The sequence below is a fragment of the Mesocricetus auratus genome, unplaced genomic scaffold (assembly GCF_017639785.1).
Source record: "Mesocricetus auratus isolate SY011 unplaced genomic scaffold, BCM_Maur_2.0 Super-Scaffold_15014, whole genome shotgun sequence".
Taxonomy (NCBI): Eukaryota; Metazoa; Chordata; class Mammalia; order Rodentia; family Cricetidae; genus Mesocricetus; species Mesocricetus auratus.
Genome location: NW_024429186.1, coordinates 16262165 through 16513853, shown reverse-complemented (window position 1 = coordinate 16513853; position 251689 = coordinate 16262165). Strand labels below are relative to the sequence as shown.

At 49.7% G+C, this 251689-nt stretch overlaps 7 protein-coding genes, 3 long non-coding RNA genes and 1 pseudogene across 18 annotated transcripts in view; 5 read left to right on the top strand and 6 right to left on the bottom strand.

The window, feature by feature from the left end:
* The first annotated feature begins 13061 nt into the window (after window positions 1-13061).
* Chga (chromogranin A) lies at window positions 13062-24664 on the top strand. Its single transcript, XM_005068386.4, has 8 exons — window positions 13062-13298; window positions 13928-13974; window positions 16358-16451; window positions 17179-17247; window positions 19695-19814; window positions 21155-21544; window positions 22051-22505; window positions 24222-24664. Exons 1-8 carry the CDS (start codon window positions 13253-13255, stop codon window positions 24303-24305), a joined length of 1305 nt encoding a protein of 434 aa, XP_005068443.1. The 5' UTR covers window positions 13062-13252; the 3' UTR covers window positions 24306-24664.
* Window positions 24665-27829: 3165 nt separating this feature from the next.
* Itpk1 (inositol-tetrakisphosphate 1-kinase) lies at window positions 27830-162075 on the bottom strand. 2 transcript variants are annotated; one of them, XM_013112223.3, is made up of 11 exons: window positions 161850-162075; window positions 130157-130181; window positions 81348-81473; window positions 64492-64609; window positions 47736-47834; window positions 47267-47307; window positions 43568-43733; window positions 39739-39864; window positions 38567-38634; window positions 32859-33021; window positions 27830-29702 (listed from the first exon to the last, which is right to left on the bottom strand). In XM_013112223.3, exons 1-11 carry the CDS (start codon window positions 161942-161944, stop codon window positions 29344-29346), a joined length of 1386 nt encoding a protein of 461 aa, XP_012967677.1. In that variant the 5' UTR covers window positions 161945-162075; the 3' UTR covers window positions 27830-29343. The 2 variants fall into 2 exon arrangements, with proteins under 2 accessions (XP_012967677.1, XP_005068442.1); XM_005068385.4 differs by lacking the exon at window positions 39739-39864 and having other exon boundaries at window positions 161850-162074.
* On the top strand, window positions 62487-76175 carry LOC121139268. Its single transcript, XR_005876172.1, has 5 exons — window positions 62487-62542; window positions 62804-62924; window positions 63260-63334; window positions 64957-65068; window positions 75763-76175. It is a non-coding gene; the product is annotated as an uncharacterized LOC121139268 (long non-coding RNA).
* On the top strand, window positions 83057-87479 carry LOC121139269. 2 transcript variants are annotated; one of them, XR_005876174.1, is made up of 2 exons: window positions 83057-83568; window positions 84562-87479. It is a non-coding gene; the product is annotated as an uncharacterized LOC121139269 (long non-coding RNA). The 2 variants fall into 2 exon arrangements; XR_005876173.1 differs by having other exon boundaries at window positions 83057-84340.
* On the bottom strand, window positions 112614-122185 carry LOC121139270. The gene is made up of 2 exons (XR_005876175.1): window positions 112964-122185; window positions 112614-112906 (listed from the first exon to the last, which is right to left on the bottom strand). It is a non-coding gene; the product is annotated as an uncharacterized LOC121139270 (long non-coding RNA).
* Window positions 162076-195951: 33876 nt separating the features above from the next.
* On the bottom strand, window positions 195952-197899 carry Moap1 (modulator of apoptosis 1). The gene is made up of 2 exons (XM_005068384.4): window positions 197757-197899; window positions 195952-197604 (listed from the first exon to the last, which is right to left on the bottom strand). Exon 2 carries the CDS (start codon window positions 197539-197541, stop codon window positions 196486-196488), a length of 1056 nt encoding a protein of 351 aa, XP_005068441.1. The 5' UTR covers window positions 197542-197604; window positions 197757-197899; the 3' UTR covers window positions 195952-196485.
* Window positions 197900-197902: 3 nt separating this feature from the next.
* Window positions 197903-199701, top strand: Tmem251 (transmembrane protein 251). 2 transcript variants are annotated; one of them, XM_040742602.1, is made up of 2 exons: window positions 197903-198037; window positions 198891-199701. In XM_040742602.1, exon 2 carries the CDS (start codon window positions 198907-198909, stop codon window positions 199300-199302), a length of 396 nt encoding a protein of 131 aa, XP_040598536.1. In that variant the 5' UTR covers window positions 197903-198037; window positions 198891-198906; the 3' UTR covers window positions 199303-199701. The 2 variants fall into 2 exon arrangements, with proteins under 2 accessions (XP_040598536.1, XP_005068440.1); XM_005068383.4 differs by lacking the exon at window positions 197903-198037 and adding an exon at window positions 198044-198461.
* Window positions 199702-209848: 10147 nt separating this feature from the next.
* Window positions 209849-214671, bottom strand: Gon7 (GON7 subunit of KEOPS complex). Of its 2 annotated transcripts, none has more exons than XM_005068381.4 (2): window positions 214381-214671; window positions 209849-210259 (listed from the first exon to the last, which is right to left on the bottom strand). In XM_005068381.4, exons 1-2 carry the CDS (start codon window positions 214583-214585, stop codon window positions 210165-210167), a joined length of 300 nt encoding a protein of 99 aa, XP_005068438.1. In that variant the 5' UTR covers window positions 214586-214671; the 3' UTR covers window positions 209849-210164. The 2 variants fall into 2 exon arrangements, with proteins under 2 accessions (XP_005068438.1, XP_012967700.1); XM_013112246.3 differs by having other exon boundaries at window positions 209849-210098; window positions 214381-214666.
* On the top strand, window positions 214613-235337 carry Ubr7 (ubiquitin protein ligase E3 component n-recognin 7). The gene is made up of 11 exons (XM_005068380.4): window positions 214613-214984; window positions 217375-217508; window positions 217945-218005; window positions 219401-219496; window positions 222554-222607; window positions 223050-223155; window positions 225013-225221; window positions 226017-226166; window positions 226971-227133; window positions 228831-228892; window positions 233288-235337. Exons 1-11 carry the CDS (start codon window positions 214835-214837, stop codon window positions 233378-233380), a joined length of 1278 nt encoding a protein of 425 aa, XP_005068437.1. The 5' UTR covers window positions 214613-214834; the 3' UTR covers window positions 233381-235337.
* Window positions 235338-237674: 2337 nt separating this feature from the next.
* Window positions 237675-237774, bottom strand: LOC121139555 (annotated as a pseudogene).
* Window positions 237775-240274: 2500 nt separating this feature from the next.
* Btbd7 (BTB domain containing 7) overlaps window positions 240275-251689 on the bottom strand; it is a 71380-nt gene continuing 59965 nt past the window's right edge. For 4 of the 5 annotated variants that reach the window (XM_005068377.4, XM_021226184.2, XM_021226182.2 and 1 more), the window contains exons 9-11: window positions 250474-250652; window positions 247146-247595; window positions 240275-245443 (exon numbers count right to left, since the gene is read on the bottom strand). In XM_005068377.4, coding sequence (XP_005068434.1) covers window positions 244625-245443; window positions 247146-247595; window positions 250474-250652 — 1448 coding nt within the window. In that variant the 3' untranslated portion in view covers window positions 240275-244624. Of the gene's footprint in view, window positions 245444-247145; window positions 247596-250473; window positions 250653-251689 lie in introns of those variants that run through there. The other variant, XM_021226185.2, reaches the window with a different exon arrangement.

Here is a 251689-nt window from a genome sequence, read left to right as displayed (position 1 = left end):
CCTCCTCCACTCCTCCCCTCCCTCCCCGTCTCCTTTCAGTTTCTTCTTCCCTTTCCTCCCCCCAGTCCCCTCTGCTCCCCTTTCCTCCATTCCCTTTCAATTTCTTTGTTTTTTTTTTTTTTTTGAGACAGAGCCTCCTGTGCTCCACACTGACCTCAGACTCACCATGTAGCCAAGAATGACCTTGGACTCCTGATCCTCCTGCCTCTGCTTCCCAAATGGTAGGACTGTAAGCGTTCACCACCATGTCCAACTCCCACACTGCTATTTTTAAAATAGGATTTAAATTGTTATTACATTTATTTATTTATATTGCGTGTGTCTGTACGTGTGTGTGTGTGTGTGTGTGTGTGTATGGTGTGTATCTGCCTGTCTGTATGTATGCATGTCTCTGTGTGTGTGTTGTATGCTGTAGTAGGAATTGGGTCCTGGGGCTCATACTCAGGTAGTAGCTCAGTAGCACCTGCCTTTAGCTGCTGAGCTGTCTTGCTGGTCCTAAATGGGATTTTTTAAAAAAGATTTTTATTTACTTATTCACTATGTATATAGTGTTCTGGCTGCAAGTCTGCCTCCATGCCAGAAAACTGTGTGGTTGCTGGGTATTGAACTCAGGACCTCTGGAAGAACAGCCAGTGCTCTTAACCTCTGAGACATCTCTCCAGCTGGAAGGGTGGGAGTTGGGTGGCCAGGTGGGGGAGACTCTACCTCATTAGTCAGTGGAGAGGTGTGCAGGCACCTGTGGGTTTGTGGGGTCAGGGAGGACTCAAGGCAGCCAGGCACAGAGAAGGGTTTGTTTGCTGTCAATCAAAAGGTCAAATTATCCAGCACCCCAACAGCTTAGCTTATTTGAAGAAAAAAGTGAGCATTAAAAGGAGACCTCCCAGTAGCGTTAATACTCTTTTTTTTAATTATTTTTTTTTATTTAGGTTAGAAACAATCTTGTTTCCCATGTTAATCCCAGCTCCCTCTCCCTCCCCTCCTCCCCCACCCTTCCCACCAGGTCCCCCAGTACCTCACCCAATCTCCACTCTGATCCCCAAGAAGGGTGAGGCCCTCCATGGTGGATCTCCTGTAACTGTCATTTCATCCAGGACAGGGCCTAGGCCCTCCCCCAAGAGTCCCAGCTGAGAGAGCCTTCCATATTATGGCATGGGCACTCAAAGTCTATTTGTATGCCAGGGATAAATACTACCCAAGGCCCCATAGATTACCTAGGCCTCCTCACTGACACCCACATTCAGGGGTTCTGGGTCAGTCCCATGCTTTCCACACAGCCATCAATCTCGAGTCCAAGAGCTCCCCCCTTGTTCAGGTCAACTGTTTCTGTGGGATCTCCAAAATTTACAGAGAACTCAAGAAGCAAGTCTCCAAAACACCAAAGGATCCAATAAAAAAATGGGGTACAGAATTAAATAGAGAATTTTCAATAGAGGAGACTAAAATGACTGAGAGACACTTGAGAAAGTGCTCAACATTTCTAGCCATCCGGGAAATGCAAATCAAAACAACTCTGAGATACCATCGCACTCCTGACAGAATGGCTAAAATCAAAAACTCCAACGACAGTTTATGCTGGAGAGGATGTGGAGAAAGGGGAACACTTCTCCACTGCTGGTGGGAGTGCCAACTCATACAGCCACTTTGGAAATCAGTATGGAGATTCCTCAGGAAAATGGGAATCAGTCTACCACAAGACCTAGCAATTCCACTCTTAGGCATATACCCAAAAGATGCACATTCATACAACAAGGATGTCTGTTCCACTATGTTCATAGCAGCATTATTTGTGATAGCCAGACCCTGGAAGCAACCTAGATGCCCCTCAACCGAAGAGTGGATAGAGAAAATGTGGTACATTTACACAATGGAGTACTACTCAGCAGAAAAAAAAAACCCAATGGAATCTTGAAATTTGCAGGTAAATGGATGGCACTAGAAGAAACCATCCTGAGTGAGGTAACCCAGTCACAAAAAGAGAAACATGGTATGTACTCACTCATCTATGGATGTTAGTCATGAATGAGGGGAATGTCAGCATACAATCCTACTGCCAGAAAGTCTGGGAAAGAGAACCATCATCCAACGACTGATGGAAGCAGAGGCAGACTCCCACAGACAAACACTGAACTGAATTCCTGGAATCCAGTGTCAGAAAGAGAGAACTGATGGGCAAAGGAATTAAGAGTGGGCTGGTTTAACCTGCGTTAATATTCTTACTCGTGTTAACAATGCTGATCACTTACAAAATGCCTCCAGGAAGGGAGGGACAGTTGTATCCCACTAAGCTATCTCAGATCTTTCTGTTTAAATTTTATTTATTTATTTATTTGTGTGTGTGTGTGTGAGAGAGAGAGACAGACAGACAGACAGACAGACAGACAGACAGAGACATAGACAGAAAGAGACACAGAGACACAGAGAGAGAAGAGCATGCACACAGAAGCCAGAAATCTCCTGGAGCTGGAGTCACATGCAGCAGGGAGCTGCTTGATACTGGTGCTAGGAACTGAACTCAGGTCCTCCTTTGAGAGCAGCAAGCACTCCTAATTGATGAGTCCTCTCCCCAGGCCCTGTCTCAGGTCTAGGTAGAAAGGCTGAGAAGTATCACTGGCCAGTTTGGGACCTGATTCGAGGGTGGAGCTCAAGAAGGTTGTATGAGCACAGGGCTATGAAGGATGGAGCAGGCTCAGAGCCTGCGTCTGCGAGGCTCTGGGGCCAGGTCTACAGTGGACTAACCACTCACACTGGATGTTATACAACCCCAAATGGCCCTGACTTCGGGATTCCCCCCACCCCAGTGGTGCCTTCTGTCCAGGGCAAAACAGGATGCAAGGTCCCAGCACACCCTTTCTGTCTGTCACAGGCCCGTGTGAACTCGTGGTTACAATGAGTCCTTGCTATTCCTCCAGCTGCTGTCACCATGAGGGTTGCCATATCCCTGCAGCTCATGGCTTCTGGTGTTGGGTGATGGTGTGTAACAACAAGAAGAAACTTGTTCCCTCCCTGGAGTCACTTTCCTCCTGTTCCCTTCCCCCCTCCAACCCGAGTTCTGCTCAGCAGTCACCCACCTCCAGCCTCCCAGGTAATTAACCACCCACTTAGCATCTTTTCTGATTAGACCCATGGGGGTCCCTGCGCAGCAGGAAGTCTGTTTCTGGACTCTAATTAAGAAAGGAAATAGCTGACTCAGACAGCACAGAGAAAAATCAATGGCTCCTCCAGAACTTTGATCTCTTGGAAGCTGCAGGTGACAATTCCAGTGACTCAATAAGCGTTTAGTGAGCACCTACTGCATGTGCACTCCCGTTGTTGACATGAAAGTATACAAGACAAAGTCCTTCTCCGGTCACCTTGAAGCAAGCATATCAGACAAATGGAAACCATTCTGTGCTGTGACTGGAATTAAAATCCAACCCTCCTTCCCTATTAGGGCTTCATGGCATTGTGAAGTCTGCTCTCATGCCCTACACAGACAAGACTTTTCCCAGGCTCTTCCCTCCTCCACCCTGCACTGGAACAGGCTTGACTATGGCACGTCCAAACAGGACAACACAATACTAGGTCACTTTTGAGTCACAGCAAACACAAATCAGAGACATAAATCAAAGCCTCCAGTCTCAGGTCCTGTATCCTTTACACACAACGTCCTTGCTCAGGGAGGGCACCCAGCAGCTCTGCCATCCAGCTGACCTGTGGGAAGCCATGGCTCACACACCTGGGCACACAGGCACGTGCACAGAGCGTCTACCTGCAGATTTGTGGGATGGTGGTGTGTCAGGGATGAGGAACCCTGGAACAGCACATCTGGACAGGGACAGGTAGGAACAGGTGACTTCAAGTTCTAGGGATGTGGGGTAAGATGCTAGCGTCTTCCAGCTACATTTGTCAAGCTGCTATCAGTGGAACTCTTCTCCAGGGAGCATAGAAAGATGACAAGAAATATGGATACCTTCCACCAAACCCAGGACACCTCTGAGGAACCCTTGGTTCCAACTTCTTCTTTATATAAACAGATAAACAGAGCCGGGTGGTGGTGGTGCCCGCCTTTAGTCCCAGGATTTCTGTGAGTTTGAGGCCAGCCTGGTCTACAGGGTGAGTTCCAGGACAGGCTCCAAAACTACAAAGAAATCCTGTCTCAGAAATAAAAAACAAATAAACAAACAAAAACCAGGTACACAGATGATGATGAATTAGAGACAGAACACTGGAGGATCTCACTCGAGGTTGGTTAAAATGGAAATGACCTCCATTCCTTCCTCCCTTCTACACACAGGGCAGTGTACACAGTTGCCCATGAGAGACAAGAGTCACCCTGGCTGAGGAGAAATGTCCCAGTTTTACACCCACCTTTGCAATCCTGTGGAACTTGGTTTGTGTATCAGTCAGGACAAGTCAAGTTACCGTGCAGTAACAAGCACCTTCTTCACCTCGACGGCTCAAATCAACACCAGTTAAATTTTTTATACACATGAATTGGTGACCTAGGTACCTCCAGGGTCCTGGCCTTTCTGAGGTGATGCAACAATCAAGACGCTTCATCTGAACTGGAACACACAGCTTCTGTTCACATTTCATTGTGCAAAGGAAGTCCTGTGGCCACCCTCAATTCAAGGCATGGGCACAGGGTTGCCATCATCAGAGGATGATAATGGATGCCTACAAACTGATGAGCAACGACATGCCAACCACTCTCATGCACAGTTGATGAAATAGCATCTGCCAGCATCCTTCTCACTCATCCATCTGGTGCACGGGGCGGTGGGGGAGGGGCGCTCAGTCACTGTGTGTAGGGGTCACTCTCCCACTCAACACCATTTGCCAGCCTAGCTCAGGTTTGGTCTTGGTTTGTGTTCTGTTGGAAGCAGAGGCTGAGGCAAGGACTCAGATCCAGGGGATTTTTTTTTAGGCCATCTCTGGGGTCTAGCACAGGGGAGCAGAGAGCTGTCTCTGATGCAGGCAATAGGGTCTTGATTCCTCCAAACTCCTTGTGGAAGTGTGCAAAATGCACAGCTAAATGATGGGGAGTCTGGGACATGACCTCTGTCACCTAGCGGGCTTGTCCCTAGAGACACATATGTCTGCCCTCCGCCAGGGAAAGTTCTGAAGCAGGTAAGCTGAGACACAGGAGGGGCGCCAGTTAGGAAGCCACGGGTGAGTGTAACAACTATTGGCAGAGGCTGCAGCTGGTGTCAGAGGGGGCCATGGGATGCCAGCCTGAGGGGTGCCAAGGCTGAAGTTGAAGAAACAACAGCTGTTATGGGCCATATGGAACTCCAACACAAACAGCCCACCCTTGGCCAAACCCTGGAGGCGGGTGTGTCTCGGGACAGCTGCAAAACTATTTTCTTCTAACCACCTTGCCCAATTTGGAAGGAAGGGCCTCCTCTACTGGAAGCAGAGGGAGAAGGGTGACGAGCAGCACCGGTTAGCCATATGGGGATGGATGCGATGGTCACGTGCTGTGGGAAGGAGGCTACTTCCTGGCTCTGGCATGCTCCTCATGGAAAGCAGGACACCTGAGGACAGACACACGTCCGATAGGCACCTGCTGCAGCTGGCCTTCCCTGGCATTCTGGAAACAGAAGATCCCAGGCTTGGCTTCGGAGCCTGCAGCCTCCTAGTACAGCTTCCACAGCAGAGGTAGTGTGATGCAGGATGCGGAGTCCCCTCGTTGGAAACAGAGGTCTTAGGTTCAAGTCTTGACGCATGGCTAACTGTTGGGTTCCAGCCCCCATGGATTTCTGTGCATTGCTTGTCAGCTGGTAACTACGGTAACTACAGGTGCATCCTGTTCTCTAGTCCTGGCTTATAGGCCCGGCCTTGCCCACCTGACATCAATATCTAGCACAATGAAAGCACAAGCTCTTACACCTGGGGTTTTTCCACTGTACTGTAAGTCTGTATATAAGGTTGCTCCCTCCTTGCAAGAGTAGCAGGCACACAGGCAGGCAGGCAGGCAGGCAGTCCGTCCGTCCCTCCCGAATGCACGCACGCATGCACGCACGCACTCGTGCACACGCACATTCTCTTCTCCTTACAATAAAGACACACACATTCTCCTGGCAATAAAGGCAGCAGACACATTCTCTTAGCACACATGGTTGGATGCCTTGTCTTTCATTTCCAGATATCTCGGACTTGTTCGTGGCGAGGATGCCACAGCTAACCACACCCACCACCTCAAGTCTGATTTCACGATCAAAACACAGGGAAAGCCACCCCAGAGAGGTGTGTGTGTGTGTGTGTTTGTGTGTGTGTGTGTGTGTGTGTAAGTGTACATGTGTGTTGCGGTGCATGTGTTGGTGCAGGTGTGAGTGCAGGTGTCTGTGGAGGACCTTGGGTGCTGTCCCTTAGGAGCCAACCACCTTGGCCACCTTAATTTTTGGAGACAGCGTCATTTACTAGCTTGGGATTTGCCTTGTTGACTGTCTGGGCAGCAAGTCCAGGGATACACCTGTCTGCTTCCCTAGCACAGCTGTACTTCACTTCTTGTTTGTTTGTTTGGTTTTTGTTTTTGAGACCGGGTTTCTCTGTGTAGCTTTGGAGCCTGTCCTAGAATTCACTCTGCAGACCAGGCTGGCCTTGAACTCACAGAGATTCACCTGCCTCTGCCTCTCAAGTGCTAGAATTAAAGGCATGCGCCACCACTGCCCAGCTACACCTTCCTTTTTAAGATGTGGGATCTGGGGACTCAAACGTGTGTCTCCATGCTTGCAAGGCAGGCACTGTAATGAGTGAGACATCACTGCTGTACAGAGAGGAGTGAGCATCTTAATTAGCACTGACTATGTTTGGATCGTGCCGAGTCAGATGCTAGCTCGAGGGGGGTCTCTTCCCAGAATGACTCCTTCCTTCTCCAGCTCAACCATCTCGACCTGTTAAGCAGATAGAAACAGCACACCCCTCAAAGGGTCACTGAGTTGAAACAGTACATACAATAGATTATTGATAATAAATCCTGGTAGATGACCGTTCTTTTTAGACATTGTGATTATTGCTGCTGTTTATGTATTATGGTATCAAAGCCACTGAATGAGTTGAGACACTTCTGCATACAAATGGATAAAAGGTTGAAGTGGGTGGCATCAAAGATTAACATAAACACTTGATTTGCCCCCGTTCTGGTTCAGTCTAGTTCTTATGATCGGGTATCCATGGAAACTGCTGACTATCAATATCTGAAATAGGTTGTCTCTGTGTTGAGTACAGGAAGTAAGGTGGGCTGCTGTTCTTTGTCATTCACAAAGGACACCCACCTTGTTCTTCTTTCTCCACCACTAAGCAAGGCCTGTTTCACAGACATTCAGAAGCCATGCTTTCCAGAGCATGCTGGGAAACTGACAACCATACTCAAGAGAAGGAATGTAGTTGATTGACTTGGGAAATAGTAGAACCAAATCTGCAGATTCTAGACATGGAGACTCCCTCTGGAGGGAATGGGGAAGCCAATTTCATCATCTTCCTGAGGTGGGCTAACACAGCATCTGTGGGCTAACCTCAGCTCAGGGTCAAGTGCAATGCCAAAGTGCAGGACAGCTGAGCCATTAGGGTCAGTCAAGTCTGGGCAGAAGCAATGGCCCAGCTGCTCCCTTGCTTTGCAAACTCAGGTCTTAGCTTTGTATGGGTTAACTGACTCTAATGCCATTTATTTCTCAGGAGTGTCATACAGATAAAATGGCCGGCCCATATTTGCAAATATTCCGGTGTCTCTACGAAAGTGAACTTCATTGTTGTTACCAAAAATGTCTGAAGCAGAAAACAATAGTAACTTCCTTCACCCGAGTTTGGGAATACTGACTGGATATGCCATAGAAGACTTCTTTACAACTGATGGGTGCTATGCACTCCTGAAGGATCCTAGGATGACTTGAGCGGACACAAACGTGGGATGAGACTGGGAAATAGGAAGACCTAGGATCCTGCAGGGTGGGGGTGGGGGTTGTGCACAGGCCATGGACTTGAGAGTCAGAGGACCTGAGGCAAAGGCCTGTCCTGCCTCTCTGCTTTGTTTATCTTGGGCCAATGCCATGGGGTGAGGCCTCATGTTGGTGGTGGTACTGTGGATGATGAGTAGTTGTGGGGACTGAATGACCTAAAGCCTGGGAAGGCTTGGCTCGCACCTGGAGTGCAGTAGGTGCCCTATAAATGCAGCTGGCCCGTCCATCCTCAGGACTCAAGGTCTCCTGCTTCAGTTCAGCCTGTCTCATCTTTATGGCATATGAAGAATGTGAACCAGCGGGGATGACGGTAGCAAGGTGATGGTAGCAGTGGTGGGTTCAGAGCAGCTGAGGCCTGTGCAGGTCATTGTGGCGCTAACCATTTCACAGGCAGGATGCTGACACACGTAGTCAGCTCTGCCACGTGTAGAGCCTACACTGTTTGTGTTTTGTTGTCTTCTTTGTTCTGACTTCCACCCCTGTGAGGGTGCCCAGAGCTGAGGCAGGACACAAGGAACAGAAAGCTAGTGGGTACTTAAGTCTGGAAGTTTACCCTAATCTCAATTATCTTCCAATTCTTCTTACTTCTACTATGGCCCCTTGTCCCAATGATTGCCTGGGATGATGGTCTTTGAAGGCTCCTCCAACCACTGGGGCAAGGGCAGGAATCCCTAGCAAAACTGCCCTTCCCTCTGCAGATCAGAGCCTTAGTAGGCATCTGTGTTCCTCCTTCCCTCACTGCCCTGTGCACAGAGCTTCTCCACAATTAAGTTTCAACACAGGCTGAAGAACTGCAGCAGGGGATGCAGAGTTGGGGGGAGGGAGGGGGTGAGATTGCATCTTCAGATGCAAGGACACCCAGTCCCCCGCTCAGAGTGTGGAGAAAGGCCCTGGTGGCTCCTGGGAACACAGCCAGTGCCTCCGGGAGTGCCAAACACAGAGGCAGAACATGGAATTTGTTATGGGCTCTGTGTGAAGCTGGCTATTTGACCTATCTGGACTCCAGGTTCTGTATGGTCAGATAGGAACAGCACCTTTCCCCTACAATGATCAAACCAACCTGAAGCTGGGAGACACCTATGTCTAATCCCTGTGTTCTTACAGTGGCTTTAAAAACAGTGACAACCTTATTTGACATATATTTGTATATACTTAAATTGTACGGTGAGTTTTCCCAAGTGATAAGTATTGGATCTCTGGATATTGGGTATCCTCCACTGATGTAGTAAGCCAAATCAAACTGAATTAATAACACCAGATTTAATAAACAGAGCAGAGCAAAGCAGAGCACTCCCAGGTGACTCTCGGAAAGGCAGGAGAGGAATCAGGTGGCAGGTCTCGAGGCCAGTTCTTAAATACCCTGTAGGTGTGGTCTTGATCAGCTCTGGGAGTGGAGCTGACACTGGTGGGCTTTCTGAGGGGCAGGGTCTGGAATGGGATAGGTGAAACCTGACAGTGGAGTGGAGATTCCCAGCACCAAGCTTCCTGTTTTAGGGAGGGAAATCTGCATGGCCTTTTTGGAGAAGCACAGAAGAATACATGTTTGAATAGTCTTGTAAAGAAGGGTGTGTGGATCATGGGCAAAGTTCTCCCAACATTCTTAGCAACTAGAAGTAAGGCTATTCACAAGAAACTATCTTTTGATATGATGTGGGCTTCTTTTTTAAAATGAGGATTTATTTACTAATCTCACTCATGTGTTTGTGTCTGAGTCTATGAGCACTGTACAAATGAAGGAGCCCATGGAGGCCAATAAAGGGGGGGTCAGACTCTCTAAAACTAGGATTACAGAAGAACCAGTGTGTTTGGCAAGAGAGGTAAGTGCTCTATCTGTTCTCTATCTCTCTCTGCCTCTCTCTCTCTATATATATATATGTATATGTATATATATATATATATAAAATCTTGCTCTCTCACTCTCTCACTGTCTCTGTTTTATGAGATAGTTCTCTTTATTTAGTCCTGACTGGACCTCACAGAGATCTTGCTGCCTCTACCTCTGAGTGCTGGGATTAAAGGTGTGCATCACCATGCCCGACCCCAGTAGGCTCTTTTAACTGCTGAGCCATCTCTTAAGTCCCCCGGATTTTCTGGCTTATAATGGAGAGTTTAGGAGGAGGACACATAGGGGTGTGGGAAGTAGGGCCAGGGAACCAGAGGACACAGGTCACCAAAGAAAGGACTCTGGAGACAATCCAGTTCGAATCTCTTCCATTTCTTCTACCAGTTTAACAATTAATTAACCAGTCTATCTAACCAACTAGAGACAGAGTCTCGCCTTGTAGCCAAGATGGTGTCAAACTCACTACCACATTACAGGTGCTGCAATTACAGACCTGGTTATTTTCACCATTTTGAAGGGGGGGATGCAATGGTGAGAACTGACTTGTCAAAAATCATCTGGCTAGTATGAGGTAGATCTGGGACAATGTTTTTATAAGTGATGCAAAAAGATGCTAATGCAACCAGGTGTGGTAGCGCACACCTGTGATCCCTGCACTTGGAAAGCTGACGTGGGAAGGTCTTGAGTTTAAAGCCAGCCTGAACCACATGGGAAGACTCTGTCTGAACAACAGCAACCACAACCAATAGACCCACAGTAACTCAGTTAACATGGCATTCACATCGAAGTGGACTCAGACAAACAGAATGAAGCAGGGAAGTCAGGAAGAAACCTGTAGCCCATGCACACCTGTTAGAGAATGGAATGTCGTCCTTAACAAACAGTGCTGGGAAGCTGGGTGCCCATATGTAGAAGACTGAGAGTAGAACCCTTCCTCTCACTCTACAGGAACCCAGCTCAAAATAGATTACAGGTCTTAATGGAAGCCGGGAAGCTTTGACCACCAGAGTGAACACAAGGAAAGTGGGCAGGCTGGCACCATCTGACATTTCAGCATTTGAGTTGAAGGAAGGAGGATCAGGAATTCAAAGTCAGCTTCTTCTGTACAGAAAGCGTGGGCTACATGGGGCCCAATCCCCCAAGAGTGCCAGTGACTACTTTCCTATAGAGAAAGCAGGGTCTTTAGACCACAAAAGCATTGCTGTAAGGGTCATGATGAGGAGAGAGGATCCCTCTTCTAGGCTTCTGTTTCTCAGAGGTGAAAAATAACCAACTGCTGGGAATTTCGTAAAACTTCAAAAATTGTTCTTATAAAAAACAGCTGTTTTTATTTATCATCTATTCTGACATTACAGAATGATAGTCCTAATTATTCTGCAGTGGCTATTCATTTGCTTTTTTTTTTTTAAGTTTAAGCCATTAGAAGAACATAGTATCTTAACACTATGATTTGTTAGATAAGTCCCCAACCAAAGCCTGGCTTTCCAGGCATAATAAGTACTTCAGCACCGCGGACAGCAACCCTCTGCGTGGCTCTGGGGCTGTGTGCGAGCCTAGGACCCCTGCATCCCTGCGCCACATTCTTCTAAGTAACCTGCATGGTGACCTGGGAGCTTACATGTCAAAGCACAATCCCACCCACATCGCCCTCCTGCGGACCCCTGAGGAGCCCCACAGAGGACTCTGATTGGCCGCAGAAGCCCCTAATCTACCTATATTACCCTAGAGGACACTGTGCAAAGCTATAGGCATTCTGACTGGGAAGCCAGGGAGTAAGCAGGGTGGAGGAGTGATCCCTGCAGTCTCTGAGCTTTCCCAGGTTTCTCTCTTCTTGATGGCCTGCCTGCTATGTTCATTATCCTCAGGGTCCACGGTTTGGGAAACATGACATTTACGTGGTGCTTACGTCTGCCACCCCCACCCAGGCTGAGGAGACCATCGTCCACCTGCTGAGGAGACCTTTATTAGAAGAAAGCAAACATTTAACAAAGAAAGAAAGCAAACCCTTCATTGGAGGCCCCCAGGGCTGTTTGCAGAGGCTTATGGGAGGATATCTAACGAAACCACCTCGCACAGTCCTTGGTACACACCTCACAGATAAAGCCTCATTGCCAGGCAACAGAGTTTTTCCACCCAGAGCCCTGATAAGGGGCTTGGGGGGACTGCGTGTTTGGAAAATATGATTTTGTAAGCGGGGGCCGGCGTGTGTTGATTCTGCCTACTGCCAGAGCCTACTGCCAGATAAGCATCTGCCACATTCCCTGGGGGTATTGACAGGGTTGTTTCTCTCAGGACCTCTGACAGAGCCTGTCAGCATGAAGACACCCCGAGCCACAGTCAGAGAGAGGCCCAGCATCACCTAGCATCGGATGCTACTCAAGGGGCTTCATTGGCTACCAAGGGCAGCTGGCAGGATGAGGGTAGAAGGTGTCGGGACAGCAGAAACTGGCTACATCCGATGTAATAACACAGCCCATGGTGCCTTCTGCTGCCACTCACTGTCCTGATGACTTCCTCTCCCTCAGACTGAAAGCCAAAGTCCACACAGAGGTCCCATGACCCTTGCTCAACACTGTCTCCCTCTGCCACCAAACGCTGGGCTCTCTCCCTCCTACTCACATTAGCTTCATTTTCTCCTCTAACTCATGCCTTCTGGGTATATGGCGGCCCCTGGGCCTTTGCACGAGTTGTCCGTTCTCCCTAGAATGTTCTTCCATGTGTTATAAGCCTCTCTCTCTCGGTTCCTCTGAGTCTGTGTGAAGTCTCTGGCTGTGAGTGAAGGGGCTTTCAGCACTATGAAAGCAGTGAGCACTAACCACTATCAAATAACAAATAAATACACACAGTGACAGAATGTGAGACACAAAACTGGTTTGCTGCAAAAAGAGGCCTCACTCAGGCAGGGGTCAGGGGGCTTTAGTGGGACCCCCTGGATATTTCGGGGAGTTCTGAAAGTGAGCGTGCCTTCAGCCAGTGAATCAAAAGCACCTAAGTAGAGGAAAACTCAGCAGCCTGGAGTGAATAGGGGAGGAACGTGAGGTTCAGAGCCGGGAGTGGCACACCATGGACACACAGCAATCGGCAGGTGGAGGGAGGCTCAGGTGGGTCCTCTTCTGAAGCTGGGTGCTCTTTACCCAGCTAGGAGCAGGGTGGAGGAAGCCTGAGGTGAGGGTGGAGGTGGGGCGGGACCGAAGGTGGAGAAAGGGCGCAGGGGGCGGTCCTATGATGTAATTTCCTGGGTGTGTGCTTGTGCGTGTGCGTGTATGTGTGTGTGAGAGAGAGAGAGTGTGTGTGTGTATATATAAAAGAGGGCATAGCGTTGCTGCTGCTACTGCTGCTGCCACCGCCGCCTCCCCCACCGCCGCTACCAGTGATCCTCCTGGGGAAAGAGCTCGAGAGGACACACCATACACCCAATCCTGCCATCCTCCTGCCGCAGTTCGTCCACCCTTCGCGCACCACCCAGCTCGCCATGCGCTCCGCTGCGGTTCTGGCGCTTCTGCTGTGCGCTGGGCAAGGTAAGCGGCTTTGGGCTCGGCAGCGGGTCCCCTCTCCTGCCCCAGGTCCCTTTCGGCGCCCGAGGATTCAGCACCACGGACAGCATCCAGGTCTCTGGTTAGCGTCTCTCACCACACCCGGAGGGACTGTGGAGCCTGACCTCACGGGGCAGCTCCCCCCATCCCCGCAACGCATCACCCACCGGCTCCAGGCTCTGCACCGACCAAGGTCACTGGGGGAGATGGGGACTCCTGCTAGTTCCCCAACTCCTCTCCCCTTGATCTCTTCCCTCACCCCACCTCTTTGCCACCACCTTTGGGGTTTCTCCCCTACCCCAGTCCCACTACGCGGCTGGTCTTGTTCACACTGTACTTGATTTCAGCTCTGTAAGCACCCTCCTCCCGTGGCGAATGGTTGAGGCTCTTCAGTGCAGCCTCTGAGGGCCACCCCCTGGGGCAGCAGGGAGGAGAAGCAGGAATCAGTGCTGGGGATTTATTTGGGTTTGGGATGGGGATCAATTTGAGGGAGAACATTGGGAGAGTGAGTGTCCCCACCCCCGGAGGGAAGAACCAGGCTTTCCCGGGTGCAGAGAAATAACCCCAGTGAGCAGTCTCTCTAACTCTCTGTCTCTCTGTCTCCCTTTTCCCAGTCTTTGCCCTCCCTGTGAACAGCCCCATGACAAAAGGGGACACTAAGGTAAGAAGGAATGTTGGGGTACCTTGGGAGAGGAAGGATGCCCTATGGGCACCTCCTGGCCGGTTCTTGGGCAGCTGCAGGAGCGAGTCTGGCGTAGAGCCAAAGCCGGCACTGCAGCAGCTGAGCTGGGGACAGCTTATACAAGAAGACATCAAAGATCTCTTTCTTCCCCTGCTGTCCAGCTGCAGTGACTTCCCTAGGGGCCCATGTCTCACCTGCTGGGACCTAGAACCAGAGACACTAGTCTGAGCCAAGACCATAGCTTCTCCTGTCCTAGGTGTCCACAGACCTGCCTGGCTCTGCCCTCCCCTTGAAACTCCCCTTAGCCTTCCCACTCTGTCTCCCCGCTCCCGCCTCTGCCTCCCGCCTCTGCCCAGGGCTACCAGTGAGAAACAAGCCATACCAAATCCTCGGACTCTGTTCCCATCAGAACCAGGGCTGTTCCCCCAGGATCTGGATGCCTCCACCAGAGAGTTCTGTTCTCCCTATTCTGAGGGCTGTCTTCTGTGAGAGGACACAGTTAAAAACCAAAGGCATCAAAGAGCTCAGCATGCATTTGTTCAATTGTATTTTCTTATTTATGTGTTGTCAGCTGCATACAGGCTAGCATTTAACTTTTCACCACTCATTCTAGCTGTGCAACCTTGGAAAATCCAACTTCTCTAAGTGTCTCTTTATCCTTTATGAAGAAAGATTAGGATTCATGGGTGACGCCACAGGCACCTAGAAGGTCCTTGGTGAATTTCCTAGAGACTTCCTTTCTCTATCTCCCCATCATTCTTTGTTCTTCCTTCTTTCTTCCTTCCTTCCTTCCTTCCTTCCTTCCTTCCTTCCTTTTGACAGGGTCTCTCTATGTAGCCCTGACTGTCCTGGAACTCATTATGTAGACCAGGCTGTCCTCAAACTGAGAGAGAGCCACTTGCCTCTGTTTCCCGAGGACTGGGATCAAAGATATGCATCACAATGCCCAGCTTTCCAGTATTTGGGGGGGGGTTCGAAGCAGGGTTTCTCTGTGGCTTTGGAGGCTGTCCTGGAACTAGCTCTTGTAGACCAGGCTGGTCTCAAACTCACAGAGATCTGTCTGCCTCTGCCTCCTGGGTGCTGGGATTAAAGGCGTGTGCCACCCCACCCAGCTGCTTTCCAGTGTTCTTGAGACCCCCACCCAACTCCTGTCTCCTGGCGTCTGCCCTCAAAGGCTGGTGACTGCTGGTACTCTCCATGCAAAGTCTGGTGTTGGGGAGAAAGGACACATGCTTCTAGGAGCTGCTGGCCAGATCTGCTCCCACCATCATAGCTGGGGTCAGAGGTGCCAGTCGCTGGGGATGACATGCATGTTCCCTCAGAGGTTGTTATGACTACAGGCCCTGACAGACTTTGCCAGCTTGCTCTCTTGGAGCCAGGGGTTGGATTTCTCCACATCCCATAAACACAGCCTCCTCCGCCTCCCTGCCAGCATTGCCTGATGCATGTCTAGCACCTCCTGCCCCTCCACCCAGCTGCAGGCTGTGGAAAGAGATCCATCCGATGCTGTGACTCCCTCCCTGAGCGTGTGGCACTTCACACTGACTGAAGTGTTTTCCACTGGGTGGGGATTCTCATCCCTGTTTTATGTATGAGGAAACCAAGGCTCAGAGAGTCTAAGTCACTTGCTCAAGATCGCACAGCTAGCACACCACAAACGAACACTGTCTTCAAAGACCAGCTACCAGCCAGGTGCTTCCCTACCGACTGCACCTCACTGGACTAGACAAAACACTCAGAGATGTGTCGTGGTCTGCAATGAGCGTTGAGATGTATCTCACATCCAGTCGGGGGTGCTTCTCATGGAACAATGTGGAGCCCCCCGGATGTGGTTCAGAATGGGAGGTGGCCTTATTTCTGGCAAGTTCAAGCCCAGATGGGTTTGTGTTCTTGACTGGACAGTCTGGAGGACATCTTGTCTGAGCTGATCCTTTCGAATCTGCTGGATCCCAAGAGGTCCTCTTAGGTCTCAGAGTCAGAACCATCCTTAGAGAACTACCCAAAGAGTAAGAAAATGACAAACACACACTCCCACCCCTCCTTCGGCAGTGGTCCCCTTGAGGCACATGCTGGTATGCCCATGTGATTGGTTTGACCTATAGTGTGTGTCTGTGTGTGTGTGAGAGAGAGAGAAAGAGAGAGAGAGAGAGAGAGAGAGAGAGAGAGAGAGAGAGAGAGAGAGAGAGAGAGAGAGAGAGAGAGAGTTCTGTTTCTATGGCTCTAGTTAAGGAAGCAGAGGTTGGCCCCAGGCTTCTTGCAGACAACATAAATGCTCTTCTACCCTCCTGGGAAAGTTGCCCTGGCACCTTGGGGGCTGAGTTCCATGTTCATAGCAGCCACTGCCTGCCTTGCTGTCTCCCAGGTGATGAAGTGTGTCGTGGAGGTCATCTCTGACTCGCTGTCCAAACCTAGCCCCATGCCTGTCAGCCCCGAGTGTCTGGAGACCCTCCAAGGAGGTAGGAGCCAGAGGCTGGAGGGACTGGGAGGCTAGGATGCGGGTGGGTGGTGGCTCTCGGCGTCTCATCCAGAAGTCATTGCCCCAGTGCCCCGATCTGTGCTGGAATCCGGGGCGCACACATGAAGCGGTGACAGCTCCTGGGATTGATCCTGAGGCATGTAGACTCTCAGAGGGGTCATATGGCAGTTAACCAGAAGCCTGGCAGAATGAAGGGACTGGAACAGCAGGCTGCAGACTGGGTACCCTGTGGGCCAGGGTTCAGTGTGTTGCATTCCCAGCTGACATCAGTAGCCATTCTCTGGATCTGGGACCAATCAGAGGGTGTTAAGAGGGTGTGTGAAGGACCACATCTTTCCATGCCGACAGTCCAGCACATGACAGCACTGGTGATGGACAGGTAGGATGAGGAAGGATGTCAGGAGGAACAGACAGGGCTGGCTGCGTGGAGCCGGGAAGTATCTACACACTCACTGAGCCTGAGGCCCACAGCCCCCTCCTTGGGGGCTGGGCACAGAGTCAGCAGTTGACCTTTCTACTGCAGTGGGGAGGTGATTGGCATCTTGGAAATGAGGAATTTCCAAAGTGTTCTACCAAGACACAGGCTTGCCACTGCCTTCCAGTGCTGTTTCCAGAATAAATGCCTGAGCTCAGCTGAAAATGTCCACACTAACCTCTCCCGGGGCTGTCCCATGGAAGCCACCTGTAACTGTGCTCTCTCCCTGCAGATGAGAGGGTACTCTCCATCCTGCGACACCAGAATTTGCTGAAGGAACTCCAAGACCTGGCACTCCAAGGTATTTCAGCACCGCACACAGTTATGGGGTGGGGGGGCCAGCAACAGAGCAGGAGAGAACCAGGTGGAGGCTGAGCATACCCAGGTGCTGTTTCAGAGCAGAAAGGTGCGGTCCGTCATGCCACTTCGCTCCATTGTCAAGACTGCTCAGAGAGGCTGAGTGATTTTCCCAAGGTCACACAGTGAATAGACCTTGTTAAGACCATAAACCATTCTGGGGACACTCCTCAGCCTCTGGGAGTGCAGTCCTCAGAGAGGCCATAGGATTCCTCTCTGCAGACCCAGAAGTGAACACACACAGAGAAGGTTCTTGCTTCATGGACTCTTGACTCCATGGATGACGGGAGGCAACGTCTCGCTTGTCCCTACACACAGACCAGACTTACAGCGTGTCTTGGACTGGGAGGTGACTTTTCCCAAGAGACTAAGAAAATCCAGGCGCCTTTCAGATGGAGGTTTGAGGCTGAGGTCTCACAGCACTGAGGGTATGCAAGCTGGTCAATGGGCCACCAAGGAGAGTTACGCTCTTGTCACATCACCACCCCCAGCTTCTTCATGGTTTGAGGGAGGGTAAAGCACCTCCCTGGAGACATGGAGGGCCTGGGTTCCAGCTCTGCTTCTGCCCTGGCTGCCTCCTCAGGAAAGTAGCCAAGCTTGTGAGGTAGGACCTCAGTGTCTCATGCATGAATCTGTCACCTTGGCCTAACTCAAACCAAAGCCACTCTAAGGCCTTTAGCGCAGTGCGAGCTGTGAGTGAAAATGGAGAGAGATTTGGGTGAAAAAATGAACAAAAATTAACCCTAGGGGTGGCTCATGCTTTCTAATCCCAGTACTCAGGAGGCAGGGGCAGGCAGATCTCTGTGAGTTTGAAGCCAGCCTGGTCCAGGACAGTCAGAACTGACCACACAGAGAAATCCTGTCTCAAAAACAAACAAACAAACAAACAACAGTAACCACCACCACAACGAAATAACCCTAGCAATCCCCCTTCCCTGAGGTAGCTTGGTCCTTTTCTCTCACTTGCTGGTCTGTCTTGGCAATAAACATCAACCTCCCATGTTTTGCTTTTCTGAGACAGGATCTCACGTAGTCCAGGCTGACTTGAAACTCACTGTGTAACCGAGAATGTTCTTGGACTTCACATCCTCCCATCCCCTCCCCCTTCCGAGTGCTAGGGTTCCAGGCGTGGGCTCCCACACTGTTTTATGGGAGCTGTAGATGTAACCTAGGGCTTCATGCATGCTAAGGAAACCCTCCACCAACTGAACAGCCCCAGCCCGGGAATCCACGCCTGGCATGCAGGGGATGGTGGCTGGTGCTGCGGTAGTTATTATCATTTTTGTCCCCTCTTTGTTTTTGTTTTGAAACAGGGTCTCTTTGTGTAGCTCACACTGCCCTTGGACGTGTAGTCCTTCCTCAGCCTTTGGAGCTGGGATTGCAAGCATGTGCCACCACACCCACCATGCCAGGTGCATGCACAAGACACTGCCCTACATGTGAAGCGTGGTCTCTTTCCTCAAGGGTAGCCAGGGTTGGAGCGGGGCTGCAGCTCAGGCAGTCCAGGTCTCCAGGGTGGTGCTTTTTAACAAACCATTAGATATTTTAATTATAATTTTAAAATTAAACATTGGATGGATATTCCATTTAAATAATTAAGTGGTCCAATAGAGACGGTTACAGAGAAATGTGCCCCACTCTACACATATCTAATAATAACGAGCATCTGGTACATATGGGGTTGTTTGCCATTTCGAGGGCACTGGGTGTATCTTCAGCCATCGTGGTCATCATTCCATCCCCGCTTGGGTTCTGGATAATACTCTTGCACGGAGACCTCGGCCTGAACATCTACCATGAGTCTGTTTATAAATGAGCACCTGAACCTTGGGGAATCCACGTTGTCCAAGGTCACAGTGCCACGGGCATGGCCAGGAGAGGCCTGGGACCCACTGGGGTTGAGTTGGGCAAACTTCCTACCTGCATTGACCCTGAAGCTAGAGCTGTGTCCTGATGCAGACACAGCTACAGGAGACTCAGGGTGGCACCAGCAGCAGCAGGGGCTATGTAGGCAAAAGGACTCTGGGCCATGGGGTAGGTACAGCCCCGGGCTCAAAGGTAGGCACAGTACCTACACTCTCTGGGTGCCAAACTTGGGGGTTACAGAACAGTGGGGCTCTTAATTAAAGAGGTTCTGAAGGTTTCTCAGTGCTCCTGGGGCCTTGGGGAACCTTCTCTTCCGTTTGTGCCCTTATTGCTCTCAATGGTACAAGAAGAGCTTTCTCTCCTTTCCCACTGAGTCGGAGGGGTGGTGTGGCCTGATGGGCTCACCTGTGTCCTCAGCTTCTGTCGGAGAACACAAACTGTTCATAGTGGTGAGGTAGGCCTACGGTGTCAGACAGACTTGTCAGGGCTTGGCCACATGGGACCTTCCCTGTCCCCTCCCACCAGGTGCCAAGGAGCGGGCCCAGCAGCAGCCAAAGCAGCAGGAGCAGCAGCAGCCACACAGCAGCTTCGAGGATGAGCTCTCGGAAGTGTTTGAGAGCCAGAGCCCAGAGGCCAAGCAAGGAGGTCAGTGTGGCCAACGGGGAGGAGTGGAGCCTGCAAGAAGAACAGTGGTCTCCAGGGGGCGCTGTTTCTTCAGAGCAGGAGGCAGCTTCTGTTCTCTTCCCTTGACATGGGGGAAACAGAGGCCTCCTCCCACAGGGTTCATACCATAACTGGGAATTTGAACCTGGCTCTGTCTTACCCAAAGCCCGACACCAGTCCCCTGCTCCAGAGGCAGCGGTAACCCTGGGCCAACCTCATGGTCCCAGCCAGAGTCCCCGTCTCTGGCTCCTGTCCTGGGAGCAGACCCCACCTTAGTTGAAGGTGCTGAAGGAGGGTCCAGAGGAGTGGGTTCCAAATACAAAATGACCTGGGTCGTCAGCCCTGAAGCTAAAGAGCAGTGTCACCCAGCCACCTACCCTGAAAGTGTGACAAACTGTAGAACTGGGATTTTTATATCCAAAGTGGACAGAAAGGCCAGTTCCCAGCAGCTGGCCCATGGTCATCTTCTGGACACACATACAGGTGTGTCAGGCACCCCCACATCAGCTGTCACCCTGGTGGCTGCTTGTCATGCTGCACAGACTCCCACATACTGCTCCCATGGGAACCAGTGTCTAGATCACTGTGGTGCCAAGAAGGGAATAGTGCAGTGTGTGTGTGTGTGTGTGTGTGTGTGTGTGTGTGTGTGTGTGTGTGTGTGTGCATGGCTGGAGGCTTTAGTGCAAAGAGACCCTGAACTTGGCATTTGGAGGCCTGAGCAAGGTGGGCCCAGAGTCCGACGGATGACAGTTGTCCCGCCTTTCTGACCTTCGTTTTGAGTTCTGTGGACTGAGCGGCCTGAAGCCCTGGTGACAGGTAGGCCCTGGTGGCGCTTTGTTCAGTAGCTGTCATTCTAGAAACAGGAGGGGTTTTTACTCTTAAAAGCCTGTCTTCAGGAAAATATCTCTCAGTAGAGGTTTGTAAGTGCTAAACCCACAGCACTCAAGACATGCAGGGATTGTCTCAAACACAGAGAGGTTAAGTGATTTGCCCAGATCACACAGCAGTCCAGGGCTGTCCTAGTTTACAGTTTAGGGCTCTATCTTCTGAGGACATTTTAAATTATAATTTTTATTTGGGGGTTCTATTCTTGCTTTCAAAATTATGTCCTGTTTTGAGAAGCAGAATTAAAGAAGCCCAATTCAGTTGCCCTCAGATCAAACTCCAAAATGAAATAAGAAATATGAAAGGGTGACCTCAACCCTTTTCCTAGGGTGGGCTTCCTGGAAGCCAAGACATCTGATCACAGACTCGAATTTAGCCTCAGGAGGCCCTAAAGACAGCTGGGTCCTCAGCTTGACTCTGGCCTTTTGTGTTCACAGATACCACAGCAGAAACTCCCCCTGAGGAAGCTGTGGAGAAGAGAGAGAATTCTGACGAGGTGCAACAGGGTGGCTCTGAGGGAACCACTGAGGGACCCAGGCCTCAGGCTGTTCCAGAGCCTGGGCAGAAGTCCTCTATGATGGGGAACAGTCAGGCCCCTGGGGTGGATGCAGCCATCAACACCCAGCCGCCGGCCAGCCTCCCCAACCAGGATGGTGTGGACTCCCAGGCCACAGGGGACAGCGAGAGAGGCCTGGGCACCCGGCAGCAAGCCGGAAAAGCCAAGCAAGAGGAAGAAGATGAGGTTAGAGGGAAGGCTGAACCTGAAGAAATCCCCACCACAGCATCCAGCTCCCAACCAGAATATGAGGCGATCCAGAAAGATGAGGGTATGTCTGGTGACAGGACCTCAACTGATGTGTCTGGGAGAGGGGTGGCCTTATGCCACCTCCATAACAACCCTGAAAGATGGCTCCACCATCCAGGGGAACATCAGGCTAGGAGAGCTTATATAATTTGCCCAAGGCTACACAGCTAATTGGTAATCAAAGCTACGATTCCAGCTCCAGTTTGTCTGACTCCCAAATGAAGCAATGATCACCCTTCTGCACCTGGGAGGGAGGAGGGGCTGCGGGGAGGTGCACGGAGAACACAGAGAAGACAGGGTGAGGGTCAGTGAGGGCTCTGCAGACTCACTTCCTCGAGGGTCCTGAAAAGCACAGAGTGACGATTTCTCTGTGCTCCGGGTGGGGCTGCTATGGAGGGACTGGCCAGATGCTCAGTGGTGAGCTTGGCCTTAGAGGTGGCTGCACAGAGGATCTTGGGGAGTGGCGGGGTCTGGGGTAAAAGCAGCCCTTCCTCACTCACTCCCTGTTGTCGCCACCCCCTGCTCCAGGCCAGTCGGAGTCTCGGGCAGTGGATGGAGATGGAGAGACCCGGGCTTCCGAAGCTCTGTCACCCGAGGGGGAGCTGGAGCCCTCTCAGCAGGAGGAAGACGGGGAAGACGTGATGGCGGGCCACCCCCAAGGTCTCTTCCCAGCTGGGAAGAGCCAGGAGCTGGAGCACAGGCAGGAGGAAGAGGAGCGGCTGTCCAGAGAGTGGGAGGACAAGCGATGGAGCCGGATGGACCAGCTGGCCAAGGAGCTGACAGCAGACAAGCGGCTGAGGGGCGAGGACGACCCTGACCGCTCCATGAAGCTCTCCTTCCGGGCCCGGGCCTATGGCTTCAGGGACCCCGGGCCTCAGCCACGCCGCGGCTGGAGGCCATCTTCCAGAGAAGACAGTGTGGAGGCCCGAGGCGACTTTGAGGAAAAGAAGGAGGAGGAAGGCAGCGCCAACCGTAAAGCAGAGGTTGGTATAAGTCAACCACACCAGCAGCCCCTCCCCCACCGAGAGGACACGGTTCCCTTAGCTGGAGCGGTACTCAGAAGGGCTTGGGATAGAGCTACTGGGCCAGGGGGACAGTGGGAATGGCCTGGGCTGGAGGCCTCAGACCTGCCCGAGGGACACGGAATGGGGACATGGCCTCTGCCGGTCTGTAAGCTGGACATGGGAGTGATGGGGGTGGGGCTTTGGATGGAGAGCTTGGCAGGACTGGCCTGGGGCCTCACAGGGCACCTGTAGCCCTGGGAACTGGGAAGGGAAGCTAAGGGAAGGTCTGGTTGGTGGCCATGTCCTCCTGGTCCCCAGGCAACACAATTGCATCTCCTCCTGGGTTCAGAGTCACATATGGCCCACAATGGCATAGCAGGGCAGGGCCAGCTGGACCTTGGCGAGCAGATAGGGAGGCAGGGAGGAGCCGGCAGACTTGGTTCCGCCTGGTCCTGGCTGTGTGGCCTTGGGCAGTCACTGGCCCTCTCGGAGTCTCATTAGTTCCCCCATTTGTGAAATGAGATATGGAGTCTCTCTAATTCACCTCCTTATCACCACAACACGGCCTTCAAAACTGCGATCTACGCAAGGCCACTTGGGCAGCTGCAAGGGCGGTTTGGGGACACAAAGGATGTGGCACAGGAGAGCTGGGCTTCTTGGCGGGCAGGAGGCCTCTTGAGCTGGAGGAGGTCTTGGTGGGACCTGGCTAAGCCAGTGCTTCAGAGGGAGTTGGGGTTCTATCGGGAGCCTGCTCTACCCACAGCCCCGACCTCAAGACTCTTTTCTGCCCACCCAGAAACCTTCTTAGGTCCTGCCCATCTGCCCCGGAGTAGGTTCTATTGACATCTGGGAGCAACAGGCCCCTCTTAGGAGTGGGCACTGGCAGAGAGCATCTGTCCTGGAGGTAGAGGGAGGGTGAAATGAACCACACTGTGTTCTTCGGCCCCAGCCCTGGTCCCAGAACAAGACAGGCAATTTTAAGAGCCCTACTACCCACCCATAAAGGTTTCTTACTCATGGACAAACAGAACTTGTGGTGAAGAAGCAGGTGCCCCAGGTGTCACAGACAGGAAACTTCAACAGCACAGAGCTCATACTCCATGGACTGCTCTAAAATAGAAGGATCTAGAATCCCTATTTCCAGGGTAGCCACTGTCAGTGTCCTGTGGACATTGCCTTGGCAGGGCAGTAAATTCCAGACTTGGGGGCTCAGAGGAGGGGTCTCCTGCTTCCCCGACTGTCCTGACTGGAGCATGGGATATCCAAGGGTCAGTACCCAATGTCATAGCCCAGCCCTGGGCAGGTCCATGGTGACAGTGCTATGACCATTGGCCCAGCAGCTTCAGAGGCTGTAGGAGACAGATCAAGCCAGACTGGCTGCACCCGGGAGCCAGCACTGGTATCCAGGCTGAGGTAACATCCTAAAAGGAACCATGTACCCTGAAGGAACAGGTTTCCACTGGCCCAGAGTCCCATAGATGGGGGTGCATAAGAGGTCATGAGGGCCTTGGTATAATAATCCCCAGAGCACCCCAGCATTGCTGGGTGGCATCATTGTGCCTGTGTTGTGGACGAATCCCCTGGGACTCAGACACTTGTCTGAGACTAGCTGCTAGCAAACAGCAGGGCCAGTCTGGCTGACTACGCGATTCCAACACGGTCCAGTCCCATGTGACCCTGTGTGTTCCCTTCTAGGACCAGGAGCTAGAGAGCCTGTCAGCCATCGAGGCAGAGCTGGAGAAGGTGGCTCATCAGCTGCAGGCATTGCGGCGGGGCTGAGGCACTGGCTGCTGGTGCCAGCCATGGCTCCAAGGCACCCTGAGACCCTGGTTCCATGGCTTCAACGCTGCTCCTAGTAGGGAGGCTGCCTCTAGCCGCCAGAGGCCTGGTTGCTGTCTTGTCCCCCACTCCCTCTGTTCTCAGCCTCTGCCCTGGACACTTCTGCAGGACAGCCCTGACTGTCAACACAGATTCCTTCTCTGAACACAGGCAGCTTTCTAGAAGTTTCTCTTCCACCTTATCCACGGGGCACGACTGCAATAACTTCTGAGCTTTGGGTGAAAGCCAAGAACTCCCGACTACAAGATATTCCAGATAAAATTTATTGAAGAAAGAATAAACGTGCTTTGGGCTCCTTCCTTTCCTTTGACTTTTTTCTTTCCTGTTCCGCTCAGAGTTGGGTAGAAGGACAGAGTAGGTTTCTATGCTGGGCTGTGTGTGTGTTTTGGGGGACTCCTTTCTGGACCATTTACTGGGCAAGTGACTTTGTATCACTGACCCTCGGTTTCGTCTATAGTTGGAGGTGCTGAACTGCCCAGAACGGGGTGTAGAGATGATCACCACCGTAGGGGGTGGAGGTGTCTATCACCCACTGCTCGCTTATCTTCTAGTCATGCCTGAGCTGGGCAGTTTCTGCACTGTCCCATAGCTACCTTGGTGCTGGGTGGAGGTTGACAGGCCCCAGGATAATGTCTTCCACTGGCCATAGGCACCAGTCAATGCTGGACTCCCCACCATGGCTTCTGTGCTGCTCAAGTCCACAGTGCCCATGACCACAGGCATGGGATCATGGGATGTCTGAGGTATGGGACAGTTTACTAGAAAATAATAGGTCTTAGTTACAGTTTTGAGAATAGGGAAACAGAGGCGGGGAAGATGAAACGGCGCATTGAAGTCACAGTAGAGCTGACACACCAGACTTTTAGGCATGGGACTTTTGTAGGTATTGCAATCGTGCCCGGCTGGGATGTGGTGCTGGACCCATGGGTGCTGGCTACTAGGGCCAATGATTCCGTCACTCATTGAACATTTGTATGCGGCCTGGTACACCTGCACATGAAACCTGGGATGAAAGCCTGGCTTTGGAAACCTGTTGTCTCGTGGGGCAATTCAGATCCTCCTACAGTCAACGCAGCCTCTGATTGTTGGGCTTGTGGGTGGCTCTGCGGCCCCCAGCTTCAGACTGGAAAGTTACCTCTTCATTGTCCCGGCCTGTGCACCTCAGCTAAAAGCCATCTGGTGAGGGACCCCCAGGTGGTGGTGCTGAACACACGGGGACTGGGTGTGGCTTCAGCAGTGCATGTGTGAGGGTCTCCTGCTAGGGAAAGCAAGGGCATGTGCAGGGACAGGAGCATCGCTGCTACCCCAGGCAGAGCCAATTCCAGAGCTCCAGCTGGTACTTGAGAGCCTGGTCCCAAGGGTCCAAACGTTGCCTCTGCCCACCCATTCACTATACCTAGAGTACTTGGCCAACCTTTCTGGCCCTCCCAGAGCCTCAGTTTCCCAATATGGAATACTGGTTTCTGTGGTAAAGCCTGACTGTGTCAGACAGCACAGACCAAAAACTCCTACAGCAGGGGAAGACATGGGAGAATGGAGGTAGGAGGTGAGGCCTAGCTTCTCGCTGCTACCGCAGCCTGCACCTGAGGCGGAGCCACACCCTGCACGAGGTCACTGCCGAGACATGGTTTTCTTCAGGCTTATACTCATTATACATGACACAAACTCCCACTAGACTACCAGAGACCAAAACCATCCACCATCAAGACTAAGCGACATCAGAACACAGGGACATCTTGTCGCCAAAGGATCCCATCCCCAAGCATTGTCACAGCACAGGAAGCAAAGATAGAGCCTGGGCAGGAGCCAATGAATAGAGTATGGCTGTGTAGATAGCATAGGTCGAAGTGCATTTGGTGTACAGATCTGACCAAGATACAACGACGGGGTGGGGAGAAGGGGGGAAGGGAGGAGCCATCACAAAGATTAGGTGTGGACACTGCTTAGCTCCTCGGGTAGGACGGCTCTACATAAGCCCTGTGTGAGCGGTCGGAGCCTCAGGAACCTTGTATGTTGTGCAGGGGCCTCTCCCAAGATGCCAAACCCCATTAGACCCGGGAATCAAGAGAAAACTCAGCCATTTCTGACAAAGACTGCAGCTGGGGAGGTATCTCCTAGTCACAGCTGAGGGACGAGGACTCACACAGGAGGGGCCATGCCGCCATGGTAGTCAGTCCTTCTCCGCACGGAGCACTGGAAAGAGCCGTTCCCAGAGCATGCTGGCACTTTGCCTGGCAGAGAAAAGCGGTTGAGGCATAGGTCTTTATGAGTGTGTGCAGAAGCCTTGGAGCCATCATCTGAGTCATACTTGGCTGGGCAGTGCAGATGACCATGGTGGCTGCAGGTGTCATAGCAGGCCTATCTCAACCCCAGAAGTTACCACAGAGGGTCATGGACCCTGTTCCCCCATGCTGGATGTGGTGAGCTCTTGCAGACCAGCTTGAGGGTTCTGGAGTGGTGGGGGTGGTGGGCCACAGCAATCGGGGGTGGGGAATGCTGTTGGGATCCCTGGTTAAATGACTGATTTATAGGGGATATAAAAGGCAGGCAACCCCTCCCAGGACATCAGCAAGGCTATCCAGCGGCTCTATAGTAGGCCTGTGGAAATGCTCTAGACTAGACAGGGGCCAGCCTTCAGGTCAGAACGAGTGTTCTCTTGTCCCTTGGAACGCCTGTCCAACAGACACTACTTGCTCAGCTTCTTGCTTTGGCCTAAAAAAAAAAATGTGTGTGTGTGTGTGGGGCTCATATTTCCTTGGATAGGCTGGAAGCCAGCAAGCCCCAGTGGTCCCCATCTCTATCTGCCACACTCTTGAGTTGGAGCTGGAGGAGAGTGCCGGATGCTCTAAACTCATCATGATGGCATAGTAAGCATTCTCAAGCACAGAGCCATCTCTTCAGAGCCCCCAATCAACCTACTGGGCTTTTGACTTGCTGTGGAGCCTACTTAGCAGCCTCAGAGAGGCTCAGAGTGTTTTCCTCCATTTACGGGGCTCATGGGGATGGCCCCCTGAATAATATGATTGAGTGGGTCTAATGTTGCAGGCTAGCCTACCTATCGTGCCAGACAACAATGACCTAGACCCAGAGCAGACCTCCCTCATCTCCCTTGGTGAGGACAGTCACCAGAAGCTAGTGTTTTGCGGTGTCATGTTTGCGGAAGTCACATTTCTGTATCATTAACATATCTACAAGAATGTGGCCCCAAGTCCCTGCTCACGTTTCTACTCCTGGAAAAGTGCCCTCAATACCCGCATGGAGACCTGTGGAAAATGCCGCGTCGACAGACAGCAGTTACTTGATACCTGAGTCTGGTTGCTACCGTGTGTGACCCTGGCGAGAAAGGAGCTCCAGGGAACGGGGCGCTTATCTACACCCTGCCTGTTCACAAGGCAGAGGCTGGGAATTCCATTCTGAAAAGTCAATGCTGCCTTACTCTTTAATGACAGGGACCACGGATGAAATGTAGTTTGATCTCAGTAGTTTATTCTGGAGACAAAGCAGTGTGAGAGCTGGCCACACTTCCCACCCCCTGGATTCAGGGGCAGACCTGGGAAGGTGACATACAGACATCATCAGGTTCAACACTCGGGTCCTGTAAACGTGGTTAGTCCTGGGGTTCTGTTTCCAAGAAAGCCAACTAACCCCTCCTTGCCCAAAGGATGCCTCACCACGGCCCTACTTAGGAGCCTTCCCAGGGTTTCTGGATGCCTTCTCTAGTGTCCTCCATCTTCCTGGAACTAAGGGCCTAGTTCTCTTAGCAAAGTGAGCTGATATCTTAAGACACAAGATCACCGTTGGGGGTCCTGGGCTGTTCATCCAGGGCTCCACAGGTGTCCTTCCCTGTGGGCTCTGGGCCAGTGGGTGGTCTGCCAGCTGCTGTGAGGACAGAGAAGGGCGCAGCTCCCTTGGGGGCTTGCTAGTACTTGGTGCAAGGGACTTGGTATGAGCACAGCGGGGCTGCACTGGCCTTGCTGTACCGGGAGGGTCTGGTGTGTGTGCAGGAGCAGCTCTATCGCAGCCTCCTCTCACCTGAAAAGAGGGGCCCAGATAATGGCACGGAGAAGCAGGCATCCTTGTGAGCTAGAACACTAGGTCAGCTCTTCATTTCTCTCTCAGGAGCCACCCTAAAGAGATGGGGAGGTGGAGGCCTGAAGACTCGTGGAATGATTTGTTCAAAGTCCCAGCACAAATCCTGGATCCCGATAGACTCCTAGTCAGGTGGCCTCCCTCTTGGGTCCCAGTGAGCAACAGAGATAGGGTGGTGAGCACAGTGGCCTGGTGTATTCCATGTAGCCAGTGAAGACTGGCAATAGCTAGGGGGGCTTTGGCCCCACCCACTAGAAGCTTCTTTCCTCTTCCTACAACCCAAACCCCCAGTACAGAGCTCCCAAGGGGTCAGCTGCTTCCCTGGCTTTGGAGAAGAAGGGTCAGCTGTACAGGGGCAAGGATTAGCTCTGGAGGAGACCACATCTGGGAAAAGAGGACGGTGAGGTCTGGGTGTGGGCAGATGTGGAGATGGGAGGAATGGAAAAACATTCGTCCTTTCGCCTGCTGAGCTTCAACAGCCTGGCCAGACGTGGGCCTCCTTCCAGGGTGCCTGGAAGCCTGGCCCACAGCAGCCACGAAGACACACACACACACGCGAGCGCACACACACACACACACACACACACACACACGCACACACCCCACTTCACATTCGGACCTAGTGTTGAGAACACAAGCGTGTGTAAACTCAGTGAGGAGATCTGCACAGCAGGAGTCAGGCGGCATCCTTGAGGCTGGACCACTCGGTGTTCTGCTCCGTCTCCCTCCCCCCCTCATTCCGATCATAACATCAGAAAATCAGGTATAAAATTAGAACAGAGAAGCATCAGATCACCGGGAATTCTTAGTAGTGTTCCCGTTTGGAGCTGCTGGCCCAGCGGGTGTGTTCCACGCTCTGCGCCGCCCCTCTGGGTCCTGGGCTCTGTGGCTACTGTGAGGAGGCCTTGGTGGCCAGGGAGGCCACACAGTGCTGCTGGAAGCTGGGTGACACACCAGTGGTGCAGCCAAGTCTCTGGTGCGGCAGCTTGGCCGAGCCACCGGCGCCGACGTTGCCTGCTTCGGCCTCAGTCTTCCAGGGTGTGTCCTGGCCCTTCATGCTGCTGCAGCAGCCAGGGCTGGCACTGCACGTCCGCTCACCAGCCAGGCTGCCCGCCTGTTCCGCCAGGAGCCTGCTGTGCCTCAGCGGGACCACTTCCTCCGTGGCAGCTCCGCCTGTGCTCTGGCCTTGCAGGACGGTGGCAATGTGGTTCAGGAGGTCAGTAAAGAATTCGCTCACACCCTCATAGCCTGGAGATGGAGAGACAGAAGGTGCTGGGCGTTAGCCAGGGAATATGAGAGGAGAAAGAAATAATGGGCTCCTGGGACTCGGGGAGGCACTTTCTGTATCAAAGAGTGGGAGTCACGGAGTGCATGTGCGCGCACGCACGCGCGCGCGCACACACACACACACACACACACGTGTGTACACACACAACATGCACGCACACTGCAGATGCAAATGTTAGTCATCTTCACAACTGTCTCCAGTGCGCACACGGAGAGGAGGGACTGCCAACTATGGCAGGAAGATGGCGAGGCCACAATGCTGGTGTTCCCAGGGTGTCAGAGTGCCAACCACCGGGCTGTGAGCTTCATGCTCCTTGGCTCACTGCCCATGTTCCTCAGCCCATTACAGGGGACTTGGAGGCTCTGAGGCCCCAGGTTGCAAAGCTCCTACATATCCTCCGATGTTGCCGATGGTTTTAATACCTAGTACTGAGAGGTCCCACTGCAGGACCCAACATCCTGCTAGGCCTGGAATGAGGGTGAAGGGCAGGACAGTCATGGGTCTAGGTATGATGCATGGAGGGGAGGAAAACCAGGACCCAGTCAGGTTGCTAAGAAACCGAGGAGGTTGCTCCCTAGTAACCACTCTGCTTCTGCTCCCAGATGAGGCCCAGGGGACCAGGTAGACTAGAGCAGAGAGCGAAGGGAAACTTCCCAGAGTGTAAGAGTCACCTCCTTGGGGACCTGTGGTAAACAGGCTGAGGCGGGTTGGTGATTACCTGCCTGGGAGATGAAAACTAGCAGGGCAGGGTGCCAGCTCCATGCCTACCACCATGCAAACCCATTTGTCTGCAGTATGAGAGATGCTCCCATTTGTACAGAAGTGAAAGCAGGGACTAAAGTAATGTGGCCTAAACCATTAGACTGGAGAAGCCTACTGTCTGCTCTAAGACATCAAAGGCCTTGGAGTCGGTGTGAAGGCTCTAGACTCATGGGTCCCAGTCCCATGGGGACTGTAACCATGGATAAGTCTTTAGCTCCCAGTGTCACCTCTCATGGGCAAGCAGAGATCGTAATAGTTTTCCTGTGCCACAGAACATGGCAGGCCTAGTAGCATGGGCTGCTTCTGCTTCTCAGGGTTCCTGATCTCCAAAAGTGGGTGCTTTGATATTGCTTCCTCCTGCCCCAGTGTCTTCCAGGCTTCCCAAGTAGCAATAGGACTGAGCCCCTATCTCTGCTGGGCCCAAAGAGCTGGCTCCACACCGCAGATGGTGCGCCAAGTCATTTCCCAGACACCAGCTCCTCTCTCCCTGAGGCTGGGAAAATAGGACTCTTAGGTCATCTGCCAGCATCAGGCTCACCTGCTTTGGCTGGGCTCAGCCTTATCACTCTGGTAGCCACTTACCCAACCCCGTGTCCCATTCCATTGGGACAACCCAGCTCTTGGCTCCCCTGGCAAAAGACTCTGGGTTTACACTGGCTCTTGGTGACTGTCCCCCTGAACACACAAGAGGTTCTCCTGCCTTCCTCCATCCTCCCAAGGCTTTTTCAGTGACCCTCAACCCATTAGTAGGCTGTGTGTGCTCTTGGATCACCCCACATCTTCTCTTCATCTTTCGGATGCTCCTGGCACCGCAAGCCCCTCACTCTACACTCTAGCTGACCTCAAAGGCTCTACCACCTACACCCAGGGCTTGGGACACTCAATGGGCTGGGTCTGAGCATGCTGACTGGACACAGGCCTCAGAGGCTCCCCTCTGACCCGTCCGGTCCCATGTCACCGCTCCTGGTGCCCAAGCTGGTCCACCTTCAGTGTCAGTTCCTTCCCTTTGCCGGACTCTCTCTGGCATCCATACATGACAAGAGCAGCCACCAGCAACTCCACCCTCCATTTCCTTCTTCCTCCCAAGTGTGATGCGAGCTCCTGTGCAGGATGTACAGCCCCTGGCAGATGTCACCTGAATGACAAAACCAGTTGGTGGGCTCCCTGGGGTCCCTAGTGTCCTGTTGTGAACTGTGACGCCGGAGTGGCTCATGTACTCGTGGGCGGATTAAGGGGACAGAAGCTCTGAGTATCCAAGATGCTTGGGGCCTGGTGAGGTGGCTTCCTGGCCACTCATTCCTCCACATGAAGAAAAGGAAGAACAGTCAGGAACACTACATTCTCAGCTACTCAGGAGGCTGGAGGTGGGGGAGTGTTTTGAACTGAGAACTTAGCCCGAAGCAGGGATACCTAGGTCTGGGAAATACAAGGCTCTGCTCTGGGGCCATGGAGATCCAAAGCTAGACTCTTAACTCTTTCACCTGATCCTCCAACCCCACCCAGAATTCTGGGACAGGCTCTTGTTATGTGGCCCCGGACGGCTTTAAACTCACGGCAATCCTCCTGCCTTAGCCTCCCAAGTACTGGCAGATTTCTTTACCTCTTAACTGCAGTGCTGATGTGCAGACCACTGGTCTTGGGGCCCCCAGGGCACACAATAAGCTTGTGAGTGCTGGCTGTGGACGTTATACCTGCTTCCCTGCCAGCCCAATGTGTCTAGACTAGGGCTCGGTTGGCGGCATTCCCCAGGGCCTCTGACTGAGAGGAGAATGAGGGACACTCAGAGGAGTGAGGCTCCAAGCCAGAGCTTCTTGAGGCTATGAAAGGGAGCAGGGTGTCACATGGGGGTCTCTGTGGCAGTAGACACCATAGTGGGGAATGCTATGGCATGGCTCGGGTCTGGCTCCCAGTCTTGCAGCTCAAGACAGCAGAAGCAGCATTTGCTCAGGAGGGCCTGGCCCTGCCATTACATGCTGTGTGACCTCGGAAGAATGCTTCCACTGGAGGGGCCTCGGTTTCCCTGCCTGTGAACAATAGGGGGTTGAGTCTTTTCCAAGTTCCCTTTAGCCCTAGAAGGGTCAATGGGATGGACTGATTAGACCAGTCCAGGCTAAGGCTGATGGCAGGCTTGAAAAATGGGGAAGAGAATACAGTACTGTGGGGTGCTTAGGTGTGGCATCTCCCACAGCTAAGCATCTGGGGCTTCACTGCTCTCCACATCTCAAGGAAAGAGACTGCAAGAAGGTAGCACTTGCCCTAGACTCCATAACGAGGAGGGGTTCTCCCATTCCCTCCCAAAGATACCAGGTAGCCAGGGGACCACCAGTGCAGGATCACCCGGCCCTGCTACTCACCTGGGAAGGCATTGACGTCAATGACAGCGTGCTGCCCGGTCTGGTTGTTAATGATGATATCAATTCCAAAAAGTGACACTCCAAGCGCCTGCCGCAGAGCCCGTGACAGTTCCCGGATGACCTCATCACTTGGCCGCTCGAACACGCCCTCGATCTTGTCCAGCTGTCAACCACATACACAAGTCAGGCTTTTGTGGTTAACGTGCCACACACCGTAGGCCCCTCTCATGAGAAGACCTACCATCCTTCTGGCCAGGAGGTGGGACCAACCCACCTGGTCCCAGCCTGCCAGGGCCTGGAGGTCTCAGTGCATGAAGCAGGGAGCTTAGTGCTCAAGAGTGACTGAGGCTGATGTCAGTACAGAGGGCCAGGGGCTGGGCCAGGGTCACAGAAGCTGGAAGTACAGTGCAGGACTGAAAACCCAATCCTTCTGGGAAGGAGGGCAGAGAAGGTCTGTTATGGAGGCAGACATCAAGGTGAAGAGAGCTTGAAGGCAGAGAAGACAGAAACAGCCAGGGAGAGATGGGGTATGGGGTACGTGTTATCTTCGCTGGTGGTCTATAGGAATGAGGCTGAGGGCCTAGGGAACCCAGGTAGCCATGTGCTTCTCTCTTCCTGGCTGTGATGAACAAAGTGTTTACAGACAACAGCATCCTATCCCACGTGACCTGGGCCTCCCTGAGGTGCTGCTGGCTGATGCTCTGGCCTGACTCTAACCCGGCTTCCTGCAGTGTTTGCCACAGTCCAAGTCTGCCCGCCCTGCCCACGACACCTCCAGTGCCACACATCATCTGGGAAAGGCATTTGTCCTCACATATAGTCGTCAGCCGGGGCCTCTGAGGAAGAGGAATGAGACTCAGCAAGGGACCGTGAGGAGAGGATACAGATTCAAATCCCATCAGAGATTTCTCAGCTCTGTGGATCTGGGGAAAGTACCTGGCCTGTGCCTCCATTTGCTTATCTGTACAATGGGATTGATCTGGCCTCCATCCTAGGCCTGCTGTGGGGACCCTAGGGAGGGGACGGTACAGGACACAGACGACATGGCCTCATGTTGAAGTCAGTCACAATAGGGAGCACGCTAGCTGCCAGTAAGTACTGAGTTCTGGGGGAAGAGATGGGTTTAAGCCAAAGTAGAAAAGGACACTACACCAAAAGCTCTAAGCGCACTGGGCTGGAGAGATGGCTCAGCAGGTAAAGCCTGTGCTGCCAAGCCACATGGAGGAAAGAGAGCACGGATTCCTAAAAAGTATCCTCTGCCTCTACACACAAAACTAAATGAATAAACTAGGAAAAATTCTTAAGCCAGACAGAAGCAGGAGGATATCTGTAAATTCAAGGCCAGCCTGGTCTACAGAGTGAGTTCTAGGACAACCAGGGCTATACAGAGAAACCCTGTCTCCAAAAAAAACAAAAAACAAAAAACAAAAAACAAAAAACAAAAAACACAGAACACCTTAGGACCCAGATAGTCTACAAAGGGTTAAAAAGGGGTACTCAGACAGACCCTTGGACACCAATGATCAAAGGTTCCAGCAGCCTAAATATTCATTAGCAGACCAATGAACAAACTGTAGCTGATCCACACAGAGAAATGCAGTTTGTCCATAAAAAGGCCTGGAGTTCTTCCACGCACCACACTGAGTAGCAGGAATCGGCGGGGGAGCCAGGTGTTGAAGATCCCACTTACATAAAATGTGCAGCACAGTGTGAATCCGTGCAGCCGGGGGTCAGACCCGAGGCGGCCAGGGCCTGGGGTGGCCTGGGGTGAGAGGGATGGGGATTGAGCGCTCACGGGGACAGGCTGAGGAAAACGTCTTGGAGATATAAAGGTGTGCCTGAATGACATTGGGAGTGTGGTTGCTGCTGCTGCTGAATTAGGGGCTGGTGAGATGGCTCAGCAGCTAAGAGCACTCGCTGTTCTTACAGAGGATCTGGGCTTGGTTACCCCCATGGGATCTCATGCCTTCTTCTGATGTCTGCAGGCACGGTATATATGTGGCGCCCAGACACTACATGCAGGCAAAACACTCATCACATACAATGAAAATAATTAAATCTTTAAAAATAACTCTAAAATATTTACACATGTGGATTTTTATCTCAATTTAAAAAACAGAAAACATTGGATGTGGTGTGCATACCTTTAATCCCAGCACTTGGGCCAGAGGCACGTCTGTGAGTTTAAGGCCAACTGGCTTTACATAGAGAGTTCCAGGCCATCCAGGGCTACAAAATGAGACCCCCATCTCTAAACAAGACAACTGTACTGGCTAGTTTTATGTCAACTTGATATAAGCTAGGGTCACTGGAGAGGAGGGAGCCTCAATTGAGAAAACCCCTCCATAAGACCAGGCTGCAGGGAGACCTGGAGGGCATTTTCTCAATTAGCCATTGGTGGGGTCAAGACCCAGCTCACTGTGGGAGGGGCCATCCCTGGGCTGATGGTCCTGGGTTCTATAAGAAAGCAGACTGAGCGAGACAGTAAGCAGCTCCCCTCCACGGCCTCTGCATCAGCTCCTGCCTCCGGGTTCCTGCCCTGCTTGGGTTCCTGTCCTGACCTCCTTTGTTGATGAATTGTGATGTGGATGAGTAAGCCAAATAAACCCTTTCTTCCCCAAGTTGCTTTGGTCATGGTCTTTCATCATAGCAACAGCATCCGTAACTAGGACAACAACCAAATAAAAAAGCCCTGGTCACTAATACAAAGGATCTAAAAATAGACAGTAGGGAACTTCGAGACATGTGCTAAGTTGGGACAGACACGCCACATGGGCCGCATCCATGCCCTGCTGCTCAGGCTAGCCCCACTGCTCTGCAGAGCAGGGGGGCTCCTCCACTTGAAACCCTGGTGTGCAGTACCTGACCTAGGGAAAAGTTTTCCTCGGGGGCAGCCGCCATCTGGCTACAATGGGTACTCAGCCCTACCTGAGCTTCTGGTCACTTGGTCAGTAGCTTGACCCAGCCCATGGTCCCAACCAAGCCAGAGACCAGCCTTGGCCTTCCTGTCGCCACTCAGTGACCCTGATCTGTCAACATGGCACTCCTGGATCTTGTTTGTCCACCCCGGGGAACGGCCTAATAAAAACACCATGGCCACGAGGCTCAGCTGAGAGCCGCTGAGCTGCTATCTGAGGCTCATGGTGCAGTGCCTGGGAGCAAGGCCACCCTCGCCCGCCGCTGCCTGTTAGAGAGCCCCATGACACGCTGTTTATAAAAAGCACTTTCTCAGCTCAGCTGAAGAATCTCAGAAATCCTTCCAAAGCCATTTGATTATCCAAAACCAAACAGCCGGGCTAGGACTAGATAAAGGCATAGAAATGGGCCTGTGGATGCAAGCCAATTGCATTGTGAGGTCCTGGGAGGGGAGGAAGGGAAGGGCTGAGCAGGTGCTCCTGTGGGTTGACGAAGACATAAGACACAGGTACTTCTGGTGACTCAAAGATCTCGGGTACTGGGGGGGGGGCAGGGAGCAAGGCTCGGGCAGGTGATGTGACTCAGGTCAGACTTCAGGCCAAGTCTGATGAGAAAGCCCCATCCCCGGTCATGGCAGTGCAGGGGACGGATCGTGTGTGTGTCTCCCAGGAGCCTGCCACTGAGCTACATCCTGGGAACCTATGTTTAAGAGTCCCCTGAACTGGCTCTCAATGGTGAAAGGTGGGATCTAAAAGCATAAGAAGCATAAGGAAAAGCTGGGCCCATTTTCAAAGGCATTGTCTGGGGATGAGGTGGGCCTTTGAGGTTAGCAGAGGTCTCTGCATGGTACTCTTTGGGATAGAAGGCTGGTGAGTAGGGTGTGTACTGGCCACTGGTTCCTGGGAACAAATCAATGGTCAGTCCAGCTTGAAGGTGTCCTGGAGGGTGATGTCCCACGGAAAAGGTTGTGCTTGCCATTCTGAGTTTTTTTTTTCTTTCTTTCTTTTCAAGACAGGACTTCTCTGTGGCTTTGAAGCCTGCCTTGGAACTTGTTCTGTAGACCAGGCTGGCTTCGAACTTACTGAGATCCGACTGCCTCTGCCTCCAAGTGCTGGGATTAAAGGTGGGCGCCACCACCACCTGGCTGCCATTCCACATTCTTTTCCTTTCATGAGGGGTCAGCTCTGAAGGGCTCCATGTGGTGAGTCTGGATGCTCACAGGCCTCGGGTGCAGGCAGGACCCTGTAGTGTTAGGTAAACCTTTTCCATTTTTCAGATGAAGAAAGAGGCCCCTGGCCAATCAGAAGGTGGCTCACTGCTCCTAGCCCTCAAAACACCCCTCTAGCACCAGCTAATAGCCCAGTGGTCAGCAGCCACACCATGCAAGGACACCATCAAGGCCAGCTCCTAGGGAAGCCTGTGGAAGGTCAACTCCCCTCTGCTACCCTGCTGAGCAGGGTTTTCAGGGGCCCAGTGGGAGGGACAGGGTGCCAGTGACCCTGACATGTGGAGAGGAAAGCCTTCGTCTATATAAGGCACTACTCCTATCTGTCCCTGTGCACAGCTTCGTGAGAATCTGGTGGTCCGGGTGGACGAGATGGTTCAGTGTACAGATCCTTGCTGGGCTAAGTCTAAAGGCCAGAGTTCGGTTCTCAGAATACACATACAGGTAGGCCAGAAAGAACAACTCTACAAAGCTGTCCTCTGACCTCCACACACACGCACGTGGCATGCACGCCCACACACATACACCGTGCACACTCACAAACAGTAATAAAAAATTTTAAAAATCTGGTGGTTCAATGGTTCCCTATGTGTTCCAGGGAGACATTTATCAATATCCCAAGGGACATCGGTGTCCCTCCAGGTCCCTGTCAATGCCATACTGTATTTCTTAGCATATAGTTGCATCTTCAAAGGAAACACAGACAGGCAACTAGCTGAGCCAGTGGCACACATCTTTAATCTCAGCACTTGGGAGGCAGAGGCGGGCAGATCTGTGAGTTCAAGGCCAGATAAAGCCGCACACAGAGACCCTGTCTAAAACAGGAAAGGAGATGCTAAGGACAGTGGTCAGGACATAAGGCCAGGCCTGGGCCCTGCAACCAGGTTAGGTGCCAGACACTGGCAGCTTCCATTATTGAGTCCAACCAGAAGAGGGAGAAGGACCCATCCAGAGTTCCCAGAACACCTGGCTGTACCTCAGGACAGCAGGAAGTCAGCAGAGGCTCTGGGTTCAGAGTGTGGTGGGAAGCCACTGGAGGCCAGACTTCGGGGGTGGTGAGGGGGGCGGGGATGACAGAAGACTGTGGCCCTGAGGTACTCTGTGTCACAGCAAGGAAGGATATTTCTAGAAAAGTCAACTTTGCAAACAGACAGGTGGGGATCAAATGGTTGACTGTGTGAACTTGGTTGGTGATGTCCCCAAGCTTGGACATCCTTTCTGGGAAGCTGCTACAAGGCCACTAAGTCCAAGGCCACTAAGTCCTGCCATAGATGCTCACAAAATGCCAGCCATGATGTCAAGCGTGAAGATGCCCCCTGGGAGAGCTGCCTCGCTGTAATCAGTCCACAACAGCACACCAGGCCCACCATGTTCCCGTGCCGGACACATACAGGGCTGTGATGCCCACTGCCATGACTGCGTGGGCCCGTCATATGGGGACAAGGGTCCTTCCTGCTACCCTGGCATGCCAGACAGCTCAGCTGGGGGTTCCATGGGCAGAGCACACTCTTATCCAGGCTCAGACTCAGGTGGCCTCATGCCAGGCCATCATGGAGAGGAGACATACCTCAGTGAGGACCGATGAAGACTCTGGCTTTGACACGTTGTGACTGTTGAAGAAGATGGACTCACGATCTGAAAAGGCAGACAGGGAGCGAATTAGACCTGGAGACAGCAATGCCGACACCAGGGGGCAGCACCACCCCAGTCTCGCTCTAGATGGCCTCTGGCTCAGCAGCACAAGCAGCCCAGGGCTCTATGGTGAGCTAGGCACCCGCAGCTGCATCACAGACCGATGTGCGCCCATCAGGACCCCAGTTTCAATCTGTCCTCCCACATACAAATGATGTTTTCCTGGGACGCCTTCATTACCATCCTACAGCACCATATGCGGATCTCCTTAACACCTAAGGCTGGGCAGGCCATACACACTAAGGGCGGGAAGAGAACGGGCAACAGGAGAGGCACGCTGTGCACCCAGATTTCAAAGGTCTGTCCCAAGGGAAGAAGCCTACCAAATGCCATTCGGTCCAGGTGCCCCCAGTCAGGTGGCCACTGGTATGTGCTCTTAAGTAGCGATTCCCAACTACTTAATAGGAACCCGAACAAGGGCTTTTATGGGCTCACCCAGGAAAGCCCTGCAATGCCCCAGTGTCCTCCGCTCCACACGTCCTGTTCCACAGCTGCTGCCACCCACCACCCCTCAGCCCCACCAGAGAGGCAGCTCAGTCCCAGGAATAGGAGGGTGCTTTCATTTATGCCCCCAGTACATATGTCCTTGGGGTGAAAGGTGCAATTTGCTCCGCGGAGATGTAAGGCTGGCTGGACAGTTTGCAATGTTCTCAAGCACTTGGAAGCATGGACACGCTAGAGCAAGAATCACAAAACCACAAACCTAGGGGTTGAGTTCCGGCCATCACCCCCTCGTAGCCCCGCCCCCACCAAGAATAGCTCAGGGCCACTCTGGACTAGAAGCCCCCAAGGGATCCTGACAGCCCCTGCTCAAGTTCTTGCAAAAGGGTGTCATGAACCCCGCCCTGCAGGACACAGTGATCATCCCTGGGACCCAGGCCCCCAAGCATTAGGACAGGGTGGGCACTGGCTGAGGGCCTGTGTGCCAGGGCTCAGGTGCCTGCTGTGGCTGCCATGACCCCAGCAGCTTCACGACTCTATGGCGCCATAAAAATCATGCACAAGGAAGTGATTCAGGCAGAGCCAAGCAGGCAGGCGCTGAAGTACCTGGCATCCTTCCCGCTAGCGGGGCACAGAGGCCCCTGGCCACCCCGGTGTGCCCGACAGTCCTCCCGCTGCTCCGACCAGAGCCAGTCCAGACGGGGGGCATGAGAGATGGTCCTGGGGAGGAGCCTGGGAAAAATAAACACCCTGCGGGACTTGTGTCAAGCACGCCCACTGGTCCCTACTCTTTGGGCACGGGTGAACCTTCAGGGGTGGCAGAGTCTGACAGGCCAGAGGCTAGACCAGGGCTTCGCCACTTAGCATGGCTTCTGACCTTCTGTAGGCACTGCCAGCCCTGTCTTCCTAGAGCCTCCTGAACTTGGGGTACCTCCCACCCAAGTCTACAGGTCTCCAAGAGCAAAGGCCAGAAGAGCAGAGCAGGCCTGTGTTATGAGGACAGGCCACCAGCAGCAGGTGGATACAGCAATGATCAGGGGGCTGGGAAGCCCGGAGGAGCCTGCAGGAAGTGCACACAGGCAGGCACTTGGCTAGTCTAGAAGAGACAGAACACCAGGGACTTATGATGCCCACTACACTGGACAGATTGTGTCCGCAACAGCTTCAGATGGACAGACCATTTATACAGATGTCTTAAGGGGAAACTGCCCTCTACCCCGACTGCTACTGCTGTCCTGGGGCACTCTGGCCTAAGGACTGCTAAGTGACAGATGTCCTGGGCTGAGGTATAGGCCCAGCACCTCACCATATGCAAACAGACGGAGGGAGTGAGCAGCTTCCAGCCTCTGCCTGTCATCAAAAGAGTCTGGGGGGTGAGGAGGCTGAGACGGGGAGGGGCCTGGCTGCACCCAAGGGGCCTGGCTCCTTAGGAAGCCTTAAGGGAGTTGGTCCTGCCAGTAGACTGGGGGGCATGGGCTTTGTTTCTTTCTTTCTTTTTTGGGGGGGCTTGTTTCTTAACCTTAGCAGCAAGGCTCTTGCTCCCTGATAATTTGGGAGACCCAGCAAAGGACCGCTGCAGGACCAGTCCTCCCTAACTCAGCATGGGGGCCACCCCCAACTTCTGATCTGAGTGGGGGCCAAGGGGATAGTCACCAGGTGGTTTTGCTCTCAGAGATAAAAAAAAAAGAGAGACTCAAAAGGAAAGTGAATGACTAGACTGGCTCAGACAACTCAGCCTTGGTGTTGAGTCCCCCATCTTTCCCTATGGTGTATGCTCCCACCCTGTCACTGAAAACCACCTCGACAGAGGGTACCTGCAGCTTACCTGCTTGGCCCTCCTCACAGGGCTCTCTCACCCCGCCCCTACAAACCTGGTGTCCCAGTATTTGCCTTTGCCCCCTGAAGCCGTCATCTCCAATAAAACCGCCCTCCAGATATGTCTCCCCTGTGTTACTCCTCACTAGAACACACATTGCTCATGAGCCTGCCTGGCTGTCTCCTGGCGGGTCCTCTGGCTTACCACCCAGGGTGAGTCTCTGACATGTTCAATAAAAGCAGCGTTTATGACTTCAGGCTTCCTGGAGTCAGCTCAACAAACTACAGACCCAGGTTACCTGCATACGCTGTCTCCTTGGAGAGCGTGGCCTTACCCTCTCATTTGCATATCGTTTTCACCCTGCCATAGCATCAAATGTCTGGGACAACCCTGGAAACACTTAGTCACCCTTTCAAAGAAGCAAGACGTACCTCTCTTTTATGTACCCCTAGGACCAGGAGGAAGAGGGGGAGTAGAGTCCTTATACAAAGCTAGGAGTCCAAGGCAATATGGCGTCAAAGTCAAGATACAGGGTGAAAGAGCATCAGGAAGAAGGAGCCAAGAGCCGGGAGAGTGTGTGCCACAGGCAGGGAACATGAGCACATCCATTGTACGTTCCTCAGTGGCTCTCTCAGTGAGAACTCCTTGGGTTCCAGCCCAGGCACTGTAAGGAGCCACCCGTTACATAAGCTGCACAGCTGACTTGGGACATTGACATGTGAAGGGCAGAAAGGCACATGAGAATCTAAGGAGAACAGGAGTTGTGGTGTGAAGATGTTCTTCTTGTCTCCATCTCTGGTCCAGAACAACCCCAAGCCAGGAGACCTGACCCCCAAGGTGGACATGGGAAGCTGAAGGGCCTGCCACCCTATGGGGCATGGCTAGGAGGTTCAGTTGGTCTCTGGAAAGAAGTCAGAGCCCCAAAGCCCTCTTCCCAACTCGTCAGGAGAAAGGGCTGCTGGAGCCTGGGGTCTTCTTCTTGGTCGGGCAAAGAAGATGCAGCCCTAGGCTGGAACCGTGCCACTTCCGGGTCAGATAGACACACTGAAAGTCACTCCGATCCCCAGCCCACCTCCGAATGTCATGCCTCAGGGCGCTTCGTGGCCTAGAAACAGTCACAAGAGAAGACTCACTGACAGGTTCTTGCCTTCATCATTCCTGGCTCCCAGTGCCAAGGCGGAAACTGCTCTAGTGCTTTACAACCAGGAAGAAAGGGGAGGAGGCAGTGAACAAACACGCCTTTGTGGGAGTAAGAAAGGAGACGGGAGCCAAATTCATTCAGAGATGAAATGATCTGGAGAAGAGTGAGGAGCATGTCATAATCAAGGCGTAACTCTGTGTGTGTGTGTGTGTGTGTGTGTGTGTGTGTGTGTGTGTGTGTGTGTGTGTGTGTGTGTAGGGGTACTGGGGATGGAGCTGGGACCCCTTCAGCTAAGAAATACTCTGATAGGCAAGTAAATGCTTTGTGAAAACCTTAGTCTCCTCTGTCCCACAGCCTGCAAGAGTACAGGTGGTACAAGAGACAGTGTCAGGATGGGACTGTCCCTAACTACCTGGTCCCAGCAAAGAAATGAAGCTGCTAAGTGCCTGCCCCTACTGAGCTAATGGAAAGGGAATCAACCAAGGGGAAAAGGCTCAGAGGGGACAACAGGAAGAGATGCTGCAACAGGCCTGGAAGGGATGGCGACAGGCAGTCCCAGGAACAGGGCCTTCCAGGGGTCTTGAGGAAGGTTCTGCTTGCTTGGCCCGGAGCTGGCTGAGGCTTCAGGGGTAGCTTTTTCCTTCCAGACAGAGACAAGCCTCATCAGGGAAGCTATGCTGTTTCTAAAGGCATTGTCCTGACCCACAAAACTTGGGGAAACTGCCTTAAAGGGGCCTGAGGACCTCCAGAACATTCTCTTGAGCAGCTCCAGTGTCAGCACATCTGTAACTGAATGGCTCCAAACGGTGGTGTCAGGACGGATGGAAGTGAGCATAGAGTTCAGGGTGCTCTCCAGAGGGTCCCCTCCAAGGACCTCAGGGCAACAAGTCATGCAATACCTCTATTGTGTGACATCTAAGGGACACCAGGGGATGGTCACTGCAGCATGGCAGGAGTGATTATGCCCACTGGGACTTGCCTGAGGCCCTCTGCAGGGACCTTTGTGACTCAGCAGCTCTGCCTGCTTTGAAAACCCCTATAGACCTTGACAGCTGTGGAAGCCGCAGGTAATTCAGACTGGGGGTCCCCTTCTGGAAAGCGGAAGCTCCAGGCAAGGCTGCCATGCAGAGCAGTAGCGGTCACCTCCCTCCCTCCCTTTCCAAACCCACTATGGCGTATGCCTGAGTGTCATCACTGGGTGGGTCCAGGGAACTTCTTGGGGGATAGGACGCTTCCAGAAACTTGCTGGAGTTGGCAGTGGCTCTGAAGGCGGGAGCCCCACAGTGCCTTATGGCACATGGTCTCTCATTGGTTCTTCAGGACCTTTTAATCCACCTATTGGATACAACTTTTCAACTGAGGTCATCTCTCCCTAGCCCAGAAATAACAAGGGATACCACAGGACAGACACCGGGTATCCATTCTGGCTCTGCCCCGGGGTCTGGCACAGAGTGACAATACCAGGGACAGTGAGTTACCTGACGTGCCCGCAGAGAAGTTCTTGAGTGAGGGCCTCTGGACCACCGTGTAGGACTCGCCCACCACAAACACCTTGTAAAGTACAGCGTTGTGGTTGATGAAGCTCTGCACCACACAAGGGGGCTGGATGGCATTCAGGCCCTCCTGGTTGAACACAATGGCCATCTGGAGAAACAAAGACCCAAGGCTCCGTTAGAGTCCATCATCAGCTCGCAGTCTCCAACACGGTGGCTTGTCACTTTCCTGGGCACCCATCACGACCTCTCCCTGGCCCTATGAGGAAGAGCTGGTGCCCACGACGGACAGAGGTGAGCATGTACTCCACGAAGTCCAAGGTCACCCCCCAGAGGCCCCTCCAGGATCCTCAGGGACAATGAGTCCTTCTCTGAGGACTCCCAAGCAAGAGGCCAGGTGAGTAGCGCAGTGGACAGCCACACCTGTGAACTGAGGCGCTCGTGCTGTGGGGGGTGGGGCTGGTGGTGGGAAATCCACGGGGTCTGCTGTGAAAACCTCCTGAGGGCTTTATTAACTCCTTCCGGGGAATGGGGTCCCCTAGGTTGGGTGCTCGGGCACAAAGACCCAGGAGGGAAAGGCAGGAAGCAGGCGCTAGGGGCCAGAGTCAGAGTTGCCTCTTGTCACAACATCGCTGCCAGCACTGGGTCCCCCGGAGTCATCCCACAGCGCCTGAGATGGGCACACTGTCACACCTCTGCAGATACAGGAACGGAGTCAGCAAGTAATCCATAGGCAAGGGAGCGGCTGACTTGGAACTGGGTCTGCCTGGCACCTCACCATGCCCTCTCACAGTCACGTGATACTCAGCAAACTAGAATACGACTTTATCCTGGTCTTTAGCTCCTCGAGGGACAACCATGCTGAAGGAGACTCTGATGGGGGCTGAGTGTGTAGGGGCAGAGCAACTGTGCCCTCTCCTGTTCCACCACAAGGCTGGGGCTGGAGTCTGTCATGACCAGCCCTGAGGGTGATGGGACCAAGGGGTTGCGCCTGCCCACCTGAAGTGGTGGCTTGAGCTAGGTCACTACATGGCCAGGAAAGAGCCCAGGCACACTCTGGCTGCTAAGAAGGGCTAATGGGTCTGGACAGATGGCCCCCTGAGCCAACTGTAACCCTTGTATCTGCCATCAAGGACACTCACTGCTTTGTGCCTGGAGCTCAGCTGGGCACGACAAGCTAAAATCCAAGCCATGTGGGAAACCAGTGTGAAACCAGCGTGCGCTAGGGTGAGGGTGTCAAGAGATGATCTCTCAAGCTTCTCACAAGCATGAGGGAATGGGAAGCAGCAAAGAGCACGGGTTCTGGGGAACCCCCAACAAGCTGAAGCCTCGGCGCTACACATGCTACACGGCACAGAAGAGTCAAAGTCCTGCTTTCTTTGCTGTAAGCAGTGTCTGCCGGCAAACGCAGCCATGGGGCTTTGCTGAGCTGTGGGTTATCCTTTACGTGTGAAGAAGTGACGGGCTGCCCCGTGGGACTCATGTGTGCGCATTGGCTTACACATGCACAGGGATTCCAGGTCCACAGAAGCAAACAGGTCGGTGAGGGCTGGCAATGAAGCTGGATCACCAGGCTGGGATATTGTAGGGAGTGATTTTACATATCCGTAAGCGCTGTCCCGGGTACGTAGAACGTACGGGGTAAATAGAGCAAAGGGGAGGAGACTCTCTCTCTTTGGGTTTCGGTTTCAACCTGGAGAGCAGCGTAGGGACCTTTGGTTCTCAGATTTCTTGGCTTTTCACGTAAGTGATTTCTCTTTCAATAAATATCATAGGACATCCCTAAATTTGTGTAGTTTAATATTCTGCTTCAGGATATCAGTGAGGACCCCATGAAAAGCTCCCTGGTCACTATCTATGGTCCTCTACATGCAGAGTCATCTCCATCCTCACTGTCCTTGACGTCACTGGATACCCCTAAAAGAGGAGGCGCTGGTCCCCAACCCTGCTACTCCACAGAAGATATTCTCTGAAGTGACAAACTTCCTGCCCCCCACATGCAGTGAGGCTTCATGTGTCCAAGGATGAGGTGTACATGGCTGGTGCTGGGATTGCAACAGAGGACACGATGACCTCATTGGAGGGTGATGACCACACCTAGGGATTGAATGGCAGTGACTCAGCAGGGGCCTGCCCCCCCCGTTTGAATCCATAAATCCCATCCCAGAGCAGCTGTTCCCATAATCAAATAATCACCATGGGCCAGGCTCCATGGCAAGCTACACAGTCACCCCCTCACCCCCTAGCTGTCAAATCCCCAATTATAAATGCGGGCAGATGCTCAGAGAGGCATGGCAATGGCCTGGAGGTGCACAGCAGTAGTGCTGGCTCTGTGCTATCCCAAAGCTGCGTCCCCTGTCCCCTGACACAGGCTGCTAAAACACTGGAACAGAGGAGCTAGTGGGTGATGACAGGGAACAGCGTTATGGCCACTCTAGAGCCTGCCTGCCCGCTCCCTGGCTTACTCATGAGCTGCACCTCAGGGTGCTGCAGCAGCTGGGAGTCCAGGCAGCCAGGATATCCCCACATGGCTATTGACCTGAGCAGACAGTTGACCTAGCAGCTGGTGATGACTTCCTTTCTGTGGCAGGGCCACCCCTAGTGTTCTGACACTGTTTATAGACATTTCCCCCATAAACATCTGCCAAGAGATGAGAATGACCTAGATCTGGTAAGTCATGGCATCTGGCTTCCATTTTTAGCCTTCTCCCGGGAGCCCTTCTGACTGCAGGGCTAGCCAGGTGGGTTTTCCCCACAGGGCCACTCAGCTCACCCTTGAGAATGTGGGACCTTGGCGGCTAAGACTACAGGGACCCAAGGGTCCCCTGCATGGCCACTGCCCTTCTTGCCCGGAGTCCTCACATACTTCGTGTCCCATTGTCCCCAAAGCATTGTCTCTCCAGAGACTCTGCCCTGGCACCAGGGCTCCTTGTCACCAGGTAGGGAGGGCACCCTTGCAAACGGAAGGGCTTCAGCACATCAAAGGTACGGGATCACATCGAAGGTACGGGATCTCATCGAAGGTGCGGGATCTCATGAAAACTGCTCTCCAGAGGCTCTCTGGGAGTCCAGCCAGCACCTATCACTGATGGACCCATGGCCAGAAAACCAAGGACACATCAGCCTGGTGTGACTTCTGTGGGCTCCGCTACAAACTGCACGTGTGTGTCTCCCAAATACATACGTGGAGGACCTTAGCCCCAGTGTGAAGACTCTTGCACTTACACGTGGTTAGGCTGGGATGAGATCTCAAGGGTGGGTCCCTCTTGAGAGCCCTCACGAGGGTTCACTCTCTCCCCTCACACATGTCTGCACACATGCAAAGCAGACTTGAGGAAGCACCAAGAGGGTGGCCAATGGTATGCTCTTACCAGAACCAGTTTGGGGCCCTCTGAGCTGGGAGAAGATTTGTCTGCTGTGTAAGCTGCCAGTTGGAAGCCTCATCCCAGGCAGACTAAGTCAGGGTCTAAGGTGGGGAAGGCAGTCTTAGGAATAGGGACAGGAAGTGGGGTGACGTGGGAGACAGGACAGAGCCACAGCGGTTCTTCTTCTGACCTATACCCCCAAGGTGTCCATACCCAGATCGGGACAGCAAGCAGCAGCAGGCGTGGCTGTAGCAACAGAACTTAGCAGGGCCCCAGCGAGAGCAATGGTGGTGCACGGATAGCGACGGCTTCCACTCACCTCATGAGAGTTGGTGCCATGAGCCACTCTGGTTTTGCAAACTATGTGGGGAGACAGAGAAGCAGAGAGGAATTAACAGGGCTGGTAACCACAAGGCCAGATGAGGGGGACAGGGACTCCCTGGGTAGGAACCCCCCATCTAAATATTAACCAGGCCCAGCCTTGTTACTGGGGTGGTATGGAACTTTTAAAGATGCCTTCAGCAAAAGACATAAAGGACTGGTGGGGACTAAGGGGATGACAGTTGCTGTGTCAAATAGTGTCTGTGCTCAGGGTAACAAGGGCAGATGTCCCTGGGCCAGGTAGGAGGAGCCCCGCCCCCCAAACTGCAAGGACCCTCTCGAGGTATGGGTAGAGGTGGGATCCAGGGCTATGTAATTGCTTCTAGCAAGCTTAAATCTAGGGGAGCTGTAAATGTTCCCCCCTCCCACAGTAGTGACGTCCACCCTGGGGTTTACAGCGTACGTACTGAAGGGGAAGGCCAGGCCGTTCTGCTCCAGCAGCCTCATGGTGTCATCCCCACACAGACTCGTGAGCTCCATGAAGGGCGGCGAGCAGATCCTGTCATCTAGGGCAGAGGAAGTCTGGTGAGCACACTCCTCCAGAGCCACCCACCGCACCTACCTCCAGCGCCCAGCTCTGAGGTCTCCCGACTCTACAGCCCTATGTGTACAATAAGCACGGCGTAGTTGTCCACGTTTTCTGTCAATATAAAATCCCTGAGCCTAGCCTTTAATGGCTGAACCGTCGTCTCTCCAGCCCTCTGTCAGTATAAAAAATTCTTACACGCTAACTGGAAAATGTGAGGAGCAATGAGAGCTCCCGGTTTTGCAGCTATAATTACTACATTCTTAGCCTTTGAGTCTATGTTTACACACAGAGCGCTATCTAACAGAACGCCATCTTGCACACCGAAGGTTAACCTGATGCACTGCTATCACCTCCTTAGCCTGGCAGCTCCCCACCCCCATCTGCATCTTGGTTTCACGAGAATCACAATGTCACATGATTAGCTCTGAGCTCAGGCTCTGCGTTGTGCTGATGGCATCCTATCTATCCTCTATAGCCTGCAAAGTCACTCTCCAAGGAGGAAAGATGGAAGAAGGCTATCCCCTCACACAGATGCATCAGGCTCCCTCCTCAACTAATCTTTCAGCTCTCCCCGTACCTCTTGAGAGCCAAGCTCACACCTGCTATACCCGCTGGTCTCAGAAGGTGTGGCTGCTGTTGTCTTTGATGCTCACCTTGTGAGCTTTCTGTTTTGTTTTTTGTGTTTTATTTGTGTATGTGGAACAGGGCGTGCACATGCTATGGTGCGTGTTTGTGGAGGTCAGAGAACAACTTGCCAGAGTTGGTTCTCTCCTTCCATTATTACGTGGGTCCTGGGGATCGAACTCAGGTCTTTAGGCTTGGTGGCAGGCACCTGTTCCTGATGAGCCATTTCATTGCCCCGCCCCTACAATGAGTTCCAACACTACTGAACTGGGGGCAAAGCCATGGAAGATGACTAGCATACTATGCATACTTCCTGATAGTTCTGTTGGCAGGCCAGGTCAGGACAAAGCAGATTACTGGTGGGAAAGCAATTGTATTCTTAATCCCTAGTGATTATTCAGTTACTGGTTTGCTATTGTTGCTTCTTGTCATAGTTCCCATCCCTGAAAGACCATGAGCGTCAGGAGGTGGGACCATCCTGCACTGGGCACAGGGACTTAGAAAGGCTGAGTGTTCATGGGGCAAGGGCAGCCCACTACCCTCAGACTTGAAAACCCAGTCCAAAGCCAACCAGCAAGTGCTGTCCCAGAGCATCTGGCCACTGGCCCATCAACATGTTAAATCAAGATCCAGCCTCACCTTCCTCGTGAAAAACACCACCACGGGACACATTAAGAGCGCCTTAATCTCCCTTCTCAGCTCATTCTCCTTAGGCAAAGTCCAAACTCCAAGTAGGCACAATAGTTTGGGGCTGCAGTTTCTTGGGGAGGGGTCTGGAGCCATCCTTTGTAGACTGTCCCAATCACTCATGTGCCTTTCCTTTTATCCAGTGTTGTATAACAGATGCTCAGGAACAGCACTTCCCAAGATCACACTACAGTTCCAAGAGCAGGATGGAGAGCAGGCTGACCTCATGGTCCAGCAGAAGGGATGGCAGGAAAATCAGGTGGGGACATGCGAGCCGCAGGCCCAACTGCATAGCTATTAGGGCTATTCCCAATGAGGCCCAGGTCTGCATTCCACCCAGAGCCACAGACCGGGCAGGAAGGCTTGTGAGTGGCCAGCAGGCTCTGTTGAGGGAGGATGAAGACTGCACAGGAGGCTTCGTGCCTCAGAGTGCAGCCCCTGCAGCCCAGGGGTGTGATGCTCACACCTCTGACCCAGGACTTGGCCCCTCCTCTCTTTCAGGAAGACTCAGAGGCTGCTGGGATCCTACCAGCCATTTCCTGTGAGACAGCCCAGACTCCCGTCACCAGAGCTTGCAGAGCTGGGTGGCCAGCCTGACCTTTTGATACTGGCTTCTGAGACCAGCATCTGCCCCGCCATGGCCCATTCAGGTTTCTTATGGCAACATCTCCATAAACTCTTGTTCTGGGTCAGACACAGTCCCACATAGTCACTCACTGCGGTAATTTCAATGTTATTGGCCCCCATAAGGGCATAGAGAGTGGCACTATTAGGAGGTGTGGCTTTGTTGGAATAGGTGTGGTCCCATACCCAGGAGTACTCATAACTCACTGAATTCAGAAAGAATTCAGTGAGTTATTTTTGAGAACATTGGACTCAGTGAGTTATTTTTGAGAGAGAGGTGGGGGGGAGGGAGTGAGTGAGGAATGGAGGGAGGGAGGGAGGGAGGGAGGGAGGGAGGGAGGGAGGGAGGGAGGGAGGGAGAGGGGACAGACAGACAGACATGAACTTGGGGTGGGGAGATGGATGGGGATAGATCTGGGAGGAGTTAGGCGAGGAGTAGGGGATGGATATGATCAAAATATATTGTAAGAATTTTCAAGTAATTAAGTGTTTAATTGATTATCAATTAACTGTTTTTAAAGAACTGCCCACTGAAAGCCCAATCCATGTTCCCTGAACAGCATGATCCCCAACTCTGTAGCAAGTCTCCCAAGATGGCTGCTTCAACATATGTACATGGAAGCCAAGGCAACTCTTCACACCCTAGAAACCCTCACCCATCACAGATCCAGACTCCATCTCCTTCAGCCACCCACAGTCCAAAAGGGAGCAATTCACACATTTTAACTTGTGTGTCCTGCTGAGGCTCTCGAGTTCCTGGCTCTTCATTGCAGCAGGGTCTCAAGCTGAGCTGTCCCTGTGCCCAGCACCCATGCCACTGCATACTCAGGAGCCAGTCTGGCTATAAGATTGGCTGTCGTGTCCCCAAATACATGTCTCCCTTAAAACAAGTCCAAAGTGCAAGACTAGGGACACTTCTGGGTGAGCTGGTATACGCCTATCAGTCTTTGGAGGATGGTGAGTTCAAGGCTGCCTGGGATACACCTGTCTCACAAAGGTGTGGTAATGCTTGAGGTGCCTCAGTGGGGAAGGACTCTTGCCACCTAGCCTAACTCCTACAGTACGATCCCTGGAGCCACATGGTGGAGGAAGAGAACTGATGATACCCCACAAGCTGTCCTCTGACCTCCACACATGTGCTGTGGCATGTATGTGCATGTATGCGTGCACACACAATAAACTGATACCCCACAAGCTGTCCTCTGACCTCCACATGTGCTGTGGCATGTATGTGCATGTATGCGCACACACACAATAAATAAGTATAATTGTTCAAAAGGGGCAATGACAATTGTAGTCTGTTGTCACAACTGTTCTATTCACTATAGGATTACAATTTATTCTTCATTATATGTAAATTATAAATTACACTTTCATGGTGCTGGGGACTGAACCTGGGAACACACAAATGCTCATTTCTCTGCGTATGTCAGAATGCACTGCAGGTGTGTGTGAGTAGGGAGAAACCACAGTGAACACCATGTTCAGCACTGTCTGAGGTTTCAGCCGTATACTGGGGGTGTTAGAATGCATCTTCCGTGGGTTTGGGACTGAGCGAGGGGCGGCTGGATAGTATGACAGAAGTTGGAATCCATGCCATCACCTCAACAGATGTTTTTAAAACCCATTTGAGGTGCTGGAGAGACGGGCTGCATAAGAGCACTGGCTGCCCTTGCAGAGGGCCAGGTTCAATTCCCAGCACTTACACAGTGGCTCACAACCATCTGTGACTCCACTTCCAGGGGACCCAGGGCTCTTCCGACCTCCACAGGCACCAGGCATGCATGTGGTACAAAAGGTATATATGCAGGAAAATGCTCACAACACATACAAAGAAAAGCTAACAAAAGCATTTGGTAATGTAAAAATATCAGTGCACAAAATGCAGCAGGGGTTTCTTTACCCAGAACTGAGCCTGAGGTGAGGGCAGAGAAAGGATGAGCCCATCTCTCCCCAGAGGGGTTTGGAGTCCAGATGAAGGACACAGACAAGACATTTCCTGAGGACAGGCCACATCCAGCACTGGAAAGATCAGACCCTCTGCCTTTCAGAACTCTTGAATAGATAGGAAGGGAGCCTGGGGAGCTAGAGGGACCAAGAAAGAGGGACACTGCTACCTAATGATGCTGAGTTCATTTATCCAACTTGGAGATGGCCATCCACACCCTGAACTGCAGACCTCTGCAAAACTGCTGCCTGTCCTATGCCTCCTCTTGGGAGGGGACACCAGGACCAAGGCTGTACCAATGCCACAGTCAGGAGGGGCTTCTATAATAAGCTTGGGTCCAGCTGCCAACTTGTCACCAGGAGACCAGTCTTGAGTGAACGCAGTCCTAAGCCTGCAGACACCAGAGAGGATCCATCCCCCGCTGTCCTGCTCTGGTCCCTGTAGCCAGAGTCATCCAGCGCACCTGTGAAACTACAGTGGCCTAGAAACCATTACTGTTTGCATTTTGGCTCCATCCACCACAGCAAAAGGATAGCCTCCACTAAATACAGCACCAGACGAAGCAGTGGTGCCCAGGTACAGCAGGAGGGCTGGGAGGAAACACGACACCTAAGGGGAGTGCTGAGGTATTCCTGGAGGGGGGGGGTATGCACACGACCAATATGAGGGAGAGCCTAGCTGAACAGAGACAGGGAGGCACAGTAATGGGCTAGTCTGACAGAAACGTCTCTCAGGCAGAAGGATGTTCCTGGGACCAGTTCAGCAGGTGAACACAGATCCGCCCTGCTAAGCGGGATGTGAGGATGGTTCCAGGCCCTGCGCTACCAGGGCAAGAGTCTCGTTGCCCACCACCTCGGATCCCGAAGATGTATCAGCTGCCCGTGGAAGTGAAAGCGTCAGCAGAGGCTCTCCTGGCTCAGCCATGAGAAGTGCAGGGTGGCCTCGCCAGTGGTTCTTTTCCCTAATGTGAGGACAGGGTAAAAACATTTGGTAAGTCTGTGCTGGGAGCTGGAGAGGCTATTTCTGGCTCTGGGAGGAAGGGTACTGTTGTTGCTTTATCTGTCATCTTATTTCTGGACGGGATTGTTAAGAGGCTTTTTTTCGGGTACATGGTGGGTTGTCTTCCTCTAAGAGCTGCAACATCAGCCCCTGACCCACTCACTAGTTGCGTCTTTGGCAGATGACTGACCGAGCTGAGCTGGGTTGGTAGGAGCATGCAGCCAGTGCCCAGCCGAGGAGACGCACAGCAGGAAGAGCAGACGCGGTCTGAGTCACGGCCGTTCATTGGTCCATCAACAGCTCCCAGGGCATGTCCGGTATCCAAGTTCAAGGGCTCATCTCTCATTGGCTTTTCTCAGTGTATTTTTGTTCTCATCTCCATAGTTTGTCTTTTACGTACATGAATTTTTCTTTTTTTCATTTTTGCTTTTAGAGAATACTGCTCCAATCCTTATGATCTCATATCCCTGGCTGTTGACTGGTGAACCCCCCACCCCCAACTTATAGTGATCATTTTCTACCACAGCCAGCTTCAGGGACATCTCTCCTGCATGTGGCTCTTACTTGTGCCAAATTGTTTCCACAGGCTGAATTCCCAGGAGTGAGGTCTGGGGGTCCACAGGAATGGTCTTTTCATTGGTTCTTCTCCATTGTGTCCCCAAAGGGCTGCAGTACTATCCTGGGGCACCAACAATGAATGACCATGCCTTCCCAGCCATGGCTGGTCCCCGATTCAGGCAGTGCCTTTATGAAAGGACAGGATGAGAAGTGTGAAGTATTCCTTGTCCTCTGTGATCATTCTGAGGCTACCAGGTCTGATATGGGGTGAGGCTGGGACAGAGACCTCAGGTAGGACATGATGTACCCTATAGGTCCAAGGAGGAGCCAGGCCACCCAAGTTTGCATCCTGGCTCCACCTCTCACCTACCATGAGTCCATCTGAAACTTTACTGCTGTGTGCCTCAGTTTCCCTCCAATGAGGTCAAGACAAAAGTGGTACTCACTCCCCTCCCCATCACGGAGAGAATGCATTTTTACATTACAAAAGGGACATGGGTTCACCTCTTGAAACTGTTAAGGGTATGGCTCAGTTCTACTGCCTGGCTTGGGGGGGCAGCCTGTTGCCTCACTGGGAGAGAAAGAGGGGCCCTGCTTCAAGTCCTGGTGAGTACATACCAAGAACTAGTTGTAGCATCATTACTCTGTGTGTGTGTGTGTGTGTGTGTGTGGTGTGTGTGTGTGTGTGTCCGTCCCCACATGTGCACACACAGTGCTGGCGACAGACAGAATCATGTCTTCCTCGGTGACTTTCCACCTTATTTTTTGAGACAGGTCTCTCTTTGAATTTGAAACTCACCAAGTCAATTAGACCGACAGACCAGCAAGCTCCAGGGATTCCCCCGTCCTCACCTCCTGCCCCCAGGATTGGAGTTAAGGCTGCACACTGCGTGTCTGCTTTTATATGGGTGTTAGGATCTGACCGCCTCGTGCTTGTGAAACACCCCCCCCCCTTTACAAACTGAGCCTCCTCTCCAGCCCTGGTTGCTGTGTCATCACCACCCCAGGCTGCAGCGGGACAGCTGCAGGAGTGAGCCACATTGGAGGTGTTCAGCAAGGTGGGTCAAATGCTGACTAAGGCCCCAGTGCAGGGACAGTGGCTATGCTAAGCACTGTCATCTGCGGTGCTCACAACCAGGAGACTGGAGGCAAAGCCATCTCCGAGAGGAGATCCCTCCAAATAAAATGTGACCTGAGGCCCCAGAGCCAGCCCTATTACCACCACCAGCGGTGCACCTAGGCAGGGCACCACATTTCTCTCTTATCTGGCCCCCCTCATCTGCAAGATGGGACAATTACGTCACTCATCTCTTTCCCCCTGAAGGGACACAGGAGGCTACATCGATGCCGGCATTTGGAAACTGTCAAGAGGGTAGCTAGCCCTGCTGCAATGTGATAGCACCCTCTAGAGGGCATCTGGGATGCCCCACTCCAGGTCACTCAGCACCAACCATAGCCTCTAGACCTGCTCTTCTAGGACAAAAGAAAGGGCTGCCATGATGGTCCCAGCAGCACCGGGACTTCTTCCCAACTGCCCCTAGGCTTTCCTGGAATTTGTAATCAGGAAGTTGTCCCCTGTGACCACCACCCATAACCATCTTCTTTCCACACAATCCTCTGCCCCAAACCTGGGGTTCCCTGGCATCTCACGCTTGCTATTGTATGTTTTTCATAGGCGGAGACCCCAACTCACTTCTCAAGCTCTCCTTACTGGGGTGGCTCACACTAAAGGATGGTGCCCAGGTCCTGGAGATCACATAGAAGCCCCAATCCTGTCAGCTCAGGACTGTAGGAGAGAGGGTCTCTTTAATGAGGTATCCAGGTAAAATGAGGTCACTGGTGTCCTTACAAGAGGAGAGCTGAGCATGGTGACACAAACCTGCAACCCCAGCTCTTCAGAGGGTTGAGACAGACGGGTTACAAGCTCAAGAGACCCTGCCTCAAAATAAAAAAAAGCGCTGAGGTGCCAAATGATAAGCGTGCATGCTATCCTGATAACTGTTCCCTATACAAGCAGTCTCTATAAGTTCCAAGAGGGCAACTGACTGGGGTCACTTGGAGCCACTAGGGGATGAAGGGACATTCCACAGTGGCCACAGCTGCTGCTCTGCTCTCTAAGGATTCAGAGGCCCTGAGGCCTCCTTGGCCCATCACCCTACCTACTGACTGCTACAGCCCAACTTGGCCCCTTGGCTACAGGTAAGCTACCATGGGGGGGGATGCCACTACAGCTGAGGTGGCAGGACCACAGGAAACAAATATCCAGGGTGTGACATTTCCCAGCAGGGGCCAGTGTGGCCTGAGGAAGCATGGCACAGGCAGCTGGATGAAAGGTTTGCCTCCAGACCAAGCTGGTGACCTGACTCCTTCTCCGGGAGCAGCTATTTGCACCCGGAATGTTCAGAGTCCAGGAGTGAAGGAGCCAGACACCGGCTGGGACAGAGCCAGACATTCCCGAACCCCGACCAGCTGCTGAAAATGTGGATTAGCTCAGTGGCAGCTGTCCCCGCTGATTTACAGTCCCGCTAGACCCTAGTGGGGCTCCCCCCCCCCGCTTCAATTCCCAAACTGCTGCAGCCCCCGTGTTTCCAAGACACATAAAACAATGCTTGGAGTGCTGTCTCTGCAGGATGAGTCCAGGAAGCAGAGATGTTAGCTAGGCCCCATCACAGAGACCATGCTCGCACTGGAGAAATTGTATTTTTAAACAGTTTCCTCTATTCCAAGGGGATCCTAAACAGTCAGTGAAAAAAAAAGAGAGTAACAACCCTTTTCTCAACCCCAGAGAAGGGGAACCTCTATGGATGATTCATTCAAGCAGAAATACAAATGGTCAAAAGCACAGGGAGACGTGCTGAGCCTGCCTAACTATGTGGCATTAAGATGAGATGGACGGCTGGGTGTTGGTGGCTCGCGCCTTTAATCCCAGCACTCGGGAGGCAGAGGCAGGCGGATCTCTGTGAGTTCGAGGCCAGCCTGGTCTACAAGAGCGAGTTCCAGGACAGGCTCCAAAGCCACAGAGAAACCCTGTCTAGAAAAGAACAACAACAACAAAAGATGAGATGGATGTCTTCTACCCTAGACGGGCTGGTGTGACAGACACGAACTGCTCCAGGGTAATACAGCAAGATCCACCAGTGTGAGCATGCTTGGAATATTCCAGAAAGAAAGAAATCCCGCCTCTGGGGATAAATTTTTACATAAATATGCAGAGACATAATTAAAAACAGACATATACACACACAAGTCCAAACAAAATTGGATAACCCTATGCACCCAAATAATCAAATAAAAAAAATAAACAAGCAAATAAGTAAATAAGTGATGACTGGCTGGTCAAATGCTGGAATATTACACTGTTCAGAAAAAGGTAGGTCCACTCTCCCTCATTTTTAACACTGACTCAGAAACATGGCAAAGTAGATATGAAGAGGGTGCAGGTTGTAGCAGCATATGTGAGTGTAAGCAGCTTCTGCTTATTTTTAAAATGTGCATAGATTTCACATATTCCTGCAAAGCATGGAGAGGCTCTAGAATGATGGATTTCAAACTGGTGAGTGTTTGCTTTTGAAGACCAGTTAGGGCTGAAGAGATGGCTTAGAGGTTAAGAGCATTGGCTGCTCTAGAAGACTCAGGTTTGATTCTCAGCACCCATATGTCGGCTCACAACTCTCTGTAACTCCAAACACCCATACATAAAGTAAACTAACTGATTAAAAAAATATTTGAGTCAGCAGCAAGGTGGGGCCTGCAGGCTGATAAACAACTCAAGAGAAAGTGCCATCTACTGCTAGAAGTGTGGAGCCCTTTGGGGGCACCCAGTCTGGGATTTACAAGTAGATTGGGTGGAGCAGGTCTTTTACTTCTAGTGGAGGAGCTAGGTACAACCACACAGATGACTAGACGGTCTCATAATAGGAGGCACATCACAAATCGCTTACCACTCCTGAAATACAAAGTACCAGTGCATCTTATGATTGGTGAAAGCTCATACTGCCCCGGACTGAAAATGTAAACCTGTGCTGTCATCACGGCTGAGAAGTGTCACTGCCAAGGAAACCCGCCACTCAACGTATCTGACACTTTCCTCTGCTGGGGCTTCAAGAGGTACCAAATGGATTAGAGAGGTGCAGTGCTGGAATTTCATGAGGCAGCTCGGCAGGGATCGCAGCAAATGCGGCTGTCGTGAGCCGTGGTGGTGCTGCGAAGGCGGGGTTTGGGAAGCAAGTGTCTGCACCTTCATCCACCACACAAATAACCCGCTTTTTTCAATGGCCCTGAGTTCTTTAGCGACTCCATCTTCCTTAACCAAAACTCTCAAATGCCCTCTTTTCTGGCTAGACTGTTGGTATTTAAAAATCTTTCAACTCTGCTTTCCGTTTTCAAGTCTTGACATAATCCACTCCTGCAAGGCCTCAGTCCTTAACATGGGGAACGCAGAAGGGTTACAGCCAGCCTTTGGTTCCTGTTGGACCTGGGCGGCAGTGGAAGCTGCTAAGGACAGTGACTCCTCCTCCCCCCCTCCCCCGCTGGCCTGAAAAGGCACAGGTTGGCCCTGACGGTGGTAGTGGCCAGCCTGAGGCCATGCTTCCAGGTGATCTGCATACAGTGTACTCTGGCCTCAGGGCCAAAGCCCTGTTCTCTCAGCAGTAAAACAATCAGGGTTACGTTCCAATAACCAAAGGGCTGAGATTTGGTAATCATCCACTTTTAGAGCATCTAGTGGACATCTGGGACCTTCTCTGGTCAGTTACCTCCTATCCTTAGGAGGCACTCACTTCTGGGAACACTGCCAGTTGGCAGGGCCCCATAACAGAGTCACCAGCACCAAAGCCTCTATGGCACTATCAGCCACAGAGGTAGGCAGGCATGTAGGAGCCAGAGTGCCATTAGGTTTGGTTAGGAGCCAGGACCAGGAACCCTGGCTAACAGTCTAAACCTAGACAACACAGGTCCCATCCCAGACTTGCCTCTGGTCGTCCCGGGACCCTGAGTCATCCAGCTGAATCTACCCAGGTACACTCATCTCTAAAGTGGGCAACCTTCCTCATAGAGTTATCTTGGGAAGAGCCACCAGGACATACAGGAAGCCAAGTGACTGCCTGAAGCATGGGTCAGAGAAGGGGGGTGGTGGTAGCTCTCCTAGGACTGACAGCCACACCCCTACCCACAACACCCATCTCCTCTTTGTGGAGCCACTCTTCCAGAGCTCGAAGCAACATTCTTTTCTTTCCTCTTGGTGTCAAGATTACTCAATTTCAATTCTGCTTCCAGACCGCCTCCAAGATGAACCATGATTAAATTCCCATAAAACCACAAGCACAGAGGATTGCCTGCCCCATGCACATCCCTCCCTGGGGAGGTCGGTGTCCGGGACAGACCATCTGTCACCTCCCCGGTCCATGGGGGAGGTTACGGGAAAAGGAGGGCAGGAAGGTCAACCTCACCCTGAAATCCTCAGAGTCCTAGACCTTGTCCTTTTCCCAAGACCCTTCATATCAGCTATCCCTGAGGACGAGGACACAAACCCATGCTATCCAGTGACCCTCAGATGCTTCTCACATATGGCTTCAGCCAAGTAGGAAACTGGCTAGAGCCATGCCTATAATTGCTCAGCCTGGTGCAGCAGAGCCAAGCCTTGGCTTTGGGGCTTGTGTCTCTGGACTCTGGCCTTGCGTGGCACAGTGGGTTCCTGTGAGAACTGGCCTTCAAATGCATGCAAAGCAAATTATGGTTTGTCATCGTGGCCTCCTCCCCAGCTTCCCGAGACCTGCACCAGGCAGTGTTATGTTTCTGGGAGCTTCCACCTCTAGTCTAGGCTAGGATGAGGCTCAGGGTTGCCTGTGCCTCTGCCTGAGGGATGGGAGTGGTGGTGGATATGGGCACAGGTACAGGCATGTCACCAAGTGACTATCTCCAAGGAGCAGTTATATGAATGAGTCCTGGGCAAGGCTCTGGGTGTGTCATGAAGAAACCTCCTAGCTTCATGCTCTCAAGTGATTGCATCAAGGGGGACTGCTGTTGAGCTCAAGGGCAGAGGCCACACCCCACCCCAGCCAGGGGCCCAATGGCCATTCCAAATGCCACTCACCCATGGGAAAGGCAGGCTTCCCAAGGAGGGGCTCACATTTCTGGTGTGACCTGGCAGGTGACTAGCGTTCCCTCGGATTCCTGTTAGACCTCCTTTCCAGGTGATAGCTTGTGGATTTCAGCAGAGCAAACAGCTGCCCAGACTTATTTCCCCACTCCCTTATAGCTCAGCATAAAGCTAGCTCTGGCCATCGGGGGAACAGTATCTTGCAGCTTCCAGAATCTTCTGAAAGATAAGTAGGGGCTGTTCCCTTTCGCCTGTTCCCCATCCTAAGAGCCAGATCTCGGAATGTGATGGCTAAAGGTTCAGCCAACACTGTGGACCAGGAGGGCCATGCTATCAGAGAATGAGGTTCTGAAAGCTACTGGGTGCTGATCCTCTGGGCACAGGACAAGGGAAACCCCATTTTGCTTATGCTTTGCTGCCATAGCAACTTACACACTGACTGAGGGTTTGAGTCAGGCAGATGTAAGGCAGAGAATGGGTCCTGCTTCCCTTCCTGGCCCTGGGAATATGAGGCTGTCATGTGTTCTGACAGCTGATACTCCCTGTTACCCTGATACTCAAGGGGGTATTTCTCCTGGAGAGTGTTCTGATGGTAATAATGAAGGCCATATCAGCATGGACACTGACCTAGATACCATGTAATTCTTGGGGGCACCTTCCCCGTGGGCCACAGCCATCTTCCCTAGTCCAGAAAAGTCAAGCAACTCTACAGCAACCTCTCCTGGCTCTGGCTTCCCTGAAGGCTGGGTTCTCGGAGAACAGGGAGGGCCCCCTCAGCCTGAGGGTGCTGGAAGCTCAGGAAAGGCTAGGCAAGCCCTTCTCTCTACACAAAAGCCCTGTCGCTTGGATTGCTATAATTATCTGAGGGAATTTCGGGGGTAATTATAGCCTTTTAAAGCATGCCTGAAAAGGGATGTGTACCTCCAAGGAAAAGCCGGGCTTGGGGCACAGGCACAAGGATGCACTTCCCAAGAAGGGTCCCTGCACCTGCAGAGGGGCTGGAGAGATACAGCAGGGGGCCTATCAGGGCACTACTACTGTGGAACTGTCCCCCGTTTGCAGGAAAAGGCCCAGGTCCTCTGCCTTCCTGGAAGAATACAAGTTGGCTTGGTGCAGACAATAGGGAAAATTCTGGGTGCAGCAACTGAAGCCTCCCCCCCAATACTTCCTGCCAGCCCCAAATCATTTGTGCTTTAGGGTTCGATCAATGGTTCTCACAAGCCCTGGCAGTCCAGGCCCTGCCTGGAAGGACCTACATAAATCCCCTTATCCTGCAGCTTCTAGAAGACAATGCCTGGAACTGTGGTTCCGGATCCAGCAAAATGGCTTCTGCCTGGCGTCTTCCCTCCACGGGCATGTCCTCAGCCCCCCAAACCTGTGCTGATGTGAGCCATTGTCAAAAAGGTCATAGGACACAGGGGGTGGCTGTTAAAAACTGCTTCTGGCCATATCTATACCAGTCTGTTGAGAATCTCATCTCACTCACAAGAGCACAACATGAAAAAAAAAAAAAAAAAAGAAGTCCCCATCCTCCTTTCCAGCCTGGCGTTCTCAAGGCCCTTCACAAGCCACCACTTGGCAGCTTTCTGCAATGCCCTCACCACCATGCTCACCTGCAGGCTGGCATCCTCAGTGCTTGCCTATCCTAGCTGCCCACCCAGGAGCTCCTTCTCCACAGGCACCCAGGGAAGGGGTCCCTAGCAAGTGCGGAGCCCTCCCACAGTCCTCTGAGTCAGCTTGCCTCGCTCCCACTCCAGAAAAGACTCTTAGGGCCCACAGCTCCATGTATGAGGCTGTAGTCCAGTGGTTCTCAACCTTCCTAATGCTGTGGCCCTTTAATACACTTCCCTCATGTTGTGGCGACCACCCCTCTCCCCGCCACAAGATAATTTTTGTTGCTACTGTGTTACTGTAATTTTGCTACTGTTATGAATCGTAATGTAAATATCTGTGTTTTCCTATGGTCTTAGATGACCCCTGTGAAAGGGTGTTCGGACCCCAAAGGGGTGTCGACCCACAGGCTGAGAAATGCTGCTGAAATAAAAAAGAAGACGGAGCTTCCTGAGGTCAGGAAGGCCAGGTCTAATGTTAGCCTCAGCGCAGTTCTGGGCAGATGAGCCCACTGCTGGCCATTCTAGACCTTTTGCCCGCTGAAGCCCTGCTCAGAAGGGTGAACTGCCATTTACAAAGAAGCCCCCCTCCGCCTTCCATCTTAGACAGGGTCATAGGCAACAACTACAATAGAAACCAGTGTTGAATGAAGTCTAGGAAATGAGCTATGAATCAACAGTTCCCATGCTCCTCAGATGCCCTAAAAGCACAAGCAAATAGACCCCCATCCTGTAGGTACAGTAGGGATGTCCCAGGAATCAGCGTTTGTGTCTAAGAATAGCAAGGTCCACCTAGGGCCTAGATACCCCAGTTACCTGAGCCCTGGGTTCCCTTTGGAACACACCCACACATCTTAGTCTTCACTGCTCCACTGTAGGACCACATTGTCTGCAACCACCCAGCAGCCAGCCAGCAGGCCCACTACCTCCTGTGCAGGCTTTGGCGGCTCTTGACCACAAGGTGCATGTCACACACACACCAGCCCTGATTTCCCACTCATTAAAGTCTTCAGCGAGCTCTAAGACCCAATAAAGATGTCTGGGCCCTGCAGCTGCAGCGGAGCAGCGAGAAGCTACTGTTTCAGGTGACCCGGTGGGGCAAAAAGGATACCTTGTTTCTACAGATGAAATCCCCATCATTCTAACTGCTGCCTTGAGGATGAACCCCATTACCCCCGTCTAGAGTACACAGGACAGGTTAAGTGACCAGTCCAAGATCACATGGGCAGCTGGAGTCAGATTCCAATCCAGCTTCAACCTGTCTCCCTCCATTGCCTGTTTATTTAGCTCCCTTGTGGCACCTTCCACAGACCCCCACATACACGCCCCCCCCATTCCATGGGCATGCCTAGAACATCAGATGAGGCCGTGAACCTGCCAGTTTTTTCTACCAGCTCACCCTTCTCTCATATATAATGCTACTTGCCCTTTATGAGATCAGTGTCCAACCAACACACCTTCTCACCTGGGGCAACGCAAACCATCCAGACCCAAGGAAGAAGGTTGCTGGCTGCCTGCCCTCAGACCCCACAGTAACTGTAAGTGCTGAGTATCGGGCTGCCGTCAGAAACGAGGCCTCTAGACCCCTCTAGGACAGTCAAGCTCAGCTCTTCCCCAGGACATACACCCCTTAGAGAGGAGGGTAGGGCTCATCAATGTCCCAAGTAGGACCTGGACTGCGCTATGTATCCTCTGGTGGTAGCTGTGAGAGGCGAGCTTAGGGCAGCGCTGGGATACCAGTGTCTGCTAACTCTCGGGCCTCTGCTGTGGTTTAGATACAATGTGTCTCTCCTCCCAAGGTCCTCGTGGTTGGAGGTCCCTAAGGCTGCAGTGTAAGAAAGAGAGAAACCTTTAAGCAGAGTTTCCCAGTCTGTGGATGGCAACCTGGCAGGGTCCGAACAACCCTTTCACAGGAGTCAGGTAAAACCATGGAAAAACAGATATTTACATCACGATGCATTACAGTAGCAAAATTCCAGTTATGAAGTAGCAACGAAAATAATTTTATGAGTGGGAGTCACCACACATGAGGAACTGTATTGCAAAGGGTCATGGCATTAGGAAGGTTGAGAACCACTGCTCTAAGGAGCGGAGACTTATGTGTGTGTGTGGGGGGGGCTCCTAAGGTCAATGGGACTCCTTGGTGGTTCTCACAATGGGTTATTATAAAAGAAGCAAGTTTGATTCCACTCAATTTTTTGTGTCCATGGTTCAAGACATAACCATCTGCTTGTCTCCTTCTGTGTTCCTGCCAGTGTCACCTGCCATGAGGTAATGTAGTCAAGGGACAGCCTTGCCCTGAACTGCTTGGACTTGACTTCAAAACTGAGGTAATTAACCCTTTCCTTTACACAGATAGCTTAGCTCCGGTATTTCGCTATGGTAACAAAAAGCTGCCCAATGCAAGCTCCAGGACTCTTCTGTGAAATGGTCAGGACCTCTGTGTCTAGCAAACAGCACTGACAGACAGAACATGAGAAGTTTCAGGCCAAGCACATGGTGCTTCTCCAGTAAATGGATGCTTCCATAGCCCTGTCCCCTCATTCAGGACTACCTCTGATCCTGCCCACCAAACTGTGCTCCCTGGTGCCGCCCCCACAGAAAAGGACCATTGAGGTCAGGGTTCAAGGCATCTTAGGCCACAGACATGGTCTACATGAGGGGCAGCCGGGGGGAATTACTCAGCAGCCCATGGGCAGAGGCAAAAGAAGGAACTATTGCTTTAAATGAAAATGAAATGCCTCAGTAGGCAGAACTGGGGCGGGAGACTAGGCATTTACCTTTCACAAGGATCTTTCTAGAATGTCTGTCTCACAGAAACCTACACCTTGAAAAGGCAGTCTGCAGCCAGGTGTTGGTGGCATACGCCTTTAATCCCAGCACTCAGGAGGCAGAGGCAGGCAGATCTCTGTGAGTTCGAGACCAGCCTGGTCTATAAGAGCTTGTTCTGGGACAGCCTCCAAAACAATACAGAGAAACCCTGTCTCGAAAAAAAGGCAGTCTGTGTTCTTCTGGGGCTGCCCTGGTCCCTGGTGGGGTCAGGTGGGCTAGAGAGACAAGACCTCTGGATAAGAGCCAGCAGCTGGCAGAAGCTCAGCCTCGAGGGGCAGGCTCTGCCTAGGGGAACGGCATGTCCCCCCAGGTGCCCAGCAGTGGCACTGTGCGTCTCTCTGATTTGACTGAAGGCCCCTGATTTCCCACTGTCTCCTTTGCCCTGACACCAACCATTCCGCACACACTCCCATTCCCTAACCACAGTGCTATCAGGAAACCTCATCTCCCCCCAGGGGTTCAGCACAGCAGTCAGAATATTCCTTGTATTTCTTAACCCTGCTTGCCAAAGAGAACACAGGCCCCCATAACTCAATTCCTTCCTGTGTGCAAGTGCTCAAGACAAGATTCCTTGCCCTTCCTGGCACATTAATAACCTGTGACCACAGAGGTGGGTGGGCCACCTGTCAGGAGGCTGGGCCGCATGTGTCCATACCTTTCATGTAGGCCTCAATCCTGCGGATAAGCTCGTAGGACTTGGAGCGGTCTAACAGGGTCCTGATGGCGGGGAGGGGGTCCAAGACGATGGTCTCGGGGTGTGCATCAATGTACTCCTGAAAGAAAAGCCCACTTATGGTTAGAGGAGGGGTTGATGCTGCGGCAAGGGCAGTGACAAGACTGTGTGCCCACAATCCTCCACGCATCTGTTGCTCTCCTGAGCCTTCCCCATCTCAGGACTTTGGCTAAACTAATAATGGGTCCAGAAGATGACCTTGCATCTGTCCAATCAGAGGCCGACTTGGGGCTCTGGCTGGGATTCTGGGACAAAGGGGTTCCCTGTCCCTTGAAGGAAGAAACACAGAGACGGGGTATCTGTTAGCAGGCACAATGGGAATTTAAGCAGAGGTATGTCTCGGTACACAAGAGCAGCCACGTTCTGATGAGGCCATTTGCCCCTCAGGTAGAAGCTATGGCTGGATCCAGACCTGGTCTATGTGCTCAGTAAGCTCCATCAGAGTGCCAGTCCAACGGCCTGCACCAATGGAGAAGGACTCCAAGCAGAGAGGAAAGGTGTAAGGACTCATAGAAAATCCGTAAGAATGTATGATGAACAGGGCCACACCACTAAGTGCTCAACCTTGTCAGAAACGTGTCAATCAGAAGGGCTTCCCCTTCAACATCGAGCAGTTGTTTGATGGGCACTACAGAATCTCAAGGGAAATGAGGTGAGGTGGGGTTAAGCCTTTGGGGAATCTGCATCATCCTGGGAAGGAGCAGGAGGCTTGGGGAGATGGAGCAGCCAGTGAAGGGCTTGCTGTGCAAGCTTGAGGAACTGAGTTTAATCCCCAGGCAGGTAAAAGCAGGGCATGGTTGTTCGTGCTGTAATTCCAGCACTAGGGGAGAGGAGGCAGGCAGAACCCTAGGGCTTGCTGGCCACGCAGCCAATCCTACTTGGCAAGTGCCAGGTCAGCAAAAGAACATCTCAAAAAACAAGGTGGATGGTTCCAAAGGACTAAAACAGTCGATGGTGATCTCTAGCTCCCCCCCCACATGTACACATATGTACATGCACTCACACCTACGTGTACAAGAAAAGCCACCCTGTCGTGACTCCAGGAGCCCCAGGCAGAGTGAGTCAGAGCCACTTGTTGACAGATGGAAATGAGACTGTCCTCTCTGGCTCTTCAAATTCATAATCTGAAGGATATAATTACAAGATGCTGAAGAGAGAGAGCGTCAGTAAAAAGGCTGGGCTGGAGGAAGGCCCTTCCTCAGCACCTGTGAATATGATATGGACTTATTTGGAAACAGTCTTTAGCCCTCATCAAGTTGCAGGCCCTCCTTTGGCCTCCAGGCATAACTATTAGCCCCGCTAATATCTGGATTTTAGAATTTCAGCCCTCAATCTATGACAGAACGAATTGCTTTTAAGTCACCAGGCATACCGTCAAGACAGCCTTGGGAAAAAAAAGCACCCACATTCAACTTTATCACCGCTGCCTTCAAGCCAGCCCCACCCTGGTCCACACACCAGGCTGAGGTCAGCAAAGGTCAGGGGGGAAAATACCCATAGTGCTGCTTCTCTAGTAAGCTTTATCAACACAAAGTAAGATCCCGAGTGTTTTAAGAGAGCCTGTTTTTGCTCCTAGTATCACTTTGAGAGCATCTGAGTCAAAGCCAGATTCATACTCACTTTGTCTCAAACTGTCCTTCCCATGAACTCGCACAGGACTTCCTTTCTGTCCTCTCCCCTGAATGCTTAAATCTCCCTCTCTCTCTTGGATGTGCGCCACCTGGGAGGCCTCTGTGCTGGCACCAACTCTAGCAGATTCCAGTCACCTAGTCACTCCTGAGCTGACTCCCTTTGCCCCACGGCTGCTTAGACAGCCACTATGCAGCTCCATGAAGAACGGCCATTAGGCCACACGGCTGTGCTCACTGCACTCTTACCTAGTCTCGGCTTACTAAGAGCTGTTCCTGGGCCCTGCTGCCCCCATGGGGGCTTCTCACGGGCGGGCATCCCTGCTGGCCTTTCCTTCATCGAAGCATGCTGACACACAAGCCCACTCGTCACCCATCCCGCTCACAGGGCCTTACAAAATGTGACTACAAATGTCAGTGCTGGGGTGTCTTGCAGGTGCAGCAGATACACCAGTGAAGAGAAACTCTACACCCAGCTCCCAGCTCCATGCTCTTGGCCAGCTCTGAAAGTCCCAGACCCTCAGTACTCGGGAGGCAGACTCAGGCCGATCTGCATGAGATAGAGGCCAATCTGGTCTATAGGGCAAGTTCCAGGGCAGCCAAGGCTACACAAAGAAACTATCTAGCAAAGCCAAAAAACAAAACAAAACAAAAAAGGTCCCAATCCCTCAAACCCCTTCCCATTCCAGTGCTTCCAGAAGCAGCCTGGTGTTCTAGGACATGACAGGAACCAAGGCAGCCAGCCACTGGGCTTCTCAGGGTCTCTCAAGACACTGCAGGCGACCCTGCAGGTTCTTGTACAGACAGCCTTAAGTTCCAAGAGTCTATTCGCTGGAGAAACCTGAGGAGCAGAGTTTCAAGGCCACATGAGGATTCCCTGGAGAGAGAGGGGCAACTGTTTGCTGGCAGCACTTCAGGTGACACTCACCACCAGGGGATGACTGGTCCCCCCAGCAGCTGAAGCCACCCAAACCCTGACATACATTTCCTCCCTATGCCCCAACAAAGCTCATGTGGTCCCATGTTCCTGCACTAGGACAGAGACCTTTAAATAGAACCCGATATCACCAAGGCAGGAATTTAAGCCAAAATCACAAGAGAAAGAAGTCACATGAAACCAGAGAGGGAAGCAGTCTGACAAGCAGGCGCCAACAAGCTCGGGCCTCGGATGAAAGCAGCGGTGTGCACGGAAGAATCTGTGCCCAGGCGAGCCGTCTCTCTGGAGACGGAGTGGGGCGAAGGCTTTTCCCAGCTTCCCTGTGATCACAAGTGCGGTTTTCCTCCCAGCTTTTCAGCTCCTCCATTGTATGGAGGGCTGCATGCATTTTTCACAAATCTCTTAGAATTGCCAAAAAAATTGCTGGAAGAAAGACGCAAACCATCACCACGGCAAATGGTAAACACCCATTCCCCCTGAGGGCTGGCCTGCCCAAAGGGGCCAGGGTGAGACCCTGAAGTGAACAGGGGAGTCTGGTCTTTCCACAGAAACGGACAGCCTGGGCCCAGTAGGGTCAGGAGCAGGCAGAAAGTTCCACTGTCAGAGGGGATAAGGAGGCAAAGGCGAATTAGGTGCCCACTCGGAGCACAGGCTGGTCCAGGTCCAGGCACGATGCCCTTAGGGGCACTGACGACACACTGTGGGGTGACGGGGAGACAGTTTCACCCTGCCATCTGAGATAAATGAGAAGGATGGGGGAGGATCTTCCACATCTCTGCAGTCCCCTGGCAGGGAGACGGGCTTTTCTCTCCCACAGGAAAGTGCCACCAGGAGCTCCAAATTCACATCTTGCCTGTGCGTTACAGTTAGTTTTTGCCGACCAGATACAAACCTAGGCAATTCCTAGGAAGAAGGAATTCTCTCACTTGAGGAATTGCTCCCACCAGACTGGCCTGAGGAAGCAATGTCACATCTTGACTGCTAATTGACGGCAGAGGGTCCATCCCACTGTGAATAGTGCCTTCCTTGGGCGGGTGAGCCTGGGTCATTTAGGAAAGGCAGCGTGGGAAACAGCCTGTAAGCAGCATTCCTCCATGGCTGCTGCTTCAGTTCCAACTTCTGGGCTCCTGCCTCAGCTTCCCTTGATGACGGGATGGCAACCATAAGCTGAAATAAACCCTATTCTCCTCGAGCTGCTTTTGGCCAACACAGCAAGGGGAGGAAACTAGGACACCGTGTCACGTCTTCCAAGGCTCTGGAGTCTGCAGTTCCATGACGTGACCTAAGCTCTGGATAAGGCAACCCCAGGGAGCTGCTCACGATGACCAATGCATAGAGGGTGGGTAGGACATGGGGAAAAAAGAAAGAGTCCTGCATTTTGCAACATGGGACTCAGCAAACCCCTGGGTTTGAGTCCCTGGGTTCACCCTGTCCTCACCCTGAAGACTCTCAGGGTCACCCACTGTTGCCCCAAGAGGTCCCAGTCTCCCAAGGACACGTATGAGCACAATCCCACTGAGTGTTCTCCCAGAGACATCCCTGTATATGATACCCACCTGTGTGCCCAGACCAGCAGGGGCTAGCATCAGAGCATCATTTGGCTTTGGGAGGAGACACACTGGGCATCTTGGCCCTGCAGGTCCTAACCATGGGCTCCTGTGAATCAGGAGGTGTGTGTTTCAGTAGCACCTGACCAAACGAATGGCGGGAATGATCCCAGTCAGAACTGAACAGGCTTTCCAAATAGCTGTTGAAGATTACTCTCATGGGAGCTGCTATGAAAAGGGGGTGACCTGAGGCCTTTTCAGTGTCACGTTCCTCCTCTTAGTTCCTCTGGGCTGGCCTTCTTATGCACTCCTCCCATGCTGGGTGGGAGCCTGGAGTCTCCTCATCACCAACGCTGTGGTACCATGATGGACCTGGGCTCACCTCTAGGGTGGATTACTGCTAATATACCTAATAGACACAGGTCACAGATGCACTTTTCTCATACCCACACTATCAAGGAGGTCCTGCTAGCAACCTCTCTAACAAACAAGCCAGGGCTCATTGCACCTCAGTGAAAGAAGGTCCCTACGGGATGCTGGCTCTGATACTAGGCACAAGGAAACCTGGCTCCAGGAAGGTCAACTCAATCACACCTGGGCCAGAACCACCCAGCTCATTCCTAGGAAGCCTTTCCCGTGTGCCGCAGCGGGGTTATGGCCTGCAGCCTAATGGCTGCACAAACTGAAGCAGTCCACATGGCAGCGTGATAACGCACACAGGAAAAAGCTGCCCAGGGAGGCTGCGTCCTTCTCTCCCAGTGTGGGAGTCCTGTGAATCTGCAAGCAAAGGAAGATCCCTGAGGCCAGCCCGTCTTCTCGGGAAGGAAGTAGTAACTATGCCAAGGTTCCCAGCCCTCGATTAAGACTAACATAAATGAAGACAGATGCCCTTGGGAGATTTCATTAGTGAGTGACGGTCCAAGTGGGTGCTTATAAGGAAGATTCCAATGGCTCAGCGCGGGGTTCTGAGGCATAGGAGTAACACAGTGCGGGGCAGGGCAGTAATGGAAGAATGCTAAGGAATAAGGAGATCGCATGGAGGGGAGACGATGGCCCTCAGTGGAGTCAAGGAAACCATGCTGCAAAGGTACAGCTTGGTTCTGCACAAAGGGAAACCTGACCTCAGAATGCCAACACCATGTAAGGATGGAGACTTAGGCTGTCGCAGTGGGGAGGACAGGTAGGCAGTGGACCTTCTAGCAGATCAATGGAGTCATGACGTCAGCCCACTGTTGAAAGACTTGACATCAACCAAGGCCAAGCCCAACATCCCCCCAGGCAATGCTTTTCTTCCCATCACCTGCCTGTTCACCACAAATCACTCAGTTGCAAGTGTCTTGATGCAGAAGGGCATGTCCAGCTGGCACCAGGTCTAGTGCAGGCCAGAACATTGGAATATACAGCTAAACCTTGGAGCTAGGCTTTCAGGAGCCAAGGGGCAGTTGTGACAGCATGCAGAACATACCAGGGGCTGAGGCACCAAGCTTAGCCATTCATAGTATCAAAGGCAGAGCTGTGCTGTGTGCAGCCTGTGTCACCAGTCCCTGGTGGCTGGCCAAGGCTTTTTTTCTGCCTTCCAATCGTTTGTAGACCATGTCTTTCAGACCAGCAGCACCCGGCCCCGCCCCAGGCTAACACAAGGGCCCAGAGGCACCATTCAGCCTGAGAGAAAAGCAGGGTCAAAAAAATGGGCTGAAGCCCTTGAGCCAACTAAGTTAATGGTTTCTCGGTTGTCCTAGCTGTCCAGTAAAAAAGTTCAAAGTGACTTATTTTCAGTAACCCCGCTGGCTTTTAAGATCCAGACACTCAGGTTGTAATGTGTAGAACAAAGCAGAAAGGTTCCTGGGCCCCTGTGCTGAGTCAGCCCGAGGCATACAGGTCCAGAAGCCTGTGGCCATGCTGCCCTGGAGTACAGAGCATGTGGCTGCAGGTTCCTTGCTGTGGGCCAGTTAGGTACATGTACACAGAGGCTGCAGCAGAAAGCAAACGGGTGCTCTGTGAGTTCGAGGCCAGGCTGAACCGACAGCCTCCAAAACAATACAGAGAAACCCTGTCTCGTAAAACGGGCGAAGCACAGCCCACCTCCCCTACCATGGACAGGCCAAGGCCTATCTGTGACAGACACTAGGCCAGACAGGGCCATGCCCAGGGCTGACTTTTCTTGAGTTTCCACACACTCTGGTCTTGTCTGATGTGTGGAGAGAACTTCTTCACCCACAGCTTCCTGTCTCGCTCTCTGAAAAAGCTTCTTGGGAGAGTCGAGCTTCCTGTTAGCAGACATTTGTATTCTAGAGAGCTTGCTCACACCTGAGCACTCAGCCTGAGGCCTCCTGGAGTACAAGAAGCTAGCCCCTAGGAAGAGCGGGCGGGTATAATTTTCACCTATTAAACTACGGAACAACAGCCACTTCCCATCTACCATCACAGAGCTAAGGGACTCCTAAGTGGCAGCCATTGTGGGGCAGGGGATTATTGATGAGGGAACACACAGTGGGGCGGGGCAAGCGTCTGGCCATGAGGGAATGTAGGGAGGGGCTTCTGAGGCCACCAATGCTCAAGAGTCACAGACACAGGTCAAGAGCAGAAAGGTCATTTCAGGCCGATGCCTTGGGGAAGGACACTCAACACACCTGCAAACACTTGGTACAGCTGGGGTAGACGTGGGTGTCAAAGAAATGTTCAGGCTGAGGTCCCGGAGACAGAATAGCTAAGGAGTAGTCGACCCTGAAGCAGCAAGATCCCTGGCCTGGGGAAGAGGGGTGATGAGGGCAGCCTTGAAGCCCAGTGTGACCACTCTGTAAGGTCACAGGACAGAACAAGAAACACACAAGCCTTGGAAGTGAGTGTGGTGCAGTGCTGGCCCTGGGGCCTGTGGGCTGGACTACACATTCACAGAACGGGGAGGCTCTTGGACCCTGACTTTTTACACCAACTCCATCTCTGAGATTTGGGAGAGCTGACAGAAAGGACAGCAGTATCCACTAGAGCCCTCTCCCCAGCTGTGTTCACTCCCAGGGGCAAGGCAGGATGACCAGAGTCTGACAACTCAGGATGCAGAAGAGACAGGCCATACACAAGCCCCCAGCACAGTCAGGAGGAACAAGGCGGTCCCCGCAAGCTCATTAGATCAGCCAGCACAGCCCTTCCCAGGGCCCAGAGTGCCCAGAAGCAAACTAGCAGGTGGGAGGAGACTGCTGGGACCCCCCCCAACCTCTGCAGGAGGTAGCTCCAGGCCAAGAAGCACTGATAGGAAATGGAGCAGCATGTGAAGGTGGGGATGGAACCGGAGTGACCTCAGCAGAAAGAAAATGAAAACTGCAGACTCTGTTTCCATCACGGTATCTATCCTACAGATCCCTTGCACACATCAGACACATGCATGAGGGGAGCCACCCGCAGCTGACTTCTGAAGTCAGGTTCATCGTGAAGAACTAGCCAGCCTGTTCTGTTGAGGACCACACTGAATGGCCGGCCTGCTGACTGCCACTGAGTTCCTGGCGGCCACAGGCTCCCTGGCCTCTTCTCCCAGCGCTTTCTTGCTTTGCAACCAGAGATCAAAGCTTCCACCCGGAACTTGTCCTTCAGCCTGCGGCAGTGCGGCTAAACTCTGGGAAGGTCAGGGGTCACTCGGGAGACGAGCTCCTCGCTTGCACATGCAGCCTTCTTCCAGCCTTCTAGTTTCCAACAGGCCCCAGCTGTGTGAGACAGGGGGCCGCTCTTGTTGCCAGGACTCTAACCTGGCCTGTGGTGCTACAGACAATGCACCCGGTGCCACATGCTTTGGACAAGTGGCCCAGGCAGGCTCAGAGATGGGAATTGCTTTGCCAACAAGTGGGCACCTACTCATGTCACCCATCCCTGCCACAGGCGGCACGCATGGGGGTGGGGGACAGTGTGCCCTCACTTCCCCCTTGGAGAGCGTGCAAAGATGAAAATGGTGCTTGGTGGTCAACTCAAGGTCATCAAGAAGAGGACCTACACAATGTCACTTGTCTTCAAAGACTCCTCCCGTTGTGGCAGGCCTTATCTTGCTTCCTCCTGGCCCTCACCCTAACTGGAGCCATGTTCCTTTCTCTTCTACTCACGTGCTTTCCTCACACCATTCCTGAGCACACATATGTGATGGGGGAAGTCCTGTACATTTGTTAATAAAGCACTGTTGAGCCAATAGGAATCTAGCTAGGTGGGACTAGGAGTCCAGGAGGATTCTGGGAAGGAGAAACACAAGGAGATTCGAGATGTAACCGCCATGGGGTAGGAAGCCCGGAACTATTCTCCGGTAAGAAACATACTTAGATTAACAATTATGGGGTAATTACTTAAGTCAGAGCTAGCCAGTAAGAAACAAGCAAGGCCAACAGCTTCATAATTAATACAGCGTCTTGTGTGTTTATTTGGGGACTACAATGCGGCAGAGCCCAGGCGGCTGGCGGGGGATAAACCAAAGCAGCTAGCAAAGAAAAAGCTTCTCTTTACACATATGCACACACTCGAGCTCAGTCCATGAGGCATGTGCTGTATCTACCTGGTCTGTCTCATTTATTGTGGTTTCTGCAATGTTCTTTTGATTCCCGGCACACAGCGGGTACCCAAATAGGACTTGCTGAATGAATGAGTGAATGACTCCAGTCCTCACTTGATAGCTGACTACTAATCAGCCGGAGAGATTGACAAATGGGGTAGAGTTGACCTGGGGTTGGAGTTCAGAAGGTGTAGAGAAAGGAGATGTGGACACCATCCACATATTCATGCGGGGCAGGGCCTCACGGGGTGATGACCTCATTCTTTCTTCGGTCCATCCCAAGAGGAGCAGCTTCACACTCATTACACGAGACCAAGGAAGCCAGCCACTCCAGCTTTACAACTGCAGCCCACGTGGGAGGCACAGAGACAAACCAGCATATAGAATCCCTACGTGAGCTGGGAAGGTAGAGATGGGCACCACTCTGCCCCAAGTAAGGTCTTGAAAAGAAGCCCGGCGGACAGGACAAAGGCCTCTAGGACTGGGAACCCATCCTCAAGTTCAGAGAACAGACCCCTCGGGGCTTTGGCATCCACACTCATGAACAGAACCAGCGGTCCTGACCCCAAGCACGCAGAGTTGCTGAAACTATCTCCTAAGGATCACAAAGAATTACCCAGTTGAAGATGTCAATGATACTGTAGCTGAGAAACTGTAAAGATAATGGGTACAAAAGCTCTTTTCACAACTCTAGAAAACATTTCTTGGTGTTGTTTGCATATTTTTGAGGCAGCATCTCACAATCATCTCCTTCAGTCCCCCAAGTATTAGGGTGGGGGGGTGTGGCCCCTGTAACAGAAAATATACTAAGAAATACCTTTTTTGCTTACTTGTTCATTTGACTTGAGACAGCCTCATATATCCTATCTGGCCACAAAGTCACTATGTAATCAAAAATGACCTTGAACTCGTGGTTCTTCTGCCTCCAGCTTACAAGTGCTGAGGGTACAAGTATGTACCACTAGGTTCTGCTAATAAACACATTTCTAAAACTCAACACGCACCAAACCTTGAGGTAGAACACCACCTGTCACACCTCAGGGCTCGGATCCTGGGCTGCTGAGTGGTAGGGTTTGGGTCTTCTTTCCACTGTAGGGGGTGGGGGGTGGGTAGGGGGGAGTGCCTGCAACCAGCCAAAGGCATTAAATGGTGTTCCTTCCCTCAGCAGAAAGAGCAGTGCCCAGTCCCTACCATTTGGCTCGGTCTAAATAAACAATGGGCAGATTGTGTGGCCATCTCCACCACGGGAGTACTGGCCTTGTGACCCAGACTTGCAGTCATCTTGAGGCTGGCCTCATGGTCACCCCAGCACTGAGTCTGCTGGGACTGGGATGGGCCCAGTTTTGAGTTCCTTGGCTTCTGCCAGCCTATGTTTCATCAGTGCCTGGCACAGCTGGATCAGAAGCAATGCAAAGAAGTGATCTTTTCCTAGGAGACCCTGAGCTGAGGGGAAGGGAAGGAGTGTCCACTGGCTACTGTCCAAAGTAAGCCCCTCGTGCATATGTGAAAAGGATACAAGCTACAACCCTGGCCCTGCTGCTGCCTAAACAACCTGGGCAGGTGACAGTTTCCTTAGACTTTGGCTTTCTTGCCTGAAAAATGCATGACTAAATTTCATTATCTAGAGGACTGAGATGAGGAACAGCTAGTAAGATACGAGCCAAGACCCAGGCAGTGTGCCCACACTGTACCTGATTAGCCCAAGGCAGCCTCTGCAGGAGATCTGCTGTGACAATACAAAATCTTCGCTGGGTCTCATGCTCTGACTCTGAGCCCAGAGGCCCACGTACAAATCAACAGAAGCCCAACTTAGACGGTTACACAACTTCTTGCAGGGTTAGATGTTGCCTTCCTAATTGGGCTAGAAGGCCAAGAACAAGGAAACCTTTGTCCCCTGCCTTCCCCTCCATCCTCCAGCCAGACACAGACCCTCTGCTAGTGGCTGCTCGGCACTGAAAGCTGCCGGGTTTGACTCCGTGCTTGGGGAGGCATCACTTCTGTACTTTGGGGGGGGGTGGATGGGCTTGGGGGATGTCACAAGTACCATTCAACATGTTCCCTCTGTAGCAGGAAGGATGACTGGACTGGCTGGTGAGGGGCAGAGCTAAGGACAATAGCCAAATCCCTCTGACCACCTCCTCTGCCTGACCCTGCCTCTCGGGCTAAGCAAGCCCACATTTCTAAGGCCCTCACAGGCCTGCCTCCCACTAAGGGACACTTTCATAATCTCTGCCTCGATGACTCCAATTACAATAGAGAACTCTTAAGTCGGCTGGGGCCACAGATAAGGCTAGGAGCAAAGTGCTACTGTCACTGTAGTAACTGCGTTACCAGAAGCACCACTGAGTACTTCAAGGTGCCACAAGGTCTGCATATACTGCTATACACCAGCAAGGAAAGTGTGTGCGCGTACACGTACACACACACACACACACACACACACACACACACCGGCACACACAGCACTCATCCTAGGCCAGGCACAGTCTTAAACACATAAGCATATATTAACTTGTTTAATGCTAACAAAAACTTTACGGGCTATTTTAATTTTTAAAGGGAAATAAGAGTCCTGGGCTGAGCTCAGTCCCCCGCCTGCAGGGAGAACCTACTGAGAGCATTACCATCTTCTCGTCTCCCTGCCATAAGCAACCATCAGGGACTAACTGCTCCAGCATCTGAGGTCCTGAATACCCAAGAGATCCTCAGGCAGCTAGCAGGAAGAGCCCTGAACACCATGCTGTCTGCCAGCCACCAGAGGTTGGCAATTCCACTATTTAGAAGCAAGCTGTAACCCCCTGCCTGAGTCCAGACCCACCTGCTTCCTGTCTCCTGGGGATGACTAAACAGCTCTTGGTACCTGATGGAGAACTAAGGAACCAACATGGGGGGGGAAGGGGGATATGAATTGCCTTCCTGGATCCTTGGGGCAATTAAAGTGCTCTTGCCCCAGACTCCCTTTATATACTGAAGACCTACAGGATGTAGCAAACAGTGGCCTTTGTCTTGTGCTGGCAGCTGAGGGAGGGAACACTGCACTACAGCACACTCGGGGCTGAACATGGAGCCCAGCTGGGACTCCAGTGCACATTCTGCACCCAGACAGCCAAGCTCTGGTGACTACCTGGTGTCCTACCTGCTCCAAGTTCACCTCACATTGGCGAAACTCCTGAACAGAGCCTCTCTCTGCCAATTAATCTGACCTTATTACCACCATCATCTTACTCCCAAGTCTCTGCATGAGAAAGTCCATGCTCCACGGCCTGGCCCCAAAACTCTTGAGCGCTGGACCTGCCACCTTCTGGTCCAGCCTACAGGTTCCAGGGCACGTTCCTCCATACAGCCAGACAGCATCTCCTACCCCTCACACCTCCTAGTCCTCTTCTGCTCCTAGCCATCCCCTAGAGGTATGCACTCCACCCACCCCTAACCCACAGGGTCTGGCCAGCACCAGTGAGAACAAAGGTCCTGGGAGCAAGGGGCCCCAGGAGGGACAACAACAACTGATGATGAATTATGAATTTCCGAATGGTGAGAAGTAAAGGCCACGGTGGGGAGGGCTTGGGACCGGAGTTATAGCTACTACTGGGAGGAAGATGACCTCCAGGAACGGAATCTTGGCTGCAGGAACTGTCTGTGCAAAGGGTGGGCAAGAGTCAGGCTTCAGTAGATGCTGTGGAGGGCTGTTAGGAGGAAGCCGGACTTTAATCCCAGCACTCGGGAGGCAGAGGCAGGCGGATCTCTGTGAGTTTGAGGACAGCCTGGTCTACAGAGCAAGTTCCAGGACAGCCTCCAAAGCCACAGGGAAACCCTGTCTTGAATAACCAAAAAAAAAAAAAAAAAAAAAAAAAGTTAGGAGGAACAGCATGAGGTTGACCTTGTTCAGAGCCAAGCAAAGTGGTACACGCCTTTAATCCCAGCATTTGGGAGGCAGACACATGTGAGTTCAAAGCCAGCCTGGTCTACATAGTGAGTTTCAGGACAAGTCAGAGCTACATAGGGAGACCCTATCTTGAGAAAACAAACAAACAAACGACAGACAGACTGACTGACCTTGTACAGGAGAAAACGACCTCCTTCCAGATGATCAATATGGAAAGGAGGGGCTAGTGAGTTAGGTGAACTGGTAAAATGCTAGCCTTACAGTGAATGAGAACTTGAGTACAATCTGAAGAAGGAGAAATGGGGGGAGGGAGGGAGGGAGGGAGGGAGGGAGGGAGGGAGGGAGGGAGGGAGGGAGGGAGGGAGGGAGGGAGAGAGAGAGAGAGAGAGAGAGAGAGAGAGAGAGAGAGAGAGAAAATGCACCAAGCATGGCATGGCAGCATATACTTAAAATCTCAGTGTTGGGAAGGCAGAAACAAGCAGATCCCTAGAGCTGACACCAGGCCAGTCTAGCCTACTTGGCAAGGTTCAGGCTAAAGAGAGACCCTATGTATTTAAAAAAAAAAAAAGCCTCCAAATTCACAGTGCGTGTACACGTGTGCCCACAAACTCACACACAATCCCAAAGGCCGCCAGCCCTACCCTTGTAGTCATGGTAGACAGGTGCCACCAAAAGTGACAAGACAGGAGATTGCTCTTACTGCTTAAGGAGAAGCCGGGAGGCCCCAGGGTCCCTCTGTACCAGCCACACCCATCCCCACCTGCCCAGGAGACACAGCCCTGCAGGACCTTTGCCCATGTCTGTGCTGATAACGAAGTCTCAGGCAGTGGGCAGAGGTGCCAGACGGCAGGCTCCGCATGACCCTTGGAGCAGAAAAACAACTGACTCATCCCAGTGATCCTCCATTGTGAGGCTAATCCAAAAGGAAAACTGACTGGGAATGGTTTCCATGACAACAGCTTGAATGGCCTGCAGTATGCACCAGGCCAGCACCCTTCCACCTGCTACCTGGACACAAGGAGGGAGCTGGCCATAGCTCCAAACCTCCCTTCCCTGAGGGTCAGAGGCTGTGGAAAGCATCCACAGAGCATTGCACTCTAGGGCCATCAGGAACGTCTCCAAGACTCCTCTCTTCCCAGGCGTACAGCCGTTCTTGGGGACCTGAATACAGATGGGGCCCTTTTGGCAGAGCCCCTTCATACACTTAAGGTGCAGCGCCATCAAGGAGAGATGGTCAGGTTAGTGCTGACAGTCCCACGAGTCCTGTCCCTAGCCTCCATCCTGGGTCCTTCGATCTGTCCTAGGCTGGTGCCATTGTCCCCAGACTACCTCCACTCCTGCTCACCTCCTGGGGTCTCTGAGGTACACAGCCTGATGCTCTTTCTCATAAGAGTGGGTCCCTTTCCCAGGAAGACACGTCCTGGTCATTATCATGCATCTGGCTTCTTGCTGAAACAGTCAGCCATAAGAATTTTCCCCAGAAATACCTAGGTTGCCATCCCAGGCTGGGGTCAGCAAGGTGTGTGCTCTGTATATGGCAGACTCAAGACCCAGCCAACAGCCTCTCTACAAGACATCCCACAAGCACATGTTCTCCAGAATGTTCTTTCCCACACCTAGAGCAGCTTTGGTAGCTGCCCTGGGCGGAGAGCTCTCTCTAGTGTGCCTGGAATAGAGGGACGGGGTCAGGGATGGGGGCACTGAGCTAACTACTGACCAGGACATCTCTTTACAGAAGAAAAAATAGGAGTGAACAAGACTGTGACAACACCTGGGAAGCCACAGGCATTCGGGCCCCATTTGCTCCAGGAAGAAGGTGCCTGCCTCTTCCTCCTCCTCCTCCTCCTCATTGTTAATTCTTATTTATTTTAAAGAACTTTATCATCATCATCATCGTGTATATGGCTGTTTTGCCTGCATGTATGCCTATGCACTACAAGTGTGCCTGGTGTCCATGGAAGCCAGAAGAGTGCTTTGTATTCCCTGGAACAAGATTCGTAAATATATCCGGGTCCTCTGGAAGAGCAGTCAGTGCTCTTAACCATGGAGCCACCTCTCCCGCCCTCCAGAAGGTGTCATCTTAATGACAACAAATTTATGCTATTGAGGTTACATGGCCTATGCATTTAGAGGCTGGCTCCACCAGCACTTGGGAGGCAGAGGCAGGTGGATCTCTGTGAGTTCGAGACCAGCCTGGTCTGCAGAGCGGAGTTACAGGACAGGCTCCAAAACAATGCAGAGAAACTCTGTCTCACAAACAAACAAACAAACAAACAAACAGCCCCACCTACTTCCTGTTCACTCTTAGCTTCCTACTCCTTCTGACTGGCTGCCACCTCGCCATGCTAGCCCTGCACTATGGACTCTCCCTCTGGAACTGTAAGCGAAAACAAACTCTTCTATAAGTCACTTTGGTCACGGAGCTTTATCACAGCTACAGAAAAGTAACTAACACACTACCCAGCCTGCAACGCTTCCCCACCTTGAGGCAGTCAGGCTACATGTTGGCCCAAGTAACACAGAATAAGGTACCGCAGACCAGAGCTCACACAGTGACTCTGGATATCTCCTGCTGGAGTCATCATCACTCTCCTCATACCTGGCCTGGTACTCCCAGACAGAGTTTGCCAGGGTCCCTGCAAGGTGCCAGCACTGTCCTCTGTGGGACCGGTGGACATTTCTGCCTCAAGGGTCTACACAACTACCCAGGCTCTGATGTCTCCCCAGAGAACCACTGCCTGAGGAGCTGTGGGCACAGGAATTAGATACTTAGGGGCCTCCTAAGGGACAGGAGGCATGAGTGGGGAGTGACGATGCTGGCTGCTTCACTGAGTGCCCACAGTACCTACAGGATGGTGGTGAAGGCCATGTGGACACTTGGTCACTGAGAGGTGGAGGGAGAGCCACCAGCAGGGAACAAGCAGTGGATTCAGGAAGTCAGTACTGGGCCCTGCCTCCGCCACACCCACACGGCTCTGAGCCGTAGTTTCCTGGTTATAGAACAAGGCTGACAGACCGGCCCGGCCCTGAGGGATACAGAGAGGAAATGGGCTCAGGCTGGCTGCTTTTCAGGCTAAGTCCAGGCCATGGGAGTGGGAGCCAGTCGGGGCATACCTTCCTGTCTTGTCTCAGAGCACAGCAGGAACCCAGGGAGTAAGCATATCACATGATAGCAGCGAGCACCTCCAGGACTGAGCGTGGGAGCACTTTCCATCACCGCCCAGCTGCTCCTCCCTGCCAAGCACCCATTTTACAAACCAGAAAACTGAGGCTCCATGAGGCCGGGGAGGGCCATGGCTACAGCCTCAGGCTATGAGAAGACAGAGCTTAGCAAATGACAAGGACTTTATAAAGAGGCCCATGGGGGACAATCCCTGCCCCATTTTCGGACAATCCCTACCCCACTATGGCCACCGCTAGAACATATGCAGGAGGCAACTGTTAGGAAAGTAAACTCCAAGCAAGAGGTCTCCAGGAAGTAGTGAGAGCCATGAGATGCTCTGGGGGCTGAGGCCACCAACCCTGAACACGTGGCAGACTGGAACACTGTCAGCAGGGTGGCTGCTGTGTGACAAGAGTCCCTTTGTCCTGGCCGAGGAAAGGATCTCCAACCTCCAATTACTGCAGATGAAAAGTGCTGGTCCAAGCACCCGTGCCCTAGGGAGGCCCGGGAACAGTCACTGTTTCAGCTGCGTTTCTGCTGATAATATGACTTTGTTTCGTGACTCCTGAGCTGCCTGCCGGAGGAAAGAATCGTCTGTCCACAAAAGAGGGCACATGGGGCAACTCAGCAGTGGCAACAGCAGCAATTGTCACCCCACATGAAAACCTAGGGGTCAGGACCTACAGCTGCTGGGGAAATGGGTAGGGGGAGCAGGGAACATCCCTCGGGCCCATGAGAAATGTCAAGCAAGGCATACACAATATCACATTAAACAATATGGGCTGTTTTTTTTCCCCACAAATGCAGGGCATTGACCCCAGGTGCAACAGAGGGGTCCCATCCTGGGGTCAAAGTGTAGTCACCAGGCAATGCTGGGCACACCTGCCCTGAAGACACAGACCTTATCTGGACTCAGCAGCACTGTGACTACGAGCAGGACATCAAACCCTGAGGTCTGGCCTGCAGCTGAGCACTTGCCCAGGAAACCACAGCTTGACAGAGGCAGAGCCATTTCTACAAATGCCACAGCTCTAAGCTATGTGGCCAAGCTGGCCTCCCCCCAACCCCTTCACAGCCAGGCATCACCCCCTCACTCACTTGGAATCTGTGCACCAATTCCAGGGACTGGCTGTCATTCTGATCAGCCTCGAGGATGACATCCGTCAGCTTGTGGATAATGACGTCCAGGGGGCCCTGCTCCTCAATTGGCCGGCTGAGGTTCAGCTGCAAGGGGGGAACACAGAAGAGCTTCAGTGCCTGAGTGCGCATCTGGGACCCTGGAGCATCGGTAGTACCCCAGAGGGGAGGGGACTGGACCGGCAGAGCAAGAGCACCAGGGCCCACTACTCCTCATCCGCGGTGATTGAGGATGTCTGCATGTAGGTCCCCAAAGGCAAAAAATGGGAGCAGGGGATAACACGCACTGGCTGTATGGAGAAAGCGTTTATTGGACACACCTCAACTGCCCAACCACCTAGGAGAACCACAGCTCAGAGTGGCTAAGAGAAATGACCAGTCAGACAGTCGAAACTCCATCTAAGCACATGCTCCTTCCCTCTAAGGCCTGGGCAGACGGATGCTCTTGGCAAGTCTAGGAGTCAGTGCCTTGAGAGCCCAGACACTTGCATTCCACCCTGAGACGGGGATGTGTCGCTGATGGCAGAGGGGTGCTGGAGCACAGAGCCGCCTGTGATCAGCCGAACGCCGCGTGCACTGCTCCACAGGGGAATGTGTTTGTTTTTTCAAGAACGTGGGGTTGGGAAGGTCAGTCCTCAAGGGAGAATCACCCCAAGCCATGAGCACCTGCCAACAACCGGGGCAGCCTGACACCATGCTTCCTGATGCGCCAGATGTCTGCCGCCAGCGCACAGCCGCCGCCACCTGCAAGGCTAGACTCTTGGAAGCCAGTTGATGCCAGTCTAGCTAGCACCTGGCTGACCCCCCACCAGTCTCGGCCAGGACAGAGAAGGCCATCTCTGACTCACCACCCACCCTCAAGTGCAGCTCCCTCCAGGATTCAGGGCTGGCTGTGCCCATGTGATTTCATGACACAAGACAGCCACAGTCATTCTGAGGAAGACAGCAAGCTAACGACATACATACCTGTCTCCTTTTATTTTATGGGAAAGGATATCACAAACAAAGCAAGTGAGAGCAGACTTCAAAAAAACGTGCCTAGGATCTGGGTGGGTGGGAGAGTTCAGCTTGCATACAAAGACCTAAGACCTGAACTCCCAACCCATCCTTTATTCCAAGCCCACTCTGTCCCCTGTTGTCACAATCTCCAAAACCACAACCACATAGCTGCTGTTCTCTGGCAGATTTGTAGCTAGGGGCCCTGGTGGAAGGGGAAGGAAGGCAGGTCAGGACACGGGTCCCTGTACCTGGTCCTCATGCCACCTTCGGTTCTGGTACTTCTTCATAGCCCATCTCCCAAGGCCACCACTATTTCTGTGGCTCTAGTTACACTTTTGGTTCCCCGTCCCAGCAGGCCTATAGGTGGTGACAATTCCCCACACTTGCTAATACTATGTATTCTGTCTAGTCGGCACCTGAGACTCTGCTCACACCTGTTGCAGATACACCCTTATTTTAATTAACTCTTTTCTGATAAACTTTTGGGATGTGCCAGCTCTTTCCTGTTGTCCTTAACTCCACTTTTTATGGTCTTCCAGGAGGGGTGTTAAAAGGTCACCCCTATTTAAAGGGAAAAAAAAGTACCAGAGACCTCCCAATAAGAAATCATCAAGGACTATGCTTCCCTCCCATGGTGACAAGCTTGTGTACCAAACAAAACAAATACAGCTAAGACACCAGACAAGGAGGGGAAGGGATGCAGCCCAAGTGTCTTATTTGAAACAGGGTCTGGCTGGTCTCAAACTTAAGGTGATCACCCTGACTCTGCCTCCTGGGTGTCTTCTGAGACCTCACAGCAAGGCAAGGAGATGGAGATGACCTTCCTACCTCCTGGAAGCAGACGGAGATCCAGCAGAAATGCCAGTGTCGGCCCCTAGCCCCAGCTCCCCCTGAGGAAACCGAAGGGCCTCTCTCATTCTATATGCTGATCCCACACTACATCTTCATCCAACCCCAACAGGATCTGAAGGGAAGTAAGTGGAGAAGCTACCAGAACAAGAAGAAGCACCCAAGGAACTACGGCCATGCCTTCTGGGTTCCGTGATGGCAGGCACCACAATATTTTCAGACCGTGACAACTATGAAGACAGAACTGCATGCCAAGAGTGACAGTGGGCACATTTCCCAAGTTCAGACAGAACTACCTCACTGGTCCCCATGTCTCCAGTCCTCCCTGGACCAGGTACTGGGGAAGGGGAATAGTGTCAGAGCCTCAACTGGTTACCAGTTAGAGCATGGTTATGCTAATTATTGCTGTTTTAGAGGTCGGGGGTGACTCTTGGGCACTGGAGTTTGCAGGGACAGAAACCAGTCAGAGAAAAGCCAGGGATCCTCTGAGGATCAGGCCAAGGAGGTGGGCATCAGCATGAGGACTGTAGACCTGACAACCAGGGGCTGTTTGGAAAATAAGCTCCCTGTGTTCCTGGCTGCTCTGCAAAAGGTAAACAGTTGAGTCTGGAAGCCAGCCACCTTCCTTTGTGTATTTTCCAAGCAATTTTATGCCAGTAAAGCCTTTTCACAAGAACAGCAATTTGGGGCACGCATCAGGCCTGGTGCGGTTCCATTCTGCAGCATGGCATGCCCCGTTCCCTTTGACAGGGTTTCTCTTTGTAGCCCTGGCTGTCCAGGAATTCTCTATGTAGACCAGGATGGCCTTGAACTCACAGAGATCTGCCTGTCGCTGCCTCCAAAGCCACCACACTGAGCTATCTTTCCTTCTTTTGTACTTCAAGCTGCTCTTGAACTTGCAGCTATCCTCCTGATTCTACCTTCTGAGTGCCGTGGTATCAAGCATGCGCCACCATAGCTGGCCTTGCAGCAGCATTTCTGAGCTGCAAATGGGCCTTCCTGCTTCTCCTCGAGTGGCCAGAGAAGCCACCAGCATTCTCAAGGGACGCTGTCCCTGAAAGAACCTCACAGAAGTCTGTCTCCCCACTGCCTGGGAGGCCTGAACAGTGAGTGCACGGTGGGAGTGAGCACTACAGGGGGGATGATACAAAGGAGAGGGCCCCTGGCAGGGAGGACATCATGGGGGAGGGAACCTTCCAAGGAGTGGCAGCACGGAGGTGACGCTTCAGAAAACGGCACAGCAGATGCCCAGCCTCCTAGACAGGGTGAGGGTAGGACTCGGGGATAAAGAACTCAATGTGTGTTCACCATTCTGTTTCTCTGACAGCTTGGCTCCCAGAACATTCCAGGAGACTTCCTGTTCTCCCTCGGAAGGGGCATGATCTGCCCCTCTCTGTGAGCGTTAAGGGCATCTTGATGAAAAGCCTGACCATGGGTGCTCCCCTTCCAAGTCTCGCTGTCTTGTGAGGCCAGCACTGGACGTGGTTCCCTGCAGCACACAGGGTTCTGAATTCAGAGAGAACAAAGGACCACTGTTTCCCTAGTTGACAAGGGCAGTGAGGCTCACGAGGGGGTGGACAGAGCTGGGACAAAGTTGGCAAACCCCAGTGGCCCTCGAGTCACCTCTGACTCCCAAAACAGTAATAATTAACATAATCATACCCTACCTGGTAACCAAGCGAGGTCCTGACACTACACAGGGAACCAGCCAGAGGTGTGAGCAAGGCCGGGAAGCCCACCTAACCCTATGATCATCTAACTATAGCTTCAGTTTCTCCATTCATAATACAAGCAAGCTTTCAACTTTCCACACGCTGTCCAAGGCGGTGGCTCTCAATTCGGCTTGCAGCAAACGGGAAGAATTCATAGGTCCCTCATCTCACCCACACCCACAGGACCACCCGCTGACTTCCCATTGCTTCCCCAGGGCAACTCTCTTTACTACAAAACATGTCCCCGCACCTGGCCATGGAGACACAGGGCCGCTAAGCAAAATAACTTCAAACGCTACAGCTGAGGCTGGAGTGGGACTAAGACTAAGCCACAGGGACTGGCCTTCGTGGCTCCACCTTCTCAGAACTTCAACTACCTAAAGAAACCTCACTGCCCTGCAGTACACACAGCTGCTGCATGCATGATCACATTCTACTCGTTACATGCAGAGATCACACTCGGTTAAAGATCAGCTGCTTACTGTCTGTATTATGACCGACATAAAACCCCCCCAAGCCTCTGGTAGGAGCATGGCAAAGAACTCAGCACGGGGCAGGACTTGAATTCTACAGAGCCAGGGTCCGAGCACTGGCTCATATTAACATCCTTAAAGAGTATGCTGCCACACCTCAGCTCTCTGTGGTTGCCAATGACAACTGTCACCCACAAGGTGCTGACGGGAAGCAACACGTTGCGTTCCTAACAAGCACTGAGCATATGGAGACACTGAGCAGATGAAGACACTGAGTCACACAGAGGTCCAGCGCCACGCCCAAGGGCATAGAGCTTCACGTCGTGGAAACATAGGGTTCTCTCTTGCTGAGGCCCGGCTTCTGTTCACGCCAAAGGGTGTGCCAGGTACCTGGGGTTTCTTCTACCTCTCCTCCCTGCTTGCAGCCCAGGAGTGGTGTGTTTTCAGCTGTGACTTCAAATGGGATCCACCACATCAAAAGTTTTGTCTTAAGTAAGCGCTGAGTGGGACAAATGGCCCAAGGGCCTGATGTGTATCTCCATGCTCTCAGAGAGTCCTGGGATCTGGCAGAAGAGTCAACCCTGAGGTTGCAGTCTAGCAGACAGAGGTGGGTCTCTCAACCTGGGCCTTTCATGGATAGGCCCCAAAGGCAGTAGGGTCTCCCTGGGTGTTTGATTCCAAAAGCAGCCTGAGGGAGGACATGGGCACTCCTGAATAAGCACCAGAGGAGTGTCATGTGTCCCTCAGTCAGGAGCTTGAGTCTGGCTACCCACACCTGTAAACTAAGCCAAGTGAGATATTGATCATCCCAATGGCCTCTGCCCCAGATCAAAGAGGCAGGCTGGTGTCTGTATTCCCTGACACAGTTCCCCAATGACTAGGACAATGGGAAGTAGCAGCAATTCAATTAAGGCAGAAGAGTAGACAACACTTTACCCCAAAGGAGGGCTAACAACTAATGAGCCAGACAAGCACAGCGCCTCCTGGCACTAACATGTGAGGAACTGAGTCTACCGCAGGTAACCGGTGAAGCCTAGCTTGTTAGGCCTGCCAGAGTCCATGCTCTGAACCTAACATCTCCAGCAACACTCTGAGAGATACAGAGCTATCAGGCAGCATGGCTCCTTAAGAATGGTATTGAGGGGCTACAGAGATGACTCAGTAGTTAAGAGCATTGGCTGCTCTTCCAGAGGACCTGGGTTCAACTCCCAGCACCCACATGGATGCTCACAACTGTCTGAAACTCCAGTTCCAGGGGACCTGACACCCACCCACAGACAAGCATCAATGTCATATGCAGACAAATGCCAATGCCATCAAAATAAAAAAATAATTAATCAATTAATAATGACTGTGAAAAAGAACTGCATTGAACATCTTCATTTCCGACAGGGCAGTTATATCATCATACAATATGACATACACAGGCTATCTTTTTAAAAAATGGAATATAACTCCTTTTCTCATTTTTATTGTTTTTTTTCTGAGAATTTTACACAATGTATTTTGATCATATCCACACAACCAGACACTCCTCCCAGATCCATCCCTAATTCCTACCCACCCAACTTTATATCCTTTCTTGTTTTTAACCCAGAAAATACAGTCGGTGCTGCCCATAGGCTCTTGACTGTGTGACCTTCCACTGAAGCCTGACCAGCCAACCACAGGCCACACGCTTCTCCCAACAGCCATCAATTGCCAATAGCTACGGGTGCACCTTGAGCCTAACTCCGCTCCCCAAGCTAGGATTTTATATGACTTGTACCAGCTGAGTGCCAGCCAGAGGAAGAACTTGTCTTTTGTGAAGGGATTCCATACAGTTCTAACCAACAACTTGTCAGGCCGGCTTGTAAGAGACACTGTGGCCAAGACAATGATGGCTGGAACCACACCTTGGCCAGGACTGCTCAGTTATGCAAACTTCTTACCCGATATTTAAACCTGAACCTCAGGTCAGGACCCTGGAGATGGACTTCGGAGGTGGGCAGGAATGGTCACTGGAGCTCTTTCTTCTCTTCCCCATGTGGCCACAAAGAATAAATCTCCCTCTACTTTCACTATTGCTCCTCGTCTCATCGGTAGGTGGGTGGGCAAACCCAGCTTTCTGGGAAACTAGAGTCTGGACTCTGATCCCGAATGCTCCAATAACATCACAGTCCCTAACACATTCAAATCTGCAGATGGAGGGAGGAAAATAGCATTGAGCAGCAGGGGAAGATGGCTCAGTCTGAAGAGTGCCGGTTACAGCAATATGCCAACCTGAGTTCAAATCCCCAGGCTACCACTGCTTCATAAAATTCTACTCAGGAGGATCTCTCCACCTGGGTTGGTTAACCAGCAAACACCAGGGATCCACTTATCTCTCTGCACACACACACACACACACACACACACACACACACACACACACACACGGGAAGGGGGGAGATATTTGGAAGTCACTAAGATGGCAGCAAAGACATCCCAGTGGAGACCTTTGCTGTGGAAACTGAGGAAACAGGAAGGGTGACCTGGGGGGAGGATGACAAAGCTGTGCTTTCCAAGACACAGAACAGCACAGCACCCTTGGCTGGATGGCAACAAGAGTCAATGACCTCTGGCTAGTAACTGTGGAGTATGTGGTCCGTGTCCCCCATGCGGGAAGAGATTTTCTCTCTTTCCTGATGGCCCTGTGACAGGTGAAAGGAGTATGTGGGGGGGGGGGGAGGGGAGGGGTCGTCACCGTTTCAGGCCCCAGGACTTCATGTCACCTGACAAACCAGAACCTCACATCAACTTGGCTGATATGGGAGGTTTCTCTACTCCATTTCTTCACTTATTGAGACAAAGGACATGTTAAATACTACTAAATGCACCCCAGTGGGGTTCGGACGGGCTTTTTCAAGCTATAGTTTTATAGTTTTGAATCTACATAGAATACAAGCAACAGAAATTTATTCTGCAAGGGAAGAACACTTCCTGATATTTTAGAATTATTAGGCGGAAACCCTGAACAAGCCACGCATGAACCTATCTGTTCTCCAGCATCCAGGAAAGCCTCAGAGGTCCCCTCCATCTACCCACAAGTCCCTCGGTGGCAGCCACTTTGGCCAAGTGGACTGTTCATTGATGTTGTTACTACACACGGTGGTGCCCCAGGGCTCAAGACAACATGGTGGAAACTAAAAACCCTCTCTCTGTCACCAGGCAGTCTCTTCCGGTCCTAAGGAGAGGCACACTTCACACACAAGCTGGCAAATAAAGATAGACAAGATCTGTACCGCAGGGGAGTCACAGGCTACACCCCAAAGTCTGGCTGCCCTCTCACTGCATGCTGGGAAATGGGGACTGGAGAAAGAGGATCCCAGGGTCCTCTTGCCCCAGCTCCCTAACAATTATCTTCCTCCTGAGTCACCCTAAGATAGATGACTTTTGCCAAATGTTAACGGGCTAAATGTTATTAACTGTAGTTCTTACTCGATAACAGCTTTGTTATATATAATTTTACTATATTAAAGTTAAAACCCTTCTTTTTATTTAGACAGAAAAGAGGGGATGATGGGGGATGTCCACCTGTATATATGTTTCTCTTATTGGCTGATGAATAAAACAGTTTGGCCAATAGAGGCAGAAAGATAGGCAGGACTAGGAGACAAGGAGAATTCTGGAAAAGGTAGGTAGAAAGGAAGCCATGTAGACCACCAAGGAGTAACAGGTCTGGACCATTCTTTGGTAAGTCAAGACAACACGGAAATACATAGGTTAATAGAAATGGGCTAATAATTAAGACAGAACTAGCCAATAAGAAGCTCTAGCCATCAGCCAACAGTTTAATAACTAATATAGCATCCTTGTGTTCATCTGGGGCTGAAGAAGCTGTGAGACCTGACTCCAGCAACACCACCCCAGGCATGAGGTGGTCCCTCCCAAGCAGAGGGGCAGCAAAAGATCAGAGAGCGGGGCTGAGTGTCTGGAAGCACAGGCCTAGGGAGAGAGCATCCTTCACCCTCAGACTGGTTTCCTCGCCTGCAAAGCAAAGACAAGGAAACACCCTTCCATAGGCTACACCAGAGCCCAGACAGGAGGCAATCCCGCCGAGCAGGGACAGCCCACAGCACAGATGTCAGCAGCGGAGATTTCAGCTGAGATCACATGAGGCTAGATTTTCCCTAGCTCCTATTTAATTCTTGTTGGCTGTCCGCCAGGATGATCCAAGCAATCCCTTCCCCAGAACCATGGGAGCCTAAGCCCCATACCAGGTGTGGAACTGAGCAAATCACACATATTATTATTCCCCCTAATCTCCCAGTCTGGAGCAGCTGAGGTCTGGTGACCATTTACATGTGAGGCAAAGAAGATTCCAGAAGGCCAAACAATAAGCGGAGACTGGGTGGCCAGTAAGTAAGGGGAGTGGCCACACTCTAGCTCTGTCCCTGTGTTCCAAGGCGCAGCCCCCCCCCCACCCCACCCCCAGGATTTCTCTGTGGCTTCGGAGCCTGTCCTGGAACTAGCTTTTGTAGACCAGGCTGGTCTTGAACTCACAGAGATCTGCCTGCCTCTGCCTGCCGAGTGTTGGGATTAAAGGCGTGCACCACCACTGCCAGGCTCTGAGGCACAGTTTCAAAGGCCCTCTAATTTCCTCAGAAGGATGTTAGCTAGACACTTTTCCTGGGAAGGACCAGCAGTGACAATGTAGCCCAAAATTATGTCCGAGGTAGTTCTTGCCTACTTGCAGGAGAGTGTCTGCCTGGCCATCTCAGCCACGGGGTCTGTCTTCCTCTGAAACTCCAGCAGGAAGAACTAAACTCTCCAGCAAAGTGTCATTTCCCAATCCCTCATCAGGAAGCACGGGTCCCCCCCCAAGCCCCCAACCTATGGAAGCATCCCAATGCATGCACAGCACTGGGACTCGGGGTGTCTCCATCCTGCTAGCAAGCCAACACACAGGACATTATTATTTATAATCACCCAAAATTAATATATCAAATCCATCAAGAAGGGATATCAAGCTGCCATAGGACGCTTAGGAAGTGACCCAGTATAGTATGCTGTGGAGTGTAGGAGCAGAGAGAGACTATAGACATCTACCTACCTATGCCCACAGCACCTCAGTGCACTCCAAGGGACTGATGTAAGTGATCATTTCCCCCGGGGGGATAACAGGAGTCTCTATGAAGCCAGGTGAGATCAGTCTTCTCACACTATACTATGCTACTTGGGAGTTTCAAGCCAGTGCAGTTTCTGCCTTGTTTGACTTTAAGTTACCAGTGCAGACAACAGGAGTAGAAGCAAAAAGACCTGGGTTCAAATCTAGCCAGCAGCTAATATCCATTGAGCACTTGCTATATACCAGGCCTACCTGTAAGCACTGCACATGGATTATTGCATTCATGGGGGTAGGGGGTCCTCTCACTGGGATCCCATGACAGTGGTGGCCTTTTGGATCCCGGTAACTGGGGCTGTGATTGATGAAGGAGGGCAGGCAGCGGTAGGCAGTGACCTTCAGCCCATCTAAGCCTGTCTGATGGAGCCTTGGCATCTGCTCCCACATTCCTCATTGAACAAGGCAACGTCAGAAAAGCTTCAGCAACAGCCAGAGCGGAGCAGGCTCTCAGGAGCCCCCGCCCCATCCCCCGTGGAAGGTGCCAGCGAGTATCCTGGAGCTCCTCTGCTCTCCATTCCTCTAACACTTCATTAGTCTCCGTTCTTGGGGGAGCTACCAGTTCCAATGACAAACAGAAAGTGTCAGATTCAGGTTCAGGGCTTGGGCATGATGCCAGCCCCCAGGAACCCTACCAGCCTCCTACCTCAGAGGAACTGACACAGTCTAGCCTGGCCAATCATGCCCACTGTGAGCTGTAAAAAGACTTCTTGGCCTGTCTCTGAGACCTCTCCAAAGTATCCTGTTCCTCCCTTCAGCCTGGCAATGTCTGCTTGTACCAGGGCAGCAAACGTGTGCTGAATGAGTACCTGGGGACAGGAGAGATTTACAACATCGGCCCAACCGTTCATCATGCTACCCACCGCTCCAAACAAATGTTACCCTATCTTGCACTGAAAAAAAAGGAAGCGCGAAAGGAATTAGGCCAGTCATAGAAGAGACAGGCCACAAACCCTCACCCACTACCTTCCTTACAGCCATACCTTCTGGCCTATATTCTCTCCGTAATACTCCCAGATCTGGACCTCCATGCTGGGCTTGTGGGGGGAGGAGGGGGAGCACTTCTCTGTGGGTCCCACCAGAGAAGTATCCAGTTAACAAACTCTGCAAGTCCAAATGACTCAGACATAAGTTGCAGACACTGACCTAGCAGGAGAAGAAAATCCCAAGATCTTCTGTGCTCTAGAGCAAGCAAGGGCACTGGAGTCACCTGGTTCCGGCCCCACAACAATCCTTAGGAAGGAGACAAGGCCATGGGGTGTTGGAGAGGCCTAGAGACTTCCTACAGCTTTGTTCACTGCCACAGCAGCAGCCATGATCCTGGAAACTAAAGGAGTCTTGGCTCCCAAAGACACAACAGAAGAGGCAGAGGAAGCCACCATCGATGCAGCCTGCTGACCTAAGTCTTGTCACTCCAAGCAAGCCGTGAATATCTGGGAACCCTCCTCTCAGTAGCTATCTGGAAGACTGGACAGTCCTACACACAAACAGGAAAGGAAAACAGAGGAAGTACCCACCAGTCCTTGAGGCAGCTCCCTCGCCATATCTGATGGTCACAAAGTGAACACACGGGTCGTGGTGAGGCATGCATTTATGAGGTCCTGGACAGATAAACTTAGAATGGACCATATAAACAGAGCCATACAACACTGCCACCTTCCCTGCATTTTCCACTGTGAGGCCAGGATAGAATGCCCAGACCCCAAAAGTCCTCCCAGAGGCAAACTGCAATCCTTCCATTTAATTGCCCATCATCCTTGGCAGCCTCAGACAAACCACACTGGTCCTAGCTCACTAGGAAGTGCATGCAGGGACTAAGGTCAAGGGGACACCCCATGCGAAAGGGCACGTTTGTTCTCGGCAAAGCAGACTGGAGAATGCACACAGTAATAAGCTGGAAGGGTGGTGTGTGCCCACCTGACGATCGCTAAAAACGCCAAGCTTTCACATCAGCCCTCTTGACTTCCGCCCTTTGTCTAACGTGTATATAAAAGAAAAACACTGCCCCTTCACAGATCAATCACAGAAGATGACTCTTTGTTCTATTCTGCTTTTTCCTGAATCCTAGTGCCACTCCTGGATGGCTGCTTTGTGCTGGCACTGCTCAAGCCCGGCGATGCAACAGGGAGGGTGTCAGCAAACAGAGAAATATGGTCGAGTCAGGGCCATCAGGAGTCAGAGGCAGCGTGCTTGGTGCGGAGAGCAGACGCTCGCCATACAAGGTCTGATCCGAGTGGAACTGGCTGCACATTCAAGTCCTGACCTCCGTTACCCCAGAAGGCGGCCTTGTCTGAAAGTCACTGCATATATAATTAAGATGACATCATATTTGAGTGGGGTGGACCCTCATACCAAAAGAACTGCTGTCCTTGTCAGAAGGGCACATTGGATATCTGCACCCTGGGAGAACACAAGTTGACAACCAAGGCAGAGATCATGGTGGCACATCCACCAGAGCTCCAGAGGCTCCAGAAAGCGCTCTGCCTGCGCCTTGACCAGCACTGGGCCTCCTAAGCATCGGGACATCCCATTTCTATTGTTTAAGCCACTCAGACTGCGGCACTTTGTCACAGTTTCCCCACCAAGCAGCTGCAGCCCCCGGTCCCCTTAAGAGGCAGCATCCGAGTGAGACCGGAAGAGAAGGAGACGCACCTGGGCGTCTTGGGGACAACATGGAAAGCAGCGTGGATGCGAGGATGGGTAGATGAGGGGGTAAGAGGGGCACAGAAGTGAGCTCAGACCTGAGAGGATATGAGTAGAAGTCGGCTAGCCAAACGTGGTGGTGTCCATTAGCCTAACACTAGGGAGCCTAAGGCAGGAGCACTTCCTTGAGTTCAGGGCCAGCCAGGGCAATATAATGAGACCCTGTCTCAAAATATAAAAAGTAGGCCAATGAGATGACTTAGTGCTTCCCACAGGAGCCTGGTGACCTGAGTTTGACCTTCAGGATCCACATGTCAAAAGGAGAGAGCCAACTCTTGAAAGTCGTTCTTTGACTTCCATGGGTATGCAAAAGAACGTGTACGTACACACACACACACACACACACACACACACACACACACACACACACACACACACACCTGAGTATGAGTGTCTTTGCCTGCATGTATGTCTCTGAGCCGCATGTGTGCCTGGTACCTGAGGAGGAAATGAACACTCACGTGGGTGCTGGGAATTGGATTCGGGTCCTTTGCAAGAACAAGTGCTCTTAACCACTGAGCCAACTCTCCAGCCCTACCAAAATATTTTAAATAAAAAAGCATTTGCAAATTAGTGTTCCAAGGATGGTGGGAAGATGCTGGAGGCTCAGCAGGGTGTTGGGCAATCCCCGTTTCAAGAGATGACTCTGGAAGCTTCATGAACCAACACATGAGCTGCGTCAATGCTGTGCCTCACATAATACACAAACACACGATGCTTAGAGCTATCACTTTTATGGTTCCACGGAATATGGGGCTCAGGTAAGAACCTCAAAACCACAACGCTGTGCAGGCAGCAGTGGGCAGGGGTCTCTGTATGAATCTGGACCACCACTGTCCCTGTTAAATGAGGCCCCAAACCACCCCCACCTAGATCCCCACCTCATGCTCCAAACCTCTCTGCTCTGCCCTGGCTTCAGGCCCAGGATGTTTGTCTATGCTGACAAGGGAAGACATCTCAGGGTTTCAATGCTTCCTTTATCTCCATGTTCCTCCCAGAATGGCAACCGGCAGCCCCCGCCACAAGTGGACGAGAATTCTCCAAGCCAGAAATAATCTCCTCGTACTCTTTTTAACAATACGAAGCAGAAACTTCAGAATCTAAGTCCCACAAAGCCTACGCAGATTCCTTCCAAAGCCCTGGGTGGTATTCTTTCTATATTCATTTCTCCCCAATCCAAAGGCAGCATCCCTTGAGGCCATTTCCAACCGGGTATTTTGCATCGTCTTAAGGAGTATTAAAGGTCTCTAACAGGCTGGTACACTGGAGACAGGCAACGCTGAAACCTGCCTCCATCACCTGGGAGAATTCCAGAGAATGAAGCAGAAGGCAAAGAAATCTTGGGACCCAACTAAACCCTCTGTCTCTCCATCTCTTGAGGAGGTGAAGATCCATGTGGAACATACATACATACATACAGACATACAGACAGACAGACAGACACACAGACAGACACACAGACACACACACAGTGCTGTGAGAGCCCCATCCTAGATGACTTGTGTCACCCTGCCTCTAGCTGTGACCTTGGCAAATCAATCAGATTCACGGGGAGGAGGGTGTCTGCTGACTGTGATACCCTCTACAGCCATGAGACACTGCCTAGGAGGCTCCAGGCAGTGGGTGACAAACACCAGCAACAATTTTGTGTCCTAGGAAGCCAGTCCCTCCCCCTTGGAGTAGACTTGGGGCCTTTGGCAAAGGGCCTGAAGGGTTCTATCTCACGGGGCATCAGTGTGAGCCATTAAGAAGGTTCTGACCCAGGGATGATGACAACAGATGTGCCTGTACCCTGGATCATCATGACAGGCTAGGCTTGAGGTTCTCCAGGTCTCTTCAAATGACATCCACATACTCAATGTGCAGGGCCCCAGTGTACTCTGTACTCTCAGAGACCTGTGACTATGTGTCATTTGTCATCGTGGCAATCATAGAATCAATCGAGTGTAGGGCCATGGTTGACCTCACTAAGTCGAGGGCGGGCAGGGACAGGGTGGAGGGGTTTTCATGGATGGATGACGAGTTAAACTAACTACATCAGCAGAGTTGTGCCTCATGGGACTGGGGGAACATGCCACAGGAAAAAAACTGCTCCCTTCTCAGGGTGGCTTTCCAACAGCGGCCAGAGAAAACTGCTGTAGTGAGTACAGTGGCTGCCAGGGGAGGGAGGCCCAGAGCAGGACTGTCACAGGAGCAGGGGTGTCCTGCTGGGAGGAGGGAGAACCACAGGTGAGATGCCCTGAGGAGCAGAGATGGCTGTAGGACTGGGAAGAGGCAGGAGGGCCCTCATGCATCAAGGATAGGGAAGGAAAGGGTCCAGGAGAGACAGTGCCTGCACAACCAGAACCATGGGCTGACAGTGCAGAGAAGCTCAGGACTTGTTCCAGTCAAGGCGTGGGGATATGGTCCGGCTCACAGTCTTTGTCCACTGTCAGAAACTGGAGAGGGGTGGACTCTAATGCTGGGTCTTAAGTCCTGATCCAAATGTGAAGCCCAAAAGTAGACCAGTGTTTTCCAGTTTCCTAATCCCCGGCCTCAAGCCTTCCTCCCATGGCCCCTCTCAGAATCCTTCCCCCCACCACACTGGAATGAACTGGGAGGTGGTTCATGCTGCCACCCACAGAGACCAATAGTTTCTATGGCAACCACCCTCTAGGGCCTGCTGAAGCAAGCTGACTGGAAAGTCCACGCCACCAAGGGCAAAGCCATCACATTCATCGGGATGCAGATGGGCTCCCAAGTTTCTCAATTCAGACTCAGAAATTTTCCTTCCCAAAAGTGTTCCTTCTCTCTGGGGATCCTACAGCCTCCTCAGAAGGTGACCCCAGCTCCTCCATCCCGTTCCCACCTCTACCTTCTCATTCACCGGTATGCTTGTGAGAGTCCTCCCCAAGGATGCAAACTGAGGCAGGGTCCCTCACAGCTGGCCATCTGGAGCACGCAATGTGCTTCCCCCTGGAGGACAGGGTTGTTGCCTGGATGTCATGCAAGGGGAGGGGGCTCAAGAAATGTCTGTGGTGGCTGTGTAGACATGTAAAACCCACCAAGAAGGGCCAAAGAGAAGTGAGATGGGAATCACAGTGGGTGACAGTAGGGACAGCTGACATTGCCCAACACAACAGGCAGTGTGCAACACCAACGCTCAGGGGTTTGCAATGTTAGGCCCACCCTCTAGGGTCCCCTACACTCCAATGTTCTGGCCCTCTGGTCACTTTGTCCCTTCAGTCTAGCTGGCTTTCCCTGGACCAGAAGCACTGACCCTGGCCACCCCACAAGCTTCAGGTCAGTTCTGTGGCTTCTCTGGGGCAGCTCTCTCTCTTTCCACTGGGCTCTAGAGTATCTAAGACAGTGGTTGCTCTCCTCTGGCCTCAGCCCCCTTTGAAACAAACCGACTGTCTAAGCCGGGCTCTTATCTCAGCAGGCTAGGATTTGGGAGTCTTTGGTCACATTGTGTCAGTTTCTCATTCGCACAGAGTAGCCAGTGCTCACTCCACAGCTAGCACCAGGATAATGGTGGTGGGGGCGATGGGGGGGTCGAGATGGTGTGCCATTAGGGCAAGGAGGTAAAAGCATATATGGCTCATCAACCGCCCAGGGATACCGACAAGCTGGGGTCAAGTCCACTCAGAGGAGGTGGATATGACTGAACACATACACCATAAAGCCCCAAACTCTATGGAGATGGACATATGGGACCAGAAGGAATGGGAAGTCAATAGACAGTCAAAAAAGCAGTGTTGCCTGGGAAACAGGAAGAAGGACTTGGAGTACCACAATGCTACACGGCCACTGTGGACCCTAGTTAGTAAGTGGGAAGTAGTGGCTCTCCAGGCACATCATATGGTGGCCCGGTTAATGGGAACCTGGTGCCTGGCAGCACCATGTACGACCAGTCCTACTTGGCAGCAAGAGACAGCAAAGGCAGGGTTCAGCCAACCTGAGGTAGCCTTCTCCTTCAGTTACGAGCCCCACAATTCCCAGCAGATGAGAAGGCCAGCATCTCAGGTCATGTGGGTAGTGGTAGGACATAGGCACGTGACAGTAAGTGACTACTTTGCCCTAGCTTAACTTAAGCACCAGGGTGCCTAACTCAAAATGTTCTCCTTCCTAAGTAATATCCTTAGAGACTGGAAACAGGCAGCTATGATCCCAAGTCCACACTACCCAAGTGAGTGAACCAGCCCCTCCCGGAGGAACCCATGATCAGAGAGCTATGCAAGCAGATGACAGAACCATAGAGTCACTGCTCTGAACCGATCTGAAATGGTCAAGGCACCGGGACAGCTTCCCTAAGACAGTATGAGAAGAATTGCAGGCATCTCTCAAAGTTCAAGATAAGATACAGAGAAGGCAAAGGGTAACGTGCTTGAGCTCCCGGTATTACCCCCTTTCATACCAACACAGCCCAAACAAAATGCGACTTTCCCCAAGATGCTGACAGGGATGCGGGCACCATCTGGCCCTCAAGACCTATCATTGCCGGTGACAGCCCTCCCATGCTCCCCACCCCCAACCTACCCTCAGCTTTCTAAAACCCATGTGGCTCATGACTCATCAGACTCAGCCCTGGACCAGCTGGGGGCTCTCCCCAAGGAACACCACCCTATTCTGCCACTCTGGGATCACCACCAACAAGCTGCCTTCTCTTCCACTGGATCAGTACCCAGGGAGGAGAGCAGGTCGGGGAGGCAGATCTCTGTGAGTTCCGGGCCAGCCTGGTCTACATAGTGAGTTCCAGGACAACCTCCAAAGCCACAGAGAAACCCTGTCTCGAAAAACAAAATAAACAAAAACCAAAAAACCCTTCACATCTTCACAAAGGACATCAGATCCACCTGCATAGTGGGGGCTGGGGGGGAACAGTGATGAGAGATGAGCAGGACAGAGCGCAGACATATGCCTTCCTTTCAGTAATGACTATGGGCCAAACTCATATTGACTTCTAATGAAAAGTTTGCTAAATATTATTAAAAGTATTTTAAGACCCACAGAGGTTGTTGGTTCTCACAGTGGGAAGGAAATGGCAGCCAGAGACTAAAAACCAACAAGGCTTTGAGTCCAAGCTCTAGGCCCTAGTAACCCGGAATGAGAATACCTTCTGTGTACACTTGGGCAATCACCTGTGGGGCTGGCCAATCCCCAGCCCCCACCCCACCCCAGGAACCCACAGCTAAGCTGGAACTCAATGCACAGGGTTGAGATTTAAACCCAGCTTCTAGATAAAGGCAGGTCTGAGGGCTCAAGCCAGGGAAGACTCAGGTACCACTTCCTCTGCTGGCCTGTGGGGGCAGACATACATCTCCTGAGTTGCTTGACAGAGTCCCACACCACCCCACTGTTTAAAAGTGGTACTTTGTCCTCATCAACTTAACGTACAGTCTTCATAAGAGAGCTAAAAAACCCCTCACTCATACCAAACAACCTCAACTTGATTTCTGAGATATTCGATAGCATTCTACCACATATCCTTTCAACTCTTTTATATGCATCCCCCACCCCCCAAAAACGAGGGGGAAACAAATTTGGGTGCCACTTCTAGATAACGTGCTATAATGGACACATTCTTCTAAAGCATTACCAGCCAAAGGTCAATACAGTGTCATTTGTTGAACCAATTCCCACTATTTAACATTTGGCTGCTTCTAAATGTACAATTATAATAACACAGGAAAAGGAAATTACACCCATATGCCCTTGTGAAGAGGGGAGAGGAGAGTGGGTTGAGTTTAAGTCTGGAAAGGCGCTTTCCACAAAGGACCAGGCTGAGGCAGCCACCTGAAACCTGGTCCCAGTGGAAAGGGGCGGCTCCCTCCAGGGCAGGTCAGAAAAAAATCTCTCTGAGAATTCTTCCTAAAAGTTTTGGGCTATTTCCTGACACCCCACACACACGCACACCCCGAACTGAGCCCTTAAGGATGTTCCCCAAGTTTGAGAGCAAATTCCCTGATCCCCCCAGCTCCCGTCACCCCCAGATGCCACAGAATATCACCATGCTTCTCTTACACAACGAAGCCAAGGTTCCGGGTGCCAGAACCCGGCACCCACCTACCTCTCCCTTCACACCTTGTCCTTTGCTGTGTTAGGAAGGTTCCCCCCCAAACTTACCTTCACCACACTGCCTCCTCCCGTCACCAGAGGGAGAGGGTCTACAAGGGGTGAGAGCAGCGACGAATGGGCTGTTCCTCCCACAGAGACCACAGGCCAGATGTTGGCATATCCAAGAGTTCCAGCAATGTCACCTTCCTTCGGGACTAAATGGTCTTAGTTTTTAGAAACTATTACCTAGCTTCAATTCCTAGAGGAAGAACACAACACAGGATTCCTGCCCACTTCACAGAGCAGGAAACTGAGGACTTAGAGGTCCTGCATGAGGGAACACAGGGCCCAGCTGGGATCAGACTGGCTTCATGAAGCATGGCTTGCTTTTCTCTTCAAAGCAAGGTCTGAGGGCCCACAGCCCTCCTGAGGTATACAAGGGCAAGACAGGACACGGGGGAGAAGAACAGATCTTTGCCCACCAGGTCATACTCCCCTACAAAGTGCGTTCTAGGTTAACCCGAGTACGCAGCTTCTGGCCGGCCATCCCACATTTGCCACAGACACCAAGGCCTAGGAGTGCCCCTAACGCCAGCGCCCACACCACCCACACCTGCCTCCTCCGGCTCTCACTGTTCACTATACCCTGCCTCTCTGGGGGCCATTTAAAGGCTCGCTGCACTCTGGGAAGCCAGAAGTCGCTTGGCACTCCCTGAGCAGGAAGTGGCTCTGTGCCTACCCTGGATCACTGCCACGCTCACTCTCTGTGACCGGCACACTCGGGTCAGGCCCATGAAGTGGTGGGAACCAACCAGGCTCGGGAGGCAGGGGACCCAAACCCAGTCCTCACAGTGGCTTCTGGCTGGCTGAGTGGCCTGGAGAAGGAGCAATTTACTAACTTCCCAAGGCACACGCCCTCACCTGTATGAAAGACAACTCAGGCTCACGTCACGAAGTCTGGGTAGGTCAGGTAAGACAGGCACCCCAACCCCTGGCCTCCTGTCCCAATCCATGCAGGCATGCAGGGCCAGCAGGCCTGGTGTGTGGGCTGGGATCCACATTCAAGGGTGTCCTCTCCTCCCAAAGCCCCCAGCCCTCAGACACTACTGTCATTTATATTCACGTAGAGGAACGAAATTCAAAGAAGCTGTTGGATCAGGGCCAGGCTACAACTGGCAAGCTGGGATGTAAAGGGGCTGATCCTGCTCCATGACCTCTGTGAATAAATGAAGTCCATGAAAGGAGCAATCGTCTGCATGCATGGATTCCATGTTCTCTCACTGCACTGAACAAGGTCCAACCTCTTCATAACCTTCCTGAGGCCCTCATGCTACAAAATCCCCGTCACCCATTTCCTCCTTCCGAAACCCTTCCATGGTCCTCCCCACTGGCAGCAGAGCAGGGTGACCTGTGCACAGCAAGTGTTATTCTAAATCCTAGGGGTTCTGCATCTATAATGCAAGCAACAGAGCTCAGCAGGCTGGCCTGAGTAATGAGGGGCCTCACTTGAACACCTTGGTGCAGCTCAGGAAAAAAGGCAAGAGAGGCCTGTTTGGAAACCAGGCCCCGGCAACAGAATCTGGAGGCCCAAAGGTACATACAATCATTCCTAGCAGCAGTGTGTGAAGCTCATCACCCTGCCCGAATCCAACCACAGTCTTCACCATTCTTCACCTATAACCTTCCTGTGCTGTAGAGACACCATGACTGGTGTCCTGAAGAGCTAACAGAAAAGGCTCTGGTCTCTAAGGCCAGAGGAGGAAAACCTAGAATACAAGAGAGAACCCTTGTGGATAAACTGAGGAGTCAGATGCTAGGAACCCCAAAACACAGCACACCTCCACTTGCCAATGTCCTCTAACCATAAGCTCCAGATAGCAAGGGTCCCATCTCACTGAGCCTTGTCCTCCATCGCACTGAAGCCACAGGTGCCTACAAAACGATAATGGTGACGTCACCTGCCCCACACAGCACTGTGGAATATTACGCTGAACCCTCACTGATTTGATATCTGCCTTTCTCATGTCCCAGGCATGGTGGCACATGCCTTTATTCCTAGCCCTCGGGAGACTTGGTCTACAGAGCGAGTTCCAGGACAGCCAAAGCTACACAGAGAAACCCTGTCTCAAAAACAAAACAACACAAAATTCTGCCTTTCTTGTTAACACCAGCTGCAGTCACATCCCCAGTTAAGGATTTTCCTTCTTTTTGGGGGGGGGGGCGTGGAGTATTCAAGACAGGGTCTCTCTGTATTGCTTTGGAGCCTGACCTAGAACTCACTCTGTACATCAGGCTGGCCTTAAACTCACAGAGATCTGCCTGTCTCTGCCTTCAGAGTGCTGGGATTAAAGGAGTACACCACCAAGGCCCAGCAAGGATTTAACCTTCTAAGAGTACTAAGACATACCCTGGATCTCAGAGTTACAACCCCAAGCTTCAAACACAGGCTACCAAACAGGCACCCTTTTCTACTTTCTTACTCCCTCAAGAAGCCAGCTGATGGATAACAGTCGCTTTCTGTTCATCTCTGCCTAGTGACAAATACAGGGTTTCTTCCTCCCAGGCAAGCAATTTCAACCTAGATGCCTGGGTGACCTAATACCACAGGGAAGTCCCCTGGCTCACAGCCATCTGCAAAAGAGATTTGACGGAGTCTGTGGTCCCATCATTGTGAAGATGTTGATCAAAGGCACACCCTGAACAGGATAGAGACAAGGCTAGGAACTGAGACAGAGTACTGAGGTCCAGATCCAAACTCAGACCTGTGCTGTCTCCATTTCCTGATGGGGCTGCCAAACCCTGCAACCTGTGGGGAGATCCAGGTTGGACGGAGACCTTGAGAACAGAGAGAGGGAGAAGCTGGTAGGGCAGGGTCTCCTCAAGGAGGGGAACAGAACTTCAGTCTTCTCTCAGGTTTGACTTCAAGTGCAAATTCTCTCATGCAGCCATAGCCAGCTTCCCCCCAAAGCCTACACTTTGAGGAAACCTTTGAAACTTCTTGTCATCAGCTTAAAGATTCACTTAGGATGGCCAAGTGGGCCACAGGTGAGCTCAGACCCAAAGGTATGAAGCAGGGGCTCAACAGATCACAGAGTTGAGGTGCCAGGATGCAAACCTACCCCGGTATGCACAGAAGGGGTTTACGCTCACTCCTCTGACCACTCTGAAACTCCCAACATCAAACAGTCACCACACTGACCACTTTTTCCTTTAGCGGCTTCTTCCAACAGGACATCTGGCACACAGGCAATGACGTCTGGGTCCAAAGTGTCCCTCCACCCCATGCTGCCTAGATGAACAAGGGCCACCAGAAGGACTATGTGCCCACACCCAGACGGCCTCAGCTAAGCAGGAGGTGGCAAGGCCCATCTGGGGTTCAATGGAAATCTGACCTCTGTGGCAAATGAACCCCAAAACTACAATGTTGCCAAAGCCGGTCTAGGCCACAAGGTTCCAAGGGACATGCTAGGACACAACCCCTCTTGACCCTGCGGCAGACACCCATGCTCAAGGTTCCTGTCACATTGCTCGCTCATTCTTTTACTCACAAGGGCCCCCAGGAAGCACCTTGCAAATTCTCAGGTTGCAACTTTGTTCCTAAGACGTTTCTAGCCACCGACTGAGCTAACCCACACTCCTTCCCACACGGGTATGGGTCAGATGAAAAGCCTCCTCCTGTCAAGTCTAGGCCCTTGGCTACAGGCTCTCTGAGGAACAATCAGTCTCTCACTTCTCTCTTCTGCTGCCTCACCACTCTGAAAGTCAGAGCCAGAGGCTGCAGGGGAGCCTCAGTACACACAGAGAATGCCTACCTGCAATGTCCACTGAGGACACAGCCATGAGGCTGCCAGTGCAAGAATGGGGAAGCTGGCTCTCATACTGGCAATGGAGTTAAAGAAAAATGTGAAGACCTCAGGTAGGACAAAGAAGCCGTGAGCGGGCCTGGCTACATCTGAGTCACCAGTCTATGATGGAGTCCAAGCCTTCTTCACAGAAAAGGGAAGCTGAGGCCCAGTCAGAAGGAAGGGGAGAATGACAGTCAGGCTGGTGATTACTGAGAAAGGCAGCATAAAAGCTAACCCTGGCTGGCAAAGCAGAGTGACTGTGGGCCTGGGACTGATGGCTAATGGATAGGCTCTGGGGCTGGAGTCACAGGGCCCTGCAAACACAGGGCCCAGAGCCACCTGGGGCCATTCACAGGACATTCCCAAGCAGTAAATGACGTGGGGTCTGGCTGAGATCTGAAAGGCCAAAGGGAGCAGGAAGAGAAGGGACATGGCCTCTGTCCTCAGGAGAGAGAGCCAGACTCAGCATGAAGCAGCAGCAGCTAAGGGACCCTCTCTGACACTGTAACTCATTATCTACCCACATCCACCCTATTAAGGCAGGGAAGGAGCAGTCAAAGACCCACCCTGGGGAGATCTACCTTGTTCACAGCCCATGCCTAGAGCCTCTGTCTAAGCCGAATGTCCACAGCTCACAGAGAGCCAGATTTTGGGGGGCCTTTATTCAAGGGTAAACAGGGACCAGTTTCCTCTCTGGCCAAACCTCAGGGCCCTCTGTCAATGCTCAGCTTCGAATAGCCCCAGTGAGCCCTGAGCCAGGGGACCAGACAGAAAGCCATGGGGCCAAGTCTCCACTAAGGCCTCCAAGGAGCTCTGCTAAGGACAAGAGGCCTGAGTTTCCTATGCCTCTCCCCACAAGGCTCTGTACAATGACCAGAACAGGACACAGAAAAGCAAAGAGGAGGCCTGCCTAGAACCCACTATAACACTAGAGATCTATTAAAACACCAGGGTCCCTGCCTGCCTGCCTGCATTCCTGCGTTGGTTCCTGCCTGCCTGCCTGCCTGCCTGCCTGCCTGCCTGCCTGCGTTCCTGCGTTGGTGCCTGCCTGCCTGCATTCCTGCGTTCCTGCGTTGGTTCCTGCCTGCCTGCAGTCAGAGAGTTGATTCTGGGGACCAGAACTAAAATGCAGTAGTTGCACCCTCTAGCTCAGACACATCTGTTTGTCTGGTTGGTTTTGCTGTTTCAGAACTAACTTCAGAATCTAGTCTCCAGCTCGGGCAAAAGCCAACCCACCTTGGGTGAGAACTGCCAAAACACCTTTCCTCCTGAAAATGTTCTCACCCACTCAAAGTCTCCCATGGCTCCCCACTGCCTCAAAGTAGGTGGCTCTCTCTGGCTCCTTCCCATGCTCTCACCTCCCCGCCTCCCAAAGCAGCTCACTTCTCTGGTCAGACCAGCCCACTCCTGGTCTAGGCACCTGGCTCCAGACTTTCCACAAAGAGCTCTCTGCCCCCAGCCCTTCCACTGGAAGGGGCCTGGAACATAAGGTTGTACGGAGCATAAATCAAAACCACACACTTCTCCCTCCCTCCCAGGGTACTATGAACTCAGCTTCTGGGACAATCATTAGCTAAGACCCAAAGGCTCTTTGTGGCCTGTGTTCAGGGTCTGAGATATACGTAAACCAGCCTGCAGGACACCAGCTCAGGGACATGGCCAGCACCGCATGGGTTGGGGGCTAGCCTCATTTCCTATTTTGTAGGGCAGAAACAAACTCAGAGAAATAATGCTAATTCAGGGCCCCATGGTAGCACCAGAATCTGCATGGGGTCAGCCTGAATCCAGTTTCTTCTCCCCCACGTCACCCCATGTGTTCTAAATAAAAGGAAATTGAGAGCCACATCCCTGTCATAAAGGTAATAAGGCCAGCATGCAGGAAGTGGTGAGCATTCAGAGCCCAGGTCATTTCTCAGGCTTTACCAAAAGCTCTGGAGCTCCAGGGCCTCACACAGAAGGCTGGGTAGGAAGAAGAAAGTAAAAAACCCAACAGCCAGATGCATCAGCAAATGAGTGGCCACCTGGAAGGTTGGGAGAACTGGGGAACCTGTATTTTTCCACCATCTCTCCATGACCTGTGGGCCTTCTCCTGCCTCATGGCATGCTCTCTGCCTCCCAAGGTAGATGGAAACCCGGCCAATAAATAAGAACAGCAGCGGAAGGTCCATCAGTTTCCAGCTTCTGATGCCATCACCTACCCAAGCTGTACTGCAACAGCATCCTTCAAAGGAACCCCTATAAGGTGTGTGTGTGTGTGTGTGTGTGTGTGTGTGTGTGTGTGTGTGTGTGTGTGTGTGTGTGTACACGTACATGCACATCCAGCATCAAGGCTAGCCTCAGTCTAAGCCTTAGACAGTGAGGACATGGTGGGGTTATGGAGAGGACACAAGAAGCCTCCACTGTTGGCTTAGCTTTCTTTCTTCCATCTATCTGCTTCCTAACTGCCCTCCCCACCCCAAGTCAAAAGATGGAAGTGGGGGAGGGGACCGCACTGGGACAGAAGAATTGGCTTGGTCATTTATCACATCCCATCGCACAGACTAGTGACTTGACACACAGGCTGAATGGTGTCCCTCAGCAAGACAAACTGCACATGTGACTGTATTTGGAAACAGGGTCTCACAGATATCATCAAGCTGAGGTAAGTGAGGTCACTGAGGTCATGCTGATCTAGGTGTCCTCAGAAAAAGACAGGTCGGGGTGGGAGACAGCTCCTTGGGAAAGCACTTGTCTCATTCCCACAAGGACCTGAGTTGGATCCCCAGAACTCAGATTTAAAAAAAAAAAAAAAAAGCATGGTAGCATGTGTTTGTAATTCCAGTTCTGTTGGGGCAGACACAGAAGGCTCCCTGGCAAGCTACTTTTACCTAATCAACCAGCTACATGGGTCACCCTTCAAAGGGAGGTAGCCAACATTCTTGAGGCTAACACACACACACACACACACACACACACACACACACACACACACACACACACACACACACGAGGAAGAGCCATGACAACACAGACCTACACACAAGAGGATGGCCACAGGAAGACTGAGGGAGGCAGCGTCTAGAACTATGCTGCCCCGGGCCAGGAAAGCATGGGACCATCTGCAGCTGGAGGAGGAGAAGGGTCTACTCTAGGAGGTCTCAGGGCAGCCTAGTCCTGTCAACACCCTGACTTCATCCTAGCCTCCGGAGCAGAAAATAAGCCTGAGTTCTTTTCAGTGTCAGTTGAAAGTTGCAGGACCCGCCAGATCGATCAACCAGAGCCAACCACCCCAGCCAGCCTGAGCCTCAAGCTGAGTCCTAGCTCAGGGAAGCTGATAAGCCGTGGGGATACAGTGCTGGCAGCAAGGGCCTACCCGAAGTAACTTTCTCAGAGAGCCTGAGGAAACATTTCCAATGAGACAATGTGAGTTTTTAATAACCTGAAGCATCTTTGCACTATCTCCGGACCCTTGGGGACACACATGTGCAACACCTCCCCCTTCTCCCCCAAAAAAATGCTATTTGGTGATGTTCCCGTCACCATTCCATCTATGCTCATGATACAGGCGTCTGAGAGCCTCCAGGGCCTTTACATTTTCTCATACACGAGCATAATTTGCCTCTAGCAGTGGTTCTCAACCTGTGGGTCATGACCCCAAAGAGACCAAAGGAAAACAGATATTTATTTACATTATGATTCATAGCAGTTATAAAGTAGTGACGAAAACAATGTTTTGGTTGGGGGTCACCACCAAGTTGAGAATCATGGCTCTAAAGCATGTCGAAAGGAGTGTGACTCCCAGTGGTAGTCCCCTGGGGGACCTTACCTTCCCACACTAGCACTGATATCCTGAAACAGCACACTCTCCATGGCCAGATCCTTTACCCTTCAAAGTTCTGCTTCCATGATGGCTAGCCCTTATCCTAAGGATGCACCGGAATTTTCTTTTCTTTTCTTGGTTTTTCAAGACAGGATTTCTCTTGTGTTGCCCTGGGTGTCTGGAACTCGCTCTGTAGACCAGGCTGGCCTCAAACTCAGAGATTCATTTGCCTCTGCCTCCTGACTGCTGGGATTAAGGATGTGCTTGTCACTGTGTGTAGTTTGGAATTTTCTTATAACAAAAACAAGCTCAGAATCGTAAGTAAAGAAGTGTTTGATTTTAAATGACCAAAACCAACTTCCTATCATAAAAACAAAGTTTTGGAAGTAGGGATCTGGGGTGCTTCAACAGCTTTCGTTCTGTCATGTTTACCATGGCTGACTTTGGTCCATCTCATGGTCATAAAATGACTGCCACAGGTCCAAATACCCACAACAGGGTACCTGGAAGGAAGAAGGGGATGTGGCCAAGGAGTTGCGTTTTTCATAAGAGAGTAGATGTTCTTTCCCCTGCTGTCTCATTGGTCAGAAGTAGGTGAAGTAGACCCCCTCGTGCCTGGGAGACTAGACAGCAAGGGAAGCTGTGTGTACACGAGTAGCCTAGGCCAGGCCAAGGCCACCCAGACAAACAGAGACAATGGAAGATAAGAGTGAACACAGGCTGGGAAGCAAAGTCTACAGACAAAGTCACCAGGCTCGGTCATCCCATCTATGCAAGGCACTGAGGAGGAGGGTCATGCGTTCAAGGCCTGCCTGAGCTACAGAGTGAGTTAATGAGAGCCTGTCTCAACTTTTTGCAAGAAGATGTGAAGTGAAGATCAGACCATTTGCTTTGCATGTGCAAGGAAGGCCCGGGCTCCATCACTCACTGGAAAAGCAAGCAAGCAAAAAAGAGTTAGAGCATCACAAGCCCCTTGAAGCCCTCTTAAAAATAACTCTGCAGCTTCTAAGTTGGCCCTAGGGTAAAGTAAACAAGTTCACAAGAACCTTTTCCCAATACCTCTCCTGTGCCAGGTCCTCTGCTAGGTACTATGGTGAGTTCCGGGAGCCCACGGAATTTGCAGACAGCACTCGAGGCTGGCGCAGGGGAGTTGGTATACTCCATGCCCGCATCTGGAGAAGGAGGCGGTGTGCCAAGGTGGGTTGAGTACAGCATGCAAATAGGGATAACAAGATTCTGGAGTTGTTGGGCTCAAGCCCCTCCAAGCCCAGGCACCCCCAAATATATGAGGTTTTCAAAGAGTAGTAGGCCTCCAGACAAACCCCCTCCCCAGAAGGCAGCTCCCAGCTGCTTCACCCAGTCCCAAAAGGTCTTTGTGAGGAATGCTTGGCAGGACAAAGCAAAGGCCAGGGGCAGCAGGCTGGAGGAAGTACGCTCCCTGCCTTAAATAGAATCAAGCCAGGGCTGGTGGAGAGTTTGCAGAGGAGGATGGGCTGCAGGCTGGAGCGCTCTAAAGAAAGCCCAGTGGTTATACTGGCCTACCACCTATGCCAGACCATAAAACAGAGATGTGAGGTGATTCTGCTCTCTACCACATCCAAGCATGCTGGGGGTGGGATGGTGGGCAGCTCCTCCCTCTCCCAAGGCACACACACTAAAGTACCTACTACTATCTTGTACACACTGACCCCAAGGTCACATAATAGCAATTAAGCAACACACCACACACTCCAAACAATTCTCCAACGGCCCCTAGGCAAGCAACTCTCAGGAGAGGCCAGCACTGCAGGGTGACAAGAGGCCTCCCAATGCGTTCAAGTACACTCTGAGTGCCTACCTGGGCTCCTGCAAGCTGCTTAGTCCCTTCATCCAGTCAGAAAGGTCACAGTGTAGGAGGCTAAGCTCAGCTAGAGGAGGACAGGGCCATCTGGAGAACCCTGTTACCAAAAAGGACAAGAGAAGAGTCCTGCTGCCCCCTCAGGAGGACCTGTGTGGGAGATCAAGGTAGAACACTTTGATGAAAGTGTCCAGAAGGTACTGAAGGGGACTCCAAGTTCACCCAAGACATCTGGTCTCCTCACCAAAGTGGAAACGCCTGGCAGAAGAGGGTGAGGCAGCTGTCTTGTCACACTGCCCAAGGAAATAGGCGATGAACCAGTCACACAGCAGTGACATCACCCTCTGGGGTCTGACACCAGGCAGGGTCCCAGCACTCTGCACACACTGGGACCTCCCATCTCCTGCAGAGAGAACCCAGCGCTCTGCACACACAGGGACCTCTCCTGCAGAGAGAACCCATGAATCCAAGATCCCACCTCCACACCAGAGGGTCCCATGCTCTCTGACTGCATGTCCTTCTTGACAGGATACTCCACAGACACAGACAGATCAGAAGACAATCTGTTGTAAATAAACAAGGGTTGAAATGCCCCCAAGAGCAGGTGCCTCCTCCAGGATCCCCAGTGTGCCTGATAAGAGTCAAGGCTGAAAACGATACTGTCCCCTCCCCATAATACCCCTAATCCAGTGACCCCAGAGAATGCTCAAGCCTGCAGACTCCTCAGCTGGTTGACCCGCCGCAAAGTCAAGTGGCACCCAGAACCCGCACCCCCACAGGTACACTCTGCCATGCCTCTCTGTACAGACAAGCGTCAAGAAGCAGCGCCATCCACTTCAGGAACTGGGTCACAAGAAATTCTCCCATATTCCAGACAGGAGAGCACCAGCCCTTATGTAGCCAGAACAAACGTGGGAGGAGCCTGCATCCTGGGAGGAGATACCAACAAAGAGGGATCTGAGGGAGGCGAATCCCAGCCTTGTCCTTAACATATCCATAATCAAGTGAATGTCTCTAAACTTAAATTTCCACAGCCAAAAGGTAGGAAGATTAACTAACTGTCCTGACAGCTTGTAGGGCTGGCTTTGGGCTTATAAGAGGGCTTTTTTTTTTTTCAAGTGCCTTATAAAGTGCTCCCAAATGCTAGCTATATTTACATTGATTTTATTGCTGGACTCCCAGGAGCCGACTCGGCTTCTACTCAAGGCCTTTTGTGACTGGTGCCAGGCACCCTGGGCAGGCCTGGCTGAGGAACAGGCTGCCTCTCCCATGGGATTGCCAGATCCTGGGCACTCTGCAAAGCCTAGGTCGTGTGAATTCCTGACTTCCACTCCTATGAGGAAAGGCCTACCCACACTGCCCTTATATTAGAAGTTCTGTTTGTCCTTGCAGGAGGGACAGAAGTCCCTAATGAGGACAGAGATGGACTGAGAGAGACTCAATGGGCTAGAGGACAGCCTAAGTCTCAGCAGGCCTTCTGACTCAGTCTGCCCTGCCACAATACTCCTCCCAACCCATGGCCACAATGCTGCTGGTCCCCTACTGAAAGCAGGCAACACAGGTTGAAAAAGAGCCAGCTTCTAGAGACCACGCCTAAGAACTTGGGGCGGTCAATGTGGTCTCTTTCTGATCGCTGTTCAAAACCGTCCTCAGGTAAGGCAGCTCAGACAGGAAGCAGAGACACCTCTCTCTCTCTCTCTCTCTCTCTCTCTCTCTCTCTCTCTCTCTCTCTCTCTCTCTCTCTCTCTCTCTCTCTCTCTCTCTCTCACACACACACACACACGCGCGCGCGCACTGCCCATCTGCAGATGCGCTCTCTGAGTGGGGCTGGCCAATAATCTGAATGTGCACTCTGGGCATTCGGGCACACATTCAACTCAGAACCACAGTTTCAATCCATGCCCCCCTCTTTGGCTGTGTAGCAGTCAGAACCTCCTGAGAACTTCAGGGTACCGCACCCCAGAGAGCGGCACTCTACTGGTGCCTTCCCATCTCTGCTTCTTAGAGAGAAGCAGGCATGGAGGACTCTCAGGATAGAGGAGATGCTCTGTGCAGCACCAAGATGGCAGGTACGAATCCCTGTAGACTGGCCACACCCACAGGCACAGCACCAGGAGTGAATTCTAATGCCATCTATGGGCTCTAAATGACAATGATGCATCCAGGAAGGTTCACTGACTGCAACAAATGCACCACTCTGGGGAAATTTTGGCGGGGGTGGGGGGGGTTGGGGGGAGTCCTGTATATGGTAATGGGATATAGCAACTGCATGATGTACTGTATTGTCAGGTCAAAGATTGCAGATGTAGCTTGAGAGAGTGTCTGCCTAGCATGCAGGAAGTCCAAGGTTCAATCTCCAGCACCATATAAAATAGGTATGATAATATGATCCTATAATCCCCAAACTTGGGAGGTAGAGATAGGAGAATCAGAAATTCAAGGTCATCCTTAGCTAATTGGAAGCTAGCCTGAGCTATAAAAGATATTCCCTTTAAAAAAATGAAAAAAGGGACTAGAGAGATGGCTCAGAGGTTAAGAGCACTGGCTGCTTGCTCTTCCAGAGGTCCTGAGTTCAATTCCCAGCAACCACATGGTGGCTCACAACCATCTGTAACGAGATCTGGTGCCCTCTTCTGGCCTGCAGAGAGAACACTACATACTTTAAAAAAATTTTTTTAAGTGAAAAAATAAATAAATAAAAGCAATCTCCCAGGTGTTTGTGAATCTGGTAGTGTCTGGATCCTGGAACGCTGCCTGGAGTCTAGACAGGACAGTTGGGCTTCAGAGACAACAGATAAAATACCATGGCCACCCAGAGAAAACTCCAGAAGGAACAAAAATCACCCTGATGACTACAGGAAGAGGGATGAAGTAGGAAGGGAAAGAAAGTCAAGGACAGGAAAACACCTTCTGGAAGGTTCCCAACAATTCATTTATCCAATCCTGACTCTAACATCCTTGGGCCGCCGCCCCCCCCCCCAATCTGGCCTTCATCCATCCCTGGCACAGACTGTGCAGCAAATATCGGCCTAAAGCTTACTCCACGTGGGTCATCAGCATGCCAACCTGGGGATCGAACCTGAGCTAGCACCTGTGTACACTGGTCTGACCTCTGAGCTCGAAAGAGGCTCCTCCAGGCACAGGGTAACACAGCACGTGCAGGTTATGTGTTCAGAGTGTCTGACAGAGATGAGCGCCAGCATCTGCTGTGTGGAATGCAGCATCAAACGGACAGCCTCAGCCGGGCGTTGGTGGCACACGCCTTTAATCCCAGCACTCGGGAGGCAGAGGCAGGTGGATCTTCGTGAGTTCGAGACCAGCCTGGTCTACAGAGTGAGTTCCAGGACAGCCTCCAAAGCCACAGAGAAACCCTGTCTCGAAAAACCAAAAAAAAAAAAAAAAAAACGGACAGCCTCAACTCCTGCCAGCACCGCTTCGAACAGGAGGCCAGACCAAAATCACAAGAGGGAACTGTATGGGACTACACCCCCAGACACAGAGCCTATGCTTCCCAAAGCAGAAGTCACTGGGACACGGATCCCTTCATCCTGTTAATTCCTGTCCATTTGTTCCCAAGCCAACACCGGGCTGGGATACTGGCTGTAGTCCCTGACTACAGAAGTCCCCATCTGCTGAGAGCAAGGATGCCTTGAGGCTGTGGGCTTCCAGTGGGTGGCTTCTGTGGGAAGCCTGAGTCCTGAGGAGCAGAGAGACCTTCCCAGCAAGCAGCCCTGGGAGGATGGCACCCCTGTTCTGGTGGTCATGGCTGTGTGAGAACCATTGTTTCAGATAACCCAGCAGTACAAACTACGGAAAACAGTACGATGTCTCCAAGGATTGTCTCGCCTTTATTCTCTAAAAGCCTTTTGCTTAAGTATAAACATGGATAAGAATAGGACTCTGGGTTCAATTCCCAGTAGTACAAGGAAGTGGAGGGGGATCTTTTAAAAGGTGGGGAGGGAGAAAGAGGGTAATGTAAGTGGACACCCAGGACGGAGACCGAGAGACAAATATTTGCAGTTACCTTGTGTTCCCTCCCAGCACCGTATCCCCCGTGGTGGTCCACCTCTGGCCTGCCTCTCTCTAACCTCCAGAGCACAGATCTGCCCGCCCACAGCCTTCACCTACATGGAAGGGACACGGAGTACACTTCCCAGCTTAGCTCCTCTGTTAGATTTCACCTACATGGAAGGGACACGGAGTACACTTCCCAGCTTAGCTCCTCTGTTAGATTTCACCTACATGGAAGGGACACGGAGTACACTTCCCAGCTTAGCTCCTCTGTTAGATTTCACCTACATGGAAGGGACACGGAGTACACTTCCCAGCTTAGCTCCTCTGTTAGATTCATTTGTGGGACTCAGTCCGCCCCGGGTACGGCATCCACTGTACTCTGGACTGGAAAACAATCTTTCCCCAGAGGCAGAATCACAGGGCCAGAAGGTAGCCTGTGCTCAGCGTTAACGAAGTCACACACACTCCCCATCCCCAGTGAGCCCCTTACCCTGCTGGGCTTCTCCCTGTCTCCATCTTCACACATTACACACATTCACTACTATTCCGGTCTCCCCCCTGTAAGGCATGTGTGCTCCGGGAAGGCAGGTTCTCTGGTGTGCTCCCTGGGCATTGTTTCACCTGGGACAGGTGCACCAGAAGCCACGGGAACTTCTGCCCTCTCCGGTGCACGCAAACAGAGGGCTCCCTCGGGTCGCTTCCCCTCTAAGAGTCCTTCTTCCTTTCCAGGCCCAAGGCTCCAGCCTCATCTCCCAACCCCAGCTGCCAGTGAGGCCTCTGTTGAAGCTGGGGGCCCTCAGGCATTCTTGCAGCCCCTGAACACAGAGAGATCACAGCGGCTCTTGGGACAAGTCCAGACTCAGGTTTCCTGATCACCAGATGGTGGCTGAGCACGCAGGGGATTGGGCACTCGGGGGAGGTACAGCAAAGAACGTGAGCCTGCTTGGTGAGGTACTCAGGCTGAAGGAGCTCTGGTGACCTGCACCTGACCTGCCTGAGGGAAAAGGGAGGGTTTCACAGCACTGGTATCTCTATGGTTGCCTATTCCAAAGCTTCTATGAAGAGAAGGCCAGGGTGGGCAGTACTAACAGATGCTGGGGCTGGACTGGGCGTGGCAAGGCTGAGGGGCAAAGCCCATTCCTGGCTGAGAAGAAGGAAAGGGAGAGGCATTAGAAAGACTACAGAGTGAGGTAACAATGGGGCAGAGTCACTGGACAAGGCCTCAGGTCATCCACAGTTGTGTGGCAGGTGTGGACCTCACCGTGCCCACGCCCATGATGAGACAGTCTCTGGAAAAGCAGGAGTCTGCTAGGGAGTCTGCATCCCTCAAGGGCCTGGGGAGGAGGATGAGGTGACAGGCAAAGGACCCCCTGAGGGAAGGGGAAACAGACGAGAGGGACAAGTTAAAACACAATCTGGCATCTTAAATAGCTCAAACAGCCAGAGCTGGCTACAATACTTTCCACCCAGAGTTCAGTCCAGAACCTTCTAACCATATGAGAGCAAGGCCTCTGCTTCAGAGCCTCAGACCCCAGTGTCACTGTGGCAACGGCCCACAAACACGGGGAGCCCAGGCTTCAGTACTACAAACAACCCTGACAGATTCAATAAATATAAATGTACTACAGCAATTTGTGGGGAATTTATGAGAAATTAAAATTTCAACTTCAACAATAAACAACCCATTTCAGAATTTGCCCCACTTAAAGTTAAATAAACTGTGTGCGAGCATTTTTGGAGCATGATGATGTGAGGCTAAAAGCTGGTCTGGTGGGGAATGCCTCCCGGGCCTCCACACCAAGAGCACTCTGCAGCCTGTATATATGTGCCTGCTCCTCCTCTGCACATTCACACCTGGTCCTTCCAAAAGCCACCGGGCCACAGGGAGGCGAGGATGAGGAACTCAGGTGTGCGTGAACTTGGCAGTCAGCCAGTGAAACACAGTGACTGGCACTAGGTCACAATGCTAGTCAAGGTCAGAAGCAAGATGCAAACCTGCAGTTCAGCCCAACTCCAAATGTCCTGTGTGTGTGCGTATGTGTGTGTGCGCGCACACACACACACAAACACACACACACACTAATGTATACTTGTTATGCACAAAACACCACATGTAGGCGAAGCTAGCTGAAATCTTTGGAAATCCACCCTATTGAGACCATCCACAGGGCTAGTTAGCCTCAAGCAGATCAAGGAATTCTCACACATTCCCCACCCTTAGGTCCCAGGGCTCTGCAGAAAGATCGTAGCATCAAGATGAAAGGCTGAGGCAACAGAGAGGGAGGGTTCCATGGGGAGATGTCCCACCCCTCCTTTCTGAAGTGTCTGTCAGGGACTCTGGAAAGGCACACAAAGACGCAACCCAAGAGATCACACAATCTCTTTACAGAGAGGGAGCCAGGGCAACCCACATTGCAAAGGCAGTGGATAGCTGTGGGGTAGGCAGGGAGCCAATAGCCTTGGTCCGATGCTTTCTCTTGTGGTAGGTATTACATGCCCAACAGGTGTGCACTAGGCCAGTTTTGTCAGGCTTGGTGACAAAGGGCCTTCGTGGAGAAAAGGATCATGACCTGAGGTTCAGCAGAGCAATGGGAGAGCAGGTGCCACATGGTCCTGGCAGGAGACCTGTTTAGTAACAGAGCGACACAGACCAGGCAGAAACCACCCTTCTTGGCAGCTGCTGTAATGCAGTCATATGGCCATCCATCTCCCACAGCCTCAGGTGAAGACTAGGTCAGGGGCATGGTCATCTCAGAGTATCACAGGACAGCAAAGGGCCTGGCAGTGCGTCCTGGAGAGAACCCATCGGCAGAAGGATTGCAGGAAACCAACCACCTTTCACCGACTGATCTATCCCGCACCCGCCCACGGCCGTGCCTGGCCTTGCAACATGGCAACCCCAGGGGCAGACAGAGGAAGCTAGAATGTGAGTGGCATAGTCCGGAGGGGAGAGAAGCAAGTGTCACATACATCCCCACAGCGCATATGACAACAAGGCACCCTGAGCCTGAAAGGGCAAACTCCAATGCGGTGTTCACGCTCTACAGTTCCCCCAGATGTCCGGGTTATCTGTCCCCTAGGAAGTACATGTTACTTTAACAAGACCAGTTGGTATCATAGTTATGTAGCACGCAGTGATCGCCACAGCCCTGCCCCCACAACATGAGAGAGAGGTGGGCACTCAACAGCCGCCAGGGAGAACCAGGGCCAGTGTTCACCTAGAGAACAAATAACCACGGCAAGAGCCACAGTTAGCCCAAGTTAGGTGCATTGTGAAAACAAACTACACGGTCTGTGCCGTGATTTGTTTAACGTTCGTCAGTGAAAAGTCTGTCTCTACGATGAAAGGACGTGCGACCACCGGATCTCTGGAGTGTGAAGAAATGTATGTTGCTCCGATAGGTCACACGAGATGCTACAGATCTTCTAGAAAGCCATTTAAAGATGCCTTCTAGGTCAGAAAGTCACACCGACAGACAACTCCAGAGGGGCCTTGGCCCTACAGCAGTTTTGTGCTGTCTCAGAAGTAAAGGGGCCATGAACAGTCCAGCTGGAGGGGCTCCCCAACTCACAGTCAAGGCTGAGTCCCGGCCATTGGAGCTAAGAAGACACTGTCCCCTCCCTGGAATATGATGAGAAGGCGTCCTCATGTCCTTTGGCCAGAAAAGACACTGAGGTCACAGATAGCGTGGCAGCAGAACGCCCTGAGTGATGGTCCAGAATACCCTTCAAGTGCCCCACAGTCTCACATGCTGATCTTCCAGGCCCTGCTGCCTGGGCTGAGAGGCAGCCAAGCCACTAGTCTCTCAAGCTCAGTCACTGTGTGCTCCACCAGCCTCCCCCATGCCAGGCTCTGCTTCTGCCCTTTTCCTGGGCCTTCAGCTCACTCCCAGAGCATCCCTGCCCAAGCTGGCTCCTACTTATCTTTCAAACGCCGGGAATGATGGGAGAAGGTGGCAAGCCAAGGACTTGCTCCCCACTAGGAAATCACACCCCTTTCCCACCTGAGACGGTCAAAGTCAAATTTTCAATTAGCCATGGGTGGGCTTCAGAAGACCAGAGTCATATTAGTAGAAGATGAGCTGCTACCAAGTCCTTGTCCAGTACAGACAGTTGCAGCCCTCTTGAGCCGCCTCCTGGCAGTGGAGCTGAGATACACACACTCCTCCCATCTGTCCTTGCCTCATCTCAAGCTTCAGGCTACCATCTGGTCAATGGGCCCTAGAAAGGTTGTGTCCACTTGACCAGAACTGCACAGCTACTGGCTAGGGGTGAATCCTGCCTAGCCAGTGGCCCATGAGATGCAGAGGAGCCCCTTCTTCTGGGACCCAAACCCAGTTCTGCTTTTAACTCACTGGGCAGCACGGGGCAAGGAAGCCTGAGTCCTGCCTGGAAGTGGGCACTAAAAAAAGCAGCCAGCAAGGGAAGGCACAGATAGCCTATCCCTGTTGCTACAGGTCTGGTTCATGGAGGCACAGCTCTGCGACAAAGGCATTCTGGAATTCCTCCACAGGTATGTCCTAGCTCCAGACTCCAGTGCTGTCTCCTTCTTCCAGATGTCCCTTCATGACCTGAACAAAGTTCCCACTGCACCTCATTTCCACTGGATCAGCAAAGCCTCCAAGCAGCTTCTGGAGTGTGACTAAGCCCCACAACACCAAGTTTCTGGGACACGGCTGCTGGCTGGGCCCCAGCAAGCCGGCATCTCCTTATAGGGCATGCTTTATAGCCATTCTACAAAATTCTAGAGGAGTTAGATGCAGACAGTGGTGCTGGAGGGCAGGCTGGGGGCAGAAGCTCAAGTCCCCAGAGCGTCTGCGTCTGGAAAGGCTTCCCCTGCCTGCTGCTTATACACAGCATCCAGGATCTACATAGAAGGAAGGGCCACTCTGGTTCCCAGGGGAGTCTCGAGTCAGGGACTGGACAAAATGGGGAGAGAGAGGCAGAGCCAAGCTATAGCTCCAGATTGGCAAACCTTTTAGAAAAGCCAGTAACGGTTGTGCCTGGGACTCCTTAGGACCTCCCCCAGAGAACCATAAATGGCATGCTGGGTTGGGGGAAAGTAATGCATATGAAATTAGGCCCAGCATCCACACCTCTGCACCCCATCATTGCTGAATGAGAACCAAATCAGCCTTTGCCCACTAATGCACCAAGAGCAAAAGCCATTCCGATCTCAAAGGGAGCTGCAGACCACACAGCAACTACCCCTTGACACAGGCAAGAGCTGCGCTGTCAAATAGGAGCAGAGGGACCACAGCTGGACCACTATGGAGAATCATCCCTGGTCATCCCTACTCTGAGCAAACCCATGGGTGTATACACGACTGGCGTGTCGGACTCCTGCCTTGTGGGAATACATCATACAGAGGGAACCCTGTATCGCGGCTCAGCCCCCTCCTTACTCTCGCATTTTCTGCAGGTCACTAATGACAACTACATTAGCACTTATAAACGGTACTGGACCACTGCTTCCTAGACAAATCACGTACCAAGCTCTGTGCCCATTTACCTTGCATTATCTCAATGCTTAGAAACCTATGAGATTCAGTCAATCCATATTCCCACCCATTCTACAGATGGGGAGGGATGGGAACTCGGGGAGGCGAATGACTTGTCGGGTTTCAAGTGAGAGGCCCAGTTAGCTCATCTTCATGAGGCGCAGAACTAAAGCCCATTCCACACCTCCCGTCCCCCTCAGTAACAGAAGAACCCTGAAGTCATTTGAGGTGACACTGTGCCCTGTGAAAACATCACACTCCCTGCTCACCAACATCAGATGTGGCTCAGTTCTGAAGCAGTACTACAAGGGACTTCTAAGGCCACCAAGTGAGAACAGACTCGGGTGGGCACTGGGTGGGGGCCTATTCCCACACTGCCCCCACTGCTCAGAAAGAGAACAAAAGTGGCAGAAGCTCCAACAACAAGAAGCCACTCAAGGCCAGCAGAGAGGGTGGCACGTCACAGACAGTGGTGTAGTAGCAATCTGGAGCCCCCAGAGCTCTATGTTGTCTACTTCCGGCATCTTTAATGTGGGAGACAAATGGATCAAGTTTTCTTTAGGTCACAGGCATTTCTAGTCCCCTACTGGCAGTTGGAATACAAATCCCACCAGTCCCTCTAGTAGAGCTTCAGGGGTTCAGGATGTTGGAGAATTGAAGCTAGCCAGACAGAGCAGGAGAGTGAAGCTGAGACCAGGAAGAGCCCTTGTCCTAACATGCAATAGCCTTGCACAGGGAACCAGAGAAGGTGGGCTCAGGCCACCGTCTCCTATGTCTATTATAAGTCTCTCCTCACCCAGGCTAAAACTTCCTCTTTGTAACACTGCCATGGTTCTTCAGTGAGCAGAGGAGTCAATCATCTTTCTGCTCGTTTGTTTTGGCGTGGGTTGTTGTGTTTTGTTTTGTCCTGCTTTTCTTCCTATGCAATCCCAGGCTGGTCTGGAATTTGCAATCCCCCCGCTTCCACCACCTGACTTCTGGGATTATAGGCATGTGCCATTACACCCAGCCCTCTCCATGGTTTTTATTCTCCCTCCTGGGGACTTTCACCATGGTAACTAATCTCATTTTCCCACACGCACTAGCTGCCAGGAGGCTCAGAACTGCCCCGATGTGCTCCCACAGTGGAGGTGTTCTTCTGTCGTTGCCTGTCGTGGTCTTATTTACTAGAGTTTCCTTGGAAGGAGGAGGTAAAAAGTAAAACATGCAGAATGCTGAAAACCTTCTTGCTCTAGACTGCAAAAACTCATCCATCCCTTTCCAAGAACAGTTAAGTGGCAACTTACCTCACAAGCTAGCACTCATAAGAAAAGAGAAAATGGGGACTAGTGAGATGGCTCAGTGTTAAGAGCACTGGCTGCTCTTGCAGGGGACCTGGGTTTAGCTCCCAGCACCATGGGACTCTAGCTCCAGGGGATGCCCTCTTCTGGCCTCCATAAGTACTGCATACACAAGGTAGACATATACATTCATACAGGTAAACACACATCTAAAAAATTTAAGAAGAAAGAAAATTATTTCCAGCTCATGAATGCAGTTGGCTCTCTGTGCCTGGCAGATTCTGCATCCAAGATTCAACCAACTTCAGATCAAAAATATTTGAAAGAAATATTACAAACACATTTACCACATACAGACTATGTTTGCTCTTACTCTTTATTTCCTACACAGTATTTATACCATACTAGAAGCAATAAGTATCCAGAAATGGCTGAAGTGTATTAGCTATATGCAGACACTATGTGCTCTTTACAAGGGACTTGAACATTCATGGATTCTGGTACCCACAGGCGTTTCTGGAATCAGTCTCCCAAATGATGGGTCTTTGAAAATGATGCCAAATGATACATCAGCCTGTGCCTAGGAAAGTAACAGCAAGCTCCCCCTAACACAAGGCTACACACACCACCAAGGGTAGACCACAAATCTTCCATGGCACATAGACATACAACCACTAGCTCCAGCAATCAAAGGTACCTTCCCCATGACCAGTACAGTAAACCCAAATGTCTCAGTTCCTAAAGCACTAAAAGGCATAAAATAGGTGTTACAGAACCAGAAAGGGAAGGGTAAAAAGAGTAAGTTAATAAAACCACCAGCAAAGCAGAAGGAAATGGTGTCTACTCTGGGGAGATGAGACAGTGGGGAATGTCTCCACTTCACATATTTCTGTAATATTAAATTATTTTTCTGCTGATTTCCAAAGATTTCTTGGCAAGATGCTTCTATACACTAGAATGTATACTAGGCAGCCAAAGCCCCCAGCAGAACAAGATGTGACCTATGTCCCTAAAGAACTTACAGAAAAGGGCAGGGACAGCCCCCGGCCTAGTGACACCCTGAGATGAGAGCTCAGATGCCTGCAAGCTGGGTGCTCAGGCTTTATCCCCGGGAAGGGAGAGCAAGAAGGCTTTGAGAGCTGTGACTGTGGGCCTGGTTTTGCAGGAGCAGTGCATGCCCACCAGACGGGGGGGAGAAGAGGGATGTGGCCGGCTGCAAGAGCAGAGTGTCTGGAGGACAGGGCATGTCTTGGGGACACTCAGGGACACTGGGGCTCTGCATAGGGTCCTTTGAAGGCACACTTGTGGTTGGGACTGGGGCTGCTGGGTTTCCTGGAGCAAGAGTCAACTACAAGGGTTCCATTGACCCCTTCCAGGAACGGGTCCATCGCTCTGCATCCTGGCACAGTGGCAAATAGGAACAACACGGGGCTTGTTTGAGAAGGGACACCTAAGTAGCCATGCAGCAGAAAGGCCCAGTGCAGGGAAGGGACCACAATGCCCCAAGGCAAAGGGACCACAGGGAAACACCGGCTTTGAAAAACACAAAGCCAGCAGTGGGGTATTAAGGTCAGATGACAATGTGGAAGACTCTGTGCTAACTGAGCCAGCCCATACTAGTGTGGAAAAGAATAAACCTGTAAACACAAAGCCCACTGCAAAGGTACAGACCCGTAATCTTCAGTTAGGAGGATCGGTTCAAGGCCAGCCTCACTTACTTAAGGCCCTGTTTTACTCACAACCATGTTCGTGCGTGCATGCTCTGTCTCAGTAAACATGGTAAAATCAATCAATCAATTAATTAATTAAGGGGCTCAGTGAGTAGAGGTGCTTATGCTCAGGCCCCACAACCCCACAAGGAGAGAACCAACTCCTGAGAGCTGGGCTCATTCTCAGCATTACTCCCTGGCACACCCACATTGCATTCACGGACAAACACATACACACACCAACAAACACATGCAATAACTTGAAAATAAAATTTTTAAATAAGAATCTGAATTCATTGGTGTGGTGGCACGCATCTGTGATCCCATGGAGACTGTGCGCACCCTTGCTGTGGCCACCTCTCTCCGAGACACCAGGCGCTCCTGAAGAGGCATCAAGGCAAACAAGTCTTCAGGATGCGGCGAATTCAGCCAGGTGTCTGACCATCACTCCAACGGTCCAGAGTCCCCTGCTGGGCAACATCCTCCCCTTACTTTACCTCACAGATATGGAGGCTGGGGGAATGAGATACAGCCCCACTGCCTGGGGGCCCACCCCTTCCCAAATTGACTTCCCAGGAGTGAAGGGCAAGTCTTAGTCTCTGTCTTTCAGAAGCATCTACAGGTGATGAGACCGGGTGGTGAGGTGGATCACTAAAAACCTCGTGGGAGGGAGGTCTCCCTGAAGTGGCACTGGCCATGTGGACACATGCAGGCTGCAGGGAAGGCATATGAGTCTCATTAAGCTATGCTCTCCCAACTTTGGAATGTCATGTGGTTTTTCCATAATAGAAAGCTTTAAAAGTAATACTAAACAAGACTTCTAGAACCTTACTGCCTGCCTTCAACAACTTCTCCCCCTTCCTCTTCCTTCCCCTCCCCTCCCACCTCCTCCCAAGCAACCTCAGCCAACTACTTGCCTTTTTCTGTTTCCTCATTTATAACACAAATGACAGTCTTATAAACCTAACTGAACTATATATGAGGACATGAATATTTACACAAGAGCACAAAATATGTGCTCAATCAAGGTCATTACCCAGAGGTAGCATGCTGAGGCGGTGACCACAAGCCATCCCAGAAGTGGTTTCTGACACTGCCTTGTGACTCCCTGGGTTCCCTAATGTCCTGCTTCTAGTACAGAACCAGGCATGAGGGACACTGTGGTAGACACCAGCGTGGGACACAGCCTGTAGGCACTGTGGGAAGAAATGCACAGAATGCAAGCAAGCCATGGCCACTGCCACACCTTAGGGTCTTAATGCTCCAACTCAGTAAAGTCACTTCTAGAAATCTATCCAAAGTGAACACTAAAAACCTACAAAGATCTAGGTTCAGACACCCATGGCAACACTGCTAGCCAGAAACAACCTTGAACAGAGGCTCCAGACACCCATACATATAGACAATGGACAACAGACAGACATCTTAACAGTCCATCTACCCCCCAGATACAGGTCCCAACCTGAGCAACCAGACATAACAGCATGTTTTCATGATTGTCCCAGGATTCCAGCAATGAGCTGCTGCTAACCAAGTAGGGCTGGCACGGCCTGGGGGAAGCAATGGCTTGACCCTCTCTGCACTCATCCTGCAAGGACAGAGCACAGGCTGGACCCAGCAGCTTTCACAGGCTATCAAGTTCTGGCCTTGGGAGGACAGTTAACGGGCAGTTCCAGCTGCAGAGACAGGGGTCTGCAGAAGAAGCAGGGAGGGGCCACAGGCAAGAGGATACCTGGGCAGCTCTGAAAGCATACAAACAAACAGCAGTGGGGCTGGGGGGGGGGAGATGCTGCCTTCTTACTCAATAGAAAAACAAGGTAATTTGTGTACTTTGGAGGGAAGCAGAAGTCCATACGTGTTTCCTGCCCGTGACTACGACAGCTGTCACATCATCCCTCAGCTGCAGGTCTGCCCCTATGCTCCCCAAGACTGCGCCAGTCCCATGTGGCCTCATGTACTCTGCATCAAGTGTCTCTGGCTGCAGCATGCACCCAGATCACAAATGATTCCGATCGGGAGGGGGCAACCAGAGACTCCCACAGAACCAGCAATGCTTGAGTAGTAACTTTACCCCAGAACTGGAGGCCACCTTCCAAAATACCTTTGCTTCTGCCTCTTCCAAACGCTGTCCCCATCCCCTCCTACTTTCCTTTTTGCTTCTCTTTAGTCTCATGTGAAGTACTTGCTTGCCACACTCCATCCAAGGACATCAGGAGGTTCAGACAGTAGACCAGGGGCAAGCAGATGCAGTGGAGGCCCAGTCCCAGCTCAGCTCAGCTCAGCTCACAGAAGATGGGATTCCTGTGAGTGAGGCTCATCAGGGCAAGCACCGGGAGTCTGCTTCCCCGGCCGCCTTCTCCCATCTGGATGATGGGAGCAGACCTTCTCTGTCCTGAAGATTTCTCCTGCTGACTCATTGAGTGTGAGTCTGGACAACAGGAAGGCTGGACAGAGCTGAATCTTGCTAGCCACTCAGGGAGCCTGGGAGGACAGGGTAAGATAAGTTGGTTGTATATTGGGTAATTCAGTGGCAAGATATTTGCTAGCATGGGCACGTGCACGCGCGCGCGTGCGCGCGCACACACACACACACACACACACACACACACACACACACACACAACTAAAACAGAAACTGCCTGGGAAACGCTAATAGCACTTAGCAGCCATCTTTAGAATGTTCTCACACTGTCTTCCAAGATGGGATTTTTGTTTTGTTTTGTTTTGTTTTGTTTTGTTTTGCTTTGTTTTTGGAGACAGGGTCTCACTATGTAGCCCTGGCTGGCCTTGAGCTCACAGAGACCCGCCTGTCCTTTGTTCCACAGTGCTAGTATTAAAGGTCTTCCAAGATGAGATTTATTTGTTTTTATGACTACCAAAAACAACCTGATATGAACAGATACTAATTTACATAACATTTCCACCCCATGTGTCATTATTAAAAAAAAACACAGTGATGATCATAAACTTATCATTAACATACCCAAATAAGTAGCTGAGAGTGAAAATAAATTTCTGCATTTAGGAAAAAATAACTTTCACCTTAATTTAAAAAAAAACACATAAAATCTGTCTTAAAACAAAAGAGAATTTATAAGCTAAAATCCATAATAATTAGAAATCCTAAGGCCCCCACTGGTAAGGCAGCACAGCTTCCTCCAAGACACATTTGCCCCTCACAGGCCGCCATGTTCACAGCAAAGGGTGAAGAAACGTGTCTTGTATTCCTTCGGCATTTGTCAGGGTGCCAAGTACCGACCCCTTTTAAAGATGAAGAAGATGAAATCCCACAACCAGAAAACACACTGGCAGAAAAATCGGGCCTCCTCAGAGGAGTAGACTTAGTCCATCGCTGGCCTCTCTCTCATGACCACACGGAAGCTTCTTGTGCAGGGCCAGCCTCCCAGGCCAGTGGTGGTCATCCCTGGAGGTTCTGGTGTGCTGAGGGTCAGCTGTGGTCAGGTGGCCCCAGAAAGCCACTGCTTACAATGGGGGTGACCAGAAGATCACCACACACACACCCCTGTAAACAAAGACCCCGTAAAGCCCATGGTGCTGATTAGCCCCAGAGCACCAGGAAATGGAGAGGAGCTGAAGGGACGGTGTCTCCTTCATCTGGAAACAGTCAAGCAAGGGCACCATGGCCAGCCACTGGGGACACTGGAGAGAACGGAATAGCAGAGGGAACCTAACTGGGCTGATTATCTGTACCTTTACCAAACCTATTAAAATACACCTAGAACTAGGCAAAAACATCCCACGAGTGACGCTTGCTGGACTGGAGAACTCTGTCCCCTGAATTTAGCACACCTCTCTGTCATCAGGATCCTCCCCCCCCCGTCCTCCCCCCAGACCCCAGAACCCTGAAACCTAGAAAGAAACAAGGGACACCTGGGGGCTGACCCCTCACTATTCCTCACTCCCAAATCCACTCAGGTACCACATCTGCCACCTGGCCTACCTCCTTCCGTTGCCATGGTAACCGTAGCCAGCCTGCATCTCCCCTTGGCAGGCTTTCACCCCAGCTTCCTACTAGAGCCTTGGCTCTTTGCTGACAAGCTGGCTGTTCCCTCCAGGAGCTCTCCCACCCCCCCCCCACAATCACAGAGCGCTTCTTTCCCCACCAAAGTTCACCCGGCCCCTCAGTAGTCTGGGCTCTCCTGTTCTCTTCAGCCTCTTGCCAACCCCCTCAGGACCCAAAGCCCAACCTCCCTAGACCACTAATCCTCAACAGACACCTTTCGGGGCCTCCAGGTCTGGGTACAGGCTAGTCCTATGATGCCAACCTAATGACTTCCCTTAACACTTAGGCCACACTCATCAAGAGGATATCACCTCCTCTACAGGGCTCCCCAATTGCCACCCTCCTCCGCCTGGCTCCATTCCCTCACATACCTCAACCCACCACAGAAGGCCCGCTCCATCCACAGGGTTTGCCCATCAACTCCAAACAGTCATCGCCAGTGTGACACCTCACCCCTGAACTGCGCAGGCACAGCACAAAGGTCTCTCCAGTCCTGAGCACCTCTCAGAGGTATACAGCCTGCTAATTTCTGCTCCTCCCTCAGTCTTGCCTTTCCTTGGATGCTTGATGTCTGCCAGCTTTTGGGGCAGGCTGGTTGCTCTTCCAGAAGACCCAGTTCAATTCCTGGCACCTACATGGTGGCTCACAACCATCTGTGACTCCAGTCCCAGGATACCTAACGCCCTCTTCTGGCCTCCATGGGCACTGCATGCATATGTGCACGGACATACATGCAGGCAAAACACCCATACACATTTAAAAACCATGTTTTTAAGTACTGCCTCTCCAGGGAGTGATGGCTCAGGAAAAACTAGGATAGAGGCCCTGCTCCCTCTTGAATCTGGACAAACTTACTTGCCAGCCTGAGAAACAGTGGCTGCCCCAAGACTAGGTTTCATAATGTCTGAATCTGCCAAGAATTTGGAAGGAGGAATCTATAATTGGCTACTGTACTTTTCACACTTGTGGCTTACTCATTTGCATTTTTAAATAATAGCCCAGGCTAACAGACCTTGCCTTCTCACCCATGAGGTGGAAGACAGATTTATATTGGGGCAGGGGCTTTGTCAGCATGGCAGCTGCAGGCAGGCAGGGTTTTCTTGGGTCTTCCTCCAATGAGTTCAGAGATACTGGAGGAAGGGAAGGAATAATAAAACCCTGCACAGAAAAGCATCTCTCCTGTATTTTTCCACAGATCAGACCAGGCCAGATCAGAGAGATACAGGGCTCCTGATGAGCCCTCATGGAAGCCTAAGGCCCAGTCTGTGAATCCAGTAACCCTCCACCTCCAGAGGCTGTCTCCAAGGTGGTCACCACTGTGTATTTAGCATTTGGCCATTTTAGCATCTATCTGGCTGTGTTAGAAGCTTTCAGACTGGGGGGGGGGGGCGCACAAGTCCTGATAGATCTGTGGGCTTGGAAACATGCCTCTCAGGGAGGCTAACCCCCAGCAGCCAGACTCCTCCCCTGGGAAGCCTCCCTGACTGAAAAGGGGGTGAAGACCCCAATGTCTCTGCCCCTCTAGGCTCCTGGTTACCTACTGCAGACTGGCACACACAGGTGTCCAGGCTGCCACACAGAAAGCAATGCCTGTTCAATCCTCACCTTGTACCTCAGCCCTTGGGTCCTGCCCAGTGAGTGCTTCAGCACTAAACACAGAGGAGGCTGCTACTCCTTCTCGGAGACCCACATCGGGCGCACACACTGGCAGCCTCCTCCTCCTGAGCTAACCTGAGCAGACAGTGGCACAGCTGACAATAGTCAGACCAGGAGAGGCCAGGCATCCTTCCCTGTGGGAGGACCTGCAGAGCCTCGTGATGGCCTGCCGCCATCCGTCGTTAAGGAAGTACCTGGTTCTGAGATGTAAACAGCCTTCAAACTAAACCTTAAAACTGCCTCCATCGGCACGTTTTAAGCTGACATCTGACATGTCCTGTAAGTTTAAATACTTGCAGAGGATGTCATGTCCAACATGATGTAAATATTAACATTAGAAACTAAAACTGTTACTATTTCCCTTTTAAATGGATCCAATGTGGTGTAAATACCCTGGCGATCTGCGATCCACCATCATCCATTTTCAGATTATATAATCAGGGCCTTCTCAGACAGCTGGAAGCCAAACACTGTTCTTTTTTCTCCCAGACTAATTCCCAATCCTCCTCCCTTGGAGATGTTTAAACTGCCAGGGTATTTTATATTGGAAAGTCTCTCTCTTACTTTTCTACTACACTGCTGAGCTGGGCACATAACTGTTCACCCTTCAAAGGCTTTCTGTGTGGTCATAAAGCTTTTACATACAGCAGAGGCTTCTTCTGGACTAAGTCATTATCGGTTATTAATATATACAACATATAATTAATATAGAGTACATAATATAACATGACCCGCATATACTCAAAACTGTACAAAGCAACATGCATGGAAAGAAAACTTTATTACAAATGCAACTTTGAAGAGATAAATGGGACTTTTTAAAAAGTCATTTCCGGCATCCGCAAATGAGTCTTACCGACTGCATGTGTGAGACAGTTTTAATTCTACCTACAGTTTTCAGTTCTTATAGAAACAAGTGTTAAAACTCAAGAGAAGGGGAGGGGAGATGAATCGGCAAATTCATCACCCACGTGCCAGCAAACCCCATCGGGTCCTCTCTCTTTCACTTTTGCTATTAGCGCCATGGATCTACCCCCAGCTGTCATCTCCTGGGGTTGTGATGCTGCCTCCCCTGATGATGGAGGACTGTGTCCCACACCGAGGCACAGCTCTACAGGCCATCAGCCTCTGTGTGCCAGGCCCAGTGCCAGGCACGGCACCTGGACAGACTCAGTTCTCAACAATCCTGGGCTATGCTTGCTGGCTGCCCCACTGTGCAGACTGGAAGGCTCGTTGCACACGGCCAGAGCCTGAGCTCAAGCCACCTGGTTCCTCATCTCCAGAGATGCCGCTTCCCTGGCAGGAGCAGCTGAGGCGAAAGAAGGGCTCCACCATCCCTCACAGCAGCACAGCACGTGCTCACACCCATGCCTGGGAAAGGTTACACACCAATGCTCCTTTAGAACAAAGGGTCACTTCCTGGGTACACCACGGTCCCCGTAAATGTCCATCACCGATGCTGCTGCAATTACCAACAGATAACAGGAAGAGAAATTACTTCCCGTGGCCTGGGTAAACAGGCAGGATCTTGCCCAGGCTCTTCATGCTCAGGTCTTGAACCCAAGTCCTACATTCATTTAGATGACAGTGAAAGGCAGGCAACACTAGGTGGACCGTGCGCTAACACAGAAAGATGATCATAGAGCAAACAAGCCGACCCAATCCTCAACCCTGACTTCACCACCAAGCAGCTGACCTCTCCAAAGGCAACAACACCTTGAGACTCAGTTCCCTCGTCTCTACAAGACTGATAGCTCCTCCCATATAATCAAAAGGTGGTGGATGCTGGGGTAGCTAGAGCATGGTCACCCTAACCCTCTAACTCATTCACATCTAACCCACTGACTGGCACTCTGCCTACCTCACCCTGGGATGTGGTACATGAAAGCCCAGCTGATTGGGGAAACCCAGTCATGGTATTCAGCTTCTGCTTTCTCCAGTCTCTCTCGGTGTCTTCACGTTTTAAAGTTCTCTCGGCTCTCCTGGATGCCAGGAGGGGGAGTAGGGAGGGCCATCACCGTGTACTTTATTTTTAGATGCCAGAGTAGAAAGCACCCAATTTGGCTTCACTCTGTCCCCAGCCACCACTCCCTCCCTCAAGTCATCATCCAAATGAACAACACACACATCTTGAAAGCTTTCAGAATCATTTGGCTTGGCACACGCTAAACAATGGCTCCAGGCTCCCGCTCCGCCCACAGCCAGGGTAAGGAGAAGAGCTCAGGCTTGCCAGGTATGTGCCTGCCTGGATGGGGAAACCCTTTCCTACAGCTGCTGGGCAGGGGCCTCCTGAAAGTGAACAAGCAAGGGCTGTAAGTATGCTTCAGCAGGCTTTCTAGAAACTTCCTTCACATGTCAGCCATCAGCCTTGGTCTGATCCCCATCCTGAGTGGCCCTCTGCAGGGCAGGCAGATATAGCCTTCAAAGCAAATGGAGGGGTGTGTAGACCAGTTTCTGTCCAGCCTGGTACCCGGACACTCAGGTTCATCTTGGATAAGGACAGTGATGCAGAAAACCAGGCACAGCTTTGGTCACATGTCATAACCTGTCCCTCACTGTGGTTGTCCCTCACCGTAGGTCTATATTCCTGAGTTTACATGGAGGCAGATGCCACTTCACCATCCCACGAAAGACACAGACATAAGGGCCAGGGTCTCTGAACAGAGTAACAACAGGTAATAATGCCATGCCCAAGCTCTCTCAGACAGATCTGTTGACCTTCCTGAAACGGCTGCTGGTGGCGCCATGACAGCCACCAACATCTCTCCATTCTTTCTTCTCTGTCCCTCCTTCGTTCTATCCACACTCTCTTTTCCTTCCCCTCCTTCCAATCTTCCCTTCTCCCCTATCCACCCTTCTTCCTTCTCCAGCCAATGAGTCCAGGATTGAGCACAGAGGACATGATGCCAGGACACACACCCAGTCACTACTGTCCCTTCATCCTTCCTAACGCCAACCCAAGTGCCATGACGCCCGGGACTCCTGACCCTTCCCTAACTCTCCAAACGCTAGCAGCTACCAGCCTGAGTCTGTGCCTAGCTGGGGGCAGAAGCTACGCCAGCTCTCCAGAGGGATGTCACAATCCCCAGGCACCCATAAAAAGCCGCCAACCACCCAAACTCTCACAAAGACAGATCGGGTGCGTGCTTAGGTCACCATCCAGAAATGTGGAGAAGCAGTCTGTACTCACCTGCACAACCTCTATCCCTCGCTTCCTGTGGAGAAAACAAAGAAAGCAGGTGTTACTCCAGCAGGCAGGAGGCAGCCCATCCCCTCCGCACCATCCACCAGCCAGCATGAGCAACGCTCAGGCCATGCCTCTCGGGCCAGCAGCCTTAGAAGGACCTCCTTTCAAGGACAAGGTTTATGAGCCCCAAGTTCCCCTCACAACCTACAAGAGACAGCTGATTCCCACAGAAACTTGGCTGGAGCCCTGTAGAACTGACGGCAACTCTCACCCCCCCAAGCCCTCCAACCCTGAGCCAGGCTGGGTCTTCAGCAGTAAGAGCTCTGACCTGGACAGCCCCAAGACTCCCCTGTTTACCTCAACTATTACAGGCAGGTCCCCCAAACTTCCACCTTGAGCTAAACACCTCAGTCTGGTTCCCACGTGTGCCAAGGCCTAAGGCGCCAGCCATCCACTCTATCACTGTGCTTCTCCAACCCTGGCCACGTCTGGACCCTCCTACCATTCTTTGGCCTCTAACTGACCCATAGCCCTCTCAGCCTGAACTTGTTTTTGTTTTTGTTTTGGCGGGAATGAGGAGTGGGGTGTTGTTTGGTTTGAGGGAAGGGTGATTACCTGACAAAACTCCAAGATTTGTCTCAGTTTGGGGTTTTTGTTTTGTTTTTCAGACAGGAAACTCACTACGCAACTCTAGAACCTGCTATGGAGACCAAGCTGGTCTCTAATTCACAGCAATCCACCTGCTTCTGCCTCCCCAGTGCTGGGATTAAAGGTGTGCGCCACCATAGCTGCCACTATTTTTCTATGTAACCAACATCGCTTTTATGTTTTATTGCTAATTCTTAACACACAAAGAAATAGGTTTCACACTGACACTTTAATACATATATATCACTATACTTTGTCCTCATTCTCTTCACGCCTGCCCCTTGCTGGTCACCCTCCTCCCCTCAAATATCCTCGCTTCCGCGCCACACATATTCAACTACCCTCGCTAGCTCCCCGGTCCCTCCCTTTAGACCTCTTCCTCCCCTCACCTAGTCCTCAGTTCTAAGTCAGTACACCACAGACATTCCTGCACAGGTTTACTGCTGCACCATGCACACACAAGGCGGGATATGGGGCCAGTCTGCAGCTCTGTCAACAGGTGGGTGCATGCAGAAATATACATACAGTGGGAATTTAGCCTGCTGTAAAGAGGAAAGAGACCATGGCGTTTGCAGGGAAAGGGACAGAAGCAAAGATCACTGTGCTAAATGAAATAAGCCAGACTCCGGAAGACAAATGTGTTTTCTCTCCCAGTGGAATTACCCTGGGCTGTGTATCGGTCTCCACCACCTCCCCACACAGTCCCACAGCCAACCACCCATCACGCTTGTCTCTCACCCCATGTAAGCACATGGGTTACATTACATCTTTCCAGAGGACACCGCACTGAGGCTCCCTGCTGCCTACCCGCCTTCATTCATCCACCGACCTCACATTTCTTACTGCAAGCCCCAGCTAGCAGCACCCATCTCCATGAGGCCCAGGGCACCGGGCTGCCTCATCCCTCTCCAGAGTGTGAGGTCACTCCCACCTTCAGGACTCAGGTGAGTCCTACTCCACCACTCACACAATACACCTGGGTTCCCATTCTCCCAGCCCTTAGTCCCTGAGCATGAACTGCTGTCACTCAGGGAGAAATGATAGCAAACAAGACCCAGAATGACAAAAATGGCCCGTGCATGTATTTTACCAAGAAAAAGGACTGGAGAAGGCTGGGGTCCAGGCAAGGCTCGGGGCCTACAGTTTACTTACCTAGGCTCCTTGAAACAGGGACTAAAACTAAAACCCGTGCCCCTGGCCTGGTTCTGGTGCCCACTAGCCAATAGCTGCCCATTAAGGGCTGCTGCCCAGTAGAGCTATAAATATGGAAAAGCACCTTAGCTCCCAGCCCTGGCACAGCATTCAGAGGGTACAATAAATGCCACCGCCAGCCTAGGTCCCTGCAACCCCAGGAAGTGGGCAGGAGCTCCCTCAGCTGAGGTCACTGCGCTCACTTCTTACAAATGCTTCCTGAGGGCCAACAGAGAAACCAATAAAACAGACGGTAGAGCTGAGAGACACTAGAAGAGACACGTGGCTAGCCTGGCCCCAAGGAACCCAATGAGAGAACGCTACAGCTGACACCATCGGGGACTCTCGGGTCACTCCATCTTCCTGCACCTCCTGAAGGAATGACAGCCAACAGCCACCTGCTCCCATGATGGTACAAGGCACAGGCCAGACACACGGCGGCGAGGCCGCGGGCCACCCGTGCCACAGCAAGGGGACGAACAGCATCACAAGAAGGAAGGCTCAGCTATCTGAGAACCTGGATCACCTGACCCTGTCTCATTCCCAGATCAACCCGGTCCAACTGGAGAGAGAAGAAAACCGTAGCTGCTGTCATGAGTGAGGAAACCTGGCCCAGGTCACCTAGCTAGAGCTGCTTCAGGATCGGCTCTTAAACATCAGCAAAACACGGACCTAGTGGGAAAGGCAGGTGACACAGACACATATCACCCATACCCCGTGGGGCCAGTTTCACCACGGCCTTAGTCTCCCTATGGTCTCAATTTCCCCGAGGAAATCTGCTAGATGCTCTCAACATGAGGGTCTCACCTGCAAAGCCACCTGTAGTCACTTCCAAACAGTCCTCATTTTACAACACCCCAAACCTTGAAAATAGATGGGCTATATACAAAAAGAAAACAAATGAGAAAGTTTGAATGACTGAAATCTTACAAAGAACAGAGGTTCCCCAGGAACATCCAGCTCAGAGCTCTAGGAAGAGGGAGGACAAATAGGGACTGCCAGAGAGTCCCCTCTCAACACATACACACAACATGCCCTTCACTGGCAACATACAGCCCCACAAGGAGGGGCCCCTAGGTTACCCCATCACTTGAAGAAGGCACGGGATGATGTTTCGAGGCTCAAGGAAGGTTCCCAGACTGGCACAACATAGCTGGACATGACTCCCAGGATGGCAAGAAAAACCTTCATCCTTTGGGCAACAGATCTTGAGCCTCTAAGATCTCTGTGGAGGACCAGGGAAGAGACACGCACGCGCGTGTGCGTGAGTGCGTGCGTGCGTGCGTGCGTGTGTGTGTGTGTGTGTGTGTGTGTGTATGTGTGTAGAAACCATATCTCTTACTACTATTTTCACCTCATAGGTAAATAACTTGTCGGACTCAATTCCATTTTTCATCAGGGAGTCCTGAAGCGTAGACTCCTGAAATCCTGCTGCAACCAGAAAGTTCAGAAAGGAAATCATGAGCCCAAATTGAGGGAGAAGAGAGGAGCATAAAAGGTAAGGGAGGGGAGAGAAACTGGGGAGCTGGCTTTCAAGGGACTCCTCCCCTCCCCCACCCCATCACCCAGACACATGAAAACATAAGAATGCTATGGGCTCTGGCATCTCAGCTGCCAAACTATCCGAGAGGGCAGAAGATCAGAGCAAACTACTGCAGGGAGAAGCCGCTGACAAGCCACATGCCACTGAAGAAACAGCAAAGAAGCAAAAAAGAAGCAGGCAGGAAGCTTGTGCATGCCCAGGAGCAGCAGCTCCAAGGCCACAAGAGAGCCTTGAGTGTGCAGAATGCAGGGCTATTGAGAACAATGTCCAGGAGAATGGACACTTGTGCACAGGCTGAACCCAAAGTACCACAAGAGGACACCTCAGCAAGGCTTCAGGTCAAGGGCGAGGGCGGCTGGGAGGAGAGGAGGCAGGCTCCTCTTTCACTGTGTCCTTGACAGCAAGTGGATGGCACATCAGGGTGTCTCCCAAGTCCTTCCAAGAGACAATGACCCCCATGGAGGGCCACACAAAGGTCACATCAGATGCTCAGAAATGAGATTCTAGGCCAGTGTCAACATCTGGGTCCTTGGAAGGCAGGTCAAAAAGGCCAGGGCTACATTATTCACTGGGGCTACAGGGCTGGGGACAGAGGCATTTCCTTGTTTCCTATCACCAGCAAGTCCATTGCTTTCAACAATACCGGAAAGGTAACAATAGGAGTTGAAGTTTAATAATTTAAATGTTATTTAAAAGCCTGTACCTAGGGGCGATCTTCATTTTCTTGGTAAAATTTGTACTAGTAAGTTTAGGGCAGAGGTCTACTCAAACTCATAATCTTGTCTTCCAACTGAACACCAAGGAAGGGAGGACCCCTCCCCAGAACTCCAGGGAGAGTGCACCCTGAAGGAGCTGAAGGCTTGCAGAGAGGAAGGATGGCCCCTCCTTTGGTTCAGGGTTCAGAATGGTGGCCGCCCACAGCAGCTGTCCTCTTCCTGAGTGCCACCACCGCCCATCCCTCATCCCCACCTTAGTCAGTCATGGCCACAGTGCTTGCCTTGGCTAACGAAACATGAACTGAAACGGCACGTACTTCAGGAAGCAGCACTCAGAGCTGCGACTACCAGACCCTCCAACTAATCCTCCTGACCTGAGGACACGGGAGGGTGATACGGTTCCAGCCTGGGAAGAGGCTAATCACCAGGAGGACCCTCACCCAGCATTTGGAAGGCTGAGGCAGGAGGACTGTGAGTCTGAGACCAGCCTCAGCTGGAGAGATGCTGTCCCCCAACCCCATCAATGACAGCAGGGGATGCTGCCAATCGGGAGTGGTGTGCAGGCATCAGGAAGACAGGGGCTCTGTAATGTACGGGACACAGTCATCTGGTCTAGAGGAAACACAGCCCTGGAGAGTAGGCACATCCACAGTGGACTCTGTGTGAGCTTGAGCTAGGCCTTTGATGTCTCTGCCCTCTTGAACATCTGTCCCTGCAGCCTGACCTAGCCCGTCCTGACTAACGCCTGCCCTTCAGGAAACAGGTCCATCACATCTCCATGCACCCAAATTTTAAGACAACTCCTGACCAGGAACGTGTGAAAATGCCGCCTACCCGGTGGGGAGCAGCCAGGAACACCAGATCCTTCTCTCACCCCCTCCACAGAGGGTCCCCTTCTCTAAGTCACCTAAGCCTGGCCCACATCTGACTTCTCACAGCTGTGACCTCTGCACAAATGCCTGTCTTCACGTGACAAACTGCAGCTCACCCTAAGACCAGCTCTCACACCACCTACACCAAGGGCCCCTTCACAGTTGATCTTCAGCCATAGTACCAGCCATCGCTACCAATGGCTCAGTGGCTCAATGGCAGCAGCCAGTGAGGCCCTGGACCCAGAGGCTGGTCTTAATTTTGTCCTTCCATGCCCAGCAAGCTCGACACTGCACCAGCACCCACTCCCCAGACCTAACAGTACCAGGCTCAGCCTGGAGCCACCTGCCTGCCTTGGTCCCTCTCTGGAATCCTGGTTCCCTTGCCGACTGCTCTGTAATTTGGATTTTCCTCCTATTAACAGTGCCAGGAACTGAAATGGCCCGATATAAAGACAACATATGAACAGAATTTTAAAGCCAGTACAAACATATGAATTGTTTGGACAGCACCAGAGAAGAACCAGATAAACTGAAAGCTGCCATATGTCTTTTTTTATTTATGGGACTGGGGGGGGGTGTCCTTCCCTTAACTGGAAAGTCAGCCTCCTGAAGACCCTGCCCATATGAGGGGCACCACCCAAGGGAGGGAGGCAGGCCCAGGTGTGGGTCTCTCTCAGTACCGACGAAGCAACATGACTCATCAGCCCCTTGGACCTTGAACAAGCCCGTTGGGCCCCGGAAGTGGCTCTTCCTGATGAACCCACACGGGCAGAGCAAGTGACTCACCCTTGCTGCCCTTCCAGGAGAAGCAGGCATCTGGGGCTACAGTGCCTGTGCAACCCACCCTTTGGTCTCCAGAACATAATCAGAATGGAGCTGGGGTGAGCCATAAAGCCGCCCCTCCCCCAGGACATGTTCTAAGGCATCCACACTGTAGCCCATCCAGCCACAGAGGTACCAGGTCTAACCCTTCAAAGCTCTGACATACCTCCACCCTCTAGAGCAAAAAAAAAAAAACTCTATCTGAAATCTTTTAGGCCCTCAACTGGGAGAGAGGGACACTAAGGAGAGCTACCCACAGGCATCCTCCAATCTGGCTACTGGTCAACCTTACTGAGGCTCACAACACAGCCTGCTCCCAGTATGCAATATTCTGAGTTCCAAGAATGCAACAATCTCGGCCTAGAGAGCAAGGTAAGATGCAAGCAGGACTCTGAGAGGGAGAAGTCCCCCCTCCACGGTCCACACTTTTCTAACCCTATCTTCCTAGTACAACTGCGGTTACACAGCAGTTCTGCTTGTATGAAGCATGCATGTAGCATGCTTGCAAGGCGCTGACACTCTGAAAGGCTACACACCTACCTACCTGTAACCAAACTACCTCCTGAGCAACCAACACATACGTCGACCTGGCCCTTAGTCCAGGACCACCAGAGGGGATCCACAGACATTGCGGGTGAGGGTCTTTTGGGACACAGATTTTCCTTGCCTGACTACCGTCATCATCACATGCTGGGCTTCTCTGTGGAACCCTGGCCCACAGGAACCCTAAGCCACAGGCCCTGCCAAAGGCTGCTAACAGCCACATGAAAGTTGGGGGAGTACAAACCATGAGCTGGTGTGTATGTGTCGTCAAGTCCTAAACTGAGCAAGTGTCCTCATTATCCTCACCAGCAGGAAGAGGGTTCACACAGCAAGGGTCACAGCTGGCCCTGTCCCCATCTCAGAGAATTGTCTAAATACTGCCCAAACCTCAAACACCTCAGGATGGCAAGTCCCAAGGAGCACAGGCCCATGGGAGAGCCAAGAAGCCTAGCTCTGACACCCGCCTGGCCACAGAGAGCTCTGACCTTGACCCAAAACTGCTTTCTGAGGCTTCGGGCTCACCCCGGAGCCTGAGATGTGTAATGCGAATGAGCACTGTATTCATAGTCTACGGCCTCCATAACAAAGGAAGCACCACAGCAGATGACAACTAAAAACAGCACAGAAGCCTCCATGGTGTAGGTCAGCCTCTTCCTCCTCCCAGGATGGAGGACTAGACCCTGGCCTGTCTGCTCCAGTTCCGGGAACTGTCACACTCTGGCTCCCAGCCACATCACTGACTGGCCTGCACTGCATCTCCTCTCTGGCTCTCCTTCGTCCTCTTATCAGGACCTTTGTGACTACCCTGGGTCCACCCAGCTAATCGGGGCAATTTGCCTGCCTCAGGATCTCCCCTGTGATGACACTGTGCCCTCTGACCATGCAGATCTGGCCAACTCTGTCTGGCACCTTGTTCTATCAGCAGATTTGCCACCCTATGACACTCAGACACTCTCTTGAAGTGCCCAGGGTGGAGAAGGGAGAGGAAAACCTGCCTAGATGGCCCAAGGAAGAGGAAACTCACACTCACATGGTCCCCACAGGGTCAGTGAGCATTGTCCAGAGCTCCCTGATGAGAACAGCGGGCCTGGGAAGAGGTGAGATGGGGTCCTGGACCCTGGAGACCCAAGAACCCAGGCCTCAGACCTTGGCTGTGAACTGGGGAGAAAGTTGACAATCCTGACCCCAGGTTCATACTGAGATCAAGGAAAGATGCCCAGGCCAGTCACACCCAACTCCTAGCTGGGAGGCAGGTCCCACCCTGGACTCTGCCAAGCTGTGAGCAGTAACAGATTCTCCAAGTGTGGAGCCAATTAGAACCTAAAACTGGGTCAGCACCCGGACATACCAGGGGCCAGCAGGGGCCAGTTAGGCTCCCCATTTACAGGCCTGGGAGTGTAGTAACCTGGCCCCAGGCCCCATCCCAAATACACTGAGCACTTTTAACTCAAAAGGCAGCAACTTGATCGGATGCCTAAAACTTTCCAGTTCCAGAGGACTCTGAAGGCCTGGGCATGACCCAAACATACGCTAGGCCAATACCTGCAGTACCTGGGCTGTCTCATTCCCACTCGGCCTGCTCCCGGAAGCCAGATGAGAGAAGGGACAGGGAGGGGGAGAGCTGGAAGTACCTTCCATGTGAGTGGCCGCATTGGTCATGCAGTGCTGAGCTAACTCCCATAGCCTCCCTGCCTCCCTGCCACATGGGACTGACACACACTCAGGTGACTCAGGAGTCATCAACATCCTTGCCCAAGGCTGAGAGCAAGCAGAGAGCAGAGTCATGGTGTAGTTTCAGGATTGTCTCTCAGCAATCCCCTCAATCCACAAGCGGGTACTGTGGTTAGCTGCATGGGGCTCAGGTCTGCTAGGAAACCTTGGGGATATTTGGGAGACCTGTTCTGAACAGAGCTGCCTCTGGTCTCTCAGCCCACCCCTACCCCAAGCCTGAGCCTTGATCCACAAGGAGCAGAGTTCTCTACAACTGAGGAACAGCCCCGACTACAAGGCAAAGGCAAAGAAGACACTCCCTAAGGTGTGACTGGCCTCAGTCACCCGGGAGTGTACAGCCTGAACATGTCCCATGGCACTGAAGGTCCAGAATTAGGATAGGCCTGGGTCCTCTTGGTAGTCCCTTAACACAGGGCTTCTGGAACCTTCTAAGAAAAGGAACCTTTGCTGGGTGGTGGTGGCACACACCTTTAATCCCAGCACTGGGGAGGCAGAGGCAGGCGGATCTCTGTGAGCTCGAGACCAGCCTGGCCTACTGAGGGAGTTCCGGGACAGGCTCCAAAGCTACAGAGAAACCCTGTCTCAAAAAACAAAAACAAAAAAGAAAAAAAAAAAAAGGAACCTTCTAAGAAAGAAAAGGGATGAGAAAGCAGATGTCTACAAATCCATAAAAGTGGTGGTTGGCTCTCAGAGCTTTTAAAACACTGTCCAATAAGAGGTGACTGCCCTATGCAGAAAGGAATCCAAGCAGGCTTTAGACGCCTACAGTCAGGAGACTGATGCATGAGAAAGATGACAGAAAGAAAATCTAAAGAATACCACCCACCCTCCAAAGGCCTCTGCATCTGCAGCATTGCAGGACTGTGGCACGGGTGGGAAGGCCTCTGGAAGAGGTGAGGGTGAGCCTGAGGCCTCAGAGGACCCACTGCCCAGAGTCTCTTAGCTCCCAACAGGCAGGTACATGCCCCCCCCCTCCATCCTTCCTAGTGTTCATGCCCTGCCTGGCTCTGCAGCTGGGAGTCATGGCAACAGGCCCCAAACATCTGCAATAATCCCTCAGAGTCCCACATGGGGGTCACAGCGGTCAACACACCAATGCCAACAGCCAGGGCTTTGTGCAGAAGAAATGACAAAAACAGGAATATCTTACTCCACGAGGAGAGAAGAAAGGAGGGGGAGAACTGCCTGCCAGGCGTGGGGAGCAGCTTATGCAAAAGGCAGAGACCTGTGTCCTATGGGCCAGCAGGCAGGTCCCCAGACGGGCTCCCTGCTGTCCCTGCTGCCCCGCGTGCCCGCCTCCCGCCAGTGACCTTCTACTCCAGAAGCATGACTCACCTCACCAGCCTGCCCCGTCATGCCTCCACGCAGCTCCTCTTATGACCTGGCACTAAGGCCCCTAACAGATGTCACCTTCCCACCCACAGTCCACACCCTGTCTGCTGTGCCCTACCCACAGGCTGGTTCCCACACACACTGACCACCTGCCTATATTTCACCCCAATGCTAGACACACCCCTCTTCTGTAATCTACCACTAAATCCTCTCCCAGGAAGCACAACTCAAACGGTGCGGGAGAGGGGAGCCTTGAACTCAAGAGATCTGCCCGCCTCCGCCTCCCACGTGCTGCGATGAAAGGTGTGCGCCACCACCTCCCGGCTCATCTATTCCCTTTTTACCTGCTTCTGAAGACTGACTAGGTGCTAGTGAGTTTCACCAATGGGACGTAACAGTGAAAACAGCGGGAAAGGCTCCTGACCTCAAGGAGGATATTAAGTCCAGGGTAGGACCATGAGAGGCTGGAGTGGGGCTGCACCAGGCCCCAAAACCAGGAGGCCCCGTGGTGGAGGGAAGAGCCTGCAAGGCCCTGAGGTAGGAAAGAGCTGGTGTTAGCAGAGTCTGAACTTGAGAAAAAATCCCCAGTGGCTGGGCCACCATAGGGAAGGACAGAAGTAACCATTTGTGGCCTCAGGGGCCAGTCCTTTTATGGCTAGCCAGAGTGAATCCAGGAATTTGCCTTATGGCTTAAACTCATTTGAACTGGGCCTGCCGTCACTTGCTGCTCGGTGTCCAAACTGAAAAGTCACCTGCCATCAACTGCCCCACCAGCCTGCCTCCTGGTGACGACAGACACCGGCCTCCAACCGGGAGCCACGCCAGTGTCCAGCCTCATTCTCCTGTGTCTGTCCCTCATCTCTGTCTCTGTGAACAAGTACTCACTGTGGTGTCCTGGCAGCCCAGAACTGGAAGGAAGAAGAGAAAGCAGGTGCCACTCAGCTGAGGGATAGAGGATCCCAAGAGCACTGGTTGGCTGATTGCACGTAATTAGGAAGGGAAAAAAACGCTCTTGAAAATTAGCTTCCCAAATGCAGATATAATTGCAAGTGTCCTTGCAGAGTGATTACAGCGTCGGCCCAACAAATGTTTTACCAGCAGCCCAAGCCCCTCCCTGCAAGCAGAAAGAATGGAGCCAACGAAGGCGCCAAGGGCCAGGCGGCACCCAGACCCATGCTTCCAGGGGTCCAGGGAAAGGGCCAGGTGGCACCCAGACCCGTGCTTCCAGGGGTCCAGGGAAAGCACCAGCTTGAGGAAAAGTCCACATCCAGCTCAGGGACTTCCTTCCTTCCTTCTTCCTCCTATTCCCCTCCTCACAGGTTTAAATGCCACCAGCAGTCAGACCATAAGAAGGCCAGCCACACCAACACCTGCCTCCTACAGCCAGGTTGTGCTCTACACCTTAGTCTCTCTATCCAAGAATTGGCATGTGAGCCGTAGCTAGCTCAAGATGTTGATGGGGGCTGACTGAGGACTGGCACACAACCACTCAGGGCCACCAGCCCCTCTCACCCCGCTCCCACAACAGCAGTCACCCATCCTCAAACGCAGATGAGGTCCAGGAAGGCTAAGCAGCCATTAGCTCAGGAGAGCAACATGGATGCAGCCACCAAATCCAACCCCATGCTGCCACCGCATTGGGCCGTTGTTGGATTCTGAAGGATAAGAAAATGCTATCCTGGGCTTCTCAGCCCACAGCTCTTAGGCAAAGCCAAGGGACCGGCACACTCAGATATCAGTGTCACAGTGTCAGTCCCACCCTCCCAGTCGGGCAGGCCCTCTTCTGAAGTCTGGGTTGTTAGACCGCAGGTCTGGGCTGTAACTCTCATGAACTTCCAGTACTGCAGGGGGCCTGCCTGGACCATACCCTGAGTGCTAGAGTACTCCTCGTGACCTCAGTCCATCTCAGCAGCCACCTCAGCATCTAGACCTTAGATGTAGTAGAGTGGCTTGCATCCCCAGCCTTGCTGTCCCCTCAGCTGTCCTCCAGCGGCAACAGGCTTCCCTGACCTTCAGGTTTGCCCTCAGGACAACACCCCAGACCCATGAGGACCACCAAGGTGGATAAGACACTGCACAACAGGCTCACCCCAACGTTTGTCCCAAAAGCCAAGCTCCATGTAGACTCAGGACACTCCCGCCAGTCCTCCCTCCCCACATAGGGTAGGGTGGGAGTTAGGGTCCAACAGATCACCCAACTCCTCTGAGAAGCCTTTCTTTCCTCAACTGTGTAGGGGAGGGCTAACTCTACCTGAGGACAGTCTCCTGGGGGAGGGGAGCAAGTTAGGATCAGGGATGGTCCAGCAACTGTGGAAGAAGGAAAGAAAACCAACAGTAAACTATATCTGGAAGCTAACATGGGCCAGCTCTGGAGTCTGGGGCAGCCGAAGGAGCAGCCTGTGAATGCTAGAGCTAGCCCAGAGAGGCTATCCAGAAGACACAGCTCCCAAGATGGGCTTATCCAGGGACATTTCAACTGTCCTCATACTGGACTTGAGATACAAGAACCGCAGCAGGGCAGTCAGGTTCCAAGCCACCTTCAGACTCCACGCTCTTCGTCAAATGTTATGTGAAATCCACACCTGCCATTCAGGAAGGGGACTCAATGTTGCACTAGTATCTTATAATGAAGGCAGTACGTTTGGGGGCTTTATGCCTCTCACTTCCACTGATACCACTGTGCACATTAAGAAGGTGTAACTGGGTAGTGGTAGTGCACACCTTAAATCCCAGCACTTGGGAAGCAGAGGCGAGTGGGATCTCTGTGAGTTCAAGGCCAGCCTGGTCTACGGAGAGAGGTCCAGGACAGACAAAGCTACACAGAGAGACCCTGTCTCAAAACAAAACAAACAAACAAACCAACAACAACAACAAAAAAGAACGGCTCCCATAGGCTCATATATTTGAATGCTTAGCCACCAGAGAGTGGGTGCATTTTTGAAAGGATTAGGATGATTAGAATTTGTGGCCTTGTTAGAAGGTTGTCCCTGGGTGTGAGGTTTTAAATGCCCATGCCAAGCTCAGAGTCACTTCTTCCTGCTGCCTGTAGATCAGGATGGAGAACTCATAGGTACTTCTTTCTCCAGCACCACGTCCACGCCTGCCATGCTCTCTACCATGATAACAATGGACTAAGCCTCTGAAACTGTAAGCAAGCCCACAATTAAATACTTCCTTTTTAAGAGTTGCTGTGGTCATGGTGTCTCTTCACAGCAATAAAACAATGACTAAGACAGAAGTTGGTACCAGGAGTGGGGTAGTGATACCCTCTAAGTCACTACAAATTCTTTGAGAATTTCATTCATCATATTTTGGTCATACTCATGCCCCTCCCCACCCCTCCCAGATCTGCCCCATTCCAAACCTACCCAGTTGTATTCAGTTAGTCCTGGCTATGTATTCTTAGATATGTGGCCATTCACTGACTTGTGTTTGTTTGACCTACCAAGTACGACACCCTTAAAGAAAAACTAACTCTCCTTCTTCCCACAGCTATCAATTACCCATAGCTCCTCAGCTGGGGTGGGACTTCATGACCACAAGCTAATCACAATACCATTCAAACTGTTCAACAAAGCAGAAAGGGAAGGAGCACTGTGAAGCTCAGTTATGGAGTCACTATAACACCTGAGACCAGAACCAGGTAAAGACACAGCAAAAATGGAAAACTGTAGATTAATTAATATCCATGAGGGATACATATGCAAAAATCCTCCATAAACTTCTTGCAAATCACATTCAAGAGCTTATTTATGCCTGGCATTGTGACACAGGCCTATAATTCTAGCACTCAGGAGGCTGAGGCAGGAAGATCACCATGAGTTCAAGGCCAGTCTGAACACATAGTGAAATTCTGTCTCAGAAAGATAGATTTCTTTTCTTTCTTCTTTTTTTTTTTTTTGTTTTTTGTTGTTGTTGTTGTTTTGTTTTGTTTTTTTGGTTTTTTTTGTTTTTCAAGACAGGTTTTCTCTGTGGCTTTGGAAGCTGTCCTGAAACTCGCTCTGTAGACCAGGCTGGCCTCGAATTCACAAAGATCCACCTGCCTCTGCCTCCCGAGTGCTGGGATTAAAGGCGTGCGCCACCAACGCCCGGCAAGATAGATAGATTTAAGGACATAAATCATACAGTCATCTCAACACAGAGAAGACTTTGGCCAAGTTCAGTATCTGATGAATGCAAACAAGAAACTAGAACCAGAAAAGGCCAGATCCTGGCCTCACAAAGGTAAGCTGACAACACTATAGTCACTTTGTGCTAGTGGGGAAACCTTTAAGTATTCCCATTTACCCTCTCTACCCCTCGCATCAAGGCGATTGGGTATAGCACTTACAAATGGCTACAAAAAAGAAAGAAGTCAAAGAGCCACTGTTTGTGAACAACATGACCCTGGTTTACCAAAAAAAGGTTCACACGGCTGACGCCTATTTCATCAAAGTAACAGGGCAAACATTCAACATATTCAGTAACTTTTCAACATACCAATAACGAACTTGCCGGAGAAAGAAACGGATGAATCCCACTCACAACAGCTTCACAAAAACTGCAATACTTAGGACTAAGTTCGTAAGAGGTGTCTTGGTCTCGGTGTCTCTTCACAGAAGGGCTTTTTAACGCTGCAGATGTGGAAACTGGGGCTGGGGAAGCTCAATGATGTGCCACAATCCACAACTCTGTGTTAGTGTAGAACTAGGTCCCTCCTGTCCCACAGCCCACAGTGTCTTTTGTAGGAAGAGGATCTAGAAGTCTGCTGGAGCCCAGGCTGCTTTGAGCAGAAGAGTCCTGTGCTGTTGGGGTGGGGGGTGGGGGTGTATTTCCACCCATTTAAAGAGAGAGCCCTGCACCAGGACACTATCACCCACTGACTTTATTTGACATCTCCTCTCCCGGGGGATAACATGCACAGGGCCTAGGCAGCTGATGCCATGAGCAGCTTCACTGGATTAGCCGTCCGTCAGGTAATACCATGGTCTAAAATCTAAGCACTGACCCTGCCAGCCTCTCCAGGGTCCTCCCTCTCACAGATCCTGTTCCAACCACATCACCTCATCCCCAAACACGAGGTCCCAGTTCCCCCTGACATATCTCAGGGCTTCTGAACTTATTCGATGCCTGGGATGCCCATCCCAGCCTTTCTGAAGCTAATTCCTCTTCCACTGCTCAGACAGCAGCCAGAAAAAGCCTCCCTCGACTACAGTGGGGACTGCTGTCCCCTAGCTCTGCTGTCCACTTCCTGGTCCAGCTGAAATCCCCCTTAACTCCTTCACATGCCCCCACCAGCTACCACAGATTAAAGATCCAGAAGGCAGACTCCCAACCGCCTGCAGCTCCAGGGGGATCTCACGAATCTGACCTCCACACACACCTGCATTCATATGGGCGCACCCACACTCAGACACAGATACATACATAATTAAAAGCAAAATAAGTTGCTCCCTACCATGAGACAGGGTTTCTCTGTGTAGCCCTGGCTGTTATGGAACTTTTTCTGTAGACCAGGCTGGCCTCAACCTCAGAACTATCCTGCCCCTGCCCCTGCCCCTGTCTTCCTGAGTGCTGGGATTAAAGTTGTACACCGCCACCACTCAGCAATGTTTTTTTTTTAATTAATTAGGAGGAATCAGAAAAGAAAGGAAGACATTTACATTCATAGTAATTACATGTGGTGTGTCTACCCTGGCAAGAAAACTGAAAGAACTCTACAAATCCAATAGTAAGCTTACAGCTCAATAAAGCATAACATAGGCAGTAAGTAGATCCATTCCACAGCAGCTAGAAATAGTCATTCCCTATTGTACTTTATTCTTCATGAAGTTTTTATATTTTCTCACAAAAAAATTTACATATGAAATTAGATGTCAGGGTTTGCTTCAAATATACCAGGGCAGTAAAATAAAAACAGGCCTAAGTTAGCACTTGGTAGATACTGAAGGGGGGAGTGGGAAAGAATGCTGACTTTATTTTTTTATTTTTTGGTTTTTTTTTCGAGACAGGGTTTCTCTGTATTGTTTTGGAGGCTGTCCTGGAACTCACTCTGTAGACCAGGCTGGCCTCGAACTCACAGAGATCCGCCTGACTCTGCCTCCCTAGTGCTGGGATTAAAGGCGTGCGCCACCAACGCCCGGCTGAATGCTGACTTTATTAATCTTTCTGTTGTCTATGTCAGAATTTTTTGTAATAAAAATTGATCAAAATAAAACTTGGTTTGTTTGGTTAGTTTCTGTTTGGTTTCGAGACAGGATCTCACTCTGTAGCCTTAGCTAGCCTGGAATTAACAATGTAGACCAGGCTGGAACTCAGCCTCTGCCTCCTGAGTGTTGGGACTAAAGGTATGAGCTACTATGCATGGCTTAGTAGCACATTAATTTTTATTAATTTATTTTCTCATTTAGTTTATGTGTATGGATGTATTGTCTGCATGTATGTATACACAGTACATGCATGCATGGTGCTCCCACAATCAGGAAGAAGATGTGCCAGGTCTGTTGAGACTGGAGTTACAGACAGTTGTGAGCTGCCACATGGGGGCTGGGAATTGAACCCAGGTCCTCTGGAAGAGCAGCCAGTGCTCTTAACCTCTGAGCCATCTCACCAGACCATTCTATGGGACTGGGGCTGCAGTTCAATGGGAGACCGATAGATCTCTGGTCATCAAGACACTCTCAGAGGCTGTGTGCTTAACGGGCCAGCGCAACACCAAAAGGAGAGGGAGAGAGGAAGGGAGAGGGGGTGGAGTAGGGGGAAACAGGACTGAAGACAGTATAAAGTATAAATACGGACTCTGTTTACACTACAATGCCAGATGTAGAAATCAGAAACCAGACTGTTACATGCACAGCGGCTTGGAGTCTATGACAAGTACATGCCAAAAGGAAGAGAGCACACGAGACAGAAATGTGGGCAGGCGTGCAGTAGAAGTCTCTTCAGATTCTGGTTTCACGCTCTCTGCAGAGGGCTGACTTCAGGGAGGAGATGATACCCGCCTGTCTCCCTCAGCTGGGGTTCAGTGTAAGCCAGGGCATATGGGGCCCTTCTCACAGGCAAATGGGATCTGGGTGGAGAGGAGGACGCGTTGCTGAAAGGGGGAGGGGCGCTAAGGAAGTCAGCCTTGCTGGGTCTTCACTAACCACACGAGGCACCTCCAGGGCCCTCCTCAGCCCTCCACAGGCCTCAGCTCCTCACCCTGACTGACATAAGACAGGAGAGAGACAAGTCCCAAGATCAGCTCTTCCTGCTGAAAGGTCACACTTAGCCACCTGCCCTAGACCAATTTTGAGATGGGCAATAACAATCAGCCTTCAAACGCATCTTCAGCTAGGAAAAAAAATTGAGATGAGAATAAATCAGAATCATACCGTTCACGGTGCTAGAATCCACCTCCATCAGCTTGGTGGGTATCTCCTCATCCCTACTGCCCCACAGTTGGAAGCTGGAACCCACTTTACAGAGCTCATGCTTGGTGGCCACACCCTAGATGCTGGCCTGGTTTTAGTGCACCAGTCGGCCTGCCTCCTACATGGTACCTGATGCGTAGGCCAGATCCTGAAGCCCCTCCCAGCCTGATGAGGGAGGACAGTGACTCGAGCTGTGGAGCCCTTCTGCAGTGTGAAGGGGGTATCACAACGGACAGTTGTAGCCTTCCAAGAAAACTCAGAAGTTGAAGCCTTATTCCTCAAGGAGACAATATTTGGAGATAGGTCTTAGGGAAGTCATTAGGTTTAGACGAGATCATGAGGATGGGGTCCCACATGGGATTAGCGTCCTCATAAAGATCAGATTGCTCTGCCTCCCTAACACTTGAGGATGCACCTGGAAAGCCCGTGTGCTAGGAAGAAAACCTTCCTTCATCAGGAGCCTGGTCTGCAAGCCTTCCCTGCATGTCTAGTCTCCAAGTAGGACAACCGAGTGTATTTCAAGCTCCTAGGCTGTGGTATTTGTTAGAGTCAGAGCTGACTAAAACAAGGGGAAAGGGTCACCACAGGCCCTGGGGGAGGCCTAGCCTCCGAAGGAGACTGACAAGAGCACGTACAAGCCCAGTGTTGCCCAAGAATAGCAGTGGTAGCCTATCTTCTGGAGTTATTTCCAAAACACTGATGATTCAAAGTCAGCGCAGACAGAGAAAAGTGTGGAAGAGCCTCAGGTGCCTGCAAGAGTGCACATGTCCATGTTCATGTTTGCTTATAAAAGCATAGAACATGCCTGAGAACACACACACACACACACACACACACACACACACAGCAATACAACTACCTCTGGGGACTGGGTTAGTGTAAGGGGACCCATTTTACCCACTAGATCTTGATGCCATTAGATTTGGGGGCATGGGTAGTTTCTCTCTCTCTCCCTCCCTCCCCCTTCCCTTCCTTTCCTCCTCCCCCTCTCTCTCCATCGCTCTCTTGCTTGCTCTTTTTCCATATGAGACAGAATCTCACTGTATTGTCTAGGCTGGCCTTGAACTGGAGATCCTCCTGCTTCAACCTCCCCAGTGCTAGTGTTACTGCATGGACTACCACACCCAACTTCCGGTTGTCTGTTAGTGTGCCGTCGTCCCCCATCCCAGCTCTCTTTTCTTTTGGGGTATGACCTTTTAACCAAAGTTGTTTGGTGTCTTTCACAGTCCACCTGAGCCAGGCCCCAGAGGCTTCTCAGAATTGCATGGGTCAAGTCACTGACTTACCGAGCCTGGTTTCAGTTTCCACAGCTCTGACTTCATCAGCTGATTAACCCGCGACCCTCTTCGTGACCTCCCATGGCATCCTAAGTCAGGGCTGACAGCAGGCTGGACGCCCAGCCTGACAGCAGGAAGCCCCACAGCTAACTAAGCAGAAGCACGAGGGCACACTCACTTCCCAGAACCTTTAGCTGGATCCTCATAGAGGACCTGTAACATCCCCACCCAGCCCAATGCACAGTGGGCTGAGCCCAGTCCCCAGTTTCTGCTGCCCTGGGCAGCTGAAAACCCAAGAGGATTCTTCCCAGTGGTCGGGCGAGTCCTGGGTGGCCACCACGAAGAGGGCTGGGGGCAGCCCTTCTTTTCAGGGCTTCTGTGCCATAGCCTCCACCCAGCTGTGCAGGTTAGTTGTGACTACAAAGGTTCACACCTGGGAATCTGGGCCACCCAGTGCATGCACCCGACAGAGGTTGAGCAAGCCTAGGGAAGGGCTCCAAACAGGGCTCCTCTTCTGCTGGCTCCAGGAAGGGCCATGAGGCCTCAAACCCTAACCAACCACCCTCTCCCTGCCACCTGCCCACTATGCACAGTGTCCTCGGGTGGGGAGAATGCTAGGCTCAGTGGCCTGCAGCAGCCTGGTGATCACTGCCTCCACTTTTCTAGGTGTTTCCATCGGGGCCTCCTACAGCTCCCGTGGGACTTGCTCAGTAGCCAGATGCCAGGACCTGGCTTGACACATCCTTGGAGCTGAGGCCTAGACAGGTCAATGTCCCCCCTTACACTAGCAATCCCTCTGGATCCAATGAGCCAATTGATTGGTCACAGCTGCTCCTGGCTCACAGGATCCTCGGGGATCCTGGCAGATAGACAGCTCAACTCTCCCCAAGCAGAGCACAGCCAAATGGCAACAGGCCGATGTGTTTACAGAACACATGGACTGTTTCACTCCAAAACACTTCAGTGTCAATACCCCAAGGTCCGCACAGCAACCTCATCCTTCTCTCTGAGGTGTTGGGAAGCCTCCCCAACACCCTGTGAGCATGGCAGGAGGATACTAGCCTTTCTCCAAGATGTCCACCCATGAGCCTTTGAACCCTAGCTCCTTGGACACATCTGTGTAGACTGACCATAGGAACAAGTCAGAATTTACCTAAAATTATTTACAGGCTTACTTAAAGACAAAGGTGTCCACTACTGAGGCCCTGCTTTGGGCTCTGACCTACGGAGTGGCTCACCTCCCTCCCCTTAGGAAGGGTGTCCTGGCTCCAGACAGTGTGTGAAATCTCAGGCCCCCACCCAGGGTTTTCACAGTCTCGAGACCTGAGAGATGACAGACAGTAGTCCTTGCCCTCATGTGGCTGGCAACTGAAGCCCAGAAAAAGGGAGGTCCTTCCCACACCTGCCTGCTACCTCATCCCACTGCCTCTAGAAAGAGTAGCTTCTTTGAGAAGGGGGGGATCCACCTTGTTACCATTGAGACCCTGTGATGGGAATGGTCCATCCCCAACCCCCAGCACATATCACTTCCTAGATGAAGCCCTGGTTCAGAGACAGGATGTGGTTTAGGCTGACAGGTCACAATGAGTCCCCATCCCGATGAACCTGGGCCTGAGGACCCAGTGGGGCCCCAGAGCAGGCAAGGCCAACTCAGAGCCAACTAACACCCACAAGCTGCGTGACCCCAGGCAAATTCAATGAGGAAATTAGGGTACTGAAAACACGGCCTTCACAGGGTTGTGACACAGGACAAATGAGGAAACACATTAAGGAACTCAGTCCAACTCTCTGTACAGACTAGAAGTCAGCTGTGAGGATCACCTCACACCACATGGGCCAGCTAGGTGACACCAGGACAGACATGACAGGCAGCAAAGACCATCCCGTGAGGCCCAGGCCTATACCTGAAGGCAGATTCTCCATTCAAGTACCACGAGAGCAGGCCCAGCCATCCTCCTTACCACAGGACCCAGGCAGAGCCCAGGTTTCTGTCAGAACTCACCCATCCTTCGGTTTACAGGACTGGCCACACGGTCAACTTGTCGCTTAGACCGATCACCCCATCCCCACCACTCACCACACTTGCTGGTTCAAGGCACCCACAGAACTGGCCACATCCCAAATGGTTGCCTCAGGTGAAGGGACACCTACTCAACCAATCCTCCCCACCCATGAGAACACCCAAAAAGAAAATCAAAGAATTCCCAGCAAGGCCAAAAGAAAGACCACGAGATTATACAACAGGTACCACTCACCTTGGGAACATCAACAAAAATAGCAGCATCCACCAGCAATGGCCCATGTACAGAACTGTCCCCAACTGAGCACTGTTCAGGTCAAAAGAAGGATGCCTGAGGACTTGGAGCCATAAAGGCAAACATTACTGCACAGACCTGCAAGGCCTGCCCCGCTGAGCTTGCACCTGCCTAGAGCTTTTATTATAGCTCAAAGATTCTAAACCATATTCCTTGAACCTCCACCCTTCACCCTGCAGGTTACCTAACGAGTGTGAATCAGGTGACTGAGAGAGAGGCAGCAATTCCAGGGCTAGCCTCTGGCCTACAGGAGAAAGGAGGGAAGTCTATGGGTGCTGAATACCTCTGATGCACAGGTACCAAGAGCAAGTCCAACCAGAGGAAATGAAGGACCAGAGAAGACTGAAACAGCCAAGTCAGCCACCAAGTCAGTGAGGAGGTCATCGGGTCAGCAATCCCCCAAGGGGCAAGCTGCCCACTGACACCTGCTCTGACAGGAATCTGGCCAAGAGGCCTCTGAGACTACAATCCTGCCATGTCCCATCTTTCCTTCCTTCAAGAAATGCTAGAGCTGGAGCTCCAGGAAGCAGCAACCTTCTCTGGCCAACTTGAGTCTAACACTTCCCACTGGCTGAGCCTGGCAATAAGATGCTCAAATTCACTCCATCTGTCCCAAAGTCACACACCAAGTAATCCCTCAGCCACCCTTCTGAGGCCCAGGGACTGCCCCCGAAAGAAATATTCCCAAGGGTCTGCCAGGTTGGAAGACCTCTATAAACAGTTTCCCAAACCTTCTGTGGATCTAGCTTCAGTGGATAAGATTCCAGAGTACCCAAAATTGGCCCCCAGAAGGAACATGAATAGCAGTTGAACAGTGAAGAGTAAATCTTCTGACCTTGTGCACAAGAACTCAGGACATGGTGGGTAAGGACACTAGGACCTACGTAGAGCCAGAGTTTAAGACACAGCACTTACAGTCGGGCAGCCATTAATCCCAGCACTCAGGAGGCAGAGGCAGGCGGATCTCTGTGTGTTTGAGACCAGCCTGATCTACAGAGTGAGTTCCAGGACAGCCTCCAAAGGCACACAGAAACCCTGTCTCTTACAAACAGGGCAGCCACACTTGGCACCACAGGACAGCCAGTCACACAGCTGGCTCCTTGGCAGACCCAGCACCCTGACCAGAGTGGGTAGAGGTGAATCAGCACCTGACACCGTCTGGCAATGTATCGCCAAGGATGTGGGCTATGGAGTCATCCTGATTCCACATCCAGAAGGGACGACCACGGAATTCCAGAAAGGGATCTGAAAGCAGTGGATGGCGTTGTGAACGTCTAGCCACATGGCGGTAAGCTCTGTAAAGGGCTGCTATGTCTTCTAGGAGGCTCAGGTCCTGTGGCCTTAACAGGAAGATCTCCTGGCCCCATGCACTAACTAGATGCAGCCCACAACACCTCTACTACCCCAAGACGGAACCACACCCCACCAGCTGGGGCGCCTGCAGACTTCCAAAAGTCAGAAGCTGGAAGTAGGCCTCTCTGACCACCCCACACCAGTCTTCCCCAGACAGGGTATCCTATCCAGTCCCTTTCCCACTGAAGAGACTGGGTACCCAAGCCTCCTTAGACGCAGACTACCGTGCGGCTGAATTTGGTTCACGGTAAGGAAGGGTTTCCTGAAGAACAACTGCCCCCACGCCAATCCATCGCCAAGCTTGCCCCAAGATGGAGGCAACAGGCCCTGGGAAGCCCATAAGTACTGGGACCCTAATTAAGTCTTTAAGCTGTAGTGTCAGCCAAGACAGGTTTGAATCGGAGCTCCCCACCTGCTAACTCTGTAACTGGGGCGAATACTCCATCCTTCAGAACCTCCATGTCCCACAGATGGGTGGGGAAGCACAGGGCAATGAGGAAATTTCATCCAGCCAGACCCCAGCAGGCCCACACAGCTCTATTCCTCATAAAGAAAGCCTGATCCCAGGGTTCTAAGAGGCCCCAAGTCTGGCTCTTTTAAAGGACTCCCTTGGCCGTCTAGACCCCAGGGGTGGCTGGTATGCAGATGGTAGTTATGGGTACCTATCCTATGCGCATGGAAAGGAGTGAATGGGTGTTTCTGAAAGGAAGACATGGGGCCCATCCCCAGATCTATTCCAGAGGAAAGAGAGGCCTGGGAACATCACTAGGTCATGTTTGTTCCAATGTCCCCTCTCCTCAGCAGCCCAGGCCTGGCTGCTGGATGGAACAAAGTGTTAAGAGAGAAATGAAAGTGAAACTAAGGAAGAGGCCTCTCTGACCCGAGTACCCACCTGCCACCTTGGCCCTCCTGGAAAACAGTGGACAGCGCCCGTAGAAAAAGCCTTCAGGAGAGAGGGCTACCTGTCTGCCGGCCTCTTGTCTAGTCCTGGGAGAGGACTCTATCTTTCCTTCACTAAGCACCTGCCACGCTCGCCGGCCCGGAGGCAGGGGCAGAGGCAGGGAGAAGTATGCAGAGTCACCACAGACAGCAGGCCAAGTCTTGTGCTCTGAGCTCAGTGCCATCTCCGCCGCCCACCACCCTCTGGGACAGCAAATGCACACCGAGGACGCTCAGCTTACAACCCTTTGATTTTCCTCGGAGACTGGTTACCAAGCAGAGTGGATGGCGCATGGATATTATGTTTAAGACAAGGTGACCGGGCAGAGTGGAAGCAATGTGGTTTCAAGAGTCACCAGCCCCAAGAGGGAATCCCAACTCTCCCTGAATCTAAATTCTCCTCTAGCAAACACAGACACGCCACCCACCTGGGAGAGTCGGCTTCCCATCTACAATCATGCCAGGCCTGAGATCCAATGTGAGCTACTCACATACAACGGAGAAGAGAGGAGGTAAAACACAGCCCTTCAGAGGCTTGGTAGCCAGCCCCTGAACAAGCCAGCCAACCCAGCTTTCCACCTTGGGCCTGGGAGCACATGAAATGCCACACACAGTCAGCTGATGAAGCGTCTGGGAGTTACAGAGCACAACACCTTGGGGCTGTGTCCTCATCTCTCCCCCAAGCCCTGAGCCTCCTTGGATATTGGGTGCAGCACGTGGTCAGGCCAGGTCCCAGGAACGTCTCATCTCCGTCCAGCCCCACCAGTGCAAACCAGCAACCACAAGCAAAAAAGCTTAAAAGGTGTGAAGACTGGATTTCCTAAAATGTGGTAACTTGCTTCATGACCCTGCCTTGCCTCTTCCCCGTGGGCCAGGGCTCCAGGAAGGCATCAGATGATCTCTAGCTCATGATAGACCTAGTGTAAGCACCAGGGACAGAGACCCACGCGTCAAGATCCCACAGGCAAAGACTACGTGCACACACCACTGGCCTGGCGATCTCTGCTTCCAATGTTCCCATCCGGAAATGCCTTGCCCAAGAAGTAGGGACCTGCCCAGCCTGGGTTTAGCCTACTTAACACAGTGCCGCCTACACATGAGTTTTGCTACCAGGCCCAGTGGAGGAATCACCAGGGCATTCCACAAGAAGAACCCCAGCTCGCTGGTGAGGCTTCACTTTCTGTGATGGCTAGATGAAGATGAAGACAGATGTGTGTCTCCCCAATAGCCCAGTGATTTTGGTTGGGCGAGCTGGGCAGACACTGATGGTAGCAAAGAGATGACCATCAAGGAGCAGAGGCATCAGTTGTGTCTTCCACCAGCAGCAGGCTCCGGGCAAGGCCAGCTGGCCTGAGGACCATCCATCCCACCCCTGGGCCCACAGTTCCTGACTTCCGGAACACAAGGGCTGAAGTGAGGCAGACCAGAGGGGGGCACGCCCCCTCCTGTCCTCAGCGCCCAGAGCATGGTGGCAGCCCCTTTGTATGGTAGGAAGGTCACAGGGCCACACCACATAACCTCCATCACACTTTCAAGGAACAGGCTCTGGATGTAAATGGCAGCAGGCAGTTATACTCAGAAGTACCTGCCTTTTCCTAGATGGCTCCCTTCAGTCAAGTAGAACTCAGAGCTGTGACCAAGACAGCAAGGTCTGTAGCTCATTGGCAGGGGAATCTGCGCACTCTCTGAGTCTTTTAGCTCCTCCGGGGAGCCCTCAGCCCCTCTCATTAAATACCACCTACCCCAGAGGCCTTCTCCGACCAGAGCACTAAGTGGCCTCGGCGACCCCAGCCCAATCTTCCAGTTTACAAACATCCAGGCTGTCCCTGCACCTGGCAGTGTGACATGCGTAAATGCAGGTAGACTCACTTTCCTTCCCACAGGTACCAGTGGGTGAAGGGCGGAGCCCAGAACAGGACCGCGGGGCAGACAGACACTCGGGACTTGTTGCTCTAAAGAATGAGGCTAACCCAGGATTTATCCCTTCCTCCTTCCGCAACCCCTGCCTCAGGTGCTTCAGGGTCACAAGGAGCTTTGGCTCAGCCATGGGCATCAACAGGGGCTCCTAAAGGCGCCTAGCAGTTCCCTGACCGCTATCTTACTCCTTCGAGTAACAGTGGACAGAGTGGCACCTCAAATCTCTCCCTTCAAGGAGTCCACTTTTTTTTTTAAGAGACAGACAAGATGCAAAGCCTAGCCAGGGGGCTAAGGGTGTGGGGGGGTCTAAAGGCATCGCTGAAAAGCAGATGGAGTGGAAGAGGGCAGGAACCTCCCAGAAGCTCTTGGGGAAGGCCTTTGGCGTGTGCACTCTGATTCACCCTCCAGGGACAACAGTAGGTGTGCCCTGGGACACTCAGAGCAGTTTAGGGGTGGGGGCACCCAGCATGCATGGGCCTGGAGGGGGAGGTGGGAGGCGGCTAAGAAAAGAGCAGAGGTGCTGAGACAGGAATGGGGGGCACTCCCTCCTGGGGGTGATTCTCAAACCTTCACAGATCTGCAGACAGATCCGCTCTCCTTAACCTGAAAAGCAGGTGGTGGGAGGGTACTGTGGGGTGGGGGAGGGGCATCACAGTCTACAGCTTGGCACCATAAGGGGCCCAGACACCAGCCTGTGAGGCCCTGCTGGGGAGATGCCGGCCACAAAGGCTGCTTTCTGAGGAGGCTCAGAGCAGGCAAGACAAAGCCCCAGACAAATTCAAATAGCCCAATGGGAATGGCCAGACCTGCTCCAATACAATTACACCCTCCCTCACAGCTCCCAGGAAGGGCCTGTTTGCTAGGAGACTAGTCCCAGCTGATAGGAGGGGGGCGCAGACCATAAAGCTAGGCCTACTGTGTGGTCTCATACCAGCCTCTTCACCCAGCAGGTCTTGCTTTATCTCTCCAACACCTTCCCTAAGGCCAGCTCTCCAGGAGCACCGGAGAAGGAAGGCTGGGGTAGACCCAGCTCAAGAAGAAAAGGAAGACCATCATGACCACAGCTCTTCCGGTGGAGGGTCAGCTTTCTAAGTTGAACGTTACTTTCTAAAAGGACGGGCCACAGCGTTCTCTCAGGAGCCAGGTTACTGAGGTGAACAAGAACAAAACCCCCCCTGACATCCAGTCAGGAACCACACCACAGAAATCCCTCTGAATGCCTCAAACCCGTTAATTCATGTGAGAGAAACCAGTGGAGCCTGGAAGACCAGATGATTAGGAACAGGACAGCCAGGGTCATGAGCCCAGCTGTGTCTGGTGCCTGCTAAGCCCCTCAGTCAGCCTCACTACGGTGGAAGAGACGCAAACCCAGCACAGCATTTCTCACCCCTGCATCTGGCCAGGCACGGCGCCGTGAACATGTGGGTTGTGTCCCCACCCACGGGAACCGAAACAGTAAAACTGTTTCAGAACTGCAAGGAAAAGTAGAATGTCTGTGACCTCTGACCCAGCACCACTCACCTAGCAATGTATATCAGACAAGGGATGGGACACCCACTGTCCAGGCCAGCAGAAGCCAACCCCAGAAGAAAAATCCTTTGAAGAGTTGAACCACACTGCTATAGGCGCATACATGTGCTCTCTCTCTCTCTCTCTCTCTCTCTCTCTCTCTCTCTCTCTCTCTCTCTCTCTCTCTCTCTCTCTCCCTCCCTCTCTCTTTCTCTCTCCCTCCCTCTCTCTTTCTCTCTCCCTCCCTCCCTCCCTCCCCCCCCCTCTCTCTCACACACTGATACAGAAGCCCCCAAAGGAAGCAGCAATGTGGAATTTCTCCAAGACACATGACCCCACGCACCGAGCAACTGTAACCACTGTAAGAAGGGAGGCTGGCTGCATGTGCCTGTTTGGTCACATCAGCACCCATGGAGACAGCCTGCTGAGTCCCCTGAACTCGGGGCCGAGACAGGACAGGCTGGCTTTTCATTATGTACGTGGGCCCTCCAAATTTTGCAGCATGTGCCTGAATTTTAAAAGGTGTGAGGAGGGGAGGAATAGGGGTACACACTTTAAATCTCAGCACTAGGAAGCAGAAGCAGGCAAATCTCTGTAAGATTGAGGCCAGCCTGAACTACAAGGCAAATTCTAGGTCAATAGCCCAGACTGGCTTTGAACACTCTAGGCAGCCAACCTTGAACTTCTGATCATGCTGCCTCCACCTTAGGAGTGCTGAGATTACAGAGCATGCATGCGCCACCACACCCAGTTTCATGCAGGGCTGGAGATCAAATCCAGGTGCTCCTGCATGCTAGGTAAGCAACCTACAGACTGAGCTACATCTCAAGTCCTAAATGTTTAAAAAGGAGAAAATCAGAAATGTTAGCTAATAATAGTACCAGGATTATTAATGAAGATGGCATTTTCACAAAGCTTAGAATGAATTCTTCTCAATGACCAAACCAAAAAGACGAGACTTCCTCCTCAGCATTCATAATTGTCTCAGACTCTCCAGCTGGGAGACTGCAGCAGTCTGCCAAAGGCAGGCATTGTTAAGAGGTAGAGCTAAGCAGTAAGGAGCCAGGCAGGGTGGGCCCCTCTTTGACCTGACCCAATGACCTGAGGTTCAATTCCACCAGCCCCACCCCCTAGCTAGATGGTCAGTGAGCACGTATCACAGACCCTACCGGCAAACTGCCAAATCCAAGATCACTAAATCTACAAAGCCAAATGGGCATGACACGGATGGTCAGTTGCAAAGCCAGACCTAGAAACCTAGACGGTTTTATTAAAGACTGGATGTCTGTCTCCCACAGCAGGTCAACACCTAAGCGCTGGAGGAAAGGGTTTATGTTTAAGGTTGGGTTACATTTTTCATGCTGCTGGAAAGTAAACCAGACTCAGGGCGCTTCCCTCCGCCACAGCTCTCAGACCATGGCAGAGCCAGCCAATGAAATACACAGAAAAGAGCCGAGCCACAGAACAGCTCATTCAATCCCACTAACGGTCCTCTTTTCTCCTCCTGCAGAATCTCTTAGAATCCCAGCCCAGAATGCTAAAGCTATTTCAGCAAAAAGCAAGCTCCAGATGGCCTTGTTTTAAAGGATGAAATAGGGTTGGGGGGTGTAGCTTAGTGGCACTTGCCTATCATGCACGGGTTCAATTCTCCACCATAAACACAAACGAAGACTGCCAGGTACACTTGGAAATGCCTAGAGCCCCAGTACTGAGGCCAAACAGGAGGAACTCAAGTTCAAGGCCAACCTAGGCTACACAGTGAGACTTTGTCTCCAAGCAGGGGAGTGGGGTGGGGTAAGAATGTAGAGCAAGGAGAAGGGGTGGGCCTAGCACTCAACAGGACTAGGTCATTGTTGATAACAAATTCCGGGCAGTGGTGGTGAACGATTTTAATCCCAGCACTCTAGGAGGAAGAGGCAGGTGGATCTCTGTGAGTTAGAGACCAGCATGGTCTACAAAGCCAGTTCCAGGATAGCCAAGGCTGTTACACAGAGAAACCCTATCTCGAGGGGGAAAAAAATTCCAAGCCCCCTGAACACCACTGTCCTCCAAAACACTGGCTAATACCTAGCCTGAACTCCAGAAAGTCCTTTGTACACATAAGCATCCACACACTCCCGGACCCTTTCTGAGACCTGTATACACAGGGCCCTGGTGGGTTGGACACAGAGTTAACTTGACCTGAAATGTCCCCATAACACATGTCCTAAAAGCTGAGCTAGCACAGATGGCCTCCACGTTTCTCAATGACAAGAACCTCCCAGACGTGCGGCAAAAGCCTCCAAAAAGGCTCTGCTTAGCAAGGAAGAGACACTGAGCAAGAAGGAGGCTTCGTGCTCCAATAAAGAGTCTTAGGCTGCACTCACAGAAGCCTTCCCACAGTGGCAAGGTCCCTCGCAGTTCTCAAGCCTCAGTTTCTCCATTTCTACTAGGAAGCTGGCACGAGCTAAGACACATGTAAGGACCTCGTTAAGATCTCCAGTGTTCTGGTAGAGTGATACGCTGTCTCAAAACAAACAAAAATGACAGTGAGGACAGACAGGGCTCACCACTACCTACAACATGGTCTCCTAGAAGGAAAGAGTGATTAGAACTGAAGAACAGACTTACACACCAAAGAAGGAAACCCACACATTACCCTCAGCTGAGCACTCCCCAAGGCCTAACCCAGCTCCTCTTCTCCACTTGCAGGGGAGCCTCGGCTGCACAGCTTGGGAAAGCCATAGAGAGGAGAGATGAGGGGGCATCTCAGACACTGCTAGGTTAGGGACACAGAGTCAGGTGCAAGGGTAAATGGATGCAACCTGAGCACACTCCTGCACTTGGGAGAAGCCACAGAGGAACAGCCGGAATGGATCAACAAGGCCCCTGGAAACAAGTTGGTCCAAAGCTCATCTGCTGGCTAGCCAGAGGCCCCATGCTACCAGGACAGATATTTAAAAGGTTGGCTTTTGTGCCTGCCTATGATAGGTGGGGCATCTCCCAGGATTTGACTCCAACTACCTATGTAAGGGCTCTGTTCACTCCCTTCAGGAAAAACAGAACATGTTACATTGCGGAGGGCACAGCTCGGCCTGGAAAGGGAAAGTGTCCCTAGAGGCTCTTAACAACAGCTGAACCCTGGGACATTAACAAGGGTAGGAGGGTCTGAAAGGAGGGGCTCTGCTCTTGGAGCAAGTCTCAAGGTCTCCAGGGTGGACTGTGAGCTCTTAAAGGGAAGGAGAAACATGGACCCTGCCCCCCGGCACCCGCTTCCCCGTCTATAAAACAAGGGCTAGATGAGACGATATCTTCTGGCCGAGACAGGATTTTTACAAGGCCCGACAGTCAACTCACCACTTATCCCAGTGCAATCCAGCAGCCCTCCCAGCACAGATAAGGTTCCAAACATTTGGAACAGAGTTCAAGTCATTTCCCAACATCCCTGGCCCTTTTCATCAGGAAATTCATAGACAATTCACCATCCATCAATACAGAAGCGCTGCACCCCCCCCCCAGTTTCTAAATGTCAAGAACTGGATGGATACCCATTCACCCGATGTCTCCGGAGCCACTCAGACCACTCCAGCATTCACAATAAACTAAACACAGTGAAGGGGATGGGGGTTGGGGGGGTCCACTATCTCAACAGTTGTTTAGTTAAAAATTCGGCCACCAGGGGGCACTGCCCTGAAAGTAAAGAAGCAATAGAAAAACTCTTTCTGGTGTTTTCTTTTCCTTCTTAAGCCTCAGCTACAGAGCATCTAAAGCTATACTAATAAAAACACACATTAGGATTCCTGGGCTGCTAGAAAGGCCAAGAGACCTTCTGCCATCTCTCTGAAGCCAATACTTGGGCAAAAGAAGGCAACCAGACGTTGAGCTCAGTCCTTCCTGAAAAATGAAAGTTCAATGAGCATTTCCCTGGGGTGCCCTGAGTCTCCCTGGCCTCTTTAATGACAGGAAGGTGCACGAGAAGAGCAATCCAACCTGCAGGTCAGGCAGGGAGTACCCAACTCTTAAGTCTCATCTAGAACTGTTTGGCTACTGCCTACTAATTCCAGAATAAAACATGTCAGGCCAAGGCCAAGCCTCAGGTGTAGATGAAGGGAGACCCATCCTGCTATCAATAAACAAGGTACAGGAGATGAACTGGGATTTCCTAAGAATTATATGACAGCAGGGGGAGCTCTGGTCCCCTCCTGTCAGAACTGGACTTCCAGAACATGTCAGAGGGGCTTCTCCAAAATTCTCTGCTGCCTAGGCATCCTTTTCACAGTGTGTTTATTTACGAGACAAATGTCCAACTGTCCTTTTTAAAGATGTTCCATAAGCCCTGGGCTTTACCAAAGCTCTGGCTTTGTGTTCCTCTTCATTTCCTTGTGAATTCTGGGCTGCACCAATAGCCCTGCCAGCCATGAAAAGCCTGCTTTCTCCTAAGAGGCCTGTCTGGGAGACTTGGCCAGACCCTCAAGGGGACCAACGGGTGCAGAACCATCCCACCCAGCAGCGGGGCAGAGAAGCCGCAGGCTTTTGGACAACCATGAGGGGCAAGGTAAGGCTGTCAGGCCTGCCTCTATGTGCCAGCCCAGACTGCCACTCGCCTCTGTACACCAACGTTGATAAGCAAAGCCAACTGTTCAATTCTCCAAGATTTGGGGGACCCACCAGGGATGGAAATACACCTCCAGTCCGTTTCAAAAGTCAAACCTACCAAGTAGAAACACGACTTAACAAAAGGTTTCTACCCGAGTTTGCAAAAGGCTTCGGGGGCCGGATTCTCTTAGGCTTTCATTAAGAGGCTGTGACCAACAGCTTTGCAGAGCGGCAAGGCACACCTGAGTCGAGGCACCCGGCGCCTCTCTAATGTATTAAGAACAAGATCTATCAAAGCCCCCGGTTTCAGCCACTGAAGCACAGGGAGAACGCGGTGGCCAGCCGGGAAGGCAGAAGAGAATTCTACCCTACACGGTTCCACCCATCACTTTCTATGCTCTGCCACTCCTTGGCCCTGGGACCACAGGCAGGTACCCCACCTCTCTGCTGATGGGTGTCCCTCTCCTCAGACACATGGCCCAGAATCACCCCCCTGGCTAATTTGCAAGGCTACTGCAAGGCTCTAGTGAGACAGCAAATCAACACAGGCAAACCAAGTATCACTACTCTTTTCAATTGGGTTTAAACCGGGTGATAATATGCAATGACAGCTTCAGGAGCTGTGCACACGCGAGGCACGTAGTAGGCTCCACACAAACGCGGGTACCCTGATCTACTAAGGGGAAGGAAAGGGAGGAAGAAAAACACAGCGGTTCAAAAAAGTACCCTCAAGCCCCTGACTGAAGGCGTGGACTCCCCGATTTCCCGGGTTCCGCCGCCCCGGACGACCAAGGATCTCCCGGCACGACCCCGGTGCACCTGAGAGTCGCGATCCGAGCCCATCGCCCACAGCGGCCACGCTCCCCTCGGACACAGCCCGCGGCCCCCCCGCGGCCACCCCGCTGCTCGGAACCAGCCTCCGCGCGCGCCGTTCCTTCCCCGGGTCGCCGTGGTCTGCCCCGCGCCCGCCGAGGGCAGCCGGGCTCCGGTGGCGGGGGTCCCCGAACGGCGTCCCTCCTCACCTGCACAGCTCCGCGAAGGCCTGGAAATTGAGCTTCTTGACTTTCTTCTCGCTCAGCCAGTAGCCAACTCTCTTCCCTTTCAGGAAGGTCTGCATCTTCTTCCTCCTCGGCCAGGGAGCCTGGGTCCGGAGGAAATCGCCCACAGGCCGAGCGTGTGGGGCCGGCGCGCGCCGCGAGCGTGCGGGCACCTCCTCCGGCGGCGGGGACGCGGAGCGGGCTACAGCGCGCGGTCCTACCGGGCGGGGCGGCGGGCGGGGCGGGCAGGGCCGGGGCGGGGCAGCGGCCGGGGGCGGAGGCTCAGCGCGCGGCGCCACTGGCTGGGCCCCGCGGGTGGGCGCGCACCGCCGCCGCCCCGCCCCCTCCACCCCGGGGGGCTCGCCCGCGCTGGGACGTGCGCCCCGCAGCACCGTTCACCGCCCTAGGGTTCCAGGGATCCCTGGTGTGACCGCACCCGTTCCTCGAACCGGAGCAGGAGCGCGCCCTCCCGCGGCGCCAGCTTTCCCCCCCCCACCCCGCGCGCGTGCCTCCCGGGCGTTCGTGGACCCCGCGGGGTGCGCGCCGCCCTGTCCCCCTCCCTCCGTGCCCCGGCGCCCGCGCACACGCCGCGCACACGCGGGGGCCTGGAGCAGAGCTCCCGAAGGAGGAAGCGCGAGCGGCCGCCAGGGGGAGCCGCTGAGTCTTAAAGGCGCCGCCGCTAGTGGCGGGGTGCTGGATGGTGGCCAGTGCAGAGTGAGGGGTGAGGGAGTCGTGGTGTGGGCGCCTTGTATATGTCTTGGCGGGTGGACAAACCATTGGGCGGCGTTGTTCCTTGGCAGCCCAACGGGATTGCCCCGGAGGCAATTGTCCTGCAATGCCTCTACAGCTGACTCAGGTTCACACTCTGGGGTTCTCTGTAACCGAGGGCGAGAAGGGACTGGGTGGGTGCACAGAGCATCTTCAGGAGACTTCTTTGCTAGGAGAAGGTCGGCGACTGTCTCAGTGCCTGGATTCTCTGAGGCACCTGTCCTGCCCGGGTCCATGGGGTAGTATTTAGCATTCCAATCATCAGAATGCTTTAGGCTTAGGAAGGAGAAAATTGGAGGCTCTTCCCAGACACAGGCAGGAAAAATGAGTTCCCGTGGTAGGGGTGGAGAGAGACATTTAAGTTGACTTGGGAAGTAAAGACAATTTGTTGAAGGTCTGAGATGAGAAAATGCTTGGATTGAAGAGGGAGAAATGAAAGTTGTTTCTAGAATGGCAGAAATGGGCCTTGACCAGACTTGATGGAATCAGAGTCCTCCTGTGGATCCTGACCTTGGGCAGTGTCCTTGACCCACCTTGGTTTGGTTTTAACAAGAACCCTGCTGAGTCAGAAAAGTTCTCCATCCTTGATATCAGATCACCATGGCGCCTGCCTAAACTAAGAATTCTGTCCGTGGGGCTGAGGCAATGACAGCTCAGACGGTAAAGGCATTGGTGACTAACCCTGACAACCAAGGTTCAGTTCTCTCGGGGTGGAAGGAGAGAACCAACTCCGGTGTTTTCCTTTGACCTACACTCATCCCATGGCATACACACACACACACACACACACACACATAAATAAATGTAAACAATAATGGTAATCCTATCGAGTCAATTGAACCAGAATCCTGGGAGCCCTGATGGTTTTGCTCAGTGATTCTCCACCCACAGATGCCTCACTCTGCTCCTTGGCAGTGACTGCCCGTCTTTCCTTGTAGCCAGAGTGGAGCTGGGTGCTTTAAATAAAAATCTAATGGGTTTAATTTTTGTTTAGTAGGAGAAAGGGATGAGAGGGTTGGAAGCAGCGTGGTCCTGGAAAGCAGAGGCTTTGTATCCTGGACCAAGGGAGCCAGGAGGCAAGGAGTAAGAGCATCAAGGTTCAGCTCCCTGCCTTTGGAAGGTTGCTTCTGTGGGACATCATGGCCAGCCTAGCACGGAAGGAAGAAATGGGGACAGGAAGCCCAAGAGGGTGGGAAGAAAGGGTTAGGGAGCAAACAGGTGGGTGACGGTGAGTGTCTCGTGGTTGAAGTCAACAGCAGAAATCCCCACACTCTGGTGCAGGCTGAGTTTCTCAGGAGCCCGGTGTCTGGGTGATTGGTTCCTTCCTTCCTTCAACAGAAGCAGGGAATCCAGGGTGTGGCAGGGTAGTGCTGGCCTTGGGAGTCCAGAGATGAGTAAGGCAGAGGCACACAAGCCATTGACTCCCGGAGCGTGTGATGAGGGCCATGTGAGAGACTCAGGGGATAGGGCAGTCTGTCCTGCTCTGCTGAGTGGCTTGGAACTGTGACATGAAAGATGAGTAGGAGTCTAGGGTTAGGGGGCCGGGTTCTAGATCAAAAGCAGAGCAAGCGTTGTGGTTTCTGGGGGAAAGGTTGAGAGCTGTGGACCCAGTAGGAAACACAATGAGCATTAGATGAGAGGGGTAGCCAGGGGCCTGGGAAAGCCACCAGGGACTGGATGGATCCTGTGGCCGTCCCAGAGGATCGAAGACGCTAGCAGGGACCTGGCTTTTAGGCTAAGTGTGTGCAATGTCCTAAAAGTTCCCTAGCACAAAGTAAACCCTTTAAGACCCAGCCTCGGGGCTTGCTTTATTCCCCTGATCAAACCTGCCCCAACCCTTCTTCATTCTGACCTTCTGAGCTGTAACTAAGAAAGGTTTGTCCCCTCTAAGAGTTCCAAAGTGACCAGGGAGGCCCACCCACTTGCTAAGTGACGTGGCAGGTCCCTGGCCTTCGGTTCTGACGAGTAAGCCCTGAAGGAAAGCACTTCCAGATACAGAAGACTGGCAGCTATGTGATCTAAACTGCACCATGGTCAGTATAATGGGGACGGGGGGGGGGGGTGTCCCTCGGGCAATGGCTTCAGGAAAACCTATCTCAGGAGTCCTAGTCCACCCCAGCTTCGTCCATCGTCCACGTGGGAAAGAGGCTGCTTAGCTGAAAACACCGTGCTAGAGATTTGGATGGGTAATTGAGGTAGACACCTTAGGGAGGCGATATTTGAACAAAAATTCAAAAAAGGCGAGCGAGGAAGTCAGGCAGATACCTGACTGGGGTGAGGCTGAGGAACAGCAAGTACCTTGAAGCGGAGCATGCTTGGGTCTGATGTTAGCTAGGAGCAGTGAGGCCAGCTGACTGTTGTAGCATGATCTGAGGAGGGGAGCTGTGGGCCTCCTCCTCTAAAAATGATGAGAATCTCATGAATGACAATAGGACCTCGCCTGGTTTTACTACCTGACGACTGTGCTGAGCCACTGTCAGGAAGCGGGAACAGGGGAGAGAGAAAGCAGTAGGCTATTGCAGTAACCCAGGCTGGGATGACTATGGCTCTCTCTGCACGCAAGGTAGTGAGGTAGGGTCAGACTCGGGGACGAACTGGAGGGAAAGGCCAGAGGCGTCGGCTGTGGGTGGTACGAGCAGCTGCAAACGAAAGAGAAGGCAAACGTGTTCTGGATCCCGGCCTGATGATTGCAGAATGGAGTCACCAGCTATGGAGACAGGGAGACAAAAGGAGGCACGGTTTGGGGCTTGGGGCCTCGAGTCAGGAGTCCGACCAGCTATTCGGTGGAAAGCCAGCGTGAAGGCAATGGATGAAGGAGGCTGGAGTTCAGGCTGTGACTCAGGCTAGAGATAACATCGGAAGGAGTGGTGTGAGCCTCGAGATGTTGCTTGGAGCCACGAGACTGGATGAGCTCACCTCGGGTGTGAGAGCCAGCAGAAGAAAGGTCAAGGATGGCGCCCACAGCAAGGGTGAAAGGCCCGGAGGAACGGAGCACCCAGCGACCCGATGAAGACTTGAAAGGAAAGCCATGAGAATGTGTGGGCCCGGGAGCCAAGTCAGGCAGGCACTGCTGGCAGAAAAGGGCCACCAGCAGCAGAACAAAGCGGGAACTGATGTGATCTTGGACCTAGTGACGCGAGGATCACCTGTGGCCCTCAGAAGAGCAGGCATCAAAGTGTCTCTCAGATATGTTTTTGTTTGCTTGTTTGTTTGTTTGTTTGTTTGAGACAGGGTTTCTCTGGGTAGCCCTGGCTGTCCTGGAACTCGCTCTATAGACCAGGCTGGCCTCAGACTCTCAGACTCTTAGGCCCGCCTCTGCCTCCCTGGTGCTGGGATTAAAGGTGTGTCACCACATCTAGCCTATCACTGAAGTATTAAAGTGTGGCTGGGCGGTGGTAGCACATGCCTTTATTCCCAGCACTCAGAAGACAGAGGCAGGCGGATCTCTGTGAGTTCGAGGCCAGCCTTGTCTACAGAGTGAGTTTCAGGACAACCAAGGCTACACAGAGAAACCCTGTCTTGAAAAAACAGAAAAAAGAAAGGAAGGAAGAAGGAAGGGAGGGAGGAAAGACAGAAGAAAAGCTGTTTAATAGAGTCTGTAGTAGACTGCCTTTGTATTAGAAAAAAGTCAAGAGTCTAAGGAGACACTCCATTGTAAAGAGCTTGCCTCCCATGCATGAGACTCTGAGTTGGACCCTGCACCCACATAAAAAGCCAGGTGTGGTGAAACACATGTAATCCCAGGACTGGGGAGGCAGAGGCAAGTAGCTCCTTGGGTCACTGGTCAGTCAGCCTAGCCTAACCTGTGAGCTCCAGGTTGATAAACTTCCCATCTCAAAGGACTAGGATGGTGTTTCTGAAGATAACTCCCAAGGCTGCCCAGCAGCCTCTACATGCACAAGCACTTATGTGTACACACACACACACACCATACACACACACCATATGCCAAACACACACCCTATACACGCATACACACACCATAAACATACACCACATGCACCACATACACTACACATCACATACCATACACATACACACACCCACACATGCCATACATACACCATATACATACACCATACACACCTGCACACAGTAACCAGTGAATACACACATGTTAAAAGAGAAAGGGACGCATGAACCCTGATGTTTTTGTGTGAACAGATAGTCTCATTTCTGAAAAGACACATAAGGATACAGATTGGGGTTAGAGGAGCCCATTTTTCACTGCATATTTATTGAACTATTAAAATATTTTGGATTTCTGGGAAGATGACTCAATGGGTTAAGGGCTTGGCTTGAAGCATGAGGACCTGAGTTCAGATCCCAAACACCCATAAAAGTGTTGGGCATGGCAAGGGACATCTGTAGCCCAGCTCTCCCTGTGGGGAAGACAGGAGGATCCCTAGAGTTTGATTGACAGCCAGGTTAGCCAGTTGGTGAGCTCTAGTTCAGTGAAGGGGTTCTACCTCAAAAAAAAATATGGAGAATGATAAAGAGGTGGTGGCTCAAACCTTTAATCCCAGGACTCAGGAGGCAGAGGCAGGTGGATCTCTGTGAGTACAAGGCCAGCCTGGTCTACAGAGCAAGTTCCAGGACAACCTCCAAAACAATACAGAGAAACCCTGTCTCAAAAAAAAAAAGGGGCCCTCTAACACTGACCCAGGCCTACACACACACACACACACACACACACACACACACACACACACAAATAAATAAAGCGTGTTTTTCATCATATATTACTTGATATGTGAGGTTGTAGGAAATGTATAGCTATTATGAACTGGAAAGTCTGTGAAAGGCTGGGCACACACCATGAGTCCAGGAAACAGCTACTCTGCTGAAGCAACCGTTTGCAGAAAGAGAACCATCAGGGGCCCCCAAGTGTGTGCTTCCACATTTTGCTTTCTTTTAAAATGTATTTTATTTTGCCTTGTGTGGTGCAGGTGTGAGTGTTTTGCCTGCCACCACATGTGTGTCTGGTGTCCACAGAGGTCAGAAGAGGGCATCAGACCCCCTGGAGATGAAGTTACCTTGTGGGTGTTAGGAATGAAACCCAGGTCCTCTGGAAGAGCAGCCGATGCTCTTAACTGCTAAGCCATCTCTCCAGCCCCATTTTTAAATTTTTTTCAAAGGTTTCACTTTTAATTTTGGGTCTATGTGGAGGATGGGTGTTGTACTCATGGGAATCAGAAAAGGTCATTGGATCCCCTGAAACTGAAGTCGTGCATGGTTGTGAGGCACAGGGAACTGAACTTGGGTCCTCTGTAAGAACAGTATGTGCTCTTAACCACTGAGCCATCTCTCCACTCCCTTTGCCTTTGAACACTACTGTAGCATGAATAAGAAAAACCCAGAGATAGATATCGGGGTTGAAATTGAAGATTGGAGAAGCAAAGTAGGCAGACACTGGAGAGTTCTCACCTCTACCAATGCTCAGACCGAAGGGGCGTCCACCAAACCTCAGATGGCACTGCTCTCCACCAAAGCTCCCACTCCCTGACCTCTGTCTCCTCCTGCCTGACATTGCTCTCTAGTGCTGGGATTAAAGGTGTGTACCACCACCGCCTGGCCTCTGTGGCCGTGGCTAGCTTTGCATTGTTAGATCATAAACAAAATATCACCACACAGTACAGGTTATTCCTTACCATCATCTACAACTTAATTGTTACCACTGTGGTTTAAATGTCATTTGACCTGGTCCCAGGGTAGCGCTGAGTTTTTTAAGAGGTGGAGCCTAGTGGAAAGTGACTAGGTTACTGGGGTGCTGGTGCCCCAAGAGAATAATGAAGCTTTCACTTGACCCTGCTTGGTTTCCATAGGAACTGGGTGTACGGAAGGAAGAAATCTGGCCTGGAGCGTCTCTGCTTCCTCTCTTCTTATGTGGTCTGTCCCTGTCACACAGACTCCCACCATGTTGCCATCTGCCATGTGGTGGTGGAGCCAGAGGTTCCTCACCAAAGCCGGGCAGAATCCAGTGCCATGCTTTGGACATCTAAAAACAGGAGTCAAATAAACATCTTTCCTGATAATGTGCCCAGCCTCGGATATTTTGTAATAGCAACAGAAGATGGGTAAAGACAGCAGATATGCTTAATTGCCTTGACAAGTTGTCATTACAACTGGTTTGTGCAACCCAGATCCAAAACAGGTACCTGTATGGCATCTGTCACGATGCCTCCTGTCTTCCTCTGATTGAAAGCAGTTCTCCTTGGGGAAGAGACAGAATGGACTGGATGGCAGAAGCTGTCCCCCTTTGATTTGCTGACTGCTGCTCCTTGGTGCTACTTAGCTTGCTCCTCTATTCCCAACGATTGCTGCAAATTGGAAGTTGGAGCTAAAAGCTTGGCTAGAAACAAGTTAAATAAATGCTTCTGGCTGGAAGACGCTGCAGACAGTCTGATATTTTGGTGCATGGTACTGGAAACCCAGTCCAGGGTCTCGACCGCTGAGCTTCCTCTGTGGCCCCACTGTAAGATGTTTACATGTGTATCAGTCCCATAACCACAGTTCCCTAGCTGGCTTCCTCTGTGCTGCCTCCCACGCAAGCACACCTCTTCTCTGAATGGAAATCAGTCAACTCTCTTCAAAAGTCAGATGATTTGCTTCCTTCTGTACTGCACTCAGGGGGACCTGTGAGACTCAACCATTACTGTTTTAGTTCATTCCCCAAATATATCATACTTTTAAACTTTTAAAAAATAAAAAGTGCGCCGGGCGTTGGTGGCGCACGCCTTTAATCCCAGCACTCGGGAGGCAGAGGCAGGCGGATCTCTGTGAGTTCGAGGCCAGCCTGGTCTACAAGAGCTAGTTCCAGGACAGCCTCCAAAGCCACAGAGAAACCGTGTCTTGAAAAAAAAAAAAAAAGAACACCAGATCCCCTGAAATGGAAGTTACAGGTGGTCAAGAGCCATCGTGTGGGTGCTGGGAATCAAACCCCAGACCTCTGCAAGAGCAGCAAGTACTCTAAACCACTGAGCCATCTCTCCCACCCCATATCACATTTTCCTAGAGTTTCTAGCTGACAATAGACTTCCTAGTGATCGAAATCCCAATGGATAATATCACCTAAATCAGCGATTTCAGCAAAGGTAGCAGACTTATCAGACACTAACGTTACCGCTGGAAAGTGAGACAGGAGAGACTTAAATGGACACCAGAAAACCCAGAGGAAGAAAAGATGAGTTCATTCAAGAGGTGATCAGGTCAGGGGCTGGCAGGTGGAGACGCTTGCCTAATAACTGAGTGTGAGCCTCAGAACCACGGTGAAAGGAGAGATCCGCCTCCCACAACATGTCCTCTGCCTTGCACTTGCGCACTGTGGCACACATGCACAGATAAACAAATGTTTAAACAATATATTAGAGAGATGTTCATTTGGGCCTGGGAATGCAGCACAGACGTAAAGTGCCTATCTAGTCTTAAGTTCAATCCTCAACTGAGAGAAAATTAGAGGGAAGAGAGAGAGGGGAAAGGAAGGAGAGGAAAGAGCTGGGTGAGGAGATCGTTAAACACATGGAGTTGGTGGGGACAGGTGGAGGGCAGTCCTCCCTCTTCTCAGGAAATCCTCCCTCCTTCTTAGGCAATCCTCCCTCTTCTCAGGGAGTCCTCCCTATCCTCAGACCCTCCGAAGGAAGGAAGGAAGAGGGAGGGAAGGCTCAGAGAGGCATGGCAATGCAGCAGGTTTTTTTAATGGAACTCTGCAATAACTGCCCTTTATACAGGTCAGTAAATGGAGGTGAAGAGGGACAGCTTACCTGTGGGAGGGCCTGCCAGAGAGTCTGCCACAGACAAGCCCTGCCTACTTGCCACCTGAGCATGACAGAGCCTGGAGCCCAGAGCCCAAGCCTCCTTGGCCACTGCCATTTCTTCTCAAACCACTGCTTTCAGTCTGAAACCAACGTGGGAACACACGTGAGACCTGGCAATGGGGATTGCTCTCCATTAAGTGCCCTCCGTGATATCTGTCCCAGAGCTTGGGAACTATCACTCACAAAACCATCATTTCCCTCCGTGCCAGACATTTTGTGACATTCCTTTAGCCCTCTGTGGCACTTAGAAAACACAGCTACTGACTAACTATATTAAGAAATACCAACTACTGCCCACCCCCAGCCAGCCCCATGGGCTTCTGTGACGTCCTCCCCATGGGGTCATGGGGAAAGAGGCTTCTGGTGGCCTCTTGGATCTAAACTGCTTTTCCTGGCACAGTCCCGCCCTCAAGGCTCTGCCAGACAGGTCATTGCAGTTCGACCTCACTTTATGAGAAATTTAGACTTAAAAAGGAAAATAAATAGGTGTGGGGGGGGGTCACAGCCCACATGCTTTGGTGATCAGAGCTTTCCGGGTACCTGCCTGGGTCCAAAGAGGACCCAACTGTACCTCTGTGGCTCAAAGGCCATGTTCAAGCACATGTTGGTGAAGATAAATACATCTGCATGTACCAAGAGCTGTGTCTCTTCACTTTCCTGGGAATCTTGCTACACGGTGGGTTTCAGGACCTAGAAGGAGAACACAGTGGCAGAGTCGTATGCTGAGCATGTGGGAGGCTCTGCACTCAACCCCAGCAACGCTGACTCCCTAAAGAGCCATCACCATGCCACTTCTGACCAACGGGGACTATGATTGATGGTTAGGGTTCACTGGCAACTTGACAGGCTCTGCAGTCACCTAGCAGAGAAGCCTTTAGTCACACTGTGAGAAATGCCTGCGAGGGACTGTGTACTCCAGGTTAATTGAGGTGGTACCATTCCAAGGGCTGAATTTAAAAAAGAAAGGAAGGAAGGAAGGAAGGAAGGAAGGAAGGAAGGAAGGAAGGAAGGAAGGAAGGAAGGAAGGAAAGAGAAAGGAAAGTCAGGCAGTGGTAGTGCATGCCATTAATCCCAGCACTCAGGAGGCAGAGATAGATGAATCTTTGTGAGTTCAAGGCCAGCCTGGTCTACAGAGCAAGTTCCAGGACAGGCTCCAAAGCTACAGAGAAACGCTGTCTCAAAAAACCAAAACAACAGCTGAGCGGTGGTGGTGCACCCCTTTAATCCTGGCACTCAGGGAGCAGAGGCAGGCGGATCTCTCTGTATTTGCGTGAGATCCAGAACAGCCAGGATTGTTTTGCAGAGAAACCCTGCCGTGAAAAACCAAAAACCAAATCAAACCAAAAGACAAAACAACAATGAAAGAAAGAAAGAAGGAGGGAGGGAGGGAGGGAGGAAGGAAGGAAGGAAGGAAGGAAGGAAGGAAGGAAGGAAGGAAGGAAGGAAGGAAGAAAAGAGCTGGGTAGGTGCGGGAGAATAGGCTCAGCCATTAAAGATTGGGCTCACAACCAAAAAAGTAAGAAAAGAGCAGGATGGTAGGGTGGTTGTGGTTCACGCCTTTAATCCCAGCTGTCAGGAGGAATAGACAGGAAGGACTTCAAGTTCGAGGACAGCCAGGGCTACACAGAGAAACCCTGTCTCAAAAAAGAAAAGAAATCTCGATGGACTGAATAAAAAAGAAAGAAAGAAATCATCGTGGGCCGAATTTTTAAAAAAAGGAAACCCAAGTCAAGCACCCTCATTCATCTCCAGCTACTTCCTGGCTGCAGGTGCAATGATGTGACTAGTTGCCTTGACCTGCTGCACCCTGGAACTGTGAACTGAAATAAACTCTTTTTCTTCCTAAGGGAGCACATGATAGCCAGACAAATGTCCCCTCCAATCTATGGCTTTCAGTATGACCTTCAAGAATGGTTTTACACGTTTAAATGTTTGGGGGTAGGAATTAAAAACGTAACTATGGTTCTTAATAAGTCAGACTGTTACAAAGGGACCCCAGGATGTGGTACCAAGCCTGGTTTAGACAGGTTTTCCTTTAGGTTCTCTCTCTGGCTTCTTACCAGTCATCAGGGAAGAGAGCAGGAGGGCTGGCAAGACCTAGAATCTTGGCCCCCCAGTCCTGCCAACCCTGTTCAAAGGGTTTCTCTAGTCACTCTTCACTTTTTTCTTTTACACTTCAGTGAGACCCCAGATACTACTAAACTTAAACATGTATAAAATTAGATTTATAAAGTCCATCAAGGGCCAGTGAGATGACTTGGTGAGTAAGACACTTGCCAAGACTGATGACTGAGTCTGATCCTTGGGACCCACACAGCAGAAAAGTGGAAAGAGAGAACTGTCTCCCACGAGTTATTCTCCGACCTCCATACACACATGCCGTGGCATGCACACACCCACATCTGCACAAAGTAAATAACAAACAAATTCATTGCAGCAACAATAACAATGATGATAAAGTTGGTTAATAGTAAACCGGTTGCTTGCCCAAGATTTTTGGTGGGTGAAATTGATTCCATGAATCAATGTTATAAGAGTCTAGATATGTGAAACCATGACATTTATAACGGAAGAAGGCCTTGGGGCTTACCTTTGTCATAGACACAGCACCTGCCGTCCTCCTGGGGCCTGGGACCCGCCAGAAACAGTTAAGCAGCTGACTTAAAGCAAAGCATGTCAAATGAAAGGCGGAGAGATACTTAACCCCCCAAGTTATAAGTTATGGCCAGGCCTTTGCTGGATCCACAGAGTGCACATTTAGCACATGTCTGTGGAGGCCAGTTCACACTCTGGAGAGGCAATGAAGGAAGGCGCCATCTTTAATTTGAAGAAGCTCGTGGTCCGGAGCAAGGATGGTCAGGTAAATGAGCACTCAGCCCCGGGGGGCCACTGAGGTTGGGGTGATGGAAGACATCTTGGGGCTGGAGGCATTAAGAACAGCTATCAGCACCAACATCAAAGTGCCATGGCCCGGTTACCCTTGAAGGAGGCCTGTGTGTGTGTGTGTGTGTGTGTGTGTGTGTGTGTATGTGTGTGTGTGTGTGAACTTCCTGTCTGTGCGTCTCTCAACTTCCTGTCTCAACGGCTCATGGTTGCAGGCCCCAATAATTAAGATGAGCTTATGAAATCTTATATTTTTAGTTCAGTAGAAAGCAGGGAGAGAAGGTTAAAAACAGGCCTCTGGGGGAGTACCATGAGCCGATTCAGGATTCCACCCGAGTAGAAGAGAAGGAAGATTCTAGGAGGTTTTTGGCAGTGTTTTTTTGGTGGTTGTTGTTTCCCCTGTGCTTCTGTGCTCATGTATGGAGAGGAACTCCCGGGCCTCAGGCACACATTTTTACCGCTGAGCTGTGTAGACAGCCCTGGTTCTGTTTCAAATGTTGATGATGACAACACATTCATTAAAGGTTGTTTGCAAAAATGGAACTCAAATTACCCAGTGTGATCATGGTTAGCAGAGTTCCTTCTTGTGGCTTTTCTGTTAAATGGACAACGTGTCTTTAATCTCAGATCCTGCTCTCCCCTTCTTGTCATCATCCCTTGCACTAGTCATTAGCTTTAATGGGTGCCTAATATTCAGTCTACCAACTGATTGGGCCCTCGTCTTACTTCACTTGGCCCCACACACTGAGCACCTGTCTTATTCCTGTTATTTTGATGTGCTGGAATTGTGTGAACTAAGCAGTCATTTGCAACACGGCACAGCTGTGCAAGTGTGAGTGCTTATTCTAAATCACATAGGCTGGGCGTCTTGGCCTGTATAGGTTACCTATGACTCCATTCTTGTTCTTGGAAATGGCTCCTCCTGGGTGGATTACAGGGCCAAATTCCAAGTCACAGGTGTTTCCCAAAGGCTCAAAATGACGTTAACTTCCTGGGTGGTGAAGCCTACTCAGCAGGAACCTTTTCCGTTTTAGTTGCTTTGGGGACAAAAGGGACTGTGTTTTCCTACAGAAACCCTGGGGTACTAGCCCCGCCCTCTTTGGCAGGTACTCTGTCCCTTTCAAGATACCAGTCATTCTAGGTATCTGACCATGTTTATACGCAGCCCAGAAGGTTGTAAATGAATACACAAGAGGCCCAGTTAAATCTGGATCCTGACAAGCAAGGAAAAATTTTTTAAGCTTGAGCATATCCCAAAAGAGATAAACTCACACTGGAAACATCACTAGGGATAGGAAATGCAAATGTACTAGTCCTCATGTGTTGTTTCTGGCAACCCTGGTCTTGAAGAGCTCCATTAGTGTAAGTGTGACCTCCATCTGCCACCTGGAATCCATCTCTGTTCCTCTTCCTGGAATGGGATGGTCATGTCCACTGGGTCCCAGGGAACAGTCCTCAATGCCATATTAGGAACGCTGGGCATGGCTTAGAGGGGCTGTGTTGTTTGCTTTAGTGGGTAAAGATTTTGCCTGCTTACATTAGTGAGTAAAATTTTGTTTTCTTTTGGGAGAGACAGAAATATCCTGGCAGGCCTGGCCCCAGTAGAGTTGGAGACATAAGTCACAGAAGTGTCTTCCATGTCCCTAGGAAAGCCACACGAGGACTTGGAAGGGCCAGTCACAAGGAAAGGAAAGGGCCTCTCAGTCTCCAGAAGCATGCAGGCTGGAAGGTTGGGGAATGTCCAGGCCCATCTGCCCCGCATCCTGGGGACACAAAGACCTTTAAAGACCTTAGTGGACTACTCTCCTGACTGGACACCCCAGCTTCTTCCTCTACCAGGACAGCCCATTCTGAAGCTACTTCCTTGGCTTCTAGAAATTCTTTCTCCCTTTGTGCCTAACCCCTGGATGGTTCCTTCTAGCCCGAGGCTGAGGTCAGTGACAGGAGTAGGACAGCTAGGGTATGGACAGTGGCCTGGAATCTAGCCAGATGAGGGACCGTGACCAGCAAGCTCTTGCTCGGTGAACCCTTCCTGTGACATCCGCCTCCAGCCTTCTCTCCAGAGGTCAGAATGAGACATTGCTACCTTGATGTCCTCCAAGGTCACTCCCAGCTACCCTGAATACACTGGGAGCACACCTGGGCACATCTGGGCAAACCGCAGCAGACCCTTGTTCTCTCCTAGTGGAGTGGATTTGCAGTATTTGTGGTTTGCAGTCAAACTCCATTTTTTAATGGCTTTCTTGCTTCATCAGTAAAGCCACTGAGGCTGTGAACTGCTCAAAGTCACAGCAAGATGGAGACAGAGTTAACATGTTGAATGCAGACCTCCAAAGGACCCCATCCTGCACACAGCATAGTCAGAAGGTACCTATACCTTGGTCTCTGCCTGTAGACAGTGAATGCCTCAGGTCTTGTGCAGGGATGTGTGACACCAAGTCTTGGTTCCCTCATTTGTAAAGAAAACATGGCAATACCATATTGCGGGGATTTCCTGAGGATAAACGGGATGACCACCCACTGCAGTGTGTGCATTGGTGCAAATGCCAGCAACTATTACCACGACCAAACTAAAATGTTGTGTGAGCAAACGGGGCATGATGTCAGTCAGCCTGTGGGAAAACCTCAACCCTTACACAAAGTTAATGGGTGGATCTTATTTTTGAGACAGGATCTCCTGTATCCCAGGACTGACCTCAAATTCCCTATACGGCAAAGGATAACCCTGAACTTAATATGCTCCTGCCTCCACCTCCAGAATACTGGAATTATGGGCATGCGTCACCACACTCTGTTTATATAGTCCCAAAAACTGAACCCAGGACCTCATCCATGCCCAACAAGCACTCAACTCACTGAAGTACATTTCCCAGCTTCCCCCCATCAGAGGGCGGATTTTAAAAAGTACTAAACTTGGGTCACCTTGACTGCCAAATCTTGGGTCTCCTAGAGTAAGTAGTCTGAATCCATTCTCCAGAGTTCTAGGGAACTGCCGAGGCAGCCTCTCTTTCCCAGGCTGTCCCTGGCATTGTTCTAGGCATTGGGGTGCATCAGTGCCCTCCCGCAGCCCACAATGGAGGTGCAGAAACAGGCAACCCACAAAGAAAAGGTGTCAGGAAGAGAGCAGTGGCTGGAAAAGGTGGGGGAAATAGTCCAAAGACCTTACTGTTTCTTGCCCAGTGCAGCAGCGCTACCTAGTGGACATCTTGGAAATTTGCATAGGCTGGCCATGAATTAGAGGGTATACCAGGTGTTCAGTTGGCGGATGCCAGGATCACCAGACATCCTGCCGCGTACAAGATATGAGGGGTGAAACCCATCCTCTTTTGTCATTCTCGAATGTCCCAGAAGGCCAGTTTTGTGGTTAAAAATTTTTGCTTATATTTGCAGAGCCCACCTCAGTTTTATCATTCTATATGAAGAATTTTAAGCTCATGGAGAATTCAAGAGTCATGCACACGGAGGGAAGGCAGGTCTTCGCTTCATTAGAGTTGTTCACTGCTGTAAGGCATCACATCTCTGTGGGATTTGACTCAGCTATCTGTCAGCCCACCTGTGTCACTGTGACATTTAGCGTAACTCTAGGTACCCCTGCAGCCAGCTGCCAGAATGCTTACATGTGGGAAAATGTATTCAGCCGTTCGGTGTGAAGTCTTGTTCATCCTATTGGTTTTTGAAGTAGATTTTCTTATCTACAAATTTATTCCGTGCTTGTAGAGTGGAGAGGCCTTTGCAGAATGTTTTGAGGAAGGAAAATCCAGTGAATTTGACACTAAGGCTAAGAGCCAGAGGGGCAGGGGACGGGGGCAAGCAAGTGCCAGTGGGCAGAGGCAGCTAGAGGAGGAGGGAGCCATGGGCACGTCAGAGACGGCCTCTCCGGACAGCAGAGACGCGTACGAAGACAGGAGTGGCCAGTGTGGAGGATGGCTCAGATGGTAAAGTGCTCCCTGGGCAAGCATTATGGACCTGAGTTCAGGTCCCCAGGGCCCATGTAAAAGCAGGTGTCATTCCCAGCTGCTCTAGCCAATCAGTGAAAAGGCAACAACAATACTGTTTTAAAACATAAGTTATGGCTGGGCAGCGCATGCCTTTAGTCCCAGCACTCAGGAGGCAGAGGCAGGTGGATCTCTGTGAGTTTGAGGCCAGCCTGGTCTACAGAGTAAGTTCCAGGACAGAGAAACCCTGTGTCGAAAAGCCAAAAAAATTTAATTAAACCTACTTTTTCTTTTATTAAGCCTGTTTTTTAGATTTATTTATTTATTATGTATATCATGTTCTGCCTGATGTATGCCTGTATGCCAGTAGAAGGCACCAGATCTCATTACAGATGGTTGTGAGCCACCATGTGGTTGGTTGGAGTTGAACTCAGGACCTCTGGAAGAGCAGCCAGTGCTCCTAACCTCTGAGCCATCTCTCCAGCCCCCTAAGCCTGTTTTTAAAAGAAATATTCATGAGGATTGATTTTTCATTGGGGACTGAACTGTGTCTTCTGTGTGTGCGCATTTATATGTGTGTACCTTTTCACATGGAGTCCCACGAGCCCTGGAAAGTGTTCTGTGAGGATGCTGAGAAGGACTCCCTGTGAAGCCGCTCACACGATGCCTGGCTCCTAGAGTCATCAGGCTCAAAACGGGAAACACAGGGGATATGGTTGTACTTGAGGATGGGGTCAGGAAGGCCAGCGAGCTATCATAAGCTGCCAGGACCCACGCAGTGTGGTTAGTGCCGCCCCAGAGTCCAGTACTACTGTTTGGATACTACTGCTCAGCTGCGTCTTTGGGGGCTTTCTGTGAGAGAAGACGAAACTCAGTGCCAGTTGTTCAGAGGCCCGGGGATGAAGGGCAAATGGTTCCACCGGGAGCCCGGTCAGGGGCCCAGCGTGTAGGAGGAAATGTGTTGATGAGCAGGTGCATGGAATCACTCTACACTGCACTGCTGGGCTCTTCCCCCATCACTGGGTGGGAGCTGAGGACCAGCATGGGTACCGCAAGGGTCCACACTGGAGGACATGAGTTGTGAGATGATGGTTGGCTCACACAGGCAGGTTGAGTGAGTGGGACGCCAGGAGGCAACAGGACGCAGGTTCTCGCTGTCCCTGCAGAGAATCAACTTCCAGGGGAAACGGGACTGCGGCAACCCCGTGTGATGGATCAACTGAGATGCTGGTGTGAACCCTAAGTTTGGATGGATATAGACATAGATGAATGTACATACACACACACACACACACACACACACACACACACACACACACACACACACTTCCTAGCTCTCCCTGATAGAGACCTAGGAGAAACAGCAGCCCTTAGTAAACTGCATACCTAGTGCCCAGATTTTTAATTACTGTTCTACTCTAATAGAATGAAGATCCATTGTTGGAATGTCAATTCCCAGGCCAGGGCTAGGAAACTACAAGTTAAGCCCAAAAGCCCAAAAGACTCTATGGAAAAGAAAGTACTCAAAACACAAGAATGCTGTGTAGATGTCAGATACCAGAGCCAACTGAATAAACTCCCAATAGTCAACGGCAGACTGAGCGGAGCATCGCCCACAAGCTCCCGAGCCATCCTGACGCCTGCTCTGCCTGCTGCCTGAGTCTCGCCTCACTTTCAGATACAGGGTTCCTTGATGACTGAAAGAGGTAGGGTTTGGATGTTACAATGAAACCCAAAGATGGATGATTTGTAAATAAATGGAAATTTAATCTCTCTGAATTGCAGATAAATGGAAATTTAATTTCGACTGCACTTGAAAGTCTGAGGTGCTATCATAAAATGGCACTGCTCCAAGCCACTCCAGTCTGTCCCGTCCAAGCCACTCCAGTCTGTCCCGTCCAAGCCACTCCAGTCTGTCCCGTCCAAGCCACTCCAGTCTGTCCCGTCCAAGTCACTCCAGTCTGTCCCGTCCAAGTCACTCCAGTCCGTCCCAATCTCTTTTTAATTTTTCCTGATTTTTCGAAGACTGTGTTTCTCTATTTTGTTCTGGTTGTCTTAGAACTCGCTCTGTAGACCAGGCTGGCCTGGAACTCACAGAGATCCACTTGCCTCTGCCTCCCGAGTGCTGGGATTAAAGGCATGCGCCACCCACCCTGCTTTCTGTTGTCTTCTTGTCTGTATCCCAAACATCCATCTTCCACCCCATAAACCAATATGGATGCTCAACTCCTGTCAGCACATTCCTGTTCCAGACAAAAAGAGGGAAAAGATTGTAAAAAGAAACATGACAATATGTGCCTTCACTTTAAGGATATGACCTAGAAAGCAGATGATATATATATATATATATATATATATATATATATATATATATATATATATATATATATAATCTCACTTCTGTTCACACCCTGGATGTCTAGAACTTAGTTGCGGAACGTGTCAATCAGTAAGGGAGGCTGGGGGAGCATGTAGTGATTAAGCCATTCTGAATCAGGCTAAAAATAACTTTACCATGTAAGAACGAGGTAGCGGGATCCGGGAGATAGCGAACACTTCTGCTCTTGTGACAAATTCCAAACTCTCCACTTTTCTTTCCTTCTGGAGACTTACTCTTTTACACATGACCAGCAGGCAAATGGGACACTTAACTTTTACTCCCCATCCTCGATACCAGCTGTACCAGACACTCCAGACTGGCATTTCTGTCCTTTTTAGTTGTTGTTTTTTTCAGTATGTATATGTAATTTGTTATATTTATTTATTTTTTAGTCAGGCCCTTACTATACAGCCTTGGCTGGCCTTGAGCTCTCAAAGATCTACCTGCCTCTGCTAGAATTAAAGATTTGAGTCAGCAGTCCCTCCCCCAGTCATTTTAATCATTTTTAGATTTATGCATTTTTTGCTTTTATGTATATAAGTGTTTGCCTGAATGTATGTATGTATGTGTGTATGTGTACCACATGTGTGCCTGTTGCCCATGAAGGTAGAATCCCCTAGAACTGGAGTTAGGGATGGTTGTGAGCCACCATATGGGTGCTGGCAACCCAATCTGGGTCCTCTACATGAGCAAATGCTATAAACTACTGAACCATTGTTCCAGTCCCCAATTTAAATTTTTTTTCGAGACAGGGTTTCTCTGAATTGTTTTGGAGGCTGTCCTGGAACTCGCTCTGTAGACCAGGCTGACTTCGAAGTCACAGAGATCCGCCTGCCTCTGCCTCCCAAGTGCTGGGATTAAAGGCGTGCGCCACAAACGCCGGCTTAAATTTTGTTTTACATTACTTTTTTAAAAATTTATTTATTTGTTATGTATATAGTGTTCTGCCTGCATGTACGCCTGCATGCTAGAAGAGGGCACCAGATCTCATGACAGATGGTTGTGAGCCACCATGTGGTTGCTGGGAATTGAACTCAGGACCTCTGGAAGAGCAGCCTGTGCTCTTCACCTCTGAGCTATCTCTCCAGCCCCCCCCCGGTTTAAATTTTAATTATTTATTCACACAGGGGCAGGGCTTGCTCATGCTCCAGCAGGCATATGGTGGTCAGAGAACAACTTGTTAGATCTCTCCTTCCAGCTAGTGTGTCCCAGAGACTGAACTCCTGCTCTCAGGCTTGGCATCAGGGACATGACCCCCTGAGCCATCTTACCAGCCCATCTCTTGTAGTTTTGATAACAGTTCAATAAAATAGTGAGGGGATCGGCTATCAGAGTGACAGCGTGACTTGTTCTTACTCTCAAACCATGTGACATCTAGAATGGGAACCAAGATTTCTGGGACCCTCACGGTCAAGTCCTCGGCATCACACTTTGCCAGCAGTTTCTCTACCGTGTGACCCTGGTCCTGGGTACATCACTATCCCTGGTGTCCACATTCTGCTGGCGCCAGCCCTATCTGTGGGTACTATCTTCTGGGGACACACCATGCCATCCCTCAGTCATCCCGATGCTCATACACGTGACAGTCTGGGCAAATCTCCATGAAGCTCCCAGAATGGTGGAGATTCAAGAAGAGACATGGTGACACAAAAAGCCCTAAGGGTCATGGCGGGACATGCATATCAGGAAAGCTTCAGAGAATCTTCCGGAACGAAACCATTGGTCTGGGTGCCAGGGAGACGTTCCTCCATCTTTATCACATTCTCCCCACGGGCCAGGCCATGGGGATGGACAGCAACAAAGCAGACAAGACACGGCAAGCAGCAGGGAGCTAAAGATGCCAGGAGGACAAGGGCCACCTGCTGTGCAGAGGAGTCCGGACTCCAGCCCCGCGACCCATTGGCATTTATGACCTGGGCGAGCCTGTGCCCATCCACGGCTAAGTCACAGAGACCTTGGGACTCTGGGCTGGTTCAGGACATCCTCCTGTGACTAGGGTTCAAGCTGGCTTCCTGCCAGCTTCACAGAAGCCTGCTTCGGATCATCGGTGCTCAGAGAACACATAGGAGTTTGCTCGGCAGCCAATTCACTTAGAAGATCTAGGCTATCCTTATGGGACTCTCCAGGAGCTGCCTTGAGCTGGGGGCTGGGTGTGCTGGGAAATGCATATGCTGCTCTTAGGGAGGGTTTCCTGTTAGGATAAAGCACAAGGGGAACCTTGACTGATTCCATGGCGGGCAAGGGTGACCCAGGCAGAGACAAACATGCTAGGCAGACAGCTTAGAAAGGGAACGGGGGGGGGGAGGTAAACAGACACAAAGACACAGAGACAGAGAGAGAGGACTGAAGAGGAGAGGGACACAGGAAAAGTCCTGTCTGCCCCAGGGGAACTGAGGGAGAGAGGGGGGCGAAGAGAAGAGAGCAGGAAAAGAGTGTAAGTGGGCGGGTCTTTCTTTTAAAGGGGTCTTTTGCACCTGTGTGCAGACTATGCAACCATGGAACCCTGGGCTGACCAAGGTCCTGCCTGAGTGCATTCTGCCAGGTGACAGGGGCAGGCCAGCATAGTGCCTGAACGCTTGCAATTCCTGTTTGGTAGTGTTTACCAGTTTCTGTAATACAAATGTGCCCTGTAGACTGTCACCCTCCAATGTCATGCCAGCCTGGGCCTGCTTCCACACACTAGTGCTCACGCCCGTTTATTATAAAAACATAGGCGTGTCTTCCGGGGACGGAGACAGGCGATATGACTGGAGTCTCGGTCTGCCTGGAGGCAGGGGCTGGAACGCTTCGGCTATCTCAATCTCTCCCTCTTGGTTTGCACCAATCTGAGTTCTACCTGTGTGGCAGATCGACATCGGTGCCCAGTCCACGGAGCAGAGACTCCCTGTTGCTCACACTTGCTAGGTTTTCACGTCTCCTGACAAGAAATAAACCAGACTGAAGCAGAGCTTCTCTCTGTCCCAATCTCAGATTCCCTACAGGAAGCCCATTGGCCCAGCTTGGGTCAGAGACCCAGTCGGCTATGACTAGGGGACAAGAAATTGTTATATATACTAAGATGGTTGCCAGTCAGGTGATGAGGAAAGATAAGAGCAGTCAGAAAAGAAAGTATCAAGATCAGGGCCAACAAGAAAGATCAGGAGGTAAAGGGGCTTGCTGCCAAGCCTGGTGACCTGAGTTCAAAACCCGGAACCTACCTGGCAGAAAGAGAGAACCAGTTCCTGCAGGTCATCCCCTGACCTCGATCTTCCTTCTACTCCTGCTCTCCTGAGACAAGATTTATAGGATAGCCCAGGCTGGCTTCAAACTCACCACCCACCTGCCTTAACCTCTTGGTGCTGAGATTACAGGCATGCACCGCCGCCACACCTAGCCAATCATTGAAGTATTAAAGTATAGCCTGGCAGTGGCTAAGAAAAGAAAGAAAGAGAATGAGAGTAGCTCTAGCAGCTGGGGACTCATGGGCAGATGTGCTGTGTGGCATTGTAGGGATAATAGGTCATTAAGGGGACATGAGAAAAGAGGCCAGGGCCAGAAGATCAGAAAGATTGGGACTATGAACCCCATGATCTGGCAGATGGCCCACAGGGGAGCTGCTGGCCCGGGACCTCTGGGAAAATCCTGCCTGTCGGTGAGCTGTGAGCTGGTGGTTTCCTGCAGGGTGGTTTTGCCAACATCCCAGGGGAAGGGCTCCGTGCCATCTGGATGAAAGCCTGTGGTGAATGAGGACCCCACACATCATGCCTCTGTGTGGCCCCTGGCTGCTGAGTGATGGAGGTGCCTCTCTAGGTCTGAGAGCCTGGTGACAGACAAGGCTTTGCCAGGGTTGCCGAGCAAGAGAGGCAGGGCCACCTGGATGCCAGGGCCTTGCCCACAGAGAGTGCCAGCTACAGCCTCTGTGGTGGTTGCTCTTCGCTATCTACTTGATGGGATTTAAGATCACCATGGAAACACACCTGTTTCCAGAAAGGTTTGGCAGAACAGGGAAAACACACCCTGAATGCAGGCAGCGACATCCCAGTGGGCTAGGGGCTCAGTCAGGGCGGGGCTTGGGGAGAGAGTGAGCTGAGCAAGCCGCTTTCATCTCCTCTGCTTTCTGACTAATGGTTAATAGCCTTGCCATGAGGACTTTATCCTGACACTGTGACCAAAATAAGCCCTCTTCCATAAGTTGCTTCTTGTCAGGTACTCGGTCACAATAGTGAGAAAGTAACTAAGACAGCTTCCCACTCAGCTGCTCTGAGAGCTGCTCGCCCATGTCCACCCTTCTCCCATACCCACACAGCCCCACAGATCTGTGTTGAATTCAAGGAGAATGAGGAACAAAACTTGAGCTCTCCATATCTATGTTGTTCTCTGCCCAACACCACCTCCATTCATTTGGAAACCTGAAAGGACTAGGACCACGCCCACTTTCCAGTGATTGGTCTCAGGCGAACACTCTGCCCTCTAAAGGCCAATGAGAGCCCATCAGGAAAAGCTCCCTGTTTGGAGTTGAAACTATGGGGAAGGAGGCATCCTTTGAATTTAAAGACAAAACCAAATCCTAGCATGGTGGCTCACACCTGTAATCCCTACACTTGGGATGCTGAGGCAGGAGCATCACTGTGAGTTTGAGGCTACCCGGGACTAAATAGTAATGTCTTTAAACATTAATAATACGGGGAGGGATGGGGAGGAGGCAAGGGAGAGGGACCTGGGATTGACATGTGACACAAACTTGTTTCTAACTTAAATAAAAAAGGAAGAGAAAAAAAAAATAAAGCTTGATGGTGGTGGCACATACCTTTAATACCAGCAATTGGGAGGCAGAGGAAAGAGGATCTCTGTGAGTTTGAGGCCAGCCTGGTCTACAGAGCCAGTGAGCCAGTGCCAGGATAGCCTCCAAAGCTACACAGAGAAGCCCTGTCTTGAAAAAAAAGTAATAATAAAAACAAAATAAGGCACTGGAGAGAAGGCTCAGCAGTTAAGAGTACTGGCTGCTCTTTTTCAGAGGACACGGGTTCTATTCCCTGCACCCATATGGCAGCCTACAACCATCTCTAACTCCAGCTCCAGGAGACTCCACCTCCCTCTTCTGACCTCTGTAGGCACTGGATAGATATATATGCAGACAAAACAACCATACACATAATATAAAATAAACCTTTAAAAAGCTGTATCTGGAGACAAACTGCCCTCTGTTCATGGAAAGTCTGAATAAACAGAGAACCAGTGTGGAGGCAAGTAGAGCCCAAAGATGGATGGACGGGGGATTCTGATAACACTGGAGCCTTTGTGTGCGCATGTGCGTGTGTGCGTGTGTGTATCTATTATGACTGATAATTTTTCTTAGGACATCCCTGACTCCCTAGGAAGCAGAAGGGGAAGTAAAGGCTCATTTGGCTCACAACACCAGAGAGCAGGGATGGGGGCAAGCAAGGGAGGTAAGGTGATAAGCAGACCCTTCAATTCGAGGATGCCCAGACTCCCAGGACCACCCTTCCAAGGGCTACAGTTAACCTCGGGATACTTCATTGAGAGGATGGGTAAGGATTTACCCATTGATCTAGTAACTGCTCAATGCGGTGTTAATTCCTTATCCACACCACTCAACAAGGTCAATCTTGTAGGGCTACTGTTGACAACGGAAATCCAACTGCTATTTTTTATCAATAAAAAATAAATAAAGGCACTAATAATATGAGTAACTGTAAGGTGAGGTTGTGGATTTTGTGTTTATGGTTTTTTGTTTGTTTGTTTTTTTAGGCGTGTGTGCTTCTGTTTGACTTGTGAGATCTTCCTAGCTACTCCAGGCTGGTCGCAAAGTCGCCGTCCTTTTGTTCCACCCTTCCCATTGCTGGGAATTACAAGCTGCCATGCCCGGCCTAGGTGGCTAATTTGAAGAAATAATCCCCAGTGCATTCTGGGCCCGGGTCAAATAGGACATTTTAGGAGGCCCAAAGGAGAGCAGGAGTCAGCCACTCCAAGGCAGTGCAGGTAACCAAAGCCATCACAAGACGACCCAGAAGCGACCCAGTAGCGTCTGGGTGACCTACTGTGTTCAAAGACAGTCAGCTCAGAGAGCATTTACAGAACACCAAGAATTTACCAGAACGTGGCCACCTATTGTTCAGCAGCCCTGCCCTCTCCCCTTTTCTGGGAATTGTGCCTTCCTACTTCCTGCGCTGCCCCACCCCCACCGCACATGGTTACCATAGGAACAACCTCGGTCCTGCCATTGGACCGCACCCCTCTGGCCACAGTTGATTGGACTAGAGATGAACACCTCACCGAGGTTGGACCAATCAGAGGCTTAGGTCCTGGAGACTTGGGAAGGTTGGGACCCAGAGAGTGATTGAAGCTTTGCTTGCAGGGCTGGGCAAGTTGGGTTGTTTGACTAGGCGGATACCGGCAGCCAGCTTTTCAGACCAATGAAGAGAAACGGTGAAAGGTGTTAACGAGGAAGACACTAGATAGGAGTAATTGTGGGACCTGGTTCCTGGGCGCCCAAGACGTGGTTGCACCCCTGCCCTGGGGCTCCTCAGAACAAAGCCCTCATTCTGTTTCAGTTGCGTCCTGTGGGTTTCTGTGGATTGCAACACAAGTCTTAACGAATACCATGCCAAGTGCTGGGGCTTTATGGATTCATGGTCTCTGCCCCCAAGAAGGTCATAAAACCAGCAGGAGGGCCAGACATATACACTAAACATTAACTACGGGGGGGGGGGGGGGGACAGTGAGCAATGAATGCTGTCTTAAAAGGTCATTCAAAACAGGAGATTGCCCAGGGATAAATTAAGATAACAGATGTAAAGGGGATTTGGAAAAGCCTGAGCTGTGTAATTCACTTGTAATTATGAGAATCAATTACATTTTCCCCTTCCACTTAATCAGGAACGAAACCACCTTCCTTTCAGAAAAGATGCAGTCATGAATGGCAGCCTGTTATCTGGCACCGTGTACATCAACCCAGGCTTTGGGTTTGCATTTCCTCATTCCTGTTTTTTATTTATTTATTGATTGATTGGTTAAAAAAATAGCAGTTGGATTTCCCAAGGATTTAGGAAACGTTTGGCATCGGCCTTTGCTGGGGGCTGACAGGTTGTCACCTTCCTCTCTATGCTGCTTCCAAGAACCTCTCTCCTTGACTCTGAAATTGGAAGGCTGCTGACTCACGGAACAGAGAATCCCAGGAGTGAGTCACCCATTGAGAGCTCTGCCTGATTGATGCCCCATCCATTGCCTCCTTAGCCTCAGGATGGTGACATTTTTTCTGAAGAGAAGGTGTGACTTTCCAGAGAGACCTTTGCAGGGCTCACATAACTTATGAGAGAGCAAGGACACCTTACTGAGAAATGCCTGCACTGCGCCCTCTTCACAGGCAGACGCCTCTTGCTTCTGCTGAATATCTATGGTCAGGTAAGTGTCTGGGAAGAGAGATGCTCCCTGACTTAGAGGACAGTGAGTTCAATGTCCACCTGGTATAGATCCTAAGCATACTCTACTGTATGTGATGTTTGGGGTATTTTTTAAACTTATGTGCACTGGTGTTTTGCCTGCATGAGGTACCCTGGGCCTGGAGTTACAGACAATTGTGAGCTGCCACCATGTGGATGCTGGGAATTAAACTCGGGCCCTCTGGAAGCTGCTCTTAACTGCTGAGTGATCTCTCCAGCCCCCAATTTGGGGTATTTTGTAAGCACCTCGGAAGACTGATTTGAAGGAAGACACACACACACACACACACACACACACACACACACACACTCCCACAGAAGATCAGGCACCTGCTCACACAGCTGACCATCTGAATTAGATTCACTGGGACTCATGTAGTGCCAAGATAGAACCAACTCTTCCAGTGACCTCTGATTTCATTCTTTCTTTTTTTCTTTTTCTTTTTTCGAGGCAGGGTTTCTCTGTGTAACAGCCCTGGCTGTACTTGAACTAGAAGACCAGGCTGGCACCAAATGCACAAAGATCACTGCCTCTGCCTCCTGAGTGCTGGAATTTAAGGGGGGGGGGGAGACACCATTCCTGGCTCACCCTCTGATTTCTTTTTTTTTTTTTTTTCCGAGACAGGGTTTCTCTGTGGCTTTGGAGGCTGTCCTGGAACTCGCTTGGAAGTCCAGGCTGGTCTTGAACTCACAGAGATCTGCCTGCCTCTGCCTCCCTAGTGCTGGGATTAAAGGCGTGCGCCACCAACGCCCGGCTGCAGCCAGCACTCTTAACCGGCCCATCTTTCCAGTCCTAGACACAATTCCCTCCCCAAATACCTTTATTTCCAGTGGGTAGAATTATCATACATGGAAGCCAAGGCTAAGAGGGGTAGCTGTACTTTCCAGCAGAGGGGGTTTGTCCTAATCAATTGAATTTAGAGAGAATAACGCGATTCTGGGACAGGTGTCATGTAAAACTCTAAAATGCAAAAATGCTTTCTTCTAAGAATAATTCTAAAATTGAGGGCATGACCCTCAGAGCATGGATTCTATAGCTGCAATAGTTTTGTGATTTGTAGAAGTTTTGTCTTCCGCTCCTGGGCTAATAACACTGTTGCCATGCCTGGTTTCTCAGAGCACTTTATCTCAGCTAATTTGTCTGCAGAATCGATTCTAAACCCTAAAGCATTCTGCAGCCCAAGCACTTCCAAGACGATGTGTACCTGCACATCTCAGCCAGCTGTGGCGCCCTGGCTGCTGTGAGGAGGCGTCTTTCTACTCGCTAGAGTAGCGCCACACTGTGGCAACGTCGTGAATAGCACACAGCACCACCGGGGCCTGTGTATGCTAGTAAGCAAACACTCCATGACTGAGCATGCCCCACCCTGCCAGCTTTGAACTGAAGGGATCCGGGGGTCAATCTTATCACTTAATTATTTATTTTAATTGCATGACATCCCGTATTCCAACGATGGAGCATCATTTGAGGTTTTTTTTTTCTTATTTTTTTGCGTGTATCCAAACTTGATCGCTTAACATCTCACAAGGTTATAGCCCCAGGCATTTTCTCTCGTAGCCAGACAATGTGACTACACACAACTCCAGCAAGAAGCTACATGCCATGTGGCTGTCAGAAAAGGGACATGGAAAACATCAGCTCTGGCAGGTTCTTATATCCAACAGCAATAACAGATGAGCTCCTATGCAGAGTGAGAATGTGCCTGAATTTGATAGTGTGTTTCTTCCATGACAAAAACAATCCTTCTGCCTACGGCAAACTTTTATTTGCCCGAGGGATGAACTCATTATGCATGAAACGCATTTTGAGGAGCCCTGGGGGCACAGCACACTATCAGAGTGTGTGTAGCACTTAGAACCCACCTAGGTCCAATCCCCAGCACTACCTTAAAAAAAAAAAAATGAAAGGAAGGAAGGAAGGAAAAGATAGCAGATTACAAGATAGCAGATTTCAAGTTAAAAAGAAAACAAAACCAGTAAGGTTGAAGAACAAGCTGTCCCCGATGCATATCTTTGGGAATCACTGCACTGAACTGAATGCCTCTGTATAATACAAGACAGGTCTGTGCCTTGTCTTCACAATCTACATGGACTGGGGCAGTGTTAAAGGTCTTCGGAGTTTCACATATGATAAAGCTTTGTATCCCTGGATAAGGCCACTGGGTGTACTGTCTTCTGAGGAGCATTTAATAGAAACTGCCCTGTTTCTGTTTCCATCGGGAGGCAAGCACAGAACACCTCAGAATAGAAGGCCGTTTGTGACAAAGCCCCCCCCCCCCCCCCGCTGTGTTGTAAGGAAACCCTGCTCTCACAGAAAGTCCTGGCAGACAAAATCTCAGGTGCTGGCACACAGTATAGCATAAGCTGGATGAGTAATGAACCTCATGCTGCTTCAGGGGCTTCTAGCTGAAGCCTGTGACGTCAGGCCACAGACAAGCAACCCTAGTACACACCAGCTAGATCCTGACCCCAGGAAACTGAACAGTCCTAACGACCTAAGTGACCGTATGCATGCTAGGCGCAGGGGATGCAGCTGACAGCAGAGTGCTTGCCCAGCATACACAAGGCCCTGACTGAGTTCAATCCCCACCACTGCAACAAAGAAGCAAACAAACAAGAGTGGCATTGGGATAAACTGGAGGAACTGGACCGCCCAGGAGCACTAAGCCCGACCCAGAGAGCGCACATTTCAGCGGAGAGTTGGGAAGCTCTGAATCCTTGCTTACAGCCGGGAAGAAGGCAGTTTGCAGGCTGCCATCTACCCACCTCCCATCAGCGGCTGACCTGGCGTGGGGAGAAAATCCTCAGACATGCCGGCTGTTCATAGCAGGGCGACCTCGGCACAGGACAGCAAGGGTCCCACAGGGCTCCTGGAGGATGGTGACGCCTGTCCCTTCAGTTGCTCTGGTTTACACTAAACTCAAGGGGGGCGGGCAGTTTCCCAGGTTGGACCTTCCTCCTGGTCTAGGGGGAATCCCGGGCAAAGAGGAACCATTTCATCCCCTTTACGTGGGAGTGATTACTAACAAAAGCTAATAAAAGAGGTGACTCTTTTGTAAGTTATCTCCTTTGTTTCGTTTGTTCAACCTCGGCAATGCAACATTGCACAAATATGAAGTCTTCATTGGAGCAAAGCAGAAATATAACTTTTTTTATTTTTAGAGATACGGTATCACTATGTAACCTTGGTTGACCTGGAATTCTCTGTGTAGACCAGACTGGCCTTGAACTCCTAGAGATCCATCCTGTTCTGGCTGGTCTGAATCTACTCAGCGCTCTGTGCCATTTAGTGGCAAAGGTAGGTGCACCTGTGACTCAGTCCCTAATGACTGATTGCACTGGCTGGCATCGGGTCTTGTTATTTGCATGTAAGTGCTTAATGGATGTATGTGTTTCAGTGAACAGTTTTTGCTGTTTTGTTTTTTTTAAATTCTAGATAGGGTTTCTCTGTGTAGCCTTAGCCTCCCGGAACTCCTCTGCAGACCATCTGTCCCTGTAGAGATCTCCTGCCTCTGCCTCCCAAGTGCTGGACTAGAGGTGCTCGCTGCCATGGCCCTGCCTAATTTTACTTACGTCAAACTTACAGAAAAGACACAAAGACAGTGTAGAGTTTCTACAGATTCACCTACATTTCCTACCATTAACATTTATGGCCTCCAGGAAGAAAAGCTACACTGCTATTAGTGTGCGGATTCATTTTTTGTCATCAGACTGGCCAGTCTGTGGGGGCATTTTCTCGATGACTGATGTGGGAAGGCCCAGCCCACTGTGCTGGGTGCCTCCCCTGGGTAGAGGGTCCTGGCTTGTATAAAAGAGCATGCTGGGCACTGGGGAGCAAGCTAGTAAAGCAGTCCCCTTCTGTGGTTTCTGCTTCCCTTGATGACCGACTGTAACCTGTAAATAAGCCCTTTTCTCCCCCAGATTGCTTTTGGTCTTGTTTATCACAGCTACGAAGGCCGGGTGGTAATGGTGCACGCCTTTAATCCCAGCACTCAGGAGGCAGAGGCAGGCAGATCTCTGAGTTCCAGGCTAGCCTGGTCTACGGAGAGATTCCCAGCACAGGCAGGGCTACACAGAGAAACCCTGCCTCCAAAAACAAAAACGAAACCCGGAAACAGCACAGAGAATATAGCTAGGACAGTTAGGCTTCTGATTGGATCTTTATAAATTTATTTACATACATAAGTGTTTTGCCTACATGTATGTATGTCCACCACATCCATGCCTTGTCAGGACAAAGCCTGAGGTGAACCTTGGTGGATTCCATGGCAGGCGAGGGTGATCGAGGCAGGGGACGAACACGCCAGGCAAACAGAGCTTAGGGAGAAGTTTTGTTAGAAAGGGAATTGGGGGCGGGGGAGAAAAGAGATACAGGGACACAAAGACAGAGAGAGGACAGAAGAGAAGAGGGAGCCAGGAAAGGCACTGTCTGCCCCAGGCGAACAGCAGGAAAGAGAGAGAAAGAGATTAAGTGGGCAGGGATCTTTCTTTTAAAGGGGTCCTTTGCATCTGGGCTGACCAGTGTACTGCCTGAGTGCATTCTGCCAGGTGACAGGGGCAGGCCAGCATAGTGCCTGAATCCTTACATGCCTGGTGCCCATGGAGGTCAGTAGGCACTGGATCCCCTAGAACTGGAGTTATGAATGGTTGTGAGCCACCCTGTGAGTGCTGGGAGCCAAACCCAGGACCTCTGAAAAAGCAACAAGTGCCCTTAGCAACTGAGCCATTTCCCCAGCTCCAGGTTTAATTTTCTTACTAGAAAATTCTTTATGTGTTCAAAGTCTGTTCCAGAATGCCACATTATATGTAGTTACCACAACTCCTTAGTCACCTCTGGTTTGGGGTAGTTTTTCAGTACTTAAAAAAAATGTTTTCGCTGGGCGTTGGTGGCGCACGCCTTTAATCCCAGCACTCCGGAGGCAGAGGCAGGCGGATCTTTGTGAGTTCGAGACCAGCCTGGTCTACCGAGCGAGTTCCAGGACAGCCTCCAAAACAATACAGAGAAACCCTGTCTCGAAAAATAAAAAATAAATAAATAATAGAATGTCTTCAACTGGGCTTCTCTGGGGGCATGTTATCATTAGCCCAGGGTTATGACTTTACCGCATTGCGCCAAGGGTCCTCACTGTATCACGGTGACATCACTGATGTTAGTGCCCAGGTAGCATTTGCCAGGTCTTTCTATAAAAAGTTACTGTTGTACCTTTCCATACTCTTTATCCTTAGAATGAAGTCACCAAGTTGAGCCTACATGCAAGGGAAAAGAACATGATGAACGTTGCTTTCTGGGGTGGTCTAAATGACAATGGCACTCTGTTGTAGGTGTCTGCACACTTGTTCCCCAGCTGACGGCCCTGGTTAGAGGAATCTATGGAACTTTGCTGGAGGAAGCATGCTAACTGGGGATCTACTCTGAGGGTTTGTAGTCTTGCCCTACTTCCTGTTAGCTCTCTGGGCTTCCTGAGTGACAAACTGGCCAGTCAGATTCCTGATCCAGCAGCTGGCAAGCCCTCCCCACCATCATGAACTCTCCCACTGGACCTATAAGCCAAAGCAAGCAAACAAACAACAAAAACATCCTGCTTTTTTCAGGAAGTCGCTTGTGTTCTATCACAAGAACTAACGCACTTCCTAAAGGGTGAAGTAGCCACAAGAATTATTTGAAACTCTTCTGTAAAGATTTATCTTTTCTCCCATAGTTATTTACTCAGTCTTTATCTACATCAGTATCAACTCACAGGTATTTACTTTGGGTTAGAACTAGCAGGACGATGTTTGCTCTGTAGCCAGTACTGTGGTACTGTGAGGATGCCCTTCCGGGATGGCCTGGCTGTTGACATGCCACCCGCCTTTCATGGCTCTGAGCACTTCTTTTTCAAACAAAAGGAATTCTCCTTCAGGGCCTATTATGTCAACTTTGCATCTAGTGCCTTTGTGTTTCTGAAACACGGCTGTTTAAAAGAGCATATGTGCTTTTAATATTTTTCAACTTCACAAATATAAACCTTTTTAAATTTTTCTCCCTTATGTAGAATTCACCAGATGCACGCAGAGGACCGAAGACAAGCGTGGGCTGGAGAGGTGGCTCAGCAGGTGAGAGGAGTCGTTGCTCTCGTGGAGACCCACATTCCTTCCCAGCATCCACATGGCAGCAAATAATCATAAGTAACTCCCGTTCCAGAGTCACACGATTCTCTCCTGGCTTCTGCAGGCACGGGCACACACACATGGTTGCACACCCATGCAGGAAAGCAAGGTTTTACAAATTTTTTCCAAGAAAAGTTCTTTGGAGTCAGACTGTGTCCCACTCCTGGCACTGAATCCTCCTGTCTGTAAAATGGAAACTGTTTTTTGGGCATGATCGTGTAAGAAATTAACAAGATAACATAGAACAGATTAAGATCAAGGACTCTGAGGGCTGCAGAGATGGCTTAACAGTTAAGAGCACTGGCTGCTCTTGCAGAGGGACCTGGGTTCAGTTTCTGGCACTCACAACTTTCTGTGACTCCAGCCCCGGGGGCCCTTACTCTCATTTCTGGCTTCCGTAGGCGCTGCACAAATATGAGGCACATACATACTTGCAGGCAAAGCGCTCATAACATGAGATACAAAGAACTCTTTATGAAAAAGAAAGATCAAGGACTCTGGCAGTGGGCAGTCTGGATGTAAATCCTGGCCTGTCGCTTTGATAAAGGAGACTGTGAGAGCCCTCAGCAGGTGTTAAACGTTATTAAAGTGCTGGTAAAATCAGTTAATAGGTTCTTTTTTTTCAATGTGAGCACTTGCGCTGATAGGGCAATTTGATTCCTTAATCACCAGTTGCTGGTCTCACCCTTGCTGTCTTGGCTGCTTTGAGCGAAAGGACGGTCAACAGCCAGCCTATCCTTAAGACAACATCGCTGTTTTGAACATTCCATGGACACCTTGACAAACACTACACAACTCCAGCTCCTGAAGGTGAAACCTCAGCTAAGACTGGTTCAGATTCTCTCAGATGGTTGCTAGCACAACCTCAGTGAACCCTGGAAAACCCTGCAACCATTTTCAGGAAGGACTGTTTCTCTCATAGCTTAGCAGTGACTGCCATGGCTAGTATTACAGGGACAATGCTGTGATTGGTGCAAACACAGTCCCTCATTTACATCAAGCTTTCTGAAACTGGCACTAACACCCTTCCTATGCCAATCTAAGCAGGCTGTTGAGCTCACTTGCTGAGTCACTGGAGATTCCCCTTTGTGCTGCTCCCCCAGTGAAGATTCTCTAGTATCCTCTTCTTGCCTGTTTTTAGTAGCTGTGGGCCTAAGATGACAGTCCAAAGACAGAAGAGTGGCAGGCAAAGCCAGAAAAATAGCAATGTGCGTGGCTGCTTTGATAGCTGAAGAGGCAGAGATGGACAAAAGGCTGTAAAGAGCGAGCCAGAAAAGAATTGCAGGCCATTGCCACTGGAGGGTCCAGAGAGCTTGTGTGATTTTACAAGTCTCAGACACCCCGAGGCCTGCGAGCTTTAAGGCTGGCCTCTGCCAAGGGCTAAGGAATCCGAACTTCCTAGGCCTACACAATTGCTGTACCACTTTAGAGGGGCCTACACTGTAATTTAGGTTAGAGCAAAGGGCCTGATTACTACAGACTCGCACAAGAAAAGACTTGTTGTTAATGCTGAAGGGCCCAGCATCCTAGGCTTTCACAAGAGCTGTAGCACTAGGGGGCACATTCTGCCTTTTCCACCTGCCTGTTGGCACCGTCAGACATTATGGGAAATCAAAGCTGTCAAAGACCAGCACTTAAAGGTCTCTGTGTCTACCCATGGTTTTTACTCAGAATAAAAAGACCCAACCGGAGGGGGGGGGTCACATTACTACTTGTAAAACCCTAGACAAGTTACTTCTCTTCGCCTCAACTCATTCATTAAATGGGAGGTGGGGAAGAGGACATAGGTTCTTGGAACATATGGTCTTCAGCTGGTATTCAATTCCTGGCCAAGGACATGTCCAAAGTCAGGGCAGGACTTATCCTGTACAGTTTACTTCTCAAGCTTAGGGTCTCACGTACAGGAGAGGTGCAGCGTTTACTAACACTCTTGTATCTACATAACAAAATGGAGCATTTCTCACAACTGAGACACCAAATGAGTGACCTGTAGGACAGTGCCTGATGTCCTAAACCACCACACAAACAAGGGCAGAATCACAGCCTCCAAGAGTCCACATGACATTCTGTAGTGGGAGAATTTATGGGAACTGACCATGTGTCCTAATTCAGAGTAATCTATTGCACTCCAATGCACGGAAGACTACATGCATGCATGGTGACCAAGTTTGGCCCTGCTTCTTCCCTGGCAGTGGAGAGAACACCAACACGCAAGAAAGAGAGCACTCTCATTACCACTTGTTTCATCTTAGGCATGTGTCCAAGTCTCCCTAGGTGTGAACTGAGTTTCCCAATGTACAGAATTTTATCTTTGGAAGCAGTGTCTTGAAAGGCTAGTCTTTCTTCCTGCCACTGCCCCTACATGTTAAATGTTGGGATTACAGGTGCGCACCACCATGCCTGGCAAATTTTACAAGATTTTTAGGATTGGAAAAATAGAAACCTTATCTTTCCTTTCTCTCCAAATTTAGTAGTGATGTAGCTGGGTCTACTACTTGCCATGATCTGTTTACAGTGTGGTTTCTGTTTTTTTTTTTATAAAGCTGAGTGATGTGGCACATGCCTTAATCCTAGTATTGGAGAGGCAGATGAAGGCAGATCTGAATTTGAGGGCAGCCTGGTCTACAGAGTTCCAGGACAGCCAGGGCTACACTGAGAGACTCTGTATTGTGGGGAAATATATTTTGAAACCCAAAAGTTTAGAAAGATAAAACCCAACAGTTTATTATTGGCATTTCTTTATTCAATTTTATAACACCAAGAAAATGATATTTAGAATCAGTCACTTTGACAACACATCAGATACATCACAACCTAAGGAGAGCTGTTGTAGACTTAACCTCAGCATTCAAGTGTGCTTTTTGATTGCACAGAATCAATAACTGATATATGTATATATATATATACACACACACATATATTATATACATAAAAAAGAAACCCTCAATATCTTAGCCAGCCTTGGCTCAGGGTCTTCACCATAAATGTGGGCAACACTTGAAAACTATTGGTAACTGAAAACATGGTCACATATGACTATTACACGTGCAAGTGAACTTTGTTTGGCCTCCTGGAACACTGCACTAGTAGAATGACTAATCTTTTGATTTGTCAGTAATACATTGGGGAGATATTCAATAGGGTGAACACAACAAAGGGTAAGTTACTTTGGCAGCACAAGTGGGAATGGCCTGACCACTGAAATGAATTCTTCCATCATGTTCTGTTCATCATGACATCCTCGCCAGTCTTGGGTCAAGTGAAATACCCTTCTAATTTGGCCCGAAGGAGGACCTCTTCCTCTTCCGCCTCCTTGTCTTTTATCAGTTTCAGTAACTGAAGTAAATCTGGGGCTGGGCCACCCTCTGTCAGTCCAAGCTCTCTTCGAACTGTCTTGTGGACTGCTCCAGCGATGATCTGCTCTAGGCGGGCCTGATTCACAACTTCTTTCTCAATTGCTCCTTTCTGTACCAATTTCTGTAATAAAGGCTCCAACCTTAAAACATATGCAGACAGCTTTTCACCATCCTTCTGGTAAGTAGTAAGGTATTTGACCTGCAATGACCTAGGATTATCAATAATCCCAAATACTGTCTCAAGGGTCTTCAGGCATTCTGCAACTGTAATGAAAGGATTGTTTATCTTGAGGACGTGAATAATTTCAAATGCTGGGCCTCTAAGGCTCTCTATCAACCGCCTTCTTTTCTCGACATCTGACACCTGCCATGTTTTCATTACCTGAGAAGTATGAAACATCCACGATTCAAATTCTTCTTCACCTGGTCCCGGAGGATCCCTGCCTGAGAATACACTCAGCTTTTTGTAACTCAGATACTGCAGGGTAGGCTTAAGAGCCACATCTAATGCCTGGGCCAACATGGGTGCTCGCATTTCAGAGATCATGCCCTGATCTAGGCTGAGAGGGTCCTTTCGATTCCCAAGAACTCTGATCAACTCACCCATCGTAATGCCCTCCCCCTTTAAAAACTCACTTAATCTGCATAAAAACTCATTATCAGCACCAGGAGGCTTAAAGATCACTCTCCAGACACCCCCCTTTCCAGCTATCTCCTTGGGAACCAGAGCACTGCTAGTCTCTACTGTAAGCCCTATCAGGGCTACATTTTTGTTCTCATCCCTCCTGAACATCCTCCCAAGCAATTTGTGCTCCCCCAAGGGAGCCAGGCCAGCCTGCAGGGCCTCCTCGATGTCTGCCAGTCCGCAGGTGGGAAGGATGCCGGCAACCAACAGTGCTTTCCGAGGGTTCATGTCCATCCCCCTGCACCAGTCTTCCAGGAGCCTCAGCGTCATGGTGCCGCTGCCACTCACAGAGATGTGCGCACTTGTCTCTTCAACTCGCCGAGGTCCAGGAGCCTGAGAAGACAGAGCACCCATGTAAGTTAACGGTGTGCTGCTGCAGCCGGCTCCTCCGCCCTCCCGCCTCCGGCGCCCGCCCACAGACCACAGCGGGCCCGAGGACCACCGCCGTCTCGGACGCCGCTCGGATCCCGGGGAAGGCGTCTGACCTTTGAGGGCTTCACACGAGACCCGGGGACCACGTCCTGAGCTCGGTGTGTGTGTGGGGGGGACACGGTGAGGGGAGCCCGCTTCACCCGCCGAGGGCAGGAGAGGGACGCCGCAACGCCTCAGGGACCAGACAACCGCCCCCGTCTGAGGCGGCAGGGGGCGGCGCCGTGGAGACAGCCTGACGTCAGGAGAGGCGGGAGCCCGTTTCCGGCCCAAGACGGAAGCTCTGACTGCGGCGGCATCCGGGACTGCGAGCGGGCGGGCCACTCAGGACAGGAAGGTGAGACCCGGGGCTGCTCGGCTTGGCTGTCAGGCTGGCTCGGCGCTCCGCCGGCTGCCGCGCTCCGGGCTCTGCGGGCCAGGTCTGGCGCAGCCTGCTCGGCTCGGGCGCCTAGCGCTTGCTGCGGAGGGCGGGCCCGCTGGCTGCCCCGAGACCCCGGCGGCCGAGCATCTCCAGGTGGCTGCCCCCGACTGGGGCTCCAGAGGGCGATGGGGCCGGCCGTCGCGTGACCGGCCGTAGTCACGCTGAGCTTAATCACTAGTAGCTCGTGCTCCTGCCGGCGGCGCTCACCCTGTCCGAGCAGCACGACCCAGAGGGTTTCTCTTAAGGTGGCTTGTTCTGAAATGCCAAAGGCACCTGACTATTCAGAACTGAGTGACTCTTGCACGCTTGCTGGGGGAACAGGAAGATTTTCGGGACCACTGTAAGTGTTTGAGTTACCGTCTTGGGGGCTTCGACATTGGTTTTAACGAGTAGAACCCAGTGTTAATGTCTGAAGTAATAAGTGTTAAGTCAGAAAGCATTTCAACTGTCAAGTGCAATGTCCTATGTGGAAACTAGATACCCCATTATCTGAAACGAAGGTGTACTTGTGTCTATTCAAACAAGATGTGATGATTCATTCACTCTGTAGGGTTCACATAAATAGCAGCACTCAATATATACTAAAACCAGTATTTTTACGTGCTCACAATTGTTATATAAAACAACCACCTGTAAGTTGTTTACAGCTGTTAAATCTTAAAATATGCTTGTGCTTTTGAGAACTCCAATTTAAATCAAGTACACTTGGAATGGTTGCCATGGAAACACTACTAGACCCTAACTGCATTTTCCTGTGTTTACATTGAAGGCACAGAGCATGGAGAATGATGAACTTCCGTCAGCGGATGGGCTGGATTGGAGTGGGATTGTATTTGCTAGCAAGTGCAGCAGCATTCTACTATGTTTTTGAAATCAACGAGACTTACAACAGGCTGGCTTTGGAACACATTCAGCAGCACCCCGAGGAGCCTCGGGAAGGAACCACATGGACACACTCCTTGAAAGCGCGGTTACTTTCCCTGCCCTTTTGGTTGTGGACAGTTATTTTTCTGATACCATACTTGCAGATGTTTTTGTTCCTTTATTCTTGTACAAGAGCTGATCCCAAAACAGTGGGCTACTGTATTATCCCCATATGCTTGGCGGTTCTCTGCAATCGCCACCAGGCATTTGTCAAGGCTTCCAATCAGATCAGCAGACTACAACTGATTGACACATAAATCCAGTCACTGTTTTCTTTCCTTATGATTACAAGACTGCCACTACTATATGGAGATTGATCACAAGACTGCAGTTTCTTCACAAATCTCAGGAAGTTGTGGTGGAACAGAGACTTAAATGTGACATGAGGACTACTTTATCTGAATAATGACTTTTTAGGTAAAGCTGAGAAACAGTACCACAGAATCATGTTAATGACTTCATATTTTGGAAGTTAAACAGTGGGTTGTTATTTGCAATCTTTAGAAACTTGAAAAAGTACCCGAATTTTTATTTCTAGTCTATGTGCAACATAGTATGATTCAGAAATTTTTCCGTTGGGGGAAAACAATGAATATTTCCATTGTATTAAGTGTAAAAAGGTCTGGCCATGATCATAAAATTTAAATTTTATACAATTACTTGGCTTGCTTTAAAAATTCTTCAGACTAAGACACTAATTCACCCTGCTGGAGCTAACTGCTTTCTTGCTTTTGGCTTAAAAGGGATGGGTATAAAATTACTGAGGTGGTTACCACCTTTCTGGGTTTTTTTTTGGGGGGGGTGTTGAACCCAAGTCTTTTGTGTTGCTTTTGTTTGCTTTTTCAAGACAGGGTTTCCTCTGAAGCCCTGGCTGTCCTGGAACTTCCTCTGTAGACCAGGCTGGTCCCTAGAACACTGCCTCCAGAAGTGCTGGGATTAAAATTGTGTGAACCACCAAAATCAGTGCCTTTTGCACTTTTACCACTGAATTACATTCCCAGCCATGATGGCTATTTATTTTTTTATTTTTTTGGTTTTTCGAGACAGGGTTTCTCTGTATTGTTTTAGAGGCTTTCCTGGAACTCGCTGTGTAGACCAGGCTGGCCTTGAACTCAAGAGATCCACCTGCCTCTGCCTCCCGAGTGCTGGGATTAAAGGCGTGCGCCACTAAAGCCCGGCACCACTAATCTTTTAAAAACTAGATAGGAGCTGAACAGAGTAAATGTTTGAAAGTTCAGAAGAAACACAGAAGATGAGACTAGGTAAGTTAGTCTGCTCTTTGTCAGCATCAAACCCTTTGAAAGGTTATCCTGTCATCATCTTTCTCGTTCTTTCCCAACCCAAGACTGGGCCTTAAAGCAGCTGCATGGAGATGTGATCCTCGTACCTTCTGCACTTGTGACATCTGTGCCACCAGAACAGATCACTAAAGAGACTGTTCCTGGGTGAGATTAGGGTGTGCAGTGATGATACTAAAACATTTCACACTATTTTAATAACCATGGACTTTTGAGCCTTTACTCCTAAGCTACAATAACCCTATGAGCTAGCAGCACTTTATTACCTATGCTTTGCAGCCGAAAAACAGGAGGCAGAAAAGCAGCTGCCATGGGTCAGTTACTAAGTAGCAAAGCCTGGTCATCAGCTGACCCTGCTTCTCACCACTGACACACCACCCCATGCTCTGTACATATGGCAACTATCTGTGTATACTGCCTACTGACTCATACAAAAATGGAAATGAGTATTACTCAAAAGTTTTTCTCAATTTGTACATCTGCAAGCTGTCTCTGCTTTTTGTGTTGCTTGAGATTGAACTCAGGCCCTTGTACATGTTAGCCAACTCTCAACCACTTTGATAAAACCACAGTCCCACAGGAACCCCATTTTATGCTGTATTTGAGAAGAGTGGCTAAGATTTCCATGGCAAACCTTGATTTTTTAAAAGACACTTTCTGGCTGTTCTAGAACTCAGGTTGGCTTTGAAATCAGAGATCCACCTAGGGGGTGAGGGGCTAAAGGGAAGGCATGCATGCATGCATGCAATGCCATGCCTACCTCAAACAGGCCCCGCCCCCAGCCCCTGAGTTTCTCTATGTAACTACCCTGGCTGTCCTGGAACTTGCTTTGTAGACCAGGCTGGCACCAAGATTTGCCTGTCTCTGCCTCAAGGAGTGCTGGGATTAAAAGCATGCACATGCCTTTATTCCCAACACTTGGGAGGCAGTACAATGATCTCTGAGTTCAACAACAGTCTGGTCTGCATAGAGTTCTAGGACAGTTAGGGATACCAAGAGACCCTGTCTCAAATAAACAACAAAACCAACTCAGTTTAGTTGCTGAAATAACACATCTTTTGCTATAATATCTTCAGTGCTCCAGGGAAACAGTTTTGACACCTATTTTCTGCAAACCAGTTGCATCTTTTGAGTGCTTTTAGTAGGCATGTTGCAGAAATGTTTTTAGAAGTATTCTATATTAACTCTTTACTCCATTCCTGAGGCAGGTGTTATATTGGCATGAGTGCCATTTTACAAGACTCTGAAGCATGCAGGAATTAATAACCTGTCCATGGAAATGGCAAAAACACCAAAATTCACAAGAGCTAAGATTTGAACCCAGGATATCTAGCTTCAGATCTCAGCTCTGTACTTACAGAAAAATTAGTGTCTCCCTTTTTATTAGTATTGAAGTAGTAATATTTTAAAGAAAAATCTATTTGCCACAACACGGTTTCCCTGTATAGCTCTGGCTGCCCTTGAACTCACTCTGTAGATCAGACTGGTCTTGAACTCAGCGGCCTGCCCCTGCAGAAATTAAAGGCATGTGCCACAACACCTGGCTGATATTTTAAACGTTTAAAGAAAATTATTTTAATTACTTTTCAAGTAGGATTAGTATATTTCCAAATGTAATTAACAATATTTAGCTTACAAGGTCAATCTGCTCTTATATAATTTATTTATCTGTGTATGCATATGTGAGGCAGGGTGCCATAATGTAGTGTGGAGGGCACAGGACAACCGTGGGTGTGTTTTCTCTGGCACTATCCACTTTGGTTTTGGAGATGGGCTCACTGGCCTGGAGCTCACCAAGTGGCTAGGCTGGCCAGCAAGTGAGACCTAGGGATCCCAGTCTTTTGGTGAGAAGTGGTGAGAAAAAAAAAGAAAAAGCTCACATAAAATAATGTCAAGGTCCATAGAAGTGTGGGCCCCAGATCATTCTGTCTTAAATACTTTTTAGATGCTTCCATTAGGGTTAAAAAGAACTGGTCCATGGTATTTTAATGTAGCATTCACTGAAGATTCAAGTTAGAGCTGTGCTTATCTTTGGAACAGTAACAGCAAATGTTCTGTAGAAAGTTAACTTGAGTCATTTGCAAATTTTATGTACATTTTCTTGATATCGAATCTTCTCTGGGTTGTTCTGAATATGCTTCTCTCAGACTTTTGCCAAAACTGCTAACTAGTGATTATTAACACCAAACCCAAAGACCAGGTCTTGATTCCAGAGTTACTTTTGGAAGAGTTTCTGACACCTCGTCCTTTACTTTCTCCAGCTGGCTTTTAGGTCATCACCATCATTAGTGATGGATGTTCCTTAGCTGCCACTCATCCAGGAACCATGAGCCAAGAGAAGCAGTCACAAGCGGCCAGTAGCTGCATATATTTTTTGTTTTGTGAGACAGGGTTTCTCTGTGTAACTCTGGCTGTCCTGGTACTCACTCTGTAGATCAGGCTGGCCTCAAACTCAGAGATCTCTGCCTGCCTCTGCCTCCCAAGTGCTGGGATTAAAGGCGTGCACCACCAATGCGCAGCTCAGTAGCTGCATATATTAAGTGGCTCAGTTCTAGATAATTTCCTGGTTTTTCATCTTCTTTTTAGCTGCTTGCTGCTGCTTTGATAAACTCTTTTGGGGATCTCCTCCAACTCTACATGTTGGTATGCCTCAGTTCTCTTCTTGGACTGTCTGTCATTCGTCAAGTCTTGTGGTTTTAAGTACCCTTCTCCAGAGTTTTACTTGACCTATCCACCACCTACTTGTTTTTGCTTTCTAAAGTGGAGTCTCCCTAGGTTACCCTGGATGGTCTTGAACCTGATCCTCTTGCTTCAATTCCCCAAGCAGCTAGGATCACTTGCATGTATCACTCACTACCTGGCTTCACTTTACTGCATGCCTACTTCATATATTTACGAGCAGGCTCATGAAATTTAATGTCTAAATCCAAGATGTCAATGTCAATTTTATCAAAACCTGCTTTTCAAGTCTAGTGTCAATTGTGCCACGTACTTGTAATCCAGCACTTTGGGAAGAGGTAGGAGGGGCCAGTTCAAGGACAACCTCAGCTACAAGTCGAGTTGGAGACCCTGTCTATGACTGGGCATGGTGGAACACACCTCTAATCCCAGCACTCAGGAGGGAGACAGGCAGATCTTTGAGTGAGGCTAGCAGACCCACAGAGTTAGTTCCAGGAAAGTCAGGGGCCACCCAGAGAACCTCATTTCAAAGATCTGCTAGTCAGCACCCCATACCTTCACGTCATTCCCACTGCTCTTTGCTCAGTTCTACTCTAGCCACGCTAATCTTTTCCTTTTCACAAGTCTCACACTATTAACTCAGGCTGGCCTTAAATTTAGGCTCCTCCAACCTGTCTCCAGAGTGCTGGGGTTACAGACGTGTTTTCTCACCTGGCTCCAGTGGTCTTGATTTTGGAACATTTCAGGAATTTCTGATCCAGAGCCTTTGTACTTAGTTTTCTTCAGACTATGGCTCAAATATCACCTTAGTGAGACTCTTTAACTGCCTAAGTGAAAGCAAACATTCTTTCCAGTTTGACTTTTCCCTAAAGTACTTAGCTATCCGGTTCAAAGGTCACATCTACATTTCCTCAAAATCTTGGAGTTCTGTCATATATTGTGATGGGCCCTATGCTTACAACAGTAATGACACACAGTAGGTGTTCAGTGTGTATTTATGTATACTTCTCTTGTTACACTGTAAAAACCAATCTAATTCACTCTCCCTAGAGAGCAAAGCTAATAGCTGTTATCTACTATTAAGTGTGTGGCCTAATCTATCATGTGTTCCAGTTTAATTCAGCTCATTTAGGTCTCAGGATTTAGTGATATTCTCTTCAAGGCCAAGATTTAAACTGTCCCTCAATGTATTTTTCTTTTGAGTTCTTGTGATTTCCCTTAGTGGTGTTGAGAAAAAAAAACACACACACACAATGCTTTTTATTAAGTGGATGGCTAGAGGCCTCAATAAATTTGTTTCAGTCATGAAAATTACAGTTTCCTAAGCCACCCAATGTGTACAAAGTACTTGGAACTATATACCACAATTTCAGTCCCCAGTGTTCCAGTACCAGGTTCTAGAAAGCACTTGTGAATAACTACCACCTCCACCAGAGTCTTGGCCAGTGTAATTTCTATTTAAAACTATACTCTGTGGCCTATTGATATCTCAATGTTAACTGCTACTTTTTAAGATTTAAACAGTTTATTTCTAGAATTCACTGTTTCCTGGGCCACAACTTTAAATAGAACAATTTTGATCCCAAAGGTTACCAGAGAACTAGAATAGTTACAGTATTTTTTATGACATTTTTATACTTGGAAGATAACACACTGGTGTAAAACAACTGATTGTTTTTAAGGTTAAGCCTAGGCATATATATTAGTCTAGAACCTCTACTCTTCTTTAGTTGATGATACCCTACTCTGTACTTGGCCCATTTCTAATCTATATGGAAGTTGCAATTGGACAGGAGGTACAGGCCTTCTCAAGAAAAAATTAAATACATCCCAGAGAATATGTTCAACCTGAAACCTGTAAATCCAACACTATGTGTGTGTGTGTGTGTGCGCACGTGTGCGCGTGCGAGCGTGTGCCAGTGTCGGGAAGGCAAGGGCAGGCAGAGCTCTGAGAGTTAAGGCCAGCCTCCTCTACAGAGAGTTCTAGTCAGCCAGGGCTCCATACAGAGAACCTGTCTGGAAAAGAAGGAGGGCACACCTGAGTAAGGGTGGGGTGAGTGAGGAGTCGTTTGGCCTTGCATGGAGCCCCAGTACTTCAGAGCCTTCCCCTTGCTTCCCAGTGCTGACTGTGGGCGTGCATCACCATGCATGCCCTATGCTTGTATCATGATGCTAAGTTCTTCCCTAGTGTTTAAATGTCCGGATACCACAGCCATGCAACTATAACCTATCACAAATATGTGGATCTGGGCACCAGAGTTAAAATTACAAATACCGTTTAGGCATTTCTTTCTTTTTTTTTTTTTTTAATTTTGAGACAGGGTTTCTCTGTGTAACAACAGTCTTGGCTGTCCTGGAACTTGCTTTGTAGACCAGATACACCTGCCTCCGCCTCCTAAATGCCAGAATTAAAGGAGAGCACTACCACCACCTGGCCTGCTTAGGCATTTCTCTTTTTTGGTTCGAGACAGGGTTTCTCTGTAGCTTTGGAGGCTGTCCTGGAACCCTCTCTGTAGACCAAGCTGGCCTCGAACTCACAGAGATGTGGTTTATACATTTCTTTAAGAAAAGGTATCTCTCATAAGAATTCCTTGTTTCATCTTTAGATTATTCATCTAAGGCTCATGATAGGCTTACTTTTAGGTACAAATGTGAGCTGACTTTCCTGTACAAAATTAAAAAGTTGGAGCTGTTTCAAAAGCTAGTATTGCTCTGCTTACCTCTGGCTAATATCAGCAGTAAGAGTATTAGACTGAATATTAAAACCAAATAAAAAACGCCGGGTGGTGGCGGCGCACACCTTTAATCCCAGTACTTGGGAGGCAGAGGCAGCCTGATCTACAGAGAGTTCCAGGACAACTAAGACTACAAATGAAACCCTGTCTCAATAAACCAGAAAACATAAAAATAAAATATCCCTCAAACCTACAACCCAGAACCTCAAAACACTATGTAAGTGCAAATATTATTTTGAAATGTCTTTATAATACATTTATTAAACAAAGAAGGAAATATAAACATTTTAGGAGCAAGCTGAGCTATCAATCTAAACTTTTTTTTAACCCTGGTGTATCTGTGCACCAGGAGTCAGGTCCCCAGGACTGGAGTTATAGAGAGTTGTGAGCCAACTATGGGTGCTGGGAATTGAACCCAGGTCTTCTGTAAGAGTAGTCAGTGCTCTTAACTGCTGAACCACCTCTTTAGCTCCCTCAATTTAAACTATTTAAAATATACTATTTTAAATTACATACAGGCAAGTTTTTCTTTACAGGATTATTTAAATCCAGAGACATCTGAATATTAGAATCATTAAACAAGTAATAATTACTTAGTAGAATGCCCGTACTCCAAGGAAAACATTTAAAAAATGTAAAACATGTAAACCAAGTGTCCTCAGTTAACATCAACTGTAATTTCAGGTATTAGAATATGCAATTTGCAGCTGTGCATGTTAGTATACAGCTCTCAGGAGGCAGAGCAGACAGACCATAAGTTGAGGTCAGCTTGGTCTAAGAACAAATTCCAAACTAACTAGGCTACTTGGTGAGATCCTTTAAAAAAAAAAAAAAAAAAAAAAGCACACACAGAGCAAATGTTCTACCATATTCCTAGCCCTAAAGACTATCTTAATTTTCACTTTGAGGTACTGGTGCAAATCCAGTGCCACCAAAGTATATAACCCCAGCCTCAAAAGCTACATATGTAAACTAGCACAAACAACGGCTGGCTCTGTAACTTAAGGCAAATAACTATTCTGAGATTCAATTAACCTCTGAAGTAAGCCATTTTGATTTGTGACATCTAAGATTCTATGAGGCCTAGAATATGTCTATAATTCCAGCACCTAAGATGTGGAGGAAGGAAGATCACAGGTTTGTAGACAGGTTAGATTACATCAGTGAGTTCTAGATCAAACTTCACATGGCAAAACCATGTCTCAAAACAAAAAGCCAGGCATGGTTGTACACACCTATGATCCCCAACATTCAGAAGAAAGATACAGCAAGTTCAAAGCCAGCTGGGCTATGTAGTGAATTCCAGGTCTAGTCCACATCAAAACAAAACAGCTACATTATAATTAAAAGAATTATTCTATTTTCATTAGGTACTGTAGGGAGAGATCTTAGCAGGCACCAGCTGCACTGGCCACGCCTGTTTGGGTGTAGGATAAAGACCTGGGGAGAAAAAAAATGACAGGTCATCCACCAGGTAATATCTCACGAAGTGCATGGAGACCTCACAAAGGAAAGCGAATGTTTTGTTCTTGTCTTAACAGGAAAACCCATCTCCAAAGAGCAAAAAGACACTGAACATGCAGATGCCTAAAGAGAAGATAGCCATCCAAAAAGAACCATCAAACAAAGGAGAATCTGACATGTGGTCAATTCTTGACCTATTTCTATACAAAATATATTTCTCTTTACTTCCTAGCACACTTTTAGTCCCAATTCATTCAAACCAATGCTGGCTTTGGAGTTGGATTTGGCTTTCCTCCTCTAAATCCAAGCATGCTGTTAAAATAAAATTCAGAGTTTCTGTATTATATCAAGAAGCCAAGTAATGTAAGACAAATCTAGGGACTGTCATTCGTCTAAACTCAGTCCTTCCTCTAAAAGCCTCATATTATCTTCCTTATTGCTGCCTTTCCCGGTATGCACACCTATATGTTGAAATTTCTGTGTCGATATTAATGTTTAAGTCCTCCACATCGAACAAAGAATTTCCTAACAGCAGTCTTTGAACTCTCCGGAAAGAAAACGGGGCCCCACTTCATCCACTTGATCCAACTTGATGCCTTTGAACTGACAAGTACCACCCTAAAACTGGTTTAGGACTATATTGCTCTAGACAACTCCAGGCTAGCTGGCTGAAATGGTGCACTTTCTTGTTACACTCTGGCCAGAGCTTCAGATAAGAACTTCAGTCAAGCATCTCCCACCAGAGACTAAGTACAAATGTTACAGCTAGTTCACTCAAGATTGTTACTCTAAAAATTTTCTTCCTACAGGATCCCATGAGATTATCATTTGCCCACTTCAGCAGGAAGTAATTCTTAGAATACAACGCCCCCTTTCTCTACTGTTGACATTAAGGGATAATTTACACCTGTTTAGGGTTGGTTTTCAGTTGTTTAGGGTTGGGTATGGAAGGTGTGCAGACTCAAGTATCTCTTTTATTTTATTTTATTTTTTGTTTTTCGAGACAGGGTTTCTCTGTGGCTTTGGAGGCTGTCCTGGAACTCGCTTGGTAGTCCAGGCTGGTCTCGAACTCACAGAGATCCGCCTGCCTCTGCCTCCCGAGTGCTGGGATTAAAGGCGTGCGCCACCAACACCCGGCCAAGTATCTCTTTTAGATTAAGTTTAGGGCATGGATGGGAAAGATATGGTTAGGATGGGATATAGATAAATATAGTTTCTTGTGATTTACCTCAGTAATTATTAGCTATAGACAAATTACATTGTTATAGATTCTTGTATGTTGTAACTTATGTACGATCAAGTTGTATTCCTTTCTTGGATAATTTGTATATTGCTTATTGCCACACTGTGTAAGGTCTTCTTTCCATTTATCATGTGTGGTGCACAAATACCCTTATCATAATTGTATATATATATATATATATATATATATATGCTTTTACATGTGTTTAAGATATTTTGTATATTGACACAACTTAGTATATTTTTATCATGTTGCACTATACCATTCTATCTCTGTTTAAGACACTTCAACTCTACCTGTTTTAGAGATTCACATATGTATGTATATATGGTAATATTGCTGTAATCTTGGTCCTTGCTAAATTATTTTAGGAAGCTTAAGCCGTTGTACAACTAGGTTCCCGAGAATTACAGATATTTTCACTCACATTATTATTTCTAGATTAGTCAGACATAGATTTTGATCTTTAAACACTTCATAGACCAGTAGAAAATGGCATTTAAATGTTTAATATTAGTACTCTGTTGACATGAGACACATTTGCTCCTGACAGCACCAAGGTTCCCAAGAAAATGTTGGGCATAGCCAGGTGGTGGTGGCTCACGCCTATAATCCCAGCATCTGGGAGGCAGAGGCAGGCAGATCTCTGTGAGTTCGAGACCAGCCTGGTCTACAAGAGCTAGTTCCAGGACAGCCTCCAAAGCCACAGAGAAACCCTGTCTTAAAAAACAAAGACAAAACAAACAAAAAAAATGTTGGGCCACGTATGTCACTCCTTCTGTAGTCCATTCTCTCCTGGGCTAAATGGCCTCTCGGGCAAAGAGCTGCCCCCACTTTGACCACTGACTTTGGACATGCTGTCCTACTGTGCTTGCAGGATATAGTTTAGAAGACTGCTGAACCTTGCCAAGTCAGGTTAAAGCCTTTCTACCTCCCTGCCTCTGTGTTGGTCAGACCTTAGCCAAAGCTGGTTGCCGTAAACTGCTGCGAGACTTTGGGTGACTGTCCTGACAGCCTGCTGTCTCTGTCTTCATTGCACCTTTGGAAGTTGCTCCCCTGCGCTTCCTGCCTACCCTAGTATTGTTATCTTCCTTCTCAGGTCTTAGATGAGGTTGAAGATTAGAATGGTACAATTATTGTTCTCTCTCCCTAGATAGAAATATTATTAGTACTAGACTTAAACCTTCTAGCTCTTGTAGACCAGGCTGGTCTCGAACTCACAGAGATCTGCCTGCCTCTGCCTCCCGAGTGCTAGGATTAAAGACATGAGCCACCACCACCCAGCAATGGTCACTTTAAGAAGCAAACATAAAAATTCATTTGTTGATTTAGATTTAATCTATTATGAATGGTTCCATTGTATTTTGGAATGAGAAAACAAGACTTCATTCCCAAACATTTAATGTACTTTTCTTTGTTAGAAACAGAAAGTTTTCTTTGTGACAAACTTGTTCCAATGAGAGAAAATAGATGAGTTCTCCAACTCTGAGCACAGGTCTTCTGCAAGTCCTAGCACATGAAGATGAGGAAGTAGTGGTGTTCCGATGTCTTGATCTTTATTTGAGGCAATGTCTTGACATATAGTGCAAGCTAGGTTCCAACTTTCAATCCTCCTGCCACAGTCTCTGAAGTAGCTGGGATTACAAATATACAACATCTTACTCAACTTAGTAGCAGTCTTAGTTTCATAAAAACTATTGCTAAGATGCTGGTTTTGGTCGTTTTGCAGATGGTCCATCTGAGTTAGTTCTGCTACCAATTTTTTTTTCATCTTCTGTATCATCTTCGTCATCACCTTTTAAAATAAATGTTTGTCATATGACATATTTAGTGATTGAAAGAAATACTGATAAAGTGATTGATGAGACCATTTCCCTTTGGAGACTAAAAAACTATGCATGAATAACTTACATTTTATAAACTTCAGGAGCCAGTAGGATGGCTCATTGGGTCAAAGTGAATACACTACAACTTTGGCAACCTGATTTCAATCACTGGAACCCATGTAAGGTGGAGGAGAGAACCAACTCTATTCATGTAACATGTTACCCACATACACACAAAATAATGAATTTTTAAAACTTCAGAAATTTGTTGGGTGTGATAGCCTTTAATCTCAGCACTCAAGAGGCAGAGACATGAAAATCTCTGTAAATTCAAGGTCAGCCTGACTACATAGTTAAATTCCAGGCCAGCCATGGTCATATGGTGAGACCCTGTCTCAAAAACAAAAGAAATGTACACTTTTCAACACAGCACATGGGAGGAAGTGGCAGTTGGTCTTTATGAGTTCAAGGCCAGACAGTCTACAATAGTGAGTTCCAAGATAGCTAGGGTTATATACAGAGACCTTGTCTTAAACATCAATACCCCCACCCCCAACCAAAAACCAAAACCACCACCACTTTCAGGAATTAAATTTAATCAGAATTAAAAGCCTTTCTTTTCTATCACTTATGTTTGGAGATTTAACTCATTCTCCATAAAATTCACTTCTGTACATAGATACCTCACCCATTAGTTTTCAGAACATTCACTTGTGTGGGGTGGTGGCGCACGACTTTAATCCCAGCACTCGGGAGACAGAGGCAGGCGGATCTCTGTGAGTTTGAGGTCAGCCTGGTCTACAGAGTGAATTCCAGGACAGCTAGGACTGTTATAAAGAGAAACAGGGTCGGAAAACCAAGGGGGGAAAATATTCACTTGCTCCTCTAACCATCACCACTAATTCTGAAATATGTTAATTACTTCCAAAAGAAGCTCCATATCCACAAATAGCCACTCTCTGTTTCTCTCATTCTTTTTTTTTTTTTTTTTTTTTTTTTTTTTTTGGTTTTTACGAGACAGGGTTTCTCTGTATTGTTTTGGAGGCTATCGGTCCAGCCCAGCCTGGAACTCACAGAGGTCCCCCCCTGCCTCTGCCTCCCAAGTGCTGGGATTAAAGGCGTGCGCCACCACCGCCCGGCTGTTTCTCTCATTCTTATAACTACTAATTTACTTTCTACCTTTAAGGATTTGCCTATTTTAGAAATCTCATATAAGTGGAAACAAACATAGAATGTATAGCCATTTGTGCCTTACTGCTTTAGAATTCATTACTGTCCAGACTTCACTCTTGTGTATATATGTGATGTGTATGTACAAACCACAGCACACACACAGGTCACAAACTCAGAATAGGTCTTTACCTTCCACTTTAAGAAAGTGTCTTTGCTGGGGGGGGGGGTGCACACCTGCAGTCCCAGGACTTGGGAGGCAGAGGCAGGTGGATCTCTGATTCAAGGCCAACCTGGTCTACAGAGTGAGTTCTTGGACAGTCAATGCTACTTACAGAAACCCTGTCTTGAATCCCTCCAACCCCACCAAGAAAACAAAAGGGGGGTGGTAAGCATACACCACCATGTTTCCTGGCTCTATCTCCAACTCACTGCAGGGGTGGGGCACTAGGATCATGGGCACATGGCATTACACGGGTTCTTGGAGCCAAACTCACATCCCCATGTTTGTGCAGCTCTACCCACTGGACAATCTCCCCAGCCAAATACTTTATTCTACACAATGAGCACTATTCAACAATTAAAAGAATGTTTATGTTTTACTCTGGTGATGGGCAGTTGTATTATTTCAATCTCATAGCTATTAATGAACAGTGCTGCTACAATTAGAGTATTGAGTTTTTGTATAAACATATTTCCAGTTAACTTTGGAGAACTAGTGGGTGTAACTGTGGGGTACTATAGTTAAGTTTTGGCTTGCTTGCTTTCACTCTGACTAGCAAGTTCATCTATCTGTACCTGAGACACTCTTTGCTGGTGTTAGAACCTACTTCTTTGGGACTCCAACACAGACTGAAAACTGGCTGCTCTCTATGACTTCCCTGGGACTCCAGCACCAGATTAGAACTACTGAAACATTCAGTAGAATAATTACTGGATCCTTGGCGTTTCTGTCAGGAGAAAGCCACTGATGGACTACTCAGACCACAGGTTATAAGGGCACTCTAATAAATAGTCTATCAGGCCGGGCGTTGGTGGCGCACGCCTTTAATCCCAGCACTCGGGAGGCAGAGGCAGGCGGATCTCTGTGAGTTCGAGACCAGCCTGGACTACCAAGTGAGTTCCAGGACAGCCTCCAAAAGCCACAGAGAAACCCTGTCTCGAAAAACCAAAAAAAAAAAAAATAGTCTATCAGCTTTGCTTCTTTAGAGAACCCTGACTAATGCACCCAGCTAATACTTTTATTATTATTATTTTGGTTTTTCCAGACAGGATCTCGCTGTGTAACCCTGGCTGTCCTAGAACTTGTTCAGTAGACCAGGCTAGCCCTGAACTCACAGCCTGCCTCTGTCTCCCAAATGCTGGTATTAAAGGTGTGCACCACAACCATCCCCAACTTTTTTTTTTTTTTGGTATTTTTGGAGACTATCCTGGAACTCACTCTGTAGTTCAGGCTGGTCTGGAACTCAGAAATCTGCCTGCCTCTGCCTCCCAAGTGCTGGGATTAAAGGCATGCACCACCAACACCCAGCTTATTGTTCTTTTGAATGACAGCCAATATCCATATTATAAGGAATAGGAAAGTACTGCTTAACTTCCTCTGTAGAAGAACTGACTACTTAGCTCAGGGTAATAAAATCTATTTTGTGTTCAAGATTAAAAATAAATTTAACAAAGATCAGGTTTGGTGGTACATGTCTTTAATCCTAGCAATGATGAGGCAGAGGCAGGCAGATTTCTGCGAATTCAAAGCCAGCCTGGTCTAATCCAAGGCCAACCAGTGGTACACAGTGACACTGTCTACAAAATAATTTTTTTTTCTATTAACAGAGTTGGGGCTGGAGAGATCAGTGGTTAAAGACCACTGCCTGCAGGGGATCTGATGCCCTCTTCTGGCCTCAGAACACACCACATATAACAGTGGTGCACAGACCGCAGGCAAAACATCCGTCTTGTTAAAAAACAAAAACAACAAACAGTTTATTTCTACAACAGTAGAGGGGTGAATGAAAGCAGGGGCCAGAGGAAGGGCACGGCTGCGGTGAAATATTCTTTTGAACATGACATGGCCTGGACCCAGGGGCAACAACTGTGGTTACCTGAACAAGATGGCAACCTCAGCATTGATCCTGGAAGGGAGGAGCTTTTGGCAGTTAATTGTTGCTGAGGGAGGTTTTCTTCCGTGGGGTAGTCACTGCTGAGTTGCCCTTGCTCCAGTAAATAACCTCCCATCCATTCTCATACAAAGACCCTTAAGCTCAGTGAGTGACAACAATCGGAAGGCAGGAAAGAACAGAGGAGGGGGGTTGTTGGGTTCAAGTAGGGGATGAAAGTGTGTCACGGAAGGAGAAAAATGGCCACAACGCATTACATGCATGTATGAAACTATCAGCTAATTTAAAAACACCAAAAAGCAAAGCCAATGCTTTCAAAACAGACACGAGAAAGGATCCTCTAAGGGTTAACACTTCCTACAACAAAGTCGGTCTCTACCTTCCGAAGCTGTGCTCATTCTGTCAAACGTTTCTAATTTCACACCTGGTGAAACTCCTTTTCGTCTGTCAACACCCAGCTCCACGTCCCGCCCTCTAGGTCTTCCAGCTAGCAACGACTACAGACCCCGACACGTTCCACCCTTCCGGTCTCAATCCTCGGCGCCCCCCCCAAGATCAGAGGCGTCGAGCCGACTCAGTTCGTTGTCAGGCCCCTAGCCCGACGCTCGCCACGCTTTTTTTGGGGGGGGGTGAGATAAATGAGAAGTCGTGAAAAACGAGGGGCAGAAAAGACCAGACACAGGGGGCGGCGAGAGCTAACGACTTTCAGAGGCGACCCCGCCTCCCCGCCAGGCTCGCTTTCCCAAGGCTGCCCTGCGCCCAGCCCGCCCCCGCCGGAGACCCAGGCGCCCGGCCCCCGCGCTCACCATCCACCGCGTCCTCCGCGTCGGCCCTCACGCCCTGCGCGTCCCGCTCCACGAGGGGCCCGAAGAACTCGGCTACCAGCTCCCTCATCCGGGCCACCCCGGCCGAGAGGCTCTGCAGAGGGTCCGCGTCGCCCGACGCCTCACAGGACACTTGCAGCCGCCGGGGCTCCCCGTCACACCCGACGTACTCGCCCGTCAGCTCCATGGCGACCACTAAGCTTCAACAGCGCGCCACAGACAACCGCCACCCGGAAGCGGAAGCCACCCCGCGGCCCAAGCGGGCGGGTAAAAGGAATGACTTCCGATGCCCGGGGCCCGCCCCGCCCACTTTCCCCCATCTCCTTCTTTAGGATTGGCTTCCTGACGCTCAGGCCCCGCCTTCTCGCGACGCCCCCGGCGCTCACTTTTCCCGCCTCCGCCTGGGCCGCGCGGCGGAGCGCTGTGACAGTTGAGGATGGCCGGAGCGGAGAGCCCCGCCGGCTGCCAGGCGGAGCTGGAGCCCGTGGTGTCGCTGGTGGACGTGCTTGAGGAGGACGAGGAGCTGGAGAATGAGGCGTGCGCCGTCCTGGGCGGCAGCGACTCGGAGAAGTGCTCCTACTCGCAGGTGCGCGCGGCCCGGCTGCGCCCGCCGTTCCGCCTGCTTCCCGCCGGCTGCGGCCCGGCCGGCACCAGGGCTGTCCTTCACCCCGGGCTCCCACAGCCCCGGCACGGCTGCCCTTTCCTCCTCAGCTTGTCGCCAGCAGGGCTCTCCCTCCGCCCTGCCGGAGGGACTCTGCAGGCTCCGGGTCCTGGAGCAGCAGCTCTGCCCTCCCGGTGGACGCCTCTTGGTGGCCTGCTTTCCACGAGCTCAGCCTCGTGACTTTTCCCACTGTTAAAGAATGTTAATTGGGCACCAGATGGGGGAAAGCAGAGCTAAAGGAAAATGGGCTGGATTTGAAAAATCTGCCGGTGCAGTCTGGTTTAACCGCTAGCTGGTGCTTTTTTTCCGGTAAAGTTCCGTGTGCATGTGTTGTGGGACAGACACCCCTTCTTCCTCCGGAGTAGATCCGAACCAAAACATCATGTGACCCTGGGAAGCCAAGAGACTAGAAGAGGATCTGCTTGAGAACAAGAGTTTGAGGGCCGGTGACGTAGGGTTTAGTGACTCCTCCCGCACATCTAAGAACAAAAGAGGAGAGGGGTGGGTAGGCAGGAACCGGCAGGATGGGAATCGGTGGAAGGAAGCAAGCTAACCATGCCCGCGGGTGGAGTGGAAGCCTGGGAAGGAGGGGAAGGTTACTGTGTGGTGTGGACTGAAGTCATAGTATTGTTTGTCTTCGTTAACCAACTTGGGCATGCACTGCAGAATTGTTGGGTTGTTGAATTAAATCTTGTATCCCAGAAATAGTCGCAGATGGTCACTGACATTTAAATCAAAGGATCACCGCTAAGTAAGACACACCCCACTTCCTTGGAAGGAGGAAAGAAAGGTTCTAACTCTGTGTGAGCTTTTTATTTTGCTGTTGGAGATAGGGTCTCATGTAAATCAGACTTGCCCTGAATTCCTGATTCTCCTTTCTTCACTTTGTAAGTACTGCTGGGATTGCAAGTGTGTACATTATCATGCCTGGCTGAAAGTTTTGTTTTGTGTGGGTTTTTTGAGACAGAGTCGCAAGGTGTGGTTCTAACAGCCTGAAGGTCTTCACTATGTAGGCCAGTCACAGAGATTCACTTCCTCACAAGTGTAGGATTAAAAGCCTGGTTTTAAGAGGCAGGCGGATCTCTGTGAGTTCGAGACCAGCCTGGACCAAGCGAGTTCCAGGACAGCCTCCAAAGCCACAGAGAAACCCTGTCTCGAAAAACCAAAAAAAAAAAAAAAAAAGCCTGGTTTTAAGTTTGTTGTCATACTAAAAAGTATAGACAGTTTTTTAAAGACTTATTTTTATTATTTGTGTGGGTATGTGTGGGAATGTAGGTGCCCTTGAGTCCAGAGGGATCTGATGGCCCTGGAGTGGGAGTTACAGGAGGTTGTGAGTTGCTCAACATGGACACTAGGAACTCAGACTGGTTCTCTGCAAGAGCAGTGTGTGCTCTTAATCTCTGGGCCGTCCCTCTAACCTTAAGTTGATTCAGTAATTTAGAAACTCATTTACTGATGTGTGTGTGGGTGGGCGTGTGTATCACAACATGCAGACATCTGAGACTACCGTGGAATCGGTTGTTTACTCCACCTTTATGTGGGTTCTGGAGATGGAATGCGTGTTTCCAGGCTTGCGCAGTCAGTGCCTTTACCCACAGAGTGATCTCACTGGCCCTACAGTTTTTGTGTTGAAGTAAAATAGAAATTTGTGTAATTGGGCGGGCAACAGGGCTCAGTAAGGTGCTTCTGCATAAGCATGAGGACCCACCCCACACACCCCATAAAAGCCAGGCATGTTGATGTGTTCTTGTACTTGCTTCTGGAGAGGCGTGTGCCCCTCACCAGCGTTTCTACGTTCTAGTTGTTTTCCCTCCAACTTTCAATTTTTCAATATTTTAAACTTACAGATACCTTGAAAGGTGAGCATTGTGAATGTCTGTATACGTTGTATATGTAATGCATTTAAACACTTGACTCTGTTGAATACACTTTCCCTTTTTCTTCATTACTCAACAGTAAGTAGCAGGCATCATTACACTACTCTTCTAGATGTTTTCCCATTTATTTCCCCCAGATTAAAATGATTGTTTTTATGCATTGATTTTTCTTCTTTAGTGGAATTATAAGCATTTTCTAAAGTTAGAATTGTGGTGTTACTCTCCTAAACATGTGTAAACTTACCTTTATTTTGTTACATAATTTAAAATATCAGGTTATTCACAGATTTAAGCTTCCTATTGATATAAGAAAAAAATTACATAAAACCAAGCACCAGTATAGATCTGGAATTTGTAATAGTGTCTTGGTCCTTTGTTGCATAACTACATTTTCTCTTTTTTTCCCTCTTTTGTGTGTGTGGGGGGCTGATCACTCAGGGCTCAGTGAAGAGACAAGCATTGTACGCCTGTAGTACATGTACTCCAGAGGGAGAAGAACCAGCAGGAATTTGTCTAGCTTGCAGTTATGAGTGCCATGGAAGTCATAAACTATTTGAACTATATACAAAAAGGTAAAGCAGTTTTTGCCAAATGTCTCCTGAATGTTTAAATTCTTTACAACCACAATGCCTACTTAATCTTGCTTTTCATTCAGAGTTATTGCGTGTTAGCAAAACTTAATATGGTAGGGAATGGTTATTTCATAGGTCTTTTAAGATTTAATTATGGTTACTAGCTCATGCTACTCTAGTCTTTTCCCTTCATTATTTCATTTGTTTGTGTGTGTGTGTGAGAGTGGTAAAGATATTTGTTTTTATATGTAGTGATGTCCAGAATTGTCTTTTGTTGTGTTGTTGGAAAACTCCAAATAAGATACACAAACATCAAAAACGCCATCACCATTTAGATTCTAGAAACGAGACAGATAAGGAAGCTATGATGGGTATTAAAAGAGTAGTTAATTTTAAAAGAAAACTTAAATATATGTTCTTCTTCTTTTCTTAATAGAAATTTTCGTTGTGATTGTGGAAACAGCAAGTTTAAAAATTTGGAATGCAAATTATTTCCTGTAAGTAAGCACTGTGATTACAAATGTACGTGGGAGAGGCTGGAGAGATGTCAACGGATAAGAGCATATACTGCTTTTTAAGGATCCAGCTCAGTTTCCAACATCCACAGCTACCTGTAACTCCAGCTCTTCTGGATTCTGTGGATTCTGTAGACACCTCAATACATACATACACACACACACACACACACAAATCTTTTATTAAAATATACCTAAGGAGCTGAGGTTGGTATTTACCAAAGTGTAAAAACACAAAAGAATTTATTCTTGAGTATTTCATTTTTTATTTGGTTGGAAAAGCTAGACAGGCAGTTAAGAGTGTATAATTACACTGCGTGGATACTAAAGGTCAGGGAGATGTTCTTTAGGCTAGTTGACTTTTCTTGATTGTGATCATCCATGCACTCTGAGACTTAGAGCAAAGCATGTAACTGGATAAGAGCTTCCAAAAAAGCCGTAGGAGACTTACAGATGAAAGAGAAAGGAAGGAGAATGCCATGTTGTTCATCAATAATTGCTAAGACTTCCATGTTTTCTCTTTCATAATTATTTCTGATAATTTTCCTCCTTTTTGCTCCCTGATAACCCGAAGGTCTGGGCTTTCATACCTGCCTTTAAAGAAATGTCTTGAGGGTTGGAGAGCTGGCTCAAAGCATGGACTGCTTTGAGTTCAGTTCCCAGCACCCATCTTTGGTGGGTTACAACTGTCTGTGACTCCAGCTCCAAAGGGGACTTGACTCCTTTAGCCTCTACAGACAGGCACCTGCACTCATATGCACATACACATACACAAAAGTAATCTTAAGCGTGGTGGTGCTGGTGCATGTCTTTGATCCCAGCACTCGGGAGGCACAGGCATGTAGATTTCTGTGGGTTTGTGGCCAGCCACCTGGTCTGCAAAGTGAGTTCCAGAACATCCAGGGCCACACAGAGAGACCCTGTCTCAGGGGGAGCAGAAAGTGAAGACATAGTGGCACTTACCTGTAGTCTCAGCATTGGGGAGGCAGAGGCAGGCAAATCGTTGTGTCTAAGGCCAGCCTGGTCTACATATAGTGAGTTCCAGGACAGAGAAACTCTGTCTCAAAAAGCATTGGAAATCCCAGGCCAGTGTTAATTTAAATAAGCTGACCGTCCATATGATCTCTGCTTTGTTTTATGAGTATATTAAATAAATTTCCCCTAGTTGCTACAAAGATAGAGAAAACAAGATATTTTTTCTCTAGCTTGAAAAGAGTATTTCTGTAATAGTGAACTTCTTTCTTCTAACTTGAAAGTTTATGACTAGCTTGTAGGAAGATTCTTAATGCAGAGATTTCTTAAGTGTATAAATTTTATGATGATGAGATTTTATCTAATAATAGACCATAATATGTATTAAAATTTATTTTCTTTCAGGACAAATCAAAGGTAAATTCTTGCAATAAGTACAATGACAACTTTTTTGGATTATACTGCATTTGTAAGAGACCTTATCCTGACCCTGAAGATGAGGTAAGAGAATCAGAAGTTTAAAATTTGTCTCTCAAACTGCTGTAGACCTGAACTGGGGTATTGTTGTTGCTCTTTGTTTTGGATTTTATTTCATTTTAATATCATAGAAATAAGACATTGGAAAGGACTTTCTTGAGACCAAAACTCCTTTCTCTCTCACTTGCCTATTCCACCCGCAGAAACTTTCTAAGAAATTTTAGTTTCATTCCTCTGTGGAAGAAGATAAATATGCAAACAGGCTTCTTTTTATTTTAAATAAAAGTAAGCAAAATTCCAGGGTTATTCTGAGCGTTCACTTTTGCCACTAGCTTTTCCTCCCAGTGTGTCACAGATGAGCTTCAGTGGCGAACAGTAGATAGATCCAGCTGGGTGTGGTAGCTCATGCCTTTTCAGGAAATAGAGGTTAGAATAAAGTCACAAGTTCAAGGTCAGCCTGACCCACACAATGAGCTCTAGGCCTCCAGGGCTGCACAGAGAGGCACTGTCTCAAAAAGAAAAGAACTAGGAGTCTGCCTTGTAGCTGTCCTAGTCAGTTAGCCTAACTTCTGTGGCAGAATGGCACTATCTAGATTTACTATAAAGCCTTCAGTGAACATCCATAGGTATATAACTATAGAGTATGCTAGGTGTTACATAAAAGCATAGCTAGTGGTGGGTCCAAGGATATTTGTATTTAAAATTGTAATCATGTCTACCAAAGAATTCAACCAGCATTTTCTTTTTCCTTCTCTATATTTTTGTTTTCTTGAGACAGGGCCCTTTTAATGGTTGGAAAAAAGTGTATTTAGAATTAGCCAGCTGGACTAAGCTTAGATGATTCCAATTTTGTTGGCAGCATCGAGTGTCATAACCAGGAGCCAACCAAACATGTATCTTCTTTTCTCAGTCAGGCCTTACCTGGATATTGACTTTGACCACATCAGTGTCATAGAGTTTCTTCATAGCCTGTTCAATCTGATTCTTGCTGGCGTTGGCATCACAGTGAACACAAATGTATTGTCTTCAGTCTTCATGGCTGCCTCAGTGGTCAGGGGGAATTTGATGATGGCATAGTGGTTAGGCTTGTTTCTTCTGCCTTTTGAGGGTATTTAGGTTGCTTCCAAGCCGTGGGGTGCTGTGTGGGTCTTTGTGTGGCACTGGATGTCTTTCAGCACTGCCTTCTTGGCTTCCAAGACCTTGGCTTTGCCTTCAGCTTTGGGAGGGTGGGAGCTTCTGCTTTTGCTTTCATCTCCATTTTGGTGAAAAAGTGAATTTGGGTCTTATTACGGAGCCCTGTCTGGCCTCACACTTGACTTCAAGTGCTGGGATCTCCTGGCAGTTTAACATTCTTATCAACCCTATATTATCAACCATATATATTATTAATCCTTTAAAATCTTGCTGTGGTAGCCCCGTAGTAGTGGAGGCAGTGTATACCTTTAATCTCAACATTTGGGAGGTACAGGCAGGTGGGTCTCTGTGAGTTTGAGGCCAGCCTGATCTACAGAGTGAGTTCTAGAACAGCCAAGGCTACACAGAGAAATCCTGTCTGGGGATGGGGGGATTTCTTCTTCCTGTTTGTGAATGAAATTGCATAGCTTCCAATGAGTTAGGGATATATGTAATCTCTTCAGTGGCTTTCCATGTCCTTAATGTTTTGTTTGTATATTTACTGATCTGCAAGAGTATTTGTATATGTAGAGGAATTATTAACTTCCATCTTTCTGGCTTTTTAATCATTTGGGATGATAATTATTGAACCAAATTATATACAAGGAGAAATTAAAAGTATCTTTAGGGCTGGCGAGATGGCTCAGCGGTTAAGAGTGGTTAAGTTCCAGAGGTCCTGAGTTCAATTCCCGGCAGCCACATGGTGGCTCACAAACACCTTGAATGAGCTCTGAAGCCCTCTGTTGTCATGTAGACAGAAGATTGTATACATAATGAATAAATAAAATATTTTTTTAAAAAAGTATCCTTAACAAGTATCTCTTAAAACTGGGTAATTTTAAGAATGGGGTAAGATGTTCTTTATAGTACTTTTGAAACAAAAGACACCCTCTCTCCCAAAAACTAATACATTGAGAGACAGAAAGAAAAAAAAAAACTGCTGTTTATTGAGTGTCCTTTTTAAAAATTTTATTTTGTATTTTTGCCTCTTAAGAAACCACCAACAGGACTGGAGAGATGGCTCAGAGGTTAAGAGCACTGGCTGCTCTTCCAGAGGTCATGAGTTCAATTCTCAGCTCACAACCATCTGTAATGAGATCTGGTGCCCTCTTCTGGTGTGCAGACATAAAATGGAGGCAGAATGTTGTATTCATAATAAATAAATGAATCTTAAAAAAAAAAAAAAAGCAAATCCACAGAAACAGCTGATCTGAACAAGGGGGGAGCTCATGGACCCCAGACTAAAAGCTGGGAAACCAGCATGGGACTGTTCCAGACTCCTGAACATGGATGTCAATTTGGAGGTCTGGTTAATCTATGGGACCTCTGATAGTGGATCAGTATTTATCGCTAGTACATGAATGGACTTTGGGAGCCTACTCCCTACAGAGGGATACTCTCTCAGCCTAGACACAATTGGGAGTGTCTAGGCCCTGCTCCAAATGATATGACAGACTTTGAAGATTCCCCTATGGAAGGCCTCACCCTCCCTGGGGAGCAGAAAGGGCATGGGATAGGGGGCCAATGGCAGGGGAGGAGGGGAGGGAGAGGGAACTGGGATTGATATGTAAAACAAGCTTGTTTCTAATTTAAATTAAAAAAGGGAAGAAAAAACAAACTAAAAATAAAGAAAGAAAAGAAACCACCACAGTAAAGAAAAACATTAAGGTGTTTTAACTAGTTGGTATGTAAGCCTAAGATAAGGGGAAAATCATCCCCCACAGAACCTATATGTGATTTTCCTAGTGTTGGATAGGAAGGAACTTTGATAACTGCTTGCAAACTACTTCATGGATGGATTTCTCACAGAGTTGCTAGAGAATTACTAAATATCTAGTTCTGCTGTGGGTCAGATTTACTTCATGTCCGAGAATTCAAAACAATCATTAACAAAACTTTTTTGGTCAGGTTCCAGATGAGATGATTCAGTGTGTGGTCTGTGAAGACTGGTTCCATGGCAGGGTAAGGAAAACTTTGACCTTTTAAGATGTGTCCCGTGGGAAATTATGGGACATGCCTATCATTCTAGCACTTGGAGGGAGAAAGATCAGGAGTTCAAGGCCACCCCCAGCTACTTGAGAAACTGGTCAAAAATAAATAAATGGGGCTGGGAAATGGCTCACTGGGTCAAAGAGCAAGCCTATCTTGGAAAATCCTAGTATTTAGGAGGCAGAGACTGGCAGATCACTATGAGCTCAAGGCCGGTCTGATTTACGTAGCAATTTCCAAACCCACCAGGACTACACAGTGAGACCCTGTCTCAAAAAAATATTCTTCTGTTGTATCTCACATTCCCTTTGATAAAGATGTGATAAATGTACTTTTACAGTATCTGTTTATAAAACAACAGTCATTCTAGAAGACTTGGAGTCACAGGAAATATCTGATTTTTCTATATCCACAGCATCTCGGTGCCATTCCCCCTGAGAATGGGGATTTTCAAGAGATGGTGTGCCAGACTTGTATGGAACGCTGTTCGTTCTTGTGGGCGTATGCTGCCCAGTTGGCAGGTATGTGTTTTTGTGAGGTTGATGTGACACAGATTTGTGCCTATGAAATGTGTGTCTTCAATCCAGGGTTTCTAGCAGCTATTTTTAACTGGACTTTAGGGAGATCTAGAAAACATCCAGTTATGTCCTTTCTGCATACAGTGCTTTTACACTGGGTGAAAACCTACCAAGAACAAATGTGAACTTGAATGCTATGATGCAGAGTATTGATACAACCAGAGCTAGAGAAAGTGCAGGAGGTAGTTATTTGCATGGGATTTTGAAAGATAAATAGAACTATAGTTAGTAGTTAAGTATAAGACATATTTTAAAGGGTTTGGCATCATAATTCTTGGGTTGTAACACATGCCTTAGACTTGTCAGTAATAGATAAAGATTATACACAGTAAAGGTCAAGGTGCTAGATGTGAAGGCCATTGTTAATGCATGAACTTTCTGTGTGTCCTCACATGAAGAGAACATACAGGTTCCTTTAGCAACACTAATTGTAGTTGTGAGGAAAGGAAGGACCTAGTCACCTTTTTGGGGGCAGTGGGTATTTTGAGACAGGGTTTCTCTGTGTAGCTGTGACTTTTCTGGAACTCAATCTAGACCAGCCAGTCATTCCTCCAACTCAGAGATTGGTCTGCCTCTGTCTCTGGAGTGCTGGAATTAAAGCCTGCGCCACCACCTAGTTGTCCTAATCAACTTCTAAAGGCCCTACCTTTTAATGCAACTGCACTGGAGGTTGACTTTTAGCATACGGATTTTGTGAAATGTATATATTCCACCTGTAGCAGATGGGGAAGCAGCATGTTATGTAGGTTACACACCAAGAAATGGAATAGAAGCATAAGCCAGCCGGGCGTTGGTGGTGCACGCCTTTAATCCCAGCACTCGGGAGGCAGAGGCAGGCGGTCTCTGTGAGTTCGAGGCCAGCCTGGTCTACAGAGTGAGTTCCAGGACAGCCTCCAAAACAATACAGAGAAACCCTGTCTCGAAAAACCAAAAAAAAAAAAAAAAAAAAGCATAAGCCATCACAGTGGGGGGTTGTCAGTGTACCACTAACACTGGACATATTTGTCTACTGGACAAATCTCTGCTAAATTTCTTGTCCTCACCTTTAAGGACTTTGAGCATAGAAGCTGCAAGCAGCATAGCTATGCCTAAGATCTCTTCCTACACTGGTTGCTTACAGTCAGCTCTTTCTGTTCATTCTCCTTCCAGATACAGATCAGTTTCCTGCAGACACTTGAGCTATAACTATTTTCCACTGGGTTTTCTTCTTTGCTTATGGCTGGTTGTTTTGTTTTGTTTTTAGTCCTAAGGATCAAATCCAGACCCTCACACATGCTAGGCAAGGACTAGCCACCCCCGCCCTGTCTGGTTGTCTTTTTCAAGGTCTCTGTGTCATGCAGGCTGACCTCAAACCCCCGATCCTCATGATTTCCTAGTCTTCCCCTTCCTTATTTTGTGCTTTACCCTAGATTGTAAGCCCATTGCCCACCATTAACTCCTTTTACTGTCTGTCTCTAGACCCATTCTTTCTGACTCCCTCCTCCCAACTATGTTTCCCAGAGCTGTCTTTTCCTGTATTTTAGTTAAATCCCTTCCTACTGCTTGTTTCTTTAGTTAGCCTTTCTTTTAACAGCTATAGTGTATCCTTTATGTATAAAGTGTTTATGTAGTGACTAATATTTTTAATGAACCATTTATTTGAGTTAGACAGGTATAATGTTCAAAAGTAGTGCTAATTCTTTTTTTGTTATTACAGAGACTTGGACTGCCTTTTTTCCTAGTCCAAGATATTTTAGCAGAATGTGATTTCTTGATCAGAGAGGCCAATACAGCTGTGTTGTTTGTTTCCTTGACCCACAGTCACCAGAGTGTCTGCTGAAGATGATGGGCGGCTGCTGAATGTTGATGGCATGGGTGATCAAGAGGCTGTCAAGCCTGAAAATGGAGGTCACCAAGATAACACCCAAAAAGAGGATGTTCCAGAGCATGGAGCGAATGCTGGCAAGGAAGTTAAAGCTGAACAGCAGAATGAGCCGTGTACCAGCGCCAGCTCTCAGTCTGACCGCCAGGTAGTATATGAAATTCAAGCCACATTCAAAGTGAAATGTCAGCTGAGTGTTTGGACCTGATTTTGGTCCTCAGGGACGATGAGAAAAGAGTGGACATGGGCTGGGGAGGTGGCTCAGCTGGTATGGTACTTGGCATACAAGTGTGAGGGCTTCAGTTCTTTAGTATCCAAGTAAAGTAACAAAATGGCCATGCTGGGCATGATGGCACACATCTTTGATCCTAGTTCTTAGGAGGCAGAGGCAGGAAGATCTTTTGAGTTTGAAGCTGGCCTGATCTACATAGCAAGTTCCAGGTTAATCCAAGTTGCATGATACCCCTGTGTCAAATGACAGCAAAGCCTGGTACAGTATGCACCTGTATTCCAGTGATGGGTAGCTGGAGATGAGAAGATCCCTGGAGTTGGCTGACAGACATTCTAGCCAATCAGTGAGCTCCGGGTTCAGTGAAAGACCCTGTTTCAAACACTAAAGTGGAGAAGTTGATTGAGGAAGATACTTGAATGTCAATGGCCGTCTTTACACACACATGTGAACATGCACATCTGCGCGCGCACGCACACACACAGCTGGTTAAAAGCAATGGCTGCTGTTCCAGAAGACTTGGGGTTCAACTTCCAGAACTCACATGGTAGCTTCCAGTCCCAGGGAACTGGATGTCCTCTTAGCCTCCAAGTACTGGTATATATACGGTACATAGATATACATGCAGGCAAAACACTAATACAAATAAGAATAAAATATTTTTTAAACTTAAAGATACAGAAACTCACACTTCAAAACTTAATTGTATTTCAGACAGAGTTTAAGAGTGAAAACACCAAAACCGAGCTGCAGTCTGCCTGCAGACTTCAGGAGCTCCAAGCCAAGCCACTTGTAAAGAAAAACAGTGCCACCTATTGGCCCCTGAACTGGCGGAGCCAGCTGTGCACCTGCCAAGGCTGCATGGTGAGTGTGTGGTTCCACTTGATGGTCAGACAGTATGCACTGCACAGTTTATTCATGGGTTTATAGAGGCGTTCAGGGACACCTCGTTTCCTTTGGGCCAAAGATATAAAGCCCACATGTAGACCGAGTTCTTGTAGAGGAAAATCAGAATTCTGTGATACTTTCTACCAAGTTTTAGTAGAAAACACCAATTCTGTGACTGGAGAGAGGGTTCAGTGGGTGAGTGTTTACTGCTCTTGCAGTTCCCTTGCTGGCTCACAAGGATCTGTATTCCAGTTCCAGAGATCTGATAGCTGCTTCTGACATTTGTGGGCACTGCCTGCATGTAGTGCACTGACATATGTACAGGTGAAATACCCCTGCACATAAAGTAAAATAAAGAAAACATAGAATACTATCAGGCAGGCAATGGTGGCGCACACCTTTGATCCTAGCACTTGGGAAGCAAAGGCAGGCAGATCTCTGTGAGTTCAAGGCCAGCCTGGTCTACAGAGCGAGTTCCAGGACAGCCAAGGCTACACAGAGAAACAACCAAAGAAACACAGAAAATCATAGAATTGCTCAGAAATCTAAGAGCTTGAAAATTGGTAAACTAGTAGATTTTAAATTCAGACAGCACAGACCAGATGTCCTGTGAAAATTGGAAGATTTCTGGAAAAGATCTGGGCCAAAAGTATAAAGCAACTTCGAAACTCACAATTTTCTAGGTGTGAATTTAAAAGTGAATAAAGTTGTTAGTTCTTCTCCTGAATTTGACTTTCTGAAATGACATTGTAATGGGGAGACTGAATTTTTTTTTTTAAGAAAATGTATGGAGAACTGGACATCCTGTTCCTGACAGATGAGTATGATACAGTTTTGGCTTATGAGAACAAAGGCAAGAGTGCACAGGCAACTGACAGAAGGGACCCTTTAATGGACACCCTGAGCAGCATGAACAGAGTCCAGCAAGTAGAACTCATTTGTGGTGAGTACTGTTTGTAACGTTTCCGTCACTATGCAGGAAAATGTATAAAGACAATAAACATGTTTCTAACTTTAGGCAGCGAAAATTAAAATTAGAATTATATAGTAGAACTTCAGCTACTTTAATTTTTAATATGCAGAATAGTTAGTTGCTATTACCAACAGCTCACTAGCATTTCGTGCTGGAATAATGTCTGAGACCACCGTGTTGCCAGGTGATCTGGCAGACCTTTAATCCCAGCACTTGGGGAGATAGATGCAGGAGGATCTCTGTGAGTTTGAGACCAGCCTGGTCTATATTGTGAGCTTCAGGATAGCCAGACCTGTGTAGAGAGACTGTTGAAAGAAAGAAAGAAAGAAAGAAAGAAAGAAAGAAAGAAAGAAAGAAAGAAAGAAAGAAAGAGAGAAAGAAAGAAAGAAAGAAGAAAGAAAAAGAAGGAAAAGAAAGAAGGAAGGAAGAAAGAAACAAGCTACAACATGCACTATTTTAATTAAGGGTATAGCTGCCTGAACACAGAATAATAGAAAGGTGTTTCATCCTTTTCAAGTAATTTTCATTGAGCATTGTATCCCACCTTGGGAAGTATGAATGAAGTTGCTTGAATGATTCATAGGAAGCCATTAGAAGGGATTGGGGGGGAGGCTCGGTGGGAGGCATAGGAGGATGGGAGGGAGAGGGAACTGGGATTGATATGTAAAATAAGTTTTTTTTTTTTTTTTTGGTTTTTTGAGACAGGGTTTCTCTGTGGCTTTGGAGGCTGTCCTGGAACTAGCTCTTATAGACCAGGCTGATCTCGAACTCACAGAGATCCTCCTGCCTCTGCCTCCCGAGTGCTGGGATTAAAGGCGTGTGCCACCAACGCCCGGCCGATAGTTTCTAATTTAACTGAAATTTATAAAAAAGAAGAAGGGGAAATAGCCCTGGGCTCCAGCATGCTCTAGTGATACCAGTGGTTCAGTCTTGGCCATTTTCTACCTGGAGTCCACAGCCTTGAGTCCCTTCATAACATTGATCATTTCTCTCTTTTATTTGTAACCAATTATGTTTTTGCCTTTATTAGACTCAAAAGTTTAAAGATTTTTCTTAGTCAGCATACAAGCAATAGGCTTCATTATGATTTTCATATGCATGTATCACTGCGCTTGGGTGTGTCTGTGTGTATGTGTGTGAGAGAGTGTATGTGTGTGAGAGAGGGAGAGGGAGAGAGAGAGAGAGATCCAGAGGCCTGAGGCCAAGACTAAAGGTGTCTTCAGTGATAGGGGCTGTGTTGAGGTTCTTCAGCTGTGCTAGCACGTGTGAATTTGAGTGAGTACATGGTTTAAAAAGCTGGCTGATGAGTTCAAGGTTACTTGAGGACTCGATTGATCACTGAGAAATAGGGAGCCTTTTACAGAAGTCTCAGCTAGTCTGTAGGGAGTGAGGGTATTTCCGGGGTGTGTTTGTTGTTATTTGTTTGTCTTTTCAGTTTTTTTGAGACAGGGTTTCTTTTCCAAGTGCTGGTACTAAAGACGTACACCACCATTGCCTGTGTTACTGTTAAACATAAAGCCCAGAGTTGAGATAAATGGGGAGAAGTTTCTCTGCATTTTAACTAGGAAAACATCTGTGTTAAACTGTTAACAAACTTGCCTATCAATGGCAGATGTTTTGTTTTTAAAGTATAAGGCCTATCTGAACTTTTTGTTTTTTTGATTTAGAATACAATGACTTGAAGACTGAACTTAAAGACTATCTGAAGAGATTTGCTGATGAAGGCACGGTATGTTGAGTTAAAGAACCTTAATCATAGCTTCGTAAGTTTGAAATTAGCTGTTTATTTTCTCTAATGTGAAAAAATGGTGGAACCTAAATTGAGTACTGGAATTTTTTGCTTGTTTTTGTTTTCTCTGTAGCTTTGGAGGCTGTCCTGGAACTAGCTTTTGTAGACCAGGCTGGTCTTGAACTCACAGAGATCCGCCTGCCTCTGCCTCCTGAGTGCTGGGATTAAAGGCGTGCACCACCACTGCCAGGCGAGTACTAGAATTTTTTTAAAAAAACTTTTTTTATTGTGAAGCAGTGTAGCCTTGTTTGGCTTCAATTTTCTAGCTGTCTAAGTCTCCCAAATACTGAAATCACAAGGGTATCGCCTCATACCTGGCTGAGTAGCTGCAAGTTCAATGGAGAAACTACTTGTTGGCAGGCCAAGGAAGGGTCTATAAGGATAGTGAAGCATCAGGGGTCCTTACATCCCCGGATGTGGGCAGAGCAGTCACACAGGCTCTGGCAGGTGACTGCAGTGGAGCAGTAGAAGGGATCTGTTGATAGAGACCCTTGGGTGAGGGTGGGAAGATGACTGGGCAGAAACAGTTAAAATAGGATTCTGAGAGACCCAGAGTTGGGACTCTTCTAACGGGCTGAAGAGTCTGTACTTAGCCTGTACTTGTTGTGTTTTAGAGATTTTCTTTATTTTTATTTTATGTGTATGAATGCATGCCTGGTCCCCAAGGAGACTAGATGAGGGAGTTAGATGCTCTGGAACTGGAGTTGTGAGCTGCCATGTGGGTGCTGGGAACCAAGCCCAGGTCCTCTGCAGGAGCAGCGAGTGCCCTTAGCTAAGCCATCATCAGCAGTCTAACCCTTTAAACATGACTAGATGATGGATAATGCTGTAAAACAGAGTTCTGGATACATCATGGGTACTTCCTAGTGCTCACTGTTCAAGTGTGTCACAGTACTTCACCTTTGTCTCCATGGCCTGAGGCTGTCTTTGTAAGTGGTTAGGCTTTTGTCTTGTTTTGGATCAAGGTAGCTGGGTGAAGCCTTTGGGGTGCACTGCTGCTACCCTCTTGAAATCAGTCCTGGTCCTTGTGGATGACGGAGGTCATGCTTCTGGGTTTGTAGACAGGGGCAGTGATGCTGCTTCTATAAAATGAGTTGTGATATCAGTCTTGCCCAAATGGTTCAGGTTTTGTTGTTGAGACAGTCTCACTGTAGTGGTGGCTAGCCTGGAACTCTCTTGTAGATCAGGCTGGCCTTGAACTCACAGAGATCCACTTGTCTTGGGCTCAGTGCTCAGTTCCATTTTCTCGGGTTTTAGAACCAGCCCTACTGGCCCACATCTTGTGGGTTACAGCTGTGCTTTCTTTCTTTGCTGCTAAAAGTGAGATGTGTCATGGGTCCAGTGGGGCTTTAGTCTCCTGTGTAACCTCTGCATCTCCAGACTCAGAGTGTTTTAGAGAGCCAGGTCACAATCTGACTCTGGTATAATTTGTGGTCAACGTGCTCTACTAATTTTATTGTGTAGTCTTAAAGTTGTATCAGAGGGGCTGGGAGATAACTTAGCAGGAAAGAGTTCGTGCTGTGCAACTGCTGAGCTCATGGAAAAGCTGGGCACGATTGCACACACCTGTAACCCCGTGCAGTGGCGGCCTTCCTGGCCCCGGCTAGCTCCAGCTTCAGTGAGAGGTCTTGCCTCGGGAATAGTGGAATAGCAGGATACCTACATCCTCCTGAGCTTCTGTTTCGTGTAGACACCCCCACTTTCTTTCTCAGATCATATTTGGAAAAAAAAAGAGATAGTGTCTTTCAGTTTACAATTTGAAACTTATACAGAGGAAATTTTGTATATGATGTGATGATTTAAAAGTACAGAAAAGTTTATTTTAAAAATTATTTGGGCCGGGCGTTGGTGGCGCATGCCTTTAATCCCAGCACTTGGGAGGCAGAGTCAGGCGGATCTCTGTGAGTTCGAGGCCAGCCTGGTCTACAAAGTGAGTTACAGGACAGCCTCCAAAGCCACAGAGAAACCCTGTCTCAAAAAACCAAAAAAAAAAAAAAATTATTTGGAGCAGGCCAGGTGTGGTGGTGCATATCTTTAATTCCAGCACCTGGGAGGCAGAGGCAGGTGGATCTTTGTTTGTGGGTTCCAGGACAGCCAGGGCTACATAGTGAGACCCTGTCCTCAAAGGGGTAACCAATTATGTGTGACCTGGAGAGATGGCTCAGCAGTTAGGAAGGCTGCTCTTCCAGAGGATCTGGGTTTGATTTTTAGCACCCACATGGCAGGCAGCTCATAACTGTCTGTAAATCCAGTTCCAGGAGATCCAACACCTTCTTCTGGCTTCTGTGGGCATTGAACACACATGATGGATGCACAGACAAACATGCAAGCAAAACACCCATACGCATAAAATAATAATGCTTTTTTTTTCTTTTTTAATTATTTGGGTGGCTAGTGCGATGACTCAGTGTCAAGCCACTAGGCTTGACAACCTAGATTTTTCCCAGGGACCCACATGGTGGATTGAGAGAACTGACTCTTGAAAGTTGTCTTGTGACCTCTGTACACGTGCTTCCCCTTGGTAAATAAACGAACACAACTGAAGGCATCTAAAATTCAGAATTTGACTCTGATATGTGTGGGCTTAGGTCTTCTACCACAGTACCCAGGGATAGATAGTATTTTCCTTCTTTGGTTGTTTCTCTGTGTAGCCTTGGCTGTCCTGGAACTCGCTCTGTAGACCAGGCTGGCCTTGAACTCACAGAGATCTGCCTGCCTTTGCCTCCCAAGTGCTAGGATCAAAGGTGTGCGCCACCACCGCCTGCCTGATAGTATTCTCCTTCATAGCTTGCAGTCAATGTTTGTAACCTCAGGTCAGGACAAATCCTTTTGCTCATGTGAGTTCAAGTGCTCTCCTCATCTGCCCCTTAGCTCCCCTGCTCACCTATCCTTCTGCCAATAAGCATGTATTTAAAAATAGACTAAGAAACCTGTATCTTGTGATGGCTGCAGTAGACTCAGAGCTGAGTTGTCCTAGTTTACCTTATTTTGATCTGTTTTTCTTTGGTCTTATTTTTTATTTTGCTAGTATTTCTGACACCTTTTATTTGATGCTTTAAATTCATTGCCCATAACTTAATTGTCCATTAACTCTATAACATGACTTGGGTTTTTTTTTTTAAGATTTTATTTATTACATATACACCAGATTGAATTGTAGATGGTTGTCAGCCACCATGTGGTTGCTGGGAATTGAACTCAAGACCTCTGGAAGAGCAGTCAGTGCTCTTAACCTCTGAGCCATCTCTCCAGCCCCATGACTTGGGTTTTGAGGATTTTTTTCACCAACCATTTTTCTGTTGATACAGCAGTAGCAATCATATTTAATTTTAGACTCAAAGATACAAAAGTTTTTTTTTTGTTTCTTTTCTTTTTTCTTTTAAAGATATTCATTCTTGAATTAGGGCAGAAGAAAGCACAAATCCAAGTTAGGCATGGTGATACGACACCTTTATTCCCAGAATTTGAGAGGCAGAGGCAGGGTATCTCTTTGTACTCTGAGCCAGCCAGAGTTATATAGTGACTCTGCATCAAATAAAACAAAAAAGCACAAACTAGAGCAGGGCAGACTTTGTCTTCCCTGTGCTGTGCTGGTGAGCACATTCAGAGTGAGTGTAGGCCTCTGGGCCATGTGTGTCAGGGACCAGTTCAATTAACTCTTACTAAGAATGTATCATGAGCTTCATAGACTGAGCTGATCTTCCAGTTGCTCTGTTAGATGGGTGCTGCTTTTATTATTTTCCATGTGGAGATGCTGAGGGAGGTGGTGCAAGCTGATGTTTGAGTCCTTCTATCCTGCTGCCTGGATGTGTGACTGAGTGGTCAGCCTTGGTGGCCTCAGTGAGCATGTCCGCAAAAAGATGCTGTTAACTACATACAAATATGCAGAGGCCTCTGTCAAGCGTGGTTTGACTTGGGATTTGTCCCCCTGCTGTGAAAGGAAAGCAGGGGCCACTTAGTAAAGGCTCCTTCAAGTTGTAAATCTGTCAGTCTTTGTCAGTGACAGCCTGTGATCACTGCATGCATACCGCGTTCCCCACTGTGGTGCTTCTAGCTTAGGAGCCTACAGATGGTTTCAAATGGCAGTGCACTATTCCACATGTAAGCCTGTGGTGAGTGGATGGGACGCTTGCAATTCTTTTTGTTTTGTTCTTGTGGTTTTGAAACTGGGTTTTATTATGTAGCCCAGGCTAGCCTTGAACTGTGGCTGTCTTCCTACACTAGGATTACAGACTGCCACCAGGTGGGCCTTTCTGGTTCTGGAATTAACCAGGGGGCTATTTTGCTGGCCGTGAGCTGTCTGACCTTTTGTTGCAATTGCAATTTCATCAACAGGTTGTTAAGAGAGAGGACATTCAGCAGTTCTTTGAAGAGTTTCAGTCTAAAAAGAGAAGGCGAGTGGATGGGCTGCAGTATTACTGCAGCTAGAGGGGAGTGCCATGCCTCCCCATTCAGTGAAAATGCCACTGTCCGGAATAAAGAGACCTGTGTCACACGTGGTTCCCTTTCCACCCTCCTGTGGCCTCAAGCTCCCATCTCCTCAACAGTAGCCGCAGTGTTTATGCTGCTGTCTCTACAGCATCCTCGATGACTCAGCGAAACACACCTCATTCCACAGACTCCAGCTTTCCTGTCCGGATACCCAGGGTTTTTGCTTATGTTTTAAGAAGTTTGATTTGATCTTGAGAAAGCAAATTGGTTTCCTTTTTTTGGCAATGTGTTCCATGACTCCAAATGTGTGTGTCCACAGGGCTGTTGCCTCCTGGGTCCTCTCTGTCTTGCAGGTTCTCTTCCTGTCAGCCCAAACCTCTGTGGGGGACTATTCCTTCTGCCCCCATGATCACAGTGCCTTGGGTCACAGCTTCCTCAAGCCTGCTCTTTGAGTCCTCACTGCTTCCTGAGGTTTGGTTGTGGCCTGAAGGGATTTGGGAACTTTTCTCTAGACCAGCCTTCAGAGCACCAGAATTGATGTTCTGGTATTGATGTCTGTCGTGGACAGGGAGCTTGACTCTTGGCAGGATTGAGGAAGCAAGCCTTTGTTCTGAATTTCGCTGATGAATTTAAAGTGAAATTTCACCACCGTTCTTTTGGCACTCAGTGAAAGTACTGTAATGCTCCCAGGGCTTCCGGGGAATCTACCCATATCTGAATCCCTTTGCTGCTGCCTAAAATGACCAGATCCCACCCAGTGACATGTGGGTGCTTTCCAGAGTCCTCTGGTTTTTAACATTATCAGGGATATGCATAAGCATATATTAAAAACGGACCTATTTTGATACAGTTGGAACCTCAGTAAGTTATTTTTCCCCTTGAATCTGCGCTGAAGGCAAAGATACTGACTGTCCTTGTGATGGTGAGTGGGGCAGAGATACTGCCCTGAAGAGAGACTGAAGATTCCAGAGAAAGCCCTCAGCCACACAAAATGCCTGGTTTTTGTGTATAAACAGTGTGCACAGCTCCTCCCTCCTGAATGAAGTCTAAAGAGACTCATGGATTGTTGTCTAATACTCCATGTGTGAGGGAAGTTTTTTGGATGGTGTGAAGTCTTTTTAAAGTTCCCTCAGTCTATGTGGAAAACACTTTTTGATCTACAAAGCCCTAAGTTGCCCCCTTGAGAGGAACAAGGTCTTCTCCAGCACACTGGAGTACATTAAAGGCATTGTAGGCCACATGTTGGTGTGGATTTTTTTGTGTATGTGCAGCAATTGTATGCATGAGTGCTTACCAATTCCTGACAAGACAAAGGAGCCTACAAATGAGGAAATGGCATGGCTCTTGTGCTGTAGCCTGTAGCCTCCTAATGACAGGTCCTATGAAAGCTGGTCTGAGGAACTGGAAGGTTCCTGGCTGCAGGCAATGCCTGTGTACACTGAGCTGGCCTCCTGGAGAGGACTCAGTTAAAAACCTCAGGTGCCTACAACCTGGGGATCTTCCAAGTCTGAGGGTATCTTGAATTTGAGAGTTGCACTTTCCATGTTCCATCATGTCCTCAAAGTTTGTATCTTCCCAGATATCTCAATTTACTATGAGCATGCTCCTGTGGCAGGTCAGAACCAAGGCTCTGCAGCAGCTTTAGTGAGCAGCAGCAGTGCAGACGCCCAGTGCTGAAGGGCTTGTCTAAGAAAGGCTCTCCACTTAACCAGAAAACCTCTTTTTGTACCTGTTCACAACTCATTTTCTTAACGACTTGGGCTGTCTCTTCTCGTAGAGATGGTTTGGGCCAACATGTGGCAGTTGATATTAATGCATGTTTCATGCAAAAATGTGATACTAGTTACTTTTACGGAATTCTGGCATTGTATGTACATTTTTGTAGAAATTACTACTGGATTTAACATATTTCAATCAGGTTTCTGTAAAATCCAAATTAAACCAATTTAAAATAGTTGGTTTTCTGGTTGTTCTTGGTCCTGTTTCTGTTGTTTTTGACTCTTTCTGGTCCTGTTTAAATCTACTCTGCCTCCATCTGCTAGTGGTAGGAAGCTGAGCTGGTGTGCCTGCCCACAGCTCTCCTACCCTGGAGCCTGCTTCAAAACTGGAGGCAGTGCACTCTCTTCTGCTAGTCTATAAAATGGTCCTGGTCTGGGGGAACCGCTCAGCAGGGTTAAGAGAGTTTACTGCCCAGGTATGATCTGAGCTCAGGTCCCCCCAATCTCATTAGGGTTGTGCTCTCATATGTAGCTCCAGCACAGTGGGTGGTGAAAAGGAAGATTGCTTAGGTCCAAGTTCAGTGATGGACTGGTGTCCTCTTCAGGCCTGTAGGCAGACATACAAACAGAACACTGTATACATAATAAATAAATACATGAATTAATAGATGTTAAAACAAAACAAGGCTGCTTCTGTGGCCAATGGGGCTTGGAATGTGAGGTCAAGAGAGAGGCTGAAGCCTGGTCATCAGTATATGAAGGATGTGGCAGGGTGAGGGGAGATGCTTGTAAATAAGTAGGACAACTACAAGGTGTGGGGTTGTTAAAGAGGCTGACACCACCTGCTGCTGCCCTTCCTGTATCCCAACGGGAAGAAAGCACCAGAAAGTCCACTTCCTGGTGAGAATTGGGAAGTGAGACATGGGACCATGACCTCAGCTAGGGCAAGAGGAAGATGGAAGGCTGGAAAGGCCTGGGAGACTGAGGCAGGGGTAGGAGGAATGGAGGATTTCACCAGAATCCTGGACTTCAAGAAAGCAATAATGACAAGCAGAAGGGCCAGGTGACGACGGGGTGCCAAGAACATAATACCAGATACCCTGGGAGTGGCAGGAGACTCTAGGGCCTCTCTGAGGTCATCCACTCCCTGACAAGTGAATTCTCACGGTCTTTGGTAGGTCTATCAACACACAGAAAAGGGAAGCATGGTTGTTTTACTCCCAAAGGTCTGGGAGATATTTAATAGAAGATTCCAGAAATGGAAGATAATGTAGCTGGAGAGATTGAAGGGTGAGGAATTCAGGAGAGTGCAACAGGTTCCCGTTGGCCTCTGAAGTAGTCCTGTGAGGCAGGAGTTAGGGAAGTGTTCCTTGTCCTAAGGATGGGGATAAGACAGTATCATGAAGGGTGAGTTGAAGATCATGAGACCCATATGTCAAGTCCATAACCAGTACTTGGTAAATAAACCACATCAGGGATGAGGAGGCTGGGGTTGGGTGCTTAGTCCTAGATATCATGAGTATGCAGCCGAGAAAGTGTCCCATAGGGTTCTCCAATGAACCTCATCTATGGAGGCTCTTCTAGCTCAAGAGTTTCCTGGCCTCCCCTTCCTCCTAGCTCTGCCACAATCCAGCAGCAGCCACTAGCATACTTGCATACCAGACTTCAGGCTGGAGCGTAAGAATGGGTGAGTCTCCTAATAAATCCCGGTGATATGACCAGTGTCAGATAGAGATCATTTGGAACACTAGGTAGTTATTACCAGTTTGGCAGATAGGAAGGGCAAAACCCTGTAACCTGCTTTTACCCTTTATATCAGAGTACATCTCTCAAATCTGCAGAAGTAGAGCAAACTAGAAGACTTGGGGAGAGGAGACTGGGGACCTTGTGTGGCCTATGGGAGTAGCCAGGAATGCAGCAAGCTAATGGCAGTCTGGATAGGATGGCTAAGCAAAGGGAGCCAAGCCCTAGAATTACAAGTGTCTCAAATAATTTGGTTTTGTATTTGTAGTAGGGGATGGTTGTGGTGATATCTTGCTTTTACAAATAAAGCCTTCTGAAATGCAGAGGATGGAGCTTGTCACTAGCTAACCAGAGAGGTCTGGAGGTCTATACAGATAGGCAGGAAGTGATACGGCTGGGCGGAGAGAGAATGTAAGCGAAAAGAAACAGGAACTTGTTCTCTCGTCTCTGAGATGTTAAGTAGGGAAGGTGTGGTTGTGGCTTGCTTCTTCTCGCTGATCTCAGCATTTTCCTCTATATCTGACTCGGGGTTTTTATTATTTAGACAAATTAAGAACTTCTTTTTACAGATGGTCGTCTGGAAACTAAGGACCAGCGATGTGCCAGGTCCTGGTACAAGAAACAGTAGTTGATGGACATGGTGTGTCTGTCAAATTGCTTCTTAAATACTCAGGTTTCTGGTCATAGATGAGGGCTGCTATCAGTTACTACAGAGCTCCATAATCTCTCAAAGTGCTCAGAACCAGTGTCTGTTGAGTGGTCACTAAATGAGACATCTATAGCATCCCCTCCCAGATGCAGGGAACAGCAAGGAAGAAAGAGCAGAGGGAAAAAAAAAGGAAATGAAAAAAAGTTTTTTCTTGCACAGGGGCCATGCTAACCTTTTCTCTGTTATTTCTATTTGAGTGTATGTGCTGCCAAAGTGAGCATGAAAAATGTTTTGGAAGGAAGGAAAATGAGCAGCTACTGCTGCTGACTTCTGAACTTGAAGAAATAGCATGGAGTAGAAAGAGCTCTTAAATGATGCCAGGGGACAGAGAGATATCTCAGTGGTTAAGGGCACTGGTGATTCTTTCAGAGGACCCAGACTCAGTTGCTAGCCCCAACATGGTGGCTCACAACCATCTGTATGTAGCTCTAGTTCCGGGGTCTGAGACACGCTGTCTTCTGACCTCTGCTGCACCAGGCACACAGGATACAGACACGCATGCAGGCCAAACACTCATACACATAAAATAAAGTTTAGGTAAAGAAGAAACTGTGCTGAGGGTGGGTGAGATGACGCAGTGGGTAAAGATGGTAAAGGTGCTTTGCTGCCACGCCTGACAACTTGAGTTCAATCCCTGAGTCCCACAAGGTTGTCTTCTGGCCTCCATACATGCAACATGGCTCATGCATGCCCAACACACATACACACTAAGCAATAAAAAAAATGATGCTGAACTACCTTTATGTTGACAGGGTCACCCACCTTCAGTATAGGGTCTAAATGCATGATAGTCTCTGCTGCCAGGTACTTGGTGACCAGGTATAAGTTGGCTTGTGACACCACCCAGATCTGTCTCAGTTACCTCCTTGTACTCCTAGCTCCTCTAGTCTCTACCCTCTCAGCCGCTCACTTAGTCAGTTCCACGTTCTCACCTCCTGTTACACTTCTGCCTGCCCACCAGTCTTGCCAGCCCTATTATCCTCTTGCAGTCATCCCCCAAACACTCAGGGGCCTGACCTCCTAAACTGGATGAGCACAGCCACTTTTGAGGAGAAGTGATCCTGTCTTTTTCCTTCAATTTGAAGAGGTGATACAGGGCATGTGAAAATTTAACCATGGCTGGTGAATGGGTAATGCTGTCTCCTGTCGAGCTTGATGACCTGAACATGATTTCCAAGTGGAAGGAGAGGACTGACTCCTTCAACCTCCACAAACATACTGTGGCACTTGTGTGTTCACCCCAAATAAGTGGGAGCAGAGGTCGATGGCTTTAGCTTGGTGGTTGAACACATGCTGGTATACCTGGAGCCAAGTTCCCAACTCTGAGCCCCACTTAAAAAAAGAACCAGTATAAAATGGTACAACAAAGAAGCAGGAAGTAGAGGCACATGCCTTTAATGCTGGCACTCAGCAGGCAGATCTTCGAGGCCAGTGTGCTCTACACAGTGAGTCCTAGGCCATTGGCTACCAAGAGAGACCCTTTTTCTCAAACCAAACAGCGAGAGACTACAATTCCAAGTCCTCCCACCCATAGTACCAATATCCCTCAGGGGCAGCCCGGTAAGCACTCTGAGAATTGTCACATACATCTTTATTATCATTTTCTCTTCTTCAAATGAACGTGTGCAACACTGCTATTCTGAAGACCACATTCTCTGTAGATGGCCTGGCTGGGCCCTTTCAGTGCCACACTGCAGGTTTCCTGCCAGCAAATCTCCACTAAGGGACCTAGGAAGGTGGGGTCCTCCATGGTGCCCCAAGTCTTTCACCTTCCTTCCAATGCTCACTTTAGTCAGTGTATGTGGACCACTTTCTGAGTTCCCACCTAAATACACTTGTTAGGTACTGCTTAGAACTCCTAGCAAAACTACCATGACCATTATTCGTCAGCTCACGTCCCTCTAGTTGAGACCCTCCCTGCCTTGCCTACTAACAGCTACCAAGTCAGGAAACACTGTGCCCTTTGTAGCCGGAAACCCCCCAGTTCACTCCCCTCTGCAACCCTCCTGAGCCTTATCACTTCCCACTGTTGGGTAGTCTGGCCTCCTGCCTCTCCACCCTCTATCCCCTGCTAAAGCTTGTGGCAACTTTGATGTTTGAGACTGGCATTAGGGCCAATCAAAACTTTTTGCCTGTTCAAGAGGAGTAAGGTGGTCAGCTAACTAGTCCCAGAGCCCTTGCCACCCTAGGCTCTGCTCTCCCTGGTCCTCCTTTGGTTTTCCTAGTCCTGGCAGTGGTCTTTTATCTTTCTAAAGGTCACCCTGTCAAGTCTTCCCGCCCCAGCTTCCCTTTTAACCAGTATCTTTTCTTCCTGGGAGTTAACAAATGGAGGCAGAACTAATGATGTCTTGAGTTCAAGGTTTTCTGTGATTGGAGGCTCAAGTACCTGGATGGTCTTTGTCCTATCGACAGCCCACAATGCAGTTCAGGTGCCTGGTACACACAGGTGGAACTTCCTCTGGAAACTATTGCTCCAATTTGTACAGTGAAATTGCTCAAAAAATGCCCTGGGTGAAACAGAAGTAAACTTGATGAACCAGAATGGGTAATTTCCAAGGAAACCACCATTACCACCACCACCACCAAAATGTTTCTAACATAATAGAAAACATGAGAGAGAAAATGTAGAAAACTTCCAGATTCTATCCTCAAGGGTGCAGCCACATTTGTAGATAAAGACCACATGCTGTATTGCTAGAACAGACTGTCCAACTCTGCAGGTTCTATACAAGCCATTTATTTGAAATGCCAACTATATGTAGGATAAAGTCAGTGTTACATGCTTATCAGTAACAGTAGAAAAATAGAACCAGTGAAAACCTCTGTACAACTGTGATGGACTCAAAAGAGAAATGTATTGTTTACAATGTTTCACACAGACGAGTTCAAGTTTGGAGGTACCTAAATAAAAATACTATATATTTCTTTAAAAAACACTATGTACAATTGAAGCGTAAACAAGTTTTACAAAGTACTGGTTATGCAGGTTGTAGAAAACACTTGCATAGGACATGAAATCAGTTTAAGAAAGATTTCTGAGCCTTTAGCATTGAAGGCACTTGACTTTACCATTAACAGCACAACCACAAGAAACTCAGTGGTGGAGGCCAGATGTGGCACATACACGGTGAGGGGAGCTCAGGTACCTCAGGTTTCAGCTGCCCTATCTGAGCGCAGAATTCCCTAGGACCTACCCAGATAACCTGGACAGTCACGTACAGGTACACCCGAGGACTCTTCCACAGTGTATCTGATCTCAGAGCTCACATAGACACACAAGTAGAAGATATTCCCAAGACACAAACTTGCAAACAGTCCATCTATAGAAATGACCGCAGCATTATAATATTCTGAATACAGAAGATTGGTACAATCATGGATATATTTTTTAGGGAAAACAAAATCAAAAGACTTGCCCAGACAATAACCACATGACAACTAGTACAACTGATGGGACAAAATAACTTACACTTCACAGAGCACTGTTCACACAGCAGTTTTGAGAGAAGATAGTAAAACACCTCTAGGCCGTGCAGAATAGCTCTTAGAAAGATTATCTGAATGAGGCTTGAAAGTAACGGCATGGTAGACATTGTGAACCACTGCAGACCCGGGAATAGCACCCATCACTGCGGCATTAGTTAATAGTCTATTGACCACAAAGAGCTTAACTCAGCCCTAAGAAACACGTAAATGCCTTATCGTTCACTGTAAAACAATGGCCTTATGCAAATTTTGTGAAATGCATTTTTCCCTTAAAAGGCAAGTTCAGTATTATGAAGACACATCTCCTTCTTTGTAGACGCTGTGAATGTTGATCCTTCAACTCCAGAGAATGCGCTTGAGGTCAGCTTCGGCCCAGCTGGCGCTACTGGCATTCACCGGCTTCCATTATGTTCTGAAGTGTCAGCTTCATTCAAATGTACAAGGGCTGTGCCCACTGCTAGAACTTCAACAAGTAATGAAAGAAAATACAGTAAAGGATGGTAAATGTTAAAAAACAAAACAAAAGCCCCCTAAAACCAAGGAGGACAGCCAACAAGGAAGCAAAAATCAAGACTTAGGTTCAGTTATACAAGAGGTCCAGAAAGATAAATATTATCAACACAGCAAGTCCTAAAAGGCCAACAGGTTACTTAAATGCTAGGTCAGCTTTGGCCTGGGGGCTGCACTCAGAAATAAAGTCAATGGGGGAATGTAAAAGGGTGATGATGTATGAAAATTTAAGGATCTGTTTTAGATGATTGTTTTTCCTTATGATCCACAGATGACTTTAAATGTAAGTTATTTTTCAAAATTACAAAACTAAAACAAAAATACAAGAAAGGGATCAACAACATCTTGAGAACCTAAGCACTGGTTCTCTAGCCTCAGCACTCAAGAGGGACTGGAATGGTGATTGTCCAAACGGCCTGATTGTCCCTGGCCTCCCTCAAAAGGAGATCTGGGATTTTTATGATTTGGTTATTAAATTTCTATACTAAGAAAAATGCCAGTTCCTGTGGCCTAAGATTTATATTATACATAAATATCTTCTTTTCTGAAACTGACCCTACCCAGACTTCACATCTGTAAGTACAGCATTTAAAACAATTCATGGATGGGTTCACAGCCAGAGGCACAGTCTAATGTCCCACTAACCCTATCCTATCACACACAAAACCACACCTGTTTAACTTCTGAAGTCACACCAGTCCACAATCCCACAGATTAAAGCAACATTTCCCTCTATATACAATTTGGCCAGGTAATCTACTAAAAGTCACTAAAAAAAGACATTATAAATTAAATAATACTATGAACAGTGTCCACTAATTTTTTTTATAATTACATCATATGGATAGGAAAGCACATTTAATGAATTGTCAAGAAATGAAAAGTGTGAGATCAATAATGGTCCTAAAACATAAAAAACCAAAACCTGTCAAGAGGTGAGAAAGTTTAGGTGTACTGCTTCTGTCTGCAGTTAACCTGCACAATCCAGTCTGATCTGGAACAATCTCAAACTATATAAAACAATTCCTGTCAAAAAGGTCCCAGACACACAGGGAGGAACAGAATGTAATTGCTTTTTGCTTCTACAATCTGAGACTGTGCTTCAAAAGATACCGACTCTTACACAGAGCAGAGTCCTGTGGATTTCTACTTTAAGGAGAAAGGACCTTAAAGGGGATATGAGTCCCACTTAGCAGATGTGCCTGCCCTGTGCAAGCCTCTGAGTTCAGGACGTACACCACTAGGGTCAGTCACAGTCAGCAGATGCATGAGCAGCAGCCCACTAGTCAGGCAACACAACTAGTGGCAGCGATTGCCGGGGTATACAGAGATGGGCACCTTCCCATCTATGAAATTATCTGTTGTTAGGATTGTTTAAATATCAGATCATTCCTGAGTGTATATCCATAGGGTAAAGTGGGAGAAGACCATAAGAGAAACTACAGTTTCAGAAGAAATCAGAGTTGCCGATGCCTAATAGAAACCTATTTACTTCAAAGTGCGTGTAATTCACTTATACGGTAGCTTGGGAAGGCTCCCTAGCCCTGCATAGTTTTAGAGTGTGAATGATTCCTAATTATATGTACACACACAGAAAAGAGGCTCCCAAATACCTTCTCCACAAAGAATGTTCAGGAAGTTTCTTTTCTTCTAAGTGCTACAGCTGTGTGTGTGTGTTTATAAAAATACAAAGTGAATGTTCAAATGATGCTGAAGTGATTTAAAAACTTAAATAACAATATATTTACATTGGGTAAGAAAACACAAAATAAAACAAAACCAAAACAGTCCCTAGCTCACACACTGCCCTTCCAAGGGAAAGGACTATGAAAGACCCCATATGCTCAGCAATTCAGTAAATGCCAAACCAGCACCTCCAGCGGAGTTCAAGTAGGATGTGTAGTGTTTTACTGAAAACAAAAGAGTTTTTTGGTGGTAAAAAACTATGCATCATACAACTTTGTAAAAGACAACAAAAATCCAGACATACTTTGAAAACACTAAAAAAACCGTATGTGTGTACAAATACCAAGTGACATACATAAGACTGAAGCCCTTTTGGTTTTTTTTTTCCCCACAAAATGCAAGACAACCAAAGGCAGTCGTTTCCCCCAGCCAGTGAATCACATGCAGAGCAAGGCATCCTCAGTGTGCCCTGTGTGTGGCATCACCATCTCCACTACTATTTGTTTTTGAGGCAGGGGCTCACATAACCAGCCCAGTCTTGAGTTCACTATGTAACCAAAGATGACCTTGAACATCTGATCTGCTGTCCCCACCCCCAAGTGCTGGGATTACAGTTGTGCACATCCTTACCCAAGTCCAACTCCACTGATTAGATCTTTTTGGAGTGAGTAAGTAACTCTACTCCAGAATCTCCAAGGGTCCTAACAAAGCTGCTACTGTAATTACACAGTAGCTACAGCCTGGGCACCAGACTTTCCTGCTTCCTGCTCTTTACTGAACCCAAAAATTTCAAGACCTGACTAGACTCCTGCTGTGGGGAATGAAGAGATTGGCTTTCAAGACTTATAAAAAAGAATGACATGAGATTTATGGAGATTGAACAGGAAGATCTCTGAAATGAAAGAGAGAGGAGCATATGATGTGCTGTTCTTTGGAATTTCTATAATTAAAAAATAAACACAACTATTTTATAAGAAAATACATCTTAGTGTGCAACCCAATGCACGTGGAAACTGGTAGATGATAGGTAAAATGCAAAAAAGTATGAAAATACAGTCCTTTAAATGTGGCGATAAAGTTTAACACACTGTTATAAAATCAATACAAATAAACTAAATGTACAAGTGCAAAAATTAGTCATCTGTAAAGAAGAAGAAAGCGCCAGCTTGCTTTCTCTTTAAGACGCCTCCCACACAACTGGTACACATGAAAGAGACGGATGCAGCATTCAAAACAACCCTCTCGGCATGCCATGTGTAATAAACATATGCACAGAGAAACTAGAATAAAAAGTGAGACTGAGCTGGCATGGATAACCGCTCACTAAGTTGTCGGGTTACATCATAAAACAGGATGCTTCACATCTCAGGCACAGACTCCAAGCTGCTTTCAGAGGGCAGACTTTTTGTAGAGGAAGTCTGGCTTGCTCGGTGACCTCCTTCCTCTGCTTATGGAATCATCCCTTTCCAGATCCGTGCTTCTCTGAGCTCCGTGGCTCAGGGACTCACTGTCTGTCAGTCTTCTACTGGATCGCTCTTCTAGAGCTTCAGAGCTGCATGCAGAATGGGAAGGAGGTCTGTTAGGTGTCAGCCCAAAAGTCAAGTCCGTTTCTACTGCAGTTCGTGCCCTGACATGAGCTGGACCGTTGCCAGCATTTTCTGAGGGTGCCGGAGGAAAGTCTGACCTCTGGGGAGGCTGCTCAACAACATCCAAGCGTATTGGCTCACTCTTCTGCTTGTGTGGATGGCCATCAGGAGACAGTGGATATTCTCTCCTAGTATCGTCCTGCTTTTTAGGAGAGGTCTGACCAGGTAGGTAAGCCGACTTTAAGCCATTTGGTGATGCCTTACTGTGGCTGTACAAGTCTGGACCAAAATATCTACCATGTGGCGGGGAGGGAGTGTGTCTGCCAGGGGCAGGAGTGGAAGGTCTGCAAGCCGCACTTGAGAAGTCATAGAGATCTGGGTACTCCTGCTGACTGTCTCTACCCTCTGCTTTCTGCTCTAGTGTGTGTTTTTTTCGAGCTGTGTGTGTATGTCTCTGTGGAATACACGAGAGATGCTGAGGAGGCCCTGGTCCTGCTTCAGAAACTGGCTGGCATAATTCTGTGTCTGCAGCAAGCTCTGGGAGCCTCCTGTCCTTGAGTGACAGTGTAGATACCCCCATGGCGATATCTGGCATCAAATCATTCAGCACAGGCTGTGTACACTGAAACAGAACAGAGAGGAATGATTAAAAAGAAAAAAAAAAGAATCACACATTTCTTTTACACGCTTGTATTTGAAGAGTTATAAAAATACACAAGATTATACACCTAAGAATAAAAACCACTACACTTCCCTACAGAGGTTATGGTTGTTAGCATTATCTAGTGCTCCCGTTTTGTACCTATGAAAACTATTAATCTCAAATTTCAATGCACATACAATTACATCACTCAATTTTCTTTGAGATTACTTGATTACCGCACAATATTTTACTGTATTGGTGAGAAGCAATCTAATTATTCTCCTACTAGGGTTCCCCCACCTCTCTTCTCTTTCTTCCACCCCACTCAACTCTGAGACAGGGTCTCTCTATGTACCCTGACTGTCCTGGAACTCATTATATAGAGGAGGTTGGTCTTGAACTGGTAGAGATCTGCCTGCCTCTGCCTCCCAAGTACTGGGATAAAAGGCATGTGTCACCACTGCCTGGCTGAGGCAGGCTTTCTTAATCAAACCTAGAACTCACTGATAATGGCTAATTTGACTAGCTATTTTACTCTGAGGAATCCTTTTTTCAACCTTCTGAGGCTGGAATTACAAGTGGGCTGCTAGCTCCTCCTGGCTTTTATGTGGACTCTGGTGATCTAAACTTAGGACTGGAGCTGGAGAGACGGCTCAGTGGTTAGGAGCACTGTCAGCTCTTTCAAAGTACCTAGGTTCCATTTCCAGCATTCAGGTGGCAGCTCACAACTGTCTGTAATTCCAGTTCTAGGGGATTCAACACCCTCTTCTGACCTTCATAGGTACCACATATCCATGTAGTACACAGATATGCATGTAAAATCATACACATAATTTTTTATAAAAACTTGGGTCTTTGCAGCTTTTTAATTTTTATTTTCTAAGTGTCTAAGTTGAACCCATCTTTCTACCTCAAACACCCAAAGTGCAACCCCAACACTGAGGGTGTGCCATACCTAGCTATATTATTAACAATTTAGGTTATTTACATTTTTCACTATACTCAGGACTGTATGGATAGTTTAATAAGTAGCTTTTAAAGGGAATTGTAATTAAAATATAAAATAGAACTACTATAACTGTAAGGTTGGTCATTGGAAAGCAGGGAGGGAGCAGAAGGGGAAAGATAATAATCTGACTCTTCTAAGGAGGTCTGCTTTTCTCTACTGAATGTTGCTGAGAGCACATGACAGAATACGAAGCATTGTTTTTTTTTTTCTTGAATCTATTATATAAAACAGAAGTCCAAACTCCATAAGCTCAAAAAACAGACAAAAAAATCCTCTCTCAATTACCACCTACTCACCCTAGCAACCAAAGCTGAGTCAAATGAGGACCTGATAGATTTGAGACCAGAGGTGGGGACTTTTATTTCTGCTGGTCTCTGCCACACTGGCCCTGGTGACACTAGTGTTCCCAGTGCAAAGAACAGAAGATGCTAAGTGTTTGCACAGAGGACCAGGCTCTGGTACACACATGTGCACTACACCCACCGCAGACACCTCAAGTCTCTCCTATCTGTGCTTGTCCTCTTCCTTTCCATTCCCTGCAGGGAATGCTTCCAGCTAGTCAGTAACACTTTTGGGAGTTGCTGAGTTCCAGCAGGGTCCCTGGAGCTGGGGGAACAGCTCCTAAGGTCCTCCACTTTTGTTTTAGAGAAAGTTATCCAAGTGCAGACTTACCGCTTGCTTCTCAGATATTATTGCTGCTGAGGCGGCAGCAGCTGCAGCAGCGGCAGCAACCGTCTGTCTTCCCAGGCCTGTGGTGTTGGTACAATCGGGAGGTGCTACTTTAACACCTGGCAAATAAACTGGGGGCGGGCCAGGTTTAGGAGCTGTTCTGGAGTGAAACAGTGAGTGATTACAGGGGTAAGAAAACGAACGAGAAGGGTGATGACTGGGAGGCCTTTGTTTCCAGCTTGCCTTGAGCTGGTTATGGATTGGGGTGGCTGGAGGGTGGTATGGAGGGGGAGGAGGGGGCAAAGGTGGATGGAAGGCCACGAAAGAGTCCAGGTCTGTAAACATGGTTTCTGCTGTAGGAGTACTGTTAACACGACATCTCCCAGGCTGTCTCATTGTCAAGAGTGGACTTTCATCCCCGAAACGTTCATCAGGAAAGAACTTGTGAGGATTCTAAGAAAGATTATTAAAAAAAAAAAGTTAGCATTAGTAACTTGTAAAATAATTAAGGATAACTTTGAGCTTCCTATTTTTCCTGCCTCAGGTGGGATTATAGGAGTGTGCCAGCTACCATGCCTGGATGTCCTTAAACTCCTGATCATCTCTACCTCAGCATTCCAGGTGCTGGGATTACATATGTGTGCCACTTCATCTGGCTTTAGGTCTGTACCTTTATCAGCTGATTTAATAAATGGAAATTTACAGTCTGAAGGAGTTAAATCAGGTACTTAAAAACAAACAAAACTTTTAGCCGAAATGAAAGGCTTAACATGGTTTTCTAGGTCAGAGCCTAAAGAAAAATGACCTGATTCCGAGTAAAAAGGGCTAGAGTGCAGCTGAAGCTACTCCACTGAACAGTCCCTAACTCATGTCAGTAGGCTTCAGTAAGATCAGGTGACAAAGCAAACGCCAGTAGTAAAACAGTCCAAATGTGCCACTGCTAAAAACAAGAGAAACATAAAAACCAAGAGTCTGGGCGGTGGTGGCTCACACCCTTAACACCAGCACTAGGGAGGCAGAGGCAAGGTCTCTGAATTCGAGGCCAACCTGGTCTAAAAAAGTGAGTTCCAGCCAGCACTGTTACACAGAGAAACCTTATTGGGGGGAAATGGGGACCAAAACCAAAAAGGAAACAACAACAACAAAAACCAAAGGAAGGATCTTTCTAGAAAGTTTGTGATACATCTAAGCATCTATCTGAAGTAAATGCAGACTATCATTCTTTACACATGTATTAGATTAAGACACTGATAAACATCGAATGTTTCTATACAATTTATGAGATTAAGATATTTTTTTTTAAAAGACAGAATCTTTGCTGGGCAGTGGTGTCACACACCTTTAATCCCAGAACTCAGAAGGAAGAGGCAGGTGGATCTCTTGAGTTCAAGGCCAATTTGGTCTACAGAGGGAGTTCCAGGACAGGCAAGACTACATAGGGAAACACTGTCTCAAAAACCAAAACCAAATAAAATAAAACAACAAAAAAAGCCAAACCAAAACAAAAGTGACAAAAACCAAAACAAAAATCCCAAATCAGGGTCTCACTATACAGTTTTCACTGGCTTGCAGCTCCCAATGCAGTCTGGCCTTCAACTTAGAGAGCTCTGCGTGTCACTGCCTGTCAAGTGCTGGAGTTGAAAGCATGTGGCCACACATCCAGCCAGAAGATAAAATTTAAAATGGCAAAGGGGACAGAAATGGCCCTAATAAGGATGGCACCAATAGACATGCTAACATTGAAGGGGGAAGCTTACAAGGCTTTCAAGGAACTATAGGCAATTCATGAATGCTGAGAGTAGGAGAAATACTCTTCCCCAGGGAAGAGCACACCAATTGATTATCCAATACTAAATGGTCAGTCCTGGAAACATACATACAAGCAACACGATAGACACTGAGCAGGTTGTATTTACAAAGTTAGGCATACACATACGTACAACACTAATAACTAAAGAGAGGCTATTATTTTGAAAGCAAGGGGGAGGGGGAATACATGAGAGGGTGTGGGACAGGAAGAAATAAGATTATATTATAATCTCAAAAAATTATATTAAAAAAGTTAAATAACGACGGGCCTTTAATACTAGCAACTGGGAGGCAGAGAAGGCGGATCTCTGTGAGTTTGAAGCCAGCCTGGTCTACAGAGCGAGTTCCAGGACAGGCTCCAAAGCAATACAGAGAAACCCTGTCTCGAAAAACAAACAAAGTTAAATACCATACTTTGCAGTTTTATTGATGGGGACAATAGTAAAGTTAAGACCTAAATTATTTGCTGCCTTGCCAAAGGACATCTCGTATCACATTAATTATTTGCAAGGGTCAATCAATGTTAATGGTATTTGTAGGCAAGAAAGTTTGTAACACTTAGCCAGATGAAATTAAATTTATTTATAGTTATTGTTAGATATTCTCATTAGACTATTTTATAAGCCCTATCTTAATTATAAAACTGCAATAGCTTTTGTATCCAATTACTAGAAATGAGGGCTTCTTTTTTCTTGCTATGTTAAAAAAATAAAGAGCCTGGTGTTGGTGGTGCATGCATTTAATCCCAGCACTTGGGAGACAGAGACAGGAGGATTTCTGTGAGTTTGAGACCAGTCTGGTCTATAAGAGCTAGTTCTAGGACAGGCTCCAAAGCTACAACAACAACAACAACAAAAAACAATAAAATAAAGGCACTTGTTTCATGAGTCTCAGTTCCTCCTAAACCCCACCCCTCTGCCCGGACAGGGTTTTTCTCTGTGTAGCCCTGGCTGTTCTGGAACTTGCTCTGTAGACCAGGCTGGCCTCAAACTCAGAGATCTGCCTCCAGAGTGCTGGAATTAAAAGCATAGGCTACCATTGCCTAGCTAGCCTTGTCTTTGAAAATAACTCCTAAAGGAAAAGAGAGAAGAAATAAGAAACCCGGAAGACCTGTAAGTATAACAGAAAGTCAAACTGGAAATTCAGTGACCAGAGAGTGAGCAGTGAGGTCTGGAGTTTTCTATCCCCTCTTCAATCTCCACTGAGATAGAATTCTGCAGTAGTCACCTATAGATGCTTGTTATGCCCCAGATACACTGCTGTTCTATATCACGTCCTATCTTCACTTTATAGATGAGATGTTTGGGGTGGTTAAGTGACTCAATTTGCTGACAGTTTAGGAAGCAGCAGAGCCAACTCTGCTCAGGCTGCTCTACCACACTGCCCTCACCAGGTGAATCCGGCAGGCACAGGCTATTACAGATATCAGAGGCAGCAAAAGAACAAGGAAGAAAAAGCAGCTCAGATGACACACCTGACTGACATTCCAGGCTCCCCCTTCCCCCTCGGTATTGAGCTCTACCTGCAAGAGCTCTGCAGCAGCATCTGCAAGCCCAAACTCTCTCAGCACTCGGATCTGGATCTCATAGCTGACAGTGGCGCCCTCCCCGCAGTTCAGTGCATAGGCTCTCTGCACCTGCTCCGTGTGCCGCAGTTCCTGCAGGCGCCTCACCATGTCTTTCAGAATGAGGAGACGAGGAACTAGAAGGAGAAAGACAGACAATTCCTGAGCTACACAAGACTACCCAGCAAGTACAAGGAGAAAGAAACATGCTATAGAAGAATCTTCTCAGACATTTTTTAAAGACAGTATTTTAATTTCTTGGGAATGTTCAATTTATGTCTACAATTATTTTCCAAGGTTTTAAAATTTCTCTGGGTCCAAAAGCTCTTGATTATACTAAACAGTCCCTGTATTCTATCCTTTTTGGCCACAGCTCAAATAAAACCTTTACTTGTATGTCCTAGCACTCAGGAGGCAGAGGCGGGAGGTTCTCCAGGTCAAGGCCAACTTGTTCTTCATAGCTAATTTTAGGACAGTCAGGGCTACACAGAGAAACCTTGACCAGAAAAACACCAAACCACTTTACTTTTATGTATTTTTTTCACAGGACGAGGGTATTTCAAATATATTCACCATTAGGACTTCGATGCAGCTCAGGTGAGACAGTGCTTGCCTAGCTTCAATTCCCAGCACCACAAACAAATAATTTCAACTAACTGTTCTGAGTTCTGACCACACACCAGAGGTTCAATTTGGCATTCAGGGTTCAGAACAAAAGGCATGAACTCTGATCTCAAAAAACTCTGCCTTTCATTACTGTAAACTAAGAAAGTAAATACAGTGTAGGAAGCAACACCAGGCTTGACTCAGAGCAGAGGGAAGACTTAAGACAAGCAGAGTCTTGACAAATGAGAGTTCTGGAAACTAAGTAGGCAAAGCAGGTAAGCTTTCTGAGGACACATCAAGTGCATGCAACATATGCAAGTGAGAGACAGCAGGACACAAACAGCTGGCATGACCGGAGCTCAGTGGTAAATGGTACAAACCACAAAAGTACTGAGATGACAGGTGAACAATTTAAGCACATTCTGCTTATACCAGGCAGTCATGTATACAGGGGGACAACAGGCCCTGACTCTCTAACCAGCATTCTGAAACTACCTAAGTTGTGCTGGCTAGTTTTCCATCAACTTGACACAAGCTGGAATCAGTAGTAAAGAGGGAAACTCAACTG

Bases quoted from the DNA above. Each gene is read 5' to 3' on its own strand.
- Chga (XM_005068386.4), top strand. From the start codon at position 13,253: ATGCGCTCCGCTGCGGTTCTGGCGCTTCTGCTGTGCGCTGGGCAAG. The intron at 21,545-22,050 runs GTATGTCTGGTG...CCCCTGCTCCAG, and splicing joins GGCGATCCAGAAAGATGAGG to GCCAGTCGGAGTCTCGGGCA. The intron at 22,506-24,221 runs GTTGGTATAAGT...GTTCCCTTCTAG, and splicing joins GCGCCAACCGTAAAGCAGAG to GACCAGGAGCTAGAGAGCCT.
- Itpk1 (XM_013112223.3), bottom strand. From the start codon at position 161,944: ATGCAGACCTTCCTGAAAGGGAAGAGAGTTGGCTACTGGCTGAGCGAG. The intron at 39,865-43,567 runs GTAACTCACTGT...TATTTTTCCCAG, and splicing joins CTTCTCTGCGGGCACGTCAG to GCTCCTCCCCAGGACCATCT. The intron at 29,703-32,858 runs GTGAGTAGCAGG...CTCCATCTCCAG, and splicing joins TGACGTCAATGCCTTCCCAG to GCTATGAGGGTGTGAGCGAA.
- Moap1 (XM_005068384.4), bottom strand. From the start codon at position 197,541: ATGACGCTGAGGCTCCTGGAAGACTGGTGCAGGGGGATGGACATGAAC.
- Tmem251 (XM_005068383.4), top strand. From the start codon at position 198,382: ATGCCAAAGGCACCTGACTATTCAGAACTGAGTGACTCTTGCACGCTT. The intron at 198,462-198,890 runs GTAAGTGTTTGA...TTTACATTGAAG, and splicing joins GGAAGATTTTCGGGACCACT to GCACAGAGCATGGAGAATGA.
- Gon7 (XM_005068381.4), bottom strand. From the start codon at position 214,585: ATGGAGCTGACGGGCGAGTACGTCGGGTGTGACGGGGAGCCCCGGCGG. The intron at 210,260-214,380 runs GTGAGCGCGGGG...TTATTTTAAAAG, and splicing joins CGCGGAGGACGCGGTGGATG to GTGATGACGAAGATGATACA.
- Ubr7 (XM_005068380.4), top strand. From the start codon at position 214,835: ATGGCCGGAGCGGAGAGCCCCGCCGGCTGCCAGGCGGAGCTGGAGCCC. The intron at 217,509-217,944 runs GTAAAGCAGTTT...TTTTCTTAATAG, and splicing joins TTTGAACTATATACAAAAAG to AAATTTTCGTTGTGATTGTG. The intron at 225,222-226,016 runs GTAGTATATGAA...ATTGTATTTCAG, and splicing joins GCTCTCAGTCTGACCGCCAG to ACAGAGTTTAAGAGTGAAAA.